The sequence below is a fragment of the Prionailurus viverrinus genome, chromosome F1, assembly GCF_022837055.1.
Source record: "Prionailurus viverrinus isolate Anna chromosome F1, UM_Priviv_1.0, whole genome shotgun sequence".
NCBI classification, from domain to species: Eukaryota; Metazoa; Chordata; class Mammalia; order Carnivora; family Felidae; genus Prionailurus; species Prionailurus viverrinus.
Genome location: NC_062577.1, coordinates 28,751,656 through 29,009,884, shown reverse-complemented (window position 1 = coordinate 29,009,884; position 258,229 = coordinate 28,751,656). Strand labels below are relative to the sequence as shown.

Genomic DNA, 258,229 nt, shown 5'->3' with positions numbered 1-258,229 from the left:
ATCTATTTTCTCACAATTCCGGAGGCTAGGAGGTTAAGATCAAGGTATTGGCAGGGCCGCACTCTCTCTGGGAAGGAAGTTCCTTCCCAACAGGGTTGCTTTCTCCTGAGGCCCTTCTCTCTGGTTTGTAGATAGCTGCCTACTTCCTATGTCTTAACACGGTTGTTGCTGTGTGTGCACATGTGTCTGATGTCGGTCTATTTCTGTGTATCTCAATCTCTTCTTATAAGGACACCAGTCACATTGGATTAGGGCCCACCCTAATGACTCCCATGTTAACTTAATTACCTCTTTAAAGGCCCTCTCTCCAAATGCAGTCACATTCTGAGGTCCTGAGGGCTAGGGCTTCGATATATGAGCTTTAGGGGACACAGTTCAGTCATAACTGTGTCAGTTCAGTCATAACATCATCCTTCTGCTGTTTATACTGCAGAATTTTGCTGTTTAAGTAGCTCCTTATGGAAGGGATGTAGAAGCCCTAATTCTGATTATTTTAACTGTTCTCCTCTTGACTGGCTCCTGCCTCATTAGACTTTTCTTGAAGTTAAGCAAACAAAGCAATACACCATATTCCAAGTGTAGATATACCCTGGTCTTTTGTTGTCCAGGGTGAATAAAAGGGCTTATTTTTCTAATCGCAGCACATTCAGTTTCAAGCCAATTCAGTACCTACAATGGTTAGGAATCTGCATTTGAGCTGACTTCAGGGAACAATATCAGATGATGCTTTATTTATTGTATTTCAGAGTTCATTCTAGATATAAAATACCTACCTACGTAAACCTTTTCTTTCCCCTGTCGCCTTTCAACCCACTTAGGTACCCTCCTGAGATGTTTTTTGGTTTTTTTTTTTTTTTTTGGTAGCTTATTTCCAACATAGCACAGGCAGCCAGATGTATAAATGCTTTGAATGACTGTAACAAGAAGTTTGAGAAAGCCAGTTATTCTAGAGAGATCTGTAGAAAGCAAGAACCTTCCTCAATAGCTCCCTGCTACCTTAGAGCTATGTTTATCAAAACACAAACATTAAGTCAAGAATTTGAGAGCCTTCATATATCCTCCAATAGGGGAAAGGGGAGAACAGACGCCACCCTATATGTGGCTATAGCCACAGGCCTTATAGTTTCGGTTTCAAAAGCCCACATTTGGACCACAAGAAGATGGTCCGTTGGAGGAGAAATATGACTTCTTACATTTCCAGGAGTCTCCAGACACTTTAAAACAATCTAACCACAACATCTCAGAAGGTTTGATTCCACCTGTCTGGTCCACATACACCTAACAAACTAGGTTATAACCAGGAAGGGACTCCCTTGGGCAGAAGAATCCCCCCGGGCTCTCTCTTTTCCTAGTAGCAATTACAAAAACATTTCACCTTCCCCGGGCCGCTCTCTGCACTGGAGCCCCTGTGACTATTTCCTGTCTAAGGGGAAGCCCCGTCGGCAGTGTTATAAGTGTAGGATGACTTCGCATGGTTCCTCCCCATCACCAGAGTTGTAAACCAGGCATTGGCACCCCAAGAGAATCAAATTCTGACAGCTGTCGGCTTTAACTTCAAATCAAAAGGGAAATATATATATCAATATATATATTAATATACATATAAAATATATTTTTTTCTTTTATATTAGTGTCAGTAATCATTTTATATAAAATGTATTAGGGATTATAGCCTTAATATTTTTTAGACAAGTTGGGTCAAATCATCAAGACTTGACTGCAGCTTGATGTAAGTCATTTCAGCAACTTTTTATTAACAAGGTTGGCCCTAAACAATATTGTGAAGTAAACAATTCTCTCTTCTTGTCTGCACCCCTCTCCTTTTCAACTTCCTTCCCTTTTCCCCTCTTAATACTAAAATGGTCCCTAGTATCCAGAAGGCACTGAAGACCCTGCCCAAGAACCCCCATACACCCACACCAGACAACCCTCCACGCTGGAACTTTCTTTCTTACCTGTCCAACATTTCATTTCCTTGTTTCAGCCCTGTCTTTCCTACCTAGTGTGGTAAACTAATCCCTGCTGAGCTGCTCGTGGCTACATGTTCCCTCTTCCTAAAGTCTGAACACTTTATAAAGTTCCTCCTAAAATCCCCTGAGCTTTAATTCATGTGCAGTGGTAGATTCTCAGGTACTGTAGTAGATGAGTATTCTTGTAAGATATTTTGGAGAAGGCTATTTCAGCAAGTTCTTCTCCTGACAAAACCTAGGAAGTCATGTAGTACATCTATGAATAAGACAGATTCAGATTTAAAATCGTATTTTCCTGGGGCGCCCGTGTGGCTCAGTCCGTTAAGTGTCTGACTCTTGATTTCAGCTCAGCCCCGCCTCCTGCTCAGCACTGGGTGTGGAGTCTGCTTAAGATTCTCTCTCTCCCTCTGCCCCTCCTCTGCTCACATGCTTTCTCTCTCTCTCTCTCTTAAATAAATAATTTATAAAATTGTATTTTCCTAACATAAGAGCCAAAATAATGATGTTATTGCTGATTATGTTAGAATGGTAATAATAGCTGATGTATCGATCACTTTCTACATTCCAGGCCCCGTTCTCAATGGCATACCTGAATTAATTCATTCAGTCTTCACAAAGACCTTATAAGAACCGTATTGTTAGACATATTTTATGGATGGAGAGATCAGACGGTCTGCCTGGAAGGTGGCAGGGCTGAGACTTGATTTCCAGTTCTCTTGATGGGTTCTCAGGCTCCAGAGCCCATGCTTCTGACCACACACTATACTGCCTCTCCAAGAGAGATTGGTGGAAAATCTCTTCTCCACTGAGAGAGAGAGAGGAAGTTTCACAGATGCTACTCTTTTCCAGTCTCACCTCTTATCACTCCCTTCTGAGCCCTCCCCTGTTTTGTGTCCCCCCCCCCCCCGCCCACTGTACTCTATTCTAGCCATGCTAAGGTTCTCACCCTCTTGAAAGGATGCGCAGTGCAACTTTGCACATACAAGTTCATGCATTTTTTTGTTCACGCTCTTCCCTTCTCTGCATCCACTTGATTATATTCATCCCTTGTGGTCCAGCTAAGATATCAAACAGTCTCCCACCACTTCAGAATTCATTGCCTCTTCCTCCATATGTATGCTTCTGCCTCAGTGCTTACTACCTTCTAACAAGCCTGGATATTTTATATTTCAGGATCTCTGCTCAGGTTAAGAGTTCTACATCATCTTTCTTATTATTTTCCTGGTGTCTAGCTTAGTGCCTTATATATGGTAGGAAATGAATTTAAAAAATTTTTTTTTAATTGGGGAGGAGAGGGACAGAGGGAGAGAGAGAGAGAGAGAAAGAGAGAGAGAGAGAGAGAAAGAGAGAGAGAGAGAGAGAGAGAGAGAGAGAGAGAATCTCAAGAAGGCTCCATGCTCAGCACAGAGCACAATACAGGGCTTGATCCCATGACCCTGGGATTGTGACCTGAGCTGAACTGAAATCAAGGGTTGTTTGCTCAACCAACTGAGCCGCCTAGGCATCCTGGAAACAAATTTTTTAACTCAATGTTTGTTTGATTTATTCATATTAAATACTTTCTTTTAGGGGGGTGCCTGGGTGGCTCAGTTGGTCAAGGATCTGACTCTTGATTTCAGCTCAGGTCACAATCCCAGGGTCTTTGGATCGAGCCTCTCATCAGGCTCCATGCTTAGCATGGAGCCTGCTTGAGATTCTCTCTCTCCCTCTGCCCCACTCCTCATCTCCCCTACTCATGCGTGCTCTCTCTAAAAAAAAAGTTTAAATAATTTCTTTTTTTTTAATCGACAAATAGGATGGTGACATCATCATTATCATCCAAACCAAGCCAGAAGAAATAAGATTGCTAATACTTCATTCCAAAATGTATTTCAATCTTTTAAACATGATTGTTTCAGTAATATTTAGTAACTACAAGTACTTCAACTGAATCACGGACTATGCAAAAGAATATTATTTCTTTTATTCTAAAATAGCATCCTTTCTCTATTCTCAAACTATCACCTATTCGCAATGCATCCTACATTATGTGGTCGTAGCGTTTTCCTTAAAGTACCATATTTAACATTGCATTTTCCCTTTCAAGTTTTGACAATGTCTCTCAGCGTCATAACAAATCTAGTCTGAATGTCTCTATCTGATTTACTTCAGGGCCTTCAATACCCAGTCCCTCACTCCTTCTAGACTTTATCAGCCAACGGGTCACGCACACCAGTGGGTTTCACTTAGGTTCACGTGGCAGAGCCTGGTGCTGCGAGGGCGGCCTTCGTTTACCCTACATTATTATGACCGTTTTTAATGAGTGCCATACAGTTAAAGGTTGGGAAACACTGTCAGATTCCACTTCAATTCTCGTTTACTTCCACCCAGCCTGCTCTGCTTTTAAACGAGCACATCCCGTAGCTTCACTTCGTGGCTGCTCTTCATACCTAGAATACCGTCCTTCTTTCTTTCGGACCATCTTTGAACAACCACGGGGAGTTTGTCTTCTTGTCCAGGACTCCAGAGTCCCTTCTCTGATTTCCTACTGCATTCACCCAGAACACTTCATGGTTTTGACTCAATTCTTTGCTTTCACACATTCCTTCTGCATGCATGTCACAGTGGATAGCCACAGTTAACCGCCCACTTGGGAGCCTGCACTTGAAAGAGGTCTCAGCGTTCAAACCGCACAGAGTCAAGAAGTTCCAGGTGCACGGTCTTGTGGTGCTCCGCCTCAGAGTGCCAACAAGTACCAGCTGCTCCAGCTCATCTCTGTTGGTCTTCGTAGCTGTATCCTTTCAATTGCTCTGTCCTTCCAAGCTCTGCCTTCCCCTGTAAAGCCGGATCCACTTTCTTCAGCCTCTCTAGACCCTTCCAAAAGCTGAGTCTTCTCAATGTCCTGGGTTCCCCTTAGTTTCCGCAGAAGACTTCTTTCTCCACGGTTACCTGAGTCCCAGCTCGGCAATTTCCCGGGACTCTGTGCACAGAATTTCCCAGCACTGACTTATTTCTGGAAACAGAATCCTGACTAGCTGCTCTGAACTACCTTCTTCTCCCTTCCTCTGCCCTCACCTCCATCCTCAGGAGACCCCCTTGAATCTCATCTCTAGCTTCCTTTCACAACTCCAAGACCTACCATGGACAAGAAGCTCCTAACTTGTTCTGGAATCTTTGATCCCATAAATATCCAATGTTTCTAGGCTTTCCCACAAATCAAAAAAAAAAAACAAAAACAAAACAAAAAAAACCTACTGGAGCATCTACATTCTGGTGTGTGTGGGGGGTAGAATTTAGTGATGTCTGATAAGGAAGAGGAATTTCCCTGTAGAAAAGGAACACAGGATAATTTCACTTATGAACAGGGGAAATAAGGTGTGGAGAAATGATGTGACTTGTTCATCATAGAGTGTATCAGAAATAGAGCTAGGGTGTCCTTATGGGGACTAGTTTCTCCTGGTTGACCCAGGACTTTCATGATTTTAGCATTCAAAGTCCACATCCCAGGAAACTACTCAGTCCCGGAAAATGGCTGATGACCATATGTGGTCTCCTGACCCCTGGGTCCCCAAGCAGTCCCTTTAGCAGGTTACAGAGGCCCAGCTTCCCTACCCACCCTACCTTTTCTCTATTATACCTGCTCCCTGATGAGCTGATACACCAGAGGTTAGTTAACAAGCCATTCAGGGCTGATAGCATGTTTAATGTTTCCTTGAAAGCATATTACTTGTCCTTACCAGGGTTAAATTTCCCTCTCTTAGCCAAGTCTTCCGCGATGTAGCTTGGCTCTTTCTGTGGTTCTCATCAGCTTAAATCCTAAAGGGTTTGAACAAAAAATTTCACTCTGCTGATAATCCAGCTGTGTGTTTAAAGTTAATTTGTTATCTTGAGGACTAAGCCTGTTGGCTGAGACCCTGTTGTAATGAAAATTATGCCACCTTGAATTTCTCCAGTGCTTTATAGTCAACAAAGTTCTTTCTCTCTCTCCGCCCCCCCCCACACCTCTCATTCTCTCTCTCTCTCTCTCTCTCTCTCACACACACACACACACACACACACACACACACAGGCACACACATGCACACACATCTTATTGAATGCTAACAATAACCCCTTGAGGATAGGCAGGTACTTATTGGTTGAAAGAAGTAAGAAGGGTAAGGAAAGAATTTCCTTACAAGTAGTTTCCTCTTGAAATGTCTTTAAGAAACATTTTATAAAACACACTTTCAGATCCTTTGTTTCTTTCAAACTTCATCTTCCAAGCATAAACCAAAATGGAGATCTAAATTGTTTGCAATCATTACTTACAATAGCCAAACGATGGAAGCAGCCCAAGTGTCCAATGACAGATGAATAGATAAAGAAGATGAATGGATAAAAAAGAATGAAATCACGCCATTTGCAAAACCATGGATGGATCTGGAGGGTACAGGACATAATGCTAAATGAAATAAATCGGTCAGAGAAAGACAAATACCCTATGATTTCACTCATATGTGAAATATAAGAAACAAAACAAATGAGCAAAAGAGAAAAAGAGAGAGGCAACCCAAGAAACACACTCTTAATTGTAGAGAACAAACTGATGGTTACCAGAAGGGAAGTGGATGCAGAATGGGGGAGATAAATGATGGTGATTTAAGAGTACGCTTATCATGATAACAAACCAACAAAATTTTACAAATGAGTAGAAACACTTTTCTCTGCTCATGAATTGTTTGACTAGTTCCCCTAGAAAAAATTAAAAAATAATGTTAAAACATTGTCTGGAATCAGTTGTTGGCCACCACACAGCTTTGAGAAAGCCCAGAGTAGGGCTGGGGTGGGGGGTTGGGATCCTGGACCAGCTTCTCCCTCCCAACACAGCCACCAACAGGCCCTGGAGTTAGGGTCGCACCTTCTGTCACCAAAGCCTGGCAGGCCCTGCTTCTGTACCCCTTCCCTCCCGGAATATTGCTTCTGTGGGGAAACGCAAACTGATAACCTTCCCCTGAAATACTACCTGACTGTAAATTAGGAACTGTCAATAAAGAACATCTCATCATTTGGTTTCCTATTGTGTAATCTTGTAGACACAAGTTCCTGTTTTAAGTACCATGAATCAAACAAAGCTCTGGGCAAAAGTGATGCTAAAATGCTGCCTCTTCAAGTATGAGGTTTTAAAAATTTAGTGCTGTTCAATTCATATTAATTATATGGCTTAAATTCTTACATGAGGCTTTGGTAAAGTTTCGGTAACTCTCTGTTACACTGAATTAAATGACATTCAACCACCAGCTTATTCTCCTCAGGGGATTTTGTATACAGTAAAGTCTGGAATTAAAAAGAGCCCCAGGTGATTCTTATGGTTGGGCACGTTTAAGAAACACCGAAAGAGAGTAGGTACCATTTTGGAAGAATCTCATCCTTAGACTAAAACCCTTTATAATGGCATATGAGGCTCTGTAAGACCAGCCTCTCCAGCCTGTCCCATGCAAGGCCCCCCCGGGACTCACCAATCCAGGTACGCTGGCTTCATCTTATTTACTGGAACCCATTATGCACATTTCCACCTCAGAGTCTTTGCTTTTCATTTCCCTGTGGGGAAAGTACTTTCTGCTTCTTTTCCCTTAGTCAAATCAGGTTCATCTTTCATATCTCAGCTTAATCCTACGTCATTACATTAGGACCCCCACCCTGACACAAGTCTCTAGACATTCTGTTCCTCTCCCTCATAGTAGTTAACCACAGTTTGTCATATAATTGATCACTAGTAGCTTAATGTCTGATTCTCACACCAGGCTGTAAATTCTGTGAGGGCAAGAATCATGTGTGTTTTGTTTATCATTGTGGCTTTAACCCCCAGAATGTGCCTGGGACAGAAAAATGGGCTCAGTAAGTAGCCGCTTCAGTTCCATTGTTCATGCCATTGGCTAGATTTGAGATTTTTGGAGCATTTCTCTGTTTCTAGTCTATTCTTCTTCCAAGCCATGAGGTCCACTACTGCCATGCTAACCTTCTAGATGTGGATAACCTCTGAATGTCCACAGCTGTCCCCGTGTCCCATATTGGCCTGTCAAAATCCCCAGATATAATTAGAGTGCATTTATGAAGAATGTACTGTGCACAGTGCTAGATGCTTTATATAGTCCATCTAATTTGCTCCTCACAACCACCCTTGAGGAATGTTATCTTGATTTCACATGTGAGAAGGGAAAGGCTTAGAAAGATTAGGTAACTAATCTACTGAGGTCATAGGGCTTATAAGAAGTGAAACCAGGATGGCAACCTGATGTCTAAACTCTTGCATTCTTGACTTTCAAGTACATGTTTTATTCATTAGAATCAGGTTTGTCTGTGCATGACCGAAAAGCCCAAAGTACAGTAATGGTAACTTAAGGAAGACATAAAATTACTTCTTTCTCATGTTAAAGAGATCAGAAGAAAGTAGCCTGGGGTTGTCACTCTAGTAGTTACATGATCTCATTTTTCTCTAAGGCTCACATACTGGCTGCTGTATGGAAAACTAAGTGTAGGAAGATAGAAACCAGTAAGATTATTGGGGTATCCAGGTGAGAGAGGATGGTAGCTTGGGTTCAGGTGGTGGCTACGGAGTTGAGAAGAAGAGACATTTCAGAGAAGCTTAGGAGGTAAAGTTGGCAGGGCATAGTGAGAGGTTGGAAATGCTATTTGCAAGACTACATGGATTAACTCAAGTGTAAAAGTCAAATCTGAACTTTAAATTCCGCATAGGACTAGTCTAATGACACTGTTCTAAGCACTGAAACACTAAGGTAGACCCAGAGGATATCATCCCAGCCAAAGTGTAAACTATCTGGCCTGGGCCTTTGTTACAAGAAATCAAAGACTATAAAGAAAAAAATTATAGCTCCTTAACTTGCTGCCTTAAGCTAGAGCCTTCGATCAAGGTGTTCCACAAGGAAAACAGTCTTCTTTATAGCCTATGAACCACACCTCATCCCAAATAGACTTGCTGTCAGTGAAGCCAGGAGCTCTCGTACCTGGAGTTGCTCTAAAATGTTTTCCTCCTACTAAAAAGTGGTCTAATAGTTACCATGAACTACTTACCTAGGTTTTGTTGGTATGGAACCGTGCCTCTCGTGGTATTTCCAAATAATCATGTGCTTCTGTCTCCTTTCTTAATTCATATTTCTTTTTTTTTTTTTAATTCCCCATGCCCCTCCCTGCCTTCTTAACTCCTATTTCTAAACTGAAGATATCTAAGCAAATTATTATCAGGATTGTCATTGTGGCTTTATGATAATTTTAACATCCTTTGCAAGTTGTCGCGTCTTTTTAGGAGCAAGAGGAAACAGTATATAAAACGTATTTGTTGCTGCTCTCCTTTTGGCACCAGAAAAAGAATTGATGGCTTTAGAAATAAGAGGTGAGGACTGTGAACGGAGCAAACGATGATGAAACAAGCTTGATGTCATAGAATCAAAATTTACACTTAAACACAGCTCTGCTATGTCTTTCTCTCATTTATATTTAACCTCAAGTCTCTAATAAACCTGCAGAAATTTCTTTTTATACATGTACAGTACATAAGTGTTTTCTTTGCAAAGTAATAATTAGCATGCCTTAATATTATTAAAGTATACCCTCTAGGAGCCCAATTATTTTACTTGGCTATATTTAGCAGTTTTAAGTTAATTTCATTACAAAAGCACTAAAAATAAGGTTAATGAAAAAATTCTGAAATCTTACAAAGGTGGCCAAGATGAGTTGAGATGGTCTGGGGGTCAATTGTGTGTGTGGAAGAGGCAGGCATGTTATTCTCTCTCTCTTTTAAAGGTAACAATGAATTCTGCCTCTATCCCCAATGTTGATTGATTCAGTCAGAAAAGCTAAAAGGCAGCCTTAGCATTTAGCAGCTCCAAGGATGCATACTTAGGGATCTGTAGCACCTACCCACCACCAACGCACTCTCAGACTCTCCTTGGGCCTTGTCAACACCCAAAACTGCTTCAGTTATGATATCTTAAGCTCCATTGTTCCAGCCTCTGATCATGACCTCCTGTCCTTCCAGCTCTGTCCATCCCTCCCAACTTGGAACCCCCCACTCTTCCCTTGTCCCCCACTCCCTCTCTCACTGAGCATCTCTCACCTCATTTATCACTCCAACTAGTACCCTCAACTTGCCCTCCTGGTCATATTCTTATTACACCTGCCCTGCAAAACCAGGGATGGGCCCTAAATCCATTTTTTGTCCAACCCATATTGACGATATTGGGCTCAGTGGGAAAAAAAGCACACAGCCCAGTACAATATGGCATCCGGACTCAATCAGGCTCTCTGAGCCACTTGGAAATCCTTTCGTATATCCATGATCAGCTTCCGTACCATCTGTTTCATTTCTTTTTTTTTTTTTTTAATGTTTTTTTATTTTGAGGGAGAGAGAGGCTGTGGAGGAGGGGTAGAGAGACAGGGAGAGAATCCCAAACAGGCTATTTGCTGTCAGCTCAGAGCCCAATGCAGGGCTTGATCCCAAGCACTGTGAGATCAGGAGCTGAGCCAAAATCAGGAGTCCAATGCTTAACTGACTGAGCCCCCTGGGCGCCTCCATCTGTTTCATTTCAAACACAATACCCTCTTTACCTTAAACTTCTAATTTGCATTCTCTCCCCTGAGTCTCAGCAGAAGGCCTTGCCGTCTCTTTACACCCCAACTGGAAACCTATCTGCAGCCACCTTCAAGCGCTTTTGATCTACAGAGCTTTTAATTCATGTTTCTCAGGCTCAATAAGTGAAAGAGTTACTAGGAATTTCCTCATTTTGTGTTACTATTTTTAAAACATTAAACTTATAAGCAGTGAAGAGTACCTACCGAGCAACTGCTCTTACTGAGAGGAAAGGAAGAAAAAACACAGACCTGAGGTCCTTTATGAATGTATGGATATAAATATATGGTCATATATACAAATATATGGGTATATACGGGCACATATAGATGTCAAACAGCTTCATTGACTACAAGTCACATACCATATAATTCGCCCATTTAAAGTGTTGAACAGTTTTTAGTATATTCACAGAGTTGTGCGACTATCATCAAAATCAATTTTAGAACATTGCATCACCCCAACAATAAACCCTGTATCTATTAGCGGTCATTCCCTCATTTCCCTCCAAACTACCAGCCCTAGGAAATGGCTCTTCTATTTATGTCTCTATGGAGTTGCCTCTTCTAGGCATTTTATATAAATGGAATCACATAGTGCATGGCCTTTTGTGTTTGGCTTCTACCACTTAGCAGGATGTTTTAAGGTTCATCCATGTTGTAGAATGGATTGGAACTGTGTTTCTTTTTATCGCCAAGTAATATTCTATTGTCTAAGTAATACCACATTGTATTTACCAGTTCATTAGCCCATGGATGTTTGGGTTGTTTCTGCTTTGGGGCTATTATGAATCATTGCTGCTATCACCATTCATGCACAAGTTTTTGCATGGACATGTGTTTTCTGTTCTCTTGGTTATGTTCCTGGGGGTGGAATTGCTAGGTCATATGGTAACTCTGTGTTTACCCTTTTGAGGAACTATCAGTCTGTTTTTCAAAATGGCTACACCGTTTCACATTCCCATCAGCAATGAATGTGTAAAGGTTCCAGTTTTTCCACGTTCTCATCAAAACTTGCTATTTTCCCTCTTTCTGCTCCTAGGCATCCTAATGGGCGTGAGGTAATATCTCATTGTGGGTTTGATTTGCATTTTCCTGATGTTTAATGATATTGGGTATTTTTTCATACACTTATTGGCCACTAGTATCTATTCAGACACTTTACCCTTTTTACATTGGGTTGTCTTGTTATATTCAGGTTGTAAGAGTACTTCACATATTCTAAATACAAGTCCCCTACCTGATATATGATTTGCAAGTATTCTCTACCGTCCTGTGGATTTTCTTCTCGCTTGCTTGATGGCAAAGAACAAAAATGTCTAATTTTGATGATGTGACATTTATCTATTTTTTGCTGTTGTTGCTTGTTCTTTTGGTGTCATATCTATGAAACCATGGCTTAATCCAAGATCTCAAAGATTTACACCTGTGTTTTCTTCTAAGAGTTTGAGCTCTAGCTTCTCCAGTTTGGGCTAATTTTTGTATGAGATGTGAGGTGGGGGGTCCAACCTCATTCTTTTGCATGTGGCTCTCCAGTTGTCCCAGACTATTCTTTCTCCAGTGGATGGCCTTGGCACCCTTGTCAGAATCAATTGATTATAAATGTGAGGGTGTACTTCTGGACCTTCAATTCTATCTATTGATCTATATGTCTCTACTTATGCTAGTACCATATTGTCTTGATGACTATAGCTTTGTAGTAGCTTTTGAAATTGGGAAGTGTGAATCTTTCATCTTCACTTGTCTGTTTCAATATTGTTTTGATTATTTTGGGTCCCTTGAATTTCCAGAAGAATTTTAGGATAAGCTTGTTGATTTCTGAAAAAACAACAACTGGGATTTTGATAAGGATTGTGTTGCATCCAAGGTGTCCTGGGGAGTATACAATATATATTTTTTAATGTTTTATTTATTTTTGAGAGAGAGACAGAGCATGAGCAGGGGAGGAGCAGAGAAAGAGGGAGACACAGAATCTGAAGCAGGCTCCAGGCTCTGAGCTGTCAGCACAGAGCCCAACATGGGGCTCGAACTCACAAACTGCAAAATTATGACCTGAGCCGAAGTCGGACACTTAACCAACTGAGCCACCCAGGCACCCTGGGACTTGGGAGGTGGGGGGAGTGTCCATATTAAGTCTCTATTTGTTTAGATCTTCTTGAATTTCTTTCAACAGTATTTTGTAGTTTTCAGAGTATAGGTTTTATATGTCTTTATTAAATTTATTCCTAAGTATTTTATTTTTGATGCTATTGTAAATAGAAATGGTTTCCTAATTTCATTTTCAGATTTTTTTTTATTGTGGTATATAGAACACGTTTTTGTGTGTGTATTAATCTTGTATCCTGGGACCTTGATGAAATCATGTATTAGCTGTAATAGTTTCTTTGTGTGGATTCCTTAGGGTTTTCAGTAGATAAGATCATGGTCACCTGCCACCTGAAGGTTCTTAGGGATGACAACAACTGCACAACGTTAGGACTAAGCTGGAGGTGGATCTTCAATCCCTTCAAAATAGAGATGTGTTTTTTGCTGGAAGTTCTTCATTATTCCAGTTAGAAAGGATGAGTCCTCAATTACAAAATTCACCACTAATTCTTTACACATTACATTTCAATTAATGCAGCTGAGAAACACAGTTTTGTTTTTTGACCACAAGGGTTGCACTTACCCATCTATGAAAATACATGAGATCATGACTGCAAACAACTGTCAGTGTTTATCTTTTTCATTCAGAACGCAGCCTGATTTCATAGAAAGACCTCCTTGGATTTAGAATTGGAAGGCTGGTTTTTAGTCCAGCTCTGTCCATATAAGCAGTGCTGTTACAGGGTTATTGTTGAGAGTCCAGGGAGCGGCCAGCTGCTTCCTGGGGCTTTCTTCTGTAGGGATTGAGCCTTAGCGAGGTGGCAGTGCCCTGGACCAGAGGAGGCAGGGCCGGCTGTGCAGTTTCCTTGGGAAATACCTACCTCTTTTTAGTCACGGCATTTCCCTGGTTTCATCAGGGATAATTCCTGATGATAATTTTTCTTAGTCTAAAACTATTATTGGGGCACCTGGGTGGCTCAGTCAGCTGAGTGTCCAACTTCGGCTCAGGTCATGATCTCACAGTCCACGAGTTCGGCCCCGCGTTGGGCCCTGTGCTGGCAGCTCAGAGCCTGCTTTGGATTCTGTGTCTCCCTCTATTTCTCTGCCCCTCCCCCACCCTCTCTCTCTCTTCCCCCCAAAAAAATTTTTAAAAGTTTTAAACTATTATGGCATTTCACCTCATTGAGGAAACCCTCTCAAGCTGAGAGTGGATCTGTTTTTGGTGAAGGTATTTCCAGACCTTCCCTGGCCTGGTACCTGTGGACTGAAGAAGATCTACATAATGGATGGGAAAGTCACAATAGTGATCTGGAAGAACAAACAGGCTGTGGCCTTATCTTAATCACAGAGCCAAGGCTTGTCACCAGGATGGAGAACTGGCAGGGGAACTTCCATGCCTTATCATAAGGCTCATTGCTTTGGCTGCATCACTGCGTCCTTCCTTAATATGCAATTAAGGACTGAATTTATAGGAGACAAACAACGTGTCAGTTTTATGATAGCCAAAGCCTATAATCTGAACATGTGTTTTCCCAGCTGGGCTCAATAGTGTAGTGGCAAGAACGTGGCCCCACAGACAGTTTGTCCTTAGATTTTAAATCCTGGCTCCCTCTCTTAACAGCATGTGACCTTGGCAATTTACTTAGCCTTTCTATGCCCCTACTTCCTCATCTGTAAAGAGAGCAAATAGTAGTTCACAGAAATGATTGTGAGAATTGGAGAAAATATATACAGTCCTTACCATATGATAAGCACATAATACATTTTAGCTATTAGGTGCAGGAAGAGGAATATTCTTCTTCAAGGCATTTTGTTGATGAAGCTAAGAAAACTGTTTCAAGTCCATCCCAGTGGTGTTCAAACTAACAGTCACCAGGAATCACTTTTTTAAATGAAAATTCCCAGGCGCTACCCCCAGACTTTCCACTTCAGAAGTCAGTGGCAGGGCCCATGTGTCTGCATCTGTAGTGACACCTGTATTCCATCCAGTATTCTGATTCAGGTGATCCGTGGGCACTTTTTAAAATTACCTTTAACTGGGGCGCCTGGGTGGCGCAGTCGGTTAAGCGTCTGACTTCAGCCAGGTCACGATCTCGCGGTCCGTGGGTTCGGGCCCCGCATCGGGCTCTGGGCTAATGGCTCAGAGCCTGGAGCCTGTTTCTGATTCTGTGTCTCCCTCTCTCTCTGCCCCTCCCCCGTTCATGCTCTGCCTCTCTCTGTCCCAAAAATAAATAAACGTTGAAAAAAAAATTTTTAAATAAATAAATAAAATTACCTTTAACTTTTAAAATATTTTTTTAAATGTTTATTCACTTTTTTGAGAGACAGAGACAGAGTGTGAGCAGAGCAGGGGCAGAGAGAGAGGGAGACACAGAATCCCAAGCAGGCTCCAGGCTGTGAACTGTCAGCACACAGCCCAATGCGGGGCCCGAACTCACAAACCATGAGATCATGACTTGAGCCGAAGTCAGACGCTCAACCAACTTTCCCTTTAATTTTGATGTAACTTTAAGTTTACAGAAAAGTTGCAAAAACAGCACAAAGAACTCATATAGGCTTTACAAAGATTCATCAATTTTTATTTTGCTACCTTTACACTATTACTCTCTTTTTTCCTCTATTTGTCGCTATCTAGAAAATTTTTCTCTAAATCATTTGATAGTAGGTTATATATCATACCTCTTTGACTCTTTAAAACTTCAGTGTGTATTTCCTAAAAATAAGAATATTCTTGGGGCACCTGAGTGGCTCAGGTGGGTAAGCAACCGACTAAAGCTCAGGCCATGATCTCATGGTTCATGAGTTTGAGCCCCACATCGGGCTCCCTGCTATTGGTACAGAGCTGGCTTGTATCCTCTGTCTCCCTCTCTCACTGCCCCTCCCCAACAGCTCTCTCAAAAATAAATAAACATAAAAAAAATTTTTTTTGATGTTCTCTCTACGTAAGCCCTGGTCAGTTAACAAATTCAGGAAATTTAACATTAATAAGATACTTTTATCTAATATACAATCCATATTCCAATTTTATCAATTGCCTCAATATGCCTTTTATCACAACTTTTTCTCCCCATACAGGATCCACTCCAGGGGCCACATACATATTGTATTTAGTGTGACATCTCTTTTGTCTCCTTCCATCTGGAACAGTGCCTGAGCCTATCTTTGTTTTTCTATGACATTGACATTTTTAAGCCAATTATCTTACAGAATATCCCTCATTGTGGGTTTGACTGATGTTTTCTAGTGATTAGATTTGGGTTATGTATTTTTGGCTAGAATCCTACATAGCTGATGTGTCCTTTTCAGAATATCTCCTCTAGAGGAGATACATGATACCCATTTGCTTCTTATTGGTGAGATAGACCACACTTATAGTAGCCACCTTCTGTTCCAAAGAGGCTTCAGAAGCTAAAGTGGTCAGAGAAGGGATCAGGACTTTTACTGTTTTGAATTTTCTGATTGTGGGTTTGTTAAAGGGCTTATCTGTCCATTGCCTAGGAACTTCAGAAGATCATATATTTTTTTTTTTTTTTTTTAATTTTTTTAACGTTTATTTACTTTTTGAGAGAGAGAGAGACAGAGCATGAACGGGGGAGGGTCAGAGAGAGAGAGGGAGACACAGAATCTGAAACAGGCTCCAGGCTCTGAGCTGTCAGCAACAGAGCCCGACGCGGGGCTTGAACTCACGAGCGGTGAGATCATGACCTGAGCCGAAGTCGGACGCTTAACCGACTGAGCCACCCAGGCGCCCCAGAAGATCATATATTAAACACACTGCTGTTACATTCAAAACCAAATCCTATCTTTATGTTTAAACTTATACAGTTCCCTACCTCTCCTTTCCATTTCTTTGATTTTTGTTGTTGTTGTTGTTGTTTGTTTAAGTAAGCTCTATGCCCAACTTGGGGCTTGAACTCACGATCCTGAGATCAAGAGCCACATGCTCTATCAACTGAGCCAGCCAGGCACCACTGCACCCATTTAACTCTGGATCATGACTTCTGTGTTAATGCAGGTAATCTATGTGATGTATCATTTAACATAATGGGACACACCCGTGCTGGTGATGGTAGTTTGAGGCCAGTAGAGATAACTTAGTTTCTTGCATCACACATTTTACAATGACATATCAGCTTCCCCTTCGATGGTGTGCTTGAAAGTGCTCACTTATCCTTCCACTACCTCTAAAACACACTTAGGCATGAACTCTAACTGCTGGTTTACTCTATTACTTATGTTTTCATGTAAAAATCCCTGGGCTGCTCTCTCAGTATACCTACTTCATTGTAGACAATATAATTCTCTTGGCATGCATGCATGCATTCATTCATTAATTCATTTGTTCATTCTACAAGTAGTTTGAAGACTAAGAAAGACTATGCTTTAAGTCTTTAAAAAGCTGGCATTTCTTGAGACCAGCTCCACATCAGTCACCACGAAGTGCCTCACAGCCAGAGAGGAATATCTTTGTTGCTACCACTTTACGGACAAAGAAACAGAATTAAATAACTTACTTGACACCAAGCCACTAAAAAGTGATAGAACTAGGGTTTAATCCTAGGTCTAATAAGCTCTAAACATACTGTATATGGGTACCACCAATAGAATTGCAATGGTAGGGGCGCCTGGGTGGCTCAGTCGGATGTTTCCAACTTCAGCTCAGGTCATGATCTCACAGCTCGTGAGTTCGAGCCCTGCATCGGACTCTGTGCTGACAGCTCAGAGCCTGCAGCCTGCTTCAGATTCTGTCTCTGGCTCTCTCTGCCCCTCCCCAGCTTGTGCTCTGTCTCTCTGTCTCTAAAATAAATAAACATTAAAAAAAATTTTTTAATAAAAAATCTAATTTTTAATAAAAATTTTATTATTTTTTTATTTAATAAAATTTAAAAAAATTATTATTTTTATTTAATAAAAATTTTTAATAAAAAAATTTTTTTAAATGATAAAATTGCAATGGTAAAGATAGAATGAGCAAATTAAGTTCACAAATTTCAGAATGTCAGAATTAGGTATGCCTGTCAACATTGAAAGGGCAACTTCATGTCAAATGAGAGCATTACCTTCCAAAATGTCCAGGAAACTTAAGAACTATTACCCCGCAGGACCCTTCAGGAGAAAACCAGAAGTATCATAAAAGATTCTTTTGAAAAATTTGAAAATAAAGTTGAAGTCCCAGTGTTCTTGCCCCGATCCCACCCACCCTCCTTCTTCCTTCCCCATAGGTTACTATTGTGTTTTTATACTTTGCATAAATGATGTCATTAAAAATATAAATAAATACAAATGGATGCAAAAATAGCATGCCATATACAATAATGTACACTTGGTGTTGCCACTAACCATGTTTTCAAGACCTAGCACTTCTAGTAATCATGTAATCTAGTAATCGTGTAATCTAGTAATCATCTAACACACAATGTCTAAATATACATTTTAAATGCACTTATTTTTTTATGTTTATTTATTTTGAGAGAGAGTGAGAGAGAGAGCACGCATGCGTGCAGGGGTGGGGCAGAGAGAGAGGGAGAGGGAGAATCCCAAGTAGGCTCCATGCTGTCAGCACAGAGCCCGACGTGGGGCTCAATCTCACAATCCATGAGATCATGACCTGACCTAAAATCAAGAGTCAGATGCTTAACCAACTTAGCCACCCAGGCGCCCCAATGAATTTATTTCAATGACCATATAGTATGTGTATACCATGTGGAATGAATTCTCACATTTATTTATGTGTTCACCTAATGAAAAATATTTGGCTTATAATGGGTTCTCAGGGAAACTAAGATTGATTGCAAAATGCCTTTAATGTTTGAGATTAGCATTGTGAATAAAGCCCTAAAAGCCAGAGGATAAAAGGTGTCTGGAGTTGCATTTAGCATTAGGAAGACCGTTTGGCTTGAGCCTTAAGGTTTCAAAAAGACACACCTTATTTCAATAACTACTATGTATTAGCAAATAAGAGACAAATGTAAAGTAGATGCTATATTAAAGACTAATTAATGTTATATGTATTCTCATATGTGCACATTGTCCTTGTTTGTTTGTTTGTTTAATAAGCTTTATTTTTTAGAACAGGTTTAGGTTCACAGCAAAATTGAACCTATAACCTATAACCCCCCCACCCCCTCACACATGCACAGCCTCCTACACTATTAATATCATGCACCAGAGTGGTACATTTGTTATAATCAATGAATGTATGCTGATACATCATTAATCATCCAAAGTCCATAGTTTATATTGGGGTTCACTTTTAGTGTTGTATATTCCATAGGTTTTGATAAATATATGATGATACATATCTGCCACTATGGTATCAGACAGAATGGTTTCACTGCCATAAAAATCCCCTGTTCTCTGCCCGTACATTCCTCCCTCTTCCCAAATCCTGGCATCCACTAATCTTTTTACTATGTCCATTGTTTTGCCTTTTCCAGAACGCCACATAATTGGAATCATACAATATGTATGTAGCCTTTTCAGATCGGCTTCTTTCATTTAGTAATACCCATTTAAGTTTTCTCCATGTTTACATGACTTGATAGCTCATTTCTTTTTAAGTGCTGAATAATATTCCATAATTGTCTAGATGTACTACAGTTTATTTAAAAAAATTTTTTTTCTCGACCTTTTTATTTATTTTTGGGACAGAGAGAGACAGAGCATGAACGGGGGAGGGGCAGAGAGAGAGGGAGACACAGAATCGGAAGCAGGCTCCAGGCTCTGAGCCATCAGCCCAGAGCCTGACGTGGGGCTCGAACTCCCGGACCGCGAGATCGTGACCTGGCTGAAGTCAGACGCTTAACCGACTGTGCCACCCAGGCGCCCCTAGATGTACTACAGTTTATTGATTCACCTACTGAAGGACATCGTGTGTCTTCTAAGTTAGGGCAATTATGAATAAAGTCTCTATAAATACCTGTGTGTAGGGTTTCCTGTGTACATACGTTTGCAACTCCTTTCAGTAAATACCAAGAAGCATGATCTCTGGATTGTATGGTGAGAATGTATTTAGTTTTAAGAAACTGGCAAACTGTCTTCCAAAGTGGCTGTGCCATTTTACATTCTTACCATCAGTGGATGAGAGTTTCTGTTTATCCCCATCCTCACCAGCATTTGGTGCTGTCAGTGTTTTGGATTGTGGTACCTCTGATAGGTATTAGTGGCTGTCATTGTTTTAGTTTACAAATCCATAATGCACATGATATTTAGTATATTTTCATATGCTTACTAATATCTGCATATCTACTTTGGTGAGATATCTGCTCAAGTCTTTTGCCCAATTTTTAATTTGGTTGTTTGTTTTCTTTTTGCTGAGTTTTAAAGTTCTTTGTATATTTTGGATAGCAATCTTTTATCAGATGTGTTGTTTATAAATATTTTCTCCAGTCTGGCTTGTCTTCTCTTTCTCTTTACATTGTCATTCACAGAGCATGAGTTTTTAGTTTTAAACATTTAAAAAAATTTTTTTAATGTTTTTATTTTTATTTTTGAGACAGAGAGACAGAGCATGAGCAGGGGAGGGGCAGAGAGAGAGGGAGACACAGAATTCAAAGCAGGCTCCAGACTCTGAGCTGTCAGCACAGAGCCTGAGGTGGGCCTCTAACTCACAGATTGTGAGATCATGACCTGAGCTGAAGGTGGATGCTTAACTGACTGAGCCACCCAGGCACCCTGAGTTTTTAGTTTTAATGAGTTCCAGCTTATCAATTATTTTTTCAGGGATGGTGCCTTTGTGTTGTACCTAAAAAGTCATCACCAAACCCAAGGTCATCTGGATTTTTTTTCCTATGTTATCTTCTAGAAATTTTATAACTTTGTGTTATACATATAGGTCTTTGATCTATTTTGAATAAATTTTTGTGAAGGGTGTAAGGTCTGTGTCTAGATTCACTTTTCTGTACCTAGATGTTCTGTTGTTCCACATTTATGGAAGAGACTATCTTTGTTCCATTGCATTGTCTTTATTTCTTTGTCAAAGATCAATGTATGTCTACTTGTATAGGGTGTCTATTTTGCTTCATTGATCTATCTCACTATTCTTTTACCAATACCACATTGTCTTGATTACTATAGCTTTATCACAAGCCTTGAAGTTGAGTAGTGCCAGTCTTCTGACTTTCTTCTTCTCCTTCAATATTGGGTTGATTATTCTGGGTCTTTTGCCTCTCAACATAAACTTTAGATTCAGATTGTTGATATTCATAAGATAACTTGCTGAGATTTTGATTGGGATTTTTCTTCTTGTCTAATTGCTTTGGCTAGGACTTCCTCTCTACTAAGCCACTTATCATCACCTATCCACTTTCCATCAACAATAAAATGTTGTTGACATCCCTCATTTGCTGTGGTCCCCATTCTTTTCTTTTTCTTTGCGGATTTGTATCTTTTTTAAATCACCCCCTTAACATTTTAGTGATATTTCAGAAGAAACAGAAATAAATAAATATGATTAATTCATTAGGTTACCCAGAAGTGTATTTATTTTTCATATATCATCACTTTAAAAATTACGGCTAAGGGACCAAAAAAGCTGCAAGCTGTAGGGCTTCTTTCAACTTTTAGGTAGGTCTGATAGCTACAATCTTCATAAACTCTTCCTAGAGACAGAATCCCAAATGAATAATAGGTCTGACACAATATCCACATTTTCACATTTTTATGTACAAGCACAAATTAGTGGATGATTATGTGCTTTGCAAAAGGATTTCCTATGGGACATAGTTAGCTCCCCTAGGATATCTAGAGTAAAATTTTATGTGCAAAATCTCAATTTATAGCTAATGAGAATATAATCATTATATATAATATAGTGTACTTCTATCTTTCTGCTAGCCATGTCACTAAGCATATTCTTTAATTTGGAAGCTGGAGTTTAGTAAATGGCGCCAACATTTAAATCACATTCTTATAGACTCACAAAGAAGTGGAAACTGTAAAGAAGAGGACACACAGAGAGAAAACAGGCTTTGAGAAGGATTGGACAACAAGGTAGGATGACAGTCACAGGTGAGAGAATGCCATCTGGGTACCAGTACCTGCGGAAAGGTACCACTAAGATAATGTAAAAACAATGCTGAGTTCTCACTCATTGTAATGGAGATGGTAATGGAGAGATTAAGGGCAGGGAGGTGGGAGGTTGGAGCAAACAACTGCTGCAGACATGAACCTAGTGTCAAGGGCATGACTGTTATGAAACCAAGAGTTTCCAAGTTATAAGATGTACTGGCTTTGAATAATGGGTTGTGTATCAAGAGTGTTCTAAATTAACACAATAATGGTCAAGAGAGGCGACCTAGAGAATTTAAAGGGAAAAAAAGTAAAGAAAAAAGACTCAGTGAGGATCAGAAGGAAGGAATCTTTCCAGGTCGATTTCAGAATGTCAAAAATATTGATATTCCAAAAGAAGGGGAGAGGGGAAGACATGTGGCCTAATTAACAAGGAAACAGTATATGTGATGACATCAGGGACAAACCAAACAAAAACATAGTGAAGAGGGCCTCATAAAGCATTAATATAATAACCAACGTATATTCAGCATTTACTACATAAGAAGCACAATGCTAAATATCATAGCATTATCACATTTAATCTTCACAGCAGCACTATGAAGTAAGAACTATTGCCTGATTGATAGATGAGGAAACTGAGGTTTTGTAACTTTAAATACTTGCAAGGTCTCATGAACTCAAGTCTGCCTGGCTCAAAGTTGGAGCATGTGTTTCTAATTCATAGCATCAGTAATAATTACTATTTCATAAATATCACTTATGTGTCAGGCACATTATATACTTATCTTTATTCCTCACTTCAGCTCTGAAGTAGATTTAAATAATCATGAAGTTTTAATAAGGTATCATGCCTTATTAAATATTAATAGTAGCCTTAAACCAGTCCTGTGAGGTAACTGGACAGATATTTATAGGATATTATCTTATCAATTATTAATAATATTTTGATGGAGATTTACATTCAAAAGTATGAAAAGCTGATATTGAATTCCCTCAAAAGCAAACCACCTTTAGCATCTGTGTCCTCCTCCTCCTCCTCTTCCTCCCCAGTTCCTAGCACATCTTAGCTTACTCCTGTACCCAGTTCTAGCTGCTGCTCCTCACACCCAGGCTGGAGCCCATCCTAACTGAGGCCAGGAGTCTGTCTTAGTTTATTCCAGCTGCTATAACAGAGTACCATAAATGAGACAGCTCATAAACAGCAGAAATTTATTTCTCACAATTCTATAGGCTGGGAAGTCCAAGATCAAGGTGCCAGCAGACTCAGTGTCTGGTGAGAGCCTGCTTCCTGGTTCGTTGAAAAGCCGTCTTTTCCCGGTGTCCTCACAGTGATGGGCAAGGTTGCTCTCTGGGATCTCTTTTATAAGAGCACTAATCCCATTTGTGAGAGTGGAGCCTAGAACCTCCCAAAGGTTCCACCTCCTAATACCGTCACACTAGGAATTTAGGATTTCAACATGAATTTGAGGGGTGGGGGGTGGGGAAGGACACAAACATTCAGTATATAGCAGGTTTCGGTATTTACAGGCTTAGCCTGTCCCCATAACCTCATCTCATGGAGTTCAGAAGTAAGTCTAGTCTCTAACACCTGGAGTTGGACCCCCTAGTTATGGCTGCTGGGTAACCATTGCCCTGTTTCTTTAGTTTCTGGGAAGACCTGGGATTCAGTGTTCCTGAGGAATGCACAGAGGGTGATCGTGTTGATCTGTGAGGCACATGTCTCACTGCTTGGCCCTCAGCACACCTAGTCCTGAATTTTGACACGTATCCTGACCAGGACCTCGGTGCTGAGGCTGCAAATCAAAGGTCAGCGGGTTGGAACTATGCATTTCGTGGCCAGGGTCACTGTTCTCCAGACTTTGAGTTGTTTTTGCTGCAATCTCAATTTCATTTAGCTGTACTCCCTGCCCGCCTCCAACCTACCTTCCAGTGCCAAGTTTTCTGAAATTGTGATTAAGGTAGCTAGGCCTCATGGGCTTTGTGCCTTCTCTGCCCAGCCGGGCCCCTATCCAAAGCAGTATGCTGCAGCAAGGAAAGACCTGGAGACAGATTTTCCATAGCACTTGCTCAAGATGCTTAAACTTGAGGGTGTCTGTTAGCAGTGGGAGGTGAAGAGTATTCTAGGTGGGGAGAGAAAGCAGGTTGTCATAGAGAATTTTTTGCTGGTAACTTGTCTACTGTGATGTCAAAAGAAAGGTGTATGGGGCGGGGGGCTGGGTGGCTCAGTCGGTTAAGCGTCCAACTCTTGATTTTGGCTCATGATCTCATGGTTCGTGGATTTGAGCCCTGAACTAAGTGCAGGGCCTTCTTGAGATTCTCTCTCTCCCTCTCTCTCTTCCCCTTCCCTGCTCGTGCACGCGCATGTGCATGTACTCTTTCTCTCTCAAAATAAATAAATGAATAGACTCAAATAAAAAAAAAAAGAAAGGGATATGAATCTCCAAGACACAAGTATTTTGTTGTAAATTATTTACTCATTCTAAATGAATATTCACTTCCAGATCTAATTTTTAAATTTTTATTATTTTTCTAAAAGAAGGGCCCCCAAATTTTATAAGCTTCAAGCCCACAAAACCTGGATCTGCCTTTGGGAAGACTCATACCCAAGCCTCATCTCCAGAGACTGTGATTTCATTGATCTGGGGCAGTAGATCTCAGCTGAGGTAAAATTATCCCTCCATGTGGATATCTAGCAATGTCCAGAGACATTTTTGGTTATCACAACTGAGAATGGGGGAGGTTTGCTATTGGCATTAACAGATAAATGCCAGAGATGCTGCTAAAGATCCTACAAGGACAGGACCGCTCCACAACAGAGAATTATCTGACCAAAAATGTCAATGGTGTTGCTCTGAGCATCATCGTTCTTCAAAATCTTCCCAATTAATTTGAATATGCAAATGGGGTTGAGAACAACAGTTCTAGAGCTAACAATAGCTAACCTTTATTACTGAGTACTGTGTGCCAGCCACTGTTCTAAATGAATTAACTTATTTAGTCTCTGGAGTAAGCCTATGAAATAAGTACTATTACTATTCCCATTTTACAGCTGTGAAAACTGAGGTACAAATATTAAAAACACGTCCTAAGATTCAATTCCAGACAGTTGGGTTCCAAAGTCTGAGCAGTTGACTAGTATTGTACACATGAGCCTCCTTGACTGACTTATTTCATCCAGCTAGAGATCTCTAGGGGAAAGGGAGGGAGAGTGCCTGGTGGCTCCCATAGCCATAATCCTGCCTACCCCCAACACTCAGAAATGAAAAGGAGAAAAGGTCTCAAAGTAGATACAGCTGAGGAGGCAGGGGGTGGGGGCGGTCTAGATCCACTCTGAAGTTTATGTCAACGGAGAGCAGTTGGGGGTATGGGTATTTGTTCCAGTTTCTCACATATGCCTGTGCCTTGTTCAATTTGACGAAATTTCTTAAAATGAAAGTTTAACCTAGATATGGTAGACCCCTGCTCGGGTATGAAAAAAAAAGGCGCCTTGGTCCATTAGACGGTAAATAAGTAATAGTAATTGTTGCTCCCATCACCATCTCTTGTACAGTAATGAGCTGTGTGGCAGTGTACCTTTCACAGATGGCCATATTTAATTGAAAGCCGTGCCCAGCAGCTGCCAGAAATGCTGACTACCAGACTGGGAAAAGGGCTGCCAAATGAGAGGACTGCAGACAAGTTCTGTGGCAAAATGGTAGAAATATATAACGTGAAATGACTCTCTCTTTATTCACTGTTACAAAATGCTCAAGCAGAAAAGGAAAGTACCAGCACACTTGGACATCGTTGTTGAATTCCATAACACCGGGATGATGAAGACAGCTGCTGCCTTCAGGACAGGGGCTGTGGTGGGGATAAGGCAAAAATGCAAGTATTTCTAAAATAAAACGGGCTATGGAAAGAGGGCTAGCCCATGCTTGGAAGAGAACCCAAAGCCCCACATGGGAACTACAGCGATGGCCAACTCCTTGATTTCAGCCCAATGAGACCCTGAACAGAGGATCTAATTGTGCCATGTTTGGACTTGTGATTTATAGAAACTGTGAGATAATAAATCTGCATCGTTGTGAACTGCTAAGTTTGTGATAATTTTATACACAATAATAGGAAACAAATACAATGCATTGTGATGGTTGATTTTTCAACGCCAAACCAACTTTACATTCCTGGGATGAGCCCTATTTGGTCATGATGTGTTGTCCTTTTATATACTGTTAGATTTGATTTGCTAAAATTTTGGTCAGAATTGTTTATATCTGTTTATGAGAGACATGGCTTGAAGTGAAAGTGAGAAGAAATTTGAAAGAGGAAGAAATGGAAGTAAGCTGAGAAAGGAAGACATGACAGATGGGAGAACAATGAGCAGAGGTGGGAAAATGTCAGAATAGGTTTTGAAAACAATCCAGCAATTCATCTGGCTGGATAGCCACATACAGGAAGCCAAGTGGTGGGGAATGCAGCTGGAAAACTAGGGAAGAGAATGCACACTTAATTTGGGAGATGAAGTCAAAAGCCGCTGAAAGTCATTGTTGGACATAAGGGGATGAGCGAGCCAGAAGCAGTGTGTCACTTGAAGTGTACCAAACAGAACCTGGAGAGCAGTAGGGAGGCCCTTGCAATCGTCTGGCTAGAGGTCACTAGAGCCTAAGCCTGCACGTGGTCAGGGGGAGGAGAGGAAGCAAGGGACAGAGGAGGAGATCCAGCCCAGATGTTAGATTATCTCCACCTCCTCTTTGGACACCTGAAGAACACCAGCAGGACTTATTCTATCAACTGGTGAATGGAACCAAGTGCTGAAGGCAAATCTGAAAACTACTGGTCATCTGCAGGTTCAGCTCCCTGTGTTCCCGCTGGATCCAGGCCTGGCTGGTTGGCCCCAGACAGTACACAGCTATTAGCGGGGCACAGGAGGCCCAACCCAGAAGGACTCCAAGCATCTGGTTTGAGTCTGATGTCTACTCTGGGATGGGAGGTGGTTCAGCTTAACAGAGGAAACGTGGGAGAGGGCCAAGGGGGTTCAGGGAGCAGAACTGTGCTCACTCAGTAGGGGCTTGAGGCATCTCTTTTGGATTTGTGGTCGCAATGCAGGATCAGAAGCAGAAGCTGACAGGAAGGACCTTCCTGGAAGGAGCCATTGCCGGACCGGGAGCTTATCCCACCACAGAGGTTAGAAGGGAACGGAGAAGGCTTGGGGAAACATGGCATGTTGGACATTTATTCTTGGTCCTTTGCCTCACACCGGCTCCCCAGGTGTGTGAGAGGCCCTATATTTGTGAGTACACCGGGCAGTCACCCACAATGTCCTCCTGGGAGTTGCCCCTCTAAATTCATTCTTCCTCCAAGAAGACAGCTTTTACTTTCACAGCAGAGGCAGATGGCTCTAATGAGATGCCGGCATTCCCTGGGAGAGGATTAGTACGTCAGCGTACCTGACCATCTTGACAGGGGCACGGATATGTCTGGGAAGAGAGAACGTAGTGCTTGGGACGGACTGATGAGGGGAGGAGAGACTACATCTGAGACATTGGGCCAAGGAAGTGAGGATGGGTGTCGTGAGAGCACTGAGGTGGGTGGCATTGGCAACAGAAGGAGCCCCCAGTTCACAGCTTCGCTCCAGCCTCACCCTGTATCTTCGTACAACTCTCCTCCATGTTCCCTTCTGTGGTGGCTTTGAATTAGGTCCACTAATTCTTTGATCAACCACCGTTCAGTCGGCGAAGGGGGTTTGATGCTCTTCCCCTTGGTTATGGGCCAAACTTAGTGACTACTAATGGACAGAGTATGGCAGAAATAACTGTGTTACTTCCAGGACTAAGTCATATGGCTTTGCTCTTGGTTGCTCTCTCTTGGATCCGTTGCTCTGGGGGAAGCCAGCTGCCTTGTCACGAGGAGAGGTCCACGTGTCATGGAGCAGGGACCTCCTGCCAACAGCTCTGTGAGTTCAGCCACCAGACGAGTGTATCCTCCAACCCCAGGCAAGCCTTAAAATGACTGCAGCCCCTGCTGACACATGACTAACCCTGAGTAGAACCCTCCTGCTAAGCTGCTCTCAAATTCCTGACCAGAAACTGAGATAATATGTATTTGTTATTTTAAGCCACTAAATGTTGTAGTAACTTGTTATTCAGCAAGAGATAACTGTTATACCTCCCAGTATACAGCCTCAATCAGCTGCTTCAGCAAATATGATTCAGTGGCCCTTAGCATGGAAAGGCCTAGCAAATAAAGATTATTGAGTAAGACCAGTCTCTGTATTTTACACAGTTAAGGAAAACGAGACCCTATCTGGAATAGGGGCTAGAGTGCTTCGCTTTGTTTAATTTTGCCTACTTGAAGTAATACTTTTGAACTGTGACATGGAAAGTTGTATCTTGGAGTATACAGATTTATGCACAGCCCTGAGACAGAATTCATTATTCGGCTTATAAACACCAGCTTTTGGCCTTGCCTATGATGGAGAATTTAAAGGGGCATAACACCAGAATTATAAAGTGTGCCATGAGACATGCTGACTGGGGAGTAAATCCATGGAAAAGCTGTTTCCGTTAGCCTGGAGGTGTCTCAACAAGAGGATAAATCTCAAAACTGGTCACAATCCCCACCGACTCGCCAGGGTGGAGCAGTGTACCCTTTCTCCATCTATTCTGATCCCAGGAAGGTGGCTCTAGGTCCACTGACCTGACCCCCCACCCCGCCTGAAGAAGGGAAGAACAGCCTGGCTTGACATGAACAAAAACGAGCGAAAACGGAAGGCACAGTCTGAGGAAAGTGCCGTCTAGCTCAGAATTCTCGGATGACCTGGACCAAACAGGGATAGCTAGGGCAGGATAATCAAGTCCATCAGGGCAGTCCGTGGACATATCTGAGAGGTCCCTGAGGGCAGCCCTCACCAGTGCTGTCAGGGGCTTCCTAACCTGAGCCCATTGAACGTTGGAGCTAGAAGCGATTGAGAATTAGGACAGCAGCTCCGAAAGTGCTGGGGAAGGAGGCAATTGCGGACATCTCTTCTCTCACCTGCTCTCTTCTCCTTCCCCAGCAGCTGGGAGCGTGCAAGTCCATCACTTCTGCTCTTCTAAGGCAAGGGTAGGAGGCTGGCACAGACCCAGAGACCTCAACTTCCTCAGGCAGCTTTCCCTTTTCCCTGTTTCAGATGTGATCCCTCCACCTTCTGAGAGCTCACTCTACTGCACCTGTACCTGCCTTCCAGCACCATGGTGTCACATCACACTTTGTATTTTTTTTAAGTTGTTCATTTATTTATTTAAGTAATCTCTACACCCAACGTGGGGCTCCAACTCATAACCCTGAGATCAAGAGCCACATGCTCCTCCACCTGAGCCAGCCAGGCGCCCGTCGTATTTTGTGTTACTGTGTTATATTCCCTCATAGCGGATACTGTGGTGTGCCACCCAGATCCCCACCTCCGGGGCTGAGGAACAAATCCCCCTAACTTCTGGGGAGGTTGCCTGCTGAAAGCTCATCGCTGAGTCCCTCCCCAGGAATTTCCCTCCCCCGAAGGGAACCGTCTTGCCCAAGTATTCTCCCTCCCAGGAGGGGGAGGCCCACACCCAATGACATTCTACAAAGGCACATCTCCCTCGCCTCAATTCTGGACCTCTCTGAAGGGCCATCTCACTTCAGAGCTCCCTATGGAATCACATTCCACTTCAGCTCCCTCTTCTAAGTGATTTTTAGTGGCAGTGCCTATAGCCTTATTGGAGCTGTATTTCTGCTCTAATGGGTCCCAGTCAACTTTCCCAGCAAGAGGTTGTGAGGCAGGTCCTCCAGTGGGTTGGCATTTTACTCTTCCAACAACCTTCTGCTCTGCTTGATCAGCCTTGTAGCCACCCCTCCCCTCCCCCCGCCATGTTATAGCCGCCTTCCTAACCCCCTGGGGAATACCAGAGGCCATCTGCGGCGTTGGGTTCTAGATTACACAAATCCAGGAGGTCAAAGGTCTTAGCTGGGCTCCTTGTTAACATTTATTTTTGTATCCCCAGAATCTAGCACCAAGTCTGGCTCGAAAATGTTTGCATGAAAGAATGAACGGACGAAATGATGACTCTCACGCCCTGGGATGGTGAAAGCCCACAGGTAGGTTAATCTGTCAAGCATGGTGCCTTTGGTCATTCTCTGCAGACAAGAAGCATCAGCCTGAGATCCTTAATTCTTCACCCAGAGCACAGCGACCTTTACAGATTTTTCTCTTCTGTACGTTTTCCCTTTCAAATGCAAACACCAACACCATGCTTCCAGGAGCAGAGGATTCCTACCCTGAATGACTCTATTATGTTTGAGCCCCACATCGGCACTACTGAGCAGGTCACACAGAGCTCTCCCATTCTCCCAGGTGGGCCCTGCCCCCACCCCTGGGGTTTAGTTCCCATCAAAACCTCCCAGGAAAGTCCCATCTTCACCCCAGTGCGGGCACTCTCTAAGCCAGGCTCGGCTGACAAAGGCCCCTCAGTTTTCCCTTTCCTAACCAAAGTGTCTAGGGTGACAACCCCCACTCTCCACCCCAGCCCCAGGGGAATTCATTCCGTATTCAGTTATGTTCGTATACTCATCAGATGAGACTCCTGTTCTGTAAATCCAGGAGATATTCATTTTTTTGATTGATTTAAAGTGACTGCCTATCTCTTCTCTGCTTAACTGATTTTAATTTCATTTCTTTATTTTATTTTAGATCCATGATGCCCTCCTCATGGCTCATCTCACTGTTAACTTCTCGTTTCCTCTGGGGCCCCCAAAACAGTATGTAAGGATGGCTTTCCTTTTAAATGCTCAGTACTGTTGACCGCTTACGGGGCACAGCCTAGGCTACCTACCAGGTAGCTAGCGAGCCACTGCGCTTTTTTTGTTGGTTTCAGCTTTATTGCGATATGGTTGAAATATAACTTTGGAAGTTTAGGGTGCACAGTGAGATGATTTGATACATGTAAATACTGTGAGGTGATTACCACGAGATTAGTTAACTCATCTATCACCGGACACTATCGCCATTTTGTTGTTATGTTTGTAGTAAGAACATTTAAGATTTGGTCTCCTAGCAACTTTCAAATATAGAATACAGTTTTGTTAACTAGAGTCACAATGCCATACGGTAGGTTTCCAGAACTTCTTCATCTCATGGCTAAAAGTTTGTGCCCTGACCTGCATTTTCCCCATTCCCCAGCACCCCCACCATCGTACTCTGTTTCCATGAGTTTGGCTTTTTTAGATTCTACATATAAATGAAAATATGCGGTATTTGTCTTTCTCTGTCTAGATTATTGCACTTAGCATAACACCCTCTAGGTTCATCCGGGTCATAAATGGCAAGATTTCCTCCTTTTTATAACTGAGTGATATTTCAGTATGTGTGTGTGTGTGTGTATGTGTGTGTGTGTATACAGTATTTTATTTATCCATTCATCCATAGACACTTAAAGCTGTTTTCATATCCTAGCTGTTGTTTTTTTAAGCTCTTTAAAACATTTTTTTCTGTTTATGTATTTTTGAAAGTGAGAGAGAGCATGCATGTGTGCATGAGTAAGGGAGGGGCAGAGAGCAGGCTCCAGGCTCCACGCTGTCATCACAGAGCCCAACGCAGGGCTTGAACTCACAAACCGAGAGATCACCACCTGAGCCAAAGCCGGACACTTTACCAACTGAGCCATTCAGGTGCCCCTCATATCCTGGCTATTATAAATAAAGCTACAATGAACATGAGAGAGAAGATATCTCTTCAACATAGTGATTTCATCTCCTTTGGATATATACCCAGAAGTAGGATGGCTGGACGATGTGATATGGTACTTCTATTTTTAATTTCTTGAGGAGGCTTCATATTGCTTTCCATAGTGGTGGCACCAAGTAACATTCTCACCAACAGTGCTCCCTTTCCTCCAGATCCTCACCAGCACTTGCTATCCTAGTGAGCCAATTCTGATCCTTCTCTGCCCTTCCCTTTTTCCCCAGTTACTGGCTCATTCAATAATCAAGTATGGAGCACCCACCAAGGTTCAGGTTCAGAGCCATCTGCTTGGGATACAGGATACATATGTCTTGGTGGACCCTACCTTCAAGAACCCACAGTGAGGGAGGCATGGAAGTGTGATGTGGTCAGGGCAATGAGGGAACAACCCATTTAAGAGGATGGAAGAGGATAGTGACCTTGGGAGGTTTCCTAAGGGAGGAGATACCCATTTGTCATAAAAGATTAGTAGGTGATGGCCTCATGGAGAGGAGAAGATGTGAATATCCATTTATGATTCGATCACTAAGTGTGTTTTGGGACCTGCCACATACCAGGCAAAGTTCTAGGTGCTGGAGAGGTAGCAATGAACAAAATAGAAAGTTCACACTCCTGGGAAGAAACAGACTATAAGCAACATAAATAAGTAAAATATATACTATGTCATAAGGTGATAAGAGTTATATAGAGGAAAATAAATCAGGGAAGGGGATTTAAGTATGCATGTGTGTAAGGGGGTGACTCTTAAAAATGGTAGTTTTGGGGCACTTGGGTGGCTCAGTTAGTTAAGCATCCTAACTCTTGATTTTGACTCAGGTCATGATTTGAAGTTCGCACTGACAGCGTGGAGCCTACTTGGGATTCTGTCTCCCTCTCTCTCTCTGTCCCCCTCCCCCAAAATACATAAATAAACTTCAAACAAAATGGTAGTTTAAAATATGGTAGCTAGGGAATGCTACTCTATTTTTACCAATCCCTTTTGTCTTCGTGGTGGTTTAAACTATTTGCAAAGTGCTCTTACATCTATTAGCTTATTCAGTTCTGAAAATAATCCCACAAAGGGGTAGGAAAAATTGGTCTCCTTGTCTCTGTTGCTCCCTGTATTTGTTTGCTAGGGCTGCTGTAAAAAGCACCACTTAGTGGCTTAAACAATAGAAATGTACTTTGTTATAGCTTTGGAGGCTGGAAGTCCGAGGTCATTGTGTGGGCTGGGTTGGCTCCTTCCGGGAGCTATGAGGGAAGCACTGCTCTGGGCCTCTCCCTTTGGCTTGTACATGGCTGCCTTCCTCTTGTATCTCTTAACCTAGTTGTCCCTCTATTTGTGTCTCTGTGTCCAGATTTCTTGTTGCTAGGATGACTCCAGTCATATAGGATCAGGTCCCACCCTAATACCCTGATTTCAACTTGATTACCTCTTTAAAGGCCCTATCTCCAAATCAGGCTACATTCTGAAGGACTGTGGGGTTAAGATCCAACACGTGAATTGTGATGGAGGTAGGAGGTGAGGGACACAGGTCAACCCATATCACTCCTCAAATTACTGACCTTTGCATTTCACAAGATACATGGAAGCTCTTATCGAGCTGGTTAGCTCGAGGCTAGAGGTACAAGACAGCCTATGCTATGCATGATCACTCTCAATTCATAAGCCTACTTACCTAAGACCATTTATCCAGGAGTGAAGTCACTTTACATGAAGGGTTCTACTTGACTCCTTTGGAAAGCCAAAAAAAAATTTTTTTAAAGGACCCAACAGATCTAGGTTGAATTAGATTTTGATTCCGGGATCAGCCACCTCTTTTAACTCTGAGTAACCCTGAAAAATCCAGACTAAGCAGGGCCTTGAGTGAGCTGCTAAAGCTAAGAAAGCCAGCAGAAAGAACAAGAGAGAAAGGACTGATTAAAAGGGATATGAACCCAAGAAGGAAGGAGAATATTGAACAGAGGGGAAGTAAAGAGGGCAGGGAGCTGCAAACCGTCTGGTCATGTCAGAAATTATACCTCTTCGCTGGAGATTAAGTAACATACGCAAATGTATTTTGAAAGGTTGAAAGTGTTACAATTGTAAGGCGTTCTCTTCTGAGGTAGAAAAACAGGGCATTGTCCCCTCTGGAGACTGGTACAGCCAGATTTTTCTGGCAGACTGCTTCCTAGTCTTGCCTTCATTTAATTTCGTCATCACAAATAGAATATCATAAATCTGGGAGTTGCCAGCATCCATCGTCATTGCTTTGAGGAGGTTGCTCTTTTTAATTAACAAGTGTGAAAATTTCCAAGTCACGCTGACCTCCATGCTAACTTAACTGGGAGTGTCAGGTTGGAACACTGCTTTCTCCTGAGGTCCTGGCTTAACCCTTACTGTAGAAGTCAAGAGAGTTGGAATTAATGTCCCTGGCTCTCATATCTCACTCCTGCCTTGTCTACGACCCCTGCAAATAGCAATTAGCTGTGTTGCAGAGCCTTCCTCCCAGTGATTCTCAAAAGCAACCCAAGGCACACCTGATGGACCTCAAACTGACCTGAGAAAGTTCACCTTCTCGTTAGTCCTTTGGGACAAACTATTTACAAATGCATATGATTGCTTTTATGTACATCTAAGTCCTACTTAGTAATAGCATGCTAAGTGAATTATGAAAGGTTAATCTAATTTGGAATTCATAAACCAGAATCAACGAGCTACTAAATTCTATTGAGGATTCTAATTTAATATTCCACCAAGAAGTCTGGCTCTCAGAGAAAGTTCTGGTGGACCCTTGCCCACTTTCTCTGGATGGCCCTTTGTCATTACTCTATACTGCCCTGTGTGAGTTGAGGTCTTCAAGTGCTGCCATTCTTGCTTCTAATTATAATTACTGTTAACTTTGCTTCATCATTATCAAGTTAGTTGTGATGTGTTTGGTTAAAGCGACTAGCGTTGCATAGTTGTTTCAACTGTATTTTTTGGCTTTTAATTTTCCAGTAATTAGACTCAAAGACCATCATGCATTGCTGTTTGAATATGAATCATTTATGCCCTAATTGCTAAAGCATGTGTACACTTAATCTCCCAAAACACACTTTGTAATGGCCCCTCAATAGTATTCTTGAATTATTTTTCCATTAGTACATGGGAAAGGAAGAGATTGATTGGCTATGGACGACTTTCCCGGCTTAGAGTGGGCTCAAGGAGGAAAAAGACAAGATTGAAAACCACTGTTTTAGACTCTGGGAATAATCAACTAAATTTACTGCATGTTTTGCAAGTAGCTTGTAAATGGCGCGTGCAAACTCATTTCCCTTGGTAAATGCCTGGGAAATAAATATCCACACTTACCTTTCTCCAACCGCTACTCGGCTGCAGGCTCACTGTGGCTGGAGCAGGAAGTAATGCCGCCCAACTGATCAGGCGGCAGAGTGGTGATCGGCAGTGGGGTGGGGCCGACTTCAGAGCAAAGGTTTCGGGGCAACTGTAAATATGATTGGCAGAGTCACAAACAACGCTGAGCTCTACAAACAGTGGCCACTGCTCGAAGCAATAAGTTTCTGTTCAAGTTTGTGATAATTGCTGGTTGCACATCAATGAATGGCCAGTGCCCATACAAGTCCAAAGTGACTTGAGGAGACCACTCTGGGGTTAATCTGGGCATCCAAGTATTCGGAATCCCCCAAAGCTGGCCCCGGGCTGACTTGAGGCGTAATCACTCCCCTGTACATCCCACTGAATATTACTTGTATCTACGTCATAGCGCTGTGTTCTGCTTTGCTTTGTAGTGGCTTATAAAGGTCTAACTTCCTTGCAGACTCTGTTTCTTTGGAGCAGGACCAAGTTTTACCCACCTTTAGGAGGCAGCTTGGCAGAGGGCCAGCAGCAGAGGCCAGGGGATCAGAGAAACCTGGAGCGAATCTTGGCTCACCAGTGACTGGCTAAATAAATGACTTATACAAGGAGTGATACCCAAAGGTGTTGCCAGTTTACATTTATGACTTAACCCAGAGACCAAAATAGTTTCAGATTACTTCCCTACCCGCTCTCATAAATAGATAGATAGATAGATGGCTGGCTGGCTAGATGGCTAGATGGCTGGCTGGCTGGCTGGCTAGATAAAGATATCTATCTCAATCATTCTTTCTTCTCACACACACACACACACACACACACACAAAATCAGCTCTGCTTCTTTCTGTAATTGCCCTCATTTTCTCCTACTATCAATGAGCTTCCTCCATACAAGTGGTGGCAGTGGTTTCAAATACTTGGATTTCTTTAATTTCTGCTCAGCAACTCAGAGGGAAAGAGGACTTCTCTTTCTCCATATTAGTATATATGAGCCCAAAGAAGTCTCTGATTAGCCATATCTGGGTTGTATGACCACCCTTGGGAGGGGAGAAGGGCTTTGTATTGGCAGTCCCGCCAGAATCTACTGGTGCAATGGGGAGAGGAAATTCCCTAGAGGAAAGGGTCTTCGTAAATGCTGTTAACAAAAATAAGAATTGAGGTGTGGGGGGGGGGGAGGGGTGGGGGGGAGGGGTGAAGGTGCTGAATTTGGTCAGACAAAATAGCAGCCATCTATTTCAATCAACAGGATGCTATATGTAAGGCAACAGGGCCTGGTACCAAAATAGACATTCAACTGAGCCACCCATGTCTTCCATTTTTGGCAGCTTCCAGTCCCTCTGTTCTTGGTGTCTCCTACCTCCTTTCTTAAGTATTTTTGTCCCAGGCACACTCAAAGTTACTTCTGGGACTGTAGGGAAACTGCAGCCAAAGGGGACACAAAGGTCCCTGCCCCGCTTGACTCCATCCAGGAGCAGGAGAGAAAATATGCTTTCATTCTGGAATAGAAGGAAGGCTCACAGGGAAATCCGAAAGCTGCAGTGGTAAAGGAAAGTGAGCAGAGAGGCCATTACCAGGCCTATTCTCTTAGTGCTTGAGGAATCGTGAGCCAGGGCACAGCAAGTCCCATCCAAATTAGTGGCAGGATGGGGTGCCTGGGTGGCACAGTTAGTTGAGCGGCTGACTCTTGATTCAGGCTCAGGTCATGGTCTCACGGTTCTGGGGATTGAGCCCTGTGCTGGGCTCTGTGCTGGCAGCACAGAGCCTGCTTGAGATTCTCTGTCTCTCTCTGTCCACCCCTCCCCTGCTCGCTCTCACGCTCTCTCTAAAAAATCAATAAATATGGGCACCTTGGTGGCTCAGTCGGTTGAGTATTTAACTTCGGCTCAGGTCAAGACCTCACGGCTTGTGAGTTCGAGCCCCGCGTCGGGTTCTGTGCTGACAGCTCAGAGCCTGGAGCCTGCTTCGCTTCTGTGTCTCCCTCTCTCTCTGCCCCTCCCCTGCTTGTGCTCTGTCTTTCTTTCTCTCTCTCAAAAATGAACATTAAAAAAAATCAATAAATAAACTTTTTTTTTTTTTTAATTACAGGAGAAAAAGAATTAGTGGCAAGGTTCAGGGAAGGGCCAATAGACTGATAGGTGGGGTTCCCTTTCTCCTTCCCCTCCTCCCTCTCCTCCTGCTTCTTCTCTTTGCGGTTTTTCCACTGTATCAGGCAACTCAAGGCAGTGTTTCTCCCCTTGCCAGAGGCTCGGCACAAAGAGTGCCCCACTCAAGGGCTGAGGTGTTTAATCAGGAAGCAGAGAGTGATTTAACTCAGGCCCAGATAAGGCCTGGGGGTGGAGGGCATGCCAGGTTTCAATCCAGTAACCTGCACGGTGGGGCTTTGCTCTGAGTCCGTGACAGAGAAGACACCTGTGGAGGAGGGGTTGCTGACAGACCCAGGCTTGGGTTTGAGCAAGTTGGCCCTGGTGACGGACTCAGAGCCAATGGGAACCATTTCCCCAGCACTGGGAAGAGTCAACACCTACACAAGGGTTTGTACTGAGTCCGTGATGATTTTCTGTTTCTGGTTTTGTTTTTGTTTTTCCGTCGGAAGCACACTCCAATAAGACTGGAAGTGCAGAGAGAAAGAGATATTATATGGTTTCCCCAGTTCTCGGCCATAGCTGGGGGCTGAGTGATGCAGGAGGTTGGGGACAGGAGAAAGTAAACGATGGAAGTTTAAGGCCCCCCTCCCAGGCAGCTGTGATGTCCAGAAAAGAGAAGGGATGTGGAATCAGGAGATCTGAATTTAAAGTCCGACTCAACTTCTTACTCACTGGGTGATCTTGGACAAGTTACTTGGCTCCTCTGTGCCTCAGTTTCCTCATTGGAAAGAATAGAGACAATAATATTTCAAAGGGTTGTTGTCGGGACGAAAAGAGTAAATACTGCTAATGTATTATTCCATTTCTCTGGGTCTACTAACTTCCTCAGGAAGCTGGAGAATGTAGTTGTTAAGGGCTTCGACTGTGGAATTTGACAGAGCTGTGTTTAAATGCCCATTTTGAATCACAAATAGAGATATTTACGTCTGGAATGATCAAATACCTGGGATTTGCTTCAAAATAATGCAGGAAGTGGAGAGCCAGCGGGGTCTCACAGAAACCAGACTGGCCAGAGGTTGATAATTATTGAGGCCGGGTGATGGATACATGGGGGTTTATCAGAGAATGGCCCTACCTTGTATATACAGGCGGTCTTCACTTTGCATGGTTCTAATATGCATGGATTGCGGTTGCCATGGTTTAGTTAGATAACAACAGTCCGTCCACAACACAGTTCGAATTTCAGTTACCGCGGTATATTAACCGTGAGTAATTGCGTAGAGCACACGTTCTGCTGACAGCTCTTCAGTGCTCAAATCACTGCATAAAAAACCGACGCATGTCACGATCAGTGAGCTGTCCCATCACTTCTTTTAAAGGCTGTCGCTTGGTTGTTGGTCACCGCCCATCTGTTGTTGGGCTCACTGGCAGACAGGGAAGCATGTGCCGAGTTGCCTGCCTGTCCCCCAGGAATAAACCCACACGACATTGTACAAAAATGGATAATTGGCCGACAGAGATGGACATGCACCAGAGACATGGAAAGTGGTAATACTGAAGGTGAAATGGGAGATCACGACTGTGGGTATGTTGGTGTTCCCGCCATCCGAGACCACAGATACAGCTGGAGGATGTCGGCAAAGGCAAGCTCAGGGACATACGTGCTTGTGACGAAAAGGATGATGGTGTCTGAGAGGAAGTGACACCAGGAAAATGTTCACATGGAAGGCACTCTGGGAGGTGTTTCACAAAATGGAAAGTCCAAATGATAAAATGTTGGAAACTGATCCAATCTTAGAAAGGAAGTTGACAGTTTGCCAAGACATTAAAAAAATGCTCAGTCTGTGTTGTATGTTACATGAGGAGAAGGCACTGTTCAAACTACTCCTGATATGTTTTTTTTTTTTAGAAAGAAATAAAATACTTTGTGATGTGTCTAATGTTTTAAGTTGCAGGGTACTAAATAAACATTAGCATTGCTTTTTTTTTTTTTTCATGTCCCGATACATTTACAACTGGCAGAAAATTTTAAATGTTTTGACAAAAATATTTGAAGGTCGGGGCACCTGGGTGGCTCAGTCGGTTAAGCGTCCCAACTTCGGCTCAGGTCATGATCCCACAGTCCATGAGTTCGAGCCCTGCATCAGGCTCTGTTCTGACGGCTTAGAGCCTGGAGCCTGCTTCAGATTCTGTGTCTCCATCTCTCTCTCTCTCTCTCTCTCTCTCTCCGCCCCTCCCCCACTGGTGCTCTCTCTCAAAAATAAATAAATGAACATTTAAAAAAATATTTGAAGGTCACCAAACAATTGTAATTTTTCTCATTGTTTACACACATCCGTTTGCACGGTTTCAGCTCTCAGGGCCGTTTTAACAGTCCTGCGCACTGTGGTGAGTGCGTTTTCATTTAGACATTTTTCAATATTGAATAGTTTTTTCTCATCCCTATTACCCACTTTTTAATGCAAACTAACTTTCCTGTGCCTCATCTGCCAAATGGGAACAGTAAGAGTAATCACTTTGCTGTGTTGCTGTGAAGTTTTAACAAGTTAACGCCTGTCGGATACTCAGCAGAGTGAATGACGTCAGTAAAGCATTTAATGCATGTCGGCTGCTGTTCTATTTATTCGCCTGGACCAGAGACAGATAAGAGACACTGAGAGATCACCAAGTATCACTGTGTTATAATAATCACCACTGCTACCGTCAGATGTCTCTCAGTCGCTTCCTGTTTACCTACTTCCTTAAAATGCTGCCCGGAGTACTACGCAGGAGATTTCAGACATTTTCATTTGGATGTTTGAATGTTACTATAGACCTAACTAATTTCCTGCCTCCTTCCTCTGAACTGCATTTCTCCTCCTGTGCTCTGGATCCAACACTCTTAGCCTCCGTATCTTTCAAAAATGCATCTGTCATGATTTAGCTCCTTGACCCTCAGGTACCACAAGTGGCCTTCTCCTCTAGTCTCCTGTAGCATTTTGCATCTCTCCTGTCACTCTTTGCTTGTTTGTTTAATTACTTATTTGTTTAGAAAGAGAGAGTGCCTGCACATAAGCACAAGCGGGGGAGGGCAGAGAGAGAGAGAGAGAGAGAGAGAGAGATAATCCTAAATAAGCTCTGCGATCTTAGTAGAGCCCAACGTGGGGCTCGAACTCGGGAACCGTGAAATCATGACCTGAGCTGAAATCAAGAGTGGGACGCATAGCTGACTGAGCCACCCAGCCCCCACCCCTCCTGTCACTTTTCATTATGAGCAGATTACAACCCTGTCTCCCCCTTTCAACTATAAACTCCTTGCAGAGGGAGATTGTAATAGGAAAATGGCACTGCATCCTTTGTGCGATTCCCTGACACCACCCTGATTTTCACTCAGGTATTTACTTTCTGGCCTATTAGCTTTGGGGAAGGATGACTCCACTCCCCCACCCCAACCAAAAAGATGGGATTTTATTGCCTAGAGGTATTTCCTGTTGTGCCGAGGCAACTGGTTTAGGCTTGGGTTTCTGGACCAGTCAATGCATGACATTTCTTTGGATGTGGGGATTGGTTTTGAAAGGAGCACATGGTCCAGTTGGACCAATGAAAAATGGAGTTAACTTTGCTAGGTGCTTCTGGGAAAAAAGTGTCTTTGCTTTCAAAAGTGAACCTCCAGGGGCCCCTGGAGGACAGTGGCTCAGTCGGTTAAGCATTCGACTCTTGATTTTGGCTCTGGTCATCATCTCACAGTTCTGTTTGTGAGCTTGAGCCCCGCATCCGGCTCTGCACTGACAGTGTGGAGCCTCCTTGGGATTCTCTCTTTCCTTCTCTCTGTTCCTCCCCCACTTCTGCTCTCTCTCTCTCTCTCTCTCTCTCTCTCAAAATAAATAAATAAACTTAAAAAAAAATTAAAAAAGAAAAAGTGAACCTCCATGAAAGCTTTCCTCTCTTTGGGAAATCCTGGCCTTTAGAAGAGCTGTGTCACAACGTGGGAAGCCAACCTGAAGATGAGGTCAGTACGCAGAGGGAAGATGACCCAGGAGCCACTGAATTAATCCAACACTGAAGCCTGAACTTCTGTAGACATGAGCCAAAAAAAAACATTACTTATTAATTGGAGCCTCATTCTCTGGAACTTGCCACGCAAGGATACTGAACTGAACTTTATCTTCAACTTTGTATCCACCGTAGCGTCTGTGATATGGCAGGCAAGAAATGCTTGTTGGGTTGGATAAACTCCTGATCCTAGTACAGTTCCCTTCTGGCTCTCTGCATCTTGTCTGTAGAGCAATTCTCCTCACACAGGTCTCTGAAAGTTCCCCTCCTCACCTGAGCTTCTGATTTGAATAGTGTATTTTTCTAAAACTGAAACAGAGCTGCCTGAAGTGACAGGAACGTTCTTGTGTATCCAGTCCTGCTCTCTCTTGGAAGTTCCTTGATGAACACTGGCAAATCTGAACTCATGGACTCTCCTTTTTTAGACTCTGGTCTGCCACTTTTTTTTTTTTAAAACGTTTATTTATTTTTGAGACAGAGAGAGACAGAGAATGAACGGGGGAGGGTCAGAGAGAGAATGAAACACAGAATCTGAAACAGGCTCCAGGCTCTGAGCGGTCAGCACAGAGCCCGACGCGGGGCTCGAACTCACGGACCACGAGATCATGACCTGAGCCGAAGTCGGCCGCTTAACCGGCTGAGCCACCCAGGCGCCCCATGGTCTGCCACTTTTTAGATTGCAGTTGTAGTCACTTCAAAATACTTTCATGAAATGTTAACTGTATTACTTCCCAGCACTAACTTTGCAATCACCAGAATCTAATCAATCAGCTGCCTGCAAATTGCATTTTAGGGTAGGTTGTTGTTGTTAAGTATTCAATCACCAAATACTTGAGTTGCAAAATCCCACACTATGGAATGACATAATTTTTAGAAAGTTTTCTGTTTATTTTCTTCATCTCTGGATATGGATTATTAAGAGCTTAGTTGTTATTAAGTAACATTTCTTAACTTAAATATATTGTCCTTTGTCTAATTTATACCTGTCCCATCAGTTATTGTTTTATTTAATTTTTTAATTTAAGTTTATTTAAGTAATCTCTACACCCAACATGAGGCTTAAACTCACAACTCTGAGAACAAGAGTTACATGCTCTTCCAATTGAGCCAGCCAGGCACCCCTCATTTTTTTTTTTAAATGGTACTCCCCTACCTTAGGGATAGTAAATAGGCCCGGAGATTAACACTGATCCTAACACAGATACCTGTAGGCCTCCTAGAAATGGTTTTGCGTGAGAGTATCATCCAATCACATTGCCCTATACTATGCTTGGGCAGATAATTAGACCATCTCTCAGACATTCTGAGTATGAACCATAGATAGGGAAATGCACACTGAAGAATTAAAAAAATTAAGCTTAATCACATTAAAATTAAGTACTTCTCATCATCATCAGAAGACCAGATAGTGAGTGAAAAGATGAGCCCCAAAGTGGGAGAAAATATTTGCAACATTATGTAATAATCAATTGTTACATAAAAGAATTCCTAAAAGTTAATATGAAAGAGATAGACAACCCAATAGTTCTACTCAAAAGTTTTGAATAGGCACAAAAGGGCAAGTCCAGATGGCCAATAAATAATATAAAAAGATAGTTAACCTCATTAGAAGTTGGGAAATGTGAATTAAACCCCAACAACACAACGTTATGCCTCTACCAGTTAGACAATATTAGAAGATCCAGAAATAACACATCAGACAAGGGTATGGGACAAAGGGAACACAAATACACTGTAGGAGGGGCTGTAATTGGCACAATCACTATGAGAGTTTGACATTACTGAGTAACTAATGACCCATTAATTGTACCCCTAAGAATCTACCCTAGAGAACTCTGTCCGCTTGTGCACCAAGAAATATGTAAAAGAATGTTCATAACATGATAACAAAAAAACCCAGAAACAACCTAAATATCTATAAAAGATAGAATGGCTAAATTATGGTGTATTCTTACAAAGGAATACCATCAGCCAATGAAAATGACCAATAGCTACATGCAAACAACGTGATTAGTCCCAGCTGGCAAGAAGTGGTAAAGAGTATGGAAGAGGTATGTCCATTGACCTTCGTGGCTGATGGCTTTGCCTTCTTGAGGTTATTCTGCCATCTATTTTTCTTCCTGGCAGCATTTGAAGTGAGCTCTGGATTAAGCCCTCTTTGGTGCCATGCAAATTTCACAGCTGGCTTCCTACTGGGGCATATGTCAGAGGCTCAAGGCCAAGGGTTTCTTTATGCCTTGAAGACTTAGGGACTTTTTTTTTTTTCTGGATGAGGCTTGTTTCTTTGGCAATGTAAAAGTCTAAAAACCGTAAAAGCTTCAGTCAGTTCCATGAACCAGTCACCATTCCCAAAGTTCTTTTCTGAACATCGTTCGTAAAGCTGCTTTATTTCTTTGCTTCCTTGATTGATCAATAACTCTCTCTCTCTCTCTCTCTCTCTCTCTCTCTCATTTTAATAGTGGCTACCTTGAGTCCATCTGAAATGATAGGCTTCAGGGTAAATTCCTAGACCCTTAGTCTCACCTTTGCCACAGGCCTGGCTCTTGGTTCGGCTAAGAAGTATTAACTGACCTTTGAAAAATGCTCTAGACAACTATAGTTTTATCTCTTCTTGTTTTGGGTAGAGAGGCAATTGACTTTAAAGATCCCTATTTCTGGGTTCATGGCGGTCTGGCCAGTGTTTGCCAGCACTCTGTTGCAGTGTATTACTAAAAAACAGGAAGGAGCAGCCAGTATATACTAACAATGTGGTTTTATGCAACGACTTCATGTAGATTTAGGGGCTTAGGCAATTGGTCTGTCCTTCAAATAATGGCAGGTGACAATCTTGACAAGTTTTTGCCCCAGCATAACAAGGACACTGTCTCTCTAGTAAACCACATCAATTATCTTATCTCCCAACTGCTAAGCCAATGCCACATATTTTTGGTTTTTATAATAACAATACCGTACTTTTGGTACCAATTTCTGTATTCATTAGGGTGAGGTTAGTTTGCTCTAACAAAGAGACCCATCAAAAATCCCATGCCTTAGAGAAGACAGAAGTTTAGTTCTTTGTCAGGTGACAGTCCAAGGTGAGTGCTCCAGGCAGTGGGGGGCTCTGATCTACCTGACATTTAAGGATCGAAGTTTCTTCCATTTTGTGGCTTCTCCATCGCCTAGGCCTTGATGTTGTCTGCATGGTCAAAGTTAAGTCATGACCTTATTTGGATCCCCGTGGGTGGGAAGAATAAGAACGAGGCACAGCCTGTTCACAGGTAGAGGCCTATGGCATACGGCCCTTCCGCTCACAGTTTTCTTTTTTTTGGAAGAAATTTAGCCACGTGGCCATTATATCAAGGAAGGCTGGGAGATGTGGCAAGGATAAAGGAGAGAACAGATATCAGCAGGCAATTGAAGTTATATTATCCCCAAAATTTCCATCTGAAGCTTTCAAGTTACTTTTCAGCTCTGAGAATAGAATGAGATTACAGATATTGATCATACACTCAGAGCTACATAGAAGATCAGAAAAACAAAAGGACATTCCCTCGTGTATATTATTAGCTGAGAAGCTGAACAATGTCACAAGCATTTTGCTGAAATGCTGGGCCATTGAGATTTTGAATAATATCTAGCAAGCCAGACATAGTAAAAGAAATTAATTAGTTCATTATTAGTAATTGAAGATACCTAAAATTTCATAGATAGGCTCTTAGAAAGTTGTATTCCAAGAAAGAAAGAAAGAAAGAAGAAAAAGAAAGGGATAAAGAGACAAAGAAGGAAAGAAAGAGGAAGGAAGGAAGAGAAAGAAAGAAAGAAAGAGAAAGAAAGAAAGAAAAAGAGAGAAAGAAAAGGAAAAAGAAGGAGGGAGGGAGGGAAGAAGGGAAAGGAGAGAGAAAGGAAGAGCCTACAACAGTGCCTGGTATAAAGTAGGTCCTTAAATGTCAGTTTCCCTCTCTCCTGTCATATTTATTCCTCTCCGGCGGCTGCCTCGGTTCACCTAAAAAAAGGTGATGTGATGCAGAGGGGGCTGTTGCCTCCCAGAGAACCCAAAGACTCAGAGGGCAAGGCAGCAGCACCGAAGTTGCATTCAGGGTTGCCCACCGGGGAGCAGTACCCTGGCCACCATGAGGTGGGGGTGGCCAGTATAACCCCCACGGAGCTGCTTCTCACTCATGGAGGCCTCTGCTGGCTGGCAAGCCTCTCCCCTCTCCTGTTCTCCCCCTTCTGCTCCAATTCCATCTTCTCAAGCCACTGTCTCTGCCTTGTTGTGAAAGACCTTCAGCAGCTGGGGCCAGAGGCGGGGGAGCTCGCCTAGTGCGCTGTGCGCAGCCGCGGCCTGACTGGTGGGGACGGCAGCGATCTCCCAGTGGCCACTTGGGAGGTTCTTGTTTGCTCTGTCAAAAAGTTCAGGAACGTGATGCGATAGATTTTTCCAAGTTCAATGAGGCCAATTAAATAGATATCTCTATTCCTGGACGTTTGAGTAAATTCCTGTCTGGTTGTGTAATGGATTCATTCACGTTGAATCCAAAGCCCTGTATGTCCACTGTCAGGAGGGGGCCGGCCACAAGGAGAGGAGGGAAAAGGACAAGACAGTGAAGAAACTGCCATCAGAGAAACTACCTGTGAAAGAATAAGCACGGTATCATTATTTTGAGCTCTGTAAAACAAACACAAAACATACACCCCCAAACCCCCACGAATCGACACCAGTTGTTCGTAAAGCCTTGTGCTAGGGATGAGAAAGAGAGCGAGAGGAAGGCCTTCGCTTTACAGCCTGTCAGGCAGACAAGGACAAAACAGGGAAGAAAAATTTGTCCCAAAAGAAATGATATTAGTGAAGTAAAACAGTATTGCTGGTGTGTCAGCACAGCCGTGTGAAGAGACCGTGAATGAAATGAGTCCAGGAGAGAAATGCGTTGGTTTAATGATTCGTCCACAAACGCTTATTAAGCACCAACCATGTGCCATCCACTGCGACAGGGGCTAGAGACACAAAAACAAATAGGACGCAGACCCTGCCCCAAGGCCCTTCCAAGCCAGGTAGCTTGGAAGACGAAGCAGGAACATGTCATCAGAGCTCTCACCGACATTGGTACAAGGTTCAGGCGATTCCAATGAGGTGGGGAGCCTGTGGGCAGAGCCAGGAAGAGGCTTTCGAGAAGGTCTAGCAAGGGTGACAGCAGCAGTGTATAGGGAGCAAGTCCAGGGTGAGATGCTGCCGTAGCTGCTAGGGGCTTAGGAACCCAAGTTCCCAAAGCATCTGTTTCTGTGGCGTGCCGTTGAAACCTGGAGAGCGACAACATCATGGGAAAGGTGCACGTTCTGGGGGCGATGTGATGTGGGGAACTATTAAACGGTCTGAGCGAGTTGAGCAGCTGCTGAACAGCCCTCTCCCCTCATCAGCGCAGCTGGTTATGAGACAGATGACCCCTGACGGGCACAGAAACCACCTTGATGAAGCAGAGAGCAAGCCGTCCCGCCAAACCTCCTTTTAGGAAGTGTTACCCTAAAACTGCCACTCTGGAGCAGACAGAAAGGGGCTGGGAGATCCCCATGGACGAACCTAAGTTGGAAGGCTGGCCCCTTGGTTAACAGATGGACAAAACACCGTATTAGTTCAAAACTTACTGGTTGCCAGGAATAGATGCTCAAGCTAGTGTATGCAAAAAGGGTCAACTTAACTTAAAGATAGAGGGCTGTCTCTTAATACTGGAGGGCAGGAAGGCATCCAGGTCCCAGGAAAGAACGGAAGTGGAAGAGCCGTGGAAGTGGTGACTGCTTACCAGGCAGCACGTGGTGCACTCTCCCTGTCTCTTTTTCTCTGCGTATCTGATTTCTCTGTCTGTCTTTCTGTCTCTTCTGTTCTCTGTCTCAGCATAACAGAATATGGCCACCCACAGTGTCCTTGTGTCTATTTTACAGTTCACGGAAAGCTTAGATCTCTCTTTGGACACAGTTCCGGATGCCTGGGGGGAGAGCTCGGACTCAGCTGAGGGCAGGAGAGCAGGGTTCATGCTAAACAGATGGCTGCTGAGGCAAGGGGCAGTTCCAAGGTTCGTGTGAGTGAGGCAGGCACGCCAAAGGAGGTCGGCCGTTGCTCCTCCTTCCTCTGGACCCTGATCCCTGAAAATAATAGGCATTGCTCTACCTGGTTACTGACTAGATTTGATGAGCCAATATATGTGAAGCAACTACCATATAGTAGATCCTTAGTAAATGAAAGTGGTTACAATTATAGTAAATATAGAATGTGATCTATTTTTAGGAAAGCCCAACCCAGGAGACTGGCACGCAGCCTTCTTTCCTTCACCAGAGCTGTTCACGTTAACACGAAGCTATGGAGCAAGGCCTCTCTTCGTTTGCCTCCCCCCCCCAACTGTGCCCCCCAGCCTCTTATTTCTCATCTCTTAGTTGCAGCTGGAAGCTCTCCCCACCTCAAGCTCTCTTTGCTATTACAAATCAATCATTTACATTTTGGGCCCCTGCCAGGCCCACAGGTACTCATCTGTAATGACAGTATTTAAGAATGTTAAGTTTATACAGTGATTATGTGTCTTTCCTCTTTTATTAAACTTTAAACCTGTGGTCTGAGGGGCACCTGGGTGGCTCAGTCGGTTGAGCAACCGACTTCGGATCAGGTCCTGATCTCACGGTTGGTGGGTTTGAGCCCCAGTCGGGCTCTGTGCTGACAGCTCGGAGCCTGGAGCCTGCTTCGGATTCTGTGTCTCCCTCTCTCTCTGCCCCTCCCCCGCTCACGCTCTGTCTCTGTCTCAGAAATAAATAAACATTAAAAAAAAAAACAACTTTAAACCTGTGGTCCGAGAGACCACATCTTAATACTCCAGACATTGTCGTGTATCTATTGTTCACTTGATGATATCTGTTGACTTATCATGTTTTCGCAGCAAGGGCAATATCCACTTATAGACTCATTAGAGGAATCTCAAGAACTCATTTATTTTGGGCCACTGCCTTTAGCCAAGACAAGGCTGAAGCTTCCTAAATAAATGGTCATATGTTTTATTTTCACTCCCATGTAAGCCTACGGTCATACAGCCTGGGATTTGGAAGGGATTTGGGAAGGGTCTTAGGTCAGGCACCTCCCCAAGGCAGAATTTCTCTCTCTAGGAACCCTGAGACATGGGCATCTGGTCTCTACTTGCACAGGGAGTTTATTACCTTGCTGGGAAGCTCATTCCAACTTTATTCTTTTACAACCTAGAAAGTTCTTCTTTGTTTGAAGAATCTCACATCTGCCTTTGTGTCACTTCCATAAAATGTTCCTACTTCTTTAGGACTAATACTAATGCCTCTTCCCCATGGCACCTCTCCTTGCATTTGGAATGAGGGCTCAGGTCACTGTATCATGACTCCTCTAAGCCTCTTCAACCCAAGTATACTTAAATCCTTCTCCACGAGAAACAGTTTAGAGACCCTTTGTCTCCCCTTTCACGCCTTCATATGTTGTGTTTCCCTTTGTGAATCTTTCTTAGAGTTCAGAATCCAGCACGCATGTAACACTTCAGTGTGGTCTGATTGCTGAGGGGAGTAGGATTAGGACCTTTGTTCTACACGTAGCTGCTCTGATTTGATTAATGCTGTGTAGATTTGAGCTAGTGTTTTTCTTTCTTCACCTTCTTCTTCTTCTTCTTCTTCTTCTTCTTTTGGTAGAACTATCACAATTTTGGCTCATATTCATTTTAAATCTTCATATATTTTTTCAAAATATGGAAACTACTGGGGCGTCTGGCTGGCTCAGTCAGTGGAGCATGTAACTCTTGATCTCGGGGTTGTGACTTCGAGCCCCATGTGGGATGCAGAGGTTACTTAAAGATGAAATCTTTTTAAAAAATATGGAAATTACTCTTTTTTATAAATGTAACATACGCTATTCTGGAAAATTCAGGGAGAAAAAAGCAAAACATGAAAGGATAAGTAAGAGAATAACAACCATATCGTAACCATCCTCTTAAAGATAACCATCATTTACATCTTGGTATGTACTCTTCCACACATCATTCTCTATGCATAAACATGCATATGCATACATGTGCATGTATGAGAGTGCACACACACACACACACACTGACAGACATGGAGGTAAACCTCTGTGGTCAATTCGAGATGGCTGCAAATTCTTTGCTGCTCCTCTCATTGATAGGTGAGGTTTATTTCCTCTCCTCTGTGTCTGGGCTGGGCCTAAGTCTGTTTTTTGTTTTTGGTTTTGGTTTTTTTTTTGTAAGTTTATTTATTTTGAGAGAGAGAAAGCAAGAAGGGGAGGGGCAGAGAAAGAGAGAGAGTATCCCAAGCAGGCTCTGTTTGACATGGGGCCCAAACCCACGAACAGTGAGATCATGACCTGAGCCAAAACCAAGAGCTGGATGCTTTTTTTTTTTTAACGTTTATTTATTTTTGAGACAGAGAGAGACAGAGCATGAACAGGGGAGGGGCAGAGAGAGAGGGAGACACAGAATCCGAAACGGGCTCCAGGCTCTGAGCTGTCAGCCCAGAGCCTGACGCGGGGCTCGAACTCACGGACCGTGAGATCATGACCTGAGCCGAAGTCGGACGCTTAACCGACCGAGCCACCCAGGCGCCCCAGCCAAGAGCTGGATGCTTAACCGGCTGAGCCACCCAGGCACCCCAAGGGATAGTTTTTTGGGTTTTTTTTTAACAGCAATAGATACTGAAACAATTACATATAATGACAGCAAATGTTTCTACAGTATTTTCTATGTGCCAGGCACAGTTATAAATCCTTTATACATATTCACTCACATAATCCTCACAGTAACCCTATGAGACAAGTACTATAATTACATAGCACTGTTCCCATTTTACAGATGAGGAAACTGAGGCACAGGGAAAGAAGAAGCTTGCTCAGGGCCACATAGTGAGTAAACGGTAAGGCTGGGATTCGAACCCATGCAGTCCATTAGGTTCCAATGTCTGTGCTCTAATCCACCATACCTGCTGCCTCTCTGCTGCTTTCTCTCATTTTAGATACTGTGAACAACTTTCAGTGTCAATAAATATCAATCTGTAAAATCATACTTAAGGGCCACATGTTGAAATCTGTTGAAATCTCAATTTGATCATCTAAAGTATTAGCAATCTCTTGCAATTCTGAGGTCCTCTTTGTTGGATATATATGCTACTGAAGTCTTCAAGCTGATAAAATTTGTTGACTAAATCAGAGTTCAGGAGTGAGGCCTCTTGAACCCAGATGAGATCTCCTTCCAGGATAACATCATTTGACAATACTTTGTACAGATTATTCAGCAATGTCTTATTTTCTCATACACTGGTTCCCAGGCGCAGGCTGGGAGATGTGCCACATAAAATCATGTGGGCGCTTGTTAAAAATACAGATTCTCAGGCTTTGTGCCAGACTCCCTCATAAGAGACTCTCTGAAAATGGAGCCCAGGAATCTGCCTTCTAGTAACCCTTCACACACGATGCTGGTAGCAGCTAGATTTGGGAACCATTGATCTAACCTCCCTTTCTCCTTTTCGTCCATATTGGTAGCTCCATCAAATCCCATGCCAAATTCCATGTACACGAAGCCTGTGGGAACACTCTAATAACCATTTCGAGAGATGTCCCAGCTTGGCTGTTAACCGGCTATGTGATTTCATCTCTGGACTTTTTTCACCTGTAAAATAAGGAGGCGGGATTAATCATTTGTGGGTGTCATGGTGTGCCCACACATTCTTTCTTCAAGACTGAGTCACTCATTCCCTCAGCTCTTGGGAGTGTTGGCTGCTGACAGTTCACAGGTGGTCCAAGGTCACACCTCGTCCGGGAGCATAGCCTATATCCCTGACTGGTTGATGAGGTAGACAGACCCAGCCCCCTAGCCTCAGGGTGAGCCAACTCTAAAGAGCCAGTCTATGGGGGCGGACCTGAGATTTTTTGCATCTGCATTACAGTTCAATCCTGTTTCTATCCCCTTCACTCGCCCAATCGCCATCTCAGTCTGTTTCCTACGGAGCTGATTACCACAGTGAACTTTTGCTCCTGATTTGGATTGAATTGATAGCACAGACTCTTTTCTCACACTTTTGCAAACATCCTGGGCTCTCTGTTGAACTTCAGGGGCATTCTCCTCTTTATCCTCCTCCCATTCATTCTCCATTCCCTGAAGAAATTTTTATTGTACTCTTACTGTGTGCCAGATCCTGAGCTCAGCCTGAGCATTCAGAGACCTGGTTGTGTCTCCAATAGAGGAAAGAGAGCAAGTACTTAGGACCTTAGTGTCTCTTCTGTCTCTTTGTCACTTGTTAACACTGTGCTGTTTCCCAAACTGTGGGTCTAGCCCATCTTCTTGCTCTGAACATGACCCAGTGGGCCTTTTTATTGCCCTGGTCCTGATTGGCAAGGCCCACCTTTGTAGGGGCTTTAACCTTCCTGACACCATTCTTCTGGGTTTGTGTCTCTCTTTGTATTACCTTCTTTGCTTTTGGGTTCCTCGTTCCAGCTCTTGGCAAGGGCCAACAGAAATATTTCGTTCATTTAAGATACTAGTGTCTATTTCATGGTTACTGGGATTGGGATAGTGAAGGATCTGAGGGGGAAGGATCTTGAGGTCTTCCAGAAGGGCTAGGGTAAAAGTAAGGGAGCAGAGTTTAAACTGGCATCCGATAACCCATCTAGGACCTCCCTACCTCAGGCAAAATAAATCAGCCACATTTGCTGCTGCCACCCTTCTCTTTTATCACCTCCAGCAATTTCTCCCCACTCCTCTTCATGGATTTACAGCCTCCCTGCTTTCTGTTCTGCACACTCCCCCCTCCCTATGCTGTCAGTCATTTTCATTTTTCACTTGCATGAGACTGAGTCGTAATGCATCTTGTCTAGGGTTTATCACATTTGAAGCATGTTCTTATACCACATTGCAACATAGGGACAAAGAATCAATAGACATTAAGAAAATAGAGGGCTCTTTTCAGCCCTTGCAATCACATCATGTCCAAGGGCTATTCAGCGAACAGATATAATAATCTAGAAAGAAAGTAGAAGGAACCCAAATCCACGATTCTCATTGTATAGATGAAGAAACCAATGAACAGTGAGGTCAAGCAGATTTTCAAACATCCCACAGCAGTAATCATCAAAGCAGGAAAAGTTAATGGATGGTACATTTGGGGAAGGGCTTTGCCTGTAGGAGGTACTCATTTATGGATACTGCCTAAGAGTATTTTGATTACATACGGAAGGAGACCTATTCTTATTAGTCAGGCCTCTTTTCTCTGCTGCTTCTCCATGGTAGGTCAAGACCAAACCCTAGATGTCGTTTTTGATTGGGTCAGGAGCAAAAGAACCCAGGTTCCAGCCCACCTGGTTCCAGCCTGTACAAGCTGTCTGACCTTAAAAACAACATTTAACCACCATATCCTTAGTTTCCCAGCCTGGTCTTGCCCTGGGTATCAGGCAAGACGAAGCACACAAAATCTCTCTGAAGGATGGAGAGCACTTCACAGCACGAAGAGCTGTTTTCCATTCTGCCTGTGCCCTGGAATCCTTCATAGAACTTGAAATAGGGAGTGGGGGATACTGGGGCTGGGAACCGGTGTCTGGGAACTCTTTAAAAAGCTCCGTAAGTAATTTTGATGCACAGCCAAACATGGAAACCACTGACAAAGTATAAAAGACAAATAGGAGAGGAGAAATAAATGATATTATTAGCCAAAAAGAAGTCTCAGATTATCTGATTAAGGTGGTTAACAGATAACCTACAGAACAATGAAATTGCCTGCCTTTTTCAGAGCCCCCGTAACCCTAATCTCAGATTCCTTTCCTCCTCCTAGAAAAGATGTCTGTTACTTCAGTGACACTCCTTTTACCTCAAAGTACACACACACACACACACACACACACACACACATCATAAATCATCTCAACCCATCTCCATGCTGAAGTCAGATTCCAAGTAATGTCTTATATTCTTTGACCTCTGAGTAACAACACTGCCCCTGTTCTGTCCTTTCAGGTCCAGGAAAACCATCTGATTGGGCCATGGAGAGAGTAACCCAAATCTCCACAGGGCGATCTATAAACCAGCCTGCTAATGTATTCCCTGGGGAATATTCTGTCAGAGTCCTAGTTCCTCTTTGAAAGTAATTGAATGGCTCTGAGCAAACTGTCCAATCGCTAGGTCTCTCAGATAATTGTTGTCACCTGATCGTCACCCTCACCAAGCATTTCCTTCCCTGGAGCAGTTCTCTTTGGAATACCAGTTAAGTGTGGTCAGAAACTGGCTGCAGCAGCTATAACATTAAAGAAAATGAACCAGAAGGAGAAGAATGAATTTGGGGGAACACTTCATTCAGTCCCTGAGACACCAATGGAGACAGTTGGTACTTTTGTCTGCCCAGCACATCTCTCCCCTCTTCTGGGAATGGAGCTTCATTCCTTGGGAGAAAGCCTTTCTTCCTCTGCATGGTTCTGGGTGGCTGACCAATGTACCCTGGCTTGTTCCTCTGAGGCCACAGGGGTGGACCTGTCCCCTGACTTATTTAACCATAATAACATCCTACTCACCTGGCCACAGCAATTGGTCTGGGGATTATCCAAGGACTGATCAAAAAATAATAATAATAATAATAATCAGGGATTAAAAAAAATAAAGCTGGTGGGGAAACTGTCTTTTCTTTCTGGGCGAGTGGCTGTATAACTGTGACACCAGAGCTGCCACATGAGAAGGCGGAAAGGATGAGGCTGCCATCCAGAGATGAGGTTGTAAGAGAGAGAAGGAAATGAAAGAGTATGTTTTTATGGGGTCAAGTTTTGTCTGACTTGGCATCATCTGGCAACTATTCTTTTGATTCTTTGAGTTGCCCCAAGATTTTTGCCCAAAGCCTCTTTTTTTTTTTTTTACTTAAGCCAGTTTGTATTAGAATTTCTGTCACTTGCAACCCAGAGTCTTGATGGACAGAAACACTTTGACAGCATTCCTCTCTACCATCGACTTTTCTGAAACTTCAAAAATGTGTCTGTGAATCTCAGAACTGAGTGTGTTCCTGTCTTTCCCAGATCACAGTGTGGGATTTCTGGATGGTCACCTTGATTATTCTGGGAACTGTGTTTCCCAGCACCCTCTTCCCTGAATGACTCTGGTTAGGGTGGCTAGAAGTGAAGTGGCATGAGACGGTGAGGGCAGCAGTGAAGCAGCCACCATCTTGTGCTGAAGGCCACTGTTGGCTGGAGCTGGTGAGAGGCACGGAGATTCAGCCAGGCTCCTGTGTGTCCCCGTTCTTCCCTGCCCCTCTGGGACTGCCAGCCCTGCTGACCAACAGTGACCCCATGCCCACTCTCAGACATTTTGCTGCAAACTCACAGAGGCAAGAGCTGCAAAGAGCCAATCAACTCCAAAGAGTCAATCCTTCCAAAGATTCTGCATGAGCCCTGGAAGGCCCCATTCCACAGCTCGACCTGCCTTGCTTTCTGTAAGCTCCACTTGGTTCAGCCACACCAAGGCTGGTTAGTGACTTCCGTGATCTTTTAGATTTTTACTCTGCCAGCTCCACACCCCCATTGTGAAAGAGCTTATTTATTATGATAAATTCCGTATTCTGTACTAGTCATAGTAGTTCTGCTTCCAGAGTTCAATTCTGACTCATACAAGTGGCATCGGGTGGACCCAGACACAGAAGCTTCCCGATTCCTTTCTTTGCTTGGTACCTACACTCAGTCCATCTGTCTTTGTAATTCTCCTCCTCTCTGTTCACTACAACTCCTTCATCTTCTCCCGGCTCGCCCATGTGTTCGTGGGAAGACCTGACTCTGTTCCTGATCACCTTACCATTGTGCTATTTGCTGTCTCATGCCAATTTCCCCCCGACCTCAGTCTGACTCACTTTCACACTATTTCCTGCTCTCCCTCCCAATCACAAGACTGCAGGCAGTCTAGAGGTTTAACACACACTGCAATCCAGTTAAGGCAAAGGCCAGGACGTCCTACCCAGAGGCTCCCACCCCTGATTTCCATCTAGGAAATGTCATTAAAGAACAAAAAAGAGAACTTAATGGGTACTGTGTGTTGTCAATAAATATTTTAAAAATGAATTAATATAGTAAAAACTATTTGAGTTGAAAATTACCAAGCAATATTTAAAAAATCAACATGGTATACTATTGGCCCATTGAACGCTGCAGGCATGGGTTTGAAATGTCCACTGTGATGGGCTCAAGGTCTCTTCCAGCTTTGTGATAATAGCTCAAAGTCCAGAACTACTAATCCCTGCCCAGCCATTGCTCAATGTGCAACCTCTGTTGAGTCAGCTGGCCTTTCTAGGCTTTGGCAAGTCTATCTGGATCCATGAAGTCAACAGAGAAAAATCTTAAAACTGTGGTGTGTCAGGCTTGGAAGCAACCTTAGGGGTTACCCGTAATTTGGAAGCTGCTTCTTGCTTATTTCCATCCAATCCCTCTGGCAGTATTAACTCTTCCAGCTGGAGCCATGTGGCCATGGGGCGCTGTGCCACCATTGTAGGAAGAAGCCAGGGATGGTGGTTTGTGCCTCTGTTGGGACTCTGTCCAAGAGAAGAACAAGTCTAACAGCAGAATTTTCTTCATATAGAATTAGGCAACCTAAATTTTAAAAAGGATACTGTTACCCAGTTGACATGGGACATGAACAGCAAGTGAGTACTGAGGGAACTTGGACCATGCGAGAGGAAGAATAATTTATTACAAGCAAGAATAAAGCAAGTAGCTACCAGTATTGAGCATCTACAACGGGGTGTGTTAACATTTAATCTTCACAACGACCCCATGAGTGAGGCTGTGCTGCCTCAAACTTACAAATTTACAAATGAGATCCAGCAATTTCGAGTAACGTGCCTCAGGTGGCACAGCTGGTAAGTGGCAGATTTGGGATACCAGACACTTTGGAGTGACCCCAACCTCTGTTTTCTTCCCGTATATAATAACCCCGTACCTCTATACCTGTCTCTCAGTCATAGTTGATTCAGGGTCCTTTCTAGTTTTTTGGTAAGAAAGGAATTAGAAGCCAACACTTTGTATCATTAATTGTGTGTGTGTATATAAATATATATATATATATATATTTATATACACACACACATATATCATATCATATTATATCATATCAGTGGTTGGTTGGGTAAGTTTATAATTAAACAATGAAATGCTCTTTCAGTCATTCAGATTTGGTTATTCTTCCCTCTTCCTTCTTTTTGTCTATATACACTCCCCACTGTAAAACTCCTCTGGCTTTTTGGGCAACTAGGTGGATTCTGCCAGGTCATTGAAATCAAGATTGTATATCCCAACCAGGTGAGCAGGGACCTTTAACTGAGGTTGGTTTGACAATATTTTCTTGGTTCACATCCATTCGTATCTGTCCTCAGGACCTCCTGGAGTGCTATGGGCAGGCCAGCAGAGCCCTGACTGCAGCCCAGAGAGGAAAATGACTTGCCCAGTCAGTAAGTGTCAAAGTGAGTACCAAAGGCCAAGTTCCTTGACTCTTGTGTGCATGTTTTGATGTTCCTTTCATACATGTAGGATGCATTTTTACCCAGGCCTAATGCGGAGCAGGGTTGGGAGATGTTAGCCACCCTCTCTTCAACTCTATCAGCACCCCGTCCCTCCACACACTCACCTTTTACTTGGCCATGAACAGCTGATGTTCCCCTAGTTCAGGTAAATTCTGTGCAAAGATGACAAGCTGGGTCCCCAAGCCCACCCTTTCCCAACCAATGAGGGGCCTAAGTCCTTCCTGTATCGAAACTCTGGAGCCACCAGTACATAACTGCCTCTTCTAGGAGACTGTCAGCTTCTTCCCAAGGACAGGAAATAGAACCCCTCCCCCCGCCGCTTTCTCTGATGTCCCCAGAAGTATAATGTGAGCTCTGCATAGTGTAGACTTACAATGAATATTTGCTCCCGGGCCTGGTGCTGGAGTGGCCAACTATGCTCAGTCCCAATTAAGGAAGCTTGTGTATTTGAAAACCAGGATTCCTTGCATAGTCTCTCTAGGACAAGCCAGGAGTTAAATAATAAGATGAATTTCAATTTTTCATGGCTCATATCACTTCGATGCTATATATCATGGATGCCTACCCTATGCTGTGGATTCCTCAAGCAAAGCCACCATGTGTCAGCACGTAGTTGCTACTCCGTGTTTGCTAAGTGAATGACTCAGAATCTGGATACGTGATCCTTATAGTACCATATAGCATACCTAAGGGCAGCATACCTTACTTGAAAAGACGTCCGACTGTACTATCACATAACAGTGAGTGATTACATAATGCTTTTTTACCATCAGAGAGAGATAAACAAATGGAATTTACAACATGGTGTAAAATATGAAGGCGATCATTGGTCACCTCTGTGCCTTCTGCTTTTCACATTGTAGTGAGGTGACTCTTATAAGAAAGGATGGCACACATTTCAGGACGGCTGTAGACATATACTGGGTTATCTGCTCAGTTGTTATCTTCTCGGGGTACAGTTCAACCTGCCCCAACCCCCTCCAAACACATCCGCTCACCACACCCCTCGGTGTGGTCCAGGCAGCCATGTTTATGCAGTGACCTGCTCGGGTTCTCTCTTCTAAGAATTTGGAATTTGAAATATAGAGACACAAAGAAAGGAGGCTGTCTGGAGAGGCAGACCCATTAGTGGCAGCCCCCCTGGAGGGGAGGTTCACACACACACACACACACATACACACACACACACTCACAGAATTGAAATGGAATCAGAAAACTTGGTAGTTCTCAGGATTCAATATATAGAATCTGAAAGTGAATTATCTTTTCTCCCTGTTGCTTTCTACACCGCCATGGTAAAAATAACAATAAAAGCTTCTATTTTATTTCATATTTCGAATGATTCTAGAAGCCCATGGAGGGCAAGAATGCCCTTTCTACTTCCCATAGGCTTAACGAATCCCTGACCCTCCTCAGGCACTCAGTGAACATTGATGTAGCTGAAGTAATTTGATTGAACGTATTGACAAAAACAGTGAATTTGCACGTTTCTGGGGTAAACAATATTAAGACTCTACTCACGTTTAATCATCTATCTGCTTTAACAACGACACCACAAGGATGAAAGGGAAATTCCTGTGGGATGTTTTAGTGGCTTTCTCTGCCCTCAGGCTTCCCCACTGCCTGTGTCCCCAGGGACCCCACAGGGGACACACCGTTGGGAAAGGGTACAGAGAGCAATCGGGGCCTGCAGTCCGTGGATACACCCTGAGCAGACTCTCTCCAGGCCCAGGCTGACCTTCTGAACTTTTGAACCAGCTCTTTGGGCACAGAGAGTCCAGAGGCTCTGGAGAGAGTTGAGAATGAGCTGGGGGCATGGAGCCTGGACAGAAGGTGGTGGGTGTGGAGGGTGACAGCTCGCCCCTGAGGACACAGTTGGCAGAGACCTTCAGTGGTTGCCTACAGGTGAGTAGCCTCCTGTCTGAAGAGTTTGTTAGTTCACTGCACTGGCCGCCTAAAGTCACTCATGAAGGACTGGGGGATGGTCTTGGTGAGGTGGGGAAGGGTGCAGAGTCAAGGCCGGCAGTCCCAGGGATCAAAGCATTCAGGGTGTGGAAACCTATCCCCCTGCACTCCACATCAGGTGTCCTTCAGTCGGTGCCCTCGTTCCTGCCCTCTGGGAGGCCCTGCCCTGATAAACAGCTATGGAATGTCGACACACATGTGAATGTGCTTGCAGCTGAAGCTCTTGAACATTCAAATGCCTTCCCTGCTGGATAATCTCTGAAAGAAGTTGGACAAAGGAGAGGGGAATGGACCCAGGGAGCTTAAGAAATGTTTTTGTAAACCTGTATCCGGCCACACTAAATATGTATGCAATGTAGGTGGGCCTTGCACTCCGGGGGGTTTCCATTCATGTGTTAGGATTTCAGTGATAAGAAAATATATTTTTAAGTTCTTTTTCCATGCCTGTGATGTATCTTGGAAAGTTAGCAGCTGGGGAGATTTTTTTTTCCTACTGCGTCCTATTTAAAAAAAAAAAATTAAAACAAACCTTTTGATTTTTTAAAGTAATTATGCATACCATTTAGAAAAAGCTACCTTATTAATATTTTAATAGACTTCCCAGATTCTTACTTACACACCTATACATGAAAAGATACAGCTTTAAGAATATGAGATCATACTATACTGTTTCATAACCTGACTTTTTTTTATGCAAGAATCTATAGTGAACCTATGTCCATGGACATCAAAAGATGTACATCATCATCATCAATCTTAATAGTTACATAGTATTCTATTTTATGGAGTTAGTGTAATTTGATCAATTCCTACTGACAAAACTTTATATTGTTTCCAATTTTTGTCTTACTAAACCACGTTTGATGTTCTTTTATAATATCTTTGCTCTCTTGTCTCTATCTTAGGGAAACTTCTTAGAAGAAGTAGATTTTTTACATGGATAGGAGAGACATTCTCCTTTCTAGAAAAGTTGTATTGATGTATATCAATACATTAATTGGCAGGGGCCAATGCATTGGCAGGGGACTCCCAACAGCAATTGTGTCAAAGTCTTTTAAAAATAATTTTAAGGATGCCTGGGTGGCTCAGCCAGTTAAGCGTCTGACTTCTGCTCAGATCATGATCTCATAGTTTGTGGCTTTGAGTCCTGCATCAGGCTCTGTGCTGACAGCCCAAGAGCCTGGAGCCTGCTTCAGATTCTCTGTCTCCCTCTCTTTCTGCCCCTTTCAAGCTTGTGCTCTCTCTAAAAAAAAAAAAAAAAAAAAAAATTTAAAAAGCAATTTTAATTTTGTTTCTATTAAATACATGAAAATGATATTTCTAACATGTGAAGGACATAAAGACTGATAAAACATCTGTGAATTTACCATCTAGCTTAAGAGCTAAAAGATCATAACCACCCAAAGCCCCCATCCTGCTCCTCAGAAGAATCTACCTTCCTGAATTGAGTCTCTACCAGCCCCTTGCTTTTCTTTAGTTTCACCACATATGCTCATATTCTTTAACAATATATGACTTAGTTTTGCATGCTTTTTCCTCATGTAAATGAAATAATGCTTCGTGTGTGTATTCTTTGAGGACTTGCTTTTAAAAAACATTTACAAGTGAAGTATATCATGCATACAAAAAAGTGCACTTATCATGAAGGTTTAGCTTGATGAATTTTCTCAGAATGAACACATCCTCAAGACACAACATTGTTAGTGCCATAGAAATGCACCTCAGCCCTGACCCGGTTACTACATCCTTCCAAAGGGAACCAATATTCTGACTTGGAACACCATAACATTTATATAAATGGAATCAGAGTGACTAACTTCATACACTCAACTTCATGCATGTTGCTACCTGTATCTGTAATCATTTGTTGTTAGCATTGTATAGTGTTCTATTGTGAATATATCATAATTTATATATCTACCTATTGATGGATATTTGGGTTCATTCCAGTGTTTGCTATTACAAATAAAGATGTTACAAACATTCTCCCATGTGTCTACTTATGCCCAGATGCAAAGTTTCCTTGAGGAGGAATAAGGAATGGAATTGTAGGGTCATAGAATATAATTATAGTTACCCTTACTAGGTAACATTAAATGTGAGTTCAACATATCGCTAAAAATAAAAATCTATGCCAATCTAATAGCTGAAAACAATGAAATCTTTTTGTTTAAATTTGCATTTCTTTCATTATATTTATTTCATTATAACGTTTTTAAAAGCTGTTCATTAGCCATTTGTAATTTTTATTTTGTGGATTCTCTGGATCCTCAACCCATTTTTCTGTTAGGTGCTATTATTTTTCTTAATGATTTTCAAAGACTTTTATATATTAAGGATAGTACTCATTAGTCTATTATGAATATTGCAAATATATCCCCTACCATTTGTTCCTTTTATCTTATAGTTTGGGTTATGGTGGTTTTTTTTTTTTTTTTTTTTTTCATTCAGGAGTTTGAAATTTTTGTGCAATCAGAGCCACCATTCTTTGCAGATCCTGTCCTTTCTTCTGTCAGAGCAATGCTTCAACATATTTTTCCATGTTGGATGATCTGTTTGTTAAGGGAGCTTTATTTTTCACAGATACAGTGCATCTGGGTGTTTTTCTAAAGTTGCTGCCCAGCGGTAGCAATGGCTGGGTCAAGATGTGACCCAGATGGGACTTCTGCTATGCAGAGTTTAGAAGCAAAAGTGGTGATGAATTTTCTAGTATCTGGAGACCCATCTTTGTCATACAAAGAATGAAAAGTAACCTGAACTGTGCTAAGGCCAATTCTTTGCATCTTATGCAAGGGATGTGGAAGTAATGGTTGTTTCTCTCCAGAACCCAGCAAACAGGCTAGGCTCATTAGAGCAGGGAAATGTCACCCAAGTGAGAACACCTGAGGGACAAAACTGGGCCGCCTACAACGACGGAATCAACTTTCCAGCAATAGCCTGGCATGGGCTCCCCTCCCACAGGGGTTGTTGACTGCTCAGGCTTTTACAATTCTCAAGCCCTGTTCCAAGGAGCTTTTGTGGTTTAAATCAATGTGCTTCTGGGAATAAGTGCCCTTATTATTCCTAGTTTCCATTATTTGCCGTGCTCTTATACCACTGTGACATAATATCCTTTGTGCAGCTGAACAATAACAGTCCTTTCAGGAATCCCTAAGAGCTTTCTAATTAAGACCCACAACCACATGACAGATGGAGAAACTGAAGCCCAGGGACAGGGATGACAGAGCTTCACCTTGGTCACAAAGGGGCCAAGCCCAGGTCTGGCTCCTGCAGGGCCCAGGCCACACTACTCATGGAGGAAATGCACCTCTGCAGCAGTGACTGCAGTAATTATCAGGTTGCCCAAGTGCATGGCCGGGACCGTTGGACCCTTTTAGTACTGCTTAGGCTCCCCCGGGGCAGTTGAACTATTGAGTTGAGGACTGAGAACTAGAAATGCCCATTGGGCTGGGCAAGAGCTCTTGAGTTTGCAATCTGTTCTCAGTGGCTTGGCTCCCAGGACCACAAACTGTACCATGGCTAGGTCATTTGAATTCTCAAGAAAGTAAACTTGACCGATGGCCTACCATGTGTCAGGCACCAGGAATGCAAAGATGAACTTCCAATCCCCCCCTTGGATGTTCACAACCTAGACAGAAGAGGAGACAGATATGTAAGTGGGGAGTTACAAGAAGCTGAGGGCTTTAGTGGAGAGTAGACCAGAAGCTAGGGTGGTGCCCAGCTCTGTGGGGCTTTCAGGGAAAGCTTTATGGAGAGGCAAACTCTCCACCTGGGTAAATCTTTAGAGGTGATCTGAACTTGCTAGGCAGAGCCATAGGGAAGAGAGCAGTGCATGCTGAAAGCCAAGTGTGCGCACAGGCCTAATATGTGAAATGCATGGAGGTTCAGGGAACGGTTAGAATGCCAACATGTCTAAAGTGGGGCAAGGTAATCCTATTGTTCTTCCTCTCTTCTATGTTAATGCTTTTTTTTTTTTTTTTTTTTTTTTTTTTGAGAGAGAGAGAGAGAGATTGGCTAAGCATGGAGCCTGAGCCTGATGTGGGGCTTGAACTCATGACGGTGAGATCATGACCTGAGCTGAAATCAAGAGGCCATGCTTAACTGACTGAGCCACGCAGGCTCCCCTTTCTCTTCTATTAAAAAAAAAAAAAATTTTTTTTTACTGTTTGAGAGAGAGACAGAACATGAACAGGGGAAGGGCAGAGAGAGAGGGAAAAACAGGCTCCAGGCTCCGAGGTGGCAGCACAGAGCCTGATGTGGGGCTTGAACCCAGGAACTATGAGAGCATGCCCTGAGCTGAAGTCACTTGATCGCCTGAGCCACCCAGGCGCCCCTTTCTCTTCTATTTTTATAGGCCAAACTCTATCTTTTTTTATTCTTGATATCTTCCCTATGGATGTTAAAAAGACTAAACATGGGTTTTTTGTTTTTGGGTTTGTCTTTGCATTATTGCTTTCACCCGTCACTCTTCAGGGCATTGTGGATGCCTCTGACTAGGGAAAGATCAAGTATTGGGGACTGCCCAGATGAAAAGCACAAAGATAAATGTTTTCCTGCATTATAAGGACACAAGGGCGGCTTACGGAACCTTGGACAGGAAGTCAGCTGGGCTGTCTTCTTTTATATAGCCAAAAACATGGCCCTGGATGGCTCCTGAGGTTACCTGCTCCAGGCTCTGTCACCCAGAGGGAGGTTCCATTTGTGGAGTAGAAGCTGGCAAAAGCACATGGGGATGCGAGGGGGAAACGCGAGATGGCCAGCAACTTAATAGAAGACCCGTACGGGAGTGAAAGCATCAGATTTGAACTGTTGGAGTCTGATTTGTAGCTGGCTCTGGAGTCAGGCTGGATTGGGGTGGCGAGAAACCAAAAGCCACCTCCACTTCCTCTCCTTCCCCTTTCTTCCTTGGTGCCCTCCATTGCCCATTTCACCTCCCACGGGCTCTTCTGGACGGCACTTTATATACCTCCTGAGTCAATGAGAATAATGACGCAGAGTGCTTCTCAGTGTCCCCTCTGTGCGCGCTTGGCACCTCAGCCAGCCCTCAGCACCACGGACAAACACTGTCACCCTGACGTATGTGACGACTACCCTCCAAAGCTTCCTGAGAGCGCGGACTCTACCCAGGCAGTGCCCTGCATAGAACAAGCACTCAATCAGTCCACGGAGATGAAAGGCAGGGAGAGAGCAAGGGATGAAGAGAGGATGGACCGGGAAGAACCCGGCCAGAAACCAAAGCTCGCATTCTAAGTTCTGACCAATTCCAGCTGCTGCTGGGGGAGAGTGAAGAGGACTCCAAGGAAAGAGCCGAATAAATGATCTTTAAAAAATTTTTTTTTACTTGGGGTACCTGGGTGGCTCAGTCAGTTAAGGGTCCGACTTTTGATTTCGGCTCGGGTCATGATCTCATATTTGTGAGTTCAAGCCCTGCATTGGGCTCTGCACTGATAGCATGGAGCCTACTTAGGATTATCTATTTCTCAATCTCTCTCTCAAAAATAAATAAACATTAAAAACAATTTTTTTTTTTTCTCATGAGCTCTAGGCACTGGTCCTCTCCCTCCTGCCTCAGGCCTTAGATCAGAACCTGAGCTGTACTCTGGACCTCTGCTGGGCCCTGTGATACCTATAGGCTGTGCTCCCACCATTACACTGCTCAGAGCTCAGAAACAGCAGAAAGCTGGTTCCACACCTCTGATCTCTAAGGTGAACAGTGGGCCGGCGGGCAGATCAGACAGGGCTGCTCCTTGCAGGGATGAGTGAAGGCTGGAGGCCAGAGAATAGCCACAGGCCAGCGGGGTGGGGGCGGACAGTGGAGGGAGCCATTTGTTCTCATCAGCAGGACATGGTAACATTAGCTACTACGTGTCCTCCTTTATGCCTGCCCAAGGGCCAAGCAGCCTGACTGCTTCACACAATATTGAATAGGATACGGGCCATGCAGGAATCCTGCACCTGGCTGGAGAATCTGCCCACGGAGGGATGAACAGACTTTTCAGTGATGCCGAGAGGAGCATTCAAGTGGAGGGAAGATATGAACAAAACCATGGCGGTGAAAAAGTGCAGACTGAGCTCTGGGGATGTCCAAGAAGCCAGTTTTCCCACAGACTGGGCTATCCACGCAAGTGTGGCCAGAGGTGAGGCCCTCCCGGCCGCTAGGCTGACGTCTCATTGGCCGGCGGGGGGCGGGGAGGTGGGGGGTCTTCAATGACACACTGACAAATTGGGGCTGTTTCGAGAACCCAGTGGGAATGAAAGTTTTGGTCCAGACGAGTGAATTGGGAAGCAATGGGAAGTACGGATTCCTGAGGAGACAGAGACTGGCAGCAAGGAAAATAGGAAGTGAAGGTGATATCCAGGAAGACATAATGAGGTTTCGAGCAAGCATGATGGTTGTGGGGACAGAAGGAGAGAACGTTGTGAAGGCCAGTCTCCCTGCCTCAAAAGTAGGGCAGCTCCTCCCTTTGGCTAGACACATATCTAATATACACACACACAGACACTCACGGAGGAGGTGAGAGGAAACATAACCTCTTCGCCACCCCTCTCTTCTCAGCCGTCAAGCCTGACCCCCGCCCCCCAGCCCTCCTCCCACCTCGGTTCCCTTGTCCTTCTGGGCAGTGTCCAGAGGCATTTACCCTAAAGCCAGAAAGAGTCAAGCAGAGGTTATTAATATCTGCAGCCGCAGTGCCTGAGTACTGTCTGGAGGGCACATGCCTGGTGGGGAGGAGGGCCACACCCCGTCTCCAGGCAGAGCCCTCGGCTGGGGACGCTGCAGCCGCCAAGAGCTCCTGCTGATGGAATGGGCCAGGAGGTCCGACAGTCCGTCCTTCTGCCTCCAGAGAGGTAACTGGCAAACACATCCTTCTGTTTGGACAGAATAGCTCACACAGTCCAAACGCCTCCTTCCTTTAGTATTTAATTATTTTCACAGTTCACGAAGTTCTTCCTTCTAGCCAACCTAAACATCTCAATCTTCAGCCTCTGTGCCTCATGGTCCGAGTTTGGGGGTAATGGCAAACTCTGATCAGTAGGAAAATAGTTACGTTCTGTCAGAAAGCGTCCACTGAATCCTGGGGCTTCTGTCCAGTAGATTTGATGGCAAAGAACTAAGTTTGGATATAAGCCCACTTATTTTGCAGCTGCTAAATAACTCCGAATGACAGAGAAGCCTGGGTTGGCTCATTGCTCTGGTGACATTTCTCTATTTTTCCCTCCCCACCGGGCCCAAAGATGATGCTGACAAGGATGCCGATAAATGTAAATGCCCTCCTCCCAAGAGAGAATAATAAATTTCTAGTGAGTCTAAGACATTTTAGTACTTTTAGGTCCTCAAATGCCCTGGGACGTCATCTTCCTTTAAGGTGGAGATGAGATGATCTGAGACAAACATCGCTGTTTCAGAAGGCTGGTTTCTTTTCTTGCTGTTCTCTGGGCCACCAGGCCACGCTGGCCACTTGACCAGAGAGGCCGAAGGCAACATTTGGTGGGTCCTTGCCAAGGAGCAGGCTTGGTACATGTATCATTACATTTAATACTGACAACTCTTCAAAGGGCAGTCATCAGCCCCATTTCACAGATGAAGCACCCGGGGCTCCCAGAGGCAGTATGAAAGGAAACAGAGACCCTGAAAATAGCCAAACGGCTGATGTCGGGCATGGGACAGCATAGGGAGCTGTCTGTTCCTATGAACGGGACGTGGCAACTTTAGCCACCATTTGTCCACATTTGTGCCAACCCTGAAGGCTGGGCAGCAGACCGTACCCAAGACTGGGTTGGATACCGGTCACACAAGGGGACCAGCTCTCGTGTCTGGCTGAAGGATCAGGGCAAGGGGGCCTCTGCCAGGTCTGGAGGGTCTGGTATAGCTGGGGTCAGGGGAGACTGTTTTGATTAGAGCTATTTCCCTATGACCGTGGTTTGGGGGAGTTTTCCATTTCCCTCAAACACAGAGAAGCAGGAGGCTGACGGCCATGAGGGGTTTAAGTTGGAGAGAGGGAAGAACTTAGCGAGGCGTGAAGATGGTAGTTACAAAAGGAGCCGGCATCGGGCTAAGCGCTTTACCGAAGGGCCGCACTGGAAACCGCGAGGACTCTAGCCTCGACAGTCCTGTCCAAACGTTCTTTTCCCCTTTCACTGGAGCAAATGATCAGAAGCTCAGATCCACCAGCATAAATCAAGAGCACGGTGGGTTTCTCACAGCCTTCCCTCCCGCGGTCTGTGCAAACACAAGTGTCAGGGCCATAAACCCAAGGAGCTTGTCCATCGTAAGCCCAGTTCCGGGTACCCTGGACGCATTTGATAAACATTTATTTGGTGAATGAATAAAAAAGGTCACCTGTTCTCAAAATTGTTTGTGTCCTTGTTGGCTGTGCCTTTGGCACAGATCTGGGGAATCTGTCCAAATTCACAAACTCCAGCTCAGACGAATGTTGCTGACTGAGCTACAGAGCCCTGTGATGTCAGCTGAGGTAGCTTTAGTGCTCAGGAGGAAGGAAAAGTGCTTTCCATCAGCTACTCCTGGCCCCAGCCGCTTGAGGGAGGAAGGAGAGGTACTGCTTAGGACAGACTCATGGGCCCTCTCCTGTGTCAAGGGCCCTCAAGGAGAGATTCCTGATGAGCTCACTCCCTGAGAGACGATTCTAGCCAGGGCCAATATGCTTTTGAGCATCCCAGGGGACACTGTAACCACTAAGTAGGATAGATCTGATGTTGCTTAAGTGATTCTGTGATGACAGATTTCTCCCTAAGGCCCTGATACCTTGGAATGTGACATTGGGGGTTTGTGTCATTGAACAGCCTGGCTAGAAGCAGCAGTGGTTTCTGCAACATGAGACAATATTTAATTCTTTTTGAGTGTAAGCTCCTATCTCCTTGAGGCCAAATACTGACTTTACACTTTAGGAGTGTATCTTTTTTCCCAATGCTCTTGTGTTCCTCTCTGGCTTCCAAGGAATAGGTACCCAATAGGTACCCAATAGGTCTCTGATTACGTCAAGAAGCTGTCTGAGGAGGAAGGGACACTTGCATTTCCAAGTGCTGCAACAGGAGAAAATGCCAAATGATGGCCGCTTTCTAATCGCCTAAGAGCCAGTCCTGTTGCATACAAGGGGAGACACTATTAGAATTTCAGGAATGGCATCTTTTGGGCTCTCTCGATAGCTTTTTTTTAATTAAAAAAAATTTTTTTTAACATTTATTCATTTTTTAAGAGACAGAGACAGTGCAAATGGGGGAAGGACAGAGAGAGGAAGACACAGAATCCGAAGCAGGCTCCAGGCTCTGAGTTGTAAGCACAGAGCCCTACGCGGGGCTCAAACTCACAAACTGTGAGATCATGACCTGGGCCGAAGTCGGACGCTTACCCGACTGAGCCACCCAGGCGCCCCTCTCACTAGCTTTTATAAAACCCTCTCCACGTTCTGTAGAAATACAAGTCTCCTTCTGTCAAGAGACTACAAGTTGCTTGAGGGCTCTCCCTGTCAGTTTTTTGCATTTCCCACGCCCAGCTCAGAGCCTGGTATAGCGTGGAGCTCACATCAGGGAGGCCCTTCTCCCCAGGTCCCCCGCTTGCATTTGTACAGTAGGCTTTTCATCTACTCTTGTCCTATGTGTGGGTGTTGGGAGGGTTCAGAACTGACCTTCCTAACACATGACATCTGCCTTTGTTACTGGCTGGGGGTGGGAAGGGAAAGCCAGGTGGGGGACACAACTCTTAGCAATGCGTCATCACTTTGCTCATCTCCCCAGAGTGGACGAATAAGGCAAAAAGCATCATTAGCGTCACTGCTTCCAGGGATGGGGGTCGACTTGTGGCAGTACTGCCTGTCCTCACCTTCCATGGCACACAACTAGACATTGCTATCTTCTCGCGATTCCTCAGCCTAATTTAGCTCTATGATGTCTTGGTTTTCCATTTGAAATATTTTTGCTTCTTGCCACAAAGAACCTTCATCAAAACCCACCCATGAATCTCCCAAGAAAACCAAAAGGTGAGGTAGAGAATATTTTCTCTCTGTAAAACAATCTGATTTTCTTTAACTCATCCTGACTTCTGAGGGTAGAGATGTTCATTTTGCTGACTGATTCATTTCCTAATACCAAATGAGTTAGTATTATTTTACCTTTATAATTTGCTAAAAATAACTGCAAACAACAATAAAAATATTTTTAGTCTCCGTTTGCCAGCTAAGTACCACAAGACGAAAGCTAGCCCTTGTAGACAGGATCTGAGAGGAAAACAGTCCCTCAACTCATTTCATCAAGTTTCAATCTTTAACAGAGGACAGTTATTGCACAACAAACTTGACTGGACATGACAGAATTGCTTTGGGGGAGATTAGCAAGGAAGCAGGAAGGGAAAAGATATAGACTGAAAAATGTTTTGTACCTGCAGTAGATTTGAAAAAAGTAAATTTACAACATTTAGCATTCTACATTAGAATGTGGAAATCAATGGCTCCAGGCCTTCATATATTAGTTAAGGAGAAAAACATGTCTCATTCTGTTTAAATCCCAACTGCAATTAAAAATTAAACTGCTCACAGAATGAATACGTTAGACCAGGAGATACTACGGGGTAATAATGGCCGAGGTGCACTCAAGCAAATAAAATACACAGCCCATGGAGTTAAAGGTCTTTGTGTTGTTGAGCAAGAAGTGAAAAGGGAGACCATGACCTCTGGCTGTTGGGAGATCTAAGCCCGCTCACCATACTTTTGGACCTCGTACTTTGAATGTTGATGATTGACAAAGGCTAAATCCAAGGGTTAACTACAGAAAGAACAGGGCTGGGTATCTGAGCAGCACAGTATTCCTAGGAGCAAAGCACACCCACGAACCCCGAGTACCTTCCTTGTCGTTTACAGTCTTCCATGTGAAACCTTCAGGACATCAAAAAATTCCAATGTAGACAGACCTCTTATCTAGAAATCTATTTAAGAGTTATCTAGGCCCTAAGGGAATAGAGAATTTTATTTCTTCGCACTCTTGCACGGTCCCAATTCTGCAGGCAGTAGCCATGTGAGGCTCTTTAAATTTAACTGAACTAAAAGCAAATAAAAGATTCAGTCACAGTAGCCATATTTTAGATGTTCAATAACTACATATGGCTAGTGGCTATATTGGAAGGCCAGACTTAGAACATTTCCCTCATCACGGAACCTTCTATCGGACAAGCGCTGCATATATGCTACATACCAAGCGGCAGGATCCTCTCACTCCCAATGCTGGCCAGTGTTGGCACAGAAAGACCAAGGGACGAATCTAAGGATCCATGGCAAGGGAGTCTTACAAATACAACTCAAACTGGCATCTCTGGGACTCTCGTCTGGGCATCTTGGTTTCTTCTTCTAGGAACTATACCACAAGGTGAAAAGTCACTTAGTGCCTCTAGCTGCAAATTACCTGCCACCTTGGTTAGTCTGTGCTAGAAAGGTCATTATCACAAGACCTCTTAGGTCAAGCTGGAATATAACAGTACTTTAATCTCTAAATCGTCAATATACTATTGCTGTCACCATTGAAGACAATCAGCAGCTTTGGAAAGTATTTTCATGATCTTCTTCATACATGTCTTTAAATATTTTAATTAATAGGATTTATAGTATTGGTTGTAGACAGGAATTCCGTTTTGTTTGGGTCAACATTATTTTGTTATTACCCCACATACCCAAATTGAGAATGTGGGAAGATAAGCTTAAATGTGTGTTTAGTAGCAGAGGAAGGTAACTTTTATTATGAATAAATAACATGCTAAGAATAAGAATTGATCTAACACTGTGAAAAACAGTATTTGGGAGGGTATAATAATAGAAGTAACAATGCTAGTGAACCTGTATATCTGCTTACTATATGCTAGGGTTATTCTAATTGCTTTCCTATACTACGTCTGTGTTAACTCACTTAATCCTCACACCTATCCCATGAAGCACTATTAAACTTCTCAATTTTAGGAGTAAGGAAACTGAGGCAGAGAGATATCAAGTATCAAGTAGCCTCTGCAAGGTCACAAAGTTAGGTACGTAGGATTTGGACCCAGACAGTGTAGCTCCAAAGGCTGTGCTCCGACCCCCCAGGTTATAATGCAAAATGACTAAACACAGAAAAATCAGCCCTGTCTTCCCTAGAATCGATCAGCCAATACCCCTTTTTATCCATCTTTGTAAATTCACAGAACACGCTCACTTCACAATCAGTATACATGTATCTTTCGTTCCTTCATCTTTCTTTTTCATTTATAATTATAGTGTAGAAATTATAAACACAATTTCCCCTTACTTCAAATAATTGCTTAACAGTTGATGCCAGAAATGCAGTAGACATGATACCCAACATAAAATCAGAATTCTAACCCTGGGTCTAACGGACACACTCAATTAAAATAGCCTTTTTTGCGTCACAGAGTTATTTTCATACTTTGAACTATTTGGATTTGTTTTTATTAATAATTCCTACAGTGCACCAAATCAAAGAGTTTATAACTACAGCTATCAAAAGCTGGTCTTTTAAGAACATAAAATTTGGGGGGCACCTGGGTGGCTCAGTCGGTTGAGCGTCTGACTCCACCTCAGGTCATGATCTCACGGTTTTTGAGTTCGAGCCCCACATCGGGCCTTGTGCTGATAGCTTGGAGCCTGGAGCTGCCTCGAATTCTGTGTCTCCCTCTCTCTCTGCCCCTCCCCTGTTCGTGTCCTGTCTCTCTCTCTCTCAAAAAAAACAATAAACGGTTTAAAAAAAAAAAAGAACATAAAAATTGGGCAGGTCTCAAGGGAACTGGGGAGGGCTGGCGGCTTACAAGATTTGCCTCTTGAGAATTCTGCTTCAAAACAGTACCAGAAACCTGACAGTGACATTATAAAATTTCATTCTGAAAATAGACAATTAAAAAAAAAATTCTCCCCTAATTTAAGAGTCTTTTTTTTTTTTTGGTCTTTTAGTCTTTCAGTCACCTGATAAAAACTCTAGATTGACTTGAAGAGATCCAGTCTAATTCAGTCATTTTAGAGACAAGGAAACTAGCCTAGAGAGATTGAGTAACTTGCCCAAGGTAACTCAGCTAATTCATCAGAGCTAAAAGGACAACCTGTGCTTGCTGGGTCAGCTCTTTCCACGCCTGGCAGGTCAAGGGGTTCGTAGCCTCCTCCACATCCCTCTGGCGGTTCTTCCTAAGGCCTGTGCCCTCAGATGCTATCACAACTGTGCACACTGTGCACTGTGTACAATGGGGCTGAACATAAAGGGATGCCATCCACAGTCAACACTGGAGATTCGTACATTTTGCCATGATGTTCTGGCTGGCCAATGGCGAAGAGGGACAATAGCTCACCCGAGCCCGGCAATCTCAGAGTGACCCGAATCGCCAATCACTTCTCATCCCTGGAGGCAACATGACAAGGGAAAAAGAAATACCAACTCATTTTTTTTTTCTTTGAGCCAATGTTGACTTTAAAGGGAAAAAAAGTGCAAAACACAAACAAAGAAAATGGGAGATTTATTTAAAAAGGGAACCTCTATGAGGGTTGATGGGGGATGGGAGGGAGGGGAGGGTGGGTGATAGGTATTGAAGAGGGCACCTTTTGGGATGAGCAATGGGTGTTATATGGAAACCAATTTGACAATAAACTTCATATATTGAAAAAAAAAGAAAAAGAAAAATAAATAAATAAATAAAAAGGGAACCTCTAGGGAAGGTGCCCAGCTCTATCTCGGGAACTGCTTCCAGCCCAACTGCCCCACACACGTCATGAACATGCACAACCCTACGATCCCTGATGTTTGGAAACCATGATCCCAAGCACTGAATGATCCCAAACCGAGAACGAACAGGTAAAATACATCTAGTATACTGTGTTAAGACAAGAAAGTTTATTATTATTATATTTTATATAATGGTTTTCAACCAGTATTGAGATAGAAAAAAAGGGATTTTCTGGCTAACCAGAAAATTTCTATTCCCTGAGCATCCCAACTAATTGAGGTTGTGCTATAGATTGTTTTTTCTAGACAATCAAGTCTAGCATTACATAACTTAAGAAGAAACCAAACCAATCAAAAGATCTGCCCTCCTAATTTAAAAGATTAAGATATTACATGTGAGTGATTTTTTTCACTCTTGGAAATAATGTAAAAAGTCTATAATATAAACAAATATTAGAAAACACAAATGATTACTTGCCAATCTTTGTAACTGTTAGCTGGTTTTGGGGGGGGTCAATTAAATACTAAAACAATAAATTAAGATTGCTTTAGCATAGAGAAATATAGGTGAATAGTTGAAATAATGTAGCAGGATGTTTCAATTCTGCTAGACTGCTTCCTCTCAAAATCCAGAAAACTGGATGTTTCAGGGGACACATTGAAGTCAGTCTAGGGGAGAACTCAGTTTCTACTCCCATAGACTCCTCCGTACCAACTAGTCAGCACTTCCCAATGCCTAGCTCAGAATGAGAGGTCTGTGCCAGGTAGTGAGTGATGTGTTTTGGTGGAGAAATCAGTCAAATATATGAATTCAGTGATCCCAACACATGACTTTTCTTGAAAGAAAGAAAGGCTCAGCAACAGAAAAACAATGAAAATGTCAAACAGAAGATAAAGGACATGGTTTGAGAAGGAACAAGGGGAAAGCGTCTTTCTGGCTAGGAATCCAATTATTTCTCAAATTAAATTTTTAAAGAAAAACCAACTCTTTTTTTTCATTATAGAAACCAATGAATAGATGGACTCCACATTCTTTTATATCTTAATCCATATGAAAAATCAAATTATTTTTGCCCATTTGATCAATTCCTGTAAAGTCTGTAGTGCATTCATCATGTGGCTAAAACCGTGAGTAGGCATTTCGTTGTTGCTGCTGTTGTAATGGTTGTTGGGCCTGCTGTTGTTGTAGGCGAATTTGCTGGGAATAAGGGTCTTCCAGGGATTTTACAAATATGGTAGTTCTGGGACCCGTCTTCCATACAATACCATTGGCATCTTTCACAGAAGATTCCACTGTAATGTTGTGTGTTCCCAGGATAGCAAAGTTCAACAGAAATTGAGTACTGAAGTAATCATTATGAGGTTCAACCCTCTGCTCCATCTCATTGGTCATATTGTCAATGGGTATCTGGAACGAAAAAATTGTTAAATAATAGTAATAGCTAATACGTACTGAATGCTTACTGTGAGGTAGGCCCTGTACTAAGCGCTTACTTAATCCCTGCAAACAACCAAGAGGTGTAGGTACTATTATTATCCTTGTTTTACAGATAAAAACACTGAGGCAGAGAGGTTAAGTCATTTCTCCAAGGTCACACAGCTAATGAGTAGTGGAACTGGCATCTGAACCAAGGCAGGTGAACTCCAGAGTCTACACTCTTTATCACTAAGTGATACTACCTCCTCACTACCAGAACAAGCTCCCGGAGCCTGTCTCGACCCCTTGATATGCTGCCTTTCCTCCTTGTGAAGGAGCTCAGGACACGCCTCTTCAAAACAATGCTGCTTTGGCACATTGATTCTTTTCAACTAAAGGCACTTGTGAAACAGAGGATGTAGGAAGGGTCTCTGACCTTGCCATTTTTACCTAAAACAGGCCATAAAACCTCCCATGAGAAAGGTGCCTTCTCTGTACCAAGAGAAGGAGAACATCCTTATCACCAGAGACTGGGAATCAAGGTTGAAATGCACGGACTGCCGCCCCATCTCTCTCCCAGTCACTCCCCACCTCTTTACTGCCCATTTGTCTTAAGTCTCCACAAATTTACTGTTTGTCTAAAAGTTACATAAGCTTTCTGCTCTGGTCACTTCTCTGGGTTTCCATTGTCTGTGAAGACTCCCATGTATGTGTACAATTCTAACAAACTTGTATGCTTTTCTCCTGTTAATGTGCCTTAATGTTAGTTTAATCGTAGGCCCAGCCGGAGACCTTAAGAGGGTGGAAGAGAATATCCCCCTCTTACACTTGCTTACCCAACCCCAACTCTGATTCCCATCTTTCTTTAGTCTGTAAAGAGAAATTATGAAGAAACAGGGTAAAATCACCTGTTTCAGGGAATTTAAAATCTAAGAGACTGAAAAAGAACATAACTCTAAGTAAATACAAGTTAGGGTTCCTCCTCCTAGCCAGTCTGATTTTGTATTACTTAATACAATCAACCCTCCCTCTTTAAAACAAATTAACTTTATAACTTGTACAGTGCTCATTTAATAATCAGTGTCTTGTTCAGATGGGCACCACAATATATTCTAAAACACAGATTTATGGGCTTGTTCACTTATGTAGCTTGACACTCATGCCTTTGTCCTTCAAAGAACAGAGTAACACTTGCTGGTATACCCTGACCTGTACCTAAGATTGAAGTATATTAAGAGAGACACTTATTCTGAGAATGCATACACAGGTAACCTTAATGAATATTTGGCCAGATTGTTCTACATTTATGTGTGTGTTTCTGTTGTATAATTAATGATATAAATGTGCCCTGAAGCTTTGTGACTCAGGGAACAGGTTAATCTTTCCGTAACAGCAATGGAATGAAGTCACTGACCAATTCAAGATCTTAGATTTATAAGCCCGGTTTTGTTTGTTTGCACAACTTCTATAGGGGTTTTATGTCCCTAAACAACATGCCTACCAAACAAGAACTTCCTTAAAAGGACCAGAAATAAGCCAAGGCAACCTGATCGCTCTGAATGGATGATGCATTTCAAGTTGAGAACTCAATGCATGTAACACAACAGAGCAATCCTGTCCTATATAACTTATATCAGCTTCCAGGCATTAAGCAATGCCTCCAGAGGTAAGTCAATAAGCAGAAGACTGGTTTGAAGGTTTTTTTCTTAGGAGTGGAAATCATATGCAAGGAACAATAAGAATCATCATTACTGTTCTCTCAAACTCAAAGTGAGGAGACAGCTGTTGAAAGGGGTAAGTTAACTATGTAAATTTTCACTAGGATCTTCTGTGACAATAGGGATCACCCACGAACATAGCAGTTGTACTCCAAATACAGTAAATGATTTTTTTTTTCATCATTCATCAAATATTTGCTACATAAGGCACCATTCTCCGTGTTGTGGGAGTCAGAGAGGAAGAGAAGAGAATGAAGGCTGAGCCATATCAGAGTGGGCAAAGAAGGAGGAGAAAGTTACCAAAGAAAGTAAAAACGGTCTAAGCCACACCTTCTCTTGGGTTTTTAGCCTAAAACCACCAAAGAGAATAAAATGCTCTCTTTTTATATTTCTACTAATACTCCTTTCCTTGCTATGGAGCTCAGTTCAAGCGTGCCCACAATAAACCCGGATACAACCAATGTGGGCATCTGAACAACTCCGTCCCTACAACTGTGTACTTGTTCCCTTGTTCCATTTACTGTGAATAAACCATCAAGGAACCAGAAAGAGATGTCCACAGAAAGGAACACTCTGCATTTGGAATACTGGTATTCCATGGTACTCAGCATCCCGGTCTCGGCTAACAAAGCAAGCACGATTTTTGGTTACCTACCTCGTGATTTCTCAAAGCAGCCAATTCCTAGGGTTACACCCTTAAGGAAAGATTTTACTTTATCTGACCATGCCTGTCAATGTTGTATAGCCTTTTGGGGGGAAAATGCTAAAATTCCCTTAAAATAGAGAAAAATAATTCGATGTGTGCTTTTTGGGGGAAAGGGAGCACTTATTCCCTCAGTCCTGAGGTTTCCCTCCATGTGGAGGGACTTTTCATTAGATGGGCAGTATTGGTCTCCAGGGAAGGAGGTAAATCCTACTGATGGGGAGTTTCTGGGTAGGAACTGAGCATGGGGAGCTAAGATCTTCTCTTTGCCTTCTCTGGGACTCAGCGCGCTCCTTCCTACCGTCAGTTTTACAGGGGCAGGCTCTTGTGTGTGCGGGCTGAGGCTGGTGGGAAAATTCAGTGGTACAAAGCTAGAAGTCCCTGTTGCCAGATACCTGAGCGGGGTTTCCCGACAGCTATAATAATAAAACTCGTATTTGATTACTGTCTGCCTGGATGTTTCTCCATCAGCTGGCTCAGGCAGGGAAAAGAGAAGTGCTGTTCACGAGCCCCCTCAAGCCTCAGAATGTACTTTTAACTTGTGTCCGTATCTCATCTGTTAGGAGGTGTAACTGCAGTCTGCTTAACACTAGAAAACTTCCATTAATGTAAGTTGATAAAATCCACATCATAACTCTGCCTCTTTTCTAAATTACCTTGTAGTCTTGTCCAGATTTACTCTGTAGTGTAGAGGAAACATTCAGACAGACGGACTGAATTTTGCGGAAGAGTCCTGGTTTTGATCCATGTTGAACCACTCCCTCTACCTTTAGTGCCAGCTGCTGGTTATTCTGGACGGCGATGGGCTCTGCAGGGTTCCGGGGGGACGGCGACAGAGCAAGCTAGAATACCAACATTAAAATAAATGCTAACAAGCAAGAGCAAGCTCTCTTCTGACAGACAAGTTTGTGCTAATTATTATTTATAGGTTACAACGTTACACATACAACTAACGACCTGGCTATGCCAGGACAACCAGGCAGATGTACCTTTAAGGTCAAGGGTTCCTTCTCCTAATGCTTCCTTTTAAATACCACTGTGTTTTCTACGTCAAACCCCAGTTCTGTGTGAGGGTAAAAGAGGATTAGAAAAAAGTGAAGGCACTATTCTTGCCCATTTCTGGGGTGGGGCCTTTCTTTGACAAGGAACCAATTCCAGTACAGAAATGCATCATGTAAATTTTCATATCTAGAGGCTGTCCTCCGGTCTTTCATAATTTTAAATACACTAAATTCAAAGGCAAACGTACTTAATATTCTAGGATTACACATACAATCAAGTCACAATGGTATAAAAGTCAATTTTAAACCTCTCATTAGAGTAGTTTTTTATTTAAAAACATATTTAAAATCCCCAAGACACTTAAACTACCGAAAGCCCAAATTCTGCTAAACGAAGAGATGGAAGAAATTGGGTCTTTCTGATAATGTTGAGCATTGCCTCAATCAACCCTGCACACATCTTACCTAAGGTAATCAATTTTCCTTACTATTCACGTCATTCTGAAATGCAACCCAAAACATTCGAATGGATATGCAAAGTGCACGGAAGACATTTACTGCCAGGGATAACCTAGAAAACCTCTTGCGGGTGACAGTTTTCCTCCTTTCCCAAAAATTCCATTCTCTGAATCAAAAATACATTTTTGAATGTTGACTGGCTTACATATTTTCAAATACTAGCTCTTCTCATTGGCCAGCTCCTCAAAACTGGATATTCACAGACAAAAGTGCCCTGGAGGTAGGACTGGTGATGTTTTATTGGACCTGATTTATTCTGGGTCTGGAAAGTCCAATCACACATGGACTCAGCTCAAGATCCTTGTAGGTGACTATCATGAAACCTCTCAAATTATTCTTGGAGACAAGGGACAGAGCTCCAGGTACCCAAACACCCGTCTCGCTGCATCTGGCACTGACAGGTCACACGGGAGAGGGTTTAATCCCCAAATCCCGTTCCTTTCACCAAACCACTCAGTAAAGGGAGAAGAAATTCACAACTAAAGACTGTAAGTTTCATCAAAACCAAAGGTAAGATCCTGAAGCAGAGCTCTATCCCACATATTCTTCAAAAGATAACTGGGTTTTTAACCAGTATTAACCTCTATTCTTGCTATTATTACCTTGATGCTGGTAGACTGCAGTTTCTGGAAAAAATATCTCTGAAATGAAAGAGGAACTTTCAGCAAGGAAATGATGGCATTGCAGAGGCATGCTGTATGCTGGGGGGAAGAAAAGAAACTAAGTCAAATAAAAATAAATTTCCAAATTTCATCAACAAATGGTACTTTACGGAAGAAGTTTAAAAAGTAGAAATGGTTGGGGCACCTGGGTGGCTCAGTTGGTTAAGCGTCCGACTTTGGCTCAGGTCATGATCTCGCGATCTGTGAGTTCAAGCCCCGCGTCGGGCTCTGTGCTGACAGCTCAGAGCCTGGAGTCTGCTTCGGATTCTGTGTTTCCCTCTCTCTCTCTCTCTCTCTCTGCCCCTCCCCCACTCATGCTCTGTCTCTTTCCATCTCTCAAAAATGAATAAACATTAAAAAAAAATTTTTTTTAAGTACAAATGGTCCTATGATTATTGCAAAGGTACATACCTATCAGGAAATAGGCATAACACCCAAATGTTTGCCAAATCTCTCATGTCAAGGAATACAATTGCAGATTTTTACTTTACTTTGAAGTATATTCGATAAAATAAAAAGTAAATGTAGAAGAAAATCCTCAAGGCAAAATAATGCACAAACTTTGCATTTCCATAGCATTTAGAGCTATTAGATATATTATTATATAATGATTTTAGTTACTACAACATAGAGTAACTATTGTATGTTAAAGTAGGATAAAGAAAATATGGTAAAGAAGCCAGAGCAGTATATTGATGTCCGAGGCCAGACCGCAAATCCCACGAACCCTGACGTCCTCATTCTTCCATCCCATCTCCATCTCCATCTCCACATGGTGGCTTCCCTGTCCCTATAGCCCCAGAGTGAGCAATGGGGGAAACTTATACTGGAATTCAGATGAAGAATGACAATACAGTCCAACTCTATGGAATTCCGAAATTTTAATAGAATACTTTATTTCAAATATCTATTTCACAAATTTAACTGAGTTTTGAAAATCCCAGCATAGCTGAAGAGAATCACTACAGTGAATCCTTTGAGTCTTAGTAAGAGGAGCCACACAACTAGAACTTAAAAGAGTTCTGAGATATTATATGTATGTATATATGTACGTATGTATGTATGTATGTATGTATGTATTTAAAACCACTTTATTGAGGTATGACCGACATACAAAAAACTTTACGTATTTAATGTATCCAACTTGGTGAGTTTGGAGATGAGCATACAACTGTGACACCGTCAAAGATACTGCAAAGATCACCCAGTCTAATCCTCAATTCTGCTGATAACACAGGTCACCCAGACAGGTAATGGGACAAGCTGGGACTAGAACCTGGGTTCCTTGACTCTTAGTTCAGTGATTTGTTTTCTATTTCACCAATGGTTTGCAAACTTAAGAGAAAAAAAATTACAGCACCATCAGAACACTTGTAACTTGAGGTGACCTAGAACTGCTCCTGTTGGTGTACCCTCCCCTCCCCTCCTCAGTCTACTTCCCCACCAGTGGCCTGAAGTTGCAAGCCACTCTACTGTGCTGTCTGCCCTTCTGAGCTGCTGATTCCAAGCACAGTGCCACCTAGTTGCCTATGTTTGTGAACAATTTTAAACAGCTGGGCATTAAGGCTCTAGGCCAGAAGAATCCACTCCTTATTGGTTTCAGGCTGTTGAACATTTCGTGCCCAAGAGACTCCTAATACAAATGCCAGGTCTATTACTTGAGAAAACCACAACACAGATTCAAACACATTGGGTCTATTTCTTCAGGTTTAACTGCTAAGGCAACATTATTCACCTTCCTGCAACAAGGAATCTGGGAAGCACTTGCAGGGACATCCTACTGGTGGTGGAAGTCTGATGCCAACAGTATTTTAGGAGAGAAACCTCTTTAAAGGCTGGACTTAGGGGACCCAAGTGCCCTCAGGCTGTTCTGGGGCAAAAAGGCACCATTCTCTCTTTTAAAAGAATGGAGGCAGATTTTGCAATTCCCCATATGGAGAGTGTGGAGTGCCTCTGAGGCCGATGGCCCCTTGGTTACATGTGCATAGGTGTGTTAGGAGCAGATTACCATTATAGTTAACAGTCTGGAAATATGGAGGCACACAGTGTAGTTAGTAAGCCAGAAGGAGGACTAGCATAGCACCAACACGCTCTTCTTTGTTGAGTCTGATACTTTACATCCTTTGTATTTTTTTTTAAAGTTTATTTGAGAGAGAGAGAGAGAGAGAGAGAGAGAGAGAGAGAGAGAGAGAGGGCATGTGCAAGAGTAGGGGAAGGGGCAGAGAGAGACTCCCAAGCTGTGGGGCTTGAACACACGAACCGTGAGAGCATGACCCAAGCTGAAACCAAGAGTCGGATGCTCAACCGAATGAACCACCCAGGTGCCTCCAGCCTTTATATTTTTTGACATCTAATCAATGTCTTGCATGGATGTGTGTATTTCCTTCAAAGAGAATCTTTACTCTGTCCCTTAGCAACCAAGTCTCTGTCAAACAACCACCCAGGTCAATTCAACTCAGCAAATACGTACTGACGATCTTATGTCAGGGAATGTATCTGTCTGAAAATCTAACTCTTCAACAACATATCTTACCAATTTCTTCTTAAACACCTGACAACGGGTGAGAGTACAGAGCGAGAAGAGCGGGAGCCAGAAAAGAGCTACAGGGAATGTCAGCATCTAATGGGTGGCCAGGGCAAGGGAAACTCTCCAAGGTATAAGGTCACAGATGGGGTGTTATGGGCTGAATGTGTGGCTTCCCCAAACTCCTGCATTGAAGCCCTATCTCCCAATATGTTGGTAATTGGAGGCACGGCTTTTGGGAGGGTATGAGGGTTGGATGAGGTCATGAGGATGGGGCCCCATGATGCAATTAGTGTCCTTACAAGAAAAAAAGAGACCAGAGCTCCCTTTCTCTTCCACGTGTGAGGGCACAGTGAGAAGGTGGCTGTCCACAAGCCAGCAAGAGGGTTGTCACCAGGAACCAAACTGGCTGCCACCTTTGTTCTGGACTTTCCAGCCCCGACAACCATGAGAGAGAAGTGCCTGTTGTTTAAGCCAGCCTGTCTACAGGTATTTTGATACAGGAGCCTGAGCCGACTAAGACACTTGGGGAATGGCCAGACAGGGAGGAGAAAATCTGGGTGAGGGTGTGTCAGTCTGTCCTGTGATGGAGGAAACTGAAGGAAGAGGAAGAGCTGAACAGGGCCAAAGGCAATAGATTCAGCAGGCTAAAAGGACATCAGTGGCATCATCTGGCAGGAAGTGATTCACTGCCTTGTAGATGACAAGCACAGTTCTTTCTGTTTCAATTGGCCAGTGGTTCTCAACCCTGGTGGCAGGACAAAATCAATCACCTGGGAGCTTTTTATAAATACTAATGCCTGGGCCTCAACTGCAGAGATTCAAAGTTACTTGGTTTGGAGTGGGGCCTGGGTAGTGATTTATTTTTTTAAAAAAACTCCCAAAGTGATTCTAACGTGTAGCCAGGGTTGAGAACTATTGCAACTTCAGTTCAATTGTTAAAAGGAAAAAAAAAAGTGCATTCTGGTAGAGCAGATTTGACACATTAACGTAACTCTATAGCAGTGAGAGATGTGCTAAGTGCTCCATGGATTAGCTCATTTCATCCTCACAGCAATTATTAACCCTTACAAAATAGGCACAGCAGAAAACAGGCAGAGAGGGGAATTCGATGAATTCACATGGTTAGTAAGTGTTGGATAAAAACCCACTTCTATCTATGTAATGAAAACTCAATAAAACAAATGTCACTTGCCATGTAAGAAACAGGGGTATATTTCCGATTGAGTGATTCCACTTCCTCCAAGACATGATTATACACAGACATCATTCTCCTCTCATATTCACTGTCAGCATGGGCCGCTCCAGTAGATCCGTATTCCTGGAAACTGAGGTCAAATTCGTATCAATTAATCAACCAAAATAGTCACTACTTCAATGTCTACATGTGTCAGGCACTTTGCACATGTTCTCATTTAATTTGTAAAATAACGACGTAGGCACGGTTGTTTCCATTTTACAGGTGGGGGGAAACTGAGGCTTGGAGAGGTTAAGTAATAAGCCTGGAATTCAAACCCAGACCTGACTTCAAATTCTGTAAGTCTAATCACTTTGGTGTTAGGTAGTAGAAAAATGTTTAAACCCTGTCTGTGCCATGAGGGGAAGGAGACCTAAGACATTTGAAAAGGTAATTATCCATAAGTGCCAAATAACCAGTGAAGATCTATAAATAACAGATCAGCACATGGAGAGAGGGGAGGAATGCCACAGAAGAGACAGGTCCTGAGCAAATTAGCAGGTGAGCAGGATGGAGATGTGGAGAGGTGGAAGTGTGGAGGGCATTTGTGGCTGTGGAAACGGCATGGATCCACAGCATGGATGTGAAAGGCACAGGCATGTTCAGGGGAGAGCTAGTATATAGAGCATGCTGGAAAGTTTTACCGAGATTCCTTCTTTCTTCCTCTACTGCCTCAGACCTAAAAGTGTTTTTGAAAGTCTTCCTAAGTGAAAAAAGAAAGCAAACCTTTTGTATTCCAACTAAACTTCAAGGGGGTTATTTGAAAATGCAACATAGGTAATTCAGCCACACTGGGCATAACACTGTTCTTATTATTCCCTTATTATCCTTTTTAAAAAACGTTTGTTTAGAGAGAAAGTGTGAGCATGCGAGTGAGCAGGGGAGGGGCAGAGACAGAGAGAGGTAGAGAATCCCAAGCAGGCTCCATGCTGTCAGCACAGAGCCCAACATGGGACTCAATGTCACAAACCGTAAGATCATGACCTGAGCCAAAACTAAGAGTCAGACACTCAACTCACGGAGCCACCCAGGCGCCCCTCTCTTATTATCCTCTTAACATCAAGTGGTGTGTTAAAGGCATAACTAAAGCACTTCCCTTAGGTACTTTATACAGGTTATTTCAGTTAACCACCACAACCACTCTAGGAGACAGGCATCACAAGTTACCTATAATTCATGCATATGCAGCTCAATGTGATGAAATCACATGCATATATTTATACAGCTAGGAGTGAATGACAAGGGATTCATGTTCGTACTGGCCTGGCTCCAAAGCTTTGTTTCCTGCTCTGTACTATTTCTTAAGTTCCAATAAGACAAGAACTGAACCTCATTTATAGGACTTTAAGGAAAACTATACACACAAAGCATAAAGAAACTAAAGTCTTTTATGGAGTTACCTGCTACCAAAAGGGTCTAAATTCAGAATATACTACTCTACCTCCTACTAAAGCATTCATTTACTTAAGAAATAAATTTCATTAAGTTGAAGGACCTTGGTACCTTTGTCAAAAATCAAATGATCACATATGTGAGTGGTCTCTCCATTCTACCATCAAACAAATATCATATAGTCTTAATTACTATAGCTTCATAGTAAGACTTGAAATGTTTATTAAGCCCTCCGCTTCAGCTTTTCTCCTTTATTATGGAATATGGTAAATTACACCGTTTGGTCTTCTGTTGTTAACCTGGTATTCCTGGGATAAAACCTACTTAGTTCTGATGCATTATCTTTTGTATATTGCTGGATTCAATCTGTACATGTCTTGTTAAAAGTTTTTGTGTCTGTGTTCATGAAAACTGTTATTCCCTTATGGCTTTTAATAGCTGTAGGACTTGGTCTGGTGTTCTTGATTTCTGGTATCGGTAATTTGTGTTCCTTTACCACTCAGACTAACTGGTTTTATCAGTTTCATTGTCTTTTCTAAGAGCCAGCTTTTGGTTTCATTGATTTTCTCCACTATTTATTTCTAATTCATTTATCAGTGCTCATATTTTTGTTACTTCTTTCCTTCAAATTATTTTGAGTTTAATTTGCTTTCTTCTTGTAGCATCAGATAAGGTAGAAACTTAGATCACTGATTTTAAACTTTTTATGTTATATAAAAACATTTAAAGCTGTCAATTTCCCTCTAGGCTCTGCATTCGCTGCATCCCACAAGTTTTGATATGTGTTCTCATTTTCATCCTGTTTTAACATATTTTCTAATTTTTCTTCTGATTTCTTGACCAGTTAGGTTATTCAGAAGTCTTATTTAATATTTAAATGTGTGGGGATTTTCTGGAGACCGTTTTTGTTAGTCAATTCTAACTTAATTGTCAGATATCATATTCTGTATGATTTCAACGCTTTTAAAAGTTCATTGAGATTTGTTTTCTAGCCCAGTGTATGGCTTATCTCATTAAATGTTCCAAATGCACTTGAAAAGAACATATACGCTGCTGTTGGTACATGTCAATTAGGTCAAGATGATTGATAGTGTTGTTCAAGTCTTCTACATCCTAAGAAATTTTCTGACAAGCTGTTCTTTAATTACTCACAGAGGAAGTGTTGAAAACTTGATAATTGTGGATTTATTTCTCCTTTCAGTTCTGCCAGTTTTTGCTTCATATGTTTCTTTGTACATATTTAGAATTATGTCTTCTTGATGGATGGATTCCTTTATTATGATGAAATGTACCTTGTACTGAGGTCTATTTTGTATGATATTAATATGGTCACTTCAGCTTTTAGAGTTTCAGGATATATACTTTTCTGTCCTTATGTTTACTTTTATCTGTGTCTTTATAATGGGTTACTTGTGGTGAGCAGACAGTTGGGTTTGCTTTTGTATTCAGTAGGGTAATCTCTGATTTTATTTAGAGTGAGACTACATTTACTGTAATAACTGGTATGATTGGGTTTATGGCTACCATCTTGTAATTTGTTTTCTACTTTTCCATCTGTTCATGGTTTCTTTTTATCCTGTCTTCCCCATCTTCTTTTGGATTAACTGGGTTTGTTTCTGTTGTGGTTTTTAGTATTTCATTTTATCTCATCTCCCGGCTTGTTTTATTTTTTAGTGGTTGCTCAAGAGTTTATTCGTCCTTAGTTGATCACAAGTTATCTTCAAATAATTTTCTATATGCTACTTCATGTAAAACATAAAAATCATACAGCAATCCCCTCCCTGTCATGTCTTATTTCCTACATTTTACTTCCACATGTTATAAACTCCCATAGTTATTATTGTTTTGAATGATCAACACTTTAAAAAAATGAAAGAAGTCTTTTATATTTAGTGACATATTTACCATTTTCAGTGCCCTTCACTCTGTTTTGTAGCTCTAAGTTTACAGTGGAAATGGTTTCTCTTCAGCCTGAAGAACTTAACATTTCTAGTAGTGCACATCTGGTGGTAACAAGTTTTCTCAGATTTTGTCTGGAAAGGCCTTTATTTAGTCTTAATTACTGAAGGGTAATTCTTACTGAATATAGAATACTGGGTTACCTTTTTCACTTTCATAACTTTAACGATGTTCTAATTGTCTTCTGGCTTGCATTATTTCTGATGAGAAATCAGTGGATTTCTGATCTTTCTTCCCTTCTATGCACTCCCTTTCTCCATTTAAATTTTTTCTCTTCATCATTGGTTTTCAGCAATTTGATTACAATGTATGGCTTGTTATGGTTTTGTTTACCTTACTTGTGGTTTGTTAAGCTTCTTGAATCTGTGGGTTTACATTTTTAATTAAACATTAAAAAACTTCAGCCATTTAAATATTTCCCTTTCCTTCATTCCCCTCTTTCTAGGATTTGTGGTTGCATGTATATATTAGTACAAATGATACTGTTCCACAGGCTAGTTTTGACTCTGTTGTGTTTCAGGCTGTTTCTTATTTCACTGTCCGGTCTGGGTAGTTTTTATTGTTATGTCTTCCAAGTTCACTGAACTTTTCTCTTGCAATATCGAATGTACCATTAAACCTAACCCAAAGTTGAATTCTATATCCATCAAAATTATCTTTCAAAAATAAAGGCAAAATCAAGATACTGTATTTTTTAGCTCTAGAAATTCCATTTGGTCCTTTTTACATCTTTAATTTTTCTCCTAATTATGTTATCTTTTACCTTTAAACCTCTGAAAATATTAGTAATAGCTATTCTAGAGTCCAACTCTGTAAATTCCATCATCTGTCATTTGTTGAGTCTTTTTCCTAAATGACTTAATTTTCTCCTGGTTATGTCACATTTTCCTGCTTCCTCTCATGTCTACTAATTCTTGATCTGATGCTACAAGTGTGGATTTTATACTGTTGAACTTTTTATTTTATTGTCTTTAGAGAATGTTAAATTTTGTTTTGGTAGACAGTCAAGTTACTTGTATATAATCCTGATTCATTTAAAGCTTATCTGAAAGACTGCTCTAGACTTAGTTTAGCCCTACTGCTAAGGTGGTGTGACCCTTCTGGTGTTTCTTCTGAACGCTTTCAGTGTTCAATAAGGTCTCTCCATTTGGCTAGGTGGAACTCAAAACATTTCTCAGACATGTGTGAACTCTAGGAATTGTTCAGCTTATAACTTCTGGTCATCATTCTTCCCCCAGTAGTTGTTTTTTGCCTGGCCTTGTGCAGTTTCCCTTACATATGTGTATCTTAGTACACATATGCTAATCTTCAGCCAAAGAATCACAGCCTATGACATTTCTGGAGCTCTTTCCCTGGAAAGCTGCTTTCTCTCCCCTGTATTCTGTCCTGCAAGTTCTAGCTTCTTCTGGTTCCCTGAACCCTGATTCCTATCTCTTCAACTAAGCAAGACCACTGTGTTCTGCTGAGTGCCTCCAGGGAAAAGAAATGAAAGACTATGGTAGGGTTTACCTTATTTGTGTCCCTTCACCAAGGGATGACATTCCTGAATTTCCTATTGTCCAATGTCTGTAAACAGTTAACTGTTTACAGTTTTACATAAAACTTTTATGTTTTATCCAGGTTTTATTTGTTCGCAGTAAAAGGAAAAGTCCAGTCTATTTATTCTGTTATAGCCAGGAACTGTTCGCTTATCTTTTAGGCAGTAACATAAAGATTAAGTGCAAAGGACTCATTACAAATAAAAAGTCAGAATAGAAAAATGCAATGAACCACCATCTCAAAATATTTATTCTTGATAATTCTAAAAAGTTGGAATGAGGTAGACAATTCATAATTATAAACATCTACCCTGTCATAATCCATATTTACTGTTATTGGTTCAGGCACTATATTAGGTGCTAGAGATACAAAGCTGAATAGTAAGACAAGATGCCTTCTTCCAAAAAAGCTTCTAGGCTATGAAAAAGACACATTTTTGTAAAAACTACAGTGAAATACCAATCTTATGCCTCCTTTTCTTGAGTTTTTTTTTTTTTTAATTAACTTTTAAGTTTATATCCAAGTGAGTTAGCATGTAGGGCAATAATGATTTCAAGAGTAGATTCCAGTGATTCATCCCCTATGTATAACACCCAGTGCTCATCCCAACAAGGGTCTTCCTTAATGTCCCTTGCCCCATTTAGCCCATCCCCCCACCCACAACCCCTCTGGCAACCCTCAGTTTGCTCTCCATATTTAAGAGTCTCTTCTGTTTTGTCCCCCCCCTTTTTATATTATTTTTGCTTCCTTATTTTCATCTGTTTTGTATCTTAAATTCCACATATGAAGTCATATGATATCTGTCTTTCTCTCATTTTGCTTAGGATAATACCTTCTAGTTCCATCCACGTAGTTGCAAATGGTAAGATTCATTCTTTTTGATTGTTGAATAATACTCCATTGTATATATATACCATACCTTCTTTACCTATTCATCAGTCGATGGGCATTTGGGCTTTTTCCATACTTTGGCTATTGTCGATAGTGCTGCTATGAACATTAGGGTGCATGTGTCCCTTCAAAACAGCACACCTGTATCCCTTGGATAAATACCTAGTAGAGCAATTGCTGGTCACAGGGTAGTTCTATTTTTAATTTTTTGAGGAACCTCCATACTGATTTCCAGAGTGGCTGTGCCAGTTTGCATTCCCACCAGCAGTGCAAAAGAGGTCCTTTTGAGGTTCTTTTTTCACTGCAAGTCCTTCTTTACTTGGAAGGCACAGAATATATAATATCGAGAACAGAAGTTTTAGGAGGAAGCCACTCTTAGCAGTTGTATACTATTGAGAATGAAACCCAAAGAACCCTCCTTCAAGGTACAAGCTTTCTTTTCCAACTTTTCCCTGCTATGAAGGGCAGAGGCTAGGAGAACTGGTTTGGAGAGTGAGAGGGGGCGGAGAAGAGTAAGAAAGAGAGTAGCAGCATGAGTAAGCTGGGTGAATAACTCCCTTCACCCCATCCCTGCTGACAGTGCACTCAATCTCTCTGTTAAAAAGTCAATCAAGAGAAAAACATGCCTATCATACCAGTCAACAGTACAATGATATCTGGGTGCTAAGAAGTAAAATGAGTATGGCACAATAAAAAATGGTGTGATGTGAGTCTTGAATCAGCAATTAATTGGCAAAGACTCTGTAAAGTACATGAAAGTGTAAGCACACTTTGAAACTTAAAAGGAAGGGGTTTGTTTTTTTAAAAACAAGCACTGCAGGTCTGAAGGGAAAATGAACACTGGTGAGAACAGGATAAAAGGAAAAATAAGCAAATATTAGTATGTTATGAAAATATTAAAATGGATCAGATGAATGGGGAAAAAGATAGCCAAGCGGCCTAGTCTAGGAGTAGGCAGAATTTTAAGACAGAAGCAAGGACTTTGCTATTGTCCGGAAAGGAAATGGTGAGTGAATGCTTCAGGGTAGAGAAATTTTACCCTGCTTTGTTGATTGTATTCTTTGAGAAAGCTGACCCTGGAAATTAGATTGGAAATTACAGACACCTGAAAATGCACATTCCAAAACCGAATAGTATAATGGGAAAAAAACAAAAAAACAAACAAAAAAACCAGTGGAACATTCCTGAATAATTAGTTAATGGAAGAGGAGAGAAGAATATTAATGAAGCAAAAATAGGAATATCTTTTTGTTTAGGAAACCAAAGAATAAAAATGTCAAGCTTAATTATATTATTAACCCAGTTTTCCATACCAAAATTTAGTTACAGTATACAAGAAGAAAAGATTCAAATTTCAAAGAATTTCTTCTTCGTTATTTTTCCAGGTCAGTGTTTTAAAAATAGGAGGCAGGAGGTAAATAAACAATGGAGTCGGAAAATCCACGTTTTGTCAATAGCTGTAACCTCAGGTAAATACTGGAGAAGTCCCTGTTCTTTGTTCTTCTGTAAAACCTCTTCCAAAACACTGTTGTGATGACTAGGTAAGATAACATATTTGAAAATGTACTTCAATGTAAACTATTATTAGAAATACCTTGCTGATTCTGGATCCAAAATGAGGGCTTCTATTGCATGAGATATCAATAAACAGCTCTGCTGCTGTCTGGATGGACGTTAAGGTTATACATGAAAAGAGAGAAATCCACATAGACTTTATATTCTCTGAAGTTCAAGTTGAGATGAGGACCACATTTTAAGTGAAGGCAACAATAATGTTATCAAATCAAATAGTTTGGGACTCTATTTTTCCCCCTTTTATTGTTTATAATAGTGACTCTCACATTCTGTTCCAGGAAGAGTACTTCAGAGGCTGCCTAATGTGGGGGTGGGGTAGGGGGTGGGAACCAAGCAACAGGCCCTGGGATTCAATCACAGAAATGGTTTTCTTCTGCTTAGATGTAGAAGTTTCACTGATAAAAGTTAAAAACAGCAACAACCAAAATGGTCTCTAGATACCCTAGGGGTTCCTAAGCTGGGGCTCAAGGGATCTGTTAACCCTACTGCAACTTTACAAATCTGCTGGGGGGTGTGCATAAATGCGTTCTGGAGAGGAGAGGGTCCACAGCATTCATAAGGTTTTTACTTAGAAACCCAAAAGGCCCAGAACTACTGGTTTATAGGCCCTACAACTTAAAAACAATTTATCTCTGCCCTCCTTTCAAAAAGGGTTTGAGGCTGCTAATAAGAAAATACGGAAAACCCAAGGAAGGCTTAGGGAACAAAAGGGACAATGAAGATTATGGAATAAGAGATCATTAATAAAGGTGATGGGAACCAGGGTTGTTCACCATGAAGAAAACAGAAGTGATGCAAAAGAGAAAATGGTTTTCTGGTGGGAAAATGTGTTACGTTTTCCGCTGCAGCTCAAGTGAGCACCAAGTATGCGACACTGGGGGACCCGGGTTTTGGATGCTCTTCTTAGCGGTGGAGAAAGGCCACCACTGAGTCACTATTAATTTTTAAAGCCTGGCTGAAGTTAAAAAGTACAACTGTACTGCTCATACTAGATTTCAAAAGAGAAGTTATTAATTATAATAAATTTGTAGGCTTATCTACTATATATTTTTTAGTCAAGCACATCTGAAGCATTAACTCTACATTTAAAAGAATACTTCCAGAGAACAAGAAATAACGAGGCGGCTTAGGATATAGTTCCACATTCCTCAAAGTTGCTGAATCAGCATCAAAAGATGCCTGGTAAAGATCCCCATATCGGGAAGCAAGGCTTCGGAATTCTTCCATGGACTGTTTCATCTGAAAAGAAGGAAAAGTATCCATTACCAGAAACAAACATGCTATTATTATTGTATAATAACAGACCACAAAAGAAAAAAACAACCCTCCTCAAACAAACAAATCCAAAAGTAGTTCAACTCTTCATTTCCATTCCATTCATTCTTACAAACGTTGTTAAATAAAATTAACAAAGATGGTAAACGTTCAAGGAAGTATAATAATACATATAATACACAGAAACAAAAAACATTGCTTTTTTAGCTTCCAGTTCCACTAAAACAATTAATACAGTTATAAACATGCAGCACCTAGTGAGACATCTTCAATCATTTTGCCACTAAAAAAATGTCAGCCTATTTTTGGCAAGACAGATGAGTTAATAAGCATTTGATAGTTAATGTCTTTTAGTCAAACCGCTGATTTCAGAATTTTTCATCTCACAACTAACCTCAAAAACCTCTAAAGTATAAATAAACACTGCACTGAAAATAAAGTTAAGACACACCTGATTGGAGATGCGACCACACCTCTGAAGGTCATTCCCTAAGGTCATGGCAATGGTTGTGGCAATTGCAGGTGGAGGGCTTGTCTTTAGGCTATTGCAAGTACAGATAAGTTGAGAGAAGGCTTGTAGAAGGTCAATCCTGAGTTTTACAAATTCACACTGAAAACTTAAAGGATTCAGTGGTGTACTGGCAGCCTGGGGGGAAAAAGATATATATAAGACAAAATAAACATAAGAGCAAGATGGGGCCAGACAAAAAGTATTCGGCACCGTTTGTGCATAAGAGCAGTAGCTCTAACACTGATGGATAAACAAACACCTACATTATAAGAGGAATGATGTAATATTAGAAAGAAAAACTTAGCATACTTAGCATCAGCTCTGAAAAACTGTATGTTTCATCAGCATTCAGGTTCTTTACTTCCTACATTCACAGTCTCTACAGCATGTGGGTTGGTTCGATCATCACCAGTAGGTTATCATTTGAGGGACACTTCAAGGACATTATCATTCTTCCAAAACCCCCTTATCACCACCTTACTTTCTTCAAAAAAAAAATTTTTTTTTTGGGCGCCTGGGTGGCTCAGTCGGTTGGGCGCCCGACTTCGGCTCAGGTCATGATATCGCGGTCCGTGGGTTCGAGCCCCACGTCGGGCTCTGTGCTGACAGCTCAGAGCCTGGAGCCTGTTTCAGATTCTGTGTCTCCCTCTCTCTCTGACCCTCCCCCATTCATGCTCTGTCTCTCTCTGACTCAAAAATAAACAAATGTTAAAAAAAATTTTTTTAAACGTTTATTTATTTTTGACAAATGGAGCGGAAGCAGGGGAGGGGTAAAGAGAGAAGGAGACACAGAATTCCAAGCAGGTTCCATGTTGTCAGCACAGAGCCCGACGTGGGGCTCGAACCCACGAACCGTGAGATCATGACCTGAGCCAAAGTCAGAGGCTTAACCAACTGAGCCACCCCAGGCACCCCACCACCTTCCTACCTTTCTAACCTGAAATTCTCATCACTGGAATCATTAATAGGATTTTTAAAACTTGGGAGGTGAAGGAGGAAAGAAAGATAAGGGCAGAAGAAACATGGTGCTAGACAGTCACTGTTAAAAAAACATGTTGTCTCATAGCTGCATCTTCCCACTGTGAGCCCAGATTAATACTAAAAAGAATTTCTGAGTAGACATGTTTAGAATGCACAGAGAGGCTAATGGAAGGAAGAACAGTTCAAAACACACAAATAAGTTTCAACGAAGATGGAGAAGTATCAGGGTACTTATCCAGGGTCCTGGATAGTAAAAGCAACATTTGCTACATAGAGGGGGCAAAAAATGTTAAGTCAAGCCAGAGACTCATTGGCAACGAACCAGGACAACTTTTAACTACTCAGCAACTACTCTAGCAGAGAACCGAACGTGGTGCTTTCAACACAAGGCATACCAAAAATATGCTAAATTAACAATAAATGGAGGCATAGTAAAAATAATTTTCCTCTGATATGACTAGCTTAAAACATGCTGATGCTGTTTGCTCCTTAGATACTACCTCACTTAACACTATCCTTTCAGCAGGAGAGCAACGCATTTGACTTAGGGAAGTCAGGTACAATATTACCATCTAGCCAAGTATCACATATTGACCTTAGTATACTTCTCTCTACTTTTAATGTCAAATAGTAAGTTTTGTTATTTGGTAGTATTCATATTTTACTCTAGGACTTAGCCACTCCCTAGAACACACACCTGCTCTAATATCCTTCTTAAATTCCAAGGTCCTTGATGATATTTAAAAGCTACATATAAATAGAGCTATAGTAGTTAGAGGTAATAATTGTACTCAATATAGTGAATTCTGTGGTTTTCATGCTTTTGGGATGTCTGTTCTAATCATGACACAGCATAGATTAGGAGATTAAACAGATCAGTTCAATTGTTTTTAATTCCTTAGAGATTTAATTTGCTCTTATAAGACCTCCTCTGCTCCTTAAACTACTACCTGCTATTTTTAACTTACTGCTTGTCAGTAACTTTACAATGGTCAGGAATACAAGTAGGTGTATATGATACTTTTATATAAATACAGACCATCTGACCAGACAAAAAACACTGGCAATCTTGTCCCAACATGCATTACAAAACTGAAAGAGAAGCAAGATGTAGTTACAATGAGGGAGATTTACCGCCAATTCTGGATTTATTTTTGAATATTTTATTGATGATGTAAGATGGTCACCTTGAAAGTGACTGTGCATCTTGGATTGTGTTAAACTGAAGGAAAGCAATGCTTGATATAACACATGTTCAAAAGAACACAGAAAAGATAGATTTGTCATAGAGGTCAGAGGCTTTACGGTAAGATCACCCATGAAAGACAGAAAATGTGTAAGAAATAAAACTTAGATTTATAGCAGTATGCATAATGCTAATAAGGAATATAAAGGACATTATTTACTTTTCTTTGTATTGAAACTAAAGCTTAAACAGAAGTTGGGAATCTAAGGTTAACAGGTAAAGCAAAAATTATATGTAACTAATATTACCCTTGCAACTTCCTCAAGGAGGAATGATATTCAGTGAATTCAACACATGCCAATGAAGGAACAATGAAGGTACTTTTGTATTTGGATTGCTATTTTACTTCCCCGTTAAATAACTATTTTTCTCCTTCCTTGCTTTTTTTTCCCTTCCTTCTTTCTTTTCCCCTAAACATTTACAGTTAAATCTTTGTGAGGTATGCAAATAACACTACTTAACTGTTGACTTGTAGTACTTACCCAATTTTCTTTTTTTATTTTTAAAGTTTATTTCCTTTGAGAGACAGAGAGAGACAGAGCATGAGTCGGGGAGAGGCAGAGAGGGAGACACAGAATTCAAAGCAGGTTCCAGGCTCCAGCACAGAGCCCTACGCAGGGCTTGAACCCATGAACCGTGAGATCATGACCTGAGCCAAAGTTAGACGCTTAACTGACTGAGCCACCCAGGTGCCCCCCCACCCAATTCTCTAAATGGAGCTACCTAAAGAAACCAACATGGCTTAAAAGAAAGCTATCTGATGAGCCCAGTTAAAAAACAGGGTGTGTGTGTGTATGTGTAAGCCATAATGCAAACTTTCGACCTGGCAACCACCATTGTACTTTTGTTCTTATAAATCCGACTTCTTTACATATCTCGTACAAGTGGAATCACGTATCATGTGTCTTTTTGTGTCTGGCTTATTTTGCTTACTATAAGCTCAGATTTTGAAAGAATAAGCCAAGCATAAAGCAATCATGGCCTAGACTGTTTTAGACCAGGCCTCCTGCTAACAACAGCAGTGAAGACTGAATACAATACTAAGAACATCTATTTGAAAGCACTGAAGAGCTTAAGGCAAAAAAGGATTTTGAAGTAAAAAATCATGGAGAGATGGAAAATGCAAGGAGGTGAGACTAACATTTGGTAACATTTTCTCCCTTGAGATATTTGCTAACTTGCAAGCTGCTCCTGAGAGTCTGAGAAGCTGAGCAGAATTGCTGGCAATCTCCTAGGACCAAGGGGGTGCTGGGAAGAACATTTCAGGCTTTTGGCTATAACCTCAAAGGGCTACGCCCCAGGAGTCAGGAGAACCCAAAAATGTACTGGCTCTCTCCAGGACTGAAGCCTAGCTTTGAATCAGTTCAGTCCTTGGTTGGATTAAGGTGATCTTACCCTAACTGCCTGCCAAGGGCAAAGAAAGAGATGTAAGGCTCTGGATGATGTAATAGGATACTTTTTCATCCACAGTGTCCAAAACCAAATAAAAAATTACCTAGCATACAAAAAAGACAAAATTCTCCAAACCAAGAGGCAGAAAAATCAGTCTAAGACACAAGCCACAATGGATCCAGAAAACAGAACATCAGACATGAATTAGTTAAAAGAAAGTAAATGGCAAGACAGAGTCCTGGCAGAGAACTGGAAAATATAAAATAGCCAAATGGAAATTCTGGAACTGAAAAAAAAAAAAAAAAAAAAACACAACAAACCTAATGAATAGGTCTGACAGCAGATTAGACACAATGTTAAGAATCACTGAATTGGAAGACAGGTCAGAAGAACATACATAGAGCTAAGAACAGAGAGATAAAAAGATGGAAAATGCAGAAGAGAATGTAAGAGAAAAATGAAACATGGTGAAAAGAGTTATTGTAGGTATCTGGAGTCCTAAATGAAAGAGAAAGGGACAGAAGCTATAGCTGAAGAGACAATGGCCAAATGTTTGAAAATAATCAAAGTCATCAAGCCATAAATTCAAGAAACACTATGAACCCCAAAAAGCATTTATATTGGTAAGAGTCTGAGCTGGAAACCACCATGGGAAACTTTTGGTGGTATTTATTAAAGCTGAATCTCAGTATATCTTATGACACAGCACTACCATTCAGAAGAAATGCACACGTCTACCAAAAGATGTACATTAGAATATTCATATCAAATTACTCTTAATAGTCCCAAACTGGAAATAATCCAAATGTTCCCCAGTGATATCAAAGATAAACAAATTGCTTTAACAGTCACCAAAAGAATATCACAGAGCAATGAAAATGAATGAATTACCACAATATGTAAAAACAATAAAATGAATGAATAAACATAAAGCTGAGCAAAATAAGCTACAAAGGTAAAGGAAGCATGAACTGGGGAAAAAAATTTTAAAACAAAAACCATAAAGGAAGAAAGACCAATAACTTAGACCATTAAGTCTTAGACTACTAAGAACTACTGTTCATCAAAAGATAGAAAGTGGGGAATAAAAGCTACAAAATAAGATATTTGCAACTCGTATCACCTATAAAAAAACTAGTATCCAGAACATATAAGGAACTCTGACAAATCAATAAGATAACCAGCCTGCTAGGAAAATGAACAAAAAACTTCAACTTTCACTTCTGTGAAACATCTTTTCTCTCTGTCTCTGTCTCTCTCTCTCTCTCACACACACACACACACACACGCGCGCGCGCGCGCGCGCACGAGTGCGTGCCCACATACACACACACACACAAAATACAAGTGGCCAAATATGAAACAAATGTTCAATTGTTTCAAGAAAATAAAAAGGTAACTACTGAATGGGAGAAAAGATTTGCAAATCCTATATCTGACAAGGGGCTAATATCCAAAATATATAAAGAACTCATTATTAACCCAATAACAAAACAAAACAAAACAAACAACAATCTGATTACAAAATTAGTAGATCTGACTAGACATTTTTCCAAAGAAGACATAAAGATGGCCAAGAGGTACATGAAAAGATGCTTATCATCACTAATCATCAGGGAAATGCAAATCAAAACCACAAGATATCACTTCATATCTGTTAGAATAACCATCATCAAAAAGATAAGAAATAAATATTATCAAGGATGTGGAGAGAAGGAAACTCTGATATACTGTTAGTGGGAATGTAAACTGGTGTTAGCCAGTATGGAAAACAGTAAGGAAGGTTTCTCAAAAAACTAAAAACAGAACTACCATATAATCCAGCAATTCCACATCTGGGTATTCATCTGAAGAAAACAAAAACATTATCTCATATATGCGCCCCCATGTTCATTACAGCATTATTTACAATAGATATGGCAACAACCCAAACGTCCATCAACAGATGAATGGATACAGGAAATGTGGTGCATATATATAATGGAATATTATTAAGTCATAAAAAAGTGAAATTTTGCCATCTGCAATAACACCGATGGACCATGAGGGCATTATGCTAAGTGAAATAAGTCAGACAAAGACCAATGTTGTATGATCTCATTTATATGTGGAATACAAAACAAAAAACAAACAAAAAAACCCCAAGCTCATAAATACAGGGAATAGATTTGTGGTTGCCAGAGGTGGGGAGTTGGGGGGGGGGGTGGTAGGTAGGTGGGTGAAATGGGTGAAGGGGGTCAAAAGTATAAACTCCCAGGTATAAAATAAATAAATCATGGGGATATTGTGTATAGTATGGTGAGTATAGTTAATAATACTGTATTGCATGTTTGAAAGGTGCTAAGAGAGTAGATCTTAATTTGTCAGCAAGAGAAAAATTTTTATAACTATGTATGCTGATGATGGATATTAACTAACTACACTTATTGTAGTGATCATCTTACAATATATACAAATATTGAATCATTGTGTTATATACCTGAAACCAGTATGTTACATGTCATTTATACCTAATAAATAAGAAAATAAGTAAGTAAAATGTTTAATTGAATTAATGACTTGAGAAATGTCAATCAGAACTTCTAGAATATACCAAGTCAGGAGAACAATGCAGAGCAACAGAACTCTTATACCCTGCTGGGAGGACTAGAAGTTTGTAAACCACTGTAGAGAGGCTCCTGGTATTAGTTAGTCAGTTGAAGGTACACATAACCTTGCCATTATCCTCCTAGGAAATATATCAGAGCAGTATTTCTTAGCAGAGGCAGGAGTGTCCTGGGCATTTCAGGATTAAAGCCAGTAGCAGTCCCCCTTACCCTATGACAAAGAGAAACATCCCCACACACTTTGGAGCAGGGGACAGATACACTGCTTCGATTGAGGTCTACTGCCCCAGAAGAGGGTTTTCAACCTCAGTGTACCAGCCACATTTTGAACCAAGTAATTCTTTGTTGAGGGGACTTGTCCTGTGGATTGTTGGATGTTTAGCAGCATCTCTGGCCTGTGCTCGCTATAAATGCCAGTAATACCATGACAAATCACGATGACCAAAAATGTCTCTAGACATTGCCAAATGTCCTCTGGAAGGATGAAATCATCCCCAACTGAGAATGACTGTCCTAGAGAAAGCTTTACATAGGTGTATCGAAAGACATGTACAAGCATGTTCACAGCAGTACTGTTATACTAGCAAAAAACTGGAAAAATGAAAATTTCTATCAACACTAGGAGGGGCAAATATTCATATGATATAAGAATATACAGCAGTAAAACTGACCTAGAGCTTCACACAACAAGATGAATAAATCTTAAGAACATCATTTAGATGGGGGAGCCTGGGTGGCTCAGTCGGTTGAGCGTCCAGCTCTTGATTTCAGCTCAGGTCACGATCTCATGGTACATGGGATCAAGGCCCAAGCCAGGCTCTGTGCTGACAGCGCGAAGCCTGCTTGGGCTTCTCTCAACCTCTCACTCTGCCCCTCCCCTCATGCACGCTGTCCCTCGCACACTCTCTCTCTCTCAAAATCAATAAACTTAAAAAAAAAAAAAACATAATTTAGATAAAGCAAGTTGAATACAAATATGTAGGATTCCTTTTTATATAAAATTCAAAAACAACATAAAATGGTACCTTGTCTAGAATTACAAAAAAGCGCATTAAAATTATAAAGAAGGGCGAGGGAACGGTACACACAAGATGCAGGATGGTGGTTACCTTTGTAGGGTAGGAAATGGTCTGCAAACATGGAGGAATATGCATGAATTTTAGAAGCTATGGTAATGTCCCATTTCCTGAAGATGACAGGTATACTTGGATATTTGTTACATTTTTATATACCCTCTACAATGCATATGGAGATGTTATACATAGTCACTCTTTTAAAATAGATAAAGTTAACAATCCACCATCGTAGGCAGAATGCTAAGATGGTTCCTCTGGTTCATATCCCTTGGTATCCACATCTTCAGTAATCTCTGAGTGTGAATGAAACCTGTTACTTGTTTCTAACTAGTGCAATATGACAAAGGTGATGAATTGGGGGGATGTAATTTTAGATCCTTAATGAAGTGACTCTGTATCAATCAAAAGAGAGATTCGTATATTCTGGATGGATCTTCCCTAATCAGGTGAGCCCATTAAAAGACAGTCTTGAAGGTGAGAGATCTTCCTGCTGGACTTGAAGCTTCCACAGATTCTACAGCTGTGAGGAAATGAATTCTGCAAACATGAGTTCTGAAGAGGACCCTGCGCTTCCTCGAGCCTCAGACAAGACTGGCCCTGGCAGACACCATGACTGCAACCAGGTCAATATGAGCCGAGGACCCAGCTAAGCCATGTCTGGACTTCTGGCTCATGGACACAGTGAAATAATAAATGAGTGTTGTCTTAAGTCACTAAATTTGTGGTGATTTGTTAAACAGCACAGAAAACTATAATACTTTTTACAATTTTTATTCTTAAGTAGCAAGATAACTGTATCATTAATCACTGTGTTGGGAAATTAGCTACCCAGCGTCGCTGTAGGGTCCCCGTAAGCACAGAATGCTGAGCTTCTCTTGTTTAGTTTGGCTGAAGGAGGTAATTCACAGAGCTGTACAATCTCACATCAGCTCATTCACGTGGCAGGAGCAGAAGGGCGTCTGTGCTCATATCTTCTCAGTTACAAAGATGCAAAGCTAGTATCAAATCCACACTTGCCCAATGAATGATAAAAATAAAATCTTTACAAAAACCCTGATGGTATAGTACAATCAGAAATGTGGAAAGTTCCAAATGACTGTAAGGATCATACTGCCTTCTTCTCTAACCTGTTATCAAGAAGAGAATCATTTCCTGATTTTTTTTTTTTTTTTAACCTCAAAGCAGCGTCTGGCACATAGTAAGTGCTTATGGTCTGTTGAATAAAAGAACTCCATTTCAAAAGGAGATGATGTGAGGCCCAATAACCTGCCTTAGGTCATAATATGTTAACGGCAGAGCGGAGATGAAGACAGGGGCTTTCTGTCTGTCAACTGAGTACTTTCTTTCTATGTCAGAATTCAATCCTTAATTACTGCCAAGCCTCATTAAATACACATACCACACAAATCATTAGAAGACTATTAAATATTCAACAGGATTTTCATAATATTAATTCTGTCTGCTTCACTGTTCTCTGAGCTTCTTTCACGGATGGAACCATTTTCTGTGCTGAATAAACAAGCTGCACGTGAACTAGAAAATGAAATAATTTTACTGATCGCAACCAATAACCATACCTTTTGATTTTCTGAGGCATTTATTAGCCTGATATAGGTAACAACACTCTTTTCCTGGAATAATCAAGAGGAAAGAATCACAGTAGTCCCTGCTACTGGGAGCACCATGAGCTAGAGAGAAGCCATTTGTGTATTCCCGTTTTTAAAACAGCTGCTGATTAATCCTAGCTAAAAAAGAAATTATACTTCAAAAGATATGTACCACAGGAGTCTGAATATTCTGTCTCTTTTGTGACATCTGTTTACTCTTTATTCTACTTCGGAGCATCTCTTTTGGGATGGCCCACCATTAAGAATAGTTTAGATTAGGGGCGCCTGGGTGGCGCAGTCGGTTAAGCGTCCGACTTCAGCCAGGTCACGATCTCGCGGTCCGTGAGTTCGAGCCCCGCGTCAGGCTCTGGGCTGATGGCTCGGAGCCTGGAGCCTGCTTCCGATTCTGTGTCTCCCTCTCTCTCTGCCCCTCCCCCGTTCATGCTCTGTCTCTCTCTGTCCCAAAAATAAATAAAAAACGTTGAAAAAAAAATTAAAAAAAAAAAAAAGAATAGTTTAGATTATGTGATAAACATATGTAAACAGGTACCAAAAGTTTTATGGTTCCATGTAAATATATACAATCTTAAAAGTTGGGTGACAATACTTACAAATTGTCTAATTTTGATTATATAAACTCTTGACTCTTGAGGGGAAAAAAATCTTTGCATTAATACAGAACACGCTCCTCTTGGATATAGGTTCCTACTTTGGAATACGACTCATTTCAAGGAAACATAAGAAATGTTAATGGTCTGCCCTTCCTGCAACCCCTTTACTCTCCTGGCAGAGAAAACAAAAAACAGTAGCTGGCTGACTATTAATTTGAATAGGAGGATATCACAAAGGGGTAAAAAATGGGACGCTAGCATCCTTGATAATTCCTTCTTTGTCTACAAAGTAAGAAACTCTAGTTTCTTAGTGAGCAGCTTCCAGGCATGAAATAGGGGGCAGGGAGTTACATGTGATGGTTGGTACTGAGCCAGTACGTCTTATTACTAGGAGTCTAGAGAGGAAATACCTATCTCCATGTGTCCTTTCTGCATGGATTCAGTAATCCTTCTTCTCTGTGGTACCTAGTACTTGACAAAAACAAAATGATAAACTTCCATCAACTTATGAATATTAAAAAGTGGGGGAGGGGTTAAGGATTTACTACCATGTCCTATTTATTGTTTTAATATTGCTAAATCTATTTATCAGCAGATTTTTCAAGGTAGTTAGAACAGAATAACCCAAAAAGAAAAGGGAGACCATTCTCACACGAATCAAGTTATCACCACCAAAGGAGAATTAAGAGTACTTACTGTTAAGGAAGCAATCCCTTTGTGGTAGAATTTTAAAGACTCAGCAATGCAAGAAAGTGCTGAACTATAGTTCTCCTCTTGCAACCCGGTGAGGCACTGTTCTGCATGTGAGAACTCCTTCAGACTATTCAGCCAGAAGTAGAAATGTTCTGAGGCAACCTGAGTCAGCAAACTCTGATAAAGCTCTCTGGCCATGTCATGGTTACCCTAAAAAAGGGGGGGGGGGGTGTGCACATGATGAGATTCTTACATTTGAATTAGGTAGTGAGGCAGCTAAAAGACAAACTCAAACCTTGGATAAGTTTTAACAATCATTCTTCACATTACATAATTCTTTGAGACTCAGTCTAAGTATTTCTTCAGAGAAAATATGCTGAGCTGCTTTTATATAACAGAATGCCTGAAGTTCTTTTCTAAAACAGTTCCAAAGAGAAAATAAATGGAATGAACTATAACTCACATCTAGAATTTTAGTTCAAACTATAGAAAGTATGAACATCTACCGTATGTCATTCTGTATGAGCTAGTTAGTGCAGTGGGGAGGTGGGATGTGAACTCCAGTAAGTTCCCTGAAGTGATTATTAGCAGCACCGCGAATGCCTCTCGAAATGACCGAGGGAGGGGAGCTGTTGGGGGGAACGTGAGCTCGGTATCCTGCAGTGCCTGGATGCTTGGGGGTATTGACTACAACAAAGAATTGTTCTCTCGATAGAGCTCCTCCCCACATTTGAGAAACACCGTAAAATGAGAACATGTGTTACAATATCTAGAATAACACTTCTCAAACTTGCTCTCTGGTCTTATCCCCAAAGGATTTCTATACTGTCCAAGCTCTATATTTCTCTCAAACAAAATAAAAATTGTTAGGCTTTTCATATGGCTGAGAAGGGAACAGCCTACTAAAACGTGCCCCTATCTCCAAATAAGAATGACAAGGTTGGAGAAAGAGAAGGAAGAAAGATCTGGTGTACTGATGATGGAGGATGGAAGTGGTGGGTGGGAGGCAGCTGTGGTTATGAGAATACAGGGCAAAATGAAGTGGCTGAAACTCTTCAGCCAAAAAGAGTTCATATTTTTGGAATTCCCGTGGAACTTTCCCCATAACAACACACGAGAAAAGTTATAAACTAGGTCCTTTCCATTATCATCTTTCAATCCTGTAACTAAAACATACTTCCATATTTACTTTCCATCTTGACTAGGGGTGACAATCACACAATCAAAGGTTTGTAACCTGTCACTTTCACCAACCCAGTTCACACAGAAGGATAACACGTACCATTCTGGATGCCTGTCTGGCAATTCGGTAAACAGTCCATCCATTGGAGACACTTTCGAGCTGCTGCTTAATTACTGCCTTTACTTCAGCGGATAGTGCTTTCTGACTTGCTACAAATATCACAGTGGCCAAACTCACCTAACGTTGAGAAAGAAGGAAGAAAAATAAGGAAGAAAACATGTAATTCTATCCAATGTCATAGATAACTTTAACCAAAAGGGAGAAAAATTAGAACCCATCAAAAAAGAACAAAATTTGTTTTCCTTTGACATTTATTAATTTTCCACTTCGAAGTCATTAAGCAATTTATCCCATTGCTCAGAGTATTGTTTGTAATAGCAAATAATCAGAAACAATGCCCATAAATACGGATAAGGAGACTATGATATCACACAGTGAAATACCATATAGTAGTGAAAGGGGTAAACCAGAGATACCCTTATCTATTAGATGGCTCCCACCAAACAGGCAAAGAGACAACATGCAAAAGATTTCATGTAGCAAGATAACCTTTATATAAAGTTAAAAATATGAAAAGAATATTGTTTATTACTTAGGATATATACCAAGGTAGTAAATGTATAACATGCATGGGAACGATTAACACCAAATGCAGGACAGTGGTTAGCTCTGGGAGAAGGAAGAAGATACTATTAGGGAGGTACATAGGGAAGTACAATTCAACTGTACTGGTGAGATTTTTTTTCTTAAGCTAGGTGACGGATGCAAATGTTTTCATATTATTCCTTATGCTTTAATATTATGTTTCATAATTTAAAACTGTCTCACAGTAGTACTAACAAAAAAGGGACAAAGAACATTAGTTGAAAATGCTGCTTCAATAAAAAATAAACTTGGCTAACTGTGTCTTAGTATTCTGAAGCTGATATATACAAAGGTCCACATAAGCTGGGATAACTGTATGATGTCATTCCCATGGCTACTGCCACTTGGTCATCAAGGGTAACTTTTCCTGGTAGGAATGAAATGGGGGTAATCTTTTACACAATTCTCCCTGGAGGATTAAATATAAAATGAGCTTGAGTAAGAAATCTCATTACACTTTTCTCCAAGCCCTAAATTCAGATGACCACAATATGAAGCGGCCAACTTAAGGCTTACATCTCATTTATGCTTATTTAGAGCGAAGCCTACTCTCAGCCCTGGAGAACTTCCAACTACACGTTATTATATAGCTTCCCTGTCTTCTGTTTCTAAGCATGCACCTTTCCTAACCCCAGGACTATACTGAAACCTAAACAGGATTCTAAACAGCTACAGAGGTCCTGAATTGGAAAAGAGGAATTTGAGCTAATTTATGGTCACTGTTATCATTACATCTTTAACTTACATTTTTGAAAGTACAAAATAGGGTTTAGTTCATTACTGCTTTGCATTAGAAAGGAAAAAAAAATTATTTTCACTTGGTAATAAAACAAAAATATCAGACTGGAGGTTTGGCTACACTAAGCAACTTGACAGGGCTTGGGAAGAATGCAGTTTTAGATTTGAACTAAACAGAGCTTTGTAAATCAAAAGTGGAAACAGTCAAAAGCTCACAGTTCTAATTCTGTTCTGACTTCAGCAGACTCTTGGTCTTACATAATTAATCTAAGTAGAGTCAAACAGTAACGTTGACTTCCTAAAGTAATTCCCGCTACACCAGATCTATTCATCCCCAGCAGGTTCAAAAGGTGGCTCTTTACCAGAAGTTCCTGCTGCTTGTCTGTGGCTGACCGTCCGATCACCTTGTAGAGCTCCATGAGGTCCCCGAGCATTCCGTCGCCCAGCACTGGCAGCTGCATGGCAATGGCCGCCAGGCAATGGCACATCAGGATCCGCGCGGCATCCTGAGCACTGTGCAGCTGGGTCAACAAGGTCTCAACCACTGACTGGCTAAGATGAGGCCTGCCCTTGGCTAGCTTCACCATACAATTCAGAGCAATCTGCACATTGAATAAAAGATGGACCAGTTACATGCTGAAGGTATTAAATGAAGCTTTAAAGAAAAGAATTTTGTACAAGTGATTAGGAAATATCAAGGAAAAGGTTTTCTGTGGGCATAACATTTTCCTGCCTAAGAAACACACGGCATACTGAATCTTATTATCAGGATCTGAAAGTGAGCCATGTTTAAATGAGAGTAAGTCAGGACTGTATATTAACCACTCATTTCAAGGTAGGCCTATTTAAAAAAAAGACTTGAGATGAAAATCACAACAAGGAAGAGGCCATATACATGCCAAATGGGATATCACCATGCTGCACTTTCGTTACTTTTCAAAAACTGCTTCTGAAGTATGGTTTGTAAACTTCGCTATACCAGCATCACCCAGGATGCTAACGAAAATACAGATTTCCGAACCCCACCTGTCCCAAACTTAATAGATTAACTTATTTTAGTATTTGGGTTACTAGGAGTTTAAAGTTCAAAAAAGGTGTCCTAAATGACACTGAGGCACACTGAAGTGGGAAGAGACTTCTAATTTTCTTTCTTTCTTACTTCTCACCTGAAATCCAAAAATCAATTGGCTTTAGAACTTCCATTCGGTCCAGTTAATGGCATCGACTAATATCCCAGCCACCAAAACCAGAAACCAGAAGTCCTCTCATTTTTATGTAGCCAACTGACTGCTACATTTAGTCATTTCCATTTTCGCCAAATCTTCAATATCCACCTCCTTTCCATTCTCTCTACCACGACATAAATCTCTTCCTAATTTCCATCTCTTGAAAGCACAGGCCCGTTAACCCACCTTCGCACTACACCCATGTAGCTTTCAGTATGTGTTAGGAAGACACAATGAGGTCTTCAGAACCAGACAGGTCCAGAGTTGAAGATCAGCCTGCCCTTGATCAGCTAGGTATCTTTCAACAAGTTATTTTATCTTTCTGAATCTTAATTTCCTCGTGAGCATTAAAGAGGGACAAATTTCACTATATTGGTTTTTTGTAAAGAAAAAAATATATATACAAGTTGTCAACAAAGTATGGCACATAACAGACATATTTAAATAACAATAATAACTACAACAAATGTTACAGCATGTCCATTACTTTAGAAATTTTAATATCCCCTCAACTACCTTGAGAATCAAGACAAAGTTCCTTGGCATCAGGTCTGGTAACCTGCTTGACAGAGCAGATCTTCCAGATCTCCTAATTGTGTCATGTAGCCACAGGGGGCTATTCACCATCTTCCAACATGAGAGGTAGACTGCTGTTTTCATAACTTCTATAACAGTCATCCCTTGGATTCAAATGATCTTTCCTCAATACTGAAATTCTACCCCATCTTTCAAGGTTTAACTCACAAGACAGCTACTCATTCAAATCTTCCCTAACATCCTTAGTTCAACTGAATCACTCTTAACTCTTAACTCTCATTAGAATTGCACTGTGATTCGTACTACCAGGGAACTTGGTGCATTCTGTTTGGTATTATTGTCCCTTAGGTAAATGTCAGTGTGTTCTAGATGGGGAACTCCTCTAATACAGAGACCTTTCTTGACCATCTATGTATGTCCCATGGTGCTGAGGCCAGTGTTTTATTGACACCTACAACTGGTAAGAAAAGGATTTGGTTTGTTTTCTTTCTCTCTTTTATAAAACTTTTATGTAAATGTATTATGGCTCCAAAGGGATTCTGGGGATGAATCATTTGCCAAACACATTTTTATTTAACTAATATCTTTACTGTTCATCACTGTGACATACCTTTTCTTAACATTCTAAACTAAGTTATGACTTACTTCGAACTGAATCATAACTTAGACAAGCTATCATTCTTATAATCTCTAATATCTACCTAATAGCCTTTTACTTCTATTAGCCCCACCTTTCTTAATTTTGTACCATCACAAATTGTATTTCATATTTCACTCCAATAAGAGTAAGCTCATTTCACATCTTAAAAGCCTTAAAAATCTCCAGTGTCATAATAAATTTTAAATATCTCTTTTAAAATCTCTTATCAGTGTTACCTCAGATTATAAACTTCTGTAAGTACAGGGGCTCTGCCTATTTAATTTTGCCTTATGTTGCCTAGGACCTTCATATGTATTTACTTCAACTAAATAAACACTGTCAACTGAAGGCAAAATAGGCCAAAGTTTGGATTTTTACTTTGTCTATTCTTTGGAATAACAATGGTCAAAGCAATAATTTTGAAAGTGAAGATCAAGAGCAAATTGTGTGTTTAAGCCAGAGTTGACAAACTACTGCCCTTTGGCCAACACCTGCCTGGTTTTGTAAATAAAGTTTTACTGCTGCACCACCACACTTTCTTTCTTCCCCTATGCATACCATCCATGGCTACTTTGTCCTATAACTGTAGAACTGAGTAGTTGTGACAAGAGTGTATAGCCTGCAAAACTTAAAATATTTACTATTTGGCCCTTTATAGAGAGACTGCCAATCCCTAGCTGAGGCAATAAAAACAGGCATTATATTAAAATAAATGATATTTTCACCTTTAACGTGGCTTGAGCACCTGGACTATCATCTTGACTACAAAGTACCAAAAGGGATTCCAGGCCAAAGACAGCATCTTGTTCCAGTGCCAAAAGGTCTAGAGGAAAAACACTAAGTTTTACAGTGGTCAAATGGAGAAGATTAAATACACACACACACACACACACACACACACACACACACACACACTCTTAGAAGAAAAAACATTAAGGACTGGAATATATAGGAAACACTGTCATGTGTAAAGCTAACCTTCCTGAAAAAGTACATGCGCCATTACTTATGAAATGTAAAGGCTATCTTTAGACTTCCACTTTCCACTACTTTACTAATGATTATAAAAATGTATACATTACATCAAACTAAAAACTTTCTGCGCAGCAAAGGAAACCATTAACAAAATGAAAAGGCATCCTGCTGAATGGGATAAAATATGTGCAAATCATGTATGTGATAAGGGGTTAATATCCAAAATATATAAAGAACTCATATGCAGCAGCAAAAAACAAACTATCCGATTAAAAACTGGGTAGAGGACCTGAAAAATCATTTTTCTGAAGGACACATCCAGAGGGCCAATAAGTACATGAAAAGAGGCTCAACATCACCAATCATCAGGGAAATGTAAATCAAAACGACCATGAGAGATCACCTCACACTTGTTAGAATGGCTGCTGTCGAAAAGACAAGAAAGAACAAGCTGGTGAGGATGTGGAGAAAAAGGAACCCTTGTGCACTGCTGGTGAGAATGCATATTGATGCAACTGCTCTGGAAGGCAGCATGGAGGTTCTTCAGAAAACTGAAAACAGAACTAGTATATGATCCAGCAATTCCATTTCTGGATATTTACTCACAGAAAATAAAAATGATAACTCAAAAAGACATATGCACCTTCATGTTCATTACAGCATTATTTATAACAGCCAAGATATGGAAACAACCAATAAGATGATGGATAAAGAAAATGTGGTATTGATACACAAAGGGTCATTATTCAGCCACAAAAAGAAGGAAAACCTGACATTTGAGACAACATGGATCGATACTGAAGGCATAATGTTAAGTGAAATAAGTCAGACAGAAAAAGACATATGATCATATGATTTCACTTATATGTGGAATCTAAAACAAACAAATGAACAAGCAAAAAGCAAAAGCAAAAGCAAACAAAAACCGAGCTCGTAAGTACAAAGAACAGACTGGTGGTTGCCAGAGGCAGGTGGTAGGTAAAAATGGGAGAAGAGAGTTGAAAGGTGCAAACCTCTAGCTATGAGATGAGTAAGTCATGGGATGTATTGTATAGCATGGTGAGTATAGTTAATAACACTATATTGCATATTTGGAAGTTGTTAAAAGGGTAGATCTTAAAAGTTCTCATCACAAGAAGAAAATTTTATAACTGTATACAGTGACTGACGTTAAACAGACTAACTGTGGTGATCATTTCACAATATATGCAAATATCAAATCATTGTGTCATACACCTGAAACTAATATTTAAAAAAAGATATATATACCCACATTAAATCAAGAGCTAAAGCCGTAAAGGTATAAATAAAGCATAACTGAAACAGGGTCACCAGCTTCACTGAGGAAAATACTAGGAATGGCAAACCATGTCTTCCAAACTAGACATAAATCTTTAATCTTCTTTCCTAACTGGACAGATTATGCTTGTCTATTTTCACCTACAAGGTAACTTTCTAATGAAAACTGCACCCCTTTTAGGAAGTAATGAAGATGCCACATAATCTTATTAATGTTTTAAGTCAGACCACAAAGAACAAATTCCTTAAGATGTCTCATGTAATAGAGTACTACAGCATCTTTCCACTGCCAGGGGGCTAAAATTTCTCTAGAAGCTCTAGAAAGTTCTGAATATATTAGTTAACCATATTTAGGTTAATATGTATGAGCTTTGAGAACACACAGTTTTCTACGTTACATGGTAGAAAACACTCATAACTATTTAAAAAATAAAACAGGTTTAATTATTCAAATAAGAATCAACATTTAAAGAACAATTTAAAGAAATGTTATCTGAATTAGTATAAGGCTTGACAAACAGTGTTAAGGACTACTGAAGGTCAGGATGCTAGAGAAAAAAAATAGGTACTAAGAATGAGCAGTGCTGACGTTTTGTGGGGCTAAGATTTCTATTTATGATCCTTAATAAAGATCAAAATAAACACTGTAACAGAAGAAATATCCAAAATGCATTTCTGGTTTTGAACACCAGCATGAACTTATTCAAGCCTTTATTTAGATCAAAGATGTTAGGAATATAATAAAATGTAAGCATTTTCTCTTTCTTTCTTCCTTCCTTCCTTCCTTCCTTCCTTCCTTCCCTTCCTTCCTTCTTCCCTCCCCTCCCCTCCCCTCCCCTTTTCTTTTCTTTTCTTTTCTTTTCTTTTCTTTTCTTTTCTTTTCCTTTTTTTTTCTGAGAGAGAGAAAGAGCTCCAGCAGGGAAGAGGGGCAGGGGGAGAGATCTAGAGTGAACCTTAACCAGGCTCTATGGTCCACAGAACCCCAAGTGGGGCTCAATCTCAGAACCTTGGGATTACGACCTGGGTCCAAATCATGAGTCTGCCAACCACTTAACCAATTGAGCCACCCAGGCACCCCTAAGCATTTTCTATTCATATCTTAAATTATGCAAATCAGTTTAACTTTAAATACCCAGAGACAAGTTCTATGCCAATTTAATTCATATTACTCTGTTAACTCATTTGCCCCTAGGTGAAACTATTTGTTACTTAAGCCCCTTGTTAACTTAAAGTATTTTTTCCTAAATTTTTCAGGCTTTTATACAGGTGAACAAACTGTCATACCACAGGGCCGTCATAAGCGATTCCTACCCACAGCACCATCCACGCAAAGTTCAGCACTGAGAGGAAATGGGCAATGCTCCATGAAACCTTTCAGTTCCACAATCTCAATCCCAAGGTCCTCATTTTCATATTTTTATTTTTCATGGGATTAAGTAGTCTTGAGAAAACCTGCTCTAAGAACACTTCAGGAGGCAACCAGTAGGTAAAAGCACAAGTGCTAAAAATAATAAGGGATTAAAAAACCAAAGACAGGGGCGCCTGGGTGGCGCAGTCGGTTAAGCGTCCGACTTCAGCCAGGTTACGATCTCGCGGTCCGTGAGTTCGAGCCCCGCGTCGGGCTCTGGGCTGATGGCTCAGAGCCTGGAGCCTGTTTCCGTTTCTGTGTCTCCCTCTCTCTCTGCCCCTCCCCCGTTCATGCTCTGTCTCTCTCTGTCCCAAAAATAAATAAACGTTGAAAAAAAAAAAAATTAAAAAAAAAAAACAAAAAACAAAAAACAAAAAACCAAAGACACATACACAATTCCACCAAAACCTGAATTTGAAAGTTTATATATAGTATCAGTCCTGATCAAACTGACCTTTTTCTTGACAGGAGACAGTTATATTAGTTAGGACTCGCACTCCATGAGCTGCAATGCCCCTGTTGTTATGGTAACAGCATTCTTGGGCTAATCGGACCAAGTCAGAAGATCTGGGGGAAGAACCCACGTTTCCTAAACAAGAAGAGAAAAGTAGCACCGATTTAATTCACTCATATAGTCCAAAAGCAATTCAATGTCTAGGTTCATTTTTCTCATTTTCAAAGGAAAATTTCTACTCCATCTACTTCTACTCCATCATCAATAAAAACAATCATTCCTGCTTCTCCTGTCAAGGTACTTAGAACAGGTATATGTGATAGTCTGTAATGATTAGGATCTAAAATAATATAGGACTTTCCCACAAAAATATTAATAAAAACTGACTAAGGAGGACAGCAAAAGCCAAAACAACTAAAGATTGGTTCTGGGGAACCAATTGGTTCTCATTAAAATTAGGATGTCAATACAGGCTTCTAATCAGGTAAACCTGACCTTTAAGAGAGGAAAGAAAAAGAGAAACAAAACTTTTAAAGTTTGCTTTTCTTACCTCAATGGCTGGCACAGAGTTAAGGTTTACACAGAATTCATGATTTTAGAACTGGAAAGGATTCTGACATCACATGATTCAATGCTTTTTACAGAAGAAAGTGAAGCCCAAAGATTTTAAGCATCTTGCCCCTGAGATCATAAAATCTGTTACTTATGTCCTACCCCTGTGCTTTACACCTTATGCTCTCTGCTGTAGATTGCAGTGACTTTTAAAATTCACACTTGAAATTCTGTAACGTAAAATCAGTTACTTATGTCCTACCCCTGTGCTTTATACCTGACGCTCTCTGCTGTAGATTGCAGTGACCTTTAAAATTCACACTTGAAATTCTGTAACGTAAGGCTTATGTTGCAAATATTTTTACATACAGTAGAGAAGCTCTCAGGTATAAGTGAGTGAGCTTCAAGAAGATTAAAGCTTTTCAACTTTTTAGCAGTCTCTTGTTCCTGCCTTCCTTTTTCCATTCTTGCTTATTTTCCATGATTCCTACCAACTTCAACCTTGCCTCTCCTACCAAGGTTGATCATATCTTTTGAGGCTGAAGGGGGACATCATTACTACTTACAACAGGCATAAACCAAGACTACCTCAGGCAGTGTGGGACATATGTCGCCTTACTGATCCCCAGTTTAACATAAAAATACTAGCTCAGGTAAAGCCTCAGTGTTTTTAAAATATTTGAAAAGCTTTTCAAAACTATGGCACTTGTATTTCCTCCATTCTTTTTCTATCCTATGTGATTTGGACAAAACAGACTCATTTATAAATTTACAAATGTGTTCTGCAACTTACATTTTTCCTTTTTTTCTATGAAGTGTCATCATAGGACACTTGGCAAAAAAACATAAAAATCCAAAGAAAAAAACAAAAATCATCCCAAATCCCACAAATGAGTGTGGCATTATTTCATTAGCTTTCTAGAGTGTTTCCTTTAAATAATTTTTTTTCCCTTTACGCACATCAACACAATTTAAAAATTCACACATAGGGGCGCCTGGGTGGCGCAGTCGGTTAAGTAGATAGTGGCCAATACTCTGCCTTTAAAATATAGTATTTTGTGGCATTTTTCTATGTTAACTGTTTCAGGGAAAATATTACTTTTAAATTTAATTTTTTTATTTACTTAGAAATTATTTGCTAAGATAAATCCAACTGGTTCAAAAGGTTCAACAAATATTAGAAAAAGGTATAAAGTCAGTGAATGAGAAGTCTTCTTCATGCACCCAATGTTATCAGTTCCTTGTGTATCATTCCAGGCTCTATAAATTTGCAAGTGCACATATTTTGCTATTGCTTTCTCCTTTTACACAGTTTTGAATCTTGCTTTTTCTTTAAACATTGTATCATGGAGATTATTCCATGCCATACATTCTTTTTAATAAATTACACTGACTTCTATTGCCGTTGTGTAACATTATTTCTTTAATGTGGTCCTTACTGATGGATTTTTTTATGCTCTTACACCCCTGCTGATGGATAGTATTTTGCTATTACATATAATGATGCTATGAATACCCTTGTACATCTGTCATCTGTCAAATATGTGACTATATTAGTAGGATAAATTCCCAGAAGTGAAATTTCTGGCTCATTTATAATTTTGAGGAGTATTTCCAAATCACCTATGCAGACTAATAATTCACAACCCATGAGCAATGAATGAGAGTCGTGGTTCACCCACACCCCTGCTATCAAACTTCTGAATCTATGCCAATCTGATGGACTGGTAAAGTATTTCAGTGTGGCTTTGTTTGGCATTCTTCTTAGGTATGTGCGACACTGAACATCTTACATGCTTACGAGCCATTCGTTAGTGATTTAGATGCAAAATGTAATTTTTTTTTTACAAACTATCTTGCTTACATTGAAAAAATCTAAGCAATGAAAACATACTTAAACATTTACCACTGCTTACTGGAATAGTCCAATTTTGTAAAATCCTTGACTTTTAATTTCCTATAAGAATTACCTAATGTGGTTATTTAAACCTTTTGCTTAATTCCATATAGAAACTGCAATTTAATAAAATTCAACATTCAATAGAAGGACAAAGCTCAAGAAGTGCTTGAATACTATAACCTGACAAAGCTTATACACGACTTTCAAAAAATAAAGAAAAAGAAAGTCATTTTACATCTAGGTCATTTAGTATAAAACTGCACCCTAAGTCAGAACTTTTGGGTTCAGGCCCAGGCTAAGGCACTTTATAATGTGTGCCTTTGGACATATCACTGCAAATCTGTAAGCCTCGATTTTAATACTTATAAACTCCTCTGCATGTGCCTTACTTGAAAGGCTACTTGTACAGAAGCAATGAGACCTTGCATGGGAAGGCACTTATAAGTTATAAGACACAATTAATACTCTGCTTACCAAAGCTTTCTTCAGGTAGGATGTCGGTCAAGGATAGTAAGTATCAGCTGAGAAACTGAGACTAGCTGATTCATGTAGAAAAAGAACTTAGGGAAAGCATAATGGGCATGTGATTGTTGATAAAAAAGGCTGTAATAATACATCCCTTGCAGGCAAGCCCCTTTGCAATGCAATTTTCTAATTCCTTGCCTCAAGAGGTGTTTATTTCTCCACTTATTTAGACTTGGCTGTGTGACTTGCCCTGGCTACTGAGACATGAAGAAACATGTGCAAGCAAAACGCGAAGAAGTGCTTCTGTGTTGGTGGCCTGCCTTCTTTTGGCTGCTGTGAGGACCCTGAGGACACGATGTTAACAAAGCTAAGCTGGCCTGCTGAGAGTCCCATGCAGAACCATGGTGCCTCTGCTGAAAGCCTTTCACGCTCCAGCTGGTGAATGAGACTACTTTAGACCATCCAGTCTGGTCCAGGTTCCAGAGGACTGCAGTTTTCTGAGTAAAAGCCAATCAAAATTGCTGATATACAGAATCAGAGCAAACACGATGGTTTTAAGCCACTAAGTTTTGAGGTGATTTATTTTGTAGCAATGGATAACTGTAGAAATACCTCACAGAATGGGGCGCTTGGGTGGCTCAGTCGGTTGGGCGTCTGACTGAGGCTCAAGGTCATGATCTCACAGTCTGTGAGTTTGAGCCCAATGTCGGGCTCTGTGCTGACAGCTCATAGCTTGGAACCTGCTTCTAATTCTGTGTCTCCCTCGCTCTCTACCCCTCCCCCAGTCACGCTCTATCTCTGACTCTCTCAAAAATAAACAAACATTAAAAAGAAAACTTTTTTAAAAAGAAATACCTCACAGAATTACTGGAAAGGCTAGAAAACTAAGCTTAGAAAATAGGAAACAGGCAAGGCTAGAGACCAACCAAGATCACTGCCCAAACCATGCACAGAATGAGTTCAGTGAAGATATTGCCACCACTGGCACTGATTCCTCAACGTCACAACTTACACTGCTGCCAAAGGGACCACGCATGACACAGCAAACGCCCACTGCCTACGGCAGATCCTACAAACTGGATGTGGCTGTGGTCACCGCGGTATAACTAGTATGTATTCTCCCACTTCCCAACTTTTTTTTTAAATTTTTAAAAATGTTTATTTAATTTTGAGAGACAGAGGCAGAGACAGAGCACAAGTAGGGGAGGGGGCGGGGGGAGACAGAGAGAGAGGAGACAGAACCCGAAGCAGGCTCCAGGCTCTGAGCTGTCTGCACAAAGCCCGATGGGGGGCTCGAACCCACGAACTATGAGATCATGACCTGAATTAAAGTCAGATGTTTAACTGACTGAGCCACCCAAGCACCCCAATAAAGGCATTCTGAAGTTAAATCATCTGGAATAGGCAACTAGGAAGTCATTATTGAACTGGGGTAAAGTTTTATTTTAATCATTTTCCAGAGGGATGACATATACCTAAAAGAGGGCATGTGACATTTGCTTTTAAACATCACCACCATTTGGCCTTTGAAATGTACTTAAATCCAAAGGGCACTTTGAGTCAGAGGCATACAAAAGCAAACAAGCTATGTTAAGTATCTGCAAAAATATTGTTTCACCTACATATAATTCAAAACAGGGCAAATCTAGAAAACCAATATCCTTGAATTATAATCAAAGGTGCAAGATTTTATGACAACAGACATTAGTTAAGAAATCCTTTTCAAATCAATCACTAGCATATAACAGAGTATGAGACTGGAACCGTCCTGGATTCTAAGGCTTTACAGAAGAAGCAACATGACCCATCAGCATGAAAAAAGGGATTACCACATTGTCCATATGCTCTCCCCTGTCTTCGCCTTACCTGAAGCTATGCTGAAGTAATGTTTGATGGCAATGGTCCCTGACAGTGTGGAAAGGACAGACAACATCCCAAGTTTCAGGCTGTCATAAGGAGTCTGGAGGGCACATTCACAGAGTGCCTGAAACACAGAGGAGTAAAGAACGCAGAAGTTGAAATGCCAATATACTTTAAAATTGTCTAGTTGTTTTAAATGTTCTAGCTTTTAGAAAAATTGTATCTTTCCCCCCCCCACCCCATGATAAAAACTTAGGTCAAACTGCCACAGCCAAGAGGACCCTAAGGAAACATGTTAGCTAAATATAATGTAGTTTCCTAGATGGGCTCCTGGAACAGAAAAAGGACACCAAATAACAACTAATGGAACCAGAATAAGGAATGAACTTTGATTAATAATAATAATAATGTATCAACAGCTTATTAATTTTAAAAATGTGCCATATTAATGTTAATTACCAATAATAGGGGTTAACTGGATGTGGGGTGTGTGGCGATCCTCTGTATTGTCTTTCCCATTTTTCTGTAAATCTACACCTATTATGAAGAATAAAGTCTACTTAAAAAAAAAAAGGTCATCATGACTGATTTTTTATTAAGCCCAGTGTATAAATTACGTACTACTTAGTCCTCACAAGCAGAATCTCTACCACACTCTGATTACTTGAGAGATACGTATGTTAGTTCATGTATGTATATTAAAAAAAAAAATTGAATGTGGCAATTCTATCTACTATACAAGTGAATGAGCTGTCTCTTCTCCATTTCGGGTCATCTACTCTATGCCTAAGATGATCTGAAGAATTACGAAAAAGAAGATGCTTTTCTTTCAGCACAGTCAGCTATAAATATAAGCTTATACTACAGGGACTCCTGCCTCATCCTGTATATTTACTCTTGGGACATGTCTTGTAAGTAGTCAAATAACTTCCCTGCTAAATTCAACTAATTCCCATTCTCCAACAAGGGCAAAGGTTCAGAAAATGGCAAAACTTAAAGACCAGGGGAAAAATAGAAAATAAAATTCCAGAAAGGGTTAGTAAACTTTATAAAATATAAAATAAACTTAGTATGTCCCAGATAAAAATATCAAAATCTTGGGAATGGGGAGATTTAGATCATCTGTTTCTAAAGATCATATGGAAAAATAAAAATCAGAAAATATGCAGAAAAATTCTGATAAAGTATAATGACGGACAAAATAAGCCCTACCAAATATAAAATGTATAATAAACCTGTAGAAGTCAAAGTTTTTCATATCATGGACAGAGAAATCAATCAGAGAGAACTGGTCCCAGAAATGGATTCAACTACACATAGAGTTTAATATACGATAATGGCATTTCAAATCAGAGGGGCTTTTAAATCAACAGTTCAAGGACAACTGGCAAGTCATTTGGGTAAGATAAAACTAGACTCTTGGTTCTTTTTTGTCACAAATAAAAACCAACTCTATAAAAACTACTAAGGGATCAACATGGGAAAAGAAAAACTAAAAATATAATTGACAAACCTGGAAAAAAAAATATTCCCATCATGTAAGGTCAATGAAGGCCCAATAACCTTAATATACAAAAAGTTCTTACTAATAAATAGACAACCCAATAGAAAAATGAGTAGTTCACAGATAGTATTTATACAAAATGGTTTTTGTATATAAAATGGCTTTTAAATATAAGAAGTTAAACCTCACTCATAATTTGAAAAATTTAAATTAAGAGACTTTTTTTCACCAGATTAGACAAGTTTAATAAAATACAATACTGAAAACAGTGTGGGATACAGGTGTTCTCATGCATTGCTGATAGAATGGTAAAATGGCGTAAACTTCACTGGTGGGTAAGTGGCATTAAATATAAAAATTTTAAATGTACATATCATTGGACCCAAGGACTCCTTTTTTTAGAAATGGTACATTCATAAAGGTGATTTTTTTTTTTAAACCAACTAGTCAATGTAGCAATGTAATCAGTAACAGTAAAAGTACTAAAAACAACTCTAATGTCCGTCCGTCCGTGGGACTGGAAATATAAAGGGAGTACTACACAGCTGGTAAAAGAACGCAGTAGATCTAAGTGCTAACATGAGATGTTTCCCAAGATGTACTATTGATAAAAGGTTCAGAACATGTATATACTGTATTTCCATTTTCGTACAGAAAGAAGATGGGACATACACATGCTTGCATATGGATGACAAATGACAAAATTCAGAAGGATATGTAAGAAAATAGTAACGCTGACCACCTCTGTGGGTGAGGGCTGGGGGAAGAGATGATTTGTATCTCATTCATTGTGCACTTTGAACTCTGAATTTTTTATCATGTGCACATGTACTTTTTCAACTGAAACAAAAACCTAGTTAATAAGAAAAGCAGCAGCAGCAGAAGCAAATAATCCCGGGAGAAATGCAAAAGTAGTTTCTGGTCATGGAAGGGAAGACTGTGATCAAGATGAAGCAAACAAGAACTGTAGCAATTAGATCTGAATATGGAGTATTTATTTGTGACCTAAGAGGAGGTATGTCCAAAAGAGATGAAGGCTAAGAGAGAGAAACACTGCATAAAGAAGATTAGGTCAGATTAAGGATGACGTTGAAAGTTAGGCAGAGTAATTTAGACTTAATGAGAAAGGTAAAAGGAAGCCACTGGAGAGGAATAACGTTATCAAAAGCATTAGGGAAGATTATTCTGGCAATGACAAACACAGTTGAGAGCGAAGGAGCCAACCTACAGACTATGGCAGTAATCCAGGCAGGTGGTGATGGACAATAGCCTGAACCACAGCTTGGTGGTAGGAATGGAGAGTGGAGTGTGAATATGAAAGACGTTTTGAAACAGATTATGTATGAGGGAATCAACAAGGACTCAAGGACTACTACAAAATTTCAAACCTGATGACAAGAGCATGTTGATTCCATTTTTGAAGATTGAGAATTTACGGGAATAAGCTAATTTCAGAGGAAAGACGGAAATAGGAAGAGATATGAAGTCCAAGGAGAAATATCTACCAAGCATTTGGAATCTGACAAGAAGCAGATTTTTAACTGGAAGACTCACACTGGAATTCTGGCCCTGCCACTTAGTATCTCTGTGATCTGAGCCAATTACTGAAATCTTTGAGTCTCAACTTCTTTGTCTGCAAAATGGGGGTAAAGATGTATACCAAATTGCTTTCATGCAAAACATCTCTGGAAAAACATACAAGAAATTAGGCATTGGTTGCCATTGGGCAAAGGAGCTGAGGGGATGGCAGAAGAGTAAGTGGGAAATATTTTACATATATATAGATAATACATATATATATATACAGTGTGTGTATATATCTATATCTATATATCTATATCTATGGATCCTTTTGCAGCTTTTGAATTTTCACACATGAATGTATTGGCATAAAAAGAAATAAATGTTAAAATAAAAGGGGGGGGGCGACGTTTATTGTCTATAATAATAGAAAGTCCAAGAATTCTGTAAGCTCTACAAGCTACGATGCTGGAGAGTAGTTCAGCTCAAGGAGAAGGACTAGAATGCCCAGGCTGATGTGAAGGGGAGCAGTCAGACTGGCACAAAATAAATGGGAGGAAGCACCCAGCTTCAACTCAACCCAAAGACTCAACTCCAAAGAAAAGGAGGGGTGAAGAATCCAAAGACGATACAGTTTCAAGAGTGGAAAAACTGAGTGAGGGCAGTTCAGTGCAAAGAAGCCAAGAGAAGGGGCAGGCTGAAGGGGCCATGACGAAGGCAGAAAAGCCTCCGGATTTAGCATTAAGAACACTGGCGACATTTTAAGTGCCTAAGCAGAAGCAATAGGGAAACAGATCTAAATGCAAGTGTATGAAAGAAAGAGTGAAGGATCAAGAAATAAGAGAAGACACAGATGCTGTTTTTGAAGTACAGAAGAAAGCAATTTTTAAAAAAGTGATTGTGGTTAGGTAATACCACAGTCTTTATTTATTCGAATACTTAAGCCATTTCCACGTATCTATGTCTTATTCCCTAAACTGTCCTGCCTTGTGCTATTAACTTACTTGTGCTTAAGAATAAAACCCTCAGCCAAATAGCCCCAGAAGTTAAGGACTATGTCTTATATTTCTATGTATTAAAAATTATGCCTTTCCGACTTCAGCCAGGTCACGATCTCGCGGTCCGTGAGTTCGAGCCTCGCGTCGGGCTCTGGGCTGATGGCTCAGAGCCTGGAGACTGTTTCCGATTCTGTGTCTCCCTCTCTCTCTGCCCCTCCCCCGTTCATGCTCTGTCTCTCTGTCCCCAAGATAAATAAATGTTGAAAAAAAAAAAATTAAAAAAAAAAAATTATGCCTTGTAGAGTGCTCTGTGTATTAGGAGACATTTAATCTTTCGGGACGATCAAGAAGGCATATGTGAGACATTTATGAAAACGATATTAATGATTTTTAAAAAGCAAGAAGAATTTTACCATTTAAAAAATTGAGGGAAAATATTAGAAAATTAATGTTATCTTCTAATTTCTGTCATTCAGCACAGTACTGGGTACTAAAATGCTCCCAGTAAATACATACTGATTTCAAGGTTCATTAATTCAGATCAGTAAGCTTAACAGAGCACATCACAAAGTTCCCCAGGGATGGCACATCAATCCTATGTCAGTGATGAAGTCTGGCTCAAGTTTCTGTTCCAAGGACATAGCCTATTACAAACTGTTCTTACCAGGGCCATTTTCACATTGACAAAAAGGAAAACTAACTCTTCAAACAGAGCGCCCTTTCTCACTCAACACGACAATCTTCTTCACTATTTGGTCTGAATTTCTCTCTCTAGGCTGGCTTACCTCACTTCTCAACTGAAGCTCTGTCCTGAATTACCGTTTTCTGGGTCAGTTCCTAAATAGGGGCTTCTCCTCTACCCTAGAATGGGACTGGCCACCAGGGATGTGTTCCAGAAAAGCATGGCAAAAATTTTATAATCTTTAAGGTACAGAAAAACATTACGTTTCAAAGTACTCTGCCAGAGACATAATCTCTCAAAATGTCTCCATTCTACTAACCACAAAGAAAAAGATGTAAAAGAACGAATTCTCAGGCTTAACTTGTCATTCCTCCTAGTATCAGATAAGGTACAAATCAGAGCTCTCAGGAGATATAAAACCAAAAATAAAATTATGTCTTAGAAAATACCCAGAATAATCTTTTGCTTCGTAACAGACAGGTTGTATAAATCAACTTCTTCAGATAAGATTATAACATCAAAATAAGTGTAAGCTGTAAACACAAATTAACACCAACTAAAATGGATATTTATATTAGCAAGCATACAAAATCCAAAAATATAAACACACGAAAAAATATTTTTGTTCTTATGAAATTAATTCTGTTTTTGGCTATTTTAATAAAAATACACTATATTAGGCCTTCATTTTGTGTTTTTAGAACATTTAGAATGAAAGAATTTCCTTTAAATCTGGAATATATGATTCCATATGTTAATTATAATACCTACCATCACACCAGCAAAAGTAGCAATGAAATAGACACAATCACTCTTGAAGTACCAAAACCCGAAAATTAATCAGCGGTGGATGCGACTGGATGAGAGGCAGGAAAAAAGGAGGGAGGGAAGGGGGGAAGAAGGAAGCCCTAGAAAAAATATAATTACTCTTGGTAATTGGGAGTAAAACTCAAATTTGAAACCAACAAATATCATTATCACTGTTTTCCTCTGTTCTATTTCAATATTTTCAAAAATATATCTAGGTTGTGAGGTAGTGATTATTTGACCATATCTATTTAATTAAGATCAATATGCTCAGGTTTCAGGCACAGGAAAAAATTCTTTGTGAGAGAAACAAATATTAAAAAATACATATTTTCAATTAAAATTAATCAAATAAAAAAGTTAATCAAAGAAAAAAGAAAGATAAATCAGAATTAAAAACTCAAGGGAAGATGTGGTAAAATGAAGAAATACTAGCAAGCTGTGAAATCAACAAACTAGTTAACATTTAAGTGACTGTTAATGTGGCTGTGAAGTTCAGTGCATATATTATGAAAAAACTTGTTACAAAAAAAAAAATCCCACTGCATAGCATTAAAAAAAAAAAGATTGATCATTAAATTCCAGATTATTTTAATAAGATATAGGAAAGAGTGAAGGGGAGAAAAAAGAGAATTCAAGTCTGCTAAAATTTGCAACATTTCAATGACCACACTTTTCATTCTTAACAGACACACATGTTCTTACATTACTATATATTGAGTACAGATATAAGTAAAGTAAAAACAAATGTTTAATTAGCATGTAAAAATCTTTTTAATTCACTAGAACATAAAGGAATAAAGAAAACAATCAAAGTAACAAAAGAAAGTAATGGAGAAAGGAAACAAAAAAGAATGTATAAGAACAATAGGAAGATGGGGAAAGTAAGCAAAACATCAGGTGTATCAATAAATGCAAATAATTTATGTTACACTATTTAAAAAGACTCAGATTAAGTCTAAAGAGGTAAATTTAACTATGTGCTATTTATAAGGATTAAACCCAAATGACAGAGAAAAGTCAATAATAAAATTGACAGACTAATGAATACATGCAAAGAAAAATAAGTAGCAATGTTAAGGATATATAAAGAATCAGAGACAAAAAGCTTTCATGTTTTATTTATTTTTGAGACAGAGAGAGACAAAGCATGAACGGGGGAGGGTCAGAGAGAGGGAGACACAGAATCCGAAACAGGCTCCAGGCTCCGAGCTGTCAGCCCAGAGCCCGATGCAGGGCTCAAACTCACGGACCGCGAGATCATGACCTGGGCCGAAGTCGGCCGCCTAACCAACTGAGCCACCCAGGAGCCCCTAGAGGCAAAAAGCTTTAAATAGGATAGAGGATTCCTTTATATTAATAAGTTCTATTTGTGCAATAAGAGCATTAAGATTAAAAAAAATTTTTTTTGTTACTGTTTATTTACTTTTAAAGAGAGAGTGCACACGTGAGCAGGGAAGGGGCAGAGAGAGGGGGAGACCCAAAATCCAAAGCAGGCTCCAGGCTCTGAGCTGTCAGCACAGAGCCCGACGCGGGGCTTGAACTCACAGACCACGAGATCATGACCTGAGCTGAAGTCGGACACTCAACAGTCTGAGCCACCCAGGCGCCCCTAAGATTTTTAAATTAAAATGCAAATGGGTGTGAGAAGAGAATAAATATCAAAACTCCATAGATCAAAAGGAAAAAAAAAACTAATTTAAGATGGTATACTTGAGTACTATCAATAAAGTAGATTCAATATAGCTTTATACTAAAATGCTATATTAGTAATATATATAGTACGTAGTATACATATACAATATGTAACATTACATGTAATATGTAATATTAACACAATACATATATATAACATGTAACATTATATACTATATATTTGTCTACATATTATACTACATAGAACATATCTGATATAATTAATATAGAAAATATACCTTCTTTTTAAATCCTTTGAACTACAGTTGACACAGGGGTGAGGGTGCTGACTCCCTACACAGTAGAACATGGTAGTCTGACAGATCTATATATAAAATCCATGTATAAGTGGACCCATGCAGTTCAAACGCATGTTGTTCAATGGTCAACCATATTTATAAAAAGTGATCCTACACTGGGTCTCAAAGAAACTTGAAAATTAGAAATTAATAACAGAAGGTTGGCAACAACAAAAATTCCATGAATACAAAAAACTGCTAACTTCAAAAACAGAAACTTCCAGTTATAAGATCAGTTGGTATCAGGCGTGGTACATACAACATGACTACAGTCAACAGTGCTGTGTGATGTATATGAAAGTTGTTAAGAGAGTAAAGCATAAGAGCTCTCATCGTAAGAAAACTTTTTTCTATTGTTCCTGCATGAGATGACGGACACTAAGTAAACTTACTTCGGTCATTATTTCACAATAAATGTAAGTGAAAGCATGCTGCACGCCTTCAACTTATACAGTGATGTGTGTCAAGTGTATCTCAATAAAACCAGAAAAAAACAATATGAATAAAGAAAAAATTAATTTCAGGGTCACAGAAGAAATCAAAACTGCTCTCTTGGAAATCTAAGAAAACAATCATTTATAATACCACCAAAACCCACGAACTACTTAGGAATAAATCTAACAGAATGTTACAAGATTTGGATGCTTTAAACTAAGAACTGCTGATGATAAACTAAAACCTAAATAAACAGAGAGAGATATTTTGTTCATGGATCAGAAAACTCAATACTTTAAGATGTCAGCTCTTTTCAAACTGATTTATAGATGCAAATACCAATCAAAATCCTAGCAAGGTTTTTTGCAGAGACTGACAAATTGATTCTAAATTTTATATGAAAAGGCAAAGGACCTAGAACACCCAAAATAATTTTGATAAATACAAAGGTAGAGGACTCACAACCTGATTCCAAGACTTACTATAAAGGTACAGTAATCAAGATAGTGTGCTATTGGGATGCCTGGCTGGCTCAGTCGGAAGAGCATGGGACTCTTGCTCTCAGGGTCGTGAGTTGGAGCCCCACACTGGGTGTAGAGATTACTTAAATAAATAAAACTAAAAAAACCCCAAGAAGTGTGCTATTCATTTAAGGATAGACACATAGATCAAAGAAACAGAACCCAGAAACAGACTTATGTCAATATGGTCAAAGAATTTTTAACAAAGATGCTAAGGTAAGTCAATGAAGAAAGGACAGTCTTCTCAACAAAAGGTGTGGGATGATTGCCTATCTAAATGCGTATCAATCCCTACCTTGTACTTGAGTAGACAACAGTCAACTCAAAATGGATCACACAGAGCTAAATATAAAACCACAGTTATAAAACTTCTAGAAAAAAACACAGGGCAAAATCTCTGTGACCTTGGATCAGGTAAAGATTTCCTAGATAAAACAAAAAACACAACCTAAAAAAGTGAAAAAAAAATTGATAAACTAAATTTCATCAAAGTAAATAACTTCTACTCTCTAGAAGATACTGTAAAGACACGTACTGGCAGGAAATACTTGTAAAATACATATCTGATAAAGTATCTGTACTCAGAATATATAAAAACCTCAGTAACAAGAACACCATCTTTAAAAAAATGCATAAAAGATTAAAATAGGCACTTCACCAAAGAGATATAGATGACAAACCTGAGAGATACTCATCATTAGTCATTAGGGAAATGCAAATTAAAACCATGACGCGATACCACTGCATACCTAATAAAATGGCTAAAATTACAAAGCCCTGTGATAGAAAGTGCTAGCAAAGATAGAGAACTAGAACTCTTACATACTGCTGGTGGGAATGTAAAATGGTACAGTCAGCATGGAAAACAGCTTGGCAGTATCTTACAAAGTTAGTAATATATTTACCACACAACCCACCAGTTCAAGTCCTAGGTATTTACCTCAGAAATGTCTCCCAAAGACCTGTACAATAGTAGCTTGATTTATAATAACAAAAACTGGAAACAATCCAAGTGTCCCTCACCCTGTGAATGAATAAGCAAATTGTGGTACGTCCATACACTGGGATACTACTTAGCAATAAAAAGGAACAAATTACTGCTTAATGCAGCAACATGAATGAATATCAAAAGCATTATGCTAAGTAAAAAAAAGTCATATCCAGAAGGCTACATACTGTGTGACTGCATTTATATTCTAGAAAGGCAAAATTATAGGGACAGAAATCAGATTGGTGGTTGTTAGGAGTTGGGGGAAGGACTGACTACAGAGGAGCCTGAAGGAACTTTTGGGGTGATGAAAATGTTCTATATGTCAATCAATTGTGGTGGTGGTTACATAACTACACACACTTATTAGAACTCATTGATCAGTATACCTAGAAAGGTTTCTGTAAATAAATTATACCACAATAAACCTGACTTCTAAAAAATGCTTTTCAAATTAATGGCAATGAGAGCACTAGAAGCCATAATTTATAGAATTTAGGCAATCTGCACTACGGGGAAAATTAATAGCCTTAACCGCTTTCATTATTAAACAAGAATAAAAATAAGTGTTCTAAGCCCTTGAAAACGATAAGAAAGCCATGCCTCTGCAAAGTCAAATCAAGAAAAGGGGGATATAAACACAAAGAGTAAGAAAAAATAAAGATAAAATTTCAAATACAAAAACACTAAAAATTATAAAGGTTCTTTATATTGATACTAATGAATCTGAGAAGTGAATTAAATGGAAAACATCAAAACTGGCTGAAGAAAAGGTAGAAAAGATAGGGCAATACCTATATAAATAATTGGAAATATTCTCAAAATACTATCCTTGGAGAAAGTTCCAGGTTCAGATGGGTTTCTGATACCTTTTAAGCAGTATCCTTAGGAGACAGAAAATTTCTGTCATAGCTATTCACCATTCCAGAATATAGAAAGATAAAGATCCCAATTCATTTTATTAAGACAGCACCACCTGAACCCTACAATCTGTCAAAGTATACAGGAAGGAAAATGATAGAAAAATCTTACCTTTAATATAGTTTTTTAGAGCTACTCTTACAATAGCATTTTTTTTTCTTTTTTTTTTAGACAGAGTACAAATGGTAGAGGGAAAGAGAATCCTAAGCAGGCTCAATGCCCAGCAAGGAGCCTGACACAGAGCTGGACGCCACAACCCCAAGGTCGCAACCTGAGCTGAAACCAAGTCAGATGCCCAACCGACTGAGCCACCCAGGCGCCTCTTAAATAAGCACTTATATATATATGCCAGAAACCATATGTATATACATACACTGCTTTGCTCAAATATCTTATCTGGCAATCCTCTATTACCCTAGCTTAATGGCACTTCTGTTTCTTTAAATTCCTCCCATGATAAAAACAAAAAGCAGACAACATACACTTTAGCAGTACAGTCTCAATTCTTTGCTCTTTAAAGCAGAACTCCTGTATTTTTTATTTAGTTTTTAGTTTTTATGTAAATTCCAGTTAGTTAACATACAGTGTAATACTAGTTTCAGGAGTACAATTTAGTGACTCAACACTTGGTGCTCATCACAAGTACGTTCCTAAATCTCCATCACCTATTTAACTCATGTGCCCCCCCGCCATCCTCTCCACCGACCCCCTGATAACCATCAGTTTGTTCTTTATAGTTCAGAGTCTGTCTCTTGGTTTGCCTCTCCCCATTTTCCCCCATGATTGTTTGTTTCTTAAATTCCACCTGAGTGAAATCATATGGGATTTGTCTTACTCCGACTGACCTATTTTGTAAAGCAGAACTCCTTTAAAAGAACCTTCTAGGGGCACCTGGGTGGCTCAGTTGGTTAAACATCCAACTCTTGATTTCAGCTGAGGTCATGATCTCCCGGTCCTGAGTTCAAGCTCCACTCCACACTGAATGTGGAGCCTGCTTAAGATTCTCTCTCTCCCCCTTTCCCCTCCCGCATGCTCGTTCTCTTGTTTTCTCTCTCTCCCTCTGAAATTAAAAACAAAACAAAAACCTCAAACTTAAAAAATAAATAAAAAATAGGGGCAGCTGGGTGGCTCAGTAGGTTAAGTGTCCAACCCTTGATGCGGGCTCAGGTCATGATCTCATGGTTCGTGGGTTCAAGCCCCACAATGGGCTCTCTGCTGTGTCAGCTCGGATCCTGCTTGGAATTCTCTTTCCCTCTCGCTCTCTGCCCCTCCCCCACTCGTGCACATGCAAGCACTCTCTCTCAAAATAAATAAACTTAAAAAATTTTTAAATAAAAAATTTTTTAAAACCCACTTTCTATATTCACAGTCTGTATTTTTCCTGTTTTCCACCAACCAGTCTTGTGCCCACAATATTCCAATAAAACTGCTCTCATGCAGGTCATTAATGACTTCGTTTTACCAATTGCAAAGGTGAATTATCAGTCCTCATATCCTGAAGAATACAAATATAGTGCAGTATCCCTCATGGTTGATTGTAACTTTCTTCCTATAAAATAATACTATCTTGACTTATCTCCTGCCTCACAGGCTGCATATCAGGTTGCTTTGCTGGTTCTTTCTTATTTCATCGTTCCTTGAATCTCATCTATACTCTCTCCCTAGGTGACTCATCTGGTCTCATGACTTTAAATACCATCTATAAATTGATGACTCCCATATTTACAACTTCAGGTAGATCTGTTCACTAAACTCCCAACTCCTTGACATCTCTACTTGGATGTCTGACACTGTAAACGTCATTTGTTCAGAACTGAACTCCTGATCCTCAAGAAAAAAGCCTCCCAGAATCTTACTCAATCCAAGTAAATTTGTTGAAGCCAAAAACCTTGAGTCATTCTTTCTTTCTCTTACACTCTACGTATAATTTGCCAGTAAATCCGTCAGCTTTGCCTTTAAAATATATCCAGAATATTACCACTTCTCGCTGCTATCTCCACTGCTCCCCCGGGTTCAGATAACCACAGTATTTTCTAATTGGAATATTTGCAACTACCTCCTAAATGTTCTCCCTGCTTCTGCCCTTGTGTCCCTACAATCTAGTCTCAATATATCTAAGTCAGAGAGAGTCTCTTAGAACAAGTATACTAATGTCCTCTGCACCCCACCCCCATCACCCTGGTAACCACTGTTTTAGTTTTCCTAAGTTTGGCCTTTTCAGATTCCACAAATAAGTGACATCATAGAGTATTTGTCTCTCTCTGTCTAACCTGGGGGTGGGAGGATAGGACAGATGTTGTGTAAGGGTACAAATTTATGAGTAAGTAAGTCCTAGAGATCGAATGTATCATACAGTGAATATGGAAAACAATGTTGTATGATCATCATCAAGCTTGCTAAGACTCTAGAACTTAACTATTCCAAACACTAAAATTAAGAAATGATAATTATGTAATGTGATGGTGCTAATTATCACAACAATGGCAATCGTATTACAATATGGAAGTGTCCCATAATAACATGCTTAAATTAACACAATGTGATATGTCAAATATATTTCAGTGAAAAAATAATAATGGCCTGTGCTACAGTCCTTCCTTACAAAGGACTCAAAGGCCCTAAATGATCTGCTACCCCCCCTCCACCCATCTTACACTGTATGTACAGCCACACTGATCTCACACTTATGAATGCTCTCACATCAGGACCTTTTTCTTGCTGTTTTCCCTACTGGTAATGTTCTTCTTTCAGAGGCTCACAAAGTTGGGATCCCTCCTTTATGTCCTTGCTAAAGTGTCAGCTTCTCAGTGAGAGCTCCCCTGACCACCCTACATAAAACTAGAACCTCCGTCTTCCTCACTCACTGATCTTCTTCCCTGACTTTATTTTTCCCCACAACATGAATCACTACCTGGTCTCTCCACCCAGCAGAAGCAAACGCAAACCTTCTCTAGAGAAATTATTCTTTAGAAGATTCTCACACACACTTCTCCAAGGAAAATGAGGAGCTTAAAGTAAAAAACAGCCAAGTATATATGGAAAAAGGGTATACAAAAGAGGGCCAAGAGAAATAGAGAGCAGAGACAGGTCTGAAAAGACCTTAGATAAGCTGGAGAGATAATTACTGGACTAAAACATGGACGGGAGAAATTATTCAGAGCACGGCACAGAGAGTTAAAGAGGCGGAAAAAAGATAAAGATTACGGGGGGGATTACGAGAAGGGCTAACATACATTTAACTGGAGATCCGGGAGGAAAGGCAAGATAGACTGGCAACATCTGCAAAAATGATGGCTGACAATTTCCCAAAAGTGTTGAAAAACACCATTCTTATGTTTCAAGAAAATCAATAGCCAAGACAGTTTAAACAGAAGAAATCCACAGATGGTTCACTGTGCAGACCGTCAAATTAAACAGAGAAAATTTAAAGCAGGAAAAAAGTTCCTTCCAAAGAATACTGCCATTCTCAGCAGTAATAATGAAAATCAGTAGATGGCAGAATGGTATCCTCAAGGCCCTGGGCATTATTCAACCCCCAGAGAAAGTATCTTTCAAGATTGAGGGCAAAATAAAGACATTTTCAGACAAGCAAATACTGGGAGAGCTTACCACCACAGACCCTCACTAAAGGACTTCCCAATCAATCAATCAATCAATCGACCAACCAAAAAAAATCAATCAATCAATCAATCAATCAAGGACTTTCCGAAGGCAGGAAAAAAAAGTATCCCAGAGAGAAAGCCTGAAGAGTAAAGACAGTGGAAGGTCCAAATGATCAATGAATTTATAAAACAACCAAACTGATAAGACAGAATTAAGACACATGACAACAATACGTAAGAGATTAGAGGAATATAAATGAGTAGTGTGTTGTAAGGTCTTTGTAGCAGAATTAACATAAGACATATCTGAAACATACAGATAAAGACTAGAAGTAAAAAGATGATACTCTACCATGTAGGTATATCCCGAAGAAAACTGAAGTAACTATATTAGTATCAGACAAAACAGACTAAGGTAAAAGATAAACTGCAGAAAACTAAATAAATGCAATGTATTTATTCATGTATTAGAAGACGTAACACTGTAAAAACATCAATTTCTTACAAATTGATCTTTCCATTCAATGTAATCCCAATGAAATGATCAGCTTTTTTTTCAAGTTTTATTTATTTTTATTTTTTTTTTTAATTTTTTTTTCAACGTTTTTATTTATTTTTGGGACAGAGAGAGACAGAGCATGAACAGGGGAGGGGCAGAGAGAGAGGGAGACACAGAATTGGAAACAGGCTCCAGGCTCTGAGCCATCAGCCCAGAGCCCGACGCGGGGCTCGAACTCACGGACCGCGAGATCGTGACCTGGCTGAAGTCGGACGCTTAACCGACTGCACCACCCAGGCGCCCCAAAGTTTTATTTATTTTGAGAGAGAGAGAGAGAGAGGGAAAAGGGGGAGGGGCAGAAAGAGGAAGAGAGGGAGAGAATCCCATGCAGGTTCCGCACTGTCAGTGCAGAGCCCCACACAGGGAGCTAAACTCACAAATCATGAGATCATGACCTGAGATGAAATCAAGTCAGATGCTTAACTGACCAAGGCACCCAGGTGCCCCTCTCAGCATTTTTTTTTTTTTAACCTGGAACTTGATCAGCTGCTTCTGAAATTTATATAGAATGCCAAGGACCAATAAAGTACAAGTATCCAGAATATACAAAGAATGACTACAAATCAACAGAAAAGTAATCAAGACTTGAATAGCTGTGTCACAAAAGAGGAAATCCAAATGATCAATAAACATATTAAAAGGATGTTCAACTTCTTTAGTAATCAAGGAATTAGAAATTAAAACTACAACTTTTAGGGGCGCCTGGGTGGCTCAGTCGGTTAAGCGTCCGACTTTAGCTCAGGTCACGATCTCGCGGTCCATGAGTTCGAGCCCCGCGTCGGGTTCTGGGCTGATGGCTCAGAGCCTGGAGCCTGCTTCCGATTCTGTGTCTCCCTCTCTATCTGCCCCTCCCCCGTTCATGCTCTGTCTCTCTCTGTCCCAAAAATAAATAAACGTTGAAAAAAAAAAAAAGAAATAAAAACAAAAACTAAACGTTATTTTTCAGGGAAGCATATATAGGTGGTAAAACAATAAAGAGTGAAGAAACGATTATCACAAAAGTCAAAATAGCAGTTTCCTCTGGGTAGGTGTTCTGGTTCTGAGGGAAGGTGGCAGGGGTCTGTGAGCCTGCAGTCCTCTATTTCTAGCTGGATGGTGGCTACATTGTTTTCATTTACAATTATTTAAACCATTAAACCATATTTTACATACTTTTTTGTACGTGTGATGTGTCATACAATAAAGAGGCAAATGTGAAGGAATAATACAACACTTTCACTGGGTTTGCTTCCCTACTGTAGCCGAGTACATTCTCTTCTTGGAAAGACAGTATTATTTAGTGGAAAAAGCATTAGAGGACAGAGCTCTCTTAATTAAAATCTCAATTAAGTCCCCTTAAGAAATGCAAATACTAACACCTGCCCTTATCTCTTGGGATAGTCGGGCCTACCAATCACAACATACGGAAACGTGTTTAGAAAACTGCAAACAAAAAACCCAAATTAACGCGGCACCTTAGCTTCATGATCTGAAATTCAAAGGTTTTTGTTGCACTGTAGCTATGATGACACCAAAAGATAATAAAATCCATGAAAATAAAGGTTACATTCTAATAATCTTCCATTTCACTTCAAACATTTTTTAGAAAATGGTGCATCTGTTAACAGTAATGAATAAACAAATTTCTTCTTTTGAGAAGAAATATAAAACATTAACTTGACCTAAAAAATGTTATAAAAGATGCCACATTAAAAGTCTAGAGATTGACTGGGGCACCTGGGTGGCTCAGTCCATTAAGTCTGACCCTTGATCTCAGCTCAGGTCATGATCTCACGGTTCAGGGGATCCAGGCTCTGCACTGATGGTGTGGAGCCTGCTTGGGATTCTCTCTTTCCCTCTCTCTCTCTGTCCCTTCCCTGCTCTCTCTCTTGCTCTCAAAATAAGTAAATAACCTTAATAAAAGTCTAGAGATTGAGACCTGCTCCTGCATTTACAAAATAAAACTTAAGAATGTCCTTCCTCTCTATAAAAAGGAAAAATATACTTTGCTGAGTTACGCTTCCAGTGCCTTCTCCCTAATAAATCACAGCTGGCACCAACTGTTCTCCCTAAAGTGAGTAAAGGAGACAGGAATTAAATAAATGATTTTCCTGGGCTTCTCATGTAGCCTTAGTGCTGCTATGGGAAAAGTAACAGGAAACTGAGAGGCAAAGTCTAACTCACTAAAACAAACAATGCACAAAAGGATAAAAGTTTCAGGTATTTATTTTGCCACTTAAAAAATAACTTCTGCCGTACGTATCGACACTGCTCTTAATTTTTTTTTTTCAAATTCGAACATTTAAAAGATGACAAAGATGGTACAAAAATGGAAAGTAGAACAATTTATGACAATGTTGCATTATTTTTCTATATAAAATATTAATGTTGAAAGTTCTACATACCTGAATATTTTCCCTACTCCAAGTGTGTGGTGTTTTATTGGCAAGTAATTTCAGATCTTGAATAGCAAGTCTCTTTACTGCCTTCCTAGGGTCATTCTTCAAATACTGCAATAGTAGCTGAATCTATGAAAGAAAGGTCATTCATGAACAACACTGCCACTGAAATTGCCATTAGGGATGTACTACCGTTTAGTGAAGCTTTTAGATCTGAGACAGGACTCATTTCAGATTGCAGCCCTATCACTTATTAGCTATGGGTCCATGTTTGGGCCAGTTTCTCCTCATGCATAAAACTATACTTATAATCCTTTAACTCGTAAGATTCTAGCACAGAACCTGGCCTTTTAATCTTTACTGCCAACTCCATGCTCTGCCAAGTGCCCTCACTTCTACTTCATGTTCTTAAAGGGCTCCCAAGAACTACTACTGTGGATGCAGAAAGAAAAAAGCAAGCAAAAGGAAATTAAAGTCATCTTTATCAGAGAAAGGGACCTTAATATTATCAAAACTTAGGAGTTAGTTAAAACTTAGGGGTTACTTAAATTTCCTGGTTTATACTTAATAGGAAAGTTTACTGAAGAAAAGGCAGTTTAAAGAGAACTGAAATTACCTGCTTAGGCGTATCAACCAAAGATGAAGCGGCAAGCAGAGTAAAAGTGTGCAAAGAAACAATCACCATCTTGGTGGAGGGATAGGACGTGACCAGCTGCTGTAAAAGCTGACGTGCGCTGGACGCCAGGATCGCATCATGGTGCATGTGCTGAAGGATGGGGATTAACTTCAGCTTCAAGTCAACTGGTGTGGCTAACCCTGGATGCAAAAGGAATCGTTAGGGACAGGTTTCTGATTATCATCCTTGATAATATTTCACATTTAAAAGGTCTGATTCGGGGCGCCTGGGTGGCTCAGTCGGTTGAGCATCCAACTTCAGATCAGGTCATGATCTCGGGGTTCAGGAGTTCAAGCCCCACATCTGTCTCTGTGCTGACAGCTCGGAGCCTGGAACCTGCTTCAGATTCTGTCTCCCTCTCTCTCTCTGCCCCTCCCCTACTTGTGATCTGTCTCTCTCTCTCTCTCTCTCTCTCTCAAAAATAAACATTAAAAAAAATTAAAAGAAAAAAAGATCTGATTCACTTAGCAAAATGACCATTTAAAAACAAATAGTATACTAATGTTACGTTTACGACATCAAAGATAATTATAGTAAAGCTAACCCCCAATTAAGTTTGATAGTTTTCTTCCAAAGCATTTATCTTAACATTAATTTTTTGGTCAGTATGAAACTACATGCTGACAGTAGAAAATGCCTTTAAAAGGCACAGCAGAAAGCAAAGTTTATTATTTGCTATCTATTTCTTCCCACAGCATACTAAAAAGATATATGCATGCCGGTACATATACATATGTACACACATACTCAATGGCTACAATTTAATTATGTTTACAGTTTTAATTATTTCCTTCAACACTAAGTCAAGACCTGGATGTGAGCAGACTGTGTGTGGAGGGGTTCTGAAGTTCTCTGAACTTAGTGTGGCAATGCCTTTTTTTACCTCCTCCACGGCAGGCATTCCATGAGGATTAAGTCCAGCGTATCTTTTGCTGTCAACACTGTAGCTACACAAAAACATGTTTTCTTCTGCAGCATGGCTTTGTGATGATAAAGAACAAAAACCTGTAGATCATAATTCACCACATATATGCCAAAAGCTAATTCATACTCTGCGGAACACTGTTTTCCCATTGTGAAGTCACCGTTAGTGGGAATATATAAGAACATTCCAACATCCAGGGGTGCCTTCCATCGACAACTCCCTTGCTGTGTGGCCTGTTTAGGTCTGGCCAAAGCAGAGAGCCCCAGGAGATGGAGGGGAGAAAAATGAGGTCAGAGTATGGACTCCCTGGTTTCCTTTCTGTAGCCATATCCTGCTTATGTTATTAATGTTTTGATCCTTACAGCACCAAATGCGTTTGACACTGCTGGCCATTCTGTCTTTGAAACTCTTCTCTCTTGAAGGCATACTCTTCCTGGCTTTTGTCCTTCTTCTGGCTATTCCTTCTCAATCTCTCTGTATTCATCTCTTTTAGCCACACTTTAATTTCTGGTATTCCTTGGGCTTGGTAATACACTTTTCTTCTCACCCTCAGTACTTTCCTTGAGTGAGGTGATATAATCCCATGGCTTCCATTATCAGCCATATGCTAAAGACTACCTCCTCCTACCCCTCCACCCTGCCCCTGAACTTCAGATACACGAATCCCATTACCTCCTGGTCACCTCCACTGGGATGTCTGGTCAGAAGCATTTTGTACTTACTGGGGCGCAGAGAACTTCTGGTCTTCCCCACAAAAAAATGGGAAAATTTTTCCCATTTTAGTATATGACAGGTGCATCATTATAGAGCCTTTCTTGATTCTCTTACTTCTCTCACACCCCACATCCAAATTTATTAGCAAATCCTATTGATCGTAGCTTTAAAATACAAGCCACAGCTGACGATGCCATTCTGTTCCCATTGCTGTCCCTCTGGCCGACTTCCACCACCATCTCCAGACTGAATTACTGCAAAGTTCTCCTAAGTATTTTCCCTACTTACACCTTTCCCCATGGCAGACTCCTATCTCATATCCCTCCCTCCTTCCTCTGCAAATCTATGCTCAACCTAGCAGTCAGTGGAATTTTTCGCATTGATAGACATTTTTACTGGTTTAGGGACACTCAAGAGGTTTTCCTTGGCAGAAACACAAGCAACTTAAACTTAAATGTAAGGATGCTTTTATTACTAAGGCTCCCCTGCCATTTCCCTATCTTGGGCTCCAGCCTTCCTCCACCCTACTCCTGTGCTTTTTTTCCCTCTTTCTCTTTCAACCCCCTAGAGTTCCTGTTCTTTTGCTTAAAATTTTCTATAGATAAAACTTGAGAAACAATAATGAATCTTAAGTGTGCAAACTAGCGGGTTTCTACATGTGAATATACCCAAATAACGATCACCCAAATACACACAATACTCCCGCACTGGCATAGGAAGGTCATGGGCATAGCTTCCACCAACTCCCTTGCTATTTGCCCGCTGTCTGAGTTTAGCCAGTGTAGAGCCCCAGCAGGGTATAGGAGGAAGAAGAAAGACGTCAGAGTATTTATTCCCTGAGTCCCTCTCCACAGGGCCACATCAGGTCAAGCACACTGAAGGTCAGTTTTTCAAAGTGGCCCTCTTGACATGACTTCACGCTTCTGGTAATCACTCCCTCTTTGCACCCTTGGGTGCAGGACTACATTATCCCCTACAGTTCATCCTGCCCACAACTTTGTAAATCGTTGCTTCCTTAAACCCACCTTAGATTATTTTAATTCAAGTGTGATATCTGTTCCCTGCTGAGCTCTTGTCTGACAGAGCAAGCGTTTGATAAAAACTACTCAACAAATGAGTGACGCATCCTTTTAATGATAGCTTTCTGCAGTAGAGCCCTTTTCTGGCAGTGAGAAAAAAGCACAAAGGAATAAAAGAGAACAGGACAGGGGCGCCTGGGTGGCGCAGTCGGTTAAGCGTCCGACTTCAGCCAGGTCACGATCTCATGGTCCGTGAGTTCGAGCCCCGCATCGGGCTCTGGGCTGATGGCTCAGAGCCTGGAGCCTGTTTCCCATTCTGTGTCTCCCTCTCTCTCTGCCCCTCGCCCGTTCATGCTCTGTCTCTCTCTGTCCCAAAAATAAATAAACGTTGAAAAAAAAATTAAAAAAAAAAAAAAAAAAAAAAAAAGAGAACAGGACAAAGCTCAACCATTGTATCCTGGTCTTCAGGTAATTTTAACGTGGCTCCATTTCCTTTTCTGTAAAAGAGACCTAACAGCATTACCTGTCGACGTCTGCCAAGTTGTACAACTCAAAGGAATGTCACTTAGAAAAATACAAAGGATGTGGTGCTCTCTAGAGCTGTGCAGTGCTGGAGCCCCAGAGCCCCCTTTAATGAGCAGGAGGGTAAATGGGGTTAATACACATGAAGCGTAATATGGAAGATGAGATTAGAAAACTAGGGCCTTGTAGGCCATGGTAAGGAATCTGGATTTGAGTTTAGCTGCAACTGGAAGAAGACACTGGAGGAACATGAACAGAGTAAGAAACGAACTCCTCCGCTCCCCAGATCAGACCGTTCTTCCCTTAAATATCTGCATCTCTCACACAAATATCACTCCACTAGTGGCCTTCCTTGACCAGCATATACAAAATATAAAGCTCCCCCTTCCACCCTGGGGTGGGGACTCTACTCTGGGAGCTCCCTGTCCCTACCCTGCTTTTTTTTTCCATAGCAACTGTTATATTTTATTTTTATTTGTCTATTGCCACCCCCCCCCCCACTTCTGCCACTAGAATGTAGGTTACAGGAGGGCAAGGACTTTGTTTTGTTCATTACTGTATCCTAAGCACCCAGGACAGCTCTGGCATTTAGAAGACGCTTAATAAATATTATTTAAATGAATAAGTAAATGAATGGTGACAAGCACACAGTAAGTACTTAATAAATGGTAGCAGCTATTATTAATACAAATCCCAGTAAGTCACTTCATAATACTAAATGAAGCACACATACCTTGAATCATTTCACTGATTTTGTTACAGATTCCTACAGCAAAATCCCTTTGAAAAAAGAGAGAACAGCAAAAACGTTAAAACCAAGAAAAATTACATTTGCTGACGTTTTCTTTTTTTTCCAATTTAATACATTATTTACTTTATTTTATTGTATTCATTATTGATTTTTTTAAAATATATGAAATTTGTTGTCAAATTGGTTTCCATACAACACCCAGCGCTCATCCCAACAGGTGCCCTCCTCAATATCCATCCCCCACCCTCCCCTCCCTCCCACCCCCCATCAGCCCTCAGTTTGTTCTCAGTTTTTAAGAGTCTCTTACGCTTTGCTGACGTTTTCTAAGGACTTAAAGAGAACAAAATCAACACAATATTACAAATCGTAACAAGGGTCTGGTACAGGGGGTGGGGTGAGAACTGCAACTGACACCTAAACTTCCACCAGCGAACGGCTCTGTCAACACTATTCTCAAGTGGCGTTCAAGGAACGATGCTCTGACTTACGAGTGCTGCTGCACGCATCCTGCATCACCGAGCCCCACTGTCTAAAAGATTCGAGGTCACTATCTCAGTTTGCGATGTTTTAGGAAAGGCTTTTAATTATGAGAAGCTTTTAATACCATAAGCTGACTATACAAGCAATAAAATAGATTTTAAATATTCTAAGTTTTAGAAAAGTAGACTAATTATGAAATAGAAAAGTGGTAGGAAATATGGGCAGAATCTTACCAAGAGCTGAACTATTTAAAGTTAGCCATGTTTGGGGTTTTTTTTAATATTATATACATGTAAAGTATTTTCCAAGGGGCTGCTTTTGATTCTGTCTTAACAAAAATATGACTGTTGCAAAAGTTATTAATAACATGAATATTTGGGATAGGACATTACATCATATGTAAGGAAATATGATACAGATAATATGATCAAGCTTGGCTCATTTAGCCATGATAAATGACATGTTAAGACATAAAATACTTCCCCTCTGCAGTTCAGTGGATGTCCACATAAAATATTTCCTGCCATTAAGATATTTGCCATTTTCAGTTTCATTCTCTCATAAGCTCAGTGTTTTCCAGAGGCTACATGATGCATAATGACACCATCTCTTGACAGCTAATGGAATGTGTAATTGTGCATTCTTGTGTTTTCTAGAATTTTCCAAGGTAGTAGGTTTAGTATATGAACACATTCTCTGAGATTAACTCAGTTTGTTCTCAATTCTCCTGTGTTGTTACTATATTTGACTGTATCTATTTTTTTTTTTAATGTTTATTTTTGAGAGAGAGAGAGAGAGAGAGAGAGAGAGAGAGAGAGCATGAGGCAGGGAGAGGCAGAGAGAGAGACACAGAATCTGAAGCAGGCTCCAGGCTCTGAGCTGTCAGCACAGAGCCCCACGCAGGGCTGGAACTCATGAACTGCAAGATCATGACCTGAGCCAAAGTGGGACACTTAACTGACTGAGCCACCCAGGCGTCCCTTGACTATATCTATTATTATCTTTAGAATCTCATTATCATTCATCATTATTTTGAAATCCTGAGGTTTTCCTTATGTTTATAGAGAAACATATCAGGAAGTACACACTGTCATGTTTTACATTAAATTTTGAAAGATTTTCCTAAAATTTTATCTAAAGTTGCTTTTTTTTCAGAATTCAATAATATTTTATTACAAAATAAAATAAAGTTTATTTGCAAAGTCTTTTTTTATAATTAAAAAAAAAAATCACTAGCCAGAGATTAGAAGGCTCGTTTTCTCAACACAACCTGTACTGTCTAGGTCTAAAGATGCTGAAAAAAGCTAAAACTGACAGATCAGAGAGTTTTCTAATGTGTGGAAAGAAAGAACCTATTCTAAAGGAAAGCAAAATTGTAAATAAAAAAAATAAGACTAAAGCTATCCTTGATTTTTTAGATGTTTATAATTTAACTTATCGTGCCTCATGATATAAAACATTTCAAAATGTATTACGGTACCAGTTAACTCTTGGTTTCATTTTGAGACTATTTAGCATTTTTTAAAAAAGACTATTTTAAATGGGCTCTTTAAAAGCAAAATATTGATTTTCAAACCAAAAATAAGAACAGGGTGAGTTATAATGCACTGGCTGGAGAAGTGCACCTAACATAAGAGTCATGTGCAGCTGAGCATTGACAATGCTGAAAACCTGGATGAAAAGTCAGTAAAAGAAGTCAAGGCACTGCCACTTTTCAACATTAGAGTAATTTATGAAATAAAAGATTTAGCTGCAAACAGGAAGACTAAGTAACAGCTCAACTGCAGAGTTTTATTTCTGCATACAGATGGACAAATCAACAGACATGGCGAGACATGCTCTTCTGGTTGTATCAGCATCACCTAATCATAAAACCTCGTCTTTTATGTGAACTCTGGGCAATCAACATGATTTGTGCTGAAATTTTCAAAGTGAGTAACTTTTTTTTGGTTGTTTTTAAATCTTCTGGCTTCTCTGGAACACCAATGCTGCCATCTTCACCACTGGTACCAAAGTAACGATTGAAATTGCTAGCACCTCACCAAGAGCCAAGGCAGTGTCCCCAAACTGAACTACGGTCATTGCACTGCTGACTGCTGCACACTCACATGAAAAGGAAGAAAGGAAGTCAGATGTGCTTACAAATGTCCCTGATAAAACAGTGGAAATTACTAATTTTATTGAATTTCAACCCTTGAGCAAGTGTCTTTTTAATATTATCGGACAAAATGGAAGGCACACATAAAGTACACACTGGATGTCTCCAGGATAAGTCCCCAGCAACTGTTTCAATTATGATATGAGTTAGCCATTTTTTTCATAAAACTTCATGGTTATTCAGACATGGCTATTTGGTAGACATTTTCTCAAAAGACAAATAAAGCCAGCTTGTAAATTCACAGAAAATAACAGGGGAAAATTTTTTGCCAATCTGAACTTCTAAGCAAAAATCAGGATTTCAGAAAACTTGCAACCATGGCCATGAGTTTGACAGCTTGATATTTAAAGACTTTCCTGATGAGATCGGTGGTGAGAGTAACAAATGTGAACCTCAGATATGATACAGTGAGGTGCGTCAACATTTGGATAATGTGCATAACACAGTGAACCAATACTTTCCAAAAGACAAATGCATAAGTTATAAAACCAGACATGGGTAAGAGATTCCAATGGATTTCAGCGTAATAAAGTACAAGTTCATGGATACGGTTTTAGAGCCCACGCTGTAGTTTAATTTTAAGAAACCACACTTGTCTGGTTTTGGTATAGCATCAAAGAAAAATATCCGTAATTACCTATCAAGCCTTTAAAAATATTCCTTTCTTAGATACCATATGTTTTCACTCTTATGTGGATCCTGAGAAACTTAACAGAAGACCATGGGGGAGGAGAAGAAAAAAAAAAAAAAAGAGGTTAGAGAGGGAGGGAGCCAAAACGTAAGAGACTCTTAAAAACTGAGAACAAACTGAGAGTTGATGGGGGGTGGGAGGGGGAGGTGGGTGGGTGATGGGTATTGAGGAGGGCACCTGTTGGGATGAGCACTGGGTCTTGTATGGAAACCAATTTGACAATAAATTTCATGTTTAAAAATAAAATAAAACCCCTATAATAAAATAAATAAATAAAAATATTCCTTTCTTTTCCAACTATATATCTGTGTGAGGTTGGATTTTTTTCATACACTTTAACCAAAATAACATATTGCCAGCAGAAATGTTGAGTACAGAAACAGATATTAGAATCCAGCCAGCCATTAAAGAGATTTCCAAAAAAGGTATAACAATGCTACTCATCTCACAAAACTGCTTTTTTATGTTGGAAAATAATTATTTTCATAGCAGTATTTTTACATTAACATCTTTAGAGAACTGTTATTTTAAAAATGAATTAATAAGTACTTTAAAAATTTAGACATTTAAATTTCTAATAGTGTAAATATCAATCACTGTAGTCCACATAAACAAGCTCTTTGAGGACCTCAATAATGCTTGAAAAGTGTAAAGAGATTCTAATACCAAATAGTTTGAAAACTACTGTTCTAAGATAACAATTTCACATTTGATAAGAAAAAGTTAAGTTATAAATGTCTTTTAGGTATAAGGTAAAAGGTGTATCAGGTCTGTATATACAACTCATCCACATTTCAGAATGCTCTCATACTTGTTATCCCTTCTTCTTAGAATATTCTTCCTCTCACTTGCTGCCTCTTTATCACCCAGTTTCAGCTCAAATGTCACTCGTCAGAGAGGTCTTCCCTGATCACCCTACTTAAAGCAGTTCATTCAGGTCATTATCACAATGATGAAATTATTTTTATCACAAAATGGTTTTAGTTTTTCATATATTAACACGCATCTAAAACTATTCTGTGTTTACATAACAATAGGGCCATGATCTTCTCTACCCCTGTATTCCTGGGTGCTTAGAATAGTTATCTGGATATGGTGGATATTCAAGAAGAATTTTTTTCACTAACTATATAACTTTTATGCAACTCAAAATTTAAAAATCTGTTACAGGGCTTTAGGGCCAATGAACTGCAAATTAGAAGCCTGCAGTTTTCTTATCTTTTCCTTTCTTTTCTTTTCTTTCTTTCCTTTCACTTATCCAGTAACACTTTTTAAAATTCTTAATGTCAACACTAAGAATGTACGTTAAAAATATATAGTCTCGTATGGTAATAAGGTTATAAACAGAATAATCAGATTTTCCAGTCCCCACCCCCCCAAAAAAAAAGTCAGATCTCACAACATTGCACCTACATTCCTGCCCTGTCACAATCAGCTGGGGCCAAGGGGCATGCAACTACCACTTTCAGATGGCAAGTGCACTATTCAGTTCAGCACAGTGGCCACAAGAGGGCACCTTTCTCATTGACAATGCATCCCCATTCTCTGAAGGCATTTGGGTTTCCAACTCCTGCTTTGTGACCCCGTGACTAGCTCTTTAAATATATAAAATCCTAACCTTTTTTAGAACAAGTGAGATGTGATTATGATACTAGACAGGGGGAGAACAGTGTTAAATAAATTCTTAAGGTCTTATTTGGCCAGTTGCTCTAATCCATTTAAGATCCAAAATTGATAGAGATACTAAGACAAAAACCCATCAATACTGGTTGAGCTATCTGATCTCAGGCCAGGTCTGTCATAATTTCAGAAGAAGAGGTAAACGCTAATCTCAAAAAGATACAGTTCATCATACAATTTTACACTCTGATACATTTTGATAAGCCCTTCAGCCTTCCCTACTGTGCTATTTTGGTATTTTTAAACATCACAAATTATATCATATTGAAACCTTTTACATTAATAACTGCTTCTACATAAACAGTCAATTTAAATGTTTACTGGTCACCAATTCTATAAACAAAGAATCATGTTTCTATGTTATTTGGTCTTAATCTTTTCTAAAACAGATTAGAAATTCCGTGGCTGGTAAAATTGGCTTCTGATTATAACATAAGAGAAAATCTGAAGTAAAGATGATTCTCATTAAATCAAATATAATCGCTAAATTACAAATCTATCATCTAAATTTAGAAACTAAATTTAGAAAACTATTTTGGAGGGGCGCCTGGGTGGCGCAGTCGGTTAAGCGTCCGACTTCAGCCAGGTCACGATCTCGCGGTCTGTGAGTTCGAGCCCCGCGTCGGGCTCAGGGCTGATGGCTCAGAGCCTGGAGCCTGTTTCTGATCCTGTGTCTCCCTCTCTCTCTGCCCCTCCCCCGTTCATGCTCTGTCTCTCTCTGTCCCAAAAATAAATAAATGTTGAAAAAAAAAATTTAAAAAAAAAAAAAAAAAAAGAAAACTATTTTGGAGGGGCACCTGGGTGGCTCAGTGGGTTAAGCGTCTGACTTCGGTTCAGATCATGATCTCTCGGCTTGTGAGTTTGAGCCCCACGTCGGGCTTTGTGCTGACAGCTCAGAGCCTAGAGCCTGTTTCAGATTCTGTGTCTCCCTCTCTCTCTGTCCCTCCCCTGCTCATGCTCTGTCTCTCTCTGTCTCAAAAATAAACAAACATTAGAAATTAAAAAAAAAAAAAAAAAAAAGAAAAAACTATTTTGGAGTTACAGAAAGTAGCAAATTTACTCAGATTATAAAGTACTGACACTTTGTCAGTGGTAATCAGATAACCATTCACTAGATATAATTCTTATCCAATAAAAATAATTTTTAAAAAGTTCTCTCAATAGTAATTACTCTCAATAAGAAAAAAAAACATTAGTTTTCAAAAGCACAAATAAGAATTGTATTTACTCAGATATTTCTCTTCCTCAATTACTGCCACACCTACTAATTTTGAGCAGTACATTAAAAATTACATGCTTTCTATTCTCCATTCTCCTTTTCCAATGAATAATCCTATGATTCTGAAGGTTTGATAGGAGCAGCTGAAGAAATGAATACTCATATAGCTAAAATCTGAATAAAGAAAATTGGTGATTATTTCAAGTTTTATCCAAATTTAGCAGAGATTCTTAATAGGAAATGCTATTTTTTAATTTCAAAAATAACATCATTCATCTGATTATAAAGTCCAAACCTGCTCCTGACAGTATACACAGAAATTTATAAAAGGTAAAATTAAAATAAGATACCAATTTATCACCCAGAGACAATATTTGATCTATATATCCTTTGTCTTTTTCCATTCCATCAATACAAACACACGTTTCTTAAAAAATATATTCTATACTATCCCATAAGCTATGATGTACCCTGTTTTCAAATACATTTCTAAAATATATTTGTTAAGAACTGATACAACACTTCATTGTATGATCATATTTATCTACATACATTGGTTAGAAGTTAGGTTGCTACTAATCTTTTTTGTTTTTATAACATTGCAACTAGCATCCTTGCAAATAATTATCAGTACACTTTGCTGATTCCTTGGGATAAGTTCTCAGAAGTGGATTTTATAGGTCCACTTAAGGGGAAAAAGGATGGACATGTTTAAGGCAAAATGCATACCAAAATGTCCTCCAGAGCAAAGCTACTTTTGATTATCAGTCAGTAAAGGGGATAATATATTTTTTTAGAGAGAGTAATTTAACAAGTCAAACAGTAACATAATCATGGTCAACACTGCATCCAAAAAAAAAAAAAAAAAAAAAAAAAACTGTCCTACAAGATAATAGTGTAGGATATGACATCCCAAATAGGTTAAACCTGGTTTCAGCTCGAGTTTACTATCTCTGTCAAACTATCCACAGCTCTAATGCCAAACAGCCAACCTTGAAGAGACAACAGGAAAGTAGCAATTGAGCATCCGACCCGTGTATGTTTGGGGAGGGTGCCTCGGTGGACAGAACTTCTGTTCCTCAATGAAGCCCTCCCTAACTACTCCAATCTGTGCTGATCTGTCCTTCTGGAAATTCTCATTTATTACAGCTAATGCCAACATATGTACTTTTCTATTACATGTACTGAGGTTCTGTTTCCCCAACATGATGTAAACTCTCTTGGAAAATATGCCTCGCCATTTATATTTTCCTCTTAGTGTTTATGTACAGTGATGAGTTATTCCTTCAAAACCTCTTCTAGGGAAGCCAAATTATTAAAAGGCTGATGCTTACTTTGACTGTGCAGAAAAGTTTGCAGCAGCAAAAACGGCAGCTTCAACTTCTACGTTATCATGTGAATCCAGACTCTGCCGGATACTATGATGAGCATTCTTCCTCTCAGGAATTATTGATGCCAGACTTCCCAACATCCTACAGAGAAAAAGAAACCCAAGAATAACAGAAATACCTTAAGCTAAAAATCAAGAGAGGAAGAAGCAAGGCAAAGCCAGATACCAAAATTAAAATTTGTAGGTAATTCCTTAAACCTCAGGTTAATAAAGCATCAGTTTTAGGAACCAAGCAGTGACTCAAATTCTAAACACTTTTCCATACTCCAATATGTCAGAAAAATTAACATGGCTTATCTAACATAAGCAAAATTTAAAATTATCATCCTGAAGTACATTCCAGGTACCAAGTGGAGCCCAGAAACTTCTGAATTATTAAAGCATCAAAATACCAATTTTCCAATGTTCTATATAAGTAAGTCCATTTTAGCAGAGCAACATTTTTGCTATTAAGCAGATCCACAATGTAAAAAAAGTAAGATTTCCAATTTTTTTTTTCCACATCAGCAAATACTGATAGCATGATCTTCAAATCTGTCTTCAACACCAAGAGAAAAGAGGTAGAGGATATTCCCTGGGGCTCATATCGGAGTCTGAGAGGGTGAGGAAGGTAGAGTCTGGAAAAACACAGGCTACTTTATAATAAACTGCCAATTTGGGTAAGAGAAAAAAAAATCTATTGTTTGTAACATAAACTACAGAAGGTAGAGCTTGAAAGATGTTTTCAGCAGAAAGGCATGGATTTTAGAGGGCTGCAAAACACTGCAATGAACAAAACAGAATTCTTACAGGGACAACCTTTGTCTAAGTCAATGTCCTAAGTACCTTCCAACTTGACACGCCATCACTATCTTATGGAGGTTTGACTGGACAGAAGTGTTAGAGTTTATACAAAACAAAATACTAAAACAGACTAAATATGTGATTTGTATTCAATTTGAAAATAAAGTTTTGAAATTACATAGATATTTTTCAAAAGAAATAAATGGCTTGTGATATATTTTATACAAGAGAAAATGAGATTAGGCTAATATTGACACATTTGGATTAACAGTTTGTTGCTATTTAAATATAAAAGGGCAAAACAAGCATAATCCCACTGGTCACTACTTTCTGAAGATATTTCTGGTAATATTATAAATAACTTGTAGCACTACATTTCAAACGTTATAAATACCTTCCAGCTTCTTCTCCTTCCATTTGCTTTGATAAGTCTAGATTTTTAAAAAATATTTTTGAGAGAGAGTGAGAGCAAAAGTGAGAGAGAGAGAGAATCCCAACAAGCCCTGCGCTGTCAGAGCAGAACCTGACCCGGGGCTCAAACTCACGAACCGTGAGATCATGCCCTGAGCCAAAATCAAGAGTCGGATGTTTATTAACCAACTGAGCCACCCAGGCACCCCTGTTTTAATAGGTAAGTCTAAAGTAATGGGTAAAAAAAGAAAACATCTTTGAAATATCATCTCTTCCTTGTCCTTTCTCCTTTTTAAGTTTAAATCATTCTGACTCTAAAAACTCCTTAGCGTTTGAGAGACATCACTTTTTGCTTTTCTTCATGAGTTTAATCTTATTAATACATTCTTCTAGAAAGCAGTCTCCTTGCGATCAGAGTTCTCACTTAAATCTATGTTCCTTAAAACACACAACAAACTTTCTACTCAACGGGTACTTAATGTTGATCTATCATTTACCAGCCCCATCTTTTCTTTGTAGACTTTGTTTTTCTCAACAGACTCGTTTTTCAGTTTTTCATTGTGCTATTACCAGGCTCTTCAATGAAAAATCATGTTCCTATAAAATGTTAAGATCATTTCTGTATTATATCTTTTTATTTATAAAAAAAAGTATTATAATCAAGCATTTCATGATAGAAGGAATGAATATATGATCACTAATATGCTTCGTATTATAATCAAGCATTTCATGATAGAAGGAATGAATATATAATCACTAATATGCTTCATACATTTCAAAGATAGATTTTTAACAGCCAGTTTCTTTACATTTCTATGGTGACTGAAAACTTTTTTTTTTTTTGGCATGTGTTGCATTTTGCCACATAGGAAATAAGTGAATCCATTAGGGCAGGTATCATTTTTCTCATTTTACAGCAGGGAAAGTGATTTATGAAATGTCAGCACATCAGAATGTGAGTTGGGACCAAAACAGTTCTCCCTATGCATACAGCCAAACTTCTCTTCAGTTGAGCAGGCCGCTGTTTCCCAAATGGGGTTTCAAAATGCTGACATCTTTGTTTTTTTTTTTTAATTACAAAAGTACTTAAATTACTTTTCCATTTTAAAAGCAGAATATTTTGAAGACCTCGTGGTATAAACTAAAAGCATATGTACAGTGGTTAGTGGCTATAACATGAGCACACTCACAGCCTACTCACTTGGCTTTACACTGCCAGCATCTGGGGTGGTTTTGACAGTTACCCAGTTTGGAACTTTCTTTATTCTGAGGCATACATTATTTTAGTTACAGACAGAAAACATAAGAAACAATTATGTTGAGACATAACTTAATGAAGAGTATAAAAAATGGTAGTAATTCTGTTCATGGCATTCAGGCCCTAAAAGAAGTTTCTGTCTATTCTTAAATATGATACATAAAACATGCATCTGACAAAGGACTGGTATTGAGAATATATCAAGAAATCCTACAATTCTGTAATAAAAAGACAAGTAAAATCTTAAAATCTAAACAATCTAACAAAAGAATGGGCAAGTGATTTGAACAACTACTCCCCAAAAAGAGAGAGAAAAACCGTGAGAAAAAGCTCAACATCATTACCATCAGGGAAACGCAAATCAAAACTGCTACACACCCATCAGAATGGCTAATGTAGAAGATAAGACACACCAAAGGCTGGCAAGAAGGTGAAGTAACCAGAACTCACATACTGTTGGTCAGAATATAAAATGGTTAAAATCGCTTTGGAAAAAGGCTTGGCAGTTTCTTATAAAATTAAATATACACCTACCCTATGGTTCAGCAATTTCACTCCTAAGTATATATTTGTCAGAAAGGGAAGCATGTTCACAAGTCTTGGACAAGAAGGTTCATAGCAACTTTACTTATGATAGCTGTAAATTGGAAAGAGCCTAAGAGTTCATCAGTAAGAGAACAAATAAACTGTTACTGTCACACAATGGAAAAGTACTCAGCAATAAAAACAAACAAATTAATGACCTACAAAATGGATTAATATCAAAAAACGAAAAGAAGCCTTACACAAAAGGATACCCACTGTATGAGGCCACTTATATGACATTTGAAAACAGATGAAAACTTATCTAGGTAACAGGAAAAACTCAGACCAGCAGTGGCCTCTGGGGAGGTGGACGAGAGAAGTGAGTAGGATGGGGCATGAAGGAATATTCTGGAGTAAGTTCTATACCTTGATAGTGGTTGGAGTTACTTGAAGCATCTGTCAGTACTCAGTAAATTAACTGACATTAAAGAACCAGATAACCCTGTAAACGAACTGAACTCTAGCTAATGATACGCATGCTAAAGTATCCAAAGGAAAGTGTACGGTCTGTAATTTACTAGGAAATGCATTAGAAAAAGTTTTTTGCTCTTTTGTTAAAATTTATAGTAAAGTGTTACTGGAAAAGAAAGGAATCTACATTTTAATATATTTAGTCCCAAGTCAAACATGTGATTTAAATTTTTTTATTGACAAATCATGCTTTTTCTTACATAAGCAGTAAATGATATGTGTTTGTTACTTGCTGAAGCGCAAAATTAGTTTTCTTTATAATTTCTAAAAGATTGTATTTTTATATTTTTTTAATTTAATTTTTTTTAAATTTACATCCAAATTAGTTAGCACATAGTGCAACAATGATTTCAGGAGTAGATTCCTTAATGCTCCTTACCCATTTAGCCCATCCCCCCTCCCACAAGCCCTCCAGTAACCTTCTGTTTGTTCTCCATATTTAAGAGTCTCTTATGCTTTGTCCCCCTCCCTGTTTTTATATGATTTTTGCTTCCTTTCCCTTATGTTCATCTGCTTTGTCTCTTAAAGTCCTCATATGAGTGAAGTCATATGATATCTTTCTCTAATTTTGCTTAGCATAATACCCTCTAGTTCCATCCACATAGTTGCAAATGGCAAGATTTCATTCTTTTTGATTGCCGAGTAATACTCCAGTGTGTGTGTGTGTGTGTGTGTGTGTGTGCGCACGTGTGTGTGTGCGTGTGTACCACCTCTTTATCCATTCATCCATCGATGGACTTTTTGGCTCTTTCCATACTTTGGCTACTGTTGATAGTGCTGCTATAAACAGTGGGGTGCATATGTCCCTTCGAAACAATACACCTGTATCCCGTGGATAAATGCCTAGTAGTACAATTGCTGGGTCATAGGGTAGTTCTATTTTCAATTTTTTGAGGAACCTCCATACTGTTTTCCCGAGTGGCCGCACCAGCTTGCATTCCCACCAACAACGCAAAAGAGATCCTCTTTCTCCGCATCCTCACCAACATCTGTTGTTGCCTGAGTTGTTAATTTAGCCATTCTGACAGGTGTAAGGTGGTATCTCATTGTGGTTTTGATTTGTATTTCCCTGATGATGAGTGATGTTAAGCATTTTTTCATGTGTCGGTTGGCCATCTGGACGTCTTCTTTGGAAAAGTGTCTATTCGTGTCTTTTGCCCGTTTCTTCACTGGATTATTTGTTTTTTGGATGTTGAGTTTGATAAGTTCTTATAGATTTTGGACACTAACCCTTTATCTGATATGTCATTTGCAAATATAAAAGATTGTATTTTTAAAACTTTATAATGTAATATTAAATAATACACTAAATTAAAAAATACTTTTTTACTTTAAGTCATTTCTTATATGATGAAAAAACAATGAAATCATGAAAAAAATTTCTAAGGCTATTCAAAAATGTTCTATTTTTGTAAAAAGTGTTTGATATCCTCATACTGTATTGATACTACACTTTCAGTTTTGAGTTATTATAAAAACACTTTTTTTTTTTGGTTTGGTATTTACAATTCTGCAAACTTTAGAAAACGATCTGATCACCCCTTATTCCCAATCATCAAGCTCTTTATCCTCTTCCTAAAGTGCCTATGCCAAGAATGTTTTCAAAACAGGTCCCTATATTTGGCAAAAACATCTGAGGCCTTATCTATCTGAAGACCTTCTTATTGTACTACATTTTAAATGGCAACTGGATTCCATAACATTCTTAGCTCAAATTTCTTTTAGTACTTTTTGCATCAAGTGTTAATGTTGAAACCTATTACTTCAATCTGAATTTTTTCCCTTTAAAGTGATCTAAATAAGTAAATCCTCTCTGGAAGCTTTCTAGAAATCTCAATGAAGAACTGTGGCAAAGCCCAGTTGCCATGACTTAGAAAGGGCAAGCATGCAAAATGAATGGAATATTCAAATATTAATCTATATTCTTCTCAAAATATTCAAACTAGGTCTAAATTATTTATGAAATCTTTCCCCTATTTACATTCTATTTTTTCTCTCTTTTTTTTTGTCTTCTGATCAAAATAAATAAATAAATAATGTATACATGTGGAAAATAACTCAAACATTACAAAACCACTCGGAAGTCTCTTGTAATCCATAGCCCAATGACCCCTGACAAAACTCATCACTGTTAACAGTATATATTCCTTCAGATTTTTTTCTGAGCCTGTATAAACACATATATTAATATTATAGACAAAAATGAGTTAATAAAATGAACATCACTTGACTGTTTTTTTTAACTTAGTATCTCTATGTTAAACACATACTTACTTCATTCTTTAAAAGGTATACAGTGGCCCATAAATTAACTATTCCCGTATCGACACATCATTTTTCACCTTTTACAAAAATGATACTATGATCATCTGTATACATATAACCACCAACTTTTAAAAATGATTTATAGCAAACAATTTCTGTAAGTGAATTTGCTGAATCAAAAGGTAAGAATATCTTGGGTCTGGGTAGTCAGTTAAGCATCCATCTAACTCTTGATTCGGCTCAGGTCATGATCTCACGGTTTGTGAGACTGAGCCCCACATGGGGCTCTGTGCTGGCAGCGTGGAGCCTGCTTGGGATTCTCTCTCTACCCCTCCCTCACTTGTGTGTGAGTGTTGACTCTCTCTCTCAAAAACAAACAAACAAAAAGGTAAGATATCTTTAAATCTTTTATGTATGGTTTTTAAAAGATAAAGCCAATTTACTGTCTTTAAAATATCACACTGTGCTCAAAATTTAATCACTCAAAAGGATGAGGAATGACAAAAGCACTTAATCCTGAACAAGAGGGAAGCGCTGGCTCCTGATGGAAAAACTTAGGGAAAAAGTGACATCCTAGACTTCCTGGCTAAAAAGAGGATTGTCTGAACAAGGCAAGTCAGAAATGAGCCCTATAATTTAGGAAAGTCAATTTCAAAAGTCTAAACATTACACATACATTCCATAGACAGCAGACCTAAAAAGAAAATATGGTTGAAACTGGATAGAAGGCTTATAGTATAAAATTCTGACAGAATTAAAAAAAAAATTTTTTTTAGATGCCAAGAAAGAAAAGGCTGAACAAACAACAGTAGTTGTATCTGGCATTCTCCAAGGGGTTCAAATACAAATGACTGCATATAAAAATGAACACGTAACAGGGGCGCCTGGGTGGTTTAGTCGGTTAAGCATCCAATGTCAGCTCAGGTCATGATCTCACAGTTCATGAGGTTGAACCCCATGTCAGGCTCTGTGCTGACAGCTCGGAGCCTGGAGCCTGCTTTGGATTCTGTGTCTCCCTCTCTGTGCTCCTCCTCAGCTTACTCTCTCTCTCTCTCTCTCTCTCTCTCTCTCTCTCTCTCAAAAATAAAACATTTAAAAAAATTTTTTTTAAAAAATGAGCACATAACCACGGATGAATACAAAAACTGACTTGAAACAGAACAAAGTCAGGAAGAGCTCAAAATCAGCTGAGGCTAAGCTAGATTCAGATCCAAGTTATCTGATCAGAACACCAACTTAGGAAAAGGAATGTTTCAAACACACAAGTTAGGCAATAATTCACAACCAAACAGTATCATAGATGGTAACTGAAAAGCATGTATAGATTGGGATGGTTACCATATTTCTGCCTGGAGTCTTAATTGAAAAAATAAATTAGTACCATCCAAAATGAAAAAATACTGCCTTTCTTGAGTACATAATTACAGCCCAAACAATCTTGTGGATTCATTATAGCAACAGAGTATACCGGAGTGTGATGGCTCTTGCCACAGGATCGTTACTATGAATCACAGAGAAAATTCTCTTCACAAATTCATCCACATTTAGAATCTTCTCCAAATGCTTCTCACTCTGTTGAGTAACTTTAAGGACACACAACCTCAGGAAATTGTTTCTACGAAGAAGCAGAGAAAAGGTAAATGAGACCACCTTAGGAAAAGTAATATGTAATTAGGAGTCAAAGCAACACATGATTTTAAATGTTAGCAACGGGGCAATGTTTTTCAATCTTATCATTTTTTTGTCTCATCGCTAAAAGAGTTGAAGCCTATGCTTTGAATACGAAGCATAAGCAGTTAGCAATGCCTACAGTTCTGAGGCCAGACACCAAGAGGGTAGAGTCAGAAAGAGAAGCTGTAGAGATGAACCTCATCTCTTCAATTGTATTATAACCATGGCCGGGAGCTCAGATGGTCTTCCTCTTCTAGCAAGCTAATTCTACAAATCTCTTCTCCTTCAAGTCTGACTCGGTGTGTATATAAGTACCTGAGTGCATGAAAAATGGTGGAAAGAAGTAGAAGGGACTGGTGGGGAGAAAACAAACCAACCAACCAGCAGGGATTTATCCACTGCTCCCATGTTTTAGGAACCTCACAGTAACATGCAATCTTGTGTTACAAAATATTAAGTCAGAAACTTCTCAAAACAACCTGTGCAAATCAGACACTTCCAAAATATACAACAATACATTAAGATCATCTTAATTTGATTTATCCTGTTCCCCAAAGAAGTACCCTCTGACTTGTGACTTCATTTGTGCTTAAAACACCATTATATTTCACACCAAAAAGTGTTGCAAACTGCCATGTGCATCCACTAAAATGGTCACTGACCACGTGGAAGTCCTAAAGCGCAAAAAGAATAAAGACCACAATATTAAACAAAGAAACGTGAACAAATACTTTAGGATGCCGAGGCTTTAAAAAGACTTACCCAACTCTGAAAACGTCAGCTAACTTTAGGAATGCGGAATTGATGAGAATAGGGAATGGATACTTCTGAAAGAGCCTGGGAAAGCGAACAACTGCCTCACATTGCTCGCCAAGCTTGCCAGATCTTAGACCTACGAAAAGCACGAAAACAGAAGAATAGCTTACAAATCTGTGGTTACAACAAGGCAAAAATAGCAAATACCAACACAGCATTACACAGTAAAATTACTTATACCATAAAATAACATTCACAACAATTAGGTAAGGTACAATTGTAACTCATGATCTTTTATAAATAATAGGCCAGATAGTAATTTGGTAAACTGTCACTTTTAGATATAAACTAATGAAGAAGAAACAATTTTTTTAAAAAGGTTGAGTAGTTTAAGAATATTTGGGGCCATGAAATAAGTCTCAACAAATTTAAAAGGACTGAAATCATACCTTGTTATGTTCTCTGACCATAATGGAATTAAGTTAGAAATCTCTAAGAGAAAAATATCTAGAAACTTCCCAAATATTTGGAAATTAAAAAACTTATAAATAAGCCATGGGTGAAAGGGAAATTAGAAAAATATCTTGGGGTGCCTGGCTGACTGAGTCGGTTAAGCATCCAACTCTTGATCTTGGCTCATGGTTCATGGGATCGAGCCCCACACTGGGCTCTGCACTGACAGCACGGAGCCTGCTTGGGATTCCCTCTCCCTCTCTCTCTGCCCATCTCCCGCTCATGTGAGTGCCCACAGGCACTCTTCCTCTCTCTCAAAATAAATAAGCAAAAAATAAACAAACTTCACAAAGAAATGTCTTCAACTGAATGAAAAAGAAAGCACAACCTAAGGGAGGCAGCTAATGCAATTCTTCAAGAAACCTAACACTAAATGTTTTATATTAGGGAAGAAGAAAGGTTTCAAAGCAATGATGTAACAAAGGGGCCAAGATAATTCAATGTTGAAAGCATACTCTTTTTAACAAACTATCCTGGGACAACGGAATATCCATATGCAAAAATAAATAAATAAATAAAACCTTGATCCTTAATTTGCACCATACACAAAAATTAACTCAAAAATGAACCATAGGCCTAAATGTAAGAGCTAAAATTATAAACCATATGAAGAAAATACAGAGACAATCTTTATGAGCTTGGGTTAAGCAAAGACTTCTTAGATAAAACACAAAAAGCATAAACCATAAAATACAAAAGTATTAAACTCCATCAAAATTAAAAACTTCTGCTCTTTGGGGTGCCTGAGTAGCTCAGTCGGTTAAGCGTCCAACTTTGGCTCAGGTTATGATCATTCGGCTCATGGGTTCAAGTCCCACGCCAGGTTCTAAGCCGACAGCTGGGAACCTGGAGTCTGCTTCAGATTCTGTGTCTCCTTCTCTCTCTCTCTGTCTCTCCCCCACTTGTGTGTACTCGCTCTCCCTCAAAAATAAATACACATTAAAAAAAAAAAAAAACTTCTCTTCAAAAGATCCTGTTAAGAGAATGAAAAGACAAGCCACATACCAGAAGAAAATATTTAGAGAACACATATCTGATAAAAGACAATGCGGAGGTCACTTTTAGGCAACAGGCTCGACCAAAGGAAACCTGAGTAAGGTAAAAGGGTCCATGGTGACTATGGAGCTGAATGCAAATGGGAAGACCCACCTCAAAATATCCATAAGCCCTAGCTGACCAATGGGCTACTTATGACGAGGCACAAGTACCAAAAAGGAAAATTCCGTATGTTCCCATGCCTCTTCACTTCCCACCCGCTTAAATCCAGTCCCCCAACTTTGCCTACTCGCTTGTCTCTCCTTTGCTATCCTGCCCCGAAGTTCTCTTGCAGTGTATTCAATAAACTTCTATCTCCTTTGTTCTGCCTTGGGTGAATTCTTACACCACCCACATCTCCAGCCTCTACCCTATAGGGTCACTCCACAGACATCATCCATACTTCTTCTGCCTCAATAAGATGACAACCTGATTTTTAATTTTTATTTATTTAATAATTTTAACGTTTATTTATTTTTGAGAGACAGAGAGACAGAGTGCGAGTGGGGGAGGGGCAGAGAGAGGGGGACACAGAATCTGAGGCACGCTCCAGTCTCCAAGCTGTCAGCACAGAGCCCGACGTGGGCCTCGAACCCACGAACTGTGTGATTGTGATCTGAACTGAAGTCACATGCTTAACTGACTCAGCCACCCAGGTAACCCTGGAAGGCAACCTGATTTATTTACTTATTTATTTATTTTAATTTTTTTTTTTTTATTTTACATTTATTGATTTTTGAGAGACAAAGTGAGACAGAGCATGAGCCGGGGGCGGGGACCAGTGGGGGGAGAGAGAGAGAAAGAACAAGACACAGAATCTGAAGCAGGCTCTAGGCTCTGAGCAAGTGTTCAGCACAGAGCCCCATGCGGGGCTTGAACCCACGAACCGTGAGATCATGACCTGAACTGAAGTCAAATGCTCAACCGACTGAGCCACCCAGGCGCCCCACAACCTGATTGTTTTAAATGGGCAAGATATGAAGAGAAATTTCATTAAAGAACAAGTATAAATGGCACACACATGCAAGTTAACAGATGTTCAACACGGCTGGTCATCAGGGAAATGTAAATTAAAAACCACATCAAGATGGCACTACATACCCACTAGAATGGCAAAAAATGTTATGACAGACAATAGCAAGTGCTAATGAGGCTATGGAGCAACTATAACTCTCATATATTGCTGGTGGGAATACAAAACTATACAACTCCTTGGAAAACAGTTTGGTTGTTTTTTATAAAAGTGATCATTTACCTACTGTCCACTCAGCAATCCTACTTCTAAATATTTACCCAGGTGCATTGAGAATATTCGTCTGTACAAATACCTGTATTCAACTGCTCACAGTAGCTTTATTCATAATGGCCCCCAATTGGAAAAAACCCAAATGTCCATCAACTGGTGAATAAATAAACAAACTGTGGTCTATCCACACAAGGGACTACCACTCAGCAATAAAAAGGAAACAAATACTGCTTCATGCAACAACATGGGTAGATCTCAAAATCACTAGGCTAAGTAAAAGAAGTCAGACCCAAAAAAGACTACAAAACTTTAAGACTGTTTTATATGACATTCAAGGAAAGGCAAAACTTTGGGACAGAGAACTGATCAGTAATTGTCAGGGGCTTGAGAGAGAAAATTGACTGCAAAGGGGTACAGGGAAAGTTTTTGGGGTGAAGGAAATGTTTTATATCTTTTTTTTTTTTTTTTTTAGGTTTATTTTGAGAGAGAGAACGAGAAAAAGAACAGGGAGAGCTTGAGCGGGGGAGAGGGGAGAGAGAGAATCCCAGGCATGCTCCGTGCTGTCCATGCAGGCTGGATGTGGGGCTCGAACTCACTAACCGTGAGACCACAACCTGAGCCAAAATCAAGAGTCAAATGCTCAACCAACTGAGCCACCCAGGCACCCCAGAAACATTCTATGTCTTGACTGTGGTAGTGGTTTCATGACTGCATGCATTTGGTGACTTTAATTATACATAAATTATACCTCAATTAATCTGATTTTTTTAACGTAAAAAAAAAAGCAACCAACAAATTATAAAGTTAATGTTCAACTCCTGAAAAAATATTCATTTAGAATGAGTATCTTAATATGGTATTAATATAATCAGCTTCAAATATTTCTTTCTTTTAGTATTTTAGCATTTACAAAATGCTAACTATATATATCTAAATCTGGGCAAGAATAGGGGCGCTACAATCTCTCTGTTCAGTAAAGTCTGCTCGCTGTTAGAAATGACAAAGAAAATACTCATCTGAGGACTCTTTACTGGGTGTGACTACGCTTCAATACAAAAGACAATCAGAGTAAATCTGCACAGGCCATTCCTACAACGTATTAATGGTTTGAGTTTTGTAAACGCACTCTTGTTGGTTATTTGGTACTTGGAATATATTTCCTTGTAGGGAAAAAAAAAAGCACTGTCAGCACTCATCATATTCCAGAATCCAATAACTTATAATAAAAGTTCCCATGGGAAAATTAATTCAAATTTCTAATTGAGATATTTAGAACATATCCCTTCTTTGCCTGCTCCCCCTTTCCTCTGCCCCCCACTTCCATACATAGAAGAACTGCCACTAACTCTTCTCCCAACCAAACACACCTTGCCAATGGAAATTTTCTAGGTACCTGGCAGTGGCTCATGTAGGCTTAAAAGATTTTCTAAAGGCCTGACTTGACAGAGGGTTCCAGAGACACACACACAGGGCAGTAAAGACAAAAGGGAAGGGGAGATAAGGAAGGGCAAGTCTGAGGATGCAGGTGAGAGAACAGAGAAGTAACAGATATGTTTGTGCATGTGTGCTAGGGGAACCTATTGGGATGATGCACAGCCATTGAACTTTTTTCCTCCTCTTCTCTCTGCCAGTAGTTCAGTGACGCAAAAGAGAGTAAAATTCTGTTTGTAATGAATTAAACCTTGGTTGGGATGAAAAACGTAAAGTAGGAGGCAGCCCATGTAGAGAGAGTTTCCTGACAGAATATGATCTGTTTTACATTCCCTTAAGCAAAACCACAGATTACACTGATTTGTTTAAACATGGTGATTTAAAATGTACCAAAGATAATTTTGAATTTGGCCAGAGAAATGTTTTGATTTCTCTAATACTGTCTAATTTTATTTCTTTAAGATAAAATAGACCCTCATTCCTGTAACAGAGCCAACCAAAATAAATAAGTAAAAGAAGAGTAAATTTCTTGCTTATTTTCTGATGTAAGAGATTTTGGAAAAAGGAAACAAGAAGCTAGGTTGACTCTGAGGGACAGAAGCTAAGGTTCATGGGAAGGGGAAAATGCACGAAGACCTAGGATTTGGCAACAATCCTAAGCTGGGGCTATGGTACCCATCTTGCTTGCTCTGGGCCAGTTTCAATTTCATAATAGACCAAGCACCTGAAAATAGGCACTCAGCACAATCAGATCATGTAAGAAGGGATGTTCACTTTATTTCTGTTGCTAGCTACAACCAACCTGAGGAAGAATGCCCTGATCATAAGACCAATGATCGTGAGAATGCCACTATAAAAACAGACATTAAGGTGTAGGGATGTGATTGCTGTTTCTACATCTTTCTTTGTATTCTCCCACCAAAGAAACGGAGCTCTCCTTTTTTAAATGTTCATTTTTGAGAGAGAGAGAGAGAGAGAGAGAGAGAGAGAGAGTGTGCACGCATGAGTGGGGAAGGGGCAGACAGAAAGGGAGAGAGAGAATCTCAAGGAGGCTCCACACTGTCAGCGCAGAGCCTGACAAGGGGCTCGATCTCATGAATCATGAGATCATGACCTGAGCTGAAATCAAGAGTTGGACGCTCAACTAAATGAGCCACCTTTTATCTCCATTTTAAAGATGACACAGGCAAAGACTAGTTAAGCAACTTGCCCAAGGAACAAAAGCTAATAAATGGCAGATGCGGGATTCAAGTCCTGGCAATCTGGCTCCAGAGCCTATGGTCCTAAACTATTAAGCTAAAATACATCTCTAGCATGCAACTAGAGAGTGGAAGTTAAGATTTAAAAAGGGATTATTTGATTATGATTTTAGAGTGCTCTAATTCTGAGGGATAACAAATTCTAGGGAACTGAGGAAGAATAACATAAATTATGGTAAACTTGGGGGTTGTTATGTACATGAATCAAGTTTTCAAAACAACACACATTTCCAGGCAGCATGTATCAGTCAGAATTCTTAGCTTCAAGCCATACAAGCAAACTGGCTGATTAGGCAGAACATGAGTTTATTAAAAACCTAATAAACAGGGGCGCCTGGGTGGCGCAGTCGGTTAAGCGTCCGACTTCAGCCAGGTCACGATCTCGCGGTCCGTGAGTTCGAGCCCCGCGTCGGGCTCTGGGCCGATGGCTCGGAGCCTGGAGCCTGTTTCCGATTCTGTGTCTCCCTCTCTCTCTGCCCCTCCCCCGTTCATGCTCTGTCTCTCTCTGTCCCAAAAATAAATAAACGTTGAAAAAAAAAAATTTAAAAAAAAAAAAAAAAAACCTAATAAACAGTTTCGAGGCTAAACATCTAAGAACACCTAATACTGCACTGCCAGACTGATGAGATGAGAAGTCTTGTTGCTGGGAAACTCGGGATGCAACTATTAGCTCTGCTGTCATCCAGGAACGCTGTAGCCATTGCTGCCGTTACTGTCCACTCACACCGCAGCCACGGTCACTGCCAGGGCACGGAACTGTGAGTGTGCCCTCAAGTACATCTTCATGCATTGCTAACCTCCTGTATCACAGAGCCCGGAGGAGGTCTCTCTGACTGGCAGAACTGAGTTCACATCTCACGCTTTGCAAAGTTAACTAGAAAGGTGAGTTTTGGCTTCCACTCTGGTGAGACAGGGCTCTTGGTGTGAGTCATTCCTCAAGCACAGGAGGAGCGATCACAAGATGTTAAGTGACCACCAACATGACTAATACCCACCACAAAGAACACTGCTAATACACATTACCATCCAAGCACGTTTTAAGAGAGTTTGGTATGTACGTTCGCTTTAGCTGAGGGGTGAGGATGATTTAAAATGGAACCATAACACATATGTATCTTGAAGTGTATTCATTAAAAATGGGGGTAGGGAAGAAGAAATACCAACATAAGTATGCACCACACATTGTAAGATAACCTAACATCCCACAGCTTAATAAATTGATCATGGCAAGTCTCAGTAAATTATATTTAAAAAGCGGGAACAGAAACAACAGAAATGATAGTCAACTCAACTGATAATGAACAATAAACATCCTTCCCCCAAATTTCATAAATTGTCTATAATTGTGTATGGTGGGATGTATGCAATACTGTACAGCCAGAATAGTGATTCAGAATCATAAACAAATTAGTTTTATTTTATGAATACCAACTTTCAGTAATATTTAATGATGCAGTTTGTAAGTTACGAAATCGTCAAAATAGTAGCTCTTACCCACATATAAAAATGAGTCTATGGATTTCAGTAAGAACTGAAGAAGGGCCTTGGGTTTTTGGAATAGTTCATGACCCATCAAGTAATCACCAATCAGGATTTGAGATGTTAAGACTTTCAATTCCACGTGACCTTCTTACAGGTCCACCTCTTGATACTCTCAGACTAAATATGGTCTGGTGGTACAGATTCTCAAGACAGAATCTGGTTGACTCAGTGTGGGCCATATGTCCCCTACTGAATCAGTCAGTTCTGGCATGGAATGGGTCACCTGGTACAGACTTTGTTGCAGAGGCCTCTCTCTTTAGTAGGGGATATGGAGATACTTCCACAGCCTCGTATTTGTTTATCGTAACACCAACTACGTCTGTGCCAAAATGGACAGTGTAATAGCAATCTGTGGTTTTCAGTCTGAGAATTCACAGGTTTTGGAATACAGGTGAGGTGATAGCATCTAAGGGGAAAATAAGGGAGAATAAATAGTTGTCCTGATTTGTATCAGTTTTCTATTTCATAAATTTTTCAAAGAGCACGCCTCAAAATTTCATGCAGCAGTAAGTTCACCAACACCTCAAGTAGCAACTCCATCTCTTATATTTCCTCTGTTCCCATAGCCCAGCTGCAAGAAAGGGAACCACTCCCTTCCTGGTTGCTCTTTCACCTCATCCTTTCCAAGGCCAACCTTACAGGAATCAGGCTGAGTGATGTCATTTAAAGGACACTCCTTTTCACTCAGGGTGAAGGAGATCTTGCATAGGTTTTCCTAAATCATTAGGACACTTTCTGTCAGTTCAGACTATGCAGAAGTTATATTAATGAGAAAGTTATACTGATCAATGTAAATGAGATATGTCCTTTATAATGCCTGGATTAATGATTATCCATATTCTGAAATGTGGCAGATAAATTTAAGTTATACTTGATTATAACATTTAACTCCGTATGTGCTTAGTCTTCACAGCTCAGTCAGCATGGTTATCAGCTAAAAACTCTAAAAAAGGGACATACCACCGAAAGACCTCTACAAAGCACCTAGAGTGATCACTAAAAATGTAAACCAATCTCATGTCAGTCCTCTGCTTAAAAATTTTCAGTGTCTTCTCAATGCACTTGGCATAAAATCCAAACTTCTTGTCCTGACTAACAAGGCCATATATTATTTAGCCCTGTTTCCTTCTTAAAGCTGTGCTGTTCACTAATATAGCCCCAAGTCTAAGTACAGTGACTAACACAATGTAGGCGATCTGTAAATATTTGCTGAATGAATGAATGGCTATCACCTGATTATTTTTCTGTGTTACTAACTACATCTAGAAGGAATGGACTTGTGTCAGCTTCAAAATGGCATCCACTGGAGCGCCTGGGTGGCTCAGTCGGTTAAGCGGCCAACTTCGGCTCAGGTCATGATCTCGCGGTCCGGTCCGTGAGTTCGAGCCCCGCGTCGGGCTCTGGGCTGACAGCTCAGAGCCTGGAGCCTGTTTCAGATTCTGTGTCTCCCTCTCTCTGACCCTCCCCCGTTCACGCTCTGTCTCTCTCTGTCTCAAAAATAAATAAACGTTAGAAAAAATTTTTAAAAAATGGCATCCATTTATTCCTAGAGAGATCAGAAACAAATAGCTTAACTGCCATGCTTGCTCAAAAGGCTTAGAACAAAGTACAAGAAATCATAAATGACATCTCCCAAGTGTGTATCTTAGGACACAAGTGCCACAGATATTTCCTTATAATGGAGTTCAAGTGTCACATCTGTACATCTAACTGCCTACACAACATCTCCATTTGGATGACTAAGAGATGTTTCAAATTTAGCAGTCCCAAACTGATTTCACTTTCATCCACTCAGTAAATGGCAATACACACTTCTAGTAGATCAGACCAAACACCTCTAAGTTTCTTCCTGACCACTAATTCTCACATTCTCATCACATTCATTAGCTAATCTTATTGGCTCTACCTTCAGAATATATCCAGAATCTCAGCACTTCACATATCTTCACTGAAATCACCCTGGACCAAACCACTGTTTTCTTCTTCCTGGATTGTGACAATTGCTTCACTAGTTTCCTCACTTCCATCCCTGGCTCTCCCACTTCAATGTACTCTCAACACAGCAGTCAGACTGATCCTTCTCAAAATTAAGTCAGATATGCCACACCTGTGCTGAAAATTCCCTATGGTTTCCCATCTCAGAATTAAAGCCAATCATTTCAATGGCTTGTACTGCCCTACACGAACTGGCTCCTGGCTATCTTTTTATCTTCAATGTCTATCACTCTGCTCCAGAAACAGCATGCAAAACAGGTTCCAACCTCAGGGCCTTTGCACTTGCTGTTCCTCTATTTGACCAGTAAGGCCTGTCCCTCACTAACCGACATAAAATTACAAACCAGGGGCACCTGGGCAGCTCAGTTAAGCGTCAGACTTAGACTTAGTTCATGATCTCAGTTTGTGGGTTCAAACTCCATGTTGGGCTCTGTGCTGACAGCTCAGAGCCTGGAGCCTGCGTTGGATTCTGTGTCTCCCTCTTTCTCCCTGCCCCTCCCCCACTCACATGCTGTCTCTCTCAAAAGTAAATAAAAGTAAAAAATAAATAAATAAAATAACCAACCCCAATCCCACACCCAGTTTTCTCCAGCCCCCTTCATTAGTTTCACTTTTCTTTACAGTATGTATCACTACCTGTCACAATATACACTTACTATATTTGCTTATTGCCTGTTTTCTCTGTCCCAAATATAAGCTCTCCAGATGCAGGGGCTTCATTTTGTTTTGTCACTGTTTCCCTAGTACAAAGCCTGATGAAATAAGTTGTGTGTGTGAATGTGAGTGTACATTTTGGGGGGTGCAAGGGAGGGACATGAAGAGGGGCTATGGACTAAGAACCTCCTATTAAAATACTTGAGAAACTATTCCTTGGAATACAATTTGGGGAACTCTGGTCTAGACGTTTGGGAATTAAAACAAAGTCAAAACTTGTAGCCTTCTGACCCTATGACCTTTGGCTCATAAAACAGAAATACTTTAACAGATACAGGATGAAATGACTCAATAGTTAAAATAGTAAACTATATTCTAATGAAACTGGCCATTCCTGTAATCTAATTTCATAACAGCTTTAAAAGGGGAGCATGGTGAAGCGAAAAAGAACAAAAGTTTTGTTCTTTTTTTTTTTTAATGTTTATTTATTTTTAAGAGAAAGAGAGATAGAGCACGAGTGGGGGAAGGGCAGAGAGCAAGGGAGACACAGAGTCCGAAGCAGGCTCCAGGCTCTGAGCCGGCAGCACAGAGCCCGACGCAGGGCTCAAACTCAACAACTGTGAGATCATGACCTGAGCCAAAGTCGGACCCTCAACCGACTGAGCCACCCAGGCGCCCCCACAAGTTTTGTTCTTATATTGTTCAAATTATCTTTCTGAGCCTGAGACATCTGGGGAATACTCACCTGGGGTACTGCTGGGAGGCTTGAACACGATCACTTGCTTAATACCCAGGACTGACTGCCGGTTTATAGTTAAACACTCAATAATCATGCATTTATTTCTTACAGATATGAAATACCGTATGCTATATCAACTTCTAAAAAGCAAAAATTGTGTTATATATTTTTTAACACAATGTCAAATTTTTAGGAATTCTAGATTTCTCAACTTCTTCAGAGCCTGATCCTGATCTTTGTTCTACAACCACTGTCCTACTGTCATGACCTGGACCAGAGTGGTAGAAAATGTCTTTAGAATTGGTAGAGTTATTAGATATCCAGACCTGCAACTTTCACTGGGAAATAGGAAGGAATTTCCAGAATGAAAAGATTATGTGGTGTTTAAAAATCACATTTACTATTATAATTTCATATTTCATAGGGGAAACAGCTCACAGCTTTGGTAAGAGAAAGCAAAGCCCAGCATCATTTTCTTGGCTGATGAGGATGTACTAAAGATAATGTGACTCAACCAAAGGAATATCTCATTGGAGTGCTGTGACATCTTTATGTTGATCAAAAGAAGTTAAAAGCTTTTTCTGATAAACTCTTATCTAGACCTACCTACTAGAAATGTTTACAGGTTAAAAAACAAAAAAACGAAATCCCAAAAAGTTGACAGAGTGTCCACGTCAGAGAGCTGGGAAATGACTCAAAGTGGACTTAAAGACAGATCCTTCTAAGCTGTAGTCCCAATCCTCCATAAAGTATACATTGGCTCTGGTCAATGAAGAATTAACCGTATACCAGGTGACAAAACGTTTCCTCCATTCAATAAAAATCACTGAAGTACACTGAAAGAAAGGTTTAATACTTTAGTTCTTTACCGTCAAATATTTGCCTTTGCCTCCCACATCCATCTCTAAGAAGGCATATCTCTTTAGCATTTAATAAAGGCTTCCTTTGCATACAATTACATCAATATTTACAACAGTCTTGCCAGCTCAATGGTACTGAACCCACTTTGGAGACAAAATACCTAGGTTAGGTGAACTTAGGTCACCTGTCCATGATAGTAAAATTTGTGGCATTAGAATTTCACTCAGTCTAACTCCAAAACTCCTTCGACTACACCAAGCAGCCCTCGCACCTCTCACCCCTTCTCCGACAGGAAAAGAGAACTCGTGGAATTTACAAAAAAAGGGGCGATGCTTTTTGGATTTTTTTTAGCCATATTTAACCTGCCTAGTAACCCGTAGGTAAGAGTTACAGAAATAAAATACAACGCTATAAAGTGGGTGTAAGATTATTATTTAGCACTCCTGGTGAAGACCTTGTCTCAACTGAACGTATTGAAAAACAATTTCACAATTTAAATTGACATTTTTACAAACTGCTTGGAAAATCGGGGAACCGTGCCCTCAAGTGATCAAATCGGGCCCATCAATGGAGCTCGCTACTTGTTCAACTGGTGCAAAGCCAAGCCAGCAACGTTGCAATTTCCCTGCAATCTACCAGAGCTGCAAAAGCTCTGGATTCACCAAAAGCATGGGTGCCCGCCCGGGTGCCCGCCCCCGCCCTCTCTCCCTCTCCCTCTCCCAGGAAAACTAGGCGCATGCGCCTGTCCGGCGGCCACCACCGCCTGGTGGCGCCAGTGCCCCCCACACCCGTTTCACCCGCTCAGCCCGCTCTTTCGAATACCTTTGTCTAATTCCATAAGGGCAGAGTTAGCATCCAGCTCCTGTTCGCCATAGCCGGCATCTGCCAGGAAAGACTTAGTTGAGTTTGACGCCATGACCCGAATAGTTACTCGACAAGCCTATTTAAAAAGATTGCAAACTCTGCCCCAGCACCGCCATCTTCTTCCACCACCTCGCGGATTTTTCCTCCGCGCTATGTCAAGCCCTGTTACGCATGCGCCCTGGTCTCCCCGCCGTTCGCCAGCGCCTCTGCGGCCCCCCGCGCAGGCGCTCAGGGAGCTCCAGAACTCTGGGTTCCCGCGGCTCGGAGAAAAGGAGGCGGGGATTGGAAGGGGGAAGTGACTCGGAGGCGCCCGGACGCCGCGGCGAGAGCCAATCAGAGGGCGTGACGTCAGTTTGGCGGGGAGTTTGGTGGCCGGGGCTTACAGTGGCGGGAGTTGGAGGCAATAACTAGTCGTGTTCAGAGGGGCGCAAGCTACGATTTCTGCAGAACCTAGGGGCATTTCCACGGCTTTTCCTGCAGTTGAACCTTTTCCTCTGGCCCAGATGCTTTTCAATTCGGTGCTCCGCCAGCCCCAGTTCGGCGTCCCGAGAAATGGTGAGTAACGGCCCTAACCGCTACTTGTTGCTGGCGGGCTTCACCTCCCCCGAACAACACCGCGGACCAAGGCCGACTCCAACTCTGTTTCCCAGCCCCCGAGTTCTCCCACGGCCAAAGTGAGTTCGTGTTAGTGAGAACTACTGAAGAGAGCTGCACTTTCCTGTCCTTGGGACACTTTTAATCGTAATCGGGAGTTTTTAAATTGTAATACGGGCCGACGGAGGGAGGAAAGTTGAATCGGCTGGCCTTCTTTACGGCTTCTGTCTATATTGCACATTAACTGGACAATGCGTGCATTTGAGTGTGTGTGTGTGCGGTTTAACAGCTTTGTGAGATCTTCAAGACTCATTTACGGATCCATTTGTTAATTCATTGATTCATTTGTTGTAGAACTTTAGTAAGCCGTACTGTTTGCTGTATACGCTGGTGAATATGATTCGCTGTTAAAGAACTCAGTCAAGCAGAGAAGACAGAACATCTGCTTCCAGCATGGTCAAAAAAAATGTTCCCCCTGATTACTGCATGTGCATAAAAATTCGAAATTACACAGTGAAAAATGCCCTTAACCACATCCCCCAGAGATAATCACTGATAGTAGATTAAAGTATATTATTACAAATGTTTTTCGATGCCAAGGTAGTATGTATTGTTATTTACAGAAATGGGATTAAAATGCTTTGTTTGTTTTGTTTTTCACTGTAGCGGTATAACTTAGGGATGTTTCTGTGTTAGTGGTATGTAGAAATCCAACTTACTCGCTACAGTTGTTGGGGTTCCTTAGGTTAAAACATTGGCAATAGGAGTTTTGAGCTCAGGTTTGAGTATCATCAACCTGAATGAAACTTTCTGGTAAGTTTCTGACCAGGGAGTTACTACCCAGACTGAGGTTGGATAGAAATGAAATCCCATTCATTTAAAAAGGGACTAGGTCTTCTTTCCCCCTTGACATCATGTGGAAAACAAAAAGAATCTGAGAAGGGAACTTTTTATATTATTAAGGCAAAGGTCTAGGAAAAGGATATTGAGAAGTAGTAGACTGAGGAATAGTCCCTCAGTTTCTTGCCCCCATTCTGAACTTTGTACCATCCTTACCTACTTCCCCCTTGTATATTTTTCTGATGGTACTCGAAATGCCCCTCTCTGACTCGCCTGGGACCTTGCTTAAGTACCTTCTCTGTGCCCCGTGTCCTGAGTGGCAGTACTGCCCAGTGGATGAGAGCTCTATCTTTGGAGTTAAACTGCCTGAGTTTTCATTCCAGCACGAGTCCTTACTATCTGTGAGACCTGAGGCAAGCTATTGGGGCTATATTTAGCCCCTATTTTGTAACAGATTTTTTCCTCATTCTCTCAGTATATCTGTCTACTTCCCCTCTCTCTCTCTCATTCACAAATACTCATTTATTGTTATGTGTCAGACTCTGAAATTCATTCATTGTTATATACTATGCACTGAATTTTGTAGGACCTTCTTCTTTCCCCTTCCATGTTGGCGTTCCATTCTAGGCCCCTTTTCTCCTTCTGCCTACTCCTATGGACGATCATAGCCACAACCAGGCCTTCTTTCCCTACTACCTGCAACCTTCCATTCCCTATACTTTACATCCATTCCTATAAAAGCTGTGTGAGTATCTTCACCCGGCAGGTCAGTCTCACAAACATCTCAGACTCAAGTACTCAAAACGGAACTTTTTTCTCAAACCTGCTCTATTACCTACTTTAGGGAGTGGTCCCATTATTTGAAACTAGTCTTCTTAGCCAGAAACTTGAGTCAATCCAAATTCCTCTGTTGTCCACAAGATACAGAAAGTTCTCTTAAAACCTCTTGAATCTGTCCTCTCTATTCCCACTGATTTTGCCTTATCAGTGTATCTTGGATCTGTTCTATGCTTACCATTCCATTTCCACTGGGTCCTGATAACTTCTTGTCTGTACTAAATAACAAGTTTCCTAAATGGTCTCTTAGTTTCTCTCTCTCCAGTTTATGCTCCACATTGCTGCTGACAGTCTTTCTAAAGTGGAAATCTGATTACTCCTGTATCTATTTTTAAATTGTTATCTAAAAGTTTTTACCATAGGTTTATACTTACTGAAATTTTAAAATAAAAAATTAAAATGTATCTAATAGAATATAAAAACTAGTGATTTGATGATCACATCAATCATTTTTTAAAAATATGAACAAACTCTTTAACTGCCATATTTTGCATGTACAGTTGAACCTTGAGCAACATGGGGGTTAGAGTCATCAATGCCACGCAGTCAAAATTCCACCATAACTTTTGACTTCTCCACAGCTTTACTAATAGCCTCCTGTTAACTGGAAGGAAGCCTTACCAAAAACATAGCTAACGCACGCTTTCTATGTTATGCATATTATATACTGTATTTTTACGATAAAACTAGAGAAAAGTTAATCATTAGGAAGAGAAAATTCGTTTACAGTACTGTATTTGTCAAAAAAAATCCACATGTCAAGGGACTCGCACAGTTCAAACCTGTGTTCAAGGTCAGCTATAGTTGCTTTTTCTCTTGATTTTATTTCCACTGTCTTTCACAGGATTTATCCTAATGTAATTTGATTCTAGGCTTGAAAAGTTATTTTACTGACCACACTGTTAAAATTTTCTGTAATCATAAGGCTCTAAGTGTCAAGAGTTTCTTCTGAATTGTTACAGTTATTAGTATGCAAGTTATCAAAACAATATGGACTATTAATTTTGATAAGTAATTATGAAGCAAAAAGTAAAATTTCATTGGAAGTATATCTTAAAGAGATGAATTGGGCTATTTATGATGCCTTTATTAAAGGAATTATCCTGTTGTCTTAGTTGGAGTCCCATAAGTTTTTATACTTTGGATCAACACAAGTTTTAAGATTGGGACATGGAAATGCCTTTCTTTTGAAAAGTAGAAGAAAGACACTGATGAAGGGAGAGGAGGGAAAAGAGCTACAGCCTTCTCAGACATTATAGAAATGCACATATATCAAATGATTCACTGAAAACTCTCATATCTTAGATACTCCTTGAAAAATTGGCGTGTAATTCTAGGGGCTTAAATTGTACATCGAGGAAAGAACAGGCTTTTCCAAGTGAGTGTTATGGGGGAAAGAATTATACATTCGTATTGGAAACTGCAAAGCACAATAAGGATCCAACAGTTGGTTAAGAGAGCCGTCTACAGCTGTTTGTTATAGGGAGTGCAGAACTGTAAGGGTGGATAGGGACAAGTTACGAAGCCCTGTTAGGCCTTTTGTGCATATTAGTCCATAAGCAGTGAGGTAGAGTTTGAAGGAGTCCCTGTGTAATTGCAGAGAATTGCATCTCCAGAGCTTATCCTGTTCAGTTCTGCCTAAATTGTTCACGACTTGGTCCTTTAGACTCTTTGTGTTGCAATCATTAGATTATTGTATTTTTTAATCCCAAACCACAAGTGTACATTTACATGACTTTAGAATACAGGTTTTTGTTTTAAAATTCATCCTGTAGATGTATATTTTACAACATAACTGTTGTATTCTTCCTTTAATGGTCTTTTAATGGCTTATTTACCCTGATACCTGACCTTGAGGTAATATCCCCAGGAATAATGACTAAATCTGGATTGTATTCGTTGCTTCTTTTGTACCGATTCTTTCCGGTTATCTCTAGGAACACCAAAGCTAGATGTGTCTGAGGTATGTCAGACTAAGAGGTCTTCTCCAAACAGTATTTTTGATGAAAGTGGAAATTAAAAGTACCCTAAAATGTAAGAGGGTTTATTAATTATTTAGACAGCTCTCAATAGAATGTAACTTCATTGTCCTCTCTGGTGCTTAATAAACATTTAGTTCTCAGTTCTCAGTTTAAAATATTTAAATATTTTAAATATTTTAAATGTATTGACCCCTATATCTAAATGATAAAACAAATCTTTGAAGATTGCTTACTATTTATTTAGGACCATAGTGCACATTAGATCTCTGACCCAAGTCGAATAAATTCTCCCTGTACCCTGAATTTCTTCCTCTCTCTTGTATATTCAGTGAAAACTTTCTCATCTCTCAACTTCGATTTCTAAAGACTCTAAAGACTTCCCTGACCCTACCACTACCCAGGGCTTAACCGATTGTACTCTAGGGGTAGGTACGTAATGCCTCACATGAAAACTGCTCTAATGTACTTTAAGATACTGTGACTTGTTGCTGTTAACATTTTAGAATCCTAGAATTTCAGCACTGGTATGGAAAGAGGAAATGGAATTAGAATTTACTTGTGAATATGTTAGTGGCTAGGTGGGCACATTTACCTACATTATTTCCTTTAACTCTTTGACCATTGGATTATGTACGATATTTCTAGTAATTTAAGAGTTTGCGGTGATGTTGATTTAGAAACTGGAAACAATTTTTAATTGAAGAGAAGGGCAGTTTTAATGGTTGCGATAATCTTTGTGGTTGTGTTTTGTGGTTGTCACCAAAGGGTGGAGGAGAGGTAAGATCTTTTTTAATGTGCAGAGGCCACTTGCTTTTTAAAATCTCCACTGGACAAAGGAGTCTCCATTTAAAATGGATTAAGACTCCATTTAAGCCTAAAGCTGTACCTCACCAGAAGTTGAGTGCACTCTTTCATTTCTACCTTTCTACCTCAGATTCCCTTAGGGAAATATCAGAAACTGTATTCTAGAGGATCCTGGATAGTGAGTGGATCTATATAAAGCATGTAAAGCTTTTAAAAACAGATATGTACCTCTGTGCTTGTTTAAAGTACTGATATGTGATGATATATTGGAATTCTATAAGGAATTGTGTCTTACTTTAGGATGGTCTTCACAGTACCCTCTACAGTCCCTTCTAACTGGTTATCAGTGCAACTGTAATGATGAGCACACTTCTTATGGAGAAACAGGAGTCCCAGTTCCTCCTTTTGGATGTACCTTCTCTTCTGGTAAGAGAATTACTATCTAATCTAGGCTTGCTCAGAAATAATCTGTTTCACACTTAGAGAAGAAATAATACTGGCTGTCCCCCTTTCAAGAAAAAGTAAGTTAGATAGATGGTAGAGTTTTTCTATGTGTTTTTTTTTAATGTTTATTTTTTATTTTTGAGACAGAAACAGAGCATGAGCAGGGGAGGGGCAGAGAAAGAGGGAGACACAGAATCCGAAGCAGGCTCCAGGCTCTGAGCTGTCAGCACAGAGCTTGACATGGGGCTCGAACTCACCAACCGTGAGATCATGACCTAAGCTGAAGTCGGTCACTTAACGACTGAGCCACCCAGGTGCCCCTAGAATTTTTCTAATAACTGTTCTATGATTTATGAAATAGGCTTTTCTTAATCTCTATGCATAATTATAGATTTCCTCTAAAGCATAGACTATTATAGCATTGTTGGTTTTGTTGTTTTTTAATTGATACTGGGAAAGGATTGCAAAGGTTCAGCCATCATGAAAAACTGTTTTGCCCAGTAGGTACACCTTTTGGTCTGATGGAATCTCTTTCTTTCTATAATGCATTGGGGAACATATGAACAGAAATAGAAGTACTTGTCCCCACGGTTAATGATTTAAGAGAGGAAAAGTAAAAGGGTATGAAAAGGAAATTTAACTAGTAGACTCAACTTGCTGGTGGCTTGTCTCATATGCTTTTCTTCGCCATTGGTCAGTACCACTCTTACTTTGTTTAAGTACTACCCTTCTCTAAATAAGAGATTATCAGAAGATAATTTTGGTGGTTTTGAGTCATTCACTGAATTAGATATTATGGCAAATTTTAAGCAGTCTTTAATTCAAATAACGTCTCTACCATATCAAATGCTATTTGGGTAGAATCCTCTTCCCTCTTTTCAAACAGATTCTTTGTGTTTAACTAGTAGCATTCAGTTAATCTATAGTGTATTGTTTTTAGAGCTTTATACGCAGCTTTAAAATTTTTGTGTTACTTTTTATATATTTTATTTTTTATTTCTTATTTAGCTCCCAATATGGAGCATATACTAGCAGTTGCCAATGAAGAAGGCTTCGTTAGGTTATATAACACAGAATCACAAGCCAATCGAAAGAAGTGTGTCAAAGGTAAGTCTAGGTCTAAACTTGTTGTTTTAACATTATTCTGAATTCATAAAGCCTCATGTAAATTGTTATTTGGATATATTACCAATTATATTCACTTCTTTTTTTTTATTATTATTTTTTTTAATGTTTATTTCTGAGACCGAGATAGAGCATGAGTGGGGGAGGGGCAGAGAGAGGGAGACACAGAATCCGAAGCAGGCTCCAGGCTCTAAGCTGTCAGCACAGAGCCCGACACGGGGCTCAAACCCACAAATTGTGAGATCATGACCTGAGCTGAAGTCGGTCACTCAACCGACCGAGCCACCCAGGTGCCCTATTCACTTCTGATTAAGTCTGTTCAGGGACCAGGCCGAAAGTAAATGGTGGACTGCCTTTCTGTCAATATTATTAACTATGGCAATACCTTTACTGAAAGTTTAAAAAAAAAACACACACACACATTTTAGGATTAAAAACAGTTCTTCTTTTAAGAAGTTAAATCTTTTACACTTAACGTGGTTGGAGGAAACATCACTTTCAAGTATTTATGTTGCCCAAGCATTTCCCAAGGAAAAGTTCTGCTGACCTTAAGAAGCTAATAGTTTGGAACTAGTTAAGTCAAGTGTGGAGATAAATAAAACAGGCTATAAATGATGTAGATGTACAAGAAAAATGCCGCAGGTATCAAAAGGAAAGCTTTCGTGTAGTAAAGATGGCAAGGAAAATTTTTCATGAAGTGTAGGATATTTGAGTTGGACTATGGTATTTAAACCAATGGAGGTGGAATAGGACACGCCAGGTGGAGGCAAAAGCATCAGCAGAGCCCTAGAGATAAGAAAGCATAGGCTACAATTAGGGAATAGGGAGTGATCCAGTTTGGTTGGAATAAGGTATATGGAGAACAGTAAGAGATAAACCTTGCAAGAGAGATAAAGACCAAAGTATGCAGAACCTTGAATGTCAAACTAGTTTAGATTGCATTCAGAGAACATGATGGAAGATTTTTGAACTGGAAATGTTTCAGAAACATTCCATTTTAGAGAGTATATTACTAGTCACCTCATGGAAAGGAATTTGATATCAAATGGTAGTTCTCTATAGTAGTAAAGGGAATGTATAATGTCTGTGTGTACACAAGTTCTCTTTGGCCCATGGACTGTGGGGTGCTGATGACTGATCTTTTCACAACAGCTTTCAAGAAATTCAGACGGCTATTGATATGGCTACCCCGAACATAGTCTAGACATTTCACATTCACCATTTTCTTTGTTTAGAATGGATGGCTCACTGGAATGCTGTCTTTGATCTGGCCTGGGTTCCTGGTGAACTTAAGCTTGTAAGTGACTTTCATTTTATTGGAATTTGGGTAAACACTGGTAAAGCGTTTCTTTATTAAATTAGATACCTTATTTTTGAAAGGTTACAGCAGCAGGTGATCAAACAGCCAAATTTTGGGATGTAAAAGCTGGTGAGCTGATTGGAACATGCAAAGGTCATCAGTGCAGCCTCAAATCAGTTGCCTTTTCTAAGTTTGAGAAAGGTAGGTTTGTACCTTTCCTCTTTCATGTCCTTAACCTTTGTAGTGAGTTAATAAGAAGCTGTGATTGTTTCCTCCCTTTCCCCTGTCAGAGTTGCTACTTTACCTACATAGATGATTGAGAGTCTCATGACTGAAACCCACGAAATAAAGTTGGCTTTTAGTCCCGTTCTTATGGACATTATCTCCAGCTTGTCCCTGTTAAGAATCTTCAGATAATTTTTTTCTATAATCTTGCAGATAAGGTAAATACTTATAAACAGCCACAATACCTCTGTACAACTTCAAGTGTCCTTTAAAATCAAAACCTGTACTGGACACTCGTTAACTCTATTTATAAATTAGATACTTTACTTGTAAAATTTTAATTAAATGGGGTGTGAGGATAGAGTGGCAAACTTGATAAAATGGGCATGATTCTCTACCTAAAAATTTACTATTTAATTACTTTAGATGGCCCAATTCTCTAATAGGTTTTCAACCATTATTTACTTGCAGTTGATCTTTGTATATTTATTTTGCTATTATAATAGAGAAAGAAGATATAAAGAGTGATATAATACAGAACAGTGCTGTAGTAGCTAGGGAAAAACAGGATTGTCTGAATGAGCTCTTCATTTCTGTTCACTTCTTTTCTCCTTCCTCTATTAGTTTCTCACTGAATTTTTTTTTTTTTTTTTTTAACAAAAAGACCAACAAACATTGATCTCAAAGAAGTGGCTGAACTAATCTGATTTTTACCTCAGTGGTAAAGACAAGCATTGCAGTCTCCTTTATCATTAAGAAATATTCTGTTTTTAAAAGGAACATTTTCATTTATTCACATGAGCACTCAGGAAAATCAAACTGAGTTGTTGAGCTGATATGTACTCAAAAAAATGTCAATTTTAATTGACTGTGGTTGCTTTTGAGAGCGTAACCTTGAAGAAAAATAAATGGCATCGTTTTTACCTCTAAGTTTTCATTCATACATCTATTATATAAAGTTAGGTGTTTGTGTTCTGATTTGCTACTGTGTCAGAGTTTGCTGTGAGTTTATAAAAATAAGATGAAAATTTACCTTACAAAGTAAATTTATTTAAAGAGTAATAGGAAAGGGAAACACTGTATCTTTTGGTCCCTTCGCTTAATTTCTTTAAAACTCTATACAGTAAGTCTATGCCAATGTAGTCTAGTAGAAAAAAGCACTGTGTTAGAAATTGGGGCTGGTGGCTTTTATCATCGCTCCCAGTAGTCTGTAGGTGCTCTAGCATGAATTATCTGGTTGGACACTGCCCCCAAGGCCACATAGTTTGGTTGGTAAACACAGATTAGATTTTAGATCCTTCAGCCAAATGCCTTTGTACAGGGCACACTTTTACAACCATACGTAGAATCCCTGTTTTAATGTGGTTTCTGCCTCTAAACTCTTGGGCAAAGTCATTGTTATTTCCCTGGACTTTCATTTGTTGATATTTTTGTTTTAACAGGCAATTAACTCAGTAAGTAGTTAGATGGCAGGCTGTTAGACATACAGAAGGGTCAGACCCCATTTTCAGTTCTTCAACGTAAGCCTTAATTACCAGCTGCCTTTGGTTTTTTTCCCTTGCATATATGGTTCAGGGGTCAACCAGAGACTTGTGCTAAATTTAATTTTTTTAATGTTTATTTATTTTTAGAGACAGTATGAGCAGAGGAGAGGCACAGAGAGAGGGAGACACAGAATCTGAAGCAGGCTCCAGGCTCTGAGCTGTCAGCACAGAGCCCGACATGGGGCTCGAACTCACAAGCTGTGAGATCATGACCTGAACCGAAGTCGGAGGCTTAACCGACTGAGCCACCCAGGTGCCCTGTGCTTTAAATTTAAACACAGAATTAGAGTTACCCTTTCTCTGGCTCTCTCTGGAGTTCCCCTCTCACTCTGGCAGCTCTTGTTGCCTCAGTCTCCTTTTCCTAGTTCCTATGGCTTGAAAGATGGCAGATATTTTGTTGGCATCTTAGCTGCCTGGTACTGCTCGTGCAACTGTGGTTACCTTCAAGGCAAAACTACAAAAAAACAGTAATTTAGCCCAGGCCAATCATTTGCTTCAGGTGTAAACTCCCCTCCAAAACTTGCATGTTTTTGTTCAGTTTCTAAACAGCCCTCAGGTAGTTGGTTTTTATATTTTGTCCAAAATTTATAGCTAATGCAGGTAAAGATTGGTTCGGTAAGGGCTCACTCTTTCACACAGGAAACAGTCTTTTTGGTTTAGTTTTTAAAGAGTAAAACATTACAGATAAATTGAAGTTCCCCTATGTTCCCTTCTCTAATCCCATTGCCCTTTTTTCTAACCTAGAGGCAACCTCTTGTACCATTTTGTGTAGATCTGGTCCATATTTTAATACTGAGACAGTATAGCTTGGAGATTTGGAGAGGGGGCTCTCGATTTATTCTGCTAAGAATATCTTTATAAGTTACTTAACTTCTATGCCTTAGTTTTCTTATCAATAAAATGGGGAGAGTAATAACCCCCTAAGAGGGTTGATAACAAGGATTGAGATAATTTATATAAAGCACATGGGTTAGTGTGTAGCACTTAGTAAGCTCTCAGTATATTTTGGTTACTGTTTGTTTATCATTATTCTTTCCATAAGCATACCATATATAGTGTTTTGTGTGGTTTTAAGAATATTTACACAGAGGGATTGTTCTGTAAAGTGTTTTTTTCAGCATAAACCTTTTGAGTTCTTTGTAGTCTTTTCCCTTCACGGCTTTGTTTTCTCTTATTGTTAAGCCATGTATTTTTTTCGATTTTAATCTCCTCTGCCAATTACAGTGCGTAGCATATAATACATGCTCTAGGAAACTTAAATTGAAATGCATGCATTATTGACTGGTTTTGTTAACTTCTTATAAACTATTTCCCCATAGCCGTCTTCTGTACAGGTGGAAGAGATGGCAACATTATGGTCTGGGACACCAGGTGCAACAAAAAAGGTAGCCTAGTTCCATTTTAGTTTTGATAAATGTAGGATCACGCCATACTTACGTTGATTGAGTTAGTGATTTCATATAGTTACCACCAGGGGGCACATGTTCACAATCCCCCATTTCTGCTCACTGTACAAATTCTCATTGTGTTGCAAGTATTACCCTCCATATTTACTTCTGTTGTCTTCTGAACTGCAATAATTTACCTAAACTATTGATGGGATTATTAATACATGGGCTCACTGGGAGATGATCTTTTAGTTTAAAAATTATTTGGCTTTAAAGAATTGGATTAAACATAATTATGCTCACACTGCCCCCATGATACCATTAAGCAGAATGCAATGATCGTATCTCTGCTTGCTTTTTTAAAAATAACTTATTTATTTTTAATAGACTATTTTTCAGAGGGCTTTTAGATACACAGTAAAATGGAGCAGAAAATCCAGAATTTTCTCTGTACTGGTCTACTCCCTATCCTTACAGCCTTTCCCACTATCAGCATCCCACAGCTGAGCTGTGGACATTTGTCAAAATGGATACACCTGCACTGATACATCATTAGTACCCAGTGTCCCTCTGTACTTTACATTAGGGTTCACTCTCGGTATTGTACATTCTGTTGGCTTTGACAAACATGATGACATGTATCTATAATTATGGTATCGTGCAGACTAGTTTCACAACGCTGAAATTCCCCTGTGCTCTGCCTATTCATCCTGACCCTTGGCAACCACTGATCTTTTACTGGCTCCATAGTTTTGCTTCTTTCAGTATGTCATATAATTGGAATCTTACATATGTAGCCTTTTGAGATTTGCTTCTCTCACTTAATATGTATTTAAGGTTCCTCCATGTCTATTCGTGGCTTGGTAGCTCATTTCTTTTTACCACTGAATAATATGCCATTGTCTGGATATACCACGGTTTACTTATACATTCATCTCCTGAAAGACATCTTGATTGCTTCTAAGTTTTGGCATAAGCTGCTCTAAATATCCATACGTTTATTTCTTTTTGATATATTATAATCTCACTGAAAGAAATGTAATGCAGTAGCTCCCGGTTTCTTCTTTCACTTTTAGGAATACAATTTTGGGATCTTATACATAAATGTTATATTCAGCATGGGAATAAAGTTCTGAAACCTAATCAGTTTGTTCGGAATATCTTTCAGATGGATTTTATAGGCAAGTGAATCAAATCAGTGGAGCTCACAATACCTTAGACAAGCAAACCCCTTCAAAACCTAAGAAGAAACAGAATTCAAAAGGACTTGCTCCTTCTGTGGTAAGGTTTTATAGCTGTGTACATGTGTGCATCTTAACAGGACAGAATCTCATTTTACAGAACTTCTTGGGCATAAAATAGGAGCTATAGATTAAATGAATGAGAATCTTCATTTCCTCTTGGTATCAGTGGTTTATTGCTTAATACTCAATACCTACAGTACTACAGTAGTAGTTCTCAAACTGTAGGGTGCAACACAGTCACCTGGAAGTATAGTAAAAAGTCATCTTCCTGAGCCTCATCCCTAGAGACCTCCATACATACACGTATCTAGAGTATAATGTAATTCATTAGAAAAGGGGGGATGGTTTGAAGAAGCATATTAAGTACCTTGATAGAGTTTTCTTTAGGAGGAGGGAACCCCTATTGTTCTCATAACTACAGGAAATATGTAGGTTTTTAATATTTTTGTAAACATTTGGCAAAATATTAAATATATTGAGACATTTAGGTAGAATATAGTATCTCTCTGGAAATTTGTAGTAAAAGCTTAAACAATGTCCGTAATATACCTTTTCTCTTTCAAAAAAAAAAAAAAATCGCCATTTTTTTGGTGGGTCTTATTGTGTTTATTTTGCTAATATTCCCGGTCTGTGGGATTCAAATTAATATGTTAGAGAAATGTGCTTACTAATTAAAATTGTAAACCATGAATAGGACACAGGCATGAGAAGAAACTGACAGGGTTAACGTGATTTTTGGAGGTCAGATGAAGTTAAAATTAATATCATTTTAGACAATCAGATTCTGAGCCAAGGAAATTTGTTAATGACAATTAGGAGGTAAAACTCTACTGAGCTCCTTTTAATTTTTCAGAGCATGTAGTCATTTTTTATCCATAATTCTTTAGACACTCCTATGTGATAGTTTAGGTAGACGGTGACATTTTACAGATGAAACAGGCACAGGGAAGTTAAATGAGTTTTCTAAGAATACACAGCTTATTAGTAGGGCTGATTTTAAGTAGAACCAGTTTGTTTCTTGAGTACAAGGCAAAGTCAACACTACGTACTATAACTTAATGATGTTTAGGTCATTTTCACACAAAATTACTTCTTGGTCAGGATAAATATCTGATTTAGGATTATTGGAAAGGGAAAATTTAGTCTAACTCAGAGTTTGGGTGAGGGGGAAGCCATCATTTTAGCATCTTGGTTTCTTTGTGGTGAAGATTATGATACCCAAAATAGGACTTTCTGCCATTCTTTTTCTGCCTCTGGTGCTGTTAGGATTTCCAGCAGAGTGTTACTGTGGTCCTCTTTCAAGATGAGAATACGTTAGTCTCGGCGGGAGCTGTGGATGGGTAAGAGCCTTGCTTCTTTTGATGAGATCTCTTTCATAAACATAGGGAAGTCACCTAGTCCCGTTAAAATTGAATGTGCGTGCTTTTAACTTTCGACGTAGTGAATATCCAGCTGAGAACTACAGATGACACTGAAAAATACCTAGTTAGGACTTGTGCTCAAAAAATTAAATGAGGTAATGTATCACACTGAGCACATTACCTAGCACACGGGAGCATTGTTGGCTGCTATTGCTGTTGTAGAGAAGCTGGATGGGTAGCTCACTTGTCCATGCGGTAGAATTTAAGCAGTGGGTCTTGTTTTGAGGAGTAAGATTTCTGTTATTTTGGGTTTTATCTTCTCAGGTTTAGTAATAACCCTAAAAGAAGACATCTGATTCTGGGTATATAATGGGCATTTCAAGGAGTAATAAGGCCTAATGACTTTCACATACCTACCATCCGTGATTGGTCTGAATGTTTGGTTTTCAAATAAGTTTGTGGTACTTCTTGATTGGTTGCTTTGTTAGAATAAAAATTCTTTGAATGTTTTTTTAAGCACCCTTCTTTGCCCTCTTATTTGCTCATTGTATCTCTGAAGACATCCCTACCTTCGAAACTAATTTAGGATGATGGCTTAATGAACTAGGATTTCTGTTGTCTCTTCCGGACACCAAAACTTGTCTGTGGACCAAATTCTCAGGCACAAATGAAGGATTATCTGAAGGTTATTAGTAATGCTTCTGAATGGCTGTGAAAGCTTGCTCTGTTTGTTTGCAAGGATACTGCCCTTTTATACCAAACTTGGGTTTTTTTCAGGTTGCCTATAAACTAGATGTTGAGGATTAAGACAATTATACCAATAAGTGAAATGAAGAAATACTTCATTTCACGGGAAAATTTATTTAGATTACTTAAGGATTTATATAGAGAGATAACCATAGGGACAGGGCTTATTCCTTATGATGTTAGAGGTTACATGCAGAGTGTTAATGGCTTAGGAAGCATTTATTTTGTTTTGTTTCTGAAAACAATGAAACAATGACCATCGGAACCCAACCTTCATCTTCCTTTTCCGCTCCCTTAAAGTAAACTCAAGGTAACCCATCACTGGGTCAGATCACATCTGTTTCCGTTCTGCTTAAGTTGTTAGCCTGACATTGGAAATAACGGTATGAGATAGTTCAATCTGTTTCCCAGTGAGATATCCTCATTATACCTGATTGATGAGCCAGAGGAGTCAGATTAAAAGTCATTTCACATTCAATGTAGTTGAAACTGGTTGGAGTGGGGTGGCTACAAAATAACTTTCTTTACCTTGGTTTTTAGGGTAATCAAAATATGGGATTTACGGAAGAATTATACTGCTTATCGACAGGAACCCATAGCATCCAAGTCTTTTCTGTACCCAGGTAGCAGCACTCGAAAACTAGGTAAGCCTTTTTATAGCCTGTAGGACTTTTTTTAGATGTGCGAGTTTTTGTTAAAATTTTAAAAATAAATATCAAGCTGGTTTTCAGCAACACAGACTTAAAGCTAACATGTCATTGTATCTTTTTGAAATTAGAAAGATAAACATTCTGAAGAATATTTTTGGTTTATATATATTTGGGGGAAGACAAATTCTGATAATCTTGTGGAATGTTCTTTTTGCCTCCACATTTTCACTTCTGTTCTACTCACTGTCATCAGGACATGCTAACTAAAGTTTCCTTTTTCTAGGATACTCAAGTCTGATTTTGGATTCCACGGGCTCTACTTTATTTGCTAACTGCACAGATGACAACATCTACATGTTCAATATGACTGGATTAAAGACTTCTCCAGGTAAGATCTTAGCAACTTCAAATCTCCTACCCAAAAACTAATATGGAAGTGTTTGTTAATGATAATTTAATCTTGGCCTTTTTTCTAAACCAAATTTATGAAGACGTACGAGGACTTTGAGGTCTTTGATTAGTTCTAGTGATGTTTTGATAGATACATTTCCCTGTGGTAATTGCACAAGTAAACAGAATCCTGCTCTCTATGGTGATTTAATTTTATGTTAACGGTGAGTCTTTCCTGAAATTATGTCCCTTTGACTATATTTAGATTTATCTCAATTTTTGTGATACAGAAAGCTGTTCTGCTTAGCTTTTGTCTTGTTTGGGGGTTGTTAAAATTAGGGGGCTGAAGTTTTTAAGCCCCTAAATAGTTTTTATCTACTCAGCCTCCTTAAATATCTCTAGTTTTCCCCAACCTCGCCTTTTTTTTTTCTTCAAGAAAATTAAAATTGGAATTTGGTGTTCAAAGTTGATACATGACATTTTTTAAAAAGAAGTGAAAATTTCTTAGACATCATTGAAAAGGGTTATTTGGGTTACATAATTTTAAGAATATTATCAATTACTTAGGCAAGCTACATATTCGTAACCTGGTTCTTGCTCAGGTCAGAAACAGACTTTGAATTCTATAACCAATCCCCAAAGTTACCTAGTTCCCATTAAAGTAAGATGTGTTGATAAATAAGGAACCTTAAAATAGTATAGAATTTAGCTGGGCTCTAACAGAAGTTTCCAAAGACTGCCCCAAGCCATTATTAGGAGTTTGAATTCTATGACAGCTTCACAGTTGGTTTTTTTTTTTTTTTTTTTTTCCAACATTTATTTATTTTTGGGACAGAGAGAGGCAGAGCATGAACGGGGGAGGGGCAGAGAGAGAGGGAGACCCAGAATCGGAAACAGGCTCCAGGCTCCGAGCCATCAGCCCAGAGCCCGACGCGGGGCTCGAACTCCCGGACTGCGAGATCGTGACCTGGCTGAAGTCGGACGCTTAACCGACTGCGCCACCCAGGCGCCCCCACAGTTCGTATTTCTAACACCCTGGATTGGTTCTGGTGTTTGTCTAAACAAGAACAAGATTATTTGGAAAGGGGAAGTGGTATATAACTTCTTTTCCTATTTTCCTGAGTAAAGCCAGAACTTGGATAGCTTTTAATTTAAATAGCCATATAAAATAGACTTTTTAAAATCTTTCTCCAAAAAATAAAAATATCCCAATTGTGTTATCAAATATACAAGAACTCCTTTCTTTAAAAATTTTTTTTAATGTTGTTAAGTTTTGAGAGAGAGAGAGAGAGAGTGTGAGTGGGGGAGGGGGAAGGGGAGCAAGAGTTGGAGACACAGAATCTGAAGCAGGCTCTGAAGCAGGCTCTAGGCTCCAAGCTGTTAGCACAGAGCCTGACGTGGGGCTCAAACTCACAAGCCGTGAGATCATGACCTGAGCTGAAGTTGGATGCTCAACCGACTAAGCCACCCAACGCCCCACAAGAGCTCTTTTTGTGTCATTTTTTTTTTTATGGTGTGGCCCTAAAGGGGGGCTTGAGTTTAGTTTTGTCCCTCTGTCATCGAACAAATATGCCCAATGCTACTTTACTAATAATTTAGTGACCTTTTTTCTGTGCTCCTAAAATAGTATTAGATAGATAGATAGGTAGATAGATAACGTTCCTTAGAAATTGAGTGACAGATGTGTGTGTGACATCTGGTAATTGCTTATCTTTTTCAAAACTTCAGAGGGTCCTGGGGCCCCTGGGTGGCTCAGTCGGTTGGGCGACTGACTTCGGCTCAGGTCGTGATCTCACGGTTTGTGGGTTCAAGCCCCGCATCTGGCTCTGTGCTGACAGCTCAGAGCCTGGAGCCTGCTTCCAATTCTGTGTCTCCCTCTCTCTGTACCTCCCCTGCTCATGCTCTGTCTCTCTCTGACTCTCAAAAAATAAATAAATGTTAATAAAAAATTTTTTTAATTAAAAATACTTCAGAGGGTCCTGGGCTTAATATTTCATTTCCCATGCTTTTAATTCACAATATTTTATTATACTAAGTGATGTTCATAAGGATGACTCTGAACTACTTCAGTAAAGCATTTTCAGAGCCCAAATTTTTAATTTAAGTTAAGCTAATCAAAGTCAATACAGGTTTAAGGATTTTTCAAAAGGTTTGAAGCATTTACAGTGTACATTATTAGACCAGCAGAGGGCAGTAAACACTTACTGGTTTAGTGGGAAATTTGGTCTGTAGCTTTCCATTCATAGTTAGTTGAAAAAAATAAATATAGTTTTGGAATTGTATTCAGAACAAAGGAGGCTATTTATTTTGTGAGGATTTATCTATCATAATAGGTGAAAAGAAAATTATATCTGAATTGATTCACATTCTACTTCCACATTGAGAGTGTTGCGGTGGAAACTATTTAATATGTAGGCTATTTCTTGAAAAGCAAAAACTACAAGATCTTTTTCCAGTTTTATTCTGGTAAAAGGAAGAGGTTTCTATGACCACTTAAGGAAAGCTATTAAGTCCCTTAATAATTCCTATTTCCTTTCTGTTAGAAGATTGGAGTGAATTTTTTTTCCTGTTTATATGTATCCTTAAATTCTCCAATAAGTGAGATTATTTTTCTTATATTTCCTACTAGTGTTCTCATACCAGAGGCCTCAGGTTTTGGTCTGAGGGTAGAAGAACCTGTCAAGCACATTGTGCTAGACTGGATTACTTGCCCTTTTACCACAGGTAGTAAGAAGTCTAAACCTGAAGGCTAAAACTAACCTAGTTGGAGTATCTTACGTGTGAACATATAGTTTACCCCACTAGCTACTTCTTTCCAGCCTTTTTAAAGTGTGGAATTAAAAAGACTCCTACAAAAAAATTAAGATAGATTCCTACATCCCAAATGACCTGTCCCTAAATCTTAACTCTTTCCACTGATTACTGCTTATTCATGCAACAAATGTTTGAAAATCTACTCTGTTCAAAGCACTGTGAGGTCTAGTGAGGAAAGAATAAAATAGGAAATTTGTCCTTGAGATTTGAAGTCTTAGAGGAAGAAGGACCAATGTATTATACAATGGAAAAGCCCTTCCTCAGGGTGGGGAAGAGGGGTCTAATAAAGGCATTTTACTAAAAGAGTGGAGACTGGTTCCATTCTTCTTAGGAATGTTTTTCATCACTTTCTCTTCTATAGCCAGCTCTATACCAAGTATTTGGGCTTAGGTCATGAGAGTGCGTCTAATATAAAGCCTCTCTCTGAGACTTCCTTTACTTTTGTGACAATGTCCAATTCCTTTTAATTTAGTGAAAATAGCTTGGCTATCTGTTTCAATATTCAGTAGTCAATACACTAATAAAACTTGTTAGAACATGTATACTGTCTGCATTTATTTGAACACTGGAAATAATAAGAACCAAGTAATTTTATTTTTTCCCCCTCTGGCAGTGGCTATCTTCAATGGACATCAAAACTCTACCTTCTATGTTAAATCCAGTCTTAGTCCAGATGACCAGTTTTTAGTCAGTGGCTCAAGTGATGAAGCTGCCTACATCTGGAAGGTAAGTTGCCAAACTTCCCTCACAAATGTGAGACTAAAGTGTTCTTACAAATATTTTTTCTAAGATGAGCAAGTTGAATGCAAACATGTACCGTTAACTTTCTTTACATCAGATGTTCAATACAAGTTGCTTCTTGCTTCGTAACATAGCCAAACCTCTCTCTGTCAGAATATAACACACTTTCATGGCCAGAGCTTCTCAGAAATGACAATCCGTGTCCTCAAGGAGTTTCACAGATTATCAGGAAATTGAGAATTCAGAAGACCGGAGAGAGTCTTAACTACTTTGTCCTACTTCCTAGAAAAACACATTGGACTGCCTTTCTGCCTTGATCATGAGATCAAGCCCCATGTCAGGCTCTGTGCTGAGCGTGGAGCTTCCTTGGGATTCTCTTTCTCCCTCTCTCTCTCTGCCTCTCCCCTGCTTGCACACACACTCTCTCTCGAAATAAGTAAATAAAAATTTTTTAGAAATATCTTTAAAATACAGTATTTTAATCCCCAGGATCCTATACCCAAATTAACCATAGAGCCTTACACAAAACACTCAAAAATATTTGTATGGCAATTGTATCCTTTACTCTTTCATAAGTGTTCAATCTTAAGGTTACTAGAATAGAATAGATGCTTTATCAAGTTTATATATGTATATATTTTAAGTTTATTATTTTGAGAGAGAGAGAGAGTGCGGGGGAGGGACAGAGAGAGAGGGAAAGAGAGAATCCAAATCCCAATCCCAAGCAGGCGCTGCACTACAGTCAGCACAGAGCCCAAAGCGGGGCTCAAACTCAACGAACCGTGAGATTCACGCCCTGAGCTAAAATCAAGAGTCAGACGCTTAACCACCTGAGCTGTCCAGGTGCTTCTCACTTTTGTATATATTTAATAGCATTATTTAACTTTTTTATTTTACTGATTTCCCATTTCACAAGTTTATAACATTTTTTTACTTTTTTTTTTTTTTTAACGTTTATTTGTTTTTGAGAGACTGGGAGAGCATGAGCAGGGGAGGGGCAGAGAGAGAGGGAGACACAGAATCCGAGGCAGGCTCCAGGCTCTGAGCTGTCAGCACACAGCCTGACACAGGGCTCTACCTCATGAACTGTGAGATCATGATCTGGGCTGAGGTCGGACACTTAACTGACTGAGCCACCCAGGTGCCCCAATATTTTTTTACTTTTTAAATAACAATGATACCTAAGTGACTACTATAAGCTAAGAAATTTAAAGCTGCTGGGGTCATCTGGGTGGCTCAGTCCATTAAGCGCCTGACTTCAGCTCCAGTCATGATCTTGTGGTTCGTGAGTTCAAGCCCCAAGTTGGCTCTGTGCTGACAGCGTAGAGCCTGCTTCGGATCCTCTCTCTCTCTCTCTCTCTCTCTCTCTCTCTGTGTCTCTCAAAAATAAACATTAAAAAATATATTAAAAAGAAATTTAAAGCTTTCCATTTGACATTAGTGGAGAAAACTGAAATACTACACAAGTAGCACTTGCTGACCACTGAAAAGTAGCTCTTGTGGGACTAATTAATTATAGAAGTGTCTGGGAGTTCAGAGAAATAAGAGTAATATGGCATTGTTTTTCTAGGGCTAGAAATTAATTATCTTCTAAGTTGCCCTGTAATATCATAAATGTCCCTGCCATTGGTGAATTAAATGATCAGAATTCACACATTTTGGATCTTAGAGTCATAATGTCTCAAACTTCATAGACCCAGATTCAATGTTATCAAATCCCTTCTTAGGAGGCAATTACATCATTCGTAAGTCCTGCCAACCTGTAGGAAGTCGTATCTTTTTTTTTTTTTTTAATTTTTTTAACGTTTTATTTATTTTTGAGACAGTGAGAGACAGAGCATGAACAGGGGAGGGTCAGAGAGAGGGAGACACAGAATCCGAAACAGGCTCCAGGCTCTGAGCTGTCAGCACAGAGCCCGACGCAGGGCTCGAACTCACAGACTGCGAGATCATGACCTGAGCCGAAGTCGGCCGCTTAACCGACTGAGCCACCCAGGCGCCCCGGAAGTCATATCTTTAATGTTGGCTTAGGACAGGGTAGAATCTGTCAGGTATGAAGGATAATTCTTCAGCTTAATTTCATCTGGTCCTGGGGGACACACTAAAAAATGATTTCTCTGAATACCTAGAAGTACAAAAATGCAACACTACCTTAAGAGTTTTTAGTCACAATATCCTAGATGGTCACATGGTGGAGACGTTGTTCTATCCAAGTTGCTTTTGTGTTGTACTTGCCTCTTTTCCTACAAGCACGTTTCTTTTTTTTATTTATTGTATTTTTATTTTTTTTAATGTTTATTGATTTTTGAGAGACAGAGCATGAGCAGGGGAGGCGGGGAGAGAGAGAGGGAAACACAGAATCTGAAGCAGGCTCCAGGCTCTGAGCTGTCAGCACAGAGCCCAAAGCAGGGTTGAACTCACAAGCTGTGAGATCATGACCTGAGCCAAAGTTGGACGCTTAACCAACCAAGCCCCCCAGGCACCCCTACTTATTGTATTTTTAAATGAAAATTTGCTTGTAAAATATATGCTTGAGACCCTGATTCATAAGAGTTTTTACTTAGTTTCTTGTCTATAAGATTTTCTGATACGAGTTTTAAACTTTGATGATATAGGTTAGCAACACTAATGCTTTCTTCTAATATTTTGAGTTTCAAATTTGGTCTTAATGCTTATTTTTCTTTTTGTTTTCCCTTTCTCCTTCTCTCACTATCTTGTCTCCATTCCTTTTTCTATTTGACTTCCAACTTAGCAGGAAGATTTTATTCCTACCAAAGTCTGTATCTTTTTAAGTTTTTTAATTCTTTAAAAGAAAATTACAGGGGCGCCTGGGTGGCGCAGTTGGTAAAGCGTCCGACTTCAGCCAGGTCACGATCTCGCGGTCCGTGAGTTCGAGCCCCGCGTCAGGCTCTGGGCTGATGGCTCGGAGCCTGGAGCCTGTTTCTGATTCTGTGTCTCCCTCTCTCTCTGCCCCTCCCCCGTTCATGCTCTGTCTCTCTCTGTCCCAAAAATAAAAATAAAAAACGTTGAAAAAAAAAAGAAAAAAAAAAAAAAAAGAAAATTACACATACAAAAAAGCATAATAAAAGATTATGCAAAAAATACTTAATGCACTGATTATTATTAAAAATCTTTTAAAATAAGTTTTTTATTACATATATGTAATTATGCATATAATTGTATATTATACATGGGTGTATGTGTTTACAGATATATTTTATTGTCAATTCTATTTGCTTTAGTACACAAACCGTTTTGTTTCATTTCAGGGAATAAGGGTGGAGGTATAGTTTCTTTAGAGACATGCAGTAAAGATACTTGGCTGTTGTTAGTAACCCATTTTCAGATGTCTACTCAGTGGCTATCACATACATGGGTGACCCTTTCTAAATTCCTAGGCAGGGTCACATGTCAGTGCTGAATGATGTGGTTCAGACATGATGTTCTCCTGCCTGTCCACACATAACTCAATGTGCAGGCTCTGATATTTGAGATCCTGGCAAGCTCACTGCTCCTAAAATTGAATTTGCCTAGTGACGTGGCTCAGTTTCTCTTTTCCATGATTAAAAAATAAGGTGGGGGTGTAGTTTAAAACCATTCCATGCAAGCTGAGTATCCAGGCTGTTAGGTTATCTTATAGCTCTGCTGTGTTTCCAGCAGTCAGAATTCCTTCAAGTGTTGGGATTTTTCCTATGTTAAAAAGCCCATGGGCACAAGAAAACAGTGAAATAAAGGAGTTTCAGATCTTAAGACAGAAGAGAATAGCCTTCTAATCTTTACCACTGCTCAGCAAAGGGGAGATATAATATAGTTAGGCTCTCTGATACTGAGGCCCAAGACTTCAAAATACAGTTAATATATGTTTTCTTTTTAATTTCTTATCCCTCACCTCCTTTTCCTGGTTCATTTCTGTTATAGCCGCTGAATAGTATTGAAGTGGTTATAAATAAACTCATTTGGCACAGTCAATTCTACCGCTGACTGGCGAAACATTGAACCTGACACTTTAGGAAGTGTAAATGATCTCATGGCAGAAATAAAGATGAGATTTGGTTTCTCACTGGGCATAGTAAGGAGATTTTGGGGGGAAAGGTGCTCATCTTTTTTGCACGTTTAAGGATACAAAATGTTTATTACATGCATAGCTTAGAGCCAGTTCTTTCTACCTGTTGCGTTTATAGTTCGAGGAGTTTTACCACGGGGACTCTTCATGCCTTGAAGCAAAGTCTGTATAACAGCTAGAATATGTAAGAGAGGGCAGTTTTCCATGGTTTGACCCTCTCCAGGATGCACAGGTGTAAATGTCTCTTGGACTTAGTTTCCTCTTCCTACTTAAAAATAGAGGCTTTTAAAAAAATGCAATCATGTAAAGACAGTAATGTTTTATAAAAATGAAGTGACCATAAATAAAAACTTACTTGAATAAAAAGGAAGGATTTAAAAACAACTGGAGCTTCACCAGAGGACATTTTATCTCCTTCAAGTAGTCAGCAAGGGTACTATACCACGCTAGTATAGTCCTAAACTGCGAAAGCGCTTGTAACTACCATTCAGATAAACTTGCTGGACAGTACCTCTCATTTCAGCCTACCTCATGTCCTTCTCTCCACTTTTTTTTTGTTGAGATAGAATTCATAGAATATAAGGTTCATCATTTTAGTCATTTGTCAATGTACAGTTCAGGGATTTTGAGTATAATCACAATATTGTGCAACCACCATCACTATTTCATTCCCAGATGTTTTCATTACTCCAAAACGAAACACTGTACCTTTTAATAAGAGTCGCTCTCTGTTCTTCCCTGCCTTCAGCCTCTGGCAAGCACTAACCTCTGTTCTGTCTATGGTTTTGCCTCTTCTGGACATATCCTACACATAGAGTCACACAATGTTTTCAAGATTCATCATGTTGTTGCAGATATCAGTACTCCATTCCTTTTTATGGCTGAGTATTCACTGTATGCATTGACCACATTTTACTTATGCCTTTATTAGTTGGTAGATATTTAAATTATTTCACTTTTTTGGCTTTATGAATAAAGCACCTATGAGCGTTCATGTACAAGTGTTTGAACATACATTTTCAGCTCTTCTGTGTGTATATCTAAGAATATAAGTGCTGGGTCGTCTAGTAATTAATTCTATGTTTAACTTTTGGAGGAACCTTCTCCCCCCACGTTTGAAGCTATGTAAAGTGCCTGGCTCAACAAATGCTGACTTTTATTGTCATTATTATTCCTATCTTATCAGTTTGTCACGTTTTTCCAAGGGATCTTTTGTTTTTCCTCATAGATCCTATAGGTAAATGCAAAAATGTACATGGATTCTATTGGCAGATATTTGTTTTTTAATTTATTTTAATCCTTTGTATACACGTTTAGGTTTCCTTAGGTATTAAAATGCCTAGGAAATTGAAGAAGAGCCAGTATCATGAAATGACAAGCTAGAGGCCATAAGCAGAGTAAACCAATGCAGTAGAGTAATGTGTTCCTACCAGGGAGGGTCAAAAGAACATTAGGGTTTTCTCTCCCTTTTAATTTCCTGCTACCCATCCTGCTTGGGCCTTGGGTGAAGAGAAACTTAATGGGCTGGGGCCATCCCAAAGAGAGAAGGATGGAGAATTTCTGTGACTCCTGAAATGAAAGTCTTTTCTAAAATATGCTACCTTGTGAGAGAATGAGTTATTGCTCTCTGTGCTATTGTAGGAGGCAGAAAGTGAGATCCTTTTTGTTAATACTCAGGAAAAAGCTTTTTCTGTGAAACTCTAATTAACCCAGCAAGGCAAATTAGACTCTGTTCTTTCTCTTCTTTTGCTTTTTGAATCATTACCTGTGCCATTTAACCCAAGAGAGGAGTAGTAATGATTGAGTTGGAGAACCTTATGAATCAGTGTGTTGAATATCTTCACTACAATTGAAGGAAATCTATTAAGTTTACTTAGTCATTCTTGCAAATATTCTTTCCAGAGTCGCCTCCACTTTCTTCATACAGATGAGCAATGATTCAGAGCCTTGGGAAAATGAAAAGGGAATAATTTCTCTTTTTCAAACATATGTGCTAATAATAGTTAAATGAGTTTGTGCCATATTGTGCTGGTTAATTCTCATGGCCTCTGAAAGGGATTGACAGCTCTCAAATGAATCAACTGTCAAATGCAGATCACTAATGGCATCCAGTGAGGGGGGGAATTTGATCCTTAGTCATGTGTGTTGTACTGCATAATATGACCCTTGATTCATTAAAACATAGCAGAACTTAACTGAAAATTCAAGAGTTCTTTAATCAAATTAACCAAAATGAAATTGTAAAAGATTCTTTTTTTCCAAAAAGGATACCAAAGTGCCATGTAAAAGTATATGGTTTATAGTCCTTCCAAATGAAGGGATGACTTTGGTAAAAATCAGTGAGTCTTTTGGATGAAAGACTGTCCTCTTGTTGCAGGAGAACTGGTAGTATGTCTGAAATGCCTTCAGGGTTTAGCTAATGCAGTATTCCCAGAAGTCACTGATTAGAGAAGATCTGAAAATGCCTAGGCTATGTAAAAACAGGGCTCCCTTGAAGTGCACACTACCTAGCAGCTGAACCCCATCCTTGCAGAAAGTTACCAGCTAAGAAGTGAGGAAAAATGTCATTCTTGAATTTTAGTCAAAATATATATAGATAGTTAGGTAGTCCTGTCCTGGTATCTGAGTTCATATCTGTTTTCTCAGATCGGTGGCAGAAATATTTTGCCCATTGGAACTCTTTTCTGAGCTATAACTAGGCATACTTAAGAGACGTTTGGTAACAAAGCTATCTAAGGCACAAATATGGAGAGATTCAAAGGCTCTATCTGGGAGACTAGCACTGCTCTGCTGACTTGTTTTTTTCTTTTTTTGATGGTGTAATAGGTCTCCACACCCTGGCATCCTCCTACGGTACTCCAGGGTCACTCTCAAGAGGTCACATCTGTGTGCTGGTGTCCATCAGACTTCACAAAGGTTTGTAAATAAATCTCTGTAGTTGATTTAAAAAGTGGATCACAGATTTGTAGATTTTCCCAAGGTTATTTTGAGTGTTATACAGACTTCAATGTTTAAATAGAGATCGAAAGAACTAGAGGCCATCCAGGATCTATGTCAGCATTAATCATACACATTCTACTTTTCTCTACCAGTAGAGAAACTTACACTAAAGAATAAGAATGGATTTCTTTATTCCTTGGAAGTCATTGTTTTCCTAAACATAGAATTAAGTTTTTAACATAATTAAATTTTATCCAAAACTCTAAAGTAAAAAGAAAATTTTAAGGTGAAAAAACTAGTTTTATTAACTATCTACATATTATCAATGTGACATATTAAAGGTAACATCTCGACTGTTCTTCACAATCCAATTTAGTGTTCACATGCCTAAACAATGCTTGCTGTGAAGTCTTAATGTGCTAGGTTATCTATGGCAAAACTACATAAGTAGCTCTAAAATGTTTTAGACATTTCTCACTTAAAAAAAAAATTAACAGTAATACTTAAAAACAAAATCCTGAAATGTAGAAAGACCAGAAACATAATCATAATCTTTATGTACATGTAGGGCTTTCATACATAGCGGCCCAAGTTCCAGTCACTCTCCTGGCCTCTACTTCCCCTGGTCTTTGGGTTATTGGGATTTACAAGAAATATCGCTTCTGTGGAGATCTCCCCTTTCATGTATGAAGTTTTCAGGTTTTGTTTCCATCTGTTTTTTATCTTCCAGAAACTTTTTATGGTCTGCTCTACTCAAGGCATCTCTGCTAGCTTTCCAGTACTGCTGCTGTGGATTTCTTTTTATTTCTGTATCCCTATATAACCATTTCTGTGGCCAGCCTCGTGATAGGCCTTTTTTTTTTTTTTAACTTAATCGTTTTAATCACCAATAATTATATCCCAATGACATTTTCCTTCTGAGATTCCATGTAACTTCCAGTGAAATATCTGCTTTTAATATATTTTCTATTTTGTAGAATTGGGATAGTTTTTTAATTTTTCAGTTATTTATGTCCTCTTTTTTCAACCACCATATATTGTCCTCATGTATATGCACAGGAAAGACTCTTAGGAAATGACAGGGCTGTTTACCTATACTCATCTAGTGACTACCCTTTTAAAAGTTTTTTTTAAATTATTTTGCTCCTAGGGACACCTGGGTGGCTCAGTCGGTTAAGTGTCCGAGTGTCCGACTTTGGCTCAGGTCATGATCTCACGGCTCTTGGGTTCAAGCCCCATGTCGGCCTCTGTGCTGACAGCTCAGAGCCTGGGGCCTGCTTTGGATTCTGTGCCTCCCTCTCCCTCTCTTCCCCTCCCCTGCTCATGCTCTGTCTCTCTCTGTCTCTCAAAAGTAAATAAACATTAAAATAAAATAAAATAATTTTGCTCCCAGCCTAGAGTTAGGAAGGTAAGTATGGTATAAAAACAAAAGCCTCTGAAATTGGAAAAACATAATATTTCAGTTCTAGCTTTGCCACTTAATTGTGGTGACATTGGGCAAACAACTTTATTCTAGCCTGCAGATGAGGTTATTTGAGTTCAAGGTTTTTTACATTGTGAGTATTAAACAAGTTAAAAAATGTAAATTGTCAGATGCACAGTAGGTGCTCTGGAACTAATAACTCTTATTAATAGACTATAGAGTAACTGGGGATTCCAGGCATTTCTTGTTGAGCAGTTAAATATGTGTGTCTTCTTTTGGCCTCCCAGTAAGGAAAGGAAAAAGCTGCCAGTCTCTTGGGGGCCAAGACTTAAGAGAACGTGTGTTCTTTTTTTCTCTCTCTTTAGTGACTGAAATAGAGAAATTATATAAACAAATGCTGGGGAACAGCTCTGGTACCAGTGGCCATTTGCCACAAGCTCTTCAGACTGGACTTTCTCTGCCATAAAAGGCTGGGACCAAGATCGGGAATGGTCAGATATTTTTAAAGGGGCAAAGGTTATTTTTAACTTCTTTCAGCCTAGTGAACTTGTTGTTTTCCCAGATCGCTCCTTTACCTATTTAAAAAGAATCTCAAAGGAATGGTTTCATTCTACTTGTCACAGCTTCCTAGAGTCATGAACTAAGCCTAATCTTGGAAATGATCCCATTACTTTAGCAGTAAGCCAGATCATGTATAATTCAGAAGAAAGTGGTAGAAATTGAATGGTGACATGTACTGGTTTATCATTTAAGAGGGAGAGTAAAAAAGGTATTATAATTATATATGTCATAGTTCTATAGAAAGTTATAAAGATAATGACTAGCCCAAGTTTTTAAGGCAAAAATGAAATGAACTTGGTTTTATAGTAGGGCATTAGGTCAGGTAATAAATGACTGGTAATGAAAGACATACCAGCAGAATTATTAAGAAACTATAGAGAGTCCTTTGGAAATCTGGAGTGATTCCTGAAAGCAAAGAATGGAAGTATATGATTTTTCAGATATCATTTTCTATATCCTGGTGTGTCAGAATAATTCTCCTTATGAGTCCTTAAGATCTACAGAATTTTTCCTTTGTTGTAAGTCTTTGATTGAATCTTCTTGACTCCCTTCCTGGTTCTCATAGATTGCTACCTGCTCTGATGACAATACACTGAAAATCTGGCGTTTGAATAGAGGCTTAGAGGAGAAATCAGGAGGAGATAAGCTCTCCATAGTGGGTTGGGCATCTCAGAAGAAAAAAGAGGCGAGAGCTGACCTAGGTAAGGATCCCATGCATTTTTCTAAGTTGTTCATGGTTTAATTGGTTTCATTCTACAGTACAGAGTGATAAGCTAAATTTCATCTTGTCTTGGTATATTTTTAAAGGAAAGCACCATCTTTTTGACATTCATTCTTTTCAATACATATTTTCTGAGCACTACTATGTTTATCATCTATATGAAGCACTGGAATCCAGTGGTGGATTTATTTTCAAAATTTTTATTGAACATTTACTATGTGCTAGGCACTGTTCTGAGTTGCTGGAGATTTAGCAATGAACAAAAGAATCAAAAAACCCAAAGACATAAACGAAGCTTACAGATTAGTATGAGCGGCATAGAAACAAGTTAAAGTAAAATATGTACTATGTCAAATCATGAGTACTTGAGAAAAAAAAAAAAAAAGAACACTGGGAAATTAGGTGCCCAGGGAGGTCTAAATGTTTAGATGACATTTGAGTAAAAGAAGTGAAATAGTGAGCCACGTGGACATTTTGAAGAACATTCCAGGCAGACAAGTGCAAAAGCCCTAAAGTAGGAGCAGGCCTGACATATTTTTTTGTTCCTTGAAGGGGCTAATATGGCTATAGCCCCTGTGGCTGGTGCAAGCTAAGGAGAGGGAGGGGAATAGTAATGGGAAATGAGGTTCTTCTACAGTTTGGCTTTTATTCTGACAGACAAAAAGCTATTGCAGGGTTTTAAATAGACGAGTATCATGATCTGACTTTGCTTGATCATTCTTACTCCTGTGTTGAAAACAAATTGTAAAGGGAGCAGTATAAAAGCTGGAAGCTAGTTTTAATGTCGTTTTGAAATAATCCAGGAAGCCATGATGGTGACTTGGACAGAGGGGTAGCAAAAGATATGGTAATAAGTCTTCAAATTCTGGATATATGTACAAGGTGGAGCCAACAGAACATGGTGTGGAATCAGATGTGGGATGTAAGGGAGAATTACTAAGGATGACTTCAGAGCTTAGGGCTTGTAAAACTAGAAGAATGGAATTGCCATTGACCTAAACAGGAATCACTGCAGAAGGAACAGGTTTGGGAGGGAATAGCGGAAGTTCCCTTTGGATATTTGTTTGATATGATTATTAGACATTCAAATGGAGATGTCAGAGAGGCAGTTAGATGTTAATTTTTCAGTTTGGGGCTAAAGCTATAAATTTGGGGTCCATCATCATAGAGCAAGGAAGCTATAGCTAAGGTAGAGAATAGGTCTGGGGTCTGACCCTTGGAACACCCCAATGTTTAGAGGTTAGAGAGGTGAAGAAACAGACACAACCAGAGAAGTTAGAGAAGAAACCAGGAGAGTACTGTATTTTGGGACCCAAGTAAGTAATGGAGAGGGGGATCCATTTGGTCAAATGTTTTTAGCATTCCACATAAGACAAGGACTGAAATGACCTTTGGATTTGGCAGTGTGGGGATTATTTGGTGACTTCCATGAGAGCAATTTTGGTGGAGTGTCATGGTCTGATGGATGTTCAGGAGGATCAGAGAAGAGAACTTGGAGACTACAAGTATAGAAGGCTCTATCAAGGAGTTTTGCTAGAAAGGAAAGGAGAGAAATAAAGTGGTGGCTGAAGGAAGAAGCAGCATTTGTTTCTGTTTTGTTTTAATAGGAATATAGCATTTTGGAGTACCTGGATGGCTCGGTCAGTTAAGCGTTGGACTTTGGCCCAGGTCATGATCTCACACTCCGTGAGTTCAAGCCCCATGTTGGGCTCTGTGCTGACAGTAAAGAAAGAGTCTGGTTAAGATTCAATTTCTCTCTCTCTGTCTCTCTCTCTCTCTCTCTCTCTCTGTCCCTCCCCCTCTCCTCCTCTCCCCCACTCTTGCTTGCACTCTGTCTCTCAAAAGTAAATGTTTAAAAAAAAATTTATTTAAGCAGTATAGCATTTTGTATGTGATTGGAAGGATCCTATAGAGAGAGAAACTTGATGCAGGGAAATTTACTAGAGCAGTGTTCTCAAGTAAGTGTGAAGGGATGGTATCGAATTCACAAGTAGAAGGGTAGGACTTTGCTAAGAGTGTGGATAGTTCATCCATAATAATTAGAGAGAAGGTGGAACATACAGGCACAGTGAAGGTAGGTCAGAACCTATGGAAGTTGATAGCTTCTATTTTCTTAGTAAGATAGGAATCAGGATCATCAACTGAAAATAAGGGTAAGGGAGGAAGTGGTTGAGATTTGAGGAGAGATAAGTGAGTCTGAAATAGTCACGCAGAGAAAAGAAGAGAAAGTGGACCAGGGAAATACGGTTGTTGGGCAGTGGGTCAACTTGAGGCTAGTGGTCATGAATTGCAAGTGAGCAGTGTCTAATGGTTGTCTGCTGCCCAGGTACAGATACACTATAGGTGCGGAGTTGCATTTAACCAGAGGTGTGGTTTAAATCCACAAGTGTGGGGCGCCTGGGTGGCGCAGTCGGTTAAGTGTCCGACTTCAGCCAGGTCACGATCTTGCGGTCTGTGAGTTCGAGCCCCGCGTCGGGCTCTGGGCTGATGGCTCAGAGCCTGGAGCCTGTTTCTGATTCTGTGTCTCCCTCTCTCTCTGCCCCTCCCCCGTTCATGCTCTGTCTCTCTCTGTCCCAAAAATAAATAAACGTTGAAAAAAAAAAAAAGTTTAAAAAAAAATAAATAATAATAAATCCACAAGTGTAAAGTGAGAGGAGGGCCAAGGAAGTTGAGGGTAGATATGAGAGGATAGTTGTAATGGTTGACTGCAGGATTTAAACTGGGTAAGGAAGGAAGTGAGCATATAGTGGCACTAGGGGATAGTGTCAAAGTGGGAAGATAAATGAATTGAGGATCCCCTAGAGATGAGGGATTTTGGAGATTGATCACTAAAGTGAACTGTAATATAGGTGGTGGTTGAAACTGAGATAACAGGATTTGCAGATTGGTAGTAATAAGGTCAAGGAGTAAGTGGCTTGAGTGAATTAAAGGACAAGGCTATAGAAACCAAGGCATTGGAAAGACCATGTATGTGGATTTTGTAATAACCATGAATTGACAGAGACAGTATTGAAGAGAGTGATAGTGCACCAAGAGCAAAACTCTTCCAAGCACTGGACCAGCCAGAGGGGATTCTCATGTTATCAACAGATATATAGTAATAAGCTGGAAATTTAAGCTTAAAGATTCATTTTACGTTAACCATCAAGGCCTAAGCTAATGAGGAATTGAAGATGAGACCGAATATATGCCCATTTTTCTAATGACTTAGTTCTTTATCTCTTAAAAGATGCTATAAGCAGAACTGGATTCCAGGGGAGGGTCTTTTACTTGTAGGTCTGCTTTAGTAAAGCCTTTGATGCCTTTATTTTTTAGTGTTTGGTGTTTCCTCTCTTTAAAAAAATTTTTCTTTTATTAGTATTATATAAGTTTAAAAAGCCAGCGAGTCCTTCAACAGTGAACGAGATAAACAGTCCCTAGATGCCCTGCCCCATAGTTCCCTTTTCTCAGGGACAGCCACTCTCAAATCTTCTAGCTGATTCTTTGATATGTGTGTCTATATCTCTGAATAGTATTTGTGCATTTCTGTTTCTTTTGATTTCTGTTTTCTTTTGTTTTCAACTTTATCTACTGACGTCTCACTTTGTGAGATGAGGATTTCGCTCTCTGTGTCCCCACCATTACCAAGCCTCTGCATGCTCCGCATTCCCCTATCTTCCCAATACAGGATCATAATTTTGGTTTGAACAGGAGTTAGCTTTTTGCTTTTGGTTTTTTTCTATTCAGAAGGGAGTTAGATAGTAAACTGCTGTTACTTTTTATTTCCTGAACTTTTTTTCCCCCTTGAGGCTCTTTTTTTTTTTTTTTTTTTAAGAGACTTGTCAAGATGTATTTACCTACCATAAGTCCACCCATTTAAAGTATACAGTGCAGTGGCCTTTAGTATATTGAGTTAGGCAGTCATCAACACAATCTCATTCTGGAGTATTTTCATTATCCAAAATGAGGGTTCCAATTTCCCTATATCTTTATCAGCACTTGTTGTCTAATTTTTTTTTTTTAATTTTTTTTTCAACGTTTATTTATTTTTGGGACAGAGAGAGACAGATCATGAACGGGGGAGGGGCAGAGAGAGAGGGAGACACAGAATTGGAAACAGGCTCCAGGCTCTGAGCCATCAGCCCAGAGCCCGACGCGGGGCTCGAACTCACAGACCGCGAGATCGTGACCTGAGCTGAAGTCGGACGCTTAACCGACTGAGCCACCCAGGCGCCCCTCTCAGTATCATTTTTAACAGAGACTATTCTTTACTCCATTAAATTATTTTCATACCCTTGCCAAAAATCAATTGACCATAAATGTAAGGATTTATTTCTAGATTCTCATTCTGTTCCATTGATGTATATGTTTATCCTTAGGCTGATACTACATTGTCTTGATTACTATAGCTTTGTAGCAAGTTTTTGAAATTGGAAACTCTGGGTCCCCCAATTTTCTTCTTTTTCAAGATTATTTTGGTTATTCTTGGTCACTTGTATTTCTATACAGATACTAGAACCAGCTTGTCAATTTCTACAAAATAGTTCCCTGAGATTTTGATAGGCATTATATCAAATCTATAGTTGAGTTTGGGGAATACCGCCATCTTAAAGATGTGTTAACTTTTGTGATCCATGAACATAGATGTCTATCAGCTGCCTTGTCTTTATATTTACTTATCTATCCCTAATTTGGGAAAACAAAAAAGAGAAGAATCATGTGAGTAAAAAGCCATCAGTGTTTCTACCACTCACAAATAATTTTAATTAACATTTTAACTTATTTTGGAGATTTTCCTCCTTTTCCACAGAGATTCTTATTAATAGGATCATGTTTATACTGTAAATACATTTGGATTTCTTGGGGATGTCTTCCCTGAACATGATGTTCTAAGCACTTTCTGTGTTATCTTTTTAGCAAAATATTTAAAGTAGTCCACTGAGTAAATGTTCCACAGTTTATCTAGCTATTCTCTCGTAGTTGGACATTTTGTTTCCAAAATTTTGTGAAACTTTTTTCTGAATTTAGGGTTCCCTCATCCCATTAAAATAGATTCCCAGAGGTGGCATTTCTATGTCAATTGCTGTAACCATTTTAAGAGTATTAATGAAAAGTGAAGTTGCTTTTAATTATTTTTAGTGTATCATTAATTATTCTTGGTTTTGGAAGCCAAGTCACAAAAAGAGTTATACATGTTGACCAAGTTTAGACCATAATAATAGCGACCACATTCAGCCATTATTGAGTATGAGCATAGACAGTCTAAAGACCCACTTGGATTATCTTACTTAGTTTCCCAAACAGCCGAAACTAAAGCTCAAGGAAGTTAGGTTCGCCTAAGATCCCGCACAGCTGTGAAGTTTGTAGTAGAACCAGACTTCAAACACTTGCAGTCTGGTTTTAGAGTGGGTGCTTGGTCTGTGCTGACAGCTCAGAGCCTGGAGCCTGCTTCAGATTCTTTATCTCCCCCTCTCTCTCTGCCCTTTCCTCACCCACACTCTGTCTCTCCCTTTCTTAAAAAATAAACATTTAGAGTGCGTGCTTGGAAGCACTCTCCAGTACTGCCTCCTTTAAAACCCAACACAGGAAAGCATAGTTCAAGTTAAGACCCAACCAGGATTTCTCCATTCAGGGTGCTGCTAGAGTTACTCTGAAGAGCACTAAAGAAAATCAACCCCACTTGAATGCCAAAGGTTGCACATTGGCTATTCAGCCCTGTAATCCAGCTTCCAGCAACAGAGTGGCTGCTGTTAATCACACTACCAGTTTGAAAATGATGGTCCTCTGCTTTCCCAAGCTTCTAATTGCCACCCCAATCCTTCACTGTTGTCCTGGGCTTCGTATCTTCTCTTCTGGCCCTCTTAACACACCAACTAGAAGGCTTTAAACCCGAGGCACAGCGCCTTTTCCCTCTGCCCTACTTTTCCCAGCCAGCACCTGCTCTATCGCTTACTATTGTGTCACTGTTTCAGCCGGCGATCTCAGTACTGTCAAGGCAAATGGTTCTCAACCCTGGCTGTGCATCTTAACCAGTCGTGGAGCTTTTTAAAAGTTTGTGTGTCCCCAGAGATTATTCAGTAGGTCTGGGGTGGTGGCCAAGTACCTGTATTCTTACAAAGCTCCAAGTAATTCTGGTATGCAGCCAGGATTGAGAACCTCTGGTCTAGGCATTATTGAGTGACAAAGATGATTGTCCTTATCTTGAAGAGAAGGAAACCTTACCTGTACTATCTCATGTGCTTGCCATAGTCTTGCAAGTCTGCAGAATGCTTACAGAGTCTGTTTTTTGATGCATGGAACCTCACTGTCATCCCTCTCAGCAGTAATGAAATTTCACAAACATTGTTTAATAATTCTTTGCTGGGTACTACAGGGGCCCTAGACCTAAAAATGAGTAAATTATCATCACCTGCCTTCTAGGTGCTCACAGTCTAGTCCAGGAGGCAGATACAAAAGCCCTGTAGTACATTGTAAACATTTCTCTTAGCTGTATAAACAAAAGGAGCCTGCTTCCTGTGGGAGAGGAGGAAAGAAGTTTGTGAAATCTTCACAATGAAGTTAACGGCTGTCATCAGAGCCTGAAACATGAGGAGAATTTTTACCTGGCCAAGAAGGGGCAGACTTGGCAAGAAAGCCACATGAACAAAGACAGAGATGTGACAGTGCACAGCTTGTTCAGGAAGCAGTGAGTAGTCTCCTGTAACAGGATCCTAAAGTAGCAGTACATGATATGACTGGAAAGGTAGGCTGAGGCCAAATGGCAAACTCTTATACAGAAAGAAGCTGCAAAGTGACTGATTATTAGTAAACTTTCTATAATTCCTCAAAAGAACTGACTTGCAGGAGGCCCTTAGGGCAGTAATGCAGTCCGTGATACCGTGTCCTCAGATCTCACACAGTGCTTCGGGTCAGTGGGGGTTCAGTAGATGATGTACTACCGGCCATGTTATATTTAAATCGAGGGACCATATAGTGACATACTGTGTAGCTGTTAAAAAGAATGCAGTGTGTCTAAGTTTATAGAGATATAGAGAAAAAACACTGTTTAGAGAAAAGAAGAAATTGCAGAATGTGTGTATGTGGTGTGTGTTTGTGTAATAATCCATTGTTGGGTTTTTAAGATCTGATATACCTTTGTGTGGTAATAGGCATCTAGAAAATTGTGGGATGCACACGAGTAAAATGAGCTTGAAAAGAGGGCTTTTTACTTTTCGCTTAATTTCCCTTTGAAACTGAATTTTTTTTACCATGAAATTTTATTATCTTAATAATCTTATTACTGTTTTTTTTAAAAAGATTGAAATTTGGTGCAGTTTTGTTAACCTTCAAAGTTAATAAAATCTTCTCTTTGGAACCCCATGGTCCACTCCTTCCTCCATTTAACATCCTAAAGGAAGAGAAATGCCCCAGCTTTCCACCACATCAGATCTCCCTCTGACCCTTAATAAACACTTCAGATGTCTGCTACTCAGGTATCAGAAACTTAGATACCTGCTTAGCCCAGGGCCCAGCTTTTCCTTCTCCCCTAATCCTGTGTTAGAATGTGCCTGTTCTAAGACCCATGCTATTTTAGGACTTTCTCCCTTAACCCTACCCTTCAGCCCACTCTTGTGGAACTAATAACTATAGGGACTGTGCAGTGACTGTTGATCTGTGCTGAAGAGTGACACAAATGAAAAGTTTCTGTCCTCCTGAAATAATGACTAATCAAGCTCTAGAATATGAGAACTATCACCAGATGCTTCAGGGACAGTCCCTGTCACTAACTCTCCTTCTGGAGCACGTTACTCCAGAATGGGATTTTCCAGTAAAATGATCTTAATTGAAAGAACAGTATCACTTTGGCCATTTCTGAACGTATAGTTGATGGGGAAAGTTTAGGCAAAAGTCAGTTTGTAGAATTTCTCTGTCTCAAGGCAAAACTGCTTGATGAGTAAAAAGCACAGGGTAGAACATACAGGGTAACTAAATGACTGAAATTAGTGCTTATGAATCTGTATTCTAGTGATTGTCTTATGTCAGCTCATCCTAAATTCAGTTGCATATAAATGCAATTCAGTAATTAAACTGAATTAAATATCAGAGTTATAATTCAAAGAGTTTGTGACTTAGAAATAATTGATGGCCTTTCCTTGTTACTAGAGACAGGAACACTATTTCAGAAATCTAGAAAGCTCAGAAGGAAAGTAAGAAAATACAGAGTTGTCTATGGCTGGGCCAAAGTGGGAAGAAGCATGAAGTTTATAAGAATTTTCCTCAAGGGCTTGCCATTGCTTGTAAACAAGGGACACGACACATAGAGAAGAGTTCTGTCCACTGACTTGCTTTACTGAGAGCAAGCATTTGGTTTTGGAAATGTTCTTTGGCATTCTTTGACTTGCGGAAAGTAGCCATTTATAAATTAAGGTGGAAAGCCAAGTGAGGCCTGATAACTTTATTTAACAAGCAATTGATGGGATTATTTCCTGTGGACATTAAAAGCTCTCCATTTCACAGATATGGAAACTGAAGCAGAAGCAGAGGAGGTAAAGGGTTGTGTTCAAGTCAGTAGTAAATGGTCGTGCCAAATTTTAGACCAGTGCACTTATGTTTGGGAACCACTGTGCAGTGTCCCCCTGCCCTCACATTGCTCCAAAGCATATACAGGAATTGTAATGGCAACTTTACTTGTGAAAACAAAATATCATTAACAACTTAAATGTCTTGCTGTTACCTTAGAATACTTGGTAGCTAGTAAAAATTATAATGTACATCTATATTAATGTGGGGAAGGTCCATTATATGCTAAGAAGCAGGTTACTGAATAGTATATACATTATGGTCTCTTTTGTATAGAAAAAATTTGAGGTGTATAACGTATATATCACATGCACAAGTATAGAAAAAATGCTGTAAGTGGTGTACCTGGATGCTTTAAAATTTTCCCTTTAATATTTCTATATTTTCTAGATTATTACAAGTAAATGTTTTACAACAGAGTGGTTGGGAGGCTGGCAGTTAGGAAAGGGGAAGGAAAATGCTGAAAGGGTGTGGTAAGAATCAAGTGATTTATGTAATCGACTCACTGGGAAATCCATTCCTATATGAGTAAGTTAGTTATAATTTTCCTTGGTGAGAATTCAGGGATTTTCTATGGCTTTCTCTTCTGATTTTTGTGACCCTCTGTTCTTTTTCAGTAACAGTGACAAGTAGCCAGAGCACTCCTGCCAAAGCCCCCAGAGTAAAGAGCAGTCCATCTATTTCTTCCCCATCATCAGCAGCTTGTGCTCCAAGCTGTGCAGGAGACCTCCCTCTTCCTTCAAATACTCCCACATTCTCTATTAAAACCCCTCCTGCCAAAGCCCGGTCTCCCATCAGCAGAAGAGGCTCTGTGTCCTCGGTCTCTCCCAAGCCACCCTCGTCTTTCAAGATGTCCATTAGAAACTGGATGACCCGAACACCGTCCTCCTCACCACCCATCACGCCACCTGCTTCTGAAACCAAGATCACTTCTCCAAGAAAAGCCCTCATTCCTGTGAGCCTAAAGTCATCCCAAGCAGTGGCTTGCTCTGAGTCCAGAAATCGAGTCAAGAGGAGGCTGGACTCAAGTTGTCTGGAGAGTGTGAAACAGAAGTGTGTGAAGAGTTGCAACTGTGTGACTGAGCTTGATGACCCAGTCGAAAAGCTTCATTTGGATCTGTGCTGCCTTGCTGGTAGCCAGGAAGACCTTGGTAAGGACTCTCTAGGTCCTCCCAAACCAAGCAAGATTGAAGGAGCTAGTATGAGTATCTCAGAGCCTCCTTCTCCCGCCAGTCCTTATGCTTCAGAAAGCTGCGGAACACTACCTCTTCCTTTGGGATCTTGTGGAGAAGGGTCTGAGGTGGTAGGCAAAGAGAATAGCTCCCCGGAGAATAAAAACTGGTTATTGGCCATGGCGGCCAAACGGAAGGCTGAGAATTCATCTCCCCGAAGTCCATCCTCCCAGACCCCCAATTCTAGGAGACAGAGTGGAAAGACTTCTCCAGGCCCGGTAAGTCGGCAGTGATGGGAAGATGCATTTCCTAACTTGAAAGGAGCCAGTGAGAACATAGATTCTCTAACTTGAGGAGGTCAAGCACAAATCCCTTCTCAGAAGTCAGGATTTTTTTTTTTTTTTTCAGTAAATCTATTTATACCTAGGGTTGCCAGATTTAGCACATAAAAATTCAGGACAAATATTGCGTGGGACATATTTATACTAAAAATTCTTTATACTAAACGGTTATTTGTTTGAAATTCAAATGTAACTAGGTGTTGCTGTATCTCATTATCTAGCAACCCGATTTACTCCCATTAAAATCCCTTCCGTGAAGGTCCATACCACTCAGCCCTGGTGTCTTTCCTCAAAGCCTTCATCATGCTCTAATATATCAATTCAAAAATATCTTCCCTCTTCTTTGTTTGGCATTATTCCCCCACCAACCCAACCACTGCGTTTTTTGTTTTTTTTTTCTTTTCCCCATTCGCCAGCCCCTGGCAACCACTTTTTATAGGTTCCCTCCCCTTTTTATAGATAAAACTGACATTCATGGGCAAGTTACCAACATCCATGAATAGATTTCCAGTTTGGTCATTATGGTTTATGATTATTTCAAATACAGTGAAACTTAGATACTTAAAGCAATTTAAATGCAGAATCCTTCCAGATTTTTATGATTTTCCCATTTTTTTACCGTCACCTTGCTCACACCAGTATTTTTGGCAATTCATCTATATCTATACTTTTTAAACATTCAGGTTAGTTTCACTTATCTTTTTAGCACTACTGTTTTAATTGACTGACACAATATTGAAGTTAAATAATTTCAAAAACACATATTGCTGGCAGAAATAGGTTTGTGAACCTTAAAAAGCAAATGACCTATTGAAATGGTGGAGGGAGAAGTAGCTATGAGCATCGAGTGAGTATGGGCACAGGTCAGAGGGACTAGAAAGCTTCAGGTAATCAGTTTGCAAGTGGGGGGGAGGGGTAGGTTCACAAAGTTTCTGCTCTGATTCATAGTGGTTCTTGCTCTGTGTTAAGAAGGTGGTACAATGATTAAAATTCAATCTAAAAGCTGGAGAGCCTCAAGCCAGCTCTAGTTTAATAAGTGTTCATATCCCCCATCCTACTGTCCTGAAGCCTGTCCCATAATTTTAGGGAAAATAAACTAGAAATATTTTAAAGATTACTTAAAACACAGAATCCAACCAAGATCTTGCTACAGAACATGGGGGAAAAAAACAGCTATCAGGAATCTTTTCTTTCTTCTCCTAAAATTATCTTTGTATCTGTTTTTTGCCCCTGACCAAAATCCTTTTTTTTCCAGAACTGATCTCAGCTGTGTGTTATCAGAAAAATAATTTCAGTGAAAAATTGTTTTCACTAATGTGTACATTATAAAGGCTTTTAAAAATAGTGTGCCAGTCCCATGTATTTCTGGTTTTATAATTTCAATCTTTGAAGCTAAAGTTTCTTTAGAAGGTTTTTCTTCTTTATGTGCATAATGATAAGACTTCCTCAGAAAAGGGTAGCAGCTGCCATTTGAATCCCTGTCCCATTTGTAAATTGGGAGGGGGAGGTGATTTACAAATTTCTTTCAAAGAGGAGGGTTATTATAGCCTTTGGGTCTTATCAGGAGGTTTAACTAGTAAATATTTTCAGTTCACATGAAAAATCTATGCCTTCCATTCTTACATACATCTATTAAATTTTTATTAAATTCAGTACAAATCAGCCAAAAGAGACATTGCCCTCAAAGTATTTGGAAATTGAAAGCTGGCTGACTAAATAATCAAATTTCTAGGCATCCCAACTTAAAATACCCTTTACTGATAACTTGCTGAAGTAGCAGCTGAACTTTATCTTAGAAAATCTCTGAAATCTAAACTTTCTTTTTCTAGGTCACTATTACTCCCAGCTCCATGAGGAAAATCTGTACATACTTCCATAGAAAATCTCAAGATGACTACTGTAGTCCCGAACAGTCAACAGAATTATAGATTCTAATCTGAGTGAGTTAACTGAACTTTGGCCCCTTAAAACAAGACAAAAAATACAACAGAGTGATTCAGTAACTCTGATCTTTAAGAAAGCTACCATTCTTTCATTTTCAGAGAAAAATCATTTCAACTCTGAAGCTTACCTACTCTGGTTCTAAGCTTATATGCAGCTTCCTTGGGGTGAATGCTGTGTTTAAATTCCATAAAGTAAGTTTGTCACTCTGTAACATTTTGAATGAGTAGTCTTCACTTTTTAAATTATGCCTCTTCTCTACAATAATGACATCCCAGCTCATAGAGGCAAAAAGTAAGACTTGTCTCTTGTTACTCTGAGACTGTGGGTACACAGTGGAAAATATCTGCTGGTCACAGCAGGAGGCCTGTCTGTGAAGGCCAAGTGCTGAAGAAGTCTTCTGCTGGGGACCTCTGGATCTGTGCTGCCTCAAACAAATATAATTTCATTTAAAATTTATATAATCTTTTCACTACACTTTTGGTTTTTTTGTTTTGTTTTGTTTTTAGTATGTGTAAAAATGTGATGTTCAGATAAGTACATTTATATTGATTCAGTGTTAAAATACAGTCTTCTTAAGTTAAAATCATCTTTATTTTCAGAGCAGTGATAAATGTCAACGCTTTGGAGAAACTAGGAGAACAACACTAGAAACCTTTACTTGGCCTTTTTCCCCCAAATATATCTCCCATATGAGACTATGACCCTTATATTTTTTACTAAGCAATTTACTATGTAGCAACCCAACATCATGTTCTATAAGAGGTTATGGTTTTGCCACTTACTAGACAAAGATACTTATAAAATCAATAGTCCTGCATGGAAGCTGGGGTGTGAAATCATCTTCAGTTCTCTAGGGGCTGCAAGTTTTTCAAAATATAAGTCATCAGATTTTAAGAAAAAGTAATCATCTCTGATTGATACTTTTATAAAAGAAGATAGGTCTGAACTGAAAACCCAGAACCTAAAAAACAACTCTTGGCTTTTTAACTTGATTTTTTGGATTTTCTTCATGTATATATATATGAAAAAAACAAAAAACAGTGACCCTCTAGAATAGCCCTGAGCTGAAAAGTCATGGAAATTTCTCTAGATATTTAATGTAGAAGATGTTTAGACTGACTCTAAGTTAATAGTGTACAGAATATCTTGAGCATCTTCTCCTTTACCAACAGTTACATGTCGATCATCTTGAATTGAACTGTTGTTTTATATTTGTCCCCTTTATAAGCTCATAGAAACAAGTTCCATGTACTTTCTATGTGCTACATCCTTAGAAGGGACTCCCCTAACAATCATGAAACTTGATTCATTTTATCCATAACCCTGAGAAATGTGTAGAGTTTATTCATATTTTTGTCATAATTTAAAAATCTGTTCTTAATGACAACTTTTTAATTCCTTTGCTTCCTATATGTCAAGCTTGTAACAACCTGCACTACATATGTTGATTACGCGTGGTTTTCTCCAAGGAGAAAAATAAGTAAAGGGAAGCCACAGAATTGCTGTTTTTGAAACAAAGCACTCCATAGCATTAACTGAGTATTTAGGAATTCTACTTATAATTGGTGTTTGATTTTTGAATGTTAGGCTATGGGAAGGTGTTGCTTATGACCATATCTACTAATAATGATATCTGTCTCTTGCTTTGAACGCCAAGTGGAGGGGAAAAAGGATAACTAGATAATTACATTCTTTGTATCCTTGAACATCTAACAGCTCTGCTGAGTGAAATTGGGGTAAATGTGGCTGTCAGGAACTGTGCTGAGAGTCTACTGGCTGTAACACGTCCCACTTGTAAAACTAGTACTTCAAATGGGTGCCAAAGGTCAAATGTAATGAGATAATAATTATCCCTGCCTCTGTCAGTGTCAGACTTTGAGCTGATCCTGAATAATAAAGCTTTTTACCTTATCTGATATCCTTTTCTGAGCTTTTTGCATTAACCTAGAAGCAGTCTACACAAAAGAACTATAGTAGTAATCAAGAATCCCTTCTACTTGTTCATTGAATAAAATTTGTTTATTCCCAAGGATATGATCTAGTTCAAGCTGAAAGAAGTTTTAATAAATATTGTCTTGCTTGGTCAGACCTTGAGCGCTTAAGATGGCTTGAATTACTTGATGAAGTAGGGTGGAGTGATGTAGTTCTTTTTCTAAACAAGTATTTCCAGCCCAAGCTTTTCCATTTGAATACACTCCAAGCATTATTGCTACAGTGCTGTATTAGAGTTTCCTTTGGCTGTTTCATCACAGGCCCTTAATTTACTTTTGTGAGGGTTGACTAATTAGTCCTTTAAAATGTTTCCTTTAATCTGGGCTGCACATTTACTGATGATAAATCAAAACCATCTGTAGCTATCCCTGTTGGACTGGCAGAGGGTGAGTTCAGCTCACTACCCCATCTCTAGCCCTAAAAGCTTAAAACTTCACTAAGACTTTCGGGAAACCCAGTATAGGAGGCATTTTTTAAAACCTCAGCTGGGCAATATGGATGCCTGGAGATAACTTTTTAGTGTGTGTGTGTGTGTGTGTGTGTGTGTGTGTGTGTGTGTTGTTTAGTCCCCAGCTTGAAATCAGCCTATGGTCATGATCTTGTATAGGTCATATATCAGTTCAGCATGTGCTTTTTGAGAGCCTATCCTAACAGATAAATGGCTACTCTCAGATCTATTTTTCCTGGACTTCCCTTCACACTGCTCATAAAGCAAAGGCTGAGTAGCCTCATAGAATGAGTTCACAACTAGGTAGCATGCGCAGCATTTTACAGCTGTGCATCAGAAGAGAGATTAGAGGAGAATGTCATGTTGGGGAAACTGAGTTATTGTCCTCCACATGGCAATTAAAGGGCTGAATATGGGTCCAGTGAGCTCTTGCTCATCAGCTCTCCCTACTTCTCAACAGGTCTCCATAGGAGGTTCTTTGGCTGCCTAGGTTTGGATCATGCCACATTGTGAACTAACTAACCATCACTCATTAAATTCTTGGGAATTATGGAAAACCCTGCTTTATGCATTATTAGCTCTTTAGATACTGGATAAAAGTTATGGGGAGGCCAAACACAACATTTTGCTGGACATGATGTGAGTCTAATGCTTCGTTAGATCTAGTGCTAGGAATACAAGCTCAGCATTGTTCTAAGGAACCCATTTTGTTGTCTAAAGTGGCAGAAAAGCCTTTTTTATTTCTGAGCTTTGTTTAAATGCCTGTTAAAAAGTGCAAGGGTCGTTAGGGAATGTGGTGGGGTAAAGTCAGCCTTTTAAAAAAAATCACCTGAGCATATTAAGCAGCTTGTTCAGATCAGTATGCTTACAGCAAGTACATAGAACACAAATAAGAAGTATTATATTATTAAAGAATAGGCTTATTCCATCCCCAGAGCTTACCCCTCCCATTTCCTGGCTAAGCCAAGAAAGAGGATTTCAAGGATATATAACCAGGTTCTTTATTTTGAATTTCAAAGGTTTAGTATTCCATTTATACTTCATTTCTCTTTAATTTCCTTAACTTGCCACATGCCCCTTCCTGTTTTGACATTCTAAATAATTTGTATTCAAGCCATTTTGTGGACTATGAATAGCACATTTCAAAGTGCCTTTGACTGGAAGGCTTTCAATTCAGTCAACATTTTATTCATCACCTGGGTGCCAAGCCCCGTGTGAGGCACCTGGTCTGCAGAGTTCTTCTCTTTGTTTTCGGTTGTCAAAGGAGTCACTTTACCTGTGGCACTTCGGTAGACTAAAGTCAGCATTTGAGAGAAACAGGCAAAGATCAGATTTTCAAGTCCTTTGAGTGAAGTTGTTTGTGAGCAGCTGTAAATGTAGCAAGTGCTGTCTGGAAGCCACATAGACTGTTCCCTCCAGGAAGTTCATTCAACAGCTTCTTGGAGCACCTTAACTTTTCAAAGTAAAATGCTTTTCTCATGCATGGTTCTATTATATTCTTTACAATATTACGAATAATGGTTAAAAACATATTCTCTGTGGCCAAACTGCCTAGCTTTGAATCCAAGCCCTAGCTGTGTGATGTTGGGCAAGTTCCTTAACCTCTCTGTGAAGCGGTTTTTCTCGTTTGTAAAATGAGATTGTGTGGTTGTTATAGGTATAGCTCTTGGGACAGTGCCTGGCACATAATAGCTAACATTTATTGAACAATTACTGTTAGCTATTATTCTCAAAGTAGAGAGAGCAAGATTCTATCCTTATTGAATAAATGGGCATAAAGGTTTAACTTTTTGTTTCTAAATCATTCCTGTTCATTCTCGTTCCACTAGAGCCATGGTCCTCAAAGGTATGGGAACTAAATAAGAATCACTTGGGAAGCTTTTTTGTTGTTGTTAGTGTTGCTTCGGTCTTCGAGTTCTGACACTTTTCAAAAGGAGCAAATAGACCTCTGGGTGGGGGGACAAAACCCTCCAGTTTCACAGGTGTTTGATATTCATGAATCTTTCCCACCAGGTACACATGAAAATTACAGAGGTTATTTCATATGTGGCCTCAGCCAATGTTCAAAGAGGTATAATTTGCAAATCTGTATCCTGCACTCCTAAGCAAGCCACGCATTTGCTCACACAGAGCCCATCCTCCCATTTCCTGACTGCTGCCCCCAGCTCTGCTATACTGTTTAACACGTGTTCACCCCTAGGGAGGAAGCCACAGCTGGCTCACCATTAATGCCGACTCTTGATCACTTGTTAGGCTGTTGTGTTCCCTGGCCAGTGGGAAGGCAAATAAGAGATGAAGCTCAAAGCAGGCCGTGTGGCTGTCTTAGTTGGATGCAAGATTCAAACATTTGACTGAGGAGTAATGTGTAGACTCTAGATTCTTTTTTCTCACTTAATGAGATTCTTCCGTGGGCTTCTGTTTGGTGCCAGTGATACCTGTTGCCAGTGTCACACCAGTGCCAAAATACCAGTCGTGAAGGTTTCAGACTCAACACTGGGGTTTCTCTTGGCATCTGAGCACCAAATTATGCTGCCACTGCCACTGCCGCTGTTCAAGACTCTGGTTTCCAAATGGGAACTTGTAGTTCTAGAATGGGGCATTCTTTTATTAGCTGGTGTCTGCACCTCTGCAAACAGATGATCCCACCATGCTCAGCCCCCTTCATGGGTTGGTGCCAAAATTATCAATTCAAATGAAGATGATAGGGCTACTTTTTTTTCCCTGTTATCAGCCTTTTAATCTTTCTTAATGTTTATTTTTGAGAGAGAGTGCAAGAGGGAGAGGAGCAGAGAGGGAGACACAGAATCCAAAGCAGGCTGCAGGCTCTGAGCTGTCAGTGCAGAGCCCAGTGGCGGGGCTTGAACTCATGAACCGCGAGATCATGACCTGAGCCAAAGTCAGCCACCCTGGGCGCCCCAGCCTACTCACTTTTAAAGTCATAGTGTAAAAGTACCGTAATTGTACAAATCAGCCCTTCCCCTAACAATATACTACCAGACAATATATGTTACTGAAACAACAAACTACAAATAAATTATCTGGCCTTGCTATGTTGACCTGTAGTTAGCAAATATTGTCATAACACATCATTCAATAATCATTCCAAACCACTCTTCCCCTTTTCAATTTCTTTTCTACCTTTTTTCTATAACCTACAGTGCACTCACAATATTCCAAGAATTATTTAATAAGAAGCATAGTATGGCTTATTAAGCATAACGGTGAAATAGTAATGATACAGGAACTGAAATAATTAAAACTAAAACCCAGTAAGGCATTGTTGCCTCTGTAATGGGTCGTTGTTTGGCCCACCAGTTGATGTCGAGTTGGAAATGCCGCTTCCTCAAAAGCCTTATTGAATTTAGATAACTTTATGTGGAAGTAAGAGACTCAGAGTCCAAAAATCACTGTCTTTACAAGGGTTGACTTAACAGACAAGTCGAAGCGAATGTTAATAACTTCAGGGTAGGGGTAAGGAGAGGATGGCAATGCTAAACATTTCTCAGCTCCCTAATGAGGCGATTAGGTATTGGCCTTGAAGTGTTGAACCTGTAATTAAGTTTCTGGCTTTGGAAAACTAGGTCCTAAAACCAAGAGATACAAGCAACAAAGTCTGGAATCCTATATGGAGAGTCTAGAGGATAAGGAAAATTAGAATGTGGTTTTTTGACGATTAGGAATGGTTTCTGTTGCAGCCAACTCTCTTGTACAACAAGTTTCACAAGAGGGTGCCATTTAGAGCAGCTTGTTAATTTGAGCTATCCTCTGGTGTCCTCTTGCCTTCCTGTTTACTTTGACAGTATTTCTAGTCCCATTCACTTTTTCCTTCTTCATGTTATGTTGCCCGCTGAACTCTGTTGAATAGTGCTTAAAGTCAGGGCTGTGTATTTGATTCCCAGATGGGCCAATTCACTTCACCCTGTCCTGTGGCCACAGGCGGCATCCCACTTGCCTACCCTAGCCAGCTGCTCCAGCAAGGAGTGAGAAAAGTGTTTAGGCTCAGTATAAACACTGGAGACAAACTCATAGAATATCTCCTCACTACCTCACTACATTTTGAAAGGCTGTCTTTCTCCTTAAAGACCAAGTTTATAAACCTCTTTTGACCAAATGTATATAGTTTCACGTAATACACACAATTGCCCTATAGGTAGGTATAATTTGTCATCCACATTTTGACAGATAAAGAAACTAACGTACAAAGAGGTTAAGTAATCAGCCCAAGGACACATAGCCAGCACTTTGTGGATTTGGTCTGACTCAAAGCCCACAGTCTTAATTCCCATACTATAATGCCTCACAGAAAGAAACTTGTCCCTGGCCCTCTATTAATCAAATACACGCTTTCTATTTTGCACACACTTAGAAGAACTCTCAAAATGTTCCAAATATATTTTCTCCTTGAGTAATAAATGAAAAAATGTTACTTCCTGGAGGGGAAACCATTCTTAACTACCAGAGGAGGGTGATGCGCCGCACTAGAAGCTAGCATCAGTACCGATAATGTGTGTTAATAGGAACCTAAGATTAACACGATTGAAGGTTGGAAAAAAGGAGCGAAGAATTCTGAACAAAATTCTTCAGAAAAGAAAAGTAGAGAAAGACTTGCTCACAAATGTAGGGGAGAGACTGAAGAATGGAGATGAGGATATACATACCCTCCGACCCAGCAATTTCACCCCTGTACTCTAGGGAAGCTCACATGCCCAGGGCACGAAAACGAAGATGGTCAGAGCGCATTGTTTACACTGGCCAAAGCCTGGAAACAACCCAGATAACCAGCCAGGGTAGAATGGGTAAACTTGGATACTCATGATAGAACACTATGTAACCATGAAATGAAAAAGAATAAACTAGCTACACACAGCAAGAATGAGTGTTAGAACGGTGAGCAGAAGAAACAAGCAAATGCATGTGATATGATTTTGTTCATGTCAAGTGTTAACAAAAAATGCAATACTGAACTAGTATGGAAGCGTACATACATGGGTGGTAAAAGGCAAAACAAGGATCATGATCACAATAAATCAAGACGGTGGATCCCTCTGGAAGGTTGTATACTTGGGAAGTAACGGGGACTTCCTAGGATGTGGCAAGGTTCTCTCTTCCTCAGCTTGGTGGTCACATGGGTGTTTGCTTTATAATTATGTCTTGCATTTATGTTATACACATATTTCTGGATGTTTTATGATTCATGTTTTTAAAGGCTTTTGAAAAGGAATGGAGATTAAATAGTTCTATAGAGAAGATTAGGCAAGATGTGGGGATAGAGAAATTCTAGATAGATTTGATAATAACAATTATTCAAATGGAATAAGCTACTAGGGAAGTCTGTGGGATCTTTTTAATACTCTGTAAGGAAAAAGGAGAATCCTTTGTTCCCTCAAAGCAGAAGGATGAACTGACTTGCATTCACTATATTCATTCAGTTTAAAAGAAAAGAACTGATCCTTTAGTAAACCATACAATTGCTCAGATATGGGGTTGGGATTTCCGTAATTGGGACTGAGCCAGAAGCTAGCAAGCAGGACGAGTTAGAAGAGAAGGTCCTGCAGCATTTGACCTTCTAAAAGTTTCACACTAAGTACATTTCTTTTTTTTTTTTTAATCCTTCTTCCCCACTCATATTTTCTTTCTCTTTCCAAGATTCGTCATCAAATCAAGGCAGAAATGGGCCATGGAAATCAAATTCTTACTTTCAAATGAAGAAACTGGCCTGGGGAAGTTAACCAGTTTGACTAAGGTCACAAAACTAGATAGTGGCAGAATCCGTTCTGGCACCCCACATTCTTTGTACCCTAATCTTCCTGATCTACTAGCCATTTCTCTACGTACCATTTTTAAGATCCAGTTTGAACCCTCCCTCCTTCCTGTAAGAGGTATTCACAGATTTTCCTAAATAAACCTTCCTTCCACTCAGCCTCATGCGTGGTGCCTTGTTTTAATGCCCTCAGTAGTGCTTATCACATTTGTCTCAGAATTACAGATTGTATCCTCCTAAATGTCAAATTGGTCTAATTCATTTCTGCATACCCAACGTTAGGCTCATTGGAGCCAATTATTAAATACTCAGGAATTTTGTGAGCTGGTCATTAAAATGTAGGTAGCTGGAAATCGGTCCTGGTGAGAGTCTGTGCACCATGGAGCAAACAAAAGCTGCAAATCAGGGCTTCACCCCCCGCCCCCCCCCCCCCCAGGGAACCAGGTTACCAGCATATCACTGTACGAATTCCACCACCACCAGCAGCCACCTCTAGACTTGCTGTGATGCAGAGCAGTCGCAAGGAGCACGAAGAAAGAAGGATCCACTACAAGTGAAGACCAAAAAGTAACAAGAATTCAAAAAGCATCAGTTCAGGAGCCCAAGGAAGAGACTGTTTTGAGAAATAGGTGATTCACTCTGCAGACAAGTCAGGAAGATGAGAGCTTGAATAAGGCCAGCACATCTTTGTCCTTCTCAAGAGCTTTTTCAGTAGCATAATAAGGATGAGATGTGGCTGGGAATGAAAAGATGGGGGTGGTTAGGAAATAGGCAGTAAATGTAGATGCCTTTTAAAAAAAATGGCAGTCTTCCTTATTAAGCAGCTATCTCTGAATACCTACTGTGTGTCAAGCCTTGCACTAAACAAAGATGACATACAGGCCCATCTTCAAGCTGCTCCCCGGTGCTTAGGGCAGACAAGAGAACATTGAACACGCTGTGATGAGGGCTCTGATGAAGACAGATGTGGGGCCTGTGGGAGCACATCAGACAGCCTGTGCATTCAGGGAAAGTTTCATACCAAAGCTGACCGAGCTGAGCCTTAGAGAAGAAACATTTTCTAGATGGTAAGTGAAGGAGGGACATTCCTCACAAAGGAAATAGTGGTCTGAGGGTGTGAGGAAGAGTGGCCTGTCTGAGGAACTCTTGAGTAGTTCCGTTTCCTGTTAGAGCTGGAGCAGAGGGAACATATAAAACACTAGCAGATGAGGCTGCAGAGGCCAGCAGGGCTCAGGGCATAGACACCCCTACCGTGCCGCCATACTGAGTTTGAACTTTATGTCAAAGGCCCTGGACAGCCACTGAATGGCTAAGCAGGGGATAAGCACAACCGTTTTTTTGTTTGTTTGTTTGTTTGTTTGTTTTTTTTAGAAAGATGATTCTGGTAGCAATGTGGAGGGTCCATTGGAAAGGCACCAGACGTCAGGCAGTTCACCCAGTCAGAAGGAGACTGGTAATCTAAGCGGTAAGGAGGGTGGGCCTGAAGTGAAGTAATCGGGGTGCATAACAAGGATATTGCCGATTTGAGAGATACTCCTGAAATGGCAAACTAGTGTTTTCATAAGTGGGTAAAAGAGGAATCATGAATCCCAGGATCCTGGCACTGGCAATGGGGTAACAGTGGTATCATTTGGGGAAGGGAGATACACAGGTGATAGGATTGTAAGATTGTTTTCCTTGGGGACACCTAATGGACAGCCATTGGAGATGCCCCATCGGTAATTGCATGTATACAGTTGGAGCTCTGGAGAGCTGTCTGGAGTGGAAAGGATTTTTGGTGTGAAAAGAATAGTTAGAAGGGGAGCTCACAGAGATCAGCCAGAAAGACAATGTGTAGCATGGTAGCTCTCAAACGAGCAAGTACCCCACCAGTTTTTGATTCAGGGTATCTGAGGTGGGACCTGAAAAATATGCATTTCTAACAAGTTCCCAGACTGTGCTGATGCTGCTGGTCTGGGAATCACACTTGGAGAATCGTCAGTATAAAGAAAAGCCAGCATTTGGGGGTGATTAAAGAAAGAAGTGACAGAAGTGAGTGAGGAGGAGTCATTTTAGGAAGAGATGGTCAGGATAACGTTTCAGGAAACAAAATTCAATAAAGTCAGGCAAGATGAAGAACAAATAACGTCAACTGCATTTGGCAATTTAGAGGATACTACTGGAGCCAGGTGGCAGTATCAGGGCGAAAGGGGGAGATGGTCATTGTAGTTTACTCTCCAAGGAGTCTGACTGAGAAAAGTGAGAAAGGATAGATGCTGGGGGGCAGGTCATGATCAGGAAGAGATCGGCTGATGGGAAAAATGGAGTAAACGTATAGCTAGGCAAAAGGAGGGTGTGGAAAAGAGAAGGAAAAGGAACAAATGCTTTGAGTGCCTAATCTGTGCCAGGCTCTACGCTAGGCTCTTTAATAAATACAACCCTTTAAGTGGATTATTATTATTTCCATTTTACAGAGAAAGAAACTAAACCTCTAAATTTAAATAATTCGCCCATAGAAGATAATGAGTAGTAAAGGAGGGATTTAAATCCCAGCCTCCAAAGCCAGTTCACATGGAAATGGCTGGAAATAACCATTATGAGAATTACAGTGTCTTCCCTCCCTAGAGAATGGAGACCAGGACACTGCAGCCCAGTTAAGCCCTTAGAATGACCCAGGGCTATGGTAAATGTTGTCTAGAGGGAAGCTATATGGGAGCTGATTCAATCAGAAATGAGGCAGGAGAAGATAGAATTCCCTGAGATTCTAGATATTCACTGGGACTTCTGTGGCGATGCCTTTGGTCTCTGATCTACATTGACCAAAAATAATAAAAAGTCAGAGTTGAAATGCACATATGTCCAATTAGGAGTGAACAAAAGTTGACTTAAAAGATTGCTGAACTGCAGCAGGAGCTCTGATGAAAGTCAACTGACTTTGTGCAGAGTTAATGATCATCTTATGATGAGACATGATATAATGTCTCACCCAGATTGCCTAATCTTGACTGCTACTTGCTAATTCTGTGACTTTCTGCAATTTACTTCATCTTTCTGAGCCCCCATTTGCTCACCAGGTGAGAGAAGTATTCACAGTATTGTCCTCGTTGTTATTGGGTAGGGGTTGAATGAGTCAGTATGTGTCAAGTGCCTAGACAAGTGCAAGACGTGTGCTAAGTTTTAACTTTTTATAACTTCCGGGGTGGCAAAATTCCTACCTTGAAGAGCACGCAATGGGGAAGAGAATCAGACACACATGCTCTTAATGGGATGGTTTGTCAAGGGCTCAGGTACACAGGAAGCTGGTCAGTTTCCAGCAGAGCTCAGCAATCTGGTAGCAGAGGCAAAGAAAGCTGAGCTGGGGATTAGCCAGGATGGGAAGGCAGCAGCAAGGAAGCACCCAGGGAAGAATAAAGAAAGGGATCCATGAGCACTCTGGGACAGCCAGTAGGTCCAGGCTGGATATGGAGGAAGTGGGAGATTCTGGGGAGGGTGGAGGAAGAAATACCTCGACAGGTAGAAAAAAAGTCGCTTAGGTTGTGGTCCAAGTAGGGCTGTGAGAATTTGAGATGACAGGGGCCATTCTGGTACCCATCTCCAAATCACGTTCATCACAGTGACTCATAGGTTGGGCAGAATTTAGTCGTGTAGTTTTTCAAAATGATGGTGAACCCAGGGTATCTGAAGGGTCCCCCTCACTTCACAGGGATGCAGTGGCCAAGAAAGCTGTGAGGCAGGCATTAAGCCACTGAGGAGGATAAGAGTGCAGGAAATCAGGATACGGTTGGATGGACAAGGTGGCCAGTAAGATGGGATGCTGTGCCCAAGAGGGATGGGGGAGCATGGTCTGGGGAAACAATGGGAACTTGGAGAATGCCAGGTTGTTCTCCTGACCTTGAAAACCAGGGGAGGGAGAGAAACTGCCCTCTCTGGAGAGGGCCAGAGGGCAAAGCAGGGCAGGTGTTCATTTAGGACAAGAAGGTGGAAAGAGTGTGTGTTGAAAAGGTGGGGAAGGTAAGAAAGTGTGTTCACCGGTTAACACGCTGTACCGTCCAGGGGAAAGGAGACACATGTTCAAAGGCCTAGAAACAGTTAAGTAAAGCCCCGTCCTGTGGTAGGATTACTGCCTGGCAGGAGGTGAGAGTCAGAGGCCAGGCCATGCAGCTCTGCTTGGGCCCACCACGCCAGGACAGGACCCTGCCAGAAGAAAGAACCGTGGCCTCCTGGGTCCGTGCACTCGGCCTATTTCTGTACATTCAGCCTGCTGAGTAATGGCTCCAAAGGCAGTGCCAGCATCTCACAGGGCGCAAGGGGAAAGTGAGAAGTAGGGCTTGGCACCTTATTTTGGGACCTGCTGTCACAGGCCCAGCCCTCCAGTTCTGTGTGCCTGACACTCAGCTACAGCTCTCACTGTGAGTCTGGATGACCAGCCCTGCAGGTCTGGCTGAGATGCCCAGGCAGCCCTCAAGAAAGAAGAGTTGTGCGGTTTCCCCAAAGAGAGAGAATTCTGAGAACTTACTCCCTGAAGGAGAATTGCCAGTCATTCCAATTGGTCAACCCACTAGGCTAGTGCCTCAGCTTGAAGACCCTCAGAAGTGAATCCTCAGAAGTGAATCTTCTCTCCCTGCTCACATGGTCTTCTAAATACCATAAAATGACAATGACCCTGCTCTAAACCTGAGGTATCAAGGTGTGTAGTTTGAGCCAGAGTGTTCTTTGAGCAAGATTCCAAAGGGGTGGGGGGGGGGGGGGGAGGCGGAATCCACCTGTCCTCTCCCAGCCAGTCCCCTGTGTGTCTCTGGTGATGTACATGTGTGACTGCCAGCTAGGGCTAGGGCTCAGTCTAATGTGGGGACAGTTACATATATACAGAGGTCAAACCTGTGATCCCATGAGCACAGGGCTCTAGCAACTTGCACTAACTGGCCCTGAAAGCCCTTGGGACAAGACTTTGGGTTAGTTGCTGCTGAACAGGTATGTCCAAAGACTCCCCTAGAGATACTTGTGGCTCCTTTATTGTAAATCTGGTTGCCTAAAACCCTCCAACCTCCCTTAGATCGATTCAAGGCCCCCAAGTCTGGACTCTAGGTGAATCCCCATTAGTATCGTGACTTCCTCTATACCTCCCCCTTTTCTTTAAAAAAAATTTTTTTTAAGTTTATTCATTTTTCAGAGACAAAGCGTGAGTGGAGGAGGGGCAGAGAGAGAGAGGGAGACACAGAATCCGAAACAGGCTTCAGGCTCTGAGCTGTCAGCACAGAGCCCAACGCAGAGTTCGAACTCACAACGGTGAGATCATGACCTGAGCCGAAGTCGGCCACTCAACCGACTGAGCCACCCAGGCGCCTCTATACCTCCCCCTTTTCTTAAAAAGTACACTTCTTGGGATTTCTTCTTATGAATTCAAGTTTCTTTTCTTATATTAAATACTCCTAAGAAATAAAGGACTTGGTATCCAACAGGTTTGAGTGGTTTGCAGTAAACTCAAGAACTCTGCAGCACAGCAGGGATTAGAGCCCAGTGGGGGCTCTGCCTCTTTCAGTTGACCCACCTCCTGCCTGCTTGCCTCTGGATTTGTGCCAATCTAAGAACCAAACCATGGATGGCCACAGGTATGGGCTCCTTCTCCATCACTGCCATCTGTCTGTGACAGGCTTGGACATCACTGTATCAGGTAGAGATTATCATACTAGGGGAACTTTTCTGACACAGACCTCTGACAACTGCTTTCTACTCTTTCTACAAGTTTGACTTCTTTTTTTTCTTTTTTTAGTTTTTAGATTCCACATGCAGTATTTGTCTTTATCTGCCTTCCCTTAGCAAAATGCCCTCAAGCCCTCAAGGTCCATCCATGCTGTAAGACGTCCTTTTTCCTTATGGCTGAGTATATCTTCTTTATTCATTCATCTATTGATGGACACTTGTTTCCATACCTTGACTATTGTGAATAATGCTACAATGAGCATAGTAGTGCAGATAATGCTTCAAGATCCTGTTTTCCTTTCTTTTGGAAAAATAATCAGCAGTGGGATTGTTGCATCAAATGGGAGTTCTATTTTTAAATTTTTTGAGGAGCCTCCATATTGTTTTCCATACTGACTACAACAATTTATATTCCCACCAACAGTGTCCAAGGGTTCCCTTGTCCCTACATCCTCTTCAGTACTTGTTATGTCTTGTCTTTTTGATGATAGTCTTTCTAACAGTAACCGGCATGAGGTGCTATCTTAATTGTGGTTTTGATTTGTATTTCTCTGATAGTTAGTGATGCTGAGTACTTTTTCATGTATTTATTGGCCATCTGTATATCTTTGGGGAAATGTCTATTCAGTTCCTCCGCCCATTTTTTAATTGAATTGTTTGGGCTGTTTTGTTTTGTTTTTGCTATTGAGTTGTGTGTGAGTTCTTTATATATTTTGTATATTACCCCTTATCAGATATATGATATACAAATATTTTCTCCTGTTCAGTAGGTTGCCTTTTCCTTTTGTTAATGGTTTCCTTTGCTCTTCAGAAGCTTCTTAGTTTGATGTAGTCTCACTTGTTTATTTTTGCTTTTGTTGTCTTTGCTTTTGGTATCAAATTAAAAACATCATTACCAGACCAATGTCAAAGAATTTACCCTCTATGCTTTCTTCTAGGAATCTTATGGTTTCAGGTCTCATGTTTAAGTCTCTCATCTATTTGAGTTGATGTTTGTATATGGTGTAAAATAGGAGTCTAGTTTCATTCTTTTGCATGTGGCTGCCTAGTTTTCCTAGCACTCTTTATTGAAGAGACTGTCCTCCCCATTATATATCCTTGGCTCCTTTGTTGAACTGTAATTGACCATATATGCATGGGTTTATCTCTGGACTCTCTATTCTATTCCCATTGATCTATGTGTCTGTTTTTATGCCAGTACCATAGTGTTTTTGATTACTATAGCTTTGTAATACAGTTTTAAATCAGGAAGTGTGATGCTTCCTGCTTTGTTCTTCTTTCACAACATTTCTTTGGCTCTTTGGGGTCTTCTGTGGTTCCCTGTAAATTCTAGGATTGTTCTATTTCTGTGAAAAATTCCATTGGAATTTTGATAGGGATTGCATTGAATCTGTAGATTGCCTTGGGTAGTCCAGACATTTTAACATTAATTCTTCTAATCCATGAATATGAAATATCTGTCCATTTATTTATTTCTTTGATATCTTTCATCACTTATAGTTTTTTTTTTTTTTTTTTTTTTTTTTTTTAATTTTTTTTTCAACGTTTATTTATTTTTGGGACAGAGAGAGACAGAGCATGAACGGGGGAGGGGCAGAGAGAGAGAGGGAGACACAGAATCGGAAACAGGCTCCAGGCTCTGAGCCATCAGCCCAGAGCCCGACGCGGGGCTCGAACTCACGGACCGCGAGATCGTGACCTGGCTGAAGTCGGACACTTAACCGACTGCGCCACCCAGGCGCCCCTCATCACTTATAGTTTACAGCATATGGATTATTCACCTCCTTGGTTAAATTTATTCTTAGGTATTTTATTCTTTTGATGTAATTGTAAATGGAGTGATTTTCTTAATTTCCTTCTGATCATTATTAGTGCATAGAAACATAACTGATTTTTGTAAATTGATCTTTATTGAATTTGTTTATTAGTTCTTACAGTTGTTTAGTGGAGTCTTGGGGGGGGTCTGTATATAATATCATGTCATCTGCAAATAGAGACAGTTTTACTTCTTTCATACTGATGCAGGTGTCTTATTTCTTTTCTTGCCTAATTGCTCTGGCTAGGACTTCTAACACTGTGTTAAATTACAGTACTGAGAGTGAGCATCCTTGTCTTGTTCCTAATCTTAATGGAAAAGCTTTCTGCTTTTTACTGTTGAGTATATTAGCTATGTGCTTGTCATATATGGCCTTTCTTATGTTGAGGTACATTCTCTCTATACCCTGTTATTGAAATTTCACGTAATCTTTACAACAACATAGCAAGGGGGTACTTTTATCAGCCCCCTCTTAAAGGTCAGAAAACTAACCTCACAGTTTACAAAGGTTGAATAACTTCCCCAAAGTTTGCAAATGGCAAAACCAGAACTGAACCCAGCAGTCTGACCCCCACAAAGCCCCTTGTGAGAGCTGAAGTAGCAGAAGGCCATGGGGAAGCAAGCTGTAACTGTGGCTCCTCCAGCCTGCAGCTTGCCCAGAGAGAGCCATCCTGTGGTGTCTGTATTATTCATTTGGCCATGGATAATACTGCATGTTATACTATACTTTCCTGTGTGTGTGGCTTAGTATTTTTAAAAATACATTGTGAGCTCCTTGAGATAGGGATCATGTTCCACTATAGCACTGCACAAACGCCAAGCAAATAGTTCAATAAATACACTGTATTTATCCACTGAGGCTCAAAATTACCTGAGGAGAGAGACATGCAACAAGAAAATCAGAACTACATCTTAAAGATCTTCTAGGCTTAGAGTTTCAGTTTGTAGTTGAGGAAACTGAGGCCTAAAAAGTGCAGTCAGAGCCATGGAGGTTCAACACTTTCTTCAGAGTGGAGCCATCCTAAATTATTCTCTCTCTCCTCTGACCCCCTCCTCTGGAACCAGTGCTGGGATTCTGTGTATATCATCCAATGTCTGTTAAGACCTCAGGATCCAGTTCCCATAAAACAATTAAAATCTGGTATCATTCCAGTTCAGTCAGATTTATACCCAGACTATACCAGACTTACAATCAGACGAAGCCTTAGAAATCATCCCGTTCAACTGTCAGGTTGTAGATGAAGTAACAGGCCCAGAGATGGCAAGTGATATGTGAGTCCTTGTCAGCTGGCCAGTACCTTATCATTTAAATGAGGTTCATCTGTCTAGAGGGAGCAAAGACACATAGGAAACACACATTGGCCTTTTTCTAGTTGGAGCATGTATGTCGGGGGAAGGGAGGGGCGGGAGTGTGACTGTCTTCCCAAGGCCAGCTTGTTCCCAAAGCCAGTCTGCCTGGGAAACATTGTCTACAATTCAGCAGAACCAATAATGGCTCACCCTGTGTGTACCCTTTCGCCTCTCTCCTCTATGCAGTAGAAGTTACAGCTGAGTCCTGTGCAGGAGCTGGAACCTGATTCTTCCACTCCTTCCATCCCACCAGCCCTTCCCTTCCCAGCGCCAACTCTGGCCCAGCGACCAGGTTAGGAATGTCACACATGCACAAATTATAACTTGGCTTCCATGTTTTCTCCTCCTTGGGTTAAAAGCTTAGAGCTGAAGAAAATCAGTATCTCCATTCTATTTTGCTTTCCACAGAAGCCAAGGGCCAGAGGAAAGAGAAGCCCCGTTGCTTCTGACAGGCAGTACTGGCAACAGAGTATTGAGTGAGTAGGGTATTAAAGAAGGCTGTTTGTCCTCTCACTGGAGCTTGACAGTGACCTTCCTCAGGGAGTCAAGCCCTGTCCCTCCCATGCACTCACAAGCACAGTATGGATCAAGAAGCAGCACTTATAAAAAGACCTTTCTGAAAACTGAAAGGGATTGTTCCTGACAAGCCTACAGAAACAGCAAAGAGCATATATGGAAGGCTGAGCTCTACATGGGGGAATCTGTCAGGCTAACAAAAGACCCGCTCTCCCAGGGACAGGAAATTTGGAAGGTGGACTTTAGGGATACTCATTTAGTGGGGACAGAGGAACCTTCTTCCCATTTGCCTCTGGCTATGCTTCCACAGAAGAGCTGGGCAACAGCCACCTAGGCTCACAAGCAGGTGGGAGAAATTTTCATCTCCTGTATGGCCAAATCCCAACAACAGGTGAACCTTTCTATCTGCTTCCTTCTTGCCTGCACCAAGAAACCAAATACTACTGAAGAAAGTCTGACTGCCAGAGAGATGGGTTCCACTACAATTCAGGATCGCCACCCCCAAATGGGACAAAGCGTGATTGAAAGTTTACTACTTGTCTCTGGTCAGCTCACACTCCTTCTATCCACAACTGTTTCAAACCTTCCCCACTCCCCTGACCCTTCTGACGCCCTCTACACAAATCCTCATTGTTGAGTCCTTCCTTTGTATTGCCAAATGTTTAAAGCTACCCACACGTTTACCCTTCCTTCATGCTTCCTTTTACAATTGAAAAGTGTTTCTTCCTACTAACTAACCAAGAAGAGTTCCACCACTTGTGTTTTATAGCCCATCCTCACCCACGTTTTCATGAATCTCATCTGTAATTTATCCGGTCTTACTCTTGTGTATCTAGTCTTTCTCTCTTTACTGGATCCAAACAAACTCATATCTCTCTCAATAAAAAAAGAATCCCTGGGGTGCCTGGGTGACTCGGTTGGTTAAGCATCCGACTTTAGCTCAGGTCATGATCTCACGGTTCGTGAGTTCAAGCCCCGTGCCAGGCTCTGTGCTGACAGCTCAGAGCCTGGAGCCCTTCTTCAGATTCTGTGTCTCCCTCTCCCTCTTCCCCTCCCCAACTTGTGCTCTCTCAGAAATAATAAATGAATAAACTTTATAAAAAATAAAGGATCCCTGAACATACATCCTCTATCTGTGGCCTTCTGTCTCTCATTCTTTACACAATCTAATTCCTCACAGTAGTTCCACTTTCTCACCTCCCATCTACCTTTCAACCCACTCCAGTCTGGCTTTTGCTCTCATTAATCTGCTAAAACAGCTCTTGCAATGGTCATTAGTGATATCCATGGTCAATATAATGGTCATGTTTCGGTCCTCAGCTTGCCTCTTCAGCGTTGGACTCTATTGAATGGTTGAATGACCATTCCTTCTTTCTTAAAAAAATATCTTCCCCTGCCTTCTATGACACAATACTTTTCATATATCTTTGACCTGATCTTTGACCCTGATCTTGCTAAGTCTCTTTTGCAGGCTCATCCTTCTCTATCTAGCCATTAGTTGTTAGAGTTCAAGGTACGGAGTTCTCTTAAGTCTGTTTATTCGAGAGTGCTTTTAAACACCACACTGTACTACCTTGTTAAAATGTTTATATCAGCAATATATATTGTAAACATCTTCCCATATCTGCAAAATTATTTTACTGAGTGCTTACCATTGTTGTACATACTATAACTTATTTATTTCATCTACTGTTAGGCGTGTAGTAGGTCATTTCTAATATTTTACTTTTATAGATAGTGCTATGATAAAATTCCTTATCTAGTCCTTTTTATGTGTGACTAGATGAATAATGTTAATATTGATTACCACTCTCCAGTCAATAATAAATTGCTATGGGGAAATTGAAGATATTTGGGAAATATGCACTTAGTGTTTTGAGGCCAAAGGCAGAGTACAACAACCAAGTATCCCACACAGTAATACTGTGCAGGACAGAATCTTTGATAGAAGAAACTGGCTTTGTCAAGGATTATATGAATGCTACTTCCCTGTTCTTCTGAGCTCTCAATATGGGATTTGCTATCACAGATGATAAGAGGGTTTGGCCACACCACTGCTCACTGTGGAAGTCATGGCATTCGCCTTATTCCTACTCTATACTTTGGCAGGAATCAGTCCTGATGGAGCCAGATGGATCTCAAATGACTCCAGAGTACTCTGAGGACATGGATTGGCTAGAGCAGTTTCTAAGGCCCAATACCAATCCTAGAACTGATCTGTCAGGCCCGGACTGGGAGGGCCACAGGATAAAACAGGTCAGCAGAAGTCAGAGCCAGAAAATCAGCAAGACAGGACGGGGCATAGTCGTGGGAGTAAGAGAGAATCATGGGGATGGGGGAGAGGCAGAGTTAGCACAAACAACTCCAGGGTTCCTCTTCATCTCCCCAAATATTTAATATTGGAGTGTCCCAGGACTCAGTCCTTGAACTTCTATTTTCCACCCACTCTCTTCCTGGGTGATCTCATTCAGACTCATGGCTTCTCATGCCATCTATACAGAGACAGTTCCCAGTTGTATATTTCTAGCCTGATCTCCAACCTGAACGCCTGACTCCTATATCCAATTGAAAAGTTGACATCCCCACCTGGATGTTTAACTGAACTTCTAATTTTACCCCTCCCCCCACCACACACACACACACACACACACACACACACACACTATTCTGATCTAACCTCAGGTAACAGCAATGCCACCCTTCTAGTTTCAGGCCAAAAACTTGAAGTCATCCTTGACATCTCTCTTTTTCTCACAACCTGTATCCAACTCATAATCAAATGCTGTTGACTTTATCTTCAGAATATATTCAGGCTCTGCTTCCACCTATGAAAAAATGGGACTTACTCTCTCACCATAACCAACTGAAAAACTGGCTCAAAGATATGAAACAACCATTTTTAGACATTGGACAAGAGTCAAGACAGGACTGTGATCCGTGAAGGAAGGGAAACAAATGAGATGAACCCTCAATTGTGGAGGAAACTTTTGGATTCCTCAGCCTCCATTACAGCACCAATGCAATTTTACGAATTGCTTTGGAAAACCCTAACAGAGCCCAGTGGTCTTGCTGAACTGAGGAGGCAAATTAGAGTTTGTGGAAGCCAAGTCAGCTAAAAATTTGTAGATAAATGCCCAAAAGGAAGGAGCTATATGGAGAAAGAGCTCTGTATAAGGAGTTGAGTCTTTGAATGAACACCAGTCTGTGCATGCACAGGGTGACATTTCACAAGACCAGACCAAAAAAAAAAAGAAAAAAAGAAAAGAAAAAAAAAACTGCTGCAGAAAGGCTAATTCCTGGGAACTATGAGCTGAAAAATTCCTAGGGCTCATTCATGACTGGGAATTATTCAAGTTCTTACCAGCCTGAGTAGAGAGACCTTGTTGTGGCAGATTGTACCTTCCAAAGATGACCCAATATCTCCTATACCACATACTCTTCTAAAGTGTGACTTGCTATTCCCACATCAAGAAGTAGAGTCTGATTTTTTTTTTTTACCTTTAATCAGGGAAAGTTTGTGACTTTTCCTACCAATTGAACAAGGTGGTGATGCTGTATTGACTTTGAGGCAAGGTTGGAAAGGCTATGGAGCTTCCAGACTCGTATGTCAACTACCACATTTCCCTCAGCTCATACTTGTGACCACGTGGTGGGGCTCTTCCAATCAGCTGATAGAAGAGGAAGAAGCTAAGATTGGGTCACAGATGGGACAAGCCACAAGTGGACTGGTGCTGCATTACAGCCTATCCAGGGGCAGCCCTGAAAAACAGTGGTGAGGAGAAACCTTCATAATAGAGCTTTCATGCACCTGTAACTCTCTTGTAAGAAAAGAGAAATAGTCTAAGGTAAAGAATATACAGATGGTGGTGAATAGCTTGGCTGTATTGACCTGACCAGGGACCTGGGAAGGACAAAGCTTAGGAGATAAGAGCCAGGGAGGTCTGAGGGAGAGGCATGTGATAGATCTATGGAAGTAGGCATGAAGTATGAAGTATTTTGCCACATATTAATGGCCACCAGAAAGCAACTGCCACTAAACCCAAATAGAATGTCTCAGCCAGTTGACCTCAGATACTTTCTGTCACTGGCTAACTCTGTGCAGACTCCAAGTTACAAAGGCTAGTCTAGCTGCTGCCTCCACAAACGACCAACCTACCAGGAACAGACGCTAATGCTCAGCCCCCAGTACAGCACCATCCTCCGAGGACACGAGCCAACCACTTGTGGCAAGTTGATGCCCTGGAGCTTTTTCATCTTAGAAGAGGAAACCATTTGACTGGCCTTAAGACATATTTCATTAACTCAAATGCATATACATAACTCTTACATTGACTCAAAATGGATCATGGGCTTACATGTAGAATGTAAAGCTATAAAACTTACAGGAAGAAAAAAAAAACAGGAGAAAATGTTTAGGATCTAGAACTAGGCAAAGAGTTTTTTACTTGACACCAAAAGCATGACCCACAAGGAAAAATTGATAAATTTGACCTCATCAAAATGTAAGACTTTTGTTCTGTGAGAGACCCTATAAAGAGGATTAAAAAACAAACTATAATTGGGAGAAAATATTTGCAAAGCATATATCTGACAGAGAACTAGTATCTAAAAATATACATATATAAAAATCTTAAAACTCAACAGTGAAAAAAACCCAATTATAAAATGGGCAAAAAAATGAACAGACATTTCACTGAAGATCTACAGATGGCCAATAAGCATGTGGAAAGATGTTAATATCATTCGCCAATAGAGAAATACGAACTAAAGCCACAATGAAATATCACTACATGCTTACTAAAATAAAAAAGTGGTGACATCAAATGCTGGTGAGGATGGAGAAAAACTGGATCACTCACATATTGCTGGAGAGAATGTAAGATGGTCCAGTTGCACTGGAAAACAGTTTGGTAGTCTTTTTAATAAAACTAAACATACAATTGTCATATGGCCCAGCAATTGCACTCTTGGCCCTTTATCCCAGAGAAGTTAAGACTTAATGTTCACACAAACAGCTATATACAAATATGCAGAGGAGCTTTATTCATTATAACCAAAAAACTAAAAACAGCCCAGATGTCCTTCAGTGAATAAATGGTTAAACAAAAGATGGTATATTCATATCATGGAATACTTGGCAATAAAAGGAACGAACTATTAATGGATGGGACTTGGATGAATCTTCAGGGAACTATGCTGAGTGGGAAAAAAGCCAATTCCAAAAACTTGCGTACCATATGATTCTGTTTATAAAACATTTTTGAAATGACAAAATTTTAGAAATGGAGAACAGATCAATGGTTGTCGGGCATTAGGGATGGGGGAGTGTGGTTATACAAGGCCAATACAGGGATTCTTGCAGGGATGGAACTGTTCTGTATCTTGACTGCAGTAGTGGGTATACTAACCCACGTGTATGATAAAATTGTGTAGAACTAAGGGTGTGTGCACAACCACACACACACACACACACACACACACACAAATTAGTGTAAGTAAAATTGGGGCAATCTGAGTTGTATCACAGTTGATATCCCAGTTGTGACCTTGTGCTATAGTTTTGCAAGATGTACATTGAGGGAAACTGGGATCTCTGGTACATGGATCTCTGGTTTAATTTTAACAGCTGTGTGTGCATTTATAATTATCAAGTAAAGATTTAATTTAAAAACAGTATATTCCTGGTTGATATTCCATATTTGTTTTTGCCTTTTCTACTGATGGAGCCTTGGCCAATACCACAACTCAAAGGTTTACAGAACATTAGACCCACTGACATGGGATTGAGCATGACCTTGCCTTGGACCATGGGCCTTGCTTTTTAGCAAAGGAGATATGGGAGTGGGTATCCCCTCCCATATACAGGACCACGGTATCCCCTAGTGCTATACCCAGAAGCTGCTGGCCTGATAGAGTGGCAAAGTGGCTGCTTAAAGATGCAGCTCAGATACCAATTTGGAATTGATATCCTACAAAGTTGGGGTGTTGTCCCCCAGGAGGTGATCTCACCCTGAGCACAACCATTATATGGTACTGTGTCTTCAATAGGCGGAATACATAGGTCCAGGAACCAAGAGGAAGACCCATTCACCATCACTCCAGTGACCTGCTTGAGGAATCTGTACTTCTCGTCCCTGCAACTTACAGCTTTGTGGGTCTAGAGGCCCTGGTTCCCAAAGGGAGAATGCTTCTACTAGGAGGAGGCACATTAGGGGTTCCAGTAAGCTTTAAGCCACAGCTTCTGCCTAGTCACTTCAGGCTCCTCCTGCCAAGAGACTGACAGACAGGAAAGGATCACTACATTGGCCAAGGTGATTGACCCTAATCAGCAGGATGCTGTGTTACACCCTGGGGGAAGGGAAGACTATCTTTGGCACTCACATAATCCACTGGGGTGTCTCTGGATACTCTCCTGACTATAAAGGTAAATGGAAAAGTGCATCAATGTTGATCTAGGAAGGACATGGTGACCCACTGCTCAGATCCCTTAGGGATGAGGGTCTGGGTCACAACACCAGGTAAGCCACTTGGAACAGTGTGCCAGCCCCGGATGAGGGGACTCTAGAATAGGTAGTACAGGAGGGAGATGATGAGTATTGGTTGTGGCCTCAAGACTAGCTGAAGTAGTGGAGACAGGGAGGGGTGTGGCTAGTTCATCCCACTAACCTTCCATAAGTTTCCCAAGGAAACAGACCAGCTATAGTTCTAGAGAAACTATGCCCAGATGGAGTGGATTTGAACAACACAAGAGGTGATTTATAGTGGATACTGTGAGGTAGCATCCAGATCCCCTCCCTTCAAGACTAAGACATGGATTCCCTCAGCATCCATGAGTGTTGCCTGTTGATGGCTCATAGCTCTGTCCCTCTCTGGACAATGTTGTCAGCTAAAGGGAGCTTCCGTGGCTTATTTCCACGCCCCTTGCTGGGGGCAGGCCACATCTGAAAACTGGTCACTGTGCTTCAGTTTGGAAATCTCTGTCTAAGAAGCTTCTCAAAATTAACTCATTCAAAACCAAACTCTCAGAGTCTTCTCTAAACCTGTCCCCTCTCCCCATTTCAGTAAACACCAATTCCGTGCTTCCAATTGTCCGGTCTAAAACCTTGGGAGTTTTCCTTGACTCCTCTCTTTTTCTGGTTCCCTGGACATCTTAATATACCAGCAAATCTTGGTGGCTTTACCTTCATATCCTCAATGTAACCACTTCTCAGCATCACCTTTGCTAACCTTCTGGTGCAAATCCCTATAAATTCTCTCCTAACTGGCCTCCCTGCTTCTCTGCTTGCCTCCTCCCATCTATTCCATGCAGGCAACCAAAGTGATACTGTTAAGAGCTAAGTCAGATCGTGTCATTCTTCTAACAAGTTCTCCTAGTGGCTTCTCATCACACTTGTAGTACAAGCTAGAATCTTTACAACAGCCTACAAAGCCCTACATGATCTGGCCCTGCGCCACCTGTCTAACTTCATCTCCGGCCACACTCCAGCCTCTGGCTTCCATTCTGTTCCTCACACTCGTGAGAAGGCTCCTGCTACAGGGTCTTGGTATTTGCCTTTCATTCTGCCTGGAACGCTATTCCCCCAGATAGCTCCATGGCTCTATCCCTCACTTCCTTTGGGGCTCCTCTTCAATATCACCTTATCTAAGACATGTTTACTGATCACCTTCTAGGTAATAGAAACTCCCCTCTCACCTTATCACCACCGGCTCTCCCTACTCATCTTTCTTAACACTTATCACCAGATGTACATTGTTTGTTTCTTATCTATTTCCCCCCACTAGAAGACAAGCTGCATGAGGACAGGGACTTTGTCCTTTTTGTTCATTGTAGTATGTCTCCAGTTCCTATAACAGGACCAGGTTCCTATAAATACTAAAAAAAAAATATATTTGCCGGATGAACCAATAAAGTTTCAGGCACTTTATAATTTAGGCTTTCGTACTACCCTTCCCCCACTCCAAAGCAGCTACATCCTAAGGTTCAGACACACTGAGACCACCACAGAAATACCCAGTCATGTGTGACACACACCCTCACTGATCCAATAAATATCTTAGGGGGGAAAAAGCCTCTTCAATTGTGAATTCATTCTTCTGAGCCATTTTGGTTGCAAAGATTCAAGAAGAAGGAAGGGGGGCTCCTGGGTGGCTCAGTTGGTTCAGCGTCCGACTCTTAGTTTCGCCTCAGGTCATGATCTCACAGTTTGTGGGTACGAGCCCCTCATGGGGCTCTGTGCTAAGAGCCCAGAACCTGGAGCCCGCTTCATATTCTGTGTCTCCCTCTCTCTCTGCCCCTCCCCTGCGCACTCTCTATCTCTCTGTCTCAAAAATAAATAAATAAACATTAACAAAGAAGGAAGACGAGTGCCTGGGTGGCTCAGTTGGATAAGAGTCTGACTCTTGATTTCACCTCAGGTCATGATCTCATGGTTCATGGGTTCGAGCCCAGCATCGGGCTCTGTGCTGACAGCATGAAGCCTGCTTGGGATTCTCTGTCTCACTCTGTGTCTCTGTCCCTCCACACGCGTGCGTGCTGTCTCTCTCTCTCTCAAAAATAAATAAACATTTAAAAAAAGGAGGGGGGAAGAAGGAAGAGACCCAAGCCTGCATGAATAGCTTATGGCCTGACACCATATCCAACCTAACCATTAGGCACAGCATTGGCCCATGATACTTCTAGGGGCCACAAAAATATAATTTTAATTTGTTAGAATCAGAAGAAAAGAATTATAAGAATAATGAATATAATAAATCCAGATGGGATTATATCCATCTTTATACCAATGTAGTCATAAAATAGAATTTTTAATACTTTTTTATGAAAGAAGCAACCCAGGAAGACAAAAGGGACCCATGAGAGTCATAATGTGGCCCTGCTTGACACAGCTCATCTCTAAGGCTCTGGGGAATATTGAGGGCCAGCATGACAGGAAGGAGAGGAACTGATGTCCAACATGCTTTCTCACTTATTTGTCACCCCCACTTAGCATTACAGCCCTGTGTTATCAAAGGGGAAACTGAGGCCCTGAAAAGTTAAATGACTAGGATTTGAGCCTAGGCCATTGGAGACCAAGCCACCAGTGAACTTACCGCCCTGCTAATGGTGCCTGCAAAGCCGCAGGCACAGAGATGCGGTTAGACACTTTCCTCAGATCTGCCCCTGCCTGCCAGAGGCTGTGCCCCACACTGGGTCCTGCCCCCTGAGTCACCCCAGCTCCACCCTGCTCTTTGCGAGCCTGAATTTCCCTTGTCTACTTTGTAGATGCCAAGCCCCTGCCCCACCCCGGCTCCCGATCTTAATCATGAAACTTGGGAAAAACAGGGTCAAGTTGTATTGCCTCACCCTATGAACAGGCAGGCCTGGTTGCCCTCTCCTGCCCGTCAGTACTTCCAGAGAACAGTAACTTAGTCCTGAAGGAGCAAAGAACAGCCTAGGAGGGATTCGTGCTTCCTGCCGCAGGCTCTGTGCCTCCTCCTCCATCCTTGTGCCCATGAAAAGGTCTTCAAAGATTCTGAGGGTCTCTTCTGTCTGTACCTAATCCTCCTCAGCACAAGCTTAAGGGTGAGTTCTCTCCTGAGGCCCAAGCAGAAGTTCTCAAATGGAGCCCTCCTGTTATTCTCCCTTCCACCTCTGCCCGTATTTGGTGAACCCTCAAATAGGAGTGGCTGGGTCGTAGTCAACATCCAGGAGGAGGGCTAGAAAGTGTAGCATGGACTTGGGAACAGAGGGGCCTAGCGGAATCCCAGCTGCGGATAAATAATTTGACCTCTCCAGATGTAACTAAAACTTGCTAAACACTAACAGTGAACAAGAGATTCATCACATGCTTAATACGCAATCTGGAATAGAGTTCCGCCGACAAATGTTAGTGATCTTTCATGCCTGCTGTCTTCCACTCTAATTTGCCTGGTTCTGTAGTTAACCTTTTCCCGGTTTGCATCTCATTAATGCACTACACGTTTATTGAACACTTGCTATATGTCAATCAATATGTAGGCATTGGAGACACAACGCTGAACAGAAAATATCTTTGCCTTTGACTATCTTGTGCTCTGGTGGGGATTGCAGAGAAGTGAACAGTCAGCTACAATACAGTATGGTCATTGTCCAGCTCTAGATCTCAGTCAATGGTGTCGCCAATTAGGGAACCAAAAACTCAGATGGCAGAGAAGCAATTAGCCTTTAAAAATTGGGTAGTACAGGGGTGCCTGGGTGGCTCAGTCGGTTAAGCGTCCAACTTCAGCTCAGGTCATGATCTCACAGCTTGTGGGTTCAAGCCCTGCATTGGGCTCTGTGCTGACATCTCAGAGCCTGGAACTACTTCAGATTCTGTGTTTCCCTCTCTCTCTGCCCCTCCCCTGCTCACGCTCTTTCTGTCTCTCTCTCTCTCTCACACACACACACACATACACACACACACACACACACACACACACACACACAAATAAGTAAAAAAAAGTGAAAAAAATTTTAATTGGGTAGTACATAGATAAACAAGACACCAAATCATTGGTACACAAGATGGACCAGGACGGATAGTAACAGGACCCTGTAACCTAGCGTTTGGCCATTTTATAAACCTAGTTGTTCCTGGCTATTCCTCCTAAAAGTGAAAGCCCTATTAGGGTCCTGGGGATTTAGCCCTATGAGTTTTCTAATTTTTTTTTAAATTTTTTTAAACATTTATTTATATTTGAGAGGCAGAGAGAAACAGAGCATGAGTGGGGGAAGGGCAGAGAGAGAGGGAGACACAGAATCTGAAGCAGGCTCCAGGCTCTGAGCTGTCAGCACAGAGCCCAACATGGGGCTCGAACCCACAAACGATGAGATCATGACCTGAGCCGAAGTCAGACACTTAACCCACTGAGCCACCCAGGTGCCCCATCCCCAGGAGTTTTCTAAATTGATAATAGATTATTTTTTATCAGGGCTGGTTTTATGAGTAAATAGAATAGGTTGCCACCCATGTGTATGTTCTGAGAGAAATGGGAGGGACCTCAGCTGCATACCAAAATGCCTCTTTATGTCACCATTCCTAGAAGTCCATCATTAGAGTCAGTCCTTAGAGATGGTTTTAGCTCTCAGAGTCTTCTTGTAAAGGCATGTAGTCCATAGAGAAATGAGCCATTGCTCTCGCTGTTTCTTTTCCTAGGTTGCTCTTTTCCGTATATTCAAATCCTATCTGTCATTCAGTCCCAGAACACTTCCTCAGTGGTTTTGTTCTAGCCTGGCCTTGTCTTTAGGCTTTGAGTTGCTGGTACAAGCCTTTGATCCAGCAGGCATGACCTTATGTGACTTCTTGGTTGGATTCTGTGTGTGTGTGTGTGTACACTCTTCCTAATTAGTGTCTATCAACTGTTAGTTCATTTGTCTATTGTATTATAAACCACACCAAAACTTAGTGACTTAAAATGATTTTTACTCACAACTCTACAATACAGGCTGGGATCAGTTGGGTGGTCCTTCTGCTGGCTCAATGTGTCTCACGTAGCTGCGGTCATCTGGAAGCTCAGTCTTGATGGGAGATTCCAAGAGAGCTTCATTCACATGTCAGATACCTCAGCCGAGGAAATTAGAACCACTGGGGGCAGGCTGGCCCTTTTCTCCATGTGATGCCTCATTCTTCAAGGCCTCTCCACATGGTCTCCTCTCTTGCTCGTTGTCCTGGGCCTCCCTACAGCATGGCAGCTAAGTTCAAAAAGAAAGCATTTCAAGAAGTAGAGCTCCATTATGCTAGTACTTACCTACTTGCTTCATGTTTGTTAATATCTCCTTGATTGAGAAAGCCACCAGCTTACCCAAGAATCAATGTGGGCTTCAAAAGGGTAATACTAGTGGGAGATGCGGTTTTTGGTGTGCCACCAATGTGTACCACAGTTTATAAACACTTAGCGTAGAGATTGCATCTTTTATTTTTTTAAATAATAGCCTGGAGTATATTGGTAGGTGCTAAATGGACATTTGTTGACTGACAAGTGTTGAGTATTGTTAACTGCCAGGCAAGCAGGAACTGGAGGTTGCTCCAGGAGGAAAGCAGAAGCCTAAAAGGAAAGGTTTTTGAACACCAAATACAAATCGGTGGGTTTTGGTGAATTTAACTAATGCCTTTGCTGTTGATTTCAAGACCAGAAAAATGTAAGCAACAAATACCATAAGAAACCAAAGTATACTCAGTTTAGCACTATGTTAAGCTTCATGGAGGATATAGACGAAAACAGGACCTTTAAGGTCATTCAAGAAATGAGAAGTGAAAACAGGATAACTTAAATATTACCAGACCAAATAATATCCCTAACACAGTGTATGGCACTTAATAGACACTCAAGAAATGTTCTGGAAAAAAGGAACAAGATGTGGTCAGGAAGGGAAAGATAGGGAAGTCCAGGGTTTGGCAAACTACAACCTACAGGCCAAATCTGGCTTTCCAACTGTTTTTGTGAATAAGTTTTATTGTAACACTGCCATGGCCTTATTTTATTTTATTTTATTTTATTTTATTTTATTTTATTTTTACATATTATCCATGATTCCTTTTGCATTACAACAGCAGAATTAAGTAGTTGCAACAAAGACTGTAAGTCCTGCAAGGCCTGAATATGTACTAGCTGGCCCTTTACAGATGAAGTTTGCCAACCTAAGGACTCAATGAATGCTTCCTAGACTCCGTAAAACTGGTACAATTTTCCTTAATGGAGGAGAAGGTAGGTGAGCACTAGGTTAGACGGAAGATAAAATACTTTGTGCTCAAAACTGAATAGTTCTGGTCCCTGTGAAAAATGTTTTTTGAGACCCGCCCCTTCCCTCCCTCCCCCCGCCACAGGCAAGGATTTGTGCTGATATGCAATAATCTCAGGCTCTGGGCCCCTGTTTAGACTAGTGGTCCAGGTAATTCCATCTGGCTTTCTCCTCCTCTCATCACCCTGTTTTGCACATCTTCCTCTACATTTTTGACTTGTGGTGAGGCAAAGTATCCAAATATTGAACTTGGACATCAGGGAACCATTGACAAGGTAGATGCACTTTCCATTTGGATACATATCTGGGTTCATAGGAGGAAAGGGAACATCTAACTCGAAAGAGAAAGGGCTTGGTTCTTTAATCCTTATTTCTTCAGCTTACATGGGCCTCAAGAGGTCATCTTGGTCATTCCTCTGTTCCAGACTGGGTTGAGCTTAAATCATCTCCTAGATCTAAATCACACACACATATGGATATACACAGATACACACCCCTCTCTGTGCCTCACGCCCACATGCTTAAAAATAGCATAGCCCCTCTCCAGAGCTCAGTTACCCATAGGCACAGTGCTGAGGGCCCATGATATTTTAGGGACCAACAAAAATGGCTTTTTTTGTTTTTAATGTTTTTATTTGTTTTTGAAAGAGAAAGAGGCAGAGTGCAAGCGAGGCAGGGGCAGAGAGAAAGGAAGACACGGAATCTGAAGCAGGCTCCAGGCTCTGAGCTGTCAGCACAAGAGCCCACAGTGGGGCTGGAACCCATGAACCCTGAGATTGTGATCTGAGCCGAAGTCGGACGCTTAACTGACTGAGTCACCAGGAGCCCCAAAATGTTTTAACTTCTTTTAAAACCAGAAGGAAAAAAATATATATAATATTAATGGACATATAATAAGAATCCAGAGTGAATTATGCTAATCCGTATACCAATTATATAAAACATAATTTTCAATATTTTTATATGGAGGGAGGAGCCCACAAAGGCAAAAGCGCCAAGGGCCAGTGAAAGCCATAATGCAACCCTCTTTTCCTCAAATAACATGTTTCAGGGCCCACAAACTTCATGGAGAGAGAATGCTTTGCAAGATCCGAGCGGAGTTCCTCATGACCATGTCCTTCTTTGGCGCAGTCCTTGGGAGAATGGAACACAGCCGGCTTTGACCTTTGAGTCAGAATAAAAAACAAAAAAAGCTCTCTGGGAAGGAAGCAGAGGCTTGCAGCTAGACGAGAAGAGGGCTGGTGTTTTTTCAATTGGCCCCAGGGCCTGGCAAGGCCAGACTGCCAAGCAGTGCCCCCGTCACCAGTGTGTCCGCTCTCAGCAGAGCAGAGCCCAGCTCAGACCCTTCATAAATAAATATTGCTTCAGGCCCAAGTGTGTTGACTTAAGAAAGCTTCACCTTTCCCTGGCAATGCAGATTGTTCTGGGGGGAGCAGCACTCCAGCTAAGAGTTCTCCAGGGAGCGAACACAGCCTGGAATTTGCTTTCAAGCTTGGTCAAGCTTTTGGAGCGCTAAGTGCTCCATCTTTCAGAAGCCAAGGTTTCCGTTTGTTGATTAACCAGCTGCTTTAATTTTCCTCCAATCCCCCAAGTCCCCCCTACTTCCCTTTGTTTTTGCCTCACAGCGGTCCTTTATGGAAGAGTGGGGTGACTGAAATTTGCTTTCCTTAGGGCAGCTGGTGCCACTTAAAACACAACTTAAAACTTACCTGGACGGTCTTTGTTATGGGTTGAGTTGTGTCCCCTCTGCAAAGGTGTGTTGAAGTCCTAGTCCTTAGTACCTCAGAACATGACTCTATCTGGAAATAGCCTCACTGCAGATGAAATTGAGTTAAGATGGCGTTGTGCTAATCTGATGTGACTGGTTTCCTCATGAAAAGAACATTACTGTGTGAAGAGACAGAGACACAGAGACAGAAGACCGTCATGGAAAAACAGAAGCAGAGAAAGGAGTTCTGCTGTGAGAACCCAAGAAACAGCTGGGGCCACCAGAAGTGGACAAGACAAGGAAAGATCATCTTGTAGAGGCTTTGGAGGGAGCGTGACCCTGCCAATACCTTGATATCAGGTACCGTGAGAGAATAAACTTCTGTTGTTTTAAGCTACCAATTTGTGGTACTTTGTCCCGGCAGCCCTAGGAAACTATACAGTCTTCAAAGCAAATAATCCACACAGCTAGAACCTCAAGAATCAGTTGACTGATGTATAGTAATCACACTGAGCCCTTGTTCAGTGTAAAAACCTTACTTCTCAAAGTTCTTCTTCCCCATTATCTCACTTTTGCCTCATGAATACTTTGTGACCCAGGGCAGATTTTTATGATCCCTCATTTTACAGATGGCAAAATCTGGAACTCAGGATGTAAATCATTTACCCCAAGTCATACGTTAAGTGTCTCTGTGGGTTAGAAGAAAACAATGAGTAATAGAAATTCAAAATCAGCCCTGCCTCTGACTAGACTTATAGGGCCTTTGGTGAGTTACCTGTGTATCTGAACTTTGGAATTTCAAGTACGGTCACTACATTTGTTTAAAGAGCATTAAAAATTACCTTAAACATGAAAAACAAGAGAAGGTCATAATATCAGAATGAAAGACACATCTTTCAAATTCAATAAATTTAGTTTTTTTTTTTGTAAATCACTACTTTGTCTCCCCTGACCCCCAGAAGACAGATAAAAGGATTGGCATTTGGGAACCACTTCTGAAATCTCTCTAGGCCTCATTTACCTTATCAGAGAGTGTTGGATTTCTCCTTGAGTCCCGTCTACCACTTCACGGTTTATGATTCTCTGACTCAAGCCCAGATTCTCTTTCTACTGACACATCTGGAAACAAGAACCCCTGGGTGTGCGTGGCGACAGCCAGAGTTCCCTGATCAGGGGAACCGGTTGAATGAATGTCCAGCTTCTGTCCTGAGACCACAATATAGCCTGTGTTCTCTGAGAGAGCAACCAGGGGTTGCTGTGATGGCCTCAGGTAAGCTGTGGGAAGAACTGCCTTCCTCTTAGAAAGTGACGCCTTCCAATTTGAGGCAAAACAGTTTGGGATTTGATGTGCAAACTGCAGCCAGCTTTCTCCCTGCACCTCTTGCCAGCAGGCTGGCTCTGGCTGGCTTTGCTCTCCCCCTCAGCTGGAGAGCCCCTTGGGCTACCAGGCCATCAGTCCCCCCGGGTCACCTGTTTGGAAAAGCCAACCTAAAGAATCCCAGGCTTCCACCACAGGCTGCCACTGGGCTAAGCCTGAAGCTTGAACGTGCCCCATGGCTGCGGTCAATGATTTTATGCTCATCGATGATAATAGTAATCTTTTGCACACCATTTTTGAGCTATTTTTAAAATGCAATATCTTTTGGGGTGCCTGGGTGGCTCAGTGGGATAAGCGCCAACTCTTGATTTCCACTCAGGTTGTGATCTCACAGTTCGTGGGTTTGAGCCCCACATCGGGCTCTGCACTGACAATTTGGGGTCTGCTTGGGATTATCTCTCTCCCTCTCTCTGCACCCCCTCTCAAACATAACTAAATACGCATTTAAAATCCAATATCTTCTTAGCATAGTATCACTACTCAGGGAGATCTTCATGAAAGAGATAGGACTGAAAGGGCTCCCCGAAGAGGCAGGTGGTATTTGGTGGGAGAGCAGAGGTGGGAAGGATGGTGTGGTCGGTGGGGGGACTAAAGGACAGTCTGGAGGGTGGGAGGCGTGGTGTTTACAGCTAGGGAAAGCCCTGCCTGAAGGGGACGCTGAATTCCCACAGGGAGAAGAGGGGATGAGCCAGAAGTATAGACATGTCACAGGCTTCTGAGGCAGACACACTGGGTCACACCCTAGTTCGCTAGTGTTCTCTGCCACCGCCTGCCCCCTCACTGTGAGGGAAAGCTCTCCAAGGCCGGAAAAGTTAAGTGATCATGAAAGATCCGGACAGGGCAGGAACGGAATGAGTCTGACAGGCAGGGGTTCTATTAAAACGTCCTTCAGGGAAACAGTCAGACTACCTCCACCCTCTCAATCTTTTGACCTGGTTGTGTTTAGTCCCTCCTTTTCCCCGAGGGAAAACTGCCAGGGTAACAAAAATCCAAGGAAATCAACAGGTCTTCAGACAGACTTGACTCCTCTAGGGCCCTCTGACCAAATGACCAAGCCAAAGAACCATCCTTCTTCCCCTTTGCTCTCAGGCAGGGTCCACAACAAGGGCTGAGGAAGTGACCTGAAATTCAGCCCTTCCCTTCTTGGAAGGAGCTTATCATGCCAAGGAGGAAAGCTTTAAAAATGTACTCCTTTTTCAGTGCAGAAGGAAAAAGGAGTGGGGGGAAGAATTTACTGTCCTGCAATAGTTTTCAGAATATAGAGGAAAAATATTTTCTACAATAGGGCACCTGCTCCCCCCAATCTGAGTGGAGAGTCTGCAGCCTTAAAGAGACCTTTCTCTAGAAAATTTCGCCTCTACTTTCATAATTGTCCCAATTGGAAACCTAGAGGAATTTTTATCATACATGATGTTGATGTGTTTATTTCTTTACTATGTTTTGTTTGCCCACCATTTCCTGTTGCACCTGTTGAGATCCAGATTTGGTAGTGTGTGAGGAAGTGAGGCATGCCAACCTAGGAACCAGAGGAAGATTGGGAGCAAACACCTAATTAAAATGTATTTGATTTTCCATGACTTTATTTAAATTTGCATTTTTTTTTATGAAAGCAATATATGTACCCTGTCAATTTGGCATTTTTACTATGAAAGTAACTTAAGTACCCATTGTAGAGTTTAAAATGAGTATAGGATCAAAATAAAAATAAAATAAAATAAAATAAAATAAAATAAAATAAAATAAAAATGGTTCCCCTATGGTCTTGTTCTCCCCATATCTGACCGCGGTAATTCTTTATACATTTTATATAAAAAAGTATTTATGCATATATAACTATGAGATGTATTCTTTCTTTAAAACAGAAACACAAATGGAACCATGCTATGCATAGTGTTGTATAACTTGCTTTTCTCACTTAAAAAGCTTCCTTGGAGAGTCTTCTTTTTTTTTTTTTTTAAGTTTATATGTTTATTTTGAAAGAGAGAGAGTAGAGGAGGAACAGAGAGAGAGAGAATCCAAAGCAGGCTCTGTGCTGACAGCACAGGGCTTGAACAGACAGGGCTTGAACCCACGAACCATGAGATCATCACCTGAGCCAGAACCAAGAGTCAGAAGCTTAACTGACTGAGCCACCTCAGTGCCCCTGGAGATTATTATTTATTGGTAGTATGATCATATGTCCCATACCATACAGTCCTGATTTACACATTCTAAACCAGCATACTTATCAATAGAATCCCTTCCACTCTCAAGAAAGTATCAGTTTGGATAAAGCTTCTGGTCACTCTACGTGTCAGGCCAAATGGATCTTTTTTGCTTTCCATAACATGGAATGTCATACCATGGATGCCTCAAATGTAACGAATCACCCATCTGTGAACATTTATTTCTAGTTTTTAACAACTAGAAACCATTCAACAGAGGGCCTCCTTGTACACTTATCTTTGAACTCCTATGAGGACACACGTACACAGTAAGTTCCCAGCAGTGAAAATTGCTGGGCCTAAAGATTTTTGTCTGTTACATTTTTTTCTGCAAAAATACTTTTATTTGCTTTCTAATTGAGGTATTATATCCTGTTGTATAAATATATCACAATTTATTTATCCACCTTTTACATTTTGAGCACTCTTGCCAAATACTTCCCCAAAAGGAAGTAACTATAGGCATAGGGACCAGCCCAGAGTAGCCCAGACCCTCCCACACCTCTTCACTGGACTTCTGATGGGCCAGGTCACAATCCCCCACCCCTGGTGACAGCAGGTTCTCACCTGGCTCCTCCCCTTCTCCTGCGGGTACCCAGCCCGCTTCCTCTAGAAGGCACTGCCTGGCTCCCCCACTGAGGCTGGGATGGGGCCCCTTCCATACAGTCCCAGCACCTGCTACTTCTCTGATCACTGCACTCATCACATTGAACGATAATTTCGTCTTTAATTCCCATCTTCCCACTTGAACTCTATGTTAAGTAAGAAATTAACAAATGTTACTGTAACAAATGACCACAAACTGAGTGGCTTAAAACAGGACAAATTTACTATCGTACTGTTCTGGAGGTCAGAAGTCTAAAATAGGTTTCCTTGGGGTAAAAACAAGCTGCGTGTAGGGCTGTGTTCCTTCTGGAGGGTCTAGATAGAATCTGGTTTTTTGGTTTTTCCAGCATCTAGATTCTGCCCTCATTCCTTGGCTCATGGCCGCTTCCGTCTTCAAAGGCAGCAATGACCAGTTGAATCTTCCTTATGTCACATCTCTCTGACACCGACTCTTCTGCCTCCTCATCCTCCATTTAAGGATCCTTGTGATCACATTGGGCCCACCTGAGTAACCCAGGATACTCTCTCTATTTAAAACATTTTTTTTTTACATTTATTTATTTTTGGAAACAGAGTGAGACAAAGCGTGAGCGGGGGAGGGGCAGAGAGGGAAGGACACACAGAATCTGAAGCAGGCTCCAGGCTCTGAGCAAGCAGGCTCAGCACAGAGCCTGATGCAGGGCTCGAACCCATGACCCATGAGATCGTGACCTGAGCTGAAGTCAGTCGCTCAACCAGTTGAGCCACCCATGCGCCCCTACTCTCTCTATTTTAAAGTCAGTTGATTATTCACTTTAATTCAATCTGTAACCTTAATTCCTTTTGCCATGTTGCATAGTATATTGACAGCATTCAAGGATTAAGACATGGACATCTTTGGGATCCATTATTCTGCCTACCACAACCTCCAACCTCTGCGAAGACAGAAAATGTTTCATAGTCTCTGTTGTATCCCCAGTACCTGGAGCAGGGTAAGTATTCAATAACTGTTTCTCAATTCCCCGCTTCCTCCCCTGTGCTATTCTTGCAGGTCCAGTAAAGAGGGCTGGCACTAGGGCTCCACAAGAAGGCACTTTGGTGTCTACTCATCAAAGTGGGCTAAGGGCGCCTGGGTGGCTCAGTCGGTTAAGCATCCGACTTCAGCCAGGGAACGATCTCGCGGTCCGTGAGTTCAAGCCCCGCGTGGGGCTCTGGGCTGATGGCTCAGAGCCTGGAGCCTGCTTCCGATTCTGTGTCTCCCTCTCTCTCTGCCCCTCCCCCGTTCATGCTCTGTCTCTCTCTGTCTCAAAAATAAATAAATGTTAAAAAAAAATTAAATAAATAAAATAAAACAAAACATAAACATTCTACAAAAAAAAAAAAAAAAGTGGGGTAGAAAACCTCATTGTGGAAGCCGAGCAGCCCTTTTCCAAAAGATAGGAGCCATATCATAGATGTCATTCAAGGCAGGGACCATGTCTTCTATATGTGTGTTCCCTAGCACAGAGAACCTGGCATACTTTTCAAACTCAGTGTGTGTTTGTTGAGTGGGTCACGGTGGGACAGAAGTCCAATTGGGGCAGAAAAGCTAGTAGCAAGGTATCCACTAGGGCAGTGAGTCAAGGTGAGAGAAGTAGAAGTCATTTGGGGCTCACTCCCATGTGACCACAGGTATCTGAAGCTGGCAGGGGTGTATCAGTGAGGCCCAGATTGCTAGTGTGGAGAATCAGATCAGTGAGGAAATCAGCAGCCAGAGACAAGGCAGTGTGACAGCAAGAGAAAAGGCAGGGGCTGGGTTCAAGAACGTGGGTGTGGGTGGAGGTTAAAATTGAGGGAGCATATCAGGAACCTGCTGGAGAGTAGGAGCAAGCTTAACCATGCCAGCTTCCTGCTCCATACCCCCAGGTATTTATATCATTCCTCTGTGCCGAGCATCTTGACCTAGCCACACGCCCCTGGACACTGGATGGTGCCCATGGCATGGGAGCAGGAGCAGCAGCAGTGAGGGGCTCTGTCCCAGACATGAGCTGGGGACAATACAACAAGTGGCGGTCACAGTAGATACAGAGCTGAATATGACACAGTCACCATCCTTGGGAAATCACAATTTAGGGCAACAGTCAGGCACTAACCCACTATTATGCAAGGTAGTAGATTAGAATAAAACGGGACTAAACTGAAAGTTCTTTAAAAAAAAAAAAAAAAGGCCTCATTTACTCTCTGCAGTACTCCATGTGGTAGATGTTATTTCCTCCATCTTATAAACAAGAAACGGGAGACTCAGAGAGGGAAGGTACTTTGCCCAAGGTCACACAGGTGGTAAATAGTAGAACCAAGCTACAACTTTTCAATTTCTCTTACTCTCTCTGTTTTGCTATATTGCTGAGCACAGCACCAAGCACATAATTCTTAAGTTCTTGTACTTTGCACACATTTCTATGATAGCTCTATTTTAGCACTAAGCTCTTGGTAGAATAATCACATCTCGCTCATGCCAAACAGGACTTGCAACAGAATAGTTATATGTTTCTGAACCTCCTTTCCTATGAAACTGTGAGCTCCTGGAGAGAGGGGCTTCAGTAGTCGCTCCCTTTGCTGTGGTTTTGCTTTTCATGGTTTCAGTTAGCTGCAGTCAACCGTGGTCTGGAAGCAGACGATCCTCCGTCTGACATAGCCACAGAAGGTCAGCTGTGGCCTAATGCTACATCACAATTCCTTCATCACTCGTTTCATTTCATCTCATAAGGTAGGCATTTTATCATCTTATATTATCACAGGAAGAGTGAGTACAGTACAATAAGGTATTGAGAGAGAGAGAGACCACATTCACATAACTTTTACTTTAGTATCTTGTTATCATTGTTCTATTTTGTCATGGGTAAGTTGTTAATCTCTCATCATGCCTAATGTATATGTTAAACATTATCATAGGTATATAAGTATAGAAAAAATAGTATATACAGAGTTTGGTACTATCCACAGTTTCAGGCATCCACTGGGTGTCTTGGAACTAATCCTTCATGAATAAAAGTGAGCTACTGTATATCCTCTTTACCTATTAGCCTCACACATAGTAGGTGTTCAGTAACTTGGAGTATGAATAAGTGAAGTTTAATAATCTATGCTATTATAATCTATGGACAGGATGGAGAACAAAGAGGTTTTGGGCTGAAATGGTGGGGACCCTCTTTTTCTTCTCAGTGTCAGTATAGTGCCTGGCACATTAAAAGTACTCATGGGACACCTCGGTGGCTCAGTTGGTTAAGCGTCTAACTCTTGGATTCGGCTCAGATCATGATCCCAGGGTTGTGGGATTGAGCCCCGCATCGGGCTCTGTGCTGAACATGGAGCCTGCTTAAAATTCTCTCTCTCTGCCCCTCCCCCCACTCACGTGTTCTCTCTCTCTCTCTCTCTGTCTAAAATTTTTAAAAAGCATTCATAAACATTAGTTGAACAAACAAACAAATGAATGGATCCTGCATTTACATTCCTGCATTTTAGAATCCTAATTCTCATTATAACAGTAAAATCCTATCCACTCTGGGCCGTTATAGAACCAGTAGAGATACTGTGTTACATTCTGGGGATCCTCCCAGCCCAAGGAATTTCACACCGTGTCTACAGAATACCCCATCTCCAAAGAGACTACACTTCAGTTCCAAGTAGTTGCACCACAATCATAAACACAACCACAAAGGGATAGAAACAAACCACTATGAGTGGGAGGCCCAACTCCTCCCAACCAGGGGAAAGCATTTCTAAACAAACACAAAGGGGCTTACACCTGCTCCAGATCCTGCCAAAACAATACAAAGCAGACCCATGAAAGTCAGACTGTCACCAAGTGAGAACCCAATGGGGCCAAACAGGAAGTTTCCTGGAGAAGAAGAGATTCCAGGGATTAATGGTGGTCAGAGATTGATCTAATTCTACTGTCTTCAGGAAATATTATTGCACAGTCTAATGAGTCATACAATTCAGGCACATCATATAGTTTCAAGCAGAGATGATAATAAGAATAACTGACTTTTACTGAGTGATTACTGACTACCAGGTTCAACACTAAGCACTCTTTAACATGAGCTCACTTACTTTTCATGGCAGTCCTGAGACCTGAGACCTGCTAACACCGGACAGGGTGGTAATCAAGTCATGGGACCAGCAAAGTAGGTGAAAGAAAAGTTAAGGCGAACACAGTACGACAGCTCAGGGCAAGAAGTCCAGATGTCCACCAGCAAGAGACCCGGCACATGTGTCTGCCAGACCCGACTCCTTAAACTGACGACTCCCAAGACACCAGGGTTATTTGAGGAAGTTTTCAAAAGACAGCTTTTTTTGGGTCCTCCTAAGATTGACCAAATCTGAATTCCTTTTTTAAAAAAATGTTTATTTATTTATTTTTGAGAGAGAGAGAGAGAGAGAGAGAGAGAGAGAGCGAACACAGCTGGGCAGGGGCAGAGAGAGAGAGGGAGACACAGAATCCGAAGCAGGGTCCAGGCTCCATTCTGTCAGCACAGAGCCCTATGCAGGGCTCAAACCCACGAACTGTGAGATCATGACCTGAGCCAAAGTCGGATGCTCAACTGACTGAGCCACCCAGATCCCCCCTAAATGTGAATTTCTGAGAGCAGGGCTTAGAAATCTGTATTTTAACCTATATTTTTAAATATATATATTTAAAAATCTCTATTTTTAAAAAAGCACCCTGAATTATCTCCAATTTGTGTGGATATATTTAATACACAAAGGGCCTTAAGGAAAGTGCAAATGTTGAGGTAACTCAGGACTCTGCGTTGGCTTATTCCCAAACTGCTTTCCTTTAATACCAGCTCTACCTGGTCCCATGGCTCTGAAACCTCAGCATTCTGGTGTTTCTCTGGACTACACTCAGTCTTTGAATCTGAGTCAGTCTGCAACTCCCTAGGATTAACTTGACTCCCTCTGACATTTAGTGCTACCCCAGGTGCCTATGTCCTTCCACCCAGGCTTTGCATCCAGCCAAAGCTGTGCTGAGCCTCATTAGTGAGGGTGTGGGAAGGGACACTTTGGATTCAGAATACCAACAATCAGAGCATCACATAATAAGATGAGGGCACTATAAGGTCTGTCCCAACCAAAGACTTGATATCTACTTTCTGTTAGGAGAGGAATAAATCCCTTACAGTCCTGAGCCTACAGATAAGAGGATACATGTGAGGAGGAGAATGAGAGGTCTGAGCTTAAAGGTGGAGCTAGGATCATCTCAACAGGTTCTGAATCCTGTTCATGGGCCTGCCTTCTGCATCAGTAACCATCTCCACCAACCCCTGTCTCTGGTCTTTGCTGCAGGCAAACCCCTCTGCTCATTCTTGGCAACCATCCCTGATACATAGACAAAAATAGGCCAGCTGGCCTCTGCGAGCACTTTGCCTTCACTGATGAGAAACAAACGCCCATTTGGTTTACTTTCCCTTCAAATGTCCAGGAAGCCTCTTGACAGAAGATACTGGGAAGGTTTAGTAAAGGCCAAGGGTTTAAGTTTTGAAATCTAAACCATTTGACAGGCCCTGCGAAGGTGATGAAAGCCAAGAAACTTATGGTCAAGTTGAAACCCTCCTACTTTAGGTCTCGCTAGATGTGGTAAGACATTCATCAGGATTGCTTAAGTGCAGAAAAAAAAAATCAAATACAGTGAAACAGCTTTGTGCTCTATAGAAGAAAGAACTTGCTACTAGAGCCTTTCATCAAGAGGAAGAGTAGGCCCTGGGGAGGCATGAAAATATTTTCACTGGCTGTGACTCCAACTCATTATCTATTAGCCATGCCACAGGTGTGAGGTTGGAACAAGATGACCTTTAAGGTATCTTCTAATCCCTAAATCCATAACTGTGATCATTTACCATAAACCATGAACTTACAAAATTTTAATCCTAGGAATATTTTTGGATGTTTCAGTCATTGAGAATCCAAGCAGCCTCAGCTCTGAGCAATGTCTGCTAATCAGATTTCTTTTTTAAAACAGTATCGGGGGGCACCTGGGTGGCTTAGTCAGTTAAGTGTCTGACTCTTGATTTCAGCTCAGGTCATGATCTTATGGTTCTTGAGATCAAACCCTGTGTTGGGCTCTGCCTGCTTGGGATTCTCTCTCTCTCCTTCTCTTTCTGCCCCTCCTCTGCTTGTTCTCTCTCTCTCTCTCCCTCCCTTTCTCTCAAAATAAATACACATTAAAAAAATAAAACAGTATCTGTCTTGTACACATTTTTCCCTCTGTCTGAAACACTCTGACCCTAGTTATCTGCATGTCTTGTTCCCTCTTTTCCTTCAAGTATTCGTTCAGTTGTCACCTTTGCAGTGAGGCCTTACTAGACCATCCTATTTATCCAGCCTATCCTTTAATTGTAGTGTTTAGATCATTTATATTTAGTGTAATTATAGATACAACTGCGTTTACGTCTACTCTCTTGCTATTTATTTTTAATTTATTCTAGCTCTTCTCTCCTTCTTTTTACCTCCCTTCCTGCTTTTATTTGTGTATAGCAAAACATTTTTTAGTATTCCATTTTAGCTATTTCTCATGGGGTTTTTGTTTATTTTAGTGGTTTCTCTAGAAGTCAAAATATATATTCCTAACATCACAACCATATTTTGAAGTAATATTATAATATTATATCACTTCATGTACAAGGTAAGAAACATACAATAATATATTTACTCCCTTTCTGGCTTCCGTGCTATTGTTATAATATGTTAATTATTTCTACATGTTATAAGCCCCACAAATTCTTAATTTTTGGTTAAAAGTCAATTGTATGGACTCATTGAACTCCTTTTCAATGACTTATAATGTTACTATTTTTTTTCTTTAATCTTCAAACTGTCCCCCATTTGGTCAGTAGGAATCCCTTCATGTTATCTCCTGTGTCCTTTCGATATGTTAGTACTTTGTTACTTCTGGTAACAAGCCCTAGGCTCATCTTATACTTCCCTGCCCTTACCCTGAAATCAGCCATTTCTCCAAGAAGTTTTGATTCCTTTTAGTGGAAGATGATAATCATAAGCCAGGATCCGGGTACTCAGTGTGCTCCTTCCTTCTGGAGTGTCATTTATTGCTTCTAGGCCTTTGTCCTTTCAATGGATAGAACTCGGAAATTATAAATGTAAATGTAAATATCAATAAATATAAATAATATAAATATACATAAACATGCACATGTGTATCTATTTCCATATCTATCTATCAAAAACCATGAGATATAACCAATGCCTCCAATTCCAACCCAATATTGCAGGGTTTATCTTCCCCATTCCATCCTTGTAACTCTCTTCACTAGCAGAGAGGATTGGCTTTCATTATCCTGAATATATTACGTATTTGCTTAGTCCACCTGTATGTAACCAATGTCCTGGCTGTTCTGGGCCCAGTCCTTGGTCCTTAAGTCCCACTGATTTCCACCAGTGACATCAGGGCTGACTTTTTGTCCTTTGGCCCCCCTAATCCCTGATGGCCATGTTGGGGCAAAAACCTGGGCCCTGATGAAGGACTCAGTAGCCCTAACATAGAAGCAAAAGAGACGGCTGGATTGATTGAAGAGTGGTGGCCGGTAAAGAAGATGCAATGGGAAAAATCAGGGACCTTGGATGCTAAGAAGGCCACGGGATATGTCACAGGTCTCATGCAGGATGTAGAAGAAAAATATGTCAGGAGGCATGCTGCATTGGTTGAAATGGAGGGGTGAGAGCACTGGAGAGCCTGATAAAATCAGAGAATAGGCATGGTGGGAATCTGGGAAACCCAGTCATTTCCAACTAGTTAGCCAAATGTCTGATTATATCTACACGTGAACCACGCTACAGTGATTCCACTGGAACTTTTACTGTCAAGTGGGTCACATCCGGGAGAGCTGCCATTAAACGTTTTTCCAAACGGGTTGCAGGTGTTTCCCCTCCAGTAAATTAAATCCCTAATAACAGAACTAAAGGAAGCACATGTACACAGACTGAATATAATACTGGCCCCCAATCAAAAATCATCAGGAAGTCAAACTTCAAGGCAAGCCCCTGTCCTGAAATGACTCTTTCATGATCAGATAGCACAGGTATCAAAGAGAAAAGGCATAGATGGACCTTTGGCCAGTTCCTGAACCCAGAAGGTCTGAGGTTCTGAGAGACCACCTGGAAATTGGATTGGTTAAAATCAATAAATGAGTAAATAAACCGGAGCTGGGCTTTGCAGACCGAGTAGGATTTCTGTCGATAAGAGGGAGAAGGAGTCGAGTTCACATGGGAAGCAACTAAATCACGGATCTAAAGCGAGCCACAAACGCACCAGAACTGTGTGACAGAACAGTGGATACATCTGCTCCACTGGATGTGACACAGGTCAGGGCCTTGGCAGAGTCGCGTCTCCATCCAAAGCCAGGCGCTTGGTGCCACTTGGCAGTATCTGTGTTGTCAGTTTCCTCCTTTCTTCCCTATGATGGCTTTTCAAAATCTCCCCTCTCAGAAGACAGCCTTACTGGCTTCAGTAATAGACATCAAGACTATCAGTCATGAACTTCCTTGATCTCCTTCCTCTGCACCTACAAATTATTGCATTAAAATTTTTTATTATCTTTTAAAGTAATCTCTACACCTCTGTTTAAGTAATTTCATGACCCTGAGATTAAGAGTTTCATGCTCTAGGGGCACCTGGGGAGCTCAGTCAGTTAAGCATCCAACTGAGGCTCGGGTCGTGATCTCACAGTTTGTGATTTCGAGCCCCGCGTCACACTCTGTGCTGACAATTTGGCCCTGGAGCCTGCTTCAGATTCTGTGTCTCCCTCTATGCCCCTCCCCCACTCACGCTCTGTCTCTCTGTGTCTCGAAAATAAATAAGCATTAAAAAAACAAAAAAGAGTTGCATGCTGTACCGACTGAGCCAGCCAGGTGCCCCCAAATTATTGCATTTATATCTATTCACAACTTCTTTCCTTCCCGATCACAGGAAGACACATCCTGTCCAAGGCTAATTCTTCAAACTGCATTCCGACCCCTTTTCCTTCTCCCTCCCCAGAAACATTGTTGCCACAGTTATCACCCTCAGCACCTTTCAGGCTTTTTCAAAAGCCGTGAACAGGCAAATGTCTGTCCCACCAGAAGCACATGAAATTTTCATCCTATACCCTTTAGCTATTTCCTTTTCTTTATCTTTTCTTGAATAGCAACACTTTTTTGTTGTTGTTAAATATCATTTTACGTGTTTTTCTAATTATAAAAGTAGTACACGTTCCTTATAGACTATTTGCACAAAACTGTACTGAAAGAACTTTTGTAATCCTGCCACTCATTCTTGGGTTTCCATGTATGTATGGCTGTCTAACACTTCACAGCTGATATTTTGCTGAGTGCTTTCCGTGTGCCCAGCTCACCGTGATGCAATGAGAGACTTACCCACAGATGTGCATCGAGTCAGTGGCATAGTCTAGATTCAGTCTTAGCAAGTCTGGCTTGAGAGCATAAGCTCCTAAATTAGCTCCTTATGCTTCTAATTTACACCCAAATCAGAATCCTATATAATAGGCAGAGGGAGAATTTTTCAGTACCACAAAATAATGTTTCAGAAATGTGATTTCTAAGCATAACCAAGATTTTCTTTTCTTTTTTTTTTTTTTTTAATGTTTATTTTTGAGACAGAGAGAGACACAGCATGAGCAGGGAAGGGGCAGAGAGAGGGGGAGACACGGAATGTGAAGCAGGCTCCAGGCTCTGAGCTGTCAGCACAGAGCCCGACGCGGGGCTCGAACCCACGGACCGTGAGATCATGACCTGGGCCGAAGTCGGATGCTTAACGGACTGAGCCACCCAGGCGCCCCAAGATTTTCAATATAATGGCTGGCCAGTCTCCAGTCAGCTGTCAGCCCACTGGCACTTTTGCCCTCATCCTCACCGCTCAACAACACCCACTGACCCCACAGAGCTAAAGGCAACCTCTTTGATGCCAAATCCAATGGACACTTTAGAACCCTTCTCTTTCTTGACCCCCGAGCAATATTTGAGACCATTCTCCCTTCCTTCCTTCTGTCATTTAGTCAGTAAGTATTTATTGAGCACCAATTATATTCTAAGCACAGTGCCAAGTATCAGAAACTTCCTTTTCTATTGATTTCCAGGACATATTCTCCTTTGCTTTCCTCCTCCTTCTCTGACCATGTTTTCTTAGTCTCAAACTTCATGTCCCCCTGGTCCTCAGCCTCATGTTAGGGTCTTCACCAGGGTCTCTCCGCCCTGGCTGTGCCTTAGAATCACCTGTGGCACATGCCTGGAGATTCTGATTCGGGGTGGAGCCTAGGCATCAATATTTGAAGATGTCACATGTCTTCCACTCAACAGTTGATTTTCCTCCTGTGTTCCTCACCCCAGGAAATGGCATACCTCTCCGTCCACTTGCTGAAGCTGGAAGCCTTTCCTTCTCTTCCTCTTCCAATCAACCACTATGGCCTGTTGATTCTACCCACCTTCCACATGTCTCCATCTCCATTGTCATTACTTACATTCAGACCATCATCATTTCTTAGCTGGATTATTGAAAATACCCTCCCAGTTGATCTTGCCTCTGACCTTGCCTCACTCCAATCTCTTTGTTATTTTTGTTGTTCCACAATGAAAATAACTTTGCTGTTTCTTTCCTGATTATACAAGTAATACATGATCAATATCAAAATAAGACAATCATACCAAAATAAGGAAGAAAGAAAATGATGACCTGAAATCTCACTACCCTGAGATACTTCTATTCCTCCGTCAGCTTTTTAACATTGATCAATCATATGAGAAAAGAGTCTGAACCTTGTCTCTTGCTGGGATTCAGATGCCTCAGGATGGCCCTCAGAGAGGGAGAATTTTAAGTAGGAACAAAGAGGGCTCAGAAGGAGTGAATATATAATTGGGAATAAATGGTATAATATCATAATGCTGTTTTGTTCTGAATAGAAGGCACTTAAAAATTTTTTTTCTAGGGGCGCCTGGGTGGCGCAGTCGGTTAGGCGTCCGACTTCAGCCAGGTCACGATCTCGCGGTCCGTGAGTTCGAGCCCCGCGTCGGGCTCTGGGCTGATGGCTCAGAGCCTGGAGCCTGTTTCCGATTCTGTGTCTCCCTCTCTCTCTGCCCCTCCCCCGTTCATGCTCTGTCTCTCTCTGTCCCCAAAATAAATAAACGTTGAAAAAAAAAATTTTTTTTTTTTAAAAAAAATTTTTTTCTATACCTTCCCTTCTCTCTCTTTCTTTACTTCCTGCACCCCACCCCTACACCAGTTAATCAATGCTAAGAACTTGGTATGTATACTTCCACTTTTCTTCATGCTCACATAATCGTATATTGTGTTTGCCTCCTCACAACAGTGACCGGCTACAGAGGTTTAATTCCTTGAGGGTTTATGCTTATATGAACAAAGCCCAGGGCTCCATAAAGTGATCAGGGAGCCAGGTTCCTTCAAACTGTCTGCCTTGCGATCTTTCACACGGTCATATCTTCAAAGCCATAAAAAATGTTTGTAAAAGTGCCAACTATCACATTCCCATTTCAGATAAAAAAAGAGAATACCACTCCCCAGCCCCAGCCCCAGACGTGGCAGCCAACGAGATGTTGATGCCCAAGGAGAGCCATATTTTCATTATGAACTCCTTTTCAAGAAGGGAGCGACGATAGCCAAGGAAGACATCCACATGCCTAAACCCCCCGAGCCAGCAGACAAGAATGTGCCCAATCTTCACATCATGAAGGCCATGTAGTCTCTCAAATCACGGGGCCACGTAAAGGAACAATTTGCCTGGAGACATTTCTGCTGGTATCTTACCAGCCAGGGTATCCAGTATCTCTGTGACTACCTCCACCTGCCCCCTGAGATCATGCCTGCCGCTCTGTGTCACAGCTGTCCTGAGATGGCAGGCCAGGGCCCGAAGGTCTGGAGGGAGAGAGACCTGAAAGACTCACCTGAGGGGACACTGACAGAGACAGAGACAGAGACAGGGCTGTGTCCCTTGGTGCCAACAAGGAAGCTGAGGCCGGAGCTGGGTCAGCAACTGAATTCCAGTTTAGAGGCACATTTGGTCATGGTCAGCCACCTCAGTAAAAGTGGAAGAGATGGTTTTCTGTTAAATAAATCTGTAGGCAGAAAAAGAAAAAAGAAAGAAAGAGAAAGAAAGAAGGAAAAAGAAAGAGAGAGAAAGAAAGAAAAAGAAAAAAAGAAAGAAAAGGGGAAGACCAATAGCAAGAAAGAGCTTCACCAAACAGTCCAAAACTCCCATTATACCTCATTGGCCACTCCGATCTGCAAGACAAGGCAGGAGAAATGTACACACACACACACACACATGCACATACACGCACACACACATACATGCTAACACACAAAAGATGTTAGGGTTTTTGTTTTGCTGTTAGCAAAACTGAATCGGAGGACATATACACTGTTGCATACAGCTCTTCCTACTTAATCATATTTAGTGGAAATCCCTCCAAGTCACTGAGTATAGACGTAGGCTATACTTTTTAAATGGCTCTGTTACTCCCCATGATATGTGCATGCTATAATGTATTCAATCATTCCCCTAATGGTGGGCATTCACTTCTTTTCAGTGTTTTGCCAACCACAAACAACAGCAAAAAATACCTTTGTACATGTATCTTTTCAACCGTGATTTATTTCTGTAGACTAGATTCCCAGCAGTCGGATTGCTGGGTTGAAGGCCATATATGTTTAACTGTTATAGTCTTTCCCTGATTGCCAAATAGTTTGCAGCAATTCATATTTCATCCAGCAATGGATGAATAGCCGTTTCCTCTTCACTTTCACCAGTAGTAGGTGTTATCACTGTTCTTAATTTTTACCAGTCCAGAGGGTATATAAAGTGATATTATATTACTACTTTAATTTTAATTAGCATCTTTAAATATATTTTTTGGACATTTGGATTTTTCTTCTATGAATTGCATTCATATTATTTACCCATCTCTATCAGGTTTGTCTTTTCAAATCAGTTTCTTTTTCTTTTTTTAAGTTTATTTATTTATTATAAGAGTGTGTGTGTGAGCAGGCGAGGAGCAGAGAGAGAGGGAGAGAGAGAATCCCAAGCAACCTCTGCACTGTCGACGTGGTGCCCGATGTGGGGCTCAAACTCACCAACTGTGAGATCAGGACCTGAGCCGAAATCAGGAGTCAGACACTTAAGTGAGCCACCCAGGCACCATTCAAATCAGTTTCTGAGAGCTCTTTGTATCTTACGGATATTAATCCCTAATTAGTATAGTGTAATTTGTATACTAATAGACTATATAAAAACTCAATTGGATCCTCTTTGCAGCATAAAATCTAAGTAGCTTAACAAATCCAGGTGTGTTGTCTGAGCAGGAGATGTTATTTAGATGCCTTTGATGAGAACAGTTAGGCAACGCCCTCCTCTCCGTGTATCTATTTACACCCACTGATTTACACAGAAGTTGAACAGTCCAGCCTATGAGAAAGAGTCTGAATCTTGTCCCTAGTTGGATTTCAGTCATCTGATGGGCCCGAAGGAGTCATGATTATAAGTAGCAGGGGGACCCAAGAATTAAGTCATCATATAGAAGAAGGTGTCTGGCCCCTTAGATCAAATCCAGTAGTTAGGCCAGAGTGCCCAAGGGGAATGGCATTCTGGGTTCATGGTGGAAGCTAACGCTGTAACTTGCCTCACTAACCACTTTGGCAGCATGTGTGGCTCCTGTAAGAAAGTGGAGTGGGGAGAACTTCTGTGGAAGTTTGAAAAGCTGTTGGTGTGCAGTCAAGCAGCCTTACTGGGGAAACTTTATTTGAACGTTACCCAACAAGGGCATTTTCCCAGAGGGTTTGCTAGATCCGTGGCAATCATCTCTGGTCTTTAGATGCAGCAGTGATGCTCCAGTGTCAACACTATAAAGCTCAATAGACTGCTAGGTATTTGTGACAATGATAGGATGGAACTTCCAGCCTTGTGTTGGTACCCTTGTTGAAGCATTAAAGCCTGGGACTGCAGGATTCCAGCCTCGCTAGACATGGGCAGGTGATAACCTAGACTATTTCACTGAAACATGGAAGTACTCACTGAAGAGTCTTCTAAGGACTTGGTGGAAAAGACCCTGAAAATACCTGATATTCTGCAAAGATCTCGACTTCCTTTAGTCAAGCTGATGGGATGCTGAGCTTGGGAGAGCTGGATATTGATGCTGGTGGCGTTGCCCCTGCACACACTGACTGGCGAAGCCTGAAACTGGTCGCTTTCGTTCTCATTGTACATGTTATGGCCCCTGCCAATTCTCTGGCCTCACCTCCTGCATTTTCTCTGTCCCTCTCGAAGTTTTGGATTTGCTACACCAGTAGGAAGCTCCTCCAAGCACCACACTTTGTCTACTATAACTTTGCTGATGCAGCTCTCTGCCCCTGAAACACCCAACCCCTCAGCCACGTTATTTACTGGCTAACTCCTGTCAGCTACTACCTCTTTCAGGAAGCTTTCCTTAATTCTTCCCATCCGGGTTTCAGGTCCCTCCTTAATGTTCTCATAGCATCCTACATGCTCCCACACCCACCCCTTCTATTAGACTGGAAGCTACTTTCCTCAGCATTGAGTACAGTGCTTGACATATAATGGATGGTCGGTAATGCTTATTAAATGAGTGGATTAATGAATGAAAAATTAAATGTCTACATGTGCTCAATGCTGTACTCATTTCTTCGAAGAGAAATAAAGGGCATATCCTCTACCCTCAAGTGACTGATGACTCAGTTGAGAAGATAGAGGTGGGTTTTTTTTTTTGTTTTTTTTTTTTTTTTTTTTTGCTTTTTTCTCCCCCCAAAACCAGTAAATAATTATATGCCTTTAAGATTAAATGTTTAAGAGCATTGAGGGCTGGGAAAAGGGAACATAATGAAGTCACATACATCAGCAGAAAGGAATGCCCTATTCTGTTCATGAACATCTTTATATGGTACAAAAATAGCCTCCAAACATGTATCAAATATTGACTATGTGAAGCCTGTTGTGCCAGTCATAGATGCTACAAATTGGGAACATTACTGTCTTTGGAAACTTATTATCTAATTGGAACCACCCCAGATTCTATTTGGAAGTAGGCAGGGCATACACAATAATCAAACAGGTAACAAACAAGTACCATACCTCTAATGACAGGACAAGGTAGCTACATAAAGAGAAAGCAGGGGTGCCTGGGTGGCTCAGTCGGTTAAGTGTCCAACTGCAGCTCAGGTCATGATCTTGCAGTTTGGGAGTTCGAGCCCCACACTGAGCTCTGTGCTGACAGCTCAGAGCCTGGAACCTGCTCTAGATTCTCTCTCTCCCACTCTCTCTGCCCCTCCTCCCACCCTCTCTCTCAAAAATAAACATTTTTTAAAAAGATAAGGCAAATCAGTTTGCATGTATTAAAAGAGCAAAGATTAAAACAGAGATAATATCCAGCTGTGGTGGGCATGGGGTGAAGTGAGTACTTTTGCAACTACTCGCAGAAGGGCAAATTGGTACATATTTTCTGGAGGGCAATTTGGCTCCGTATATCAAGACTTTCAAAAATATTCCTACTGTTTTGACCCACTGGTTCTATTTCTAGTAATTTATATTAAGGAAATAATCAGAGGCATGGACACTTACGGACAAAGATAGTAATAGCAGTGTTATTTTTAATAGAAAAAAATAAAAATAGTCTAAATGTCGAACAATAGGGAATCGGCTAAGTAACTTATGATTCATCTGTATGACAGACATTATACAGCCATTAAAATCCATGTCGTTCTCAGAATTTTAGCATCATGGGAAATTTCTCACAGCATAACATTAAGTGAAAAAGTACACAAAACTATATATACCTGTCATCTCCCACATTTTGTGGTTGCGAAAGGAAATACCCCCAAGATGTTAGCAGTGGTGGAATTATAGCTCTTTTTTTTTCTAAAAGTATTTATTATTTTACAGTTAGAAAATGGTTTTAATGTTTTAACGAAAGAAAATTGCTAGGACAAGGTAGTTAATGCTAAAAGCAAGAGGAGTCAGTGGCCGTAAAGTCACATTCCCACGGAATGGCTAGGAATTGCACCCAGTCTTGGCTTTCATGCCGCGTAGCTATAGCCTCGTCCTCTACAGCCTTCACAGTGTTTGAGAGGGGAGGGCATGATGAACAAAACGAAGACAGGGGACTTGAGAGACTTCCCGTGAAATCTTGCCGTGGTCAAGTGTTTCATGGAAAGTCTGTGGGTGAGACCATGGCTGTCAGCATCCCATACCCTGTGTCCCTATGTGCCCCTTTTCTTTTGTTTTCTTTTTCTTTTCTTTTCATTTTTGTTACCCTTGTTGAAGAAAAGACTGGAACAACATGTCTTGAGAGGGTTTGGGAGGCGAGGAGAAAGGATTCTCACACTCACATCAGCAAGTGGGGATCATCACTTCTATCCCTAGAAGTCTGTAATGACTATTCAGGAACATCTGACCTGCCCCAGGCACAATGGGATCAACAGTGTCCCAGTTCTTTTGACCTCATGGGGAAGGGAAACTAAGGTAAGGATTGACGAGCAGAGAAGAAGGAACAGGCTCAAATGTTAGCCCAGCAAGTCAACCCAGTAATTACAATGCTTCAAGCAGATGACCAATGCAAAAGCTAGCTTCCATTTGTATCCCTTTCGCCCCCAGTTCATTAAGGGCTTTTACGTTCATTATTTTATTGGATCCTAACCAGAACCCTGTGAGAGAGGCACTAGTGTCCTCGTTTTATAGCTGAGATCTTTG

At 40.6% G+C, this 258,229-nt stretch overlaps 2 protein-coding genes and 1 pseudogene across 7 annotated transcripts; 2 read left to right on the top strand and 1 right to left on the bottom strand.

Moving 5' to 3' along the window:
• Positions 1–71,872: 71,872 nt before the first annotated feature.
• Positions 71,873–164,717, bottom strand: INTS7 (integrator complex subunit 7). The gene is made up of 20 exons (XM_047839955.1): positions 164,522–164,717; positions 152,431–152,560; positions 151,466–151,612; positions 144,169–144,306; positions 136,589–136,635; positions 132,616–132,815; positions 132,006–132,128; positions 115,096–115,213; positions 110,313–110,447; positions 106,902–106,999; positions 104,136–104,375; positions 102,430–102,567; positions 101,151–101,357; positions 90,876–91,070; positions 90,285–90,388; positions 89,169–89,237; positions 81,752–81,884; positions 77,973–78,071; positions 76,507–76,692; positions 71,873–73,420 (listed from the first exon to the last, which is right to left on the bottom strand). The coding sequence occupies exons 1-20, from the start codon at positions 164,613–164,615 to the stop codon at positions 73,133–73,135; spliced, it is 2,889 nt and encodes a 962-aa protein (XP_047695911.1). The 5' UTR covers positions 164,616–164,717; the 3' UTR covers positions 71,873–73,132.
• A 212-nt stretch (positions 164,718–164,929) lies between these two features.
• Positions 164,930–242,447, top strand: DTL (denticleless E3 ubiquitin protein ligase homolog). 6 transcript variants are annotated; one of them, XR_007148314.1, is made up of 17 exons: positions 164,930–165,118; positions 169,921–170,046; positions 171,073–171,171; positions 172,425–172,486; positions 172,570–172,690; positions 175,578–175,643; positions 176,815–176,927; positions 178,157–178,230; positions 179,539–179,642; positions 179,932–180,036; positions 183,466–183,578; positions 190,483–190,572; positions 193,146–193,281; positions 202,457–203,289; positions 205,182–205,292; positions 205,395–205,487; positions 213,383–213,655. XR_007148314.1 is itself a non-coding variant. In XM_047841220.1 (16 exons), the coding sequence occupies exons 1-15, from the start codon at positions 165,067–165,069 to the stop codon at positions 205,278–205,280; spliced, it is 2,193 nt and encodes a 730-aa protein (XP_047697176.1). In that variant the 5' UTR covers positions 164,930–165,066; the 3' UTR covers positions 205,281–205,292; positions 242,329–242,447. The 6 variants fall into 6 exon arrangements, 4 of the variants coding, with proteins under 4 accessions (XP_047697176.1, XP_047697174.1, XP_047697175.1 ...); XR_007148313.1 differs by having other exon boundaries at positions 205,182–205,487; XM_047841220.1 differs by lacking the exons at positions 205,395–205,487; positions 213,383–213,655 and adding an exon at positions 242,329–242,447.
• A 10,617-nt stretch (positions 242,448–253,064) lies between these two features.
• On the top strand, positions 253,065–253,554 carry LOC125155582 (40S ribosomal protein S10-like; annotated as a pseudogene).
• The last annotated feature ends 4,675 nt before the right edge of the window (positions 253,555–258,229 follow it).

Bases quoted from the DNA above. Each gene is read 5' to 3' on its own strand.
- DTL (XM_047841220.1), top strand. From the start codon at position 165,067: ATGCTTTTCAATTCGGTGCTCCGCCAGCCCCAGTTCGGCGTCCCGAGA. The intron at 183,579-190,482 runs GTAAGTTGCCAA...ATGGTGTAATAG, and splicing joins AAGCTGCCTACATCTGGAAG to GTCTCCACACCCTGGCATCC. The intron at 203,290-205,181 runs GTAAGTCGGCAG...TTCTTTTTCTAG, and splicing joins GAAAGACTTCTCCAGGCCCG to GTCACTATTACTCCCAGCTC.
- INTS7 (XM_047839955.1), bottom strand. From the start codon at position 164,615: ATGGCGTCAAACTCAACTAAGTCTTTCCTGGCAGATGCCGGCTATGGC. The intron at 115,214-132,005 runs GTATGTAGAACT...TCTGTGTTTCAG, and splicing joins GGAGTAGGGAAAATATTCAG to GCACTCTGTGAATGTGCCCT. The intron at 102,568-104,135 runs GTAAAGAGCCAC...TCTCAACGTTAG, and splicing joins ACAAGCAGCAGGAACTTCTG to GTGAGTTTGGCCACTGTGAT.